The sequence below is a fragment of the Carassius auratus genome, chromosome 13, assembly GCF_003368295.1.
Source record: "Carassius auratus strain Wakin chromosome 13, ASM336829v1, whole genome shotgun sequence".
NCBI classification, from domain to species: Eukaryota; Metazoa; Chordata; class Actinopteri; order Cypriniformes; family Cyprinidae; genus Carassius; species Carassius auratus.
In genome coordinates, this window is record NC_039255.1 from 23099377 (window position 1) to 23343043 (window position 243667).

The 243667-nt window shown below is 37.9% G+C and overlaps 6 protein-coding genes across 24 annotated transcripts; 3 read left to right on the forward strand and 3 right to left on the reverse strand.

Moving 5' to 3' along the window:
* The first annotated feature begins 5049 nt into the window (after positions 1 to 5049).
* On the forward strand, positions 5050 to 87812 carry LOC113113048 (protein quaking). 5 transcript variants are annotated; one of them, XM_026279169.1, is made up of 8 exons: positions 5050 to 5777; positions 32514 to 32656; positions 45847 to 45963; positions 56426 to 56569; positions 75903 to 75990; positions 76513 to 76788; positions 77030 to 77261; positions 80383 to 81012. In XM_026279169.1, exons 1-7 carry the CDS (start codon positions 5636 to 5638, stop codon positions 77218 to 77220), a joined length of 1101 nt encoding a protein of 366 aa, XP_026134954.1. In that variant the 5' UTR covers positions 5050 to 5635; the 3' UTR covers positions 77221 to 77261; positions 80383 to 81012. The 5 variants fall into 5 exon arrangements, with proteins under 5 accessions (XP_026134954.1, XP_026134958.1, XP_026134953.1 ...); XM_026279173.1 differs by lacking the exons at positions 77030 to 77261; positions 80383 to 81012 and adding exons at positions 82645 to 82719; positions 87086 to 87812 and having other exon boundaries at positions 5051 to 5777; XM_026279168.1 differs by having other exon boundaries at positions 5051 to 5777; positions 76489 to 76788.
* Positions 87813 to 105960: 18148 nt separating this feature from the next.
* Positions 105961 to 111031, reverse strand: LOC113113049 (zinc finger protein 135-like). Of its 6 annotated transcripts, none has more exons than XM_026279174.1 (2): positions 110935 to 111031; positions 105961 to 109177 (listed from the first exon to the last, which is right to left on the reverse strand). In XM_026279174.1, exon 2 carries the CDS (start codon positions 109091 to 109093, stop codon positions 107723 to 107725), a length of 1371 nt encoding a protein of 456 aa, XP_026134959.1. In that variant the 5' UTR covers positions 109094 to 109177; positions 110935 to 111031; the 3' UTR covers positions 105961 to 107722. The 6 variants fall into 6 exon arrangements, with proteins under 6 accessions (XP_026134959.1, XP_026134964.1, XP_026134963.1 ...); XM_026279179.1 differs by lacking the exon at positions 110935 to 111031 and adding an exon at positions 110758 to 110776; XM_026279178.1 differs by lacking the exon at positions 110935 to 111031 and adding an exon at positions 110464 to 110482.
* Positions 111032 to 117498: 6467 nt separating this feature from the next.
* On the reverse strand, positions 117499 to 125348 carry LOC113113050 (nuclear receptor coactivator 4-like). 7 transcript variants are annotated; one of them, XM_026279187.1, is made up of 11 exons: positions 125179 to 125333; positions 122561 to 122687; positions 121841 to 121981; positions 121464 to 121552; positions 121144 to 121252; positions 120765 to 120836; positions 120634 to 120679; positions 120488 to 120573; positions 119372 to 120316; positions 118323 to 118415; positions 117499 to 118232 (listed from the first exon to the last, which is right to left on the reverse strand). In XM_026279187.1, exons 2-11 carry the CDS (start codon positions 122684 to 122686, stop codon positions 118227 to 118229), a joined length of 1713 nt encoding a protein of 570 aa, XP_026134972.1. In that variant the 5' UTR covers position 122687; positions 125179 to 125333; the 3' UTR covers positions 117499 to 118226. The 7 variants fall into 7 exon arrangements, with proteins under 7 accessions (XP_026134972.1, XP_026134971.1, XP_026134968.1 ...); XM_026279186.1 differs by having other exon boundaries at positions 120488 to 120603; XM_026279183.1 differs by having other exon boundaries at positions 120488 to 120679; positions 125260 to 125348.
* A 363-nt stretch (positions 125349 to 125711) lies between these two features.
* On the forward strand, positions 125712 to 131183 carry LOC113113052 (protein YIPF3-like). The gene is made up of 9 exons (XM_026279188.1): positions 125712 to 126093; positions 126701 to 126913; positions 127025 to 127131; positions 127218 to 127263; positions 127965 to 128057; positions 128953 to 129084; positions 129163 to 129276; positions 129369 to 129492; positions 130329 to 131183. Exons 1-9 carry the CDS (start codon positions 126019 to 126021, stop codon positions 130457 to 130459), a joined length of 1035 nt encoding a protein of 344 aa, XP_026134973.1. The 5' UTR covers positions 125712 to 126018; the 3' UTR covers positions 130460 to 131183.
* Positions 131184 to 132178: 995 nt separating this feature from the next.
* On the forward strand, positions 132179 to 143917 carry LOC113113199 (leucine-rich repeat-containing protein 73-like). Of its 2 annotated transcripts, XM_026279370.1 has the most exons (7): positions 132179 to 132245; positions 133095 to 133255; positions 137239 to 137361; positions 137692 to 137792; positions 139160 to 139355; positions 140552 to 140700; positions 143569 to 143917. In XM_026279370.1, the coding sequence occupies exons 2-6, from the start codon at positions 133192 to 133194 to the stop codon at positions 140644 to 140646; spliced, it is 579 nt and encodes a 192-aa protein (XP_026135155.1). In that variant the 5' UTR covers positions 132179 to 132245; positions 133095 to 133191; the 3' UTR covers positions 140647 to 140700; positions 143569 to 143917. The 2 variants fall into 2 exon arrangements, with proteins under 2 accessions (XP_026135155.1, XP_026135156.1); XM_026279371.1 differs by lacking the exon at positions 132179 to 132245 and having other exon boundaries at positions 132997 to 133255.
* A 3733-nt stretch (positions 143918 to 147650) lies between these two features.
* On the reverse strand, positions 147651 to 224949 carry LOC113113053 (tight junction-associated protein 1-like). 3 transcript variants are annotated; one of them, XM_026279189.1, is made up of 10 exons: positions 224482 to 224949; positions 199638 to 199786; positions 188117 to 188176; positions 180782 to 180977; positions 178693 to 178721; positions 170311 to 170472; positions 164590 to 164656; positions 158579 to 158686; positions 156934 to 157017; positions 147651 to 152841 (listed from the first exon to the last, which is right to left on the reverse strand). In XM_026279189.1, exons 4-10 carry the CDS (start codon positions 180935 to 180937, stop codon positions 151405 to 151407), a joined length of 2043 nt encoding a protein of 680 aa, XP_026134974.1. In that variant the 5' UTR covers positions 180938 to 180977; positions 188117 to 188176; positions 199638 to 199786; positions 224482 to 224949; the 3' UTR covers positions 147651 to 151404. The 3 variants fall into 3 exon arrangements, with proteins under 3 accessions (XP_026134974.1, XP_026134977.1, XP_026134976.1); XM_026279192.1 differs by lacking the exon at positions 199638 to 199786 and having other exon boundaries at positions 224486 to 224949; XM_026279191.1 differs by lacking the exon at positions 199638 to 199786.
* Positions 224950 to 243667: the final 18718 nt, after the last annotated feature.

Consider the following 243667-nt stretch of genomic DNA (forward strand, 5'->3'; position numbering starts at 1 on the left):
AACAATAGCGAAAGAGCTGAGGTGGAATGATTGTGTTGTATGCTCAGATGGGGTTTTGTAAGATTTTGATCTGATCTGACAAGTAGGAGAACTAAAATTCACTTTTGTATACAAAACGCTTTATTATATCCTATAACGATTTATAGGAAAAGTTCACACAGTTTTCAAATGAAAATTGTCATCATTTATTCACCCTCATGTCATTCCAAAAGTGTATGACTTACTTTCTTCTGTAGAATACAAAAGCTGACATTTTGAAGAATGTCCTTGTTGCTCTTTTCCAGTTAAGATAACGGGATAACTATTTACGGCAACTATTTTCACATTTCTGGCATTTGTCTTTAATTTGATTTAAGTTATAAAAGATGGGTAGCTGGATAGATGGGTATGTTGTTAGCTGTGGGTGAAAAACAGATCAAAAAAGTTGATTTAAAATAAATCGTTCAGACCTTTTTTTTTTTTTGTGAACAGGATCAAAATCATTGGGAAAAAAAACAATTCACAAATTGGCCATTTGCTATTTCTTTAATGAATTCTCATGAATGCACAATGGAAAGCTACTGTATAGGCAGGATTTCAAGATATAATGAATAATGGTTTATATCTGTCTGTGCCTGTCACAGAAAGCGATCATGTGACATCAGAAGCATGTAACCCAAGGTCTCACAGACTGCTTTTAAGATACATTCATCATGCTCTTGAATTCGTTTTAAAGCTTAAAGGTCTGGTCTTCAGTAACCAAAGAAGAGTGATCAGTGAATTCTTTAGACAATCTCCTTTTGTGTTCCACAGAAGAAAGAAAATATAGTAAATGAGGTTTGAAATGGAATGAGGGAAACAAAATAATGACGAAAAAACTAAATAAATTTGCAAGTGCCTAATGCATATTTTTTTCTGCTGTATTCTCTGTCTCATAGTGTTTGCGGATGCAGTCACATTTACTGTTGCTCTGCAAAATTTAGCAGGTAAAATCCAGTCATTTCAATAGAAATGCACATGATATGATGTTTCGCTCGAGGGTTAAATGTTTCGCCCCCATGCAAAGTTTCATATTCTCTGCAGATTTTGCTTGTGTTCTATTTGGTTACGCAAAATCTCCTCATTGGCTAGCAGAAAGCTTTTTTTTTTTTTTTTTTTTTTTTTTTTTTTTTTTTTTTTTTTTTGCATTTTAAAGTGACCTTAGTGCATGCAGTGCTTCATGCTTCGCTACACTGTTGACGCTAAACCTTTTTTCTCACAGAAATTTGCCTAAATTTCACTTATTGACCGTGCATTAACTCTGAGCTTCTAAATGAACATTGTACTTTTGCCAGTTTCCAATTCAACTTTTAGATACACAACCTAAAGTTGCACTCTCTCTAGATTTCACTCTAATTTAATATGAGTTTAACAAAACAAAAAAGTCCACCTACAGTACAGTACATGTATTATGTAGACATGTGCTTTTGATATTCAATTCAATGACAAAACAAAATAGCAGCACTTTTATTTTTTTCAAAATATGATTCCTGCGATCTCTATTCTCAGATCTCTATGTTCCTCTCTTCTCTTCATAGTTTGCCGTTCCATAACTCAAAAAATCTTTTACCATTTAGCCTCCTTTATTATTCTGTTTCAGTCTCTGATTTGAATATTGTTTTATCCGGTGAGTCAAAGCTTTCTGTCAATTATTTCTCCATTCATTCAACCATGTGGGTCTGTCCGAGAGGAATTGTCTGACTCCTGCATTAAATGGCCCACATTCCGATCCTCTGATGCTGAAACTAACGTGAGTTCCCCCCTTTATCTCTGCAGCGCGTCAAATTAGCACACAGTGGATTCATGTTACAAAAGACACAGCCAGCACAAATAAAAAAAAAAAAACCTTGGACACAACCTGATCTGGCTTTTTGTGGACTCTCTGTGTCTCTCACTGAGGGATCTGCTCAAGGATGTTTAGTGTACACTGAGCCACAGGGCTGCCATGGGAAATAATGACCGATTTATTTGGTGGAGCATGATCAAATTTAGTAATGTGTTCGATAAGACATTTTGCACTGGAAATGAGCCTTGGAGCTCAGTTATGGAAATTATTATTGATGTTTCATGGTTGTTTCAGTAATGCATTCAATCATTCATGACTGAATTAAGTTTAATGCACTCTGGCTTCACAAAACTATAATTGCACGGATTCTTCACATTTAAGGGACACATCAGCACATTGCTTTCCTAAATATCTACTATAAAATGTTAATCATTAAGTTAATCCAAGCAATATTATATTTAAATAAGTTTCTGCTGCTCCTATTACTGTAACTGAGAGTTTTCAACTCTCTTGAGAGCTGTTATGCTTATTTTTAGTTTGTAAAATGTGTATGTTCATTAGTAATGCACAATATCAACATATTGACAGTTGAACTGAGTTCAGTGCTCTAACACAATTCCATACCAGAGCTCCTTATTGAAAGTAAATCATAAATAAACATTTATATACAGCATAAGTCCAACGCATTTCATTTAGTTGCTGTCTGTGTGTTTATTTTTGAATACTAATGACATCATTTTGGATAGTTACTCTTCATATATATATTCAAAAACATGCAAATAGTGTAGATGAAGTGCAACCACAGCAAAGACTCCTCTTTTTCCTTGACAGTGTCTGGATTCTTCAGTTTACAGGCTGTTTTCACGTTTGGCTCAAACCCACGTATATTAGTCACATGCACTTACAGAGAAAGGGGTTTATGAGGGGATCTGGGATATCTGAAGGAGAGCGAACATGTGAAAAAGCGATCGAGCTAGAAAGAGGGAGCCAGAGCGAGATGAAAGACGAGGGTTTGAGAGCGCCAGTGCACTTGTGTCCCGGTTCAACCAAACAGAGACAAGCTTGCCCGGTTTCAGGGTGCATGTGTGAAGGAATGCATTCATTAACATAATTCCTCTGCTCTCAAACAAGGCTTCCGTCATTTGGAGAGCAAGCGAGGGAACAGAGAGCTGCGGGGAGGAGGGGCAGTTCTCGCTGAAGAAGGGGTGAGGGGTATATACACCCCTTCTCTCTGTAGTTAGGAGAGCAAGGAGCCCAAGCACAGGCCTCTGAGTCCAAGGCGATCTGCATGTGAAAGCCCCGGGCATCACAAAAGGATGAAAAGGTGCTGGGCAGGACCTGGACAATCCCTTCCTCTTCTGGTGGGTCGTTTGTTTCCATGCTGTCAGATACTGGGCCGCCAGCCCTCTCTACCCTCATCTCCTCAGCCCTCTGGTGTGTTGTTCCACATTGCCCCTCGTTTTGTTTTCCGGCTGTTTCTCATACGTGCTTCTTATTTTTTACGGTCACGTGAACTGGAGTGATGGACCAACGTAGCGTCAAACAATTGCTTCCATGGCTGCATCTAAAAGCCAAACAGCACCATGCATGAGAACTGCTTTGCATAACAAAAGAAGTGACAAAACCATGAGGCCAATTAGAGTATTTATATAAACATAGTAATGAAGGGATTTAAGCAGCCATTACTTTTGCTAACTGTGTGGGAAAATAACTTCAGTTCTTTCTGAAATTGCACGTTTGCTATTTCAAAGTGAGGTGCTAGGGCATGGCGTTTATTTTTCTAAATCGAATGCATTGCATTAAAGCTAAGAATGAATGCTAGGGAAGAAAATGTAGCACATCCAACTTGTAATCTCTCTAGCTCTCTGCTTACTCTCTGCTTCAATAGGGACAAAAAGATTGTTAATTATGTAAATTAAAAAGCGCTCTAATCCAGAGGGAGGAGCTGTTCCCATAACTTTAGCTTTAGTCAAGTATTGGTACATATTGACAAAGCATTAGCCTCCATCCGCATTGTGTAATGATTTCTTTTTTTCTTCAGAGGAAGTCCTCCTATTGAGATAAAGGCCTTGTTTTCTTCTTTACCATTGAGGTGCGTTCTGATGAGTGCCGGTGTTTAGTCACTTCTTCTACATCACTATTCAGTCTGCCCAAAGAGGACAAATGAGTCTTTTCATTAGACCCATGTGACCGATACACACTCAGGTTCACAAACACCTCAAGACAATTAGGACAGAGCTTTCATTCTCAATAAAACAAGCAGTATTACTAAATGGTAAATGAATCTTTAGTTATGGTGAGTTGGAATCTTAAGAAAGATTTCAAACTTAAGAAAGAATGATTTAACTTGACCTTGCTTTGGTGAACAAGTGTATCCTTTTTAAATTATTTAGATTTTTGATAATGATAAATATTTTTGGTTGCATTTTATTTTACAGTACGTGTACTAACATGTACTTATAGTGTACTTACAGTGTATTTATCTAAGAAAGTTCTGGTAATACAAGGTAACTACATGGGGTAGGGTTAGGTTTAGGGGTAGGTTTAGGGTTAGTACCTAGTTATTACATAGTTATTGTAATTACTATAATACGTACATAGTATGTATATGGGGAACAGGACTGTAAAATAAAGTGTTACCATTTTTTTAATGATTACTTACCCTTATATATACAAGGTTTGTTTTGTTTTTTTGTTGTTTTTTCTCAATGAAAACCTAAAGGAGATATTTAGTAGACTGTCTGAGTTGCTCTTTATGACAATAAATGAATAAAAGTGTGACAAAACTAATACATAATAAAAATAACTCTGTTCCTCATACTAACCTAATTGCATGGCTTTATAATAATATACAGCAGCACATATGAACCATTTTTTTTTTTTTAAGACGGCAGCTTAAAATTTGGGTTTAAATGAAAACAAACCATATTTTCTCGGAACGACATGACATGGAGTAATCGAACACGCTGATAACACAGAAATTGTGATTACTGATAACTGGTAAGTGTAGAGGACAAGTGCTTTGGAGAATGGATAGACATTCACGTTCACCTAGTGGGGGAAAATAATGTCATCTCTATGAAATAGTTCGTTTGAAGACATTCATCACAATAAGCCAAATGGACATCTTACAGACATGCTTCAGAAACGAGTCGCATTTTAAATGGGCTAATTGTTTTTCAAAAGTACAGTCTCTCTCTCTCTCTCTCTCTCTCTCTCTCTCTCCTCCCACAGTGTGATTTCTGCAGCTGGGACTCAGTGTGATAATGTGACAGGCTCGCGAGCGCAAGAAGAGCAGGTCTGTAACAGAGGACCGAATGCCAATCTGACTGAGAGAGCGCCTTTATTGCGCGTGAGAGACGGGAGGGACAGACGTTTCTAGAGCTGCACGCGTACACAGACAGACAAGACACAGAAAGCTCTGGGGAACTCGGGGAAAGGGTGCATTTTCACCGTCTCAAGAGGAAGTTAAGGACAAATCTCTCGCTGAAATAACTCTTAAAAGGGGCACTGGGTACGCGGGAGTCACCTCTACGACTAACTTGTGGGATTTATCGGGAATTGTTTCTGAAAGGAGACCTGGCTTCCCTCTCCACGCGTTTAGATTTCATTTTGTTCATTTAATTTCAGTTCATCAGCTGCACTCAACAACTGTCATCTCCCGAACTGCCGATTGCAGCAGAGGATTGTGCGTAAAGACGCAGACAGCCGCCTTTTCCGCGGGCACTCGCCTTCTTCACTTGAGTTGTTATATCCTTATTTATTATTTATAGTCGAGCCTTTATTTATTTTGGCACTGTTCTGGGGCGTCGGTGGTGATTTCTGTGGAATATGGTGGGGGAAATGGAAACGAAAGAGAAGCCGAAGCCGACCCCAGATTATCTGATGCAGCTCATGAACGATAAGAAACTGATGAGCAGTCTGCCCAACTTCTGCGGGATCTTCAACCACCTCGAACGGCTTCTCGACGAAGGTAATGTTTATGGAATGACTCGCGTCCGTTAGAACGACACGAACGGTGCTGGAAACGCGCGCGCCAAAACGGTTAACGGTAACAATTTATGGCTTCAGCTGCTGTTTCTGTCAGACTGGCATCCTCGTTTTGCCACGACTTAAGCAGCCTTTTAGTTCTGCTTTATTAACTGCTCAAGTTTACGCTCGCACTCGGTAGTCCGTTGCAAAGGGATACCTGTGGCTTGCCAAATGATTTTACAGTGGTTCTGTTAGTTAACATATCTTGGAAACATATCTTTTTGATATGTTCATGTGAATAAAACCGTAATGCAATAAGCTAATCAACAATTTCCCCTTCATATTTGAGAAACAGTTGTTTAGGAGACTTTCTCAGAGACAAAATAATAATAATAATAATAACAATAAAACTCCTAAGTAGCTCATATTCTCTCATTTAAACTCTAAATGAACCAGATACACAAACAGCGAGATATTTACATCAAGAGTGGACGCATAACTGATGTAATCCATTCCATCGACCTAAAAGAGAAAGTTGACCATCAATCACGAGTGAAGAGTTGTTTAACTTATATTGGACTGCTCATGTCTAACAAAATGCAGTGAGCGAGCCTACACAAGCAAGAGAAACTTAATGTCACACCTATAGTTCCTCTTCTGGACAGTTGCTATTTAAATAGTTTACCAAAATAACCCAGCAAAATGGCCCAGTATGTTTAAGCAGTACATTTTACACCAAGTGTTTGTGTAAAACAACCCCCGTATCTAAGCATTATATCAGTTTTCAAGTAGATTTGTTTGTCAGATTCATCTTTTAGTTGCTATGTGCATTATGTCATGGTTTAATTGTGGTCCAAGAGCAGAGACCAGACAGTTCTTTGTGGTTAAGGGTGAGAATTACTTTTGGTTCTGTGGCACCAGGGGGCTCCGGCTCCTGACTAATTTCTTCACAGAAACCACTTGTAACCATCTCCTGCTGTCCACTTTATAAGATGTTAATAAGGTTTATATATTTGTCTTTTTCTCGTTCAGACTGTGTTATAAAATGTTTTATAGAGAGCCGTGAGCCTTTATTGCAATTTAAATTACTGTCGTTAGTTGTTAAAAGGATGATTAAAAGCATCTTGTTGATCTATCTATCTAAAAGATCCCGGTCAGTAGACAGGGCCCCGTCTTAGCACCCTCACGAGTTCCTTTTATTCTCGAATGCAGAGGCCGTTCTGTCATTCTGTCGTTCTGATTTTCATTGGTCTTCTTTTTTTTTCTATTTAACATGCATTTTCATTTATTTTGCTTTACAGAATTTCCATTCCGATTGAAAATCTGAAAAAAAAGAAAACAAAGCAAACCTAATTTCAAATCATGATGTGCTCGTAATAATTCAGAACCTCTCGATCAAACCTACGTTTTAAATTACATTTCTAAAACTCCCAGCATTACACACATTACTCTACATTACCGACTCATTACTCATCATTACTTTCTCGGGACAGTATGAAGGAGGGGGAGTCGCTATATTTTGGACATCTTTGAGTGCTGCCACCCACACTTGCGCAAGTTAGGAAGGTTTATAATCGCTGACACACACAGTCCCGAATAACTGCTTTCCGGCGGTGAATCATCTGCACCCAGCATGCCATTCCTGTGTGGATACGGTCCTTTGGCATCCGCAGCTAAATATTGTATTCATCTGCAAATCACAAGGGAATGACGTAAGCCTAATAACTCCTTTGTGATGTCATTTTAAAATGTCAGTTTCATTTTTAGACCTCTAATGAAATAAATTCTAATTTGTCAGTTTAGACACTAAAATAAATACTTCAAAAAGTGCACACTGACATCATCATGATCATACACCCCTCGGGTGGGCCTGTGGCCTGGCGTTACACTCTTGCTTTGTGAATTGCAGCAGTTTCAGTCGCTTTCTTGTTTATTTCTTGTCACTCACATTTCCAGCCTTTCCCTCTGGTCGAAACTAGCTTTCCTCTCTGGATAAAGCTGGTGATGTTTGCTTGTAACATTAGCCATGTAATCAGGACGGTGTGGCTGATCTTACTTGTCAACATGAAGAATATTCTGCTTTTCGCTTGTGAAGTATGACTCACATCGTGAGTTTTCACAGCTTTTTATACAGAGATTTGGGAAGAATCTGGCGTAGAGATGTGTCACGCTGTTAAATGCAATCCTTTTGAGTAATACGCCAGTTAGAGTCGTTTCCTCCACCACACATTATGGGTTTGTCACAGTCTAGCTGGTGCAAATCTGAATTAATAACGCTGTCAAGGGAGCACACACTCCGTCAGACTGAGACAGTGAGTTAGTCTTGTGTTCATGAGAGTGATCTGAGTAGTCGGTTTCACTTCCACAATTGAACCATTGCAGAACTGAGCCCTGACCTCCAATAAACAGGACACACTGCTCAGATCTGCATGTTGGGAGCGTGTGCAAATGCGTGCATGCATGCCTCTGATCATTAGAAAACGAATTGCAATTGGTCATGATCTTTGGTGATTATGAGATCTGAAAACATGTTTCTCTGGATCCATGGAGAAACAAACATTCTGTTGTTGGCTACAGTGCTTGCAGCTGACAGACTGCATGCTTCCACAAATATATTCCTTTGTAATCTCAGAAGCTTTATCGCTACAGTGGAACCATCACCAAAGCAATGCTAAATCATCGGCTTTTGCCGAGCTCAGCTCTATTCTGTCCTCGAACATAAATTCTGGTCTGCTGCTCATGCCGGACCACTACACTGATAATACATGAAACTCTTTCCTGCACGGCTCTTAGAGAATGAAAATGGAGAAATGAATTGAAAGTGTTGAAAATCTGTGGCATCATCGATAATCAAGGCAAGCGGTAGCTCAGAAGCGCTCAGTAGCTGTGCGAGATCGCATGTGCGATATTCCCCCGTGGGGTGTGGTAATATCCAACAAATCTGGCTCTGTTTGGATGAGAGTGTGTGAATGTGTGCGTTTGTGTCGGCTTGCATCCATCTCATAATGTGCATTCATTTTAAACTCTCGTTTGTAATATCACATAATCGGATGCAAGCAGTAGCTTGGGAGCACTTTGGATTTTAGGCAATTGCTGTCATTATTACTATGAGAGTGCTGTTCATTTTTGTAAATTACTTTAGATTACTGTACTCTACAAATCTAGACAAACTCTTATATTCTCTCATAAATTACTATAATATCATTATCATTTTCCTCTCTCTCTCTCTCTCTCTCTCTCTTTCTAACATTTGGGGTGGTGCTCATTTAGTAGTTATAGAGCTGGACTGATAATATTATCTGTTTCCAAAGGTCATAAGTTCACATTTAATCAGAGGCCTAGAGAACTTCTCTTAACCCTGGGTTGCTCCAGGGGGGTTGTCCTTGTAGCTGGTACTGTTAGATACTTTGGATGAGAAAGCTGTTTTGAATGGCAAATACTATTTTTAAACTAGGGCTGTTAATCTGTTAAATTGTTTAATTGTTTTTTTTTTTTTTGCATTATTTTAATTAATCAAATTAAGTGCTAATCACATATTAATATATGTTACACACCTAAAGTTATATGACTTTTCCAGTGGAAACACATTTCCACAGTTCTCAGAAGAGAAGGTCATCATAGTTGGGTAAACCTTTATTGTAGTAAACAGAAAATACGACAGATATATTTGTAGCATTCCCATTTGCTCCAATAACAAAACAAAAACAATAGCTTCCATGGGAAGAGAGAAAGATGTCAAATTTACCATCACTCCCTCAGTCACTTTAGAAATGCTCACGCAGCAGTGTTAACTAGATTTCTGAAATGTAATACTTACTGTAGGTAATAGTGTATTTGATGCACATTATTTGAAGCCCCTTGCCCTAGTTAGTGTTGTAAAGAGCTGTTTTTCTCCGCTCGGAAGGGTGCTGTGGCCTTTAGATATGAGACATGTGACCGACCCTGGCATGTCACCTGTGAGCGATGCATTTGCGTAAAGCAGACGTGATGTTCATAGGCGGATGCACAAACCAAGTGTAAACCCCTTCCTCTGTTAGTACAGATGAATGCTCTCAATGGCCAACAGGAGCAGTCAACCATGCTAGGCCACGCACTTGACGCTGTAATAAAGGTGATGAATTTAATCAGGGGAGCAGCCGCTGCCATCAGTACAAGGCCCATAAGGCAAAGTTGTGCTGCTGGCATCCATAGAGGATGGAGTTGGTTACTGTTTGAATAGAGACGGTAATAGAAACAGAGATGTATGTGGGCCCGAAAGGCATGGTAATGCTCAGTGGTCAGTCATGGTTTGTACACCAAATGTTTATTTCATGATGTGGTATAAGGTTTCTAAATAACTTACTGCTGCGATTTAGTGACTATATTCGAGACACTTAAGTGCCATGTTCAAACATTCTGAATTAAATTCAAGATATTCTTAGTTGTAGGATGTTGGGCCTCAGATGGCATGGCAATGGACCAGCCACAGACACTGACAGTCTGATGCAAATTGCACAGAAAAATTACAAGAGCTGGCTGAAATCTGATTGGCTGGCGCTGTGCAACTTTCAGGAGTCTGAGTGCACCAATCTGCCTGGAAACAAAGTCCGGTTTACAAGGTATGGAGTGTTTTTGGAAAATAACTAATTACCTGATTTGCCCCAAAAAATCCAGTGGCATCACATTTTTAAAAGTTATTCAAAGTTTTGTTCAAGGCTCTTACTAGCATATACTAGATATTCACAAACAGAATTTTACTATACAGCTATAGTCATTTGAAAGTTTGGGATCTATAGGATTTAAAAAAAATAAAAAAAATTAAGTACTTATATTTAGCAAGGATGTGTTAAACTGATCAAAAGAAACAGTAAAAAAAAAAAAAAACATACGATTTTGATTTAAAATAATGTAGTTTTATGGACTTTTGAATACATTTTGTAAAATGTATCACAGTTTCCCAAAAAATAATATTAAGTTATACAATATTAAGCAGCAATACTGTTTTCAACATTGCTAATAATAATATTTTTTCTTAATTTCTGAAGGATCATGTGACACTGAATTATTTGTTAAAATCTATTCAAGAGGAAATTATTGCTTAATTGTTTCATCAAATAATTACAGCCTTGGTGAGCATGAAGGACATTTCAAAAACATTTCAAAAATAAATAAATCATACCCAAAAAACAATCAAATCTTTCACATTTCTGATCATTGCTTTGGTGACTGACCAGACTGACAATGCTGTGCATTTATTTTATTTTAACTTTATATGGCATATTTTATTTATACTTTATATGGCATATTTTATTTATACTTTATATGGCATGTCAACACAGAATTGACTGGGAGTCAGTCAGAATGAACTTTTTTAATTCCAAACTGACTACAAAGAGTTGAAAGGCAAATTTGAAAAAATAATTTGTTGTCAATAAATTAACTAGACGGTCTTCCCACTTCTCAGGAGTTTGTTTAGCTTGTTAACCTCATTGAATAATACAAGATCCTACCACACATGTAGTTAACCTACATAACAGCTTGCTTATTACTACTCAAACAGGACAAGCACACTAAGAGTGGTCATTGATCTTTCACACAAATTCATGTAAGATTCTGATGTGCTGATAATCACACTCTGAGGACCGGTTATGAAAACTTCAATACAAGGCGGATTACTTTCAGGAAAAGCCCTTTTTCATGAAAGCTCCTTAAAGATCCCATGAGGACTTGAGAAGCGCATGCTCCACTGACAATTAGTCTAAGTGGCAACATTTATCACCTAATTGGAGCAATTAATTAATCCTGAGGAGTTCTACTGGGGTCAAAGTCAGTTTACCCAGAATTAACTTCTTTAGGACTCTGTCTTTAGTTGTAAAGTAGTTGTCCTTTCATGGACACTTTACAATCTTTCTCACTTTGTGGCATTAGAGGAGTAGGAAATGAGCTGTGTACTCATTAGGAGCTAAAGCTGGAGAGAGATTCAGGTGGCTTACAACACTAGAAACATCTCAGGGATAGTAAAATCAATGTATTGTAATGTATGTAATGTAAGCTTAAAAATATCATTTCGTGAATCTAAAAATACAATATTTTATGATTACTTTATTATTATTATTCTATCGTTTACTTTCATTTTGTTCCAGATGTTTATGTGTTTTTGTGTGGAACAACAACAAGAAAAGAGAAATGTAGAAAAAATTTCATGCAGCTCTTTTCCATACAATGACATCTCATAGTTACCTCCTTCTTCAAAGAACCACTGTGACTATATAACTGAGTCAGTAAAAACAGATTAAACAATTCTTTTGAGGCCATTCATAAATCTCACTGAATGATTCATTCACAAATCGGACTGGTCTCCTGAAGCCAGATTCTCAAAAATCTCATCTTTTATTAAGCATAAAACGAGGCACACTGTGAGATGTTTAACCATCATTATTGAATGTATAGTATATAATGTTGTAATTTTTAATAGCTGAAACATCTCATCTTACAACATCTTGCCTTTAAGGACTTAAAGGTACATGTTGTATGACCTGCCACTAGAGGGCGCACTACCAAAACAATAACAATTGCGTGGTTTGATGACGCTAAGAAGGAGCGTGGGATGATGGGATTTGTTGTCTTCTACCCAACCGCTGACGGCATCAATCAGACAGAAATATAAATCAAGGATTTAACGGGTGTAATAAAGGATGTCATAACTTTCAAATGCAGTAGATTACATACAAAGTCAATGCAAAGACTCAATCAGACTATGGATCAGACGTGTCCTCGCCCGGGTCTAGAGACGCGATGCCCCTCTTTTGGCGTGTATGCCCCATAATACTAATCTTGTTGATCGTATTAATATCATACATTTTCTGTAGAGATACGAATAAAAACAACTCACCTGTCGAGTAAAACACACGTTTATGGGAGCTGTCCTTGTCGACAGAACCAGCGGCAGACGGTAAACAGTAATTATGTTCCATAAATAAGTAACACAATCCACCATAGAATGTGCAAGAAGTAGTAAATAAGGAACAGCTTGAAGCAAGCTAGTGGTTTGCTGGACGCTAGACACTACTTCCGCATTTGTCCATGACACTGTTGTCATGTGGTTTCTACGTCAGTAAAGGCGGTAACAAAGGGGAACTAACGTCATTGACAGGCGACTACACGGCCCCGTGTCACTGTTTAGAATGGGAATTTTCCTCATGATTTACAAGTAGTTGAAAACATTAGAGATATTGTTAGTAATCAACTGGACAAAATATATAACACTATATTTTGGATATTTTACTGAAAATATCTTACAAATTGTACCTTTAAGTAAGTTTTTTTTCTCAGTGCACAAACTGACAGTCAGCACCATAAGCTACTACTAAATATTGTAGAAACATAATTTTCTGTAAAGTTGCTTTGTAACGATTCGTATTGTAAAAAGCGCTATAATAAAACTCGAATTGAATTGAATTGAATTGAATTTTATTAAGAACAAGAACAAACAACAAAATAATATTTTTATTCAGTGTTTAGTCTTTTCTGGAATACAACGTTTATTTTTATATTTAATTACATATGTATACAATATGAAAATACAGAATAATTTTCTTAATAATAAAATACATTTTAGTACTGAAAGGTATCAGTATATAAAAACTGAATTGTGTTTTACGGTTGTTAGAGTATTGCATTGTTAGTTCAGCAACATGTTAAACAATAGACTCCTGTGTGGTTTATTATTATTATATTTGCATGGCACATGGCATATAGAGCATTCCAATGCAGTCACTTATGAAGTCCAGTTTCAATTTGGATTCTATTTTAATTCTTTCATTGTCACTTTGATGGCCTCTGCATCTACATTGTGACTGTTTTCTTTTTGGATGACTAGTTTATGAGTTTGCAGTAGGTTGCAGACAGATTCCTGTGGTGAGTTTCACTTCATCTTATGTTCTGAGATCCGTTGTGTGCCAGCTACACTAAGTTTAGTGTAAGTTTAGCTCTTTGCATTGATGTACACAGGGATATTTTTAGATGCTCCGAAAGCAAGAGGTAATTGTGCATTCAACAGATGTCACAGATTAATAAGGCAGACATCACAGCACAGGTCATTCTATTTCAGGTAAACATGGCTTCCTTAAATCTTCAGAACGTCATCCATTCCTGTCACAAGATGACTTTAAAGGGTTGTTAGAGCATAAGCGAAGAACACACACAGAGTGACTTTCATCAGACAGTACTTGATGTACTAGAGCACAGGGGTCATGGGGTCATAGTGTCAAAAAAAGTCATGTGCCCCAGTTCTCCTCACTCAAGAGCAGCGCCAGTTCATCTCAAGGAGAAATCAATCACATGACAACCCCCTTCCATTTCTGCTTCTGTCAGTTACTTTATATATCATTGGTGATTCTAATGGCCGGATTCCTGTGATGCCGTCATTATTAGTGAATACATCAACGTTGAGCTTTATAATGCATTCACATCCCTCATTTTAAAAGCACTTTGTGTAATTGAACCTGTTTCTCAACAACTGCTGACTAAGTCTCCAGCCCACCACGGGCTCGCCGGGAGACTGGGAGAAAGGGGAGCGTGAATAGAATCTACCTACATGGAAAGAGATGTATTGATTTCAGAATAAGAGGGTGAATGAAAAGGCAACATCTGAGCTCGTTTATGTCAATAGAGTTTGGTCTCCTCTCGTTCCTTATGCTTGCCTGTTGCCCCTGAGAGTGAAATCCTATAACCTGAAATCATTCATATTCCAGTGAGAGTATCCGAGTTCTAATGTGTTAGTCAAAAAGTTCTCTCTCTCTCTCTCTCTCTCTCTCTCTCTCTCTCTCTCTCTCTCTCTCTCTCTCTCTCTCTCTCTCTCTCTCTCTCTCTCTCTCTCTCTCTTTGATGGTTGTTTAACTTTTACCTGCTTTTAAATGCAGTGTTTGTCACTATTAAGGGTTTCTGTGTATATGGACCGTCTACAGGCACCAGCAAGTACATTAAAGGATGTGAATGTATATATATATATATATATATATATGTATATATATATATATATATATATATATATATGTATATATATATATATATATATATATATATATATATGTATATATATATATATATATATATATATATATATGTATATATATATATATATATATATATGTATATATATATATATATATATATATATATATATATATATATATATGTATATATATATATATTAAGGGTGTAAGGGTACGTGTATTAGTACCAGACTGTTTCGGTACAGGGCTTTCGGTATGCTGCACGTGTGTACCGAATGACTAACGCAATATTTTGTGTGCGGAACATAGGTACATTTTCATGGTTCCAAACGAACATATTAAGTAGCGGAAATCTCTGTGTTCAGCGCAAATCCCGCCCTGCAGCTGATTCTAAGGCCGGTGACACACTGTGTGTCACCGGCCTAAGGTTTTCAAAAGGCATCAGTGTGAACATCACTACAAGTAGGAAAAAAGTTGGCATTTAAACAGACCTTTGCTCTTAATTCCAGTCGATCCAACGCAATTACGATATCTGAGCAGATCTAAAAACTGAAACTGTTGATGCTGCACTTTACACTTTGGAAAAGTTATATATATTTTTTTTAAATATGAGCAGGCCTACAAGCTGGGATTGGTAATGCTGCACTGTAATCATAGTTATTTATTTATATTTTATATGATATTGGTTTCAGACTGAGAGTATTTTATTTAGTGGAGAACTTTGCAGCAGTATTTTATTTATTTTTATTTTTGTATTTTATATATATTTTATTAAAAAGTATTTATAAAAAAGTGTAAACAAAATGTTTAAAAAAAGTTTATAGTAATAAACAACAATTTCTTTCCCTTACTGTACCGAGGTACGTACCGAACCGTGATTTTTGCATACCGTTACACCCCTTATATATATATATATATATATATATATATATTAGTGGTGGGCTGATTTCGCCGTTAACGTGCTGCGTTAACGCGAGACTCTTATCGGGCGATAAAAAAAATATCGCCGTTAATCTATTCTCAAAGTTGGGTTGGGAGCTGGGTCTATACTAAGCAAGCTATGATGACTTTCACCTTGATATTTTATATAACCGACTGGCTGAGGCCACCCTAACGGACAGCGACACTGAACCGAGCTCTCTTCTGCGAAGTTCTCCTCAAAGTCCCACCTGCACAAATACAAATCGCAGTTTGAAACAAACAACAAGATGTGAAAGAGCCCGATTCAGTACTCGCGGTGTTCTGGTGTTCAGGGCTCACGCAGAGAAAGGCGTCTCGAGACACTAAAAATAAGCGTTTTCAAGTGTTGATCAAAACACTTGAACATCGAATTTGCTTATTTTTGCTCTAGTGCCAACAAATACATACGAAATATGTCAAAATATCCACCTTGGCAATTATGCTCGAAAAAAAAGTCAGTTATTTCTTAAGTGAAAGTAAACAGTTGAGGAAAAAAATGGGATGTGTATTATATTGGATGCGTTCATCGTCTCTTAAAGTGACCGAGCCTAATTTAGCTACTGGCTGCTCTAATGTTAATCCAAGAAAATGAAAATTTATTTATTATTATATTATACAAAAATTATTCAGACACCAGATATATTTTTTGATATATATAGCAAAGCTGTAATAATGTGAGAAATGTTGAAGGTGTCTGAATAAATGTAGGTTTTATTGTATATTTCATTTTTACATTGAAGACTATCCAGTGCTTTTTACATTTAATTATTTAGTTTCTGTAGTTTCTGTAAACTTGAAAAAAACCTTAAACATTGTGTAAATAGCACAAATAAATAAAAATAAACGAACATACAAATTAAACAATTTCAAACAGGGCCCACTGGTACAACCTTCACCGGGTCCCCGCTTGTGCAATGTGAAATTAGTTTACAGCTTTTTCAAGCAGTTTGAGATGCATTTTGGAAACAGGAGATGTACATTTCTAATGCACCATCTAGCTTGATAAACCCCTTCTCAAAGACTTACTGTTTGTCAATTTTATTTGGGTAACACACAAATTCTGAATGCCGTTTGCAGAATTCGAATGAGCCATTTTAATCTAGATTAATTTCAAGGTCACAGTGAGATTAATCTAGATTAAAAAAAATTAATCTATGCCCACCTCTAATATATATATATATATATATGTTGCTGTATATATATATATATATATATATATATATATATATATATATATATATATATATATATATATTAGGGCCGGGACTCGATTAAAAAAATTTATCTAATTAATTAGAGTCTTTGTAATTAATTAATCGATATTAATCACATTTTAATCGCATATAAATATTTGACCTGAGAACAGTGAGAAGTAATTTTTTTTCACATGGATTTATAGTATACCATTGAATAATGACTGAATACATAAGCTTAAGCAACAAAATATTGTTTATTTTTGTTCAACCAAGTCTAGCAGACCAGTGCAATTTTGCCATTAAGTGTAGCAATAGCATATTTAGAAACAATTTAGAAATAGTACATTTCAGAAGGAAGCTTATATGTGCTGGAACCTTCTGTAAAGTATTTTTAAGTAAAACACAATACTGTCAATTACACTCAGAACATTGGAAACACTGACTATTAGAAAACATCTCTCTGTTGCTTCATAGGCCATAGCATACTAAGTCCAACTCTCAATAACCTTGGCCAAAACAATAAAGAGTTCAACGTAAACTGTTGCACCAACAAAATAATACATAGTTCAACATAAAATGTAAAGTCCACGCTAGCTGCTATATGTTTTGCGTTGAGGTGATACTTGAGGCTCGATGTGCTGCGGTGATATGCGAACGCTAGTTGGTGCTTCAGCATAATCGGTCCGCTGAAACTCATCCAGTGAGAAATGTTCCGCGGTGCAAAAATAAGTTATAAAAAATGTGGGAATTTTTTTTCTGTAATTAATTAATCTTAGTTAACGCGTTATTTTTTGTGTAATTAATTAATCTCAATTAACGCGTTAAAGTCCCGGCCCTAATATATATATATATATATTTAGCGTTAGTTATTTTAGTACATCAAGTTAAAATAAGATGAGAAATGTTTTTTAAGTCAGTTCTCCTCAAATTCATACATGTAGGTTGTCCTATCAAAGTAACCACAATATAATTCATCATCAACATGATTCACAAATATTTGATAACCACAAAGTGTTGCTGTATAATTTTTGTCTTCATTCTGATACTGATTGTTTTATCATTTAAAACCAAGCAAACCCATACAAGTAGATCAGCAGTTGATATTGTTGTAAATATGTCTAGGTTATGTGGCAAAAGTATCCATGTCAGCATCTTGGTCTTGCTCAGACCGCTATTGTTCTTGTCATTGGGCTTTTTTTTCAGTGTGCTCCAGATTCGAAGTTAATGCTTGGTCAGATTTGAGGATTGTTGCTGCTCGGGTAGCAAAAGCAGATTGATGTGTTTACCTTTCGTCAGCAGCACAAAGTTCAAGGTACAGGAGAGATATTTAATTGAATCTAGCCTCTTCTGAATTATTTTCAAATGTTCTGGGCTAGGGCCCAAGCAAATGCCTTTTAAAGGACATGGAGGGACAATCTAAAGTGCCATCCATTAGACTCTTCTGTTTAATATAGATAAAGAGCAATTCAGGCCATCTGAGAAATGATCGATTCCCTTAGCTACTTAGCATGATTTATCTCATACCCTTTGCTCACCAAATGTGCATTTTAATTCTTTGTTAAAGGCTAATGGATCTCACAGGTTTTTATTATAATGTCAGTACGCAGCCAAACATTTTCCTGTTAATAGCCTCGGCACACTAAAGCCATAACCACCTTTGATTTGTTAGATCTTGGCTTGTTCGTGCACACTGTAGATTTACAATTTTAAAGTAATGCGTTTTGTCGTACTTCTGTCGGACTTGAATCGTGTTTCACACTGAAAACTCAGTTTGGGTCTGACGTTTAGTAAAGGGTAAGATGTTTTTTGCTTAAAAGTCATGTTTTCAGCATAAATGTGACCTTCCGTTCCTAGAGCATGTGATGTGTGTGGCTGTTCATTCTCTTAAATTAACCTATTAACTCCTAACCATCTCACCATGTGACAGCACAACACAATTAGGTGACAGCCAATCAGAGAGGCCAGAGCAGAGATGCATTCTGTGCTTCACTTCATTTGCTAACTGAAATATGAACAACGCTGAGACTGTGTGTACCTGTCATCTGATGTCCCTGTGCTGTATGGAGTACCTTGTCCATCTCTGAAAAGACAGCCACAGTCATCAGCCTTGTTCTCATCTAAGTGCCAGCGTGTTTTGAGTTCTTCACACAAAATGAAGGTCTAAGTTGCACAGAATGATTTTGTGTTTTTGGACAACTAGACTCCTTAGACTTCCTTAGTTTTTCACATTCCTATTAAGTTAGCAATATTAATTCAGTGATGTCTTGATTAAGTTTTAATGGACAAATATTCTCTAATCCTTGTTTTAGAGGGTTTAGTAAAAAAAAATTGGGAGTTTTAAGGCTTTATAAAAAGGTTGATTTAGTTATGGAGTTATGTAATGAAGATTTTAAGTGTTGTGTAGTGGAGTTTTGAGGGGTTATTAAAGGGTTAAGTTAGTTGTGTAGTGGAGTTTTGAGGAATTATTAAAGGGTTAAGTTAGTTGTGTAGTGGGGTTTTGAGGAGTTATTAAAGGGTTAAGTTAGTTGTGTAATGGGGTTTGCTGTGAAAGTGAAACAATAATAAACTGGGGCCGTCGGCAATGTTTGCACGTAAAGAGAACTGTTGAAGGGCTCAGTTTATGTAATAGAGTAGTGTGGTGTAGAAAGGCTGAGATTGACTACGTTTACATGCAGCCAATAACCCGTTCAAAACCGGGATATTAGCAATAACCCGGTCGCGCACGGCCATGTAAACACCGGCAAAAACCCGGATATGCTCATATCCCGGTTTTTAAAAATTATTATACCTGGGGTACCCCTTTTCTAACCCGAATATTTGGTCTTGTAAACGTGTTTCGGCATATCCCCATCAAAATGTGTGTTCTGCGCATGTTCTATTCACAAGGAATCTTGGTCTTTTGAGTCTTTGGATACAGGAAGAAGAATCGGAAATGTCGCGTATTGCGTCTTACGTCCAGACGCTAACCGTGCGTCACCGTTTACATCGGGATATTGGCGACTGATTACACATTTCATGTATACAGGAGTAACTCTCTCTGCTCACGCATGTAAACGGGTTATCCCGAATGTTTCAGAAACCCGAATAGTGACCTTAACCCGACCATAACCCAAATTTTAACAGCTTGTAAACGTAGTCATAGTTATTTACAGTTTTGATGTGTTGTTGAACAGCTGAATTAGTTGTGCAGAGGGATTTTGAGGGATAATTTAAAGGCTTGGTTAGTTTGTACAGCATGAATTTTGCTGAAAGTCATTAGGATTTGGTAGTTCTGAGAAAGAGCCTGGAGGCATATGACGGGTTTTTGTGACAGAGTTGCCCACATATTGGGCTCAGTATGGAGCCCAGCAGAATCTCCATCCAGCTGCATATTAGCTTTGTAGCACTCACTGCTAAGAACCATCATTTCCTCTGTGTCAGCACCTCCTGAGGCAGCACACATACACACAAAATACTCTATCCTTTATAAATGTGCCTAAAATGCACACACACACATACACACCGGAGTTGCCCCGAGGCCTTGGGCTGCCTTTTCTGGGTGATGGGATAAACCCTTCCCCCCTACGTTTATTTAAATAGCACCAGTGGCATTCTGAAAAGAAAGGTGCTGCCTTGCACTTTTAAATAGGGCAGAAATCATTACATACAACAAAGTAAACAGATCTAGGTTTTTTTTTTTTTCAACACACAAGGGCATTTACACAAGGGACAAAAGCACAGAAATATATGAACATGTAAATTCATTATGGAATATCCACTCACTGTGAATTTTAGTAGGTTTGGTTCTTTCTGGTTGTGTAGTTCAGTTTATGTTATTATACTAAATAATATATTAAACTCAATATTTAAAAATGTAAATCATATTAGTCTTATTTTATCACAATCTGAATGTCTGATTTATCTTTTTTTTTAGTAATTCTTCCTTAAACCTCAACACAATCATATTCTTTAAAAATTGCAGAGCTCAGAAGGTGCTGCGTAACAGAAATGACCCGTTTGTATTTGCATGTGAAGTAGCACATGTGTGTGTCTTTGCAATGAGTGTGTTCTCTCTACATGAAGAGCCGGTGTTTTTTCAGACGCTCTGATGCACTGGTGTCTGCTCCTTCCACAGCACACTGAGCTAATTGAAGTGGGTCTGTGCCAGAACCGGTGATGTACAGACTGTATCCCCCTCCTTCCTTTTCATGGTGGGGCTTTGCACCACTGAAGCATCCTCTGCTTGTACCATTGCATTCTGGGGGACTTTTTCCCTCCAGGCACAGGTGGCCGCTGTCGCTGTCCATTGATGCGGTGGTGCGGGAGGACACAAGGTGTTGTGTCAGTACATTGGGTGCATTTCCATTCTCACACACACTTAACCACCAAAAATGTGATTGTTGGGGTGGAGAGGAAGCCCACAATCTTCCATCTGACATTCAGCATGCTGGTTAACCTTGACTGAAAACAATCTGTATTTGCCAAAATGTGCTGTTGCGTGGGACTGAGTTAGCAGTTCTCCAACTATTAATTTGCCGACTCACTCTTTATTTACGCCATCATGATAAGACTCTTGGAAAGATACTCTGAAGTTCTTTCTTATTGAAAATTCAGATGCCAGTGGTTGACCCAGACTCACTGGAAATACATAACTCTGGCTATGATTTTGGAAGACCTGGAAAATGCTGCTCCGGGTGCAATTTGCTGCACTTATTTGATTATTAAGTCCACAAGAGGTGCTATAAACAATGTTGCTTTTTTCCTTTGGAGAGGCAGGTTTAATAAACAGCCCAGTGTCATGAAAAAAATATATATATTGTGATTGGTCGTATCATGTTTCATGACAGTGGAAAGTCCAGCAAATAGCATTGGGTAGCATGTTAAATTTCCTCAGAAACAATTAAATGTGATTGTAGCAACATTTTTTTATGTTGATTAATGCATGTATCATGGCAGTTCGGAAAATAAATGTCCAGTGAGTGTTGCTAAAAGATTAATGCATGATTGCATTTAGAAATAACATACTGCCTGCACTCAACCCTACCTTAGATCTAATTCAATAGTACCAGGTGAGCTAACAAGCAAGTTTACTATGGAAAGTTCATATATAAGGAGATTATTATGTGTTGCAATCATCAATGTAATCAGAATTTGTGTGAAAATGAATACAAGTTGTTGGTGTTTTACTGAAACTAGTGCTCATTTCAGCTAGAAACACCAGTGAATTATATGTATAGGTTAGTTTTGGGAGTTTTTCTTCTAATTGGCTGTAGTCGCAGGTACAAAGAAACCAACATGCAAGTTGGTTGTGTTCAACCTCTTTCAGTCGCTAGCATGTCTCTCATGTCTTATCTTAGCCATCTAGTTAAGGAATCCGGAAGATTCTGTTCAAATTGTCTTGCTGTTTGCATCTCATCCACACCAGCGAGCATGTGCTCTCTTTTCACCCGAGCACTAGTGTGTATATGTGTGTGTGTGAGTGCGGAAGCAGCAGGTTTTTTGGAGGGCTGGGCAGTACAATCATTCCGAAGAGAGCGCAGGCCCAGATGGCATCTCAGTTTGAGAGCGCCTCCTTTCTCCCTCCTCGCTGCTACCTTCGCTCGCGATGCAGTCGCCTCTGACAGAGACGCGTAATTACAATCACAGAAGGATGTCATCTACACTGGCTCTCTCTGTCTTTCAGGATGTTCTCATTGCTCTGTCTTTTCATTGTCTTCTTTCTTCTTGCTCTGGAATGCATGTCAGTAAAAGCTTTGCCCATGTCTGTTGCTGGTCCAGGTGTAGCTTTTATTCTCAGTAATATAACTATCTTTCTGTGCTGTCATGCTGCTCTCTTCTTTGTTGTTACTTGATACCCACAGCCAGCTCTAAGACCCTCTTCAACAATAGCCAATTACTCTTACTGCTGAGTGTCTGTCTTTGCCACAATAGAGTATCACTTGTTTCTCTTTGTATTTGTGTCATTCGTTGCTCCAGAGACTTAATGGAGCTCTCATTTATGCTTCGTTTTAAGGTAAAGTACAGGATGTCATTTCTATATCACGAAATTGAAGAATAAGGACTGTTTTTCCAACAGGTTTCCGGAAAGAAGATCTGACATTAGCCAGACAAAATAAATACCTCTTCCTTAAAACTGCACAAATAAGACTGTGGTGGAGAGAGTTTATTTATTTTTTAAATATGATTATTTTGAATATATTTTAATGTTAAGTTTAACATTTTATTTAATTTACTTTATGCAAATAAAAGTACAAAGCTATAACATAAATGTAAATATCACAACATAATTTGATTAGAAATGTTTGAGAATAGTGTAATTTCTGTAACAAATCAGAGTACAGTGTGACATAGTGTCTTATAGTAATTTAAATACATTTCGTTATGTATTTTTTTATTTAATTTAATTTTGTTTTCATTTTCATTTATTTAAATTATCATATATGGTTTGCTTTGTCATTATTATTATTATTATTATTATTATTATCATTATTATTTTAAATATTTTTATCTAGCTTTACTATTTCAGTTTTAGTGATTTTAGTGCTAGGGTTAGGGTTAGGCTTAGGGTTTCATTTATAGGTAACATTTATATTTCATTTCAACTTCATTTCAATCAACAAAAAATATTTTCAATACCTTTTTGTTTTATTTAACAATAACAACACTGATTATCTGCTGGTCTGACTAATTGTTAACAGAGATAGTGTTCAGGTAACATTTCAGAACATACATTTTTTCATGTAACAATATGTAACATTACCTATGCACAAATTACACACTTCACTTTTATGCAAAAGTCATTTGCTCTCAATTGAGCTTGCCTTTGAGCTTATGTTTGTGCAGATATGTCCCTTTTCTAATGTCTCTTCTGTTTCTCTCTCTCTTTCCATTCACCACATGCGTCTCTCCATGCAGCGAGAGTCTGTGATGTCGTACTGTATCCATCTGTTCAGATGAAGGCCTTGCCACAGGCACTGCCACCTATAGCGCTTCGTGATGTCACTATGCGGCTATCATTTGAGCTGAAACTGTCATCTAGTTGGACCCTGTAATTTACCAGATGTTTGATTAATATTGAGAAAGCCCGGGTGTCGGCGATCTGTCAGCGGTGATGTTGACGAGGCCAGCGGAGGTGCGCGGCTGCAGCTGCTGGTGTTTGTGGTGTTAAATTCTGTGATTGAGCGGAGCTGTGATTACGATTGGAGATAGCTGCCGAGATAGACTTGAGTGGTTGTTGAGGGTCATTCGGCGAATGTGATTGTGGGAGATCTGGTAGGCAGATTGTGTTGTACTGACAGAGAGAATGGATCGTGTGCATTGACTGGGCATCACAGGAAGAGATCAAAGTGTCCTTTTCTTTCTAGAGTCTTAAATAGGGAACAATTTTGCAGGGCTTTTGAAAAGATTCACATGACTTGACATCATCATATGTTTTAAATTAATTTTGAATGCTGCAGGTTAGATGTTTATTTATAAGCACTTTGATTAGCCTGATTCATTCATGATCATTTTGATTTGATTCCATTCTTATTATTTTTACAGTTAAGTACAGTGTTGTTGTGAAATATTGTTACAGTTTAACATAAGTGTTTTCTATTTTAATGTATATTAAAATGTATTTTTTTTTCCTGTGATGGCATTGCTGAATTTTCAGCATCATTGCTCCAGTCTTCAGTGTCACGTGATTCTTCAGAAATCATTGTATTCTGTTTTTAAAGGATTTTTCTTAATTAACAGAAAGTTCAAAAGAACAGTATTTATTTAAAAAAGAACTATTGTGCGACATTATCAATCTTCTTTACTGTCACTTTTGGTCAATTTAATGCATCTTTGCTGAATAAAAGTATTAATTTATTTTTATTTGTATTATCTATTCATTCAGTTAATGGAATTAATATATGAAAATCAGAAATCAAAAACTGTTCTCAGGTAAAAGTACAAGTACTTCTAGAAATAAATACTCAAAAAAGTAATAGTCTTAATAGTTACTTGAGTAAGATTAAAACAAAGTAGACTGTGATATATATAAAAGATATGTAAAAAAGTACTTTTCTTATTTAAAGTTCCCAGCTCTAAATCAATGTTTCCAAAAATATTTACTCAAGTAAATGTAACAGAGTACATCTACTTCATTACTACCTACCTCTGGTGAAAATATGATGGATTCACTAAGTTCAGTCAATGAAAGGTTCGATCTCAAAATAATAATTTATTATTTAATTAGTCTACACTGTGTCACATGTATGTTCCAGTTTAAGTTCCCGTTTGCCCTTATTTGTTTAGTTCCTGTTCTCGTTGTTAGTTAATCACCTTTATTCTGTTCACCTGTGTTGATTAATCATCACGTTTTCTCCTTTGTTTCCATGTGTTTTTAAGCCTTCAGTCTGTTCTTCTTCCTGTCTAATGTTGTTTAAGTGATTGTGTTCTTCTTATTAAGTGGGTTGATTAAAAAACTCTCTTTGTTTAATACCTGCTTCCTTCATGCTTTTTGCCCTGGCAACCCCTGAAAGAAGACAGGACCTTAAAAAAGATGAACTCGGCTGAGGTTTTTCTCCTAGATCTCCAGCAGGAGGGATGGCCTTTTGAGCAGTATGTGGAGCAACTCCATGATTAATGCGTGCTTCCGGGTGGGACTAAAAGATAATAGTTTGTTCCAATTCCTGACTCCTGATAACTGCCGCAGACCTGGAACAGAATATTTTGTGCTAGAGATAAATGGTTCCAAGTTCCTTGTAGATGTGGAGGATTCTCATGCTCCTCTCATCCAGAAGCTCATCACAAGCCAGCTCCCTCCACATACTGCTCCAATGAGCCTGCTCCCTACTTTCCTCCCAGATTTCCATTTCCACGTGTAATTTCCCGTTTGCCCTTATTTGTTTAGTTAGTTAATCACCTTCATTCTGTTCACCTGTGTTGATTAATCATCTCGTTTGCTCCTTTGTTTCCATGTGTTTATAAGCCTTCAGTTTTTGTCTGTTCTTCTTCCTGTCTAACGTGGTTTAAGTGGTTGTGTTCTTCTTATTCCCCTAAGTGGGATGATTAAAAGACACTGTTTTTTAATACCTGCCTCCTTCGTGCTTCCCGCATTGGCAACCCATGACACACTGGTTTTTGATTAACTAAAAATAAATTTAATTGGTCCCGTTGTATGTTATTGCGTGCAGCCTACAAAGATAGCTTAGTAGAGTGAAATGTATTATTTAATTATTATTCAATTCAGAAAACAAATCCAACTTTTTACCATGTGGTTGTACATATATATATATATATATATATATATATATATATATATATATTAATATATTGCATCAGTTTTGGGTCAGCTATTTTACATTCATTGACCAGCTAGGTTTGCAGGTAAATAGCATGGCTAAGACCAGAATCAAACCAGCACTATCTAGCATAAACTAACCTAAAGTAGCTTGCAAATCTATACTGGTTTGAGCTGGTCTCTTCAGCTGTTTTCTGTAATTATGTTCCATGCATACTCCACATCTGTGTTGGAGGCAGGTGGAGGGAATCTATCACACACCATGGGCCGTTTGTGTAGATCTGTGCATGGAATGTGTGCCAGAATGTGTATCAGTATGTGTGCAGGTGGCTGTTGCGTGCTTAGTAGTGTGGTAAGTCCACCCCTGGAGGCCAGCGCAGGAAAAATGATTGAATTCTGAGGGCAAGAAAGCTGACAAATCACTAAAAAACACTGTAATAACGCTGTCCATAAATCACCACTGACAGTTTAATCATCCTCTGGTCTGGGGCCTGATCTGACCACCGGACAGCCCTCCCTAATCAGCCAATGAAGAAAACAACCCTGAGCGCATCATGCATTCTCCTCTGCTTATGCCTTCAGATGCTCTGAATTTAGACGAGAGCATCCATAAATGTCTCCTCATGGTCCAAGCATGATCGGACGGTAGTATTAAATCATTCAGCGTGCTCTTGAGGGCATCGCCTGGGCTTTGAGCTTGTTTGGTAAATGAGTTTGACTGGACTGTAACAAAATATTTTCCTATGTGCATTTCCATGGTTTTTACAGCTGTTAGCGGTATGACAGCTGACGGCTCAGAGTAACTCAGCCTTTGAAAGCTGGAGGAAAATGGAGCTTAATTCACAGTTGTTAGAGCCAGCGGAGGATGTGTGTTTTCTGCTCCGGAGAGGAAGAGGCTAATTCTCCACATTTCTGCTGTGATGTACAGTCTGAGTGGCAGGGACTTAACGGCCTCGGGGTATATTTGTGATGCTGATGTGGGAATCTGGATGGGCTGGCTGGTGTTTATCATTATCATTACAGGATACTTGTTGCCAAGGCCATTTGTCATTGAAATCACAATCAGAGCCTTGCCTAAACATACAGTATAGTGTCTATGCATGTGTGTTTTATTTCATTTGCGATACTCTCTGTTGTTACAAAAAATGCATTACAACAAGACTGGGCGGGATGACTGTATATACAATGCAACAATAGAAATGAGTCAAATGATTTCTGCAAAAAGTCTGACAGCGAACAGAAAACTAGTCTTCTCACTTCCAGTGTAGACAGCATTGCTGATTACAATGAGAGCGATTTATGTAGTCCAGCGCTCAGTGCTTTGATGCAGAATTTAAATTATTTTCGGTCATAGGTGTGACTTTATCAGTGATTATATAAAATACCCTCAAATGCTTATCAGTCAGATTTATAAAGAATAACTGTTTTTAAGCCTTGTTTTTTAGTTATAATCTGAAGCAGATGTTTTTGCACTGAGACAGATTTATTTATTTATTTTTTATGAATAATCTTTTGATTTGCGTCAATCAGTTTGCAAATTAAATTTAATTAATTAATTGTATAAACAGCATTTTATTTTACACAAAAGCACTTGAGATACTTGTAAAGTGTATTATTATTATTTATTTTTTTTTGTCTGATTAATTTACTGATTAATTTTACTCACTTAACTCACTAGTCTATTTATTTTTTGGTAAAACTTCAAAATACTGTTCTGTTGTTAATGAATAAAACACAAAAATAAATGAGTAACAAAATATTGTTATATTAACATTAATATCATTCTAGTATCTACTATTAATAAAAAACAAGAGCAAAGCGTCGACTTCAGTCTACCAGATGAGCCTGTGTTATTAGTTTTTACCAGTTGTTATCAGGGAATAACATACGTCTTAATGTTGCGACTGATTAATCAGAATCAAGTATTCCACAGAACCGTGTAATAAAGCTTTCATAATCGCGCAATATGCTGAACACAGGCTAGGATACAGTATATATGGTTATGTGGATTAGGAAGTACTCCTGATTGGGTGTCACGACTTTGAATGAGACAATTAGCAATTAGTTTCGTGCCTGGACTGTACATTTAGTAAAATGTTAATACTCCAACCTGTCCTCCAACCAATATGCTTGTGTAGGTCGTTTGTCCAAATCCCTAAAATGCATCCCATCAGTGTGTATTCTACAATTGCTCCCCTATCGCCAAAAGGTCGTTTTCATATTGATGTTTTGTACTCTTTTATTTGCACTCTGATTTGCGTTTTGTGCAGCTCAGTTGGTAGATTATTGTGTTATACCTTGAAATGTAATCATGCTATCATGGGTTCGATCCCAGGGAACAGACGTGCACGCAAATGTATTTGATCAATAAATCATAATTTAGCATGATTTCTGTGAGGGTTAGGTTTAGGGGTGGGGTTAGGTGTGGTCATTTGAATGAATGAGCCATCTAGTAAAATATGTAGGAAATACTGTGAGATCGGTGTAAAAAGCCCACACATTGCATTTAAATAAAGGTGCGTTTTGATTGGTAATGACATTATACGTCATTTCATGACGACAGACGCAACGCAATACTGTCATTTTTTTTAGACCCGCTAGAGGGCGCTTAACTTTAAAACGTAAATATAGGTCGTAATAAGGTGCTTGCACAAACGACCTATATGGTCGTTTTTTGTTGGAGGACAGGCTTTAATACTCATGTATTCCTGTGTAGTAATTCATTAATGACAGTAAAGGAATAACTAATTATTTGGAACAGTATTCTAAAGTAAAAAGCATGATAACTCCCTAGTAATGACTGAAGTCATTGTAAGCTTTTGAGAGTTTTGTATGGCTTTGTGTTGTAATTCATTATGAAGGATTTTGTAATATTGAGTAATTACTATGATCTTTACTTTAGAATACTGTTCCAAATTGCTAATAACTGCTTTAGAAGGATGTAGTAAAACCTGAGTTGAACTTGAATCTTAGTTACTAGTTTGGTAATCAGTTTATTGTTCGTTCGGAATAGTTACTAGAATGTTAATATTGCATTATTCAGTTGTTCCTTTGTAATTATTCATAACAGAAAAGTATTCAGACGTGTTATATATTTTATTGTGTGGATTCATCTCTAAAGCTTGTATTATTTTAACTAATTTGTCAGAAGTGTTGGATAAATAGCTAGCTATTTATATACATTAATTACCTTCCCTCTTAAATTAATAGAAAGAAATTGGTCTAGACACTACACTCATTCTCCAATAATTACATCCGTTTTCACGGATCCATGGGCCACCGCTGCGCATACTTCAACATCAGCTCTAGAGTTCAGATGCTGTAGCCATCACAGCCTTAGAGGAAACTCTTTTCAGTGCCACTTTCTTGGCCGTGGCCTTCGATGTCAATGCGAAAAAGCTTAAATCACTTTTGATAACAACAATGCCATGAAGCCCTGAGCCTGTACCTCACTTATAGCCATCAGCAGGGCTCTTTTAAGCAGCGATTTATTGATATGAGCACAGACCACCATTAAATAGACATTTAGCTGAAATGTCTGTCCAAGGCAACCTCGGTCAACAGGTTATTATAATGGAAAGCTGTATGAATATTTTGTAGATTGCATAGACAACATTAAATCAAAGTTGTTTTTTGAAGCTTTCAGTCCACGTGTATTAGCTTTGAGGTCATATAATATACTTGAAGCCTTCTGTATCATTTGATATGCAGATTTCTAAGTGATCAGCATGTCTAAACTTTGCAGAAAAACTTGTCGTACTCAATTTTGGTTTATACTTTGTAGCAAGTAAAAGGGTTTTTTAGCATAATTGTAAAAATGTTCACCTTCAGGTCGTGTTTTCATGCTTTTGCTCTTTACGTAATTTTATCAATTAAATATAATAATTTTATATTGTTAGTAGGATTTCAAAGATGAACATGTCCTGGACTGAACTCGGGTTTACTTGATTATGAATCACTTCATAGAAAAATCGTGTTAAAATATGAGTATCAAATGCTATGCATTTTTGTTCATTCATCATTGTATTGCATTGCATTTTATGTTTTGCCCCACAATAAAAACTACAGTATTCCATAGTTCAGAGTCAGACTATTAGTTAATGTGTCAGGTTTTAAAGAGTTAGAATTGGCGAAATGAATGTTTTTACAGGTAAAATGAAAAAAAAAAATAATAATAATACCTACGGTGACAGAAGACATTACAGGGTCTTGAAACTGCATGTTTATATTTTATGCATTAATGAGGACCCAAACACACATCTGCTGTATCACGTGAGCTTTTTTTCTAATTGTTCAAATTAGGTGTAATTACAGTTTCAAGACAAATTCCCCATGACCTCACAAGAAGTGTCAAATTTACAACACATTGCGTTTGAGAAAGGTAACAACCGTGTGTTCTGTGTGTCCTCTTTGTTGTGTCTATGCAAGTGTGCGATCTCCGTTGTAATTACATCTCTCCCTCAAACCGACCTCTTCAATTTGCCTCTGAGAACTGCACCAGGGGATTTTTCATCCAGTAATAGAATTACACAACATTGGCAGCAGCCTGGGACTGGGATATTTAATGTCTTATATGAAATATTAACAGACTTGGTTGTTTTAATTGTCTTTCCCACCATATTAGAGCCCTCACTTCCTCTCTAACTCACTGCATCTCTCTCTCTCCTGTTCCTCATCCTTGTTTTTTCCTTAGAAATCATGGAGGAAGGTTTCAGTTAAGGACAGTTTTTACTCACTATATTAAGGGACGGATCACATGTGATCACGGTGCTTACTGTACCTGTTCTCCATCTTCCCTCGTTCTCCTGCAGTAAATCTCAACAGGACAGGATTTCAGCAACATCAGGAGTTCAGTGTGTATTGTTTAATCTTAAAATAGTTTCTGTTATCGCAGTTTAAGTTGCATAGATGACTGCAAGGAAACTATTTGTACAACAGGTTGAAGTCTGTGGTCTGTCACCAGAACCTTCTTTATGATTAATCAACAATAGCAGAAAGAGCCATTCACTTTTTTGACTTTAGAGATACTCTTCTGCTTCTGTGGCTCTATGGCACATTGTAAAAAGAGCAAAGTTGGTTGCTGCCGAGAGGTAGTTCTCATCAGGGCCTCCAGGCTAAATGGATATATATGTCTCCTGAGGTTTTTCAGAAGGTAGTCATATCCTCTCAGAAAGATCTTTTGTGGTTTTACAGCTGTTCAAAGACAAAGAGGCTCTCTTAGTCACGTCTTGTCACTTTCGTTTTCTCTGTTCTTGCAGAGGTGTTCTTTGCTTGTCTTGTTCAGATGTACTAACTGTCCAGCGTCCAGCATCCAACTGATGTCAGCCTGCAGTCTGGAGTCTCTTTATACTACGGTTCTTATGTGGGTGGTACAAAGCTAACATTTGATTTAAAACTATGTGATTTAGTCAAATATTAGTTTGACATTCTATGTTTTGAATTGTAATAAAACCATTTCATCTTTTATATTGCTACTGCTTAAATATGATGGTTAAAGCAGAAGCTCTCATGTTCAACATGGTGTAGTTAAAATGACAAAACAGCATGCCACTTATATTAAGTTGTGTTCTGCTTATGCTCTGCTGCTCGGACTTGAGTTCTCTTTAAAAGAACCAAAGAACCAACACATTTCCTTCACACTTTTGGTTTTCGATGGTATAATATTATTTTAATGGCACTCAATAAAACATAAAAGCTAACAAACAAACAAGCATACATTTTTTTTTTTTTGGAAAGATAAAAGTATATTTATTTAGCAAGGACATGTTAAGCTGATCAAAATGGACAGTTAAGACTTTAACATTGTAATTAAAAGAATGAATGAATGAATAAATGCTGTTCTTTTAAATTTTCTAAACTGCATCAAGTAGCCCTAATATTGTAACTTGTAGCTGCCAAAAACATTTGGAATGTGAAAACCTGAATTGCTTTGCATTTACAATGCACTCTGTTAAAAAAAACACCTTTTCTGACACTGCTTGAAAACACTGAATCATGAGGCCTACATTGAGTGTATTTAATGATTAATAATCACGCAATTGTTTCAATTATGTAATTGCGCAACCCTAAACTGTTTGATTACCATATTGTCTGACAACAACACTGTTGATCTAGGATCATGCTCTTCGCTGTAACATACTGAATGGTTCATTAGGTTTAAGAGCAGTGTTTAAGGAGCATTTGCGCTCTTCTACTGCTATATTAGAGTGCAAATAATCCAATGGTAAAGGAAATGTAGCATATAGCCTATATAGACTATAGTAATAATCCTGTTCTTGCCTAGTTTGTATCCTGACTGATGTAGGAACTCATGGTGCATGTGTTTCTCTTTATTTCAGAGATCAGCAGGGTACGAAAGGACATGTACAATGACACTTTAAACGGCAGCACGGAGAAGAGAAGCTCCGAGCTCCCGGACGCCGTCGGCCCCATCGTTCAGCTCCAAGAGAAACTCTATGTGCCTGTTAAAGAATATCCTGACGTGAGTCTCAAGCCTAAAACCCATTCACACTGCACATTCACTTTCAGTTCCATCACAAAGTTTTAAATAATTAAAGCCATTTTTGCGAGTGCACGTGGGTTTGTTTGTTTCATTAAATTAAAAATTCAATTACACATGATTAAAAATGCATTCAGAACCTTACTGTCACACGATCTAGTCTCGGGGCAAGGTTAGTTAAAAATGATTTGAGGTGAATGTCTGCATTCACACAAGCTCTTTACTGAAGCTCAACGAGTGAATGGAATAGTAAATAACAGTGTGCGGCTGCTCAGTATGGACTTATTTAATTAGAGAGACATACAAGTCAATGTAATCTAGTTTTCCTTGCATTAGGACATGGGCCCACGTCCAGTATATTGATTTCATTTAGACGTACTGAAGAATTGAGGTTGCACTAAGTGTTTGACTCCATTTTATGAGTCCATTTAATTTATTGTGTTATTAAGCTAATGGTTTGTGGTTGGCTGTGCCTATGCGTCTGAGAAGGATAAATTCACTGGATGTATAAGCAGTTTTTTCTTTTTCTTGAACTGTCACCACTAAGATTATAGTTTTCTTTTCATTATAGCTTTCTTTATATCGCCCTTTTGTGAAAAGGAGTGTGATTAATTGTACTGAGTGTGTACTTCAATTCTTAAAATAATATTTTTAGAACTATAGAACTTTTAGAACTTGCAGATAATATTAAATTAAACCATTTTCACTTTTTAGTGAACTATTCCATTAAATACAGCTGTTCCTGCATACAGTATATTTTTCTGAAAGTGGTATCCTACCCCCTGTCGCTCTCTTTGAGTCTTTGTACGTCTCTAGTAACAGGGGTGACATTGAATTCTCCCTTGCTTTCCAGTTTGTGTTGAGTCAGAGCCGCTCAACCGCATCACCAACAACCCAGTCGGTGGTTAACAAATCATTCAAGCAGTTGCCGTCGGATCCTGCTTGCCTAAGGCGTCCGACTCTGGGGAAACAGTCGAGTTCAGAGCTGATCGATCCCAATTAACTTGTTCCATACCAGCATGATTCCTGCATAGCCAGCACTAAAATACACACAATGAGAGTGGATAATAGGATGAATATGAAAGTCATCGAAAGCCATGCTTAGTATTTATACTATTCATGTTTTATTGTTTCTTGTGCATAATACTGGAACTTTATTAAAAGTTCATTCCATTTTATACTTCTTTTTTTGAAGTGAATGAAGTTTTCTGTCTGCAGTTGCTGAAGCATTGTGGGTAATTTAGCTCTTGCTCTTAAACTATGAGAGTTAGTAAAGGCTATCGTGTATGTGTGTGTGTGTGTGTGTGTGTGTGTGTGTGTGTGTGTGTGTGTGTGTGTGTGTGTGTGTGTGTGTGTGTGAAGGGTCTGGCCAACCTTGCTGGTCTGAAGGTCACCCAGGATCATTATTAGTGAGTTTGGGCTCATTAGGAGGAAGAGGATGAGCAATAAAAGAGATGCCCTCAGTTTCAGTGGAGTCCTCTATAGACTAGAACTCATCTTATCCACCTTTTTCCTGAATGCGGAAGTCTCGCCGGACTGGAATGATGCTTTACATTTCCGGTCTCTGGTGTTTCTAATCAAATTAACGTATTTTCTGTTCTGATAATATAACGTTAATGACATTTTTTGTTAAAAGCACATGGCGTCACAGTTTCATCTCTTTACAGTGTCGCAATGACCGTCTTTTCGCAGTAACTCAACTGTCATTATTTAATAAGTGGGAAGATGACATGAAGTTAGCTGACATGAAGCTGATTGATGACATGAAGTTAGACTGAAGGTTAGCTGCTTTGAAAACGGATGAGGACACACATACAGCTCCCAATCAGGGTAAAGTTTGCAGGATTTTGTCTACAAAATGATAATAGCACAGATTATTTTATAAGAACACATTTTATTAGTTCACACATACAGTATTTTAACTTAAGTGCTGCAAGTGCTGTCGTAGTTTATGCAAGTCATACAGATTTGCTGGTATGAAAACGGACTTTATAAGAATTCCTTTAGAATTATTGCTGCAACTGTGGCAGCACTGGAAAAAGGTTGGTTTACAAAAAAAATATCAAGCACCACAACTATTTACAACATTGCTTACAAAACTAAATGTGTTTTAAGCATCACATCAGAATATTGGAATTATTTCTGAAGGATCAGGTGACACTGAAGACTGGAGTAATGATGCTTAAAATTCAGCTTTACATCACAGGAACAGATTACCTGTTTAAATGTCTTATAATAGAGGACAGTTGTTTTAAACTGATGTAATATTTAACAATGTTACTATTTTTACTGATCAAATAATTGCAAGGGGCTTTTTTCAAAAAACATCTTACTGACTGCAAACCTTTGTATGCTAGTGTATAAATGAATCATCACAAAACAACAACAAAATATATAAAGGCATTATTTTTAGCTTATTACCAAAAATGCAGCATTATTTAAACAGAAATCCGTTCTGCTCTCATTTCTTGAATGAGGCCCAATGTGTGCACAAGCATCCACACCATCCGCCCCAACAGGATTAAAAATCTCGAATTATCTTGTCGCAGGCAGTCGCTGGTATTTCCAGGTCAGGGGTAGGATGACATGATAGATTTATAGATGAGGTATAGTGTGAAGGGAAGAGCGTGAAAGAAAGAGTGAAGAAGATAAGCAGCCTGGGACGTGCAGCGGTGATGAATGTGAGGCTATGATGAGGTCGGGGAATCGGGATAGAGGAACAACGGCCTGCCCCGTCTGATAAAAGAGAGCGAATGGCCCCACACCCCAAGTGCCCCACACACACTCGTCTCGTAGACAGGCACGCAGCGGCACAGAAATTAATTTGCTCCTACAAACTCATGCTGTGTTGCCTCTCTCCTGGCAGCACACACCCGTTCCGATTTGCTGAACAATGTTATTAGGCTGGGAAAGACAGCCGTCCTAGAAGAGCGCTGCTGCTTAAAATGATTGTTACCTTTCGTTCTGAGGTACAAATCTACAGTTATTGTTGTGTGTGTGTGGGAGAGAGAGAGAAAGAGAGAGAGAGAGAGAGAGAGAGAGAGAGAGAGAGGGGAAGATGATGGTAGCGGGAAAAAAAATGAGCGAACGAATGAGTGAATCGCTGCTGTCATCTATCATCTCTCCCAGTGTTTCCTTTTCTGGGTCAAACTCATCTACAGTCAGGATGAGCAACTTTCAAAGATTATTAATCATTATCAGTATGAGCTGCAGGATTGATTCCCCTTCCTTTAGCAAGTGTACACTCACCTAAAGGATTATTAGGAACACCATACTAATACTGTGTTTGACCCCCTTTCGCCTTCAGAACTGCCTTAATTCTACGTGGCATTGATTCAGCAAGATTCTTTAGAAATGTTGGCCCATATTGATAGGATAGCACCTTGCAGTTGATGGAGATTTGTGGGATGCACATCCAGGGCACGAAGCTCCCGTTCCACCACATCCCAAAGATGCTTGGGTTGAGATCTGGTGACTGTGGGGGCCATTTGAGTAGAGTAAACTCATTGTCATGTTGAGTTCTGTCATGGCCCAGAGAAAACACCTACGCTCTGGATCATGTTTAGATATGGCTTCTTTTTTGACCTATAGAGTTTTAGCCGGCAACGGCGAATGGCACGGTGGATTGTGTTCACCGACAATGTTTTCTGGAAGTATTCCTGAGCCCATGTTATGATTTCCATTACAGTAGTATTCCTGTTTGTGATGTCCAGTGTCGTCTAAGGGCCGAAGATCACGGGCATCCAGTATGGTTTTCCGGCCTTGACCCTTACGCACAGAAATTTATCCAGTTTCTCTGAATCTTTGGATGATATTATGCACTGTAGATGATGATAACTTCAAACACTTTGCAATTTTTCTCTGAGAAACTCCTTTCTGATATTGCTTCACTATTTTTCGCCGCAGCATTGGGGGAATTGGTGATCCTCTGCCCATCTTGACTTCTGAGAGACACTGTTACTCTGAGAGGCTCTTTTTATACCCAATCATGTTCCCAATTGACCTAATAAGTTGCAAATTGGTCCTCCAGCTGTTCCTTATATGTACAGTACACTTAAATTTTCCAGCCTCTTATTGCTACCTGTCCCAACTTTTTTTGGGATGTGTAGCTCTCATGAAATCCAAAATGAGCCAATATTTGGCATGACATTTCAAAATGTCTCACTTTCAACATTTGATATGTTATCTATATTCTATTGTGAATAAAATAAAATAAGTTTATGAGATTTGTAAATTATTCCATTTCTTTTTTACTCACAATTTGTACAGTGTCCCAACTTTTTTGGAATCAGGTTTGTAGTTTGAAACATTAAGATCTCTTTTGATTAATGCGGTCGTTTTGTGGATTTAAGATACTTTTCTGTCTAGGAGACCAACTGAGAGAAGTGATGCCATTTGTGATTTTTCTTAATGTTGTGGCTAAAATTATTGTCTATGAATTTACTTTCATAACATTTTTTGAAGTCTGCTTCTACATGTCCTCTGGGTGTTAAACAATACATTATAGTTTTACTTTCCTCAACCAGTGCTGTGCCACACAGAGACGCTGCTGTTTCAGGAAGACTGTTGTGTTCAGGCGGTGTGAGTGTTATACATAGCTGCATATATACAGATCTAAAGGGCAGTGTGTTCAACACATATGTATTTGTGATTTGTCTTGTCATGCAGGAGATCTGGCCACCAGCTCTTCATCTCTCCACTAGTCATTGTTTTAATTAAATGAGTCTGATGGGATGGACCCATAACTCAGAACTGAACGAGGGCTTAATAAATGCAAAACTACTGGACGTTAACTGGGATATTGGCTGCCGTACCAGCAGCAGCTGGTGTTGATTAATATGACTTCATCTCCATCTGGATATGAGTGTGTGTGTGTGTGTGTGTGAGTGTGTGTGACTGACTGACCTTACAGTTGTAGTTTTGTGAATTACAGTAAAAATGCTTTAATGATCATGGGGTTTTAATAGAAGGTTTCCACGGTCATGGAATGCCTAGAAACATCAGGGAATTTTAAGGTTGTGTTGTCTGAGATTGGGAAATGAAAAAAGTATTAAGAATTATGGAAGGGTGTTGAAAATTACTGCTAGATTCTGATCCTTAAAATTCAGTTTCATTGGTACAACTTACTGTTCTCATAATAATTCAGTCATATAAAACAATATTTTTTAAGTTTGATGAAGCCAGTTAATTTAGATGTTATAGATACATATTTAAGTAATCTGACTAAGCATATTTTTATACTGCATAGTAATTATACAATTTTTCTACTAACACTTGTTCAAAAGTTTGGTGTTGGGAAGATTTTTATTTTTTATTTTTATGATTTCCTTTTTACGTTTTTGAAAGAAGTCTCTTAGGCTTACCAAGAGTAAGTGAGTTTATTTAATCAAAAATACAGTAAAACAGTAATATTGTGAAATATTATTAAAATTTTATAATTGCTGTTTTTGATTTGCATATATTAATGTTATTTATTCCTATGAAAATCTGAATTTGCCCCATTTTGATCCCATTCAAAAATTCTAATTTTCTTATTTGCTCCTCAAGAAGCATTTCTTATTATTATCAATGATGAAAACAATATTTTGTGATACTGTGATAATTTTTGGGGGGGGGGGGTTATTTGATTAATAGAAAGTTAAATAAAGAACAGCATTTATTTAAAATAAATAAAATAAAATATCTTGTAAGCCTTTTGCATTGGTGCTTATCAAAAAATAGGCCAAAATGTTTAATAAAAAAGTCTGAACGATTCATTATCAAATCAGACCAAATAAAATATATTTTTAAATGTGTGAGTCCTGTTAATAATTACTTATAATTACTCAGTTACCATTTTACAGTTATGACTTAATTATCATAATACTAATAATACTTATTTCTATCATAATACTTCTTTCTAACCCAAATAATTTTTTTTTTTTTTTTTTTTTTTTTTTTACCTATTCTCAGTTGTCCTCAGCATGTGCATTTGGAAATAATTATTAATCATACACAGATAATCAAATGAAACTGAATCCCTATCCTAGTAAATATATAACCCCTTGTGTGTATTTGTTCTGATTCTGGGTGCCTGATGAAAATATGCAGTGAGGTTCTGATATGAACTTAATAAGGCCGAACGTTTCCTGGAACAAGGTTATAGATTCCAGCACCTACATAACACTTTAAACCAGGCTAAAATCTTTTCTGCTGTCCTCCGCATAAAAGCTGTCCCATACACACTCACGGGTCGGCCCACGGTGAGGTGAGGCCCAGCGGTTGGTGTGTGAGTCTTCTCATTACTCTGGTGATAATAAACAATAACACACACAGGGGAGAGGTGCTGTGGCGTTCCGGATCACCTCGCAGTTAATGAAGGTTCATTAGGGTTCATTAGGATATGATGAATGCTCCCAACAGCACCACAGCCCTCTGCTTTACCCCTACCGGCCGTGGTGGTTCCTTACTCTCCGTCTGTCACTCCTGATGCCTGTAGGGCTGCCATGGACACCTAAACATCAGTCCAGACAGACACTACTGCAATCAAGATCTATTACAAACCACAAATATAATCCATGCTCATTCAAACTCATATTATATATTACATAAAAGTTAGCACTATCATTATTATTTATTAAAATGGACAGTATAATGATTTTTTTTTTTTTTTTTTTTTTACAATTAACCCTATAAAACGTACAGTATCAGGTTTTATATGCATGCAAAAATTTCAGTTGCACTTTATTTTACAGTACGTGTACTTCCATGTACTTATAGTGTACTTACAGTGTACTTATCTAAAAAGTTTCTGGTAATACAAGGTAACTACATGGGCTAGGGTTAGGTTTAGGGGCAGGTTCAGGGTTAGTACCTAGTTATTACATAGTTATTGTAATTACTATAATAAGTACATAGTATGTACATGGGGAACAGGACTGTAAAATAAAGTGCTACCAAAATTTCTAAGGCCTCTAAATTATCAACATGATCATACTTTTGCTGAAAAACTTGTATCAGGTTTTATATGCATGCAAAAATTTCTAAGGCCTCTAAATTATCAAGATGATCATACTTTTGCTGAAAAACTTGTTGTACACAAGCCACTGCTTCTATGATGTTAATGTTGTTTCAATATATGATATAAGATGAAGATTTTCAAGATTTTATTTGATTATTCGTATATATACTGTATATATTTGCTCTTTTTTCTGGTTAAAATTTAAGTATGAACTATGATTTTGAAGAATGTTTATTTGTTCATCACGCGATCATCATTGTATTGCATTACTTTACATTTTATGGCTCCACAATAAAAACTACAGAGAACTGACCATAAAACTTAGCGTTTAAATATATTCTCACAAAGGCATATTGTTTGGAGATATAGATAGACAACTGATATTAATATGGATTATTTATGAGTAGTTTGCTATTTTGTTATAAAGAGCTCACTGAATTACAAGCTATCAGAGTTTCATCTTCATATTTGGCCATTTAAAAATCAGCAACAGCACCAAATTTCATATTTTTACTCAGTTTGGGCCACTGAATAAAATGAGGTGTTGCTTCTTCTTTGTTTTGAGCTCTATATTCTCACTATACCATAATATATGGTTTACACTGTGGGAGAAAAACAGTCTCATCAAGTTGTTTTAATGAGACTTGAACTTGTCTTTCTCATGTTTTGACAGTTCTGGGCCAATCATAGAAACTTTTCAGAGAAAGACCTAAACGCAAATGTATTTATAAATGAAACCCAGGTGAAGCATTTAAGAAATGTATAATAATTTACAGAGACAGCCATCAGAGGACACAAAACACCTGTAACACACAGTATGTAAGATTATTAGTCTATAAAAACAGGAAAAGTTTCCATATTATTTCATCACTGCAAGGTGGGGTTGCATCATAAATTAGAACATAAAGTCTGTTAGTTTGTATATATGCTAACAATGCCAAAGTCATAGATTCAGTTCTCAGGGAAAGCAAGAGCTGATCAAATACCCTGAATGCAGTGTAAGTAACCCATTGCCTATGTCTAAATAACAGGTAAAATGTGAGTCTATTGATTTAAATTCTACTGTTTTAGTCCAATTGCTCAGGGTCAGAGGTGTCCAGAAATATTTAGCTTGCATGTAGAGTTATGTTTAAATGATGAATGGGAAAATACTTTATATTGGGTTAAATTGTAACTTAGTGTCCCGTTACTTCATAATTAGGCTAATTTGTAACTTATCAGTTTAACTGTTTTATAACTGTATTTGTAAGTGGTTTGTGTCAGGTAATGGGAAGAAAATAGGATGAAATGTTATAGAGATACAATTGTGGTCAAAAGTTTACATACACTTTGCAGTATCTGCAAAAATGTTAAATATTTTTACCAAAATAAGAGAGATCATACTAAATGCATGTAATTTTTATTTAGTTCTTACCTGAATAAGATATTTCACATAAAACATGTCCACATATATAATATCAGGGTAAAGTGATTTATTTTATTTTTTTGTCTTGTTGGAAATATTTACTGTAAGTGTCTTCTGTAGCTTCTGAAGGGCAGAACTAAAGGACAAAAAAAAAAAGATATTTAGGCAAAATAAGAAAAATGTACACATCTTCATTCAGTTCAAAATGTTTCACCTCCATTCTGGAGCATCAGTGGTTGTTTGAACTTTTTGTCTATGAGTCCCTCAGTTATCCTCAGTGTGAAAAAAATGGATCTCAAAATATGTAAAAATATTTTATGTTAAATTTCTTATTCGGGTCAGTACTAAATAAAAAATAGCATGCATTTTGTATGATCCCGTTTATTTTGTTAAAATAATTAACATTTTGCAAAGTGTATGTAATCTTCATTGAATGCTTCGTTCATTGTAATTACATGGAAAATAACTACTTGCTTTTGTGTTCTGCAGAAGAGGAAAATAGTCAAATAGATTTGTAATGGCATTCGGGTGAGAAGTGATGACAGAATTTCCACACCCACACAGAATTCCTTTAATGCTGGTAGCAGGTGTATTGCATACAATGCAATGTCTAAGTAATTTGGACTCCATTGGCTTCCATAAATCCTGGTGGACGTAAGCTGAACACAATAACCAAGTGAAATTAGTCAACCACAAGGGAATCGGCCAATCAATACCACTCATGGATCATCAGCATAGGAAGCGGTGATAAAACATTTGAGATCAAGTGTTGTAGATATGGAGGCTTACACACGGTTAGACTTCCTCTCTACGAGTCCCACACCTCTCGGAGGATAGATACACCCTCCTTTCCCTCCTCTTGTCCTACACAATAATGAAAACAAAAGACATCCTGCAGCAAGGAATCAGAGCGCAGTGCAATTAGAAGCCATGCAATAATTAATTTGCCTATTACTAGAGCCGACTCGTTTATCTTCATAAGATAATGCCATCACTCCCAGTCTCTGGCAGACTCACATCCGCTCGGTCTTAAATGGCCCTAATCACGTCCCCGCTGCCTATTTTATTGTAGTTGATGGAAAACACACTTAATCTCCACTGTGCAGAATGAGTAAATAGGCCCCAGCCTTGAACAGCAGATATTAGAGATTCCATTAAAGCCCTGGGCTTCTTTATGTGGCTTTTGTTTTGGGTGCCGAAGCACTAAAGAGCTGAGGTAAGGTGTACGCCGATGAGGCACATAAGTCAAGCTGTGTTTAGCCAATGCAGTTTCACACACTTCCAGAAAAAGGGAATTTTTAAAGTGGAAAATGTCCGGTGATATATATGATTATGGTCACCAGTCATGTTTAAATGTATAAATGGCTTGAAACAATCAGTCGGCTTATAAAGTTTTACGTTTAGAAATGGTGTGGATTGTTGTCTGCTGTAGTGGTTTGGGCTATAACTGAACCTAGAGGAGGTTTGTATTGCTCTTTCTCTAAAGACCTAAACCTAGAGACCTATATCCTATTGTGCAATGAAGATGTTCCATGGATGTTCAAGGTTCTGCATGAAACCATCAATCCCAAAAAAATAACTTTGAGTGTAGAATATAATTTTAAATATAAAGCCTCCAAAAGGGGGTTACCACAGAACACTCTTAAAAATAAAGGTTCTTTGTTGGTGTGGTTCCATGAAGGACTTCAAACATCCATAACCATTTTGGGTTCCTCAAAGGGCCTTTCAGTAAACAGTTCTTAAAGGAGCCGTGGATATATCCGGGGGATGAAAAATGAATTCATCTTTTCTTCTCGTCACTCTCTACAAGAACACACCAAAACACTCACACAAACCTCTTCACACACTTGCATGCAGACATTCATCAAAGCATCAAAGGAGCTTTGTTAGAGGCGCAGCAGGAGCAGGCCCACACAAAGGGCGCAGGTACAAGAGCGCAGGATTGTGTGCGTTTGATAGGAGTGATTCGGGTGACAGCCGGTGAGTTGAGAGGTGGGGAAGTGTTGCACCCATTCATATAGACGAGACTCTGCTGTCACTGACGCTTCTGGTGTGCGGTGTGCTTGAGAAGATGTAGAGTCTGTGTGTGGTGGCCTCACTTCCTGTTTATTTGTCTTTTTTGCGACACAGACTAATGGGATATATTGTACAGCAGCAATGTTTGTGAAATGCGAGTTTAAGGTTTCAGAATCTCAATTTTAAAACATTGACACTTAAGACCGGTTTTATGGTCCAGGGTCACATATATTGACTTTGATGGTTATCCACTATTCATTAATAAATGTTTAAATGATTAGAGATTTTGGATAAGCTTTATAAGATTTTTTTAGAGTTTCATATGCAGTCCAAGCTCAAATCACTAAATGTGAAGGACACTGCAGCAGATTTGTCCCATCAGGGGATACTCGCCAGCATCTCTGAAGCCCAACAGCTGAGTAAAGGCCAGTTTTTTTTTCCGGTCCGTCCGTATGTGTCTGTGTTCGAGTGCTCTCACCAGGCCCCAGAGTCACATAATCCAGACGGAGAGCGGAGGTCATCCGACCGTCGGAGAGCTGTGTGTAATCCCCGCAGATGTGTGAATACAGCAGGGAGACCACGGATGTATAATTTGCGCCTGCTGCTTTCGGAGTGAAGCCATTCCTTCAGAAGTGTCTTGCACTGATTACTCAATCTCAAGGGCACCTTGGAAACCAGGCTGCCAGAAACAATCCCTTTCTTCTCATTTTTAAAATGTTTAACTTGATGGTCAGTTAGCTAAGTTGCCATATTAGCCATTCCACTCAATTACACATAGGTAAAACCACCTAGATGATTGATCAAGATCAGATCTTTATTTCAGGACACTAGAACGTTCGATATTTGAAGAAGTTTTACTTTTCAAGATAGGGAGTGTCAGTACTGTATGGATGCATGTCACTCACATATGCAAACATGATTATACAGTGCAAGCATTTAGTAAGGAGTTCATCTTGATTGTGTGTTCTTAGACATTAGACACTTTACTTTCAAAAATAATTTATTTGCATGTAAAAAGTGCCATACGTGTATTGTAATTGGTTTATTAATAACACGCACAACTTTTATTCCAAGGGTAACACTCAAGCATACAAGTGTAATGCACGCCCATGTGCTTTGTGTCTACAAGTAAAATGTAATTGCTTTTTTTCATTCGTATCTGCAAGGCTCTTGGACAGGGATGAAGGGTGCCAGAATAAAAAAATAAATAAAAACTGCACGAACACATACTCAGTGACGGTGTTTTACCAGTAGTCGATTATGCATGGAGTCAGTCATGTGAAAAGAGCGTAACATCGGAATACCAAACACATTGATGAAGCGAGCCCCGAAGGCTTATTGATTAGAGCAGGAGGCCTGTAGTGTAAAATGGGATTTTACAGAACGCAAGGCTGCATGCCTCCGAAACAGACCGCTGCTGCACATCACTCCGACTGTATTAGAATGGAGTTCCCTAAAGGAGAGAAAGAGATGCAACATGTGCATTTACTAAAAAAAATAAATAAAGTTTAAAATAGTGATAGCATGACTGTACAGTTTCATGCAGTGCACAAGATGCTGACGTATGCAGGAATAATTCTAGGTTGTGCTCTGGGGTTATTGAGTTGATATTATCTATAAGACACTGTTATTATAACTGTAACACACACTCACTCACATCTGCACGGCAGTTCTCCAGCACGACAGACTGGGTCAGAGCCTTTGACCTACAGCTGTGTGGTCAGTGCTGATACCTGATCGATTAGGTTAACAACTGGTGGCTCTTATCTTGTCAGTGAAGTCCTAGAGGAGACGTGGGCTTATGGGAGGCTATCGGCTGGTGCTCTCTGCACATTGTCTGAGTCCCGGCTGATGAGCTCCACGATAACACTCAGACAGCCGGCTCAAATGAAGCACCTCCCAGGGAACTTCATTCACATGATTCACGTCAACTCGCATGTCCGTGATCACTTTGAACTTAGCCAGGGTCAGAAATGAACACAAAATATTGCGTTTTATATATATATATAGGGTAAATAGATGCCTTTTCAATTGTGTTCTGAAGGTGATTGAGATACAGTTTCTCTTAGAAGCTGGGGGAGGGATTTCCAGTATGTACTGTCGGGGTCGAGACACTGAAAGACCATCCATCCAATGAAGAAACATTGTCACTGGGGCAGAACCTTTTCAAAACCATATTTACCCCTAAAGGGTGCATATCAGTACCTTAAAAGTATATATTATTACCTACAGTATACACCTAAATAGTACATTTTAGTAACTTCTGAAAAGTTACCGCCCCAGTGACAGCTTTTGTACCTTATTCAGAGAGTGTTAATAAACTGTCTCCTGAAGGCCTAAGAGCAGAAAGCGTGAGAGTGAGGAGGATTCAGATCTAAATATTGTGGTGCAAGTCTATGAAGGGCTTAAAAATGGTAATTATATAATTATTGTACTGAGTGCGATAAGCAACCAGGAGCCAGTGTAGGAGTGATATGTGTGTGTGTGATAGCAATTAGGAATTACACTATTATTAACTTCGAACTTAAGAATATTATGTGTAATGCCCCTGCATGATAATGTTTCATAATAACCTGAAACTTTACAAACTACATTATAGTGTAGGAATTCAAAAGTAACATGAAATGGCAGTTTTATAGTATTGTATTGTTGATGCAAACTGTGACTTGTCATATGCTGAAGTGTACTGTACTGTATGCTTCATCCGGACGCAGATGCAGTGAGTGAGATGTGTGTGTTTGTGTGTTGCAGTTTAATTTTGTGGGCCGTATCTTGGGCCCGCGGGGACTCACAGCCAAACAGCTGGAGGCAGAGACAGGATGTAAGATCATGGTGAGAGGGAAAGGCTCCATGAGGGACAAAAAGAAGGTAAGATCTACAAACATACACACATGTACAAACATTCCCTAACACATACTTACACACTTATAATAAACACACGTTCATAGAGACAGGGAGAGTCTTTATGTTTGACATTTTATAATAAGTATACAGTAATAAAGCACTTATAGGAGTGAATTCAAGTAAATTTCTTACCTTCACTTTTTTTCGTTGAGATGACTAGGAAAATATTTCCCCGTTTTCCTGAAGTAACCCCAAATTCATAAAAAAAACTATTGTAGTAATATAGTTATAGTTACATCAAAACTATATTGTCTATATTAATAATAACTTAATATATACAAATAATGAGTTCTTCAGTAGTAATGTCATTGTTTATTAAATTAAATTAAATTAAATTAAATTTATGCATTTAGCAGACACTTTTATCCAAAGCGACTTACAGTGCATTCAGGCTATCAATTTTTACATATCATGTGTTCCCAGGGAATCTAACCCCTAACCTTGCACTTGTTTGCTTGCTAACGCAGTGCTCTACCAGTTGAGCTACAGGAACACAATAACACATTTATGGTTATTAGGAGAAAATATTAAATAGTCACCTAAGATTAGGTCACGAAAAAACTCAATTTCCACTAATTTGATTAAGTGTTTCTAACCTACCTTAACTTGATATTAATTTGATTAATTCACAGTGTTTCAAAAATGCTTAAAAATACACTTTTCATAAATTTTTATTAATTTACTTTATAAAAAAACATTTAATTGCTATTAATTAATTACTTGTTAATGTTTTCATGAACCATAGATATATTTTAAATCCCTTAACCCCATCCCTAATCCTAAATATATCCACTTTTATATATATATATATATATATATATATATATATATATATATATATATATATATTAGGGCTATGCAAGTTAATGTGTTATTATCGGAGTAACGCATTAATTGATTAAGGCCGACAATTATTTTATCATGCATTAACGCAGTTTTTTATTATTATGAAAGTCCGCTGCTCACTGGCTGTGAATACACATACAGACAAATCATGTGTTCATGAACACAAGAACAATCACAATCACCCCAGATGGAGGAATCTGATTGGATGATTTTGTGCAGTCTTCACGCATCCATATGCTTAAACATATTGCCCATTTTCAGTCTGCAACTGTGGCTCTAAGTCTGTCCGGATGACATGCACCGGCGCTCGCGGTCGGACAAAGTTTACATGCGTACGGTTTGTTCAAGAGTTAACTAGCCCAGGCCAACCCCTTACTGCCCAACTGAGATCCTTTGCAGGGAATAACAATCCCTCCCCTCGCTCCTGAGAGCTGTGGGCAGGTGTTCAAACATTGTCCTTGGCCTCAGACGGATCCTGTGGCCCTGCCAGGGCTCCTCTCTCAGTCGAACCCCAGTCAATGTACGGCATGCTGGGCCAACAACGCCGGGACAGTGGGGGTCGCAGGACAGTCTGGAAGCATGGGGTCATATTCTCTGTCCATCATTAACACTTGAGCAAACACACATGTTCACATGAACACAAACATGCAGATTGTTTTCATTGGGATTATTGGCATTTTGAGAGCAAAGCACAGTACGCCTGTACTATAACACAGATGTGCGCGATCACACACACAAGCTCACATATGTATCTGATCTGGAGGCGCATTTGTGTTTCCATGAGTTGGGCAGGACCCATATTTGGACAAGTGCTGGAAGCAGATAGTTATCCGAGCCCATCCCGGGTGACCGCGAAGAGGATCCAGAGGAAAATAAAACAAGTACTCTGTGAAAAGCACTGTTGCCATTTCCAACGTTTCACGCACATCTGGATCGGCTCGGCATCCTGTCAGAGCGCAGCTGGTCGTCCGCGTATCGCATCTCAGCTGTGTGCGCGTGCGTGCCCTGCCGATGGCCCCCTTCTGATAGTACGACCCGTTCTGCATTGAAGGGACATTATCATGAATGTGTCCATTGTTTCTCATGATCTATTTACTTCCTAACATGTATCTGTCATTCACACACTTTTAGATATCTAAAGGGGGACATGCGTCGACATCTGATGTAACACTGTACATTAAGGTCCTATATGTTAAAAATGCTTAATGAACTTACAAGAAATATAAATGAACAGTACTTTTGGTCATTGTTGATTTTTACACACATAACCATTAAAAATGTCAGTAAGATTAAAAAAGTAATACTTTAATTCAGCAAGTATGCTTTAAATGATCAAAGGGACAGAAAAGACATTTGTAATGTTACAAAATATTAGAAAAGATTTCAAAGAATTCTGTTCCTTTGAAATTTCTATTCATTAAAGAATCTAGAATTTATAAAAATAATAATAATACATGTTTTAAGCAGCAAATCAGCATATCATAATGATTTCTGAAGGATCATGTAACACTTAAGACTGGAGTAACGATGCTGAATATTCAGCTTTGCATCATAGGAATAAATTGCATTTTTTTTTTCAATCTGTAATAATAATTTATAACACTGTTATTACTGTGTATTTGATTAAATGAATACAGCATTATAGAGCATAAGATACATAATTAAAAATATTTACTAATATATTCAAAATATATATTTACACATGTTTTTTAAATCTTACTGACCTCAAACGTTTGAATAGTGCTGTATACTACAAATTTCAGGTTGCATAAATTAACATTGGTTAAATTGCTGTTGACCTTATTATAAAGTATGGATATGAATAATTATATAAGTTTGTATAAAGAATAATTTAAATGACTACAGACTTACCATGTGTTTGTGTGTGTGTGTGTGTGTGTGTGTGTGTGTGTGTGTGTGTGTGTGTGTGTGTGTGTGTGTTGGTCCAGATGTAATCTGCATTCTCCCCAAAAGCTCTGTAGAACACGTCATTCATGAAGATCTGCAAATCTCTTTAAGTGTTAAACTTCAGTGTGTGATACAGTATTTTTTGTTACAGATGTGACCCCTCAAATAATGCAGCTGGTTAAGGAAAGGAGTTTCTAAAGGCAAAATAATCTCTTGAATTACTGTGATTCAGCAGTCATTCATTCTAATTAAATGCTTCTATCCAAGCAACATATTAATTGCAAGTATTTTATTAAATTATAGTTCATGTTTTACCAGTACTCCAATTCCTTAAAAGCTTCATGTCAAAGCTCAGTCTCTAGTGAAGGCTTTGCGACTTTTTGCATTCTTCTGACATTTCTGTCATTGAATATCTTTCTCCGGGTATGGCAGAGCTGTTTCAACAGCAATTGCACAGGCAGCTCATGTCTATTAGTGTCATTATTATTGGCGAGGAGGCTATTTTCTCTCTGACTGCTTCTGTAGTTCATGCACTCACACTTGTTGTTGCAACAGCAGCTTTCAACAGCTTAACCTCATGAGATATCATGAGCTTTTTCCACTGCTAAAACATTGTCACATTGTGGATTGCCTTTAAATTTAATTTAGTTAGTCTTTCTCTGTCTCACCTTCACCTTAAGCACAACTTTGATGTAAAGAAAAGAGACAAGTGGCAACAAGAGTGCTGAGATTTCTACCATCACTCAGGGCAAGTGTTTCACTGTTGTTAGCATCTATCCAGCACTTATTTACTCCATATTTATATCCATATTGAAAATTCAGCACTGTCCTATGGTAAAGTAAACACACACATATTCATAGTTTCCAGATGAGAGTTACTGGTTACCAAGTGTTCCTTAGCAGTTCCTTGTTCATTTTTAAAATGCATTTGACTGTACAGAACAAAACAAAATTTTAAGATGTGGAGGTCCATTTAAAAATCCATAAAAAGGTGATAGACATTCTCCATTTATATTTTGATTATGGCTAGATTTGGTTATGGATAAGCGTAATGTAGGATAGAGCCAAAGTACATTGACAAGATTATATAAAAAACATTTCATGCATATTTTTAAGTTATAAACTTTTAAGTTATAAACTTAAAACTTCTACTAAATAATTTAGAAATTACTAAATGAATGCACTAAAATTCTGCAAGATAATATTTTCTGTAAAAAAAAATACATAAAAAAAACACAAAAAATAAGTCATTTTAAAAACTTGATATAAAATTATGCTACATTAATTGAATTTAGGCGTCACAACATTATATTGAACAAAATAAAAAAAAAGGATATTAATTTTTCATTTTATGGTCAATAACTGATAAATAAATTATATAAAATAGTATTTTGTGTAAATAAATTAAGAAATTAGACATTACAAACTAAAATCAATCACAGTAAATTAAACAAAAAGAAAAATTGATATTCATTTTTAGATTTTCTAAAGATTACATTTAACAATATTATTAAATTGTGTTTTGAAAAATTACCTTTGACAACACAACTTTGACGTCATAAATGTGATGCAAGTAGGGAAGATAAACATTAACAATAAAATATCCAATGTTAATACATTTAAATCCCATTTTAATCAACACTGATTCCTTTAAAAAATCGCATCCATCAAAACAAAGCCATAGCATTCAAAGAAAAAGTTGCGTGCACTAAATAAATTGTAGATAAGCCCAGGGCACATAGGGACTCTTGACGCTGATATACAAAGTTAATATGGAGGAGCATTGTTGTCTTTCTGATGCAGTTGCTGTCATCTTTGTTCTGACGAGAGACTCAGCTGCAGTGCTGGGCCCGCTGGCAATTACTGTTATTAGAGCCGTCACAATCACTTCAGATTCATCCTCTCGCAGCATCACTAAACAGACCCACACATGTACAGTGACAGTTTTTTATTTCTAAGTCTCCTTCTAACATTTTGCATACATATTAAAAAGATTTAAACACATTGTCACAAGTCTAATTTAAAGGGCTCATATTATAAGCGATCACATTCTAAATCTGTTGCGACTAAAGAGTTCATTGCACTATGAAAACAACTTTCAGAACTCAAAAAAGTTTTAGGATTCCTGAACATTTCAGTTTGAATGGCACATTTTCAAATATACAGCGTTCACTCTCAGAAAAAAAAAGGTACAAAAGTTGTCACTGGGGCAATACCTTTCCAAAGGGTACATTTTTGTACCTTTTAGCTACTAAAATGTACCTTTATGGTACCAATATGTATCATTTAGGTACAAATGTGTACCTCTTGAAAAGGTAAATAAAAAAATAAAAAAACATAATACAGGTTGAATTCTTACAAATTTGGATACTTGTACAAGTAGGTAAGTTACTGTAAATGTGAAGTCACATTTAAATATCACATTCATTATGTGGTACTGTATAACAAACTAGCTTTCTTATGTACAGTATTGATTGCATTACATCTACAGGTTATACAGTATACTTTACAGTATATTGATCAATAACAGTTCATACTGCAATGAAAAATACTTTGACACATTGCTTTTGTCCCTACTCCCATATCCTTCATCAGTCAAACATATCAGACAAGTGATAACATACAAAGATTAGCAAGGCTTTTTGGACTTCTCTGAAATTAAAATTCACAGATAAACAGAAACGCAAGCAAAAACTGGCGTGAAAATACAATTGTGAACTGAAATATTGATTTATATGTTTGTCTAGAAGAAAATCTGATGAAATATCTCTAACAAATGATGTGAACCTATTTTCCTTTGTTCTTTAAAATCCTCTAACAAGATGCTTTGATGTAACTTCGCCTTTACACAACCACCAAATCATCTGGATTTGAGGGCAAAGCCCTCTGTCGTTCTCCTAAATCTTTCCAGAGAGAGAGACAGGCTGGTGTTTGGTATTCTGCTGCTTCACAGAGTTTTTCATAAGATTTGAAATGTATATATTGTGCACACAAGATAATGAATTTAGATGCGTCCATCCTGCAGTAATAATCAGTCATCAAGATTGACCCAAATCATTACATCATCAAAATCTGAACCTGCGCTGACTGTTTACATGCACATTAACTATCAGAATTTGTTCATATTGTCGTTACGTTAACATTACATGTTAGCTTGATTATCATAATTCAAATATGCAAATATTCTGGTTTCTAGAAATCTGAATAAGAGCTGTCATATACTAGTATAAATCTGAACTCTTTGTCATCTAAACACGAAGGTAATGCTGAATGCTGCAAGATGTAAGCTACAAACTTTAAAGCTAAATTGTTTCGGTAAAACTTTATTTTAGGGATCAATTATCACTAGTTGTTTATTAACATGCATATTACTAGCATATTGGCTGTTTTTACTACTTATAAAGCACATATTAATGCATTATTCTGCATGACAGTATTTTAGAACCCTTAATCCACCCCATACCTAAACTTAACAACTACCTCACTAACTATTAATAAGCAGCAACCTGGGAATTTGTGGAAACAGAATGAGAAAAAAGATTGATTTCCGGCCCCATCTGCAATTGGTCAGACAAACAGATACCTCTACAGCCACCAGTACAGTATGTTAGACAAAGCAAAGCAATGTTATGATGAGTCACAGTGTTGCACTTTTTATTGAAATCAAACTGAAAATGGTTTACTTATAGCTGTCTCAACGCATTAAGCTGGAGTAGGAGGATGTTTAACATTTTGTTTTAGCATTAAAATAACACATTTCAACTTTTAAAGAAAACGACATAAATCAATATACAGACAGCTGAAAGCACTGTAAGAGTCTTATGACCAACATTTCACAGTTCATTGCATTTTTGTGTGCTGTTGTCAAAGACATGAATGAGAATTAATGAGTTGATTAAATTACTATGAACCACTGTGATGTTAATCACTGTACTACTAAAACTGAATTTGAAATAAGTCACAAGAGTAAGCAAACCGATAATGCCGACCATATGCCTATATGTTTGGCATTATATGTTCTTTCCAGTTGTTTGCTTGCTTCTATAACTAATGCATGTTGCTTCATGCATGCTGATTGTGTTTTTCTGATATGTTTGTTTGTAATGGTCACATGCAAACTTGATTATTCCAAAACAGCCAGGTTTAGTCATTTATACTGTTATTGGTGGAATTTCATTGGTTCATTGGTCATTTTAGTTCAGCATGATTCCACATTATTGGGATTGTCATGTGAGTTTCCCATGGAGACTTTGCATTGTTTTGTTTTTTTAAGCTGGTCACACAAATTAAGCACTTTGTCCAACAGAAAGCTGCTTGGTTTAAAAGCTGTGCTTCATACATTGCCAAACTTTTGGCGATGGACGTTGTTTTAACCACACAGTTTTGTAAATTGACCTCACCTTAAAAGGGATAGTTCACCCCCAAACAATTATTATTATTATTGATGCCGGTTGCTATTCACAGCCATTATATGAACAAAAATAATTACTTGCTGAACCAGAATTTAGACCTTAACGTGAAAATGATATGTATGTAAACATGGTCACTGTGGTGAACTATATTAGTGAACATGTTGAAGAACAAGCTCTTGTCTCATTACCCTCCCCTCTCTGTGTGCCTTCGTCCTCTCCCAGCCGAGTTGTGATTTTAGTTCCCAGACCTTTCCAACATGGAGTCAACGCTCCTTCAGAGCAACATTATTGCCTCAGTAAGGATTACAAAAGAGCAGGACAATGGATTTATGGACATTGATTGCGCTACTGCTCTGAGAGGGTGCACGAGGGGATAGAGGTGGAAACAAAGGCCTAGTGGAGGGCCCCACAGTTGGACATATTTCCTGTGTTGACCATGTCACCTTGACTACCAGCCTGTCACCAACCCCCCTGCAGGGCCACAGAAGGAACAGCCACGTCCTGATGTGAGACAACCTGTCTGGGCCGCGGGAAAAACAAGTGTCTTAGCTGTATATTGCCCTCAGACAGACTGATGCATACAAGCATATACACACCACCTCTACTCCGGTCCCTCCTGGCTGTCTCTGGCCGGCTTCTTTTTTTTACTTGGCTATGGTTGGGTTGCTACGCTGTGACAGTCAGCCTCAGAAGATCAATTTTTAGCAGTTGTCACAACCAAGGAAAGCCAAGTAAATCAGCCAAGCGAAACCAAAGGGGCAAACCGAGAGAAAAAGGAAGTGACCTCATAACACCCGGGCACCACCATCCTGAATGGTAAATCATATTGAGTGTGTTTGGTGATACGCAACGCTGTTTCCACCCTTCCTTGCTTCACACTAAAGGGGCAACAATGGAACCTTAATGAAAATCAGCAGGCAGAACACAGACACCGACGCTGATTGCCATCAATTTCCCATTTGCAGTCACGAGGAGAAAAACCAAGCAGTGTTTGCATATCTGATTAATGCATAAATCAGATCTTGATTTTTCATTTGGAAATCCTTCAGGAAGACGAGAAAAACAGCAAAACAAGCCGAACGCTGACAAACAAAAGAAGGCGAAGTATAACAAGCCCCTTCAACTTGATGTGCTTCGGGTTTCTATCAATTAAGCTGTTTGCCCTCAGCAATCTTCAGAGCTTTTTAATCCAAAGTTTTCATGGTTTCCTGTTACATAATTTAGTTTTAAAAGCCCTGTATTTCCACTCCACTAGCTGCACCAAACAGTAGAGCTGAAGATCTTTGCCCGAACCCGATGGGACCCGTCGGGACCCGACGGGTTCGGGCTTAATTTCTATCATCTTATGCGGGCTCGGGCAGGGCTCGGGCTTGCGCTCCGGTTTGCGAGGTAAACGAGCGGTCATGTGATGTGTTTCGATTAGCGCGAGAAAGATGCGAAAATGAATGCTGAGCAGGTGTAATGGAGGCTTGCATCTGGTGATTACGTTTTGGTTGCACCAGCAACTAAAGCAAACTCTGAGGTGTGGAAAAGTTTTTGACCATGTTTATAATGAGAATAATGAGTGAATAATGACGCACCATCAGTGAGCGCAGGAACGCGCTGAAGACATCTACAGTGGATTCAATCATTTTCCTCCACAAAAACATGTAGACCTAGCCTAATCTCTGTGAGTAAAGGTTTTTCAAATGATAACTAAATATTCATTGAGTCTTAAATGCATAATGTTGACAGAGTATTTACGCTAATGTTGGCATTATTCTTTTATTAAATGAAGCAAATCCGGCGGAGCCTTTATCTTAATTTCGTTAATGCCAAATACCCATCTTAATTTAACATTTATCTTAATTTTTTTTTTTTTTTTAAATGACTCGTTTTTATTGGTGCGTTGGTCTATTTATAGGTTAAATGAGCCTATGTCTAAATGCTGAGATGTTATGATGTGACACAGGACTTATTTTATTTCTTTATTCCAACTTCCAAGTGGTCTAGTCTATGTTAGTTATGAGTAAATTATGTTAAAACATGAATAAATTACTCATTGTTGACAAAAGGCTAAAGAGCTGTGTGCGTGCGCACATTTAAATAATGTCGGGCTGTAAACGGGTTCGGGCTTTAAAAAAGCTGTCAATCAAAATGTACTTGTCGGGCTCGGGCCGAAACCTGTCGGGCTCGGGTCCTGTCGGGCCTAACTTTTAAGGCCCAATTACAGCTCTACCAAACAGAACTGCAAAAATAACTTGATTTTAATATTTACTGAAGAAAATGTGTGTGGTATTTGCCTAGGCAAATTTGCCACAAAAATTTTTCTTTTTTTTTTTTTTGTGTTTCCAAAGCATTATTATGCAGTTGCTGGGGTGTACTGTACATACTGGCCCTACTAATGTTTCCAAACAGGTTTCACAAACACTTCTGCTGCTCCTCGTATGCCATTGGTCTGACAGAACAGATAGCCACGCCCTAAACTCACTCCAGCCAAAACAGAGCAATGTTTAGAAAGCACCTCACAATGTTTACATTTAGGAGTGACTTACTTATTGTCGACTGTATATTAATCTGAGCTTCTTTATTTTAAGTGCTGCTGAGCTCTGACTCACTTCAGCAGTGATCTAGTTTTGATTTGTTGCTCATGCTATTGTTGCTTCTCTCTGCTTGCTGTAAAGCTTTTGTCGCTGCCTTTCTTGAGACTCTACAAATTTTACGAGGTCTCTTGTATAGAGCTGTGTCTAACAGTATGACATATACATGGCATCCTGACTTCCGCTTTAATAGCACACAGCAGATCAAAGTAACCGCTTCTCCGTTTTATTTTTACTTTCACATCCTCTCTGTTGTAGTCTGTGTTTTTATTAGATTTGCAGTTGCACTTGGGTGTTATAAAAGTATCACCACAGAAAGATTGGGAGCTAAGACAAATCCCAACGTCTTGCTTGAACCTCCTATCAAACACATCATGACATGTACATTGTAGACAAAATGTACATTGTTTTGTCTCCTAAAAAAAAATTTGCATTATAAGATACACTACTATCTTTTGTATACATTTTATTTTATGGTTATTTTTATCATCCAACATCGGAGTCCCTCCTCCTCCGGTACATAAGGAAAGCTACGACAGCATGAAAAGCTACGAGTGCATGAAGTGCTATTATTTAGACCCTTTCTTTGCTTTATTATAAACATCCTTGATTGTAGCAATCAACATTTTGTATAGCAGTAATGCATCTAAAACATTTCTCTCTCATGCTCCCTCTGTGCAGGAGGAACAAAACCGAGGTAAACCCAACTGGGAGCATCTGAATGAAGACCTTCATGTGCTCATCACTGTGGAGGACGCCCAGAACCGGGCTGAGATTAAGCTCAAGCGTGCAGTAGAGGAGGTTAACAAGCTGCTCGTGCCTGCGGTGAGTGCCACTGCTCTCCTCATTACATACTTCCTTTCGTTATACGTGTCAAAATGACAGGAGATGAGCTTTTGAAGTTAAAAGGACTGATTGTTGTGACATCATGCAAAAAGTATCCAGATTTCTGGGACCATCAGACAAGCTGTTTTGTGTAACTAAGCATTATATAGCACATGAATGTTTGTTGTTTTTAGTTATTCTTTTTTAGGGATTCTTATCGTTTACAGCAAAGAAACTGACATATATTCTTTACACACATGCACACACAAAAAAAATTCAACTTGATACAGTTTTTGTAGGATCTTGTGTGTATCTATGATTGCATGCGGCTCTTAAAACATTTTCCTCTTTCGTTTCCATTCCTTTTGGTGTCACTTGATGAGTGGGAAGTGAAACATTCTCCAAAAACACTTTCCTGACAAATAAGAAGTGCTGTGCAGGTCAGATGTGGTTGAGTTATCATTCACTCGAAACAATCTCTAAGCTAACCGTTGCATCATTGTCATTTAACTGGAAACTGTATGAAAGGGATGAAAGTACAGGGTCGAGTCAGGATGTATGGTCATAAATTAAAGTATTTTAAATGCTAGAAATGTCAGTGAGGCAGTTTAAATATACAAGAATACACACTAGTGTAGATATGTTTAGCTAAGAACCGTTTTAAGGCACCATAGATGTATTTCCAACCAAAAACTGTTCCAAACAGTATGCAGCTAAAATATAAAGTCAAGAGGATTTTTTATTGTAAACAATGTATTCTGTTCAGTGCTTAAAATGAGTGTTGGTCCAATGAATTACTACTATTATCTACTTTTAAAGGGTTGCCAACTTCAGAAAAGACACATAAGGGACAATTATGATTATTTATAGGAAAATAAGGGACAGAAAAAGGGATGCTCAAAATATTTGTACCACATAGTGTTTCATTTCCGTGTCTGCAGTTATTTATTTTAAATATATGGTTATCCTATTTATGCACAATAACGTTGTTGTTGTTTTTGTAAAGTTAAAACTGTTAACTAAAATTTTATTGCAACCATGTAGCCAATGAAATGAATGAAAATGCATATTTTTCAATTAAGCAGAACTTAGAGAGTGTGGGCCGCCCAATATTCAGGTCCAAGTTTGAGAATATGCTAGAAGAGTCTCTTTTTCTTTATTTAACAACATTACCTTACAATAGTGAAAGACATTTCCCTCAGGTAGATTGCATGTTTTTCTAGATATTGTGCTAGATATTGTGCTTATGATCATTAATCTTGATGTTTGCATTCACTAAAACTGATTTGCCAAAATTAAAATGCTAATGGTGATGGGCCTTGCCATTGGTTCAAGCTAACTTGAATGGTTACCTTTGCAAATAAAACCACAGTTTTGCTCCAACCTTTATAAAAACTCACTTGCCTGTAGCTTTTTAGTAACCCTTAGACCTTGATTGGCTTGTTCAGGTGTGTTTGGTTAGAGTTGGAGAGAAACTCTGCAGGACTGTGGCTCTCCAAGACCAAAGTTGACCACCCCTAACATACAATAACTACTGGATCACACCCTGGATCAGGGGTCTTCAACCTTCCCTGCTCCTGGAGACCTACCTTCCAGCAGACTTCAGTTCCAACCCTGCTCCAACACATCTGTCTGTGTATTTGATTAGGTTTGGAGCTGAATGCTGGGTCATGTCCTGATCCCATTCCACTTTTTGCTAAATCAACTGTTGTATCTCTCTTAACTCCAGACAAAAGCTCATGATATATAAATGCAAAACTTTAGCTAGCACTATAGGGATGTGCATGACTAGTCGACAAAACAGAACTGCAGCTGCTAGTCAACATTGGAAATAAAAGTTAACTATTCAAAATATAGTCAATTTGATGTTATGTTTTAAAAGATATACATTATTTAGAAAAGTGGATATCTGGAGTGGAAAACAAAGTAATTTCATTTCACCTCAGACCTTGCATCCATGCATTTTCTTCATGTCACTCACTGCAAGGCCCTTGTTTACTTTTTTAATGTTATCTCCATATAATATAAAACTAGCGGAGTAGCCAGTTACAAAATTAGTCATATACTGCACATCCCTAGTTAGCACCAAAGTGGTTTACTTTTTTATATTATGCCATTTTTGTTTTTGGAGGTTTTTGTTAGCCACAGTGTTCATAAAATGTTACTACTGACAGTGCGAGTTGAATACTATATTGTCAGGTTACAGGAAGACCAGTATATCATGTGGCCACCGGAGGAAAGATGATATGTTATTGCTTCGGTTGTCTGTCATGGCAACTGCCAACACCTTCAGTAAGCTCAGTGAGAACCGTCACACCTCCCCAATCAGTGGACCTCAGAGGGTCTACAGCTACTACTGCAACAACAGCATAACATTTAACCTGATACTTCATCTAAGAGCAATTCCCTTGTAGCTAACTCCCAGACAGCCCACAGAGAGGCCGCCCCTTGCTTATCAATCCCAGCCCCGCTCCTGATGTGTATGATGTCCGTCAGGGCCCTCCCACATCCCAAGGTAAAATCCATTAACACCTCTGTGTTTGCCTACAGGGACTTTTCTCTGTCAAATAGATGGAGGGAGGGATTTGTTTTCTTTTCGGTTTGCACTAAGATAACAGCCACTAGCGTTCTGCTCCAACTCCTGTAAAGATCTTTGTCATTCCTGCTGAAATTTGCATACTAATGAATCGCAACTTGTGGCATTTGAGCTGTACGGTCGGTCTGCTTCTCTACATGTGGGTGGGGCTAGCAGCGCACCATTGGTGTTTGTGAAAAATGTCCTTTTTCAACAGAATAATGTATATATCAGGCCATTCCCATGGTGAAATGAGTTGCATTATAATGCAGGTATCAGGGGGTCACCTGCTGGAGGGAAAGCTAGCAACCAAGGTACTTTATAGCAGCACACCAGGAGTTGTCAACTTGGCGTCTCGGAGTCATCTATTTTGAATCATCATCATTATCTACATCACCACTGTTGCTCTCATCATCATAATCAGCAGCACTGGCAGTAGTGAATGGCAGCAGTCGGTGTGGTGCACACAGGAAGCAGGATACTGCTAACACAGTCAAAAGCAATTGTCGTCAATGGCTTTGTGACAAATATATAAAAGCCTTAAGCTTCACAATTGCATCTGATTGTGCTGACTTAGGCAAGGTCTCACCAAACTCCCCTGAGCTCCTCTGTCTCTCAAATGCAGGAAGGAAAGCTCGTTTACATATTACTAGTGGCAACATGCTGATCTTTTCAATGAAATTGACTGGCGACTACAGGGTGCTGAGTTGAAAAAAAACAAACAAATGTATTATAATCCATATGATTTGAATAATGTGAATGTGGAGGAGAAGATTATCAGAGGAAATGTCCTTTTTTCCCATAAAGACTTCAGAGGACTTAGAAGATGCATGGATGCCGTGTTTTGTTTTGTTTTGTTTACGTCAGAGCTGTGAAATAGTGGACTGTGCATATGTTCTGGTCATTTCAAAGCTCTCAGCTCTTGGGGAGCCTGATTTCAGTCTGACTTGGTTCAAATCCCTATCCAATTGCCCCATTTCACCTCTACTTTTCTGTCTCTGAAAAAGGCAAAATAAATAAACAATATAAATTAAAGTATAAAAAGCTTGGAATGGCATGAGAGTAAGAAAATTACCTTTTTAATTTTAGATTTTAATTATTTCATGTTTTCTGAAATCATTGAAGTTCTGTCTTATCCTTACGCTTTAAATTTAGTTTGAAGTGATAGATTATCATTTTGCATGTTGTGGTAGCCCAGGAGGATATGATATCATTGCCAAAACATTGAGTATTTGCACCCAAGGTCCTGGGGAGTGACACTGATAACCAATGATTATGATTGTGTCTTTGAACAGACGACTTAACATCAACTTGCTTGACTTGGACCGGTCTGTCTATTTGATCAGTTACGAATGGCCAGGTCATAGTTACTTTTATATCCAGGAAGGAAGTCCTATGTATCTGCATGAGAGGAGGACAACCTTAATGGTAGCATATGCAAATTGCATGTTCCTAAAAACATGTTGTAGTCAAACTAAAGCTCCTAACCTCCTACATGACAAAGATGATGCATATTCCTGGAAAAGCAGGCGTCTCATTTTCAGCTATGCTGAGCTGAACTATGACACAACTTCAGCACCAAATTACATGCACACCCCGGAGAAAGCTAATTTCAGAAAGCATTTTAAGGCCTTTATTTAGACCATAAGCCAGTAGGCAGCATCTAAACCTGTGGTGAGGTGAAGCACTTACTGCTATCTGTTAGCGTTCTCTAACTCGGTTTCCTCCACCCTTTGTTAGCGGTAGCTAGGCATAAATGGTCATTGCTGAAGGGACTGCTTTAATTAAAGTCCTGTCTGTCAGTCGCCCCTCCGTGGCTCTCAGCCTGAAGTCATGACAGATAGAGGCAGCTCTAATTGTCAGGGCTGGAGATAAAGTGAAATTTGAAATTGGGTGTGGAGGCACTACAACCGCACAATGCACATACACACACACAAACACACACACACAACTCCCCTTTTTGTCCAGCTGTGCCAGAAATGATGTTGATGAAGAGGGGGTGTTAAGTAAACCGTAAGGACACTTCTTTCTTAGGATGAAAAAGTCCAGCGTTTGTGATCTCTGAGCTCTTATTGGTGGGGGATTTTAGTGTGATTCCTGGTGGCTGTTAAGAGAAGAATCACTATTAGTGTTGGTCATTGTTTAGAGGTGTCCAATCCAACTCTTCGATGGTCATCCTCATCCTGAGTTTAGCACCTACCTGTACCTGTAAGCTTCTAGCAATCCTGCAGACCTTGATTAGCTGCTACAGTTGTTGTTTCATTTGAGTTCAAATCTACAGGATTTCTTTTTACCTCACACATATCCACATGCCGATGTTTTGAGATTCTCAAACTCCTCTTGCCTAATTCACCCACTGGCACACGTGCTCACAATGGGATTCTGAGCCCCGCAAACTGCGAGCGACTGCTGGGAGAAGAGTTGAAGAGTCGAAATCTAGGCGGGGTATATGCACAAGATGTGTTTGGGGATTCCTGTGACGCGCTCAGCGAGTGTTAGTCACACATGAATGAATCTCTGCCTGTAAGATTGCACATGGACACCCTCACATCTTTGTAAGAATGCTTGAGTGGATGTAGAAGCCAAGGTGCATTATGGGTGAGCAAAGGCAAAGTTGCTGCTTATGGCACTTGTTTTTTTTTTTTAGAAAGGCAGGGGAATGAAGGGCCCAGTGGTTTGTGGGAGGTTCCATCTGTTCCCTTCATGGCACAATAGGCTCCCTCTTGCATGACATGTTTTTCTGCCTCTCGCTGTTTCTCAGAGTGCTCAGCTCTGGCAAAAGAGAGAGATACTGAATAGAGCCCATGTCTATCAATGCAGAAATCTGTCGGTGTGATGCCGGTATTTCTAAATAAGACATGTTGTGTGCACGCACATTCTGATCTCAAGAAATTACTGCCCATTTTTGCATATTTTTGTCCCTTTCTCCAGGTGCACATGCTGACTCCTTTTGTCCAAAGGCCTCCTTTCCGTCAGTAATGTGACTTTGTATATGTCGACGGGTGTGACTCTGTGTGTGGCTACGGTGTACGTGTGAACGGCGGGGCTGCTCTTTGGTCACATGATTGAGTAGTCATCCATGTCTTTGAGGCTGAGAGAGCATCAAAAGGTTCTTTGTTTACAACTGGAGTGTGGAAATCCTGAGCAGGCTCTTTGGCCCTAAAGGGTTGGATAATGCTCCCAGTGGGGCCCATTCCCCTTCCCCTCCTCTGAGAAAATCCAGCATCTTTTCTCTCCCTCTCATTCTGTTCTGTTATCTGTGTGTGTCCCTCCCACAGTCTCTCATGATGTTATTGAGTAACACTTGGTTGTGGAGCTAGTGTTGGTACAGTTGAGTTGCATAGGGAATAAAGGCTAGTTGGGGTTCACAGGGCAGAGAGTGCATTACCGTGGCAACTGTTTGAGAGGGCCCGTCCTCAAAGGAGAGCACCGGGTCATGTGACTGTACTACAGAGGAGCTTAAATCATCCGCCCACCGCCCCCTGCTTTCAGATTTTCAGCTACTTTAAAGAACAAGCTCACTCATTCATAGGACCAGATGCAATCTCTTGCATTGATTTTGGAGGAAGTATGTGGTTTAACCAATGCCATGAGTTTCAACAGGGGTTCTGTTCTTGAAGTGTATGAACCATTTTGGTGAGACTAGTGGACCTGAAATGACACATTTTACCTTTACTAAAAGAAAAGAGAGCGACAGATATTTGTACCATTTTATGAGTGACAGATGTGCCTACTTATTTATGCTCAATTCACCTTATTCTACTCCTTGCTATCTCTCTCTATCACAGAGTAATCCCTGAGTAAATAGAGGGGTAGTGTAAAAATGCAGACTCCTCGGCCGTCCAGAAATCTGTCCAGCTCCACTGCTCCGTCGAGCTCCAATAGAACAGCTGCCTCCCCCAGGCACCACAGAAACGAAATGTCACGAACGAAATAAAGGCTCCCGTCCGAGCATGTACCTTCTGTCAGTAAACGCCACTTTCCCCAATGCTGCACTTAGTTTTTAATGCACTGCTTGTCTTTTGCCAACATTGGGTGGCCTTTTCTTCCGAGAAAACACCATGATCACTTGCGTGTTGTCGTCTCTGGAACCTTTTCTTTTGAGTCTCTGACTTCCCTGCACTGCTGCAAGGGTAAAGAAATTAATCTGATATACTGTGGTTGCTAATTGTGAAAGTGTATGTGAAAGACTGGCCTTTGTAATTATTTGAGTTGATTCTTGGAATTACCTTCAGGCCAGTGCCAAAAGAGAGTAAAGGCAATACGATTCAAATGGAGACAAACTGAAGACTTTGAATATGTTGTGTAACGTGTTTGGAATATATTAAGGCTAGCGAGAGCTCTACATAACATTATTATGAAAAGAACCCTTCCTTTTGTATTATTACTTAATCCTGTTCCTGTAGATTTGCCTACCTGCATAGTTCAGATTGAACCCTGATTAAACACAAGCACCTGTCAATTTTACAATTTCTAATTATCAAGTGCTTCTGAGGTTCTTAATGAGCTGCTTCAGCTGAGTTTGATCAGGGAGGTAGATCTCTAAGAACAGGATTGGGAAACCCTGTTTTAATATAGTTTAAGTTGTCACTTCTCTAGAGTTTCACAAGAGATTTCAACAATGTCTCAAGACACTCAAGTACTGTAATTGTCATCAGATTCACCTATAGCCCAAATGATCTGTTAGGCTAGCCACATTCGTTTTATATCTCTACACTGTGTCAACAAATGCCTCATTTGTGTCTTTTTTCATTTCTCCTAAGGAATGAGACTGGGGTATAAGCTAGTGACTTCTAACAATTGCTCTCAATCTCTTTGCTTTCCAGGAGAATATTAAAGGCATCTCATTTGTGATTTTTCTTTCCCATGGATTGTTACTCTATGTCCCTTCTCAAGTGGTTGAGGTTGGTTCATTACTCCGGTAGCATACCAGATCATTAGCTGGTGGTTCTGTTTGGGCTGAGCAATGCGCTTCATTCAGACAAGATAGTCCCTCTCATGCACATGTTTAGAATTCGCATGCTGCCTGAAGATGAATAATACAGGAAGGCATGCATTTTTAAAGGGCAAAATTACTCAAATCTGTGTTTCAGACAGTCTGGGACAGACGCGGATGCTCTGTGGGAGCTGGAGGATGAGAAAAGTCTGTGTGATGTTGAGGAGCGATTTCATTCGCTCTCTCTCTCTTTCTCACACTTTTTTTTAATTCCCCCGTCATGTTTTTGACTTTGTGACCAGCCTTTTTGTTGCAGTCCTCATTCTTTGCATGTTGTGAGAGATCAAAGCATCCTTTTATATGTACAGAGATAAGAGGACTGGATTGTTATGGAGAGATGGATAGTTGCAGGGAGAATAGTTGCAAGAATGTGTGTTTTGGAGAAAAAAAAAAGTGTGTGTACTTCTGCTAAACAATCAAAGTTTCACAACGATAAAGTGAATCTTTGTGAGCTCTGTTTCTTTCTTTCTTTCTTTCTTTCTTTCTTTCTCAGTCTCTGTGTGCCGTCTCCTCAGTTCAAAGCCAGTTTGATGTACAAGACTTCCTCCTCCTCCTAATTGCACCTCTTTAATTCCAATGAGGAGGATGCCTACGCTCTGACAGCTAATCACTGACACGACCCTCTTTACTCTGCAGTTGGGACTACTTGTCTGGAAACGTCATGTCTGTTTCAACTGTGTGTGTGTGTGCGTGCGTGTGTGTGTGTGTGTATCTGTGTGTTTAGACATACATGCATGCACGTGCACTTGCATTGTTTGTACTAGAATCTCTTGTACTAGAGTCTTTTGTATGGGATAACATAAGACTCAAAATTATTAATAGATGCAGGCACAATTATTGATACTGCATAAATGTTATACATTCTTACAAACCACAAACAAATGCCTTTCAATTTGAATCTGTAGAATTTGGGATTAAATTATTGTGCAGCGATTTTTACAAATACAGACATGTATGTGAATAAAACTGTTCTATTCTGCATTAATATATCATAAATTGTAACTGCAAAAAGGAATTCATGCAGAAGTGAATCAGGTCACATGCGTGCATTAATTGACGTCTAGTTCGAGTCGTCAATTAATTGAGTGGGGCTAGTGCCATTTAGTGGTCGCTGTTTTTCTGTGGATCGCGAGCTGTGTGTGTGTGGATTGGGCAAGGCTATAAGGGCTGAACGAAAGTCTCAAAATTCAAATGAATCAAATAGAATCGACTTAAAATAGATGTGAATAAATGCATGTGTGTAGCCTGATCCACAAATTCACTTATGATGATAATTTAATACAAACCATAACATCTATTCACAAATATGTCTCTGTTTGAACACAATGCTGCACATTAATGTCATTCTTAACTCTGCAGGCACCAGGTGAAAAGCATTTGTTTCAGTGTCGTGACGCACATTTGCGATCCGAACAAGATCGACTCGTACTAGACGTCAATTAATGCACACGTGTCACCTGATCCACTTCTGCATGGATTCCGTTTTGCATGAATAATTTATGATATATTGCAGAACAGAACATTTTTATTCGCAAACGTCAGTATTTGTAAAAATCACTGCACAATAATTGACTCAGTTGAAAGCCATTTGTTTGTGGTTAGTAAGATACATGTATTAAATGTATGCAGTACATGGATAATTGTGCATGCATCTATTAATCATTTTTGAGTCTAATTTGATCCCATACTCTTGCTGTGCTAAACTGGCAGATGCAACAGTTGGCAGGACACTGTAACATTGCAGGCATCTGTTCTAATGTACTCAGGTAATATCAGACTTGCCATTAAGCTACTTAAATGGTTTGTTTTCTCTGATAAGTGTCAATAAAAAGATTTCAATATGATCTGAAATATTTCTCATCAGATTTCCAAGGCCAAATTATCTATATATAATATGAAATCTACATTGACCCTATTTATTCCCTTAATGACAATGCCTGGACCAAATCACTGGAACATGTACTTTCTAATTTAAACATCTGTCTTTTATCTTTTCTCAAATCAACTCAAAACAACTCGCTCTTATTTTCCACCCCTCTCCTCCAACCATCTGTCCCTGCTGTGGTATTATGCATCCACTTTTCACAACCCAAATTATTTCTGATAAATCGAATATAATGTCCTGTTTTCCCCTGCAAATACAACAGATTAAGTAAAATTTTGTAGCAAATAGCATTTCATATTGACTTTAAAGAAAAAAAAAAATTAAATTCTGTAATCATTTACTCGCCCTTAATTTGTTCCAAACCTGTGTGTTTCTTTTTTTTTTTTTTTTTTTTTGAACACAAAAGAAGATATTTTGAAGAATGTTGGTAACCAAACAGTTGACAGTAGCCATTGACTTCCACAGTTGGAAAAAATACTATGCAAGTCGATGGCTACCATCAACTGTTTGATTGTCCAGAAAGGGCAATGTTCTGCACCTTTGTAGCATTTTTCTTTCCTGAAGTCTACTTTTGTTCATCAGGGTTGTTTAATTTAGTTTTACATGCCAGGTTCAACCCTCTTGTTGACCCTCAGAATGAAACTGATCATTTTTGCTACTGTAAAGTCATTGTGCCACTAGTTGCTAGTAGGCATTTATAAGCTGTTGGACATTTAAGGTCATTGCACACTACTTTGTCCTCAAATTGTCAATCACATTTACTCACTGCCTCTGAAATAATTGTCCGTCATAAAAAAAATTCAGATCGGTTTGATGTTTTTCAGTTTTTCACATCTGTAGCAAGCATTTTGAGAGGTGTTTTGACCGTTCAGAGCCACCGTACAAGCGAATGGCAAAATCCAGATTGGCGATTGTTCGTCCACTTCGTCTCGCAGCACAAAGCACTGTATATATATCCTTCCACACTGAGTTCACAGAAATTGGTGGTCGTCTTTTTAATATGTGGCTCGCTCTAGTAGCGCTAGCAAAAGCATCAAACTGAGCCACTGACATCCTGAAGTAAACTTTGAATCCTCTTGTAGGACTCAAGGTACTTATAGTACTTATGAGACATCAATAATATGATGGTTTCTGAACTTATTTTGACAGCTTAATTCCAGTAAAGGGTATAATGGAATTAGGAAGCAGTTCTTCATTTAAAAAAAGTACAGTATGTTTGCATAGTCACTGAACTCTTTTTATTTTATTTAGTTTTAAAGGAAAACCTGTTCTCCTACAGTAGACAGTAGTCTCCTTTAAATGTAACGTTGTCCTTCACAGTCCAGTAAATGTCAGAAACGCTTAGCTTGATTAAATGTGTTTGTTTGTCCAAGCAAGACAGACTGATTAAAATGACAAATTATGAATACGAGTTTTAAATACTAGGGTTATTATTACACTTGATTGAGAAGTGTATTACGTTTCCTGTCGTCTCGTACATATTTTATCTTTCAAATCCTGCAGCCAGGACTGAAGTGAATTAACATACTGCTTTGTCTTTTTACTATCGAGCCAGACTGCACATCTGTGCGTGATCTCTGTTGTTTAATGCTCCTAATACATCTTGTCTGCTTAGCGTGTTACTGTTGTTTATGGGCCACAGAACAGATGAAGATTTTATTCGGCAGAGCCTGCATTTGTATGCGCACAGACGCGCACATACACACCAGTTTTTGGCACCGGGGACACTTGCACTACTTCCTTCTCTCAAAGCCAATTAACATGAAACCTCATGTGCAGGAAACTGTCTAAGACTCTAAGCTTTGTGTTCTCCCACAGGTTTGAGGCTGAACTGAAGCCTCTCCAAACGCTCAATGTACATACACAAGTCTATCTCTCTCAATCTCTCTCTGTTTTCCCTTACATCCAGGAAAGGTTCCTTCCCTGCCTCTTACTGAAATAAACTGTCTTCTAATTTTAACCTGCGGGTGTTCAGACAAAGAATAGAGCTCATGATCTAGGCGCACATCTATGTGCCTAAATTTACCCTGCTAATGTCAATTAAGCACAACTGATGTATTCACAATCTGATTTGGCCTAAAAGGCTACCATAGTATTGGCTTTTTTTTGGATATGATAGAACCGTATCTTTTATTCTGAGAAAAATAATTACATGGGGGTACCATCTAATGGTAATACCTTGGCTATACTTTAATGTATAGCATATTGAGATTCATTTACCATCATATTTGCATGGTTCTTACGGAAATACCATGGTAAATGTCCAAAAAATGGCAGTATGTAATAACATAGTATCTTTTTTTAGATATTTACCATGGTAATTCTGGGGGTATATATAAATAAAGTAACCATTCAGTACCATAGTTCCTCCATAATACTTTTTTGCCCAAGGGAATGGATAGTCTCATGTGCTTCTGTCTGTTTGTGTCAATATATGATGTTCTTAATTAATTTTCTTCTCATTTAACAAGTGCTCATTATGCTACGCAAAGCCAATTACTAGAGGTAAGGCAAGTCGGCTCAACGTAAATATTGGATTAAGCTATAATTATTCTCATAAAGCAATTTTAATCTTCGTAATGCCTTAAGAGTTTGTGTGTGTAAGCATGTGAAAGAAAGCAGGAAATATGTGTTATTTCTCAATAAGCACAGCTCTGGTTGTGTTCATGTCTCTCTGGGGAGGATTCATCACATGTGCAGCTGTGAAACAATCATTTTTAGTATGTGCTTGACGTCAGAAAGCCAGGCAGAATTTTTGCACTAAAAGTCAGACTGTCCTGACCAGCCCATCACTGCAAAATTGAGTCGACCAATAGCAAGAGATTGGGGCGGGGCTATCTGTTTAATCGACCAATGGAAGGCTGGGGGAGTGTTCACCAAAATCATCACTTTCTTGTGCTGTTGGTTTGTTGATTAGCAGGTAAACTCTTAAAAAATGGCTGATTTTTCATAGTCATCAAGTACATGTAAACACTTTTTGTTTTTAAGTTTATCTCTGGAATGAGACTCTGAGGAAGAGAGCCTGTAGTTGTAGTGTTATGGGACTGGGTGAGATAAATCAGCGGGTTCGGGTGGGACGTGGAGGGACAGAAAGGCCTGTAAGAGAACAGCTGTGTGCGCCGTGACTGGGACGTGTTCTTGGAGCACTAGCGTCCAGTTTCCACTTGCCGTCCTCCTTCAGCCAGTTATATCACTCCTCTTTCCTTCAGTCTTCGCATTTGACCAATGATGGTCTGAACAACATTTGACAGGTTCACTTTATGTCCTTGCCCTTGAGGAATTGCTACTAATAAGATAAAGTGTGTGACAGAATAAAGCACTTGAAAGCATAAAATTGGATCATATTTTGTGTTGTTTTTAGAAAGAAAGCAATCACTTTAAGTGGCTTGAGAAAGAGCAGGAAGTTAGACGCGTGTCTACAGTGCAGATGACGGCAAAAAAAGAGAAAATGACATCTAAAAGAAAAGAAAGTAAAAGTCAGAAGGGCCTGCAGACGAGAGCTCTTCTCTACTCAACACACACACACACACACACAACAAATCCATCGATCTCTGTTCAGAGCTACAGAACAGCTACAGAAAGAAACACATGTGGAGGAAGAGGGTGAATAAAGAAAGTGAGATTAAAAATGATAGGCCAAAGCCATAGATGAATATCTTGACAACATGTTAAGGTGTCAAATGTGAATACAAAAACTCTTTTTAGGAGGAAGGAAGCAATATAAATCATAGGAAGCATTGCACACATACTTCATGAGGTCAGTCCAGGAATGCATAAATTAATATTTTTATTCAATAATGCATTAAATTGATCAAAAGTGACAGTAGATACATTAATTGTTATATAAAAATAAATAGAAAATAAATCAAAGAATCCTGAAAAAAAAATAATAATAATGTATTGTGGTTTCCACAAGATTTTAAGCATTTTAAGCATATTCAACACTGATAACAATATGAAATGTTTATTAAGCACCAAATCAGTATATTGGAATGATTACTAGTAGTAGTATTAATTGTGTTTTCTTTCCTTTGATGCTGGCTGGTGGAGGGTATTATTATCAAAAATGGCAATTAAAAAAAAAAGGAAGAAAGGAAAAGAGAGGAAAAAATATTATGTCTTTATAAAAGAAATCTTTATTTGTTAATTAATTGAATTGAATGGAAAGACAATAAAGTATTAAATTATTGAAAACTGGAGTAATGATGCTGAAAATTCAGTTTGGCGTCACAGAAATAAATACATTTTTAAAATATATTAAAATTGAAAATGTTATTTTAGCATATAATATTTACAATATTACTGTAATAATAGATTACTGTATTTTTTATCAAATAAATACAGCCTTGGTGAGCATAAGAGAATAGTTTTTATTGACAAAATTATTTTAAAATCACATCAGCCTTAAACTTTTGAACAATATAAAATTGGTTTACTATTTTATTCAGTATTTGTGAGTGCACTGTTATTTATATGCGGCTTAGAGTGTCACGTTGTTAACTTGGCCACAAACTAATGTCAGATTCTATTGGAATCCATTGCTGGTTGAGTCTCCAGTGTGTGTCACTAGATGTGTCCGGTTTGTGAGAGCGCTCCAAATCAGTCACTTGTGAGGATCCATTTCAGTTAGGATGCTGCCTAAAGGGAAACAGTTAATATAGTGATACAGCTGAGTAGCAACTAAGAGCACAGACACTCAATGACCTCCAGTGGTGTAACCGCTGTCAGTGTGACCGGAGGCAGCTAACTATGTAGTCTGTAGAAAGCAGGGCAGCTCGCTAGGTTAGGAACGGAGCTGGGGAGAGTGAGGGGAGGAGATGAAGGGGCAGACCAGACAGGCCGTGATGAAAAGTTGTAGGCTGGCAGGCATTGTGTTCTAAAGGTCATCGTGATCCCAGTCTGAATAGCTCTGGAGTGACTTCTCTTTATGCAAGCTGACTTTAAAAGCATATTACACTGCCTGACCTGAGCGCACACACACACACACACAAAATGTTTATATAAATAAAAATAAAAAGATAATTGTCAAATTATCTCACAATTATAACCTTTTTTCTTGCAATTGAAAGTTTATATCTTATCATTATGACTTTGCTACTTACAGTTGTGTTTAGAATTGAATATATATCCCAGAATTCTAAGTTATTAAAAAATAAAAAACTGATTTGTTAGAAAAAAAACAAGTACTTTGTGATATAAAGCCACATTTTCAAGAAAAAATTCTGAATTATAGATATAAACTTAGAATTGTGAGAAAAAAACAACTAGAACTGTGAGATAAAAAGTCACAATTACATTTTTAACTTTTTTTATATTGGCTTTCATAACAGGCTATTATAATGTTTCAATATTACTCTTTTTTTCTGCATTTTTCTGTTTCATCAAATTAAAGGTTCTTTTAAAAACATTTACAAATCTTTCTTACCCCTAACTTTGGAATAGTAATGTAGCTGTAAAAGACTTTGGTCAGATCACTCAAACCACATTTGTAAGTAGTCAAGCTCATATGACATCCCACTGTGCCACAACAAAGGTTTAAAGTTTACCAGCTACATACGGGAGACAGCCGCTTCTGGAAAAATGAATGGGAGAAATCACAGCGCTCAGCAGAAAGATCAGAACCCAGTGGCCAAATGGTGGGAATTAGATTTAGCAGTTTGCCCTCCCAGCGCCGTCTTTATATCACACTGAAATCAGGACCACTGGCGTTTGCTTGGAGCGTCCGCATACAGATCCCGGCGCATTAACACGGCAGCTCTGGTGCAGAGAGAGGCGCTTTGTTCTGTCAGTGTGCAGCGTGTTTATACACAATGTGAGCAGGAAGGGCCCACGGCAACACTGTCACAGAAGGAGAGCGAGAGATGTGGGGAGGAAGAGGCCAGGAAGATGCAAAGTGTCACAGAAACGATTGTGGCTTGGAGCAGAGAGACAGAAAGACTGTCAGATGTGCTGTGATACATTACCAGTAAGTGTGAAAAACCGAGTGATGTCATCAATAATGAAGCCTGCAAAGCTGGAAAACATTTATAGGTCAAAAACGGATGGGCAGCCAAAGCATGACAGATTCAGAAATCACAATAAGTGCAGCTCACTGTATATCTGCTACTGAACAGGGCTAGGTTGTGTGAGTAATGATACGGACTGGTTTTTAAATGACTCCCTAAAGATCGCAGTCTGAACCTGCACAGAGCGCTTTGATGACATCACAGCACCTCTCACTGGCACATAGCTGACACTGCAGGTTTGGAACGTCGGTTGTGTTCCGAATGGAATTCTGGTGTGTTCTGTTGCATACTGTACAGTATAATACACTGTGTACTGCCTACGTTTGTTTATTTAGAAGTATTTGAAACAAGATCAAATAAAATATCAATGACAAAAATGTTTGAACTGTAATTATGCTATACGACCTGTGGTTAATTCGGCAAGCACCTTGCAAAGATGTGTAAAAATGTCCTAAATGTTGCCATGCCATTCAAATGAGTCATCAAAAAGATGTTAGTAATCGCCGATGCTGGATAATGTGGTTCATTCATTCGTTCAGTGTGCTCTGGTTTTATCACTGCATATTTTGGCCACTAACATTCAAAAGTGTTATTTTGTTAATACTTCTATTCAGTAAGGATGTATCATTTATAAAGATACAAAATATTTCTGTTTCAGATAGTAGATATTCTTTTGAACTTTCAAAGACACCTGAAAAAATGATCATGATTTCTACAAAAAAATATTTAGCAACACAACTGTTTTCAACATTGATAATAATCATAAATGTAAGTGTCTTGCACAGTAAGATATGATATATCAGGTTTGTGCATCATGTGACACTCAAGACTGGAGTAATGATGCTGAAAATTCAGTTTTGCATCACAGAAATGCATTAAATTTTTAAATATATACAAATAAAACACAGTTCTGTTAAATTGTATTCATAGTTCACTATAATTATGTTTTTATGCTTTTTTGTTTAAATAAATGCAGCCTTGTTGAACATATCAGACAGAAAAATGAAAAAATCTTACCAACCTCACAATTTTGAACAGGTGTTCATACATCAAACACCCATTCTGTGCACAGTATGCATATTGAACACTCATGAAATAGTACAAATAGTATGATAGTATACTAACCTAACTATGCTCAAAAAAGCAGGCCTACCATCCTACTCTATTTCTGCAGAGTGCATTATATACACCATATACAGTACTCAGATCTTCTGTATGCACAAACTGTTGCAGTACTGTATTTGCCAAATGATGCTGAATGAAATTCTGAATCCCACAATGCACTTGGTTGACTCAGCCTTCCATTTCCAATGTGATGAAAGGACCAGAAGCAAAATCAACCATTTTTTAAAGGATAGTTCAACCAAAAAAGACTATTATGTCATAATTTACTCATTGTCAAGTTGACCTAAACCTGTATGATTTTCATTCTTCTGCTGAACACAAAAAAATATATATTTTGAAGAATGTATGTAACCAAAGAGTTTCTGGTCCTCTTTAACTTCCATAGTATTAAGAATCTGGCTTTACCATTTTCTTCAGCATTCTTTCTATGTTACAACCAATAGTTTTAACACAGAATTGACTTAAACCTTATTAAATTATTCAGCTGTCCTGCAGAATCAAACAGTCTTTACAACCATTAAATACTCTCTTTTATCCACGAGACAAGCTGGCTTCACCCTCCTATAGCCTCCTGCGGTCCCATCATCTGTCATCGCTAATAAAGCATGTCTGCTCACCGGGACGAAACACTGTAGATCAAAACAACACAGTAGAAATAACATATATATTTCACAACTTTAGAACGTCATAACATAACTTTCAGAAGTTCTTTTACGTACTGTAGGCCGTCTCCGAAAGAGTTTTTCCCCTCAAAAAGTTTCTCTCCTCTCATTCTCAGGTTCTCATAAGTGAATGTGCAGTGCAGCGCTTTCAGAGGCCTGCTTCTCAAGGACAGAGCACATTAGGCTGATTAAATAAAGACAGAGAGTGATTTATAACAGCTCTGTCCCACTCTATTCATCAGCAGGCTCTTGACTTAATCAAGTATTGATATTTCGATACACAGGGAACAGGCAGCGTTTCAGTGCTGACGGAGGGGCGTTTTCATAACCAGGTACACTTGGTCAATTGTAGTCAAGTTACCTTTTTGAAAAATCAGTTCGCTAAACAGATGACATCAAATAATATGCAGGGAATTCTGGAAATGAAGCGATGAGTGGAAATAACTGTTAACAGCTGAGCTACTTTCACACTATACTAGACTATGTACAATAGTTCATTTTCACTATTTGTAAATAGTTCACTCTGAAACATAAACTGCATTGTTTGTTAATTCATTTGCTAATTATGTAAGCTCGATTTCACACATTTATGCTTCAAAAAGTGTCCGAATGCAATTTATAATGCACTACATGCATGCATTCTCAGTGTTCATATCAGGCGTTAGTGTAGGTCGTCTCTTTCGGTTGTCTTTTGTCATGGGCGGAGCAGTAGTTTGAAGAAAATCTCGCTGAGCACAGTTATTTAAATGGTTGACATGTTTGTAGCTTGCTACCAGAATAATAACTGTTTTAATGGCACAGACATTTGAAGGAACCTCTATCACCCCCCTGAGTACTGAAGTTTATTACCGCCACGGTAGAGAAAGAAAGCACATTAAGTTTGTACTACAGACCCTGTGCTAAAAACACACAGGCCAAGCATTTATCTTGCCATACTTTTGTAGAGTATATTTCTGGCCTTAGTCCCCAGTGCTGAGAATGATTGAAACTTTTGTCTGAGAGATTTTGTTAGATATGAACAGGGAAAACGAGCAATGAGCTACATAATAGAATAATAGAATGAGCATGTTTTAGCATACTTTTAAAAACAAAAATACTTATTGTGAAAATAATATACTTTAAAAGAATGCAATTAAGGGTGAACAATTTGATTGATTGCTGAATTAGATATTAATTGTTTTAAATGAAAATTGGTGATAGTTAACATTTATATTTATGCAATTATTTGAAATTTAAAGTGCTTTTTTGACCCACTTAAGTAGGACTTAACTAAACTTTTGTATGTAATTTCATAATTCGGTAACACTTTAGTATATGGTCCAATTCACACTGATAAATAGTTGCTTATTAGCATGTCTATTATTAACATATTGGCTGTTTATTAGTGCTTATAAAGTACATATAATGCATGACATCCATAATCCTACCCAATTCCCTAGACTTAACAACTACCTTATAAACTATAAGTAAGCATCAAATAAGGAGTTAATTGAGGCAAAAGTTATATTTAATGGTTAGTTAATAGTGTGAATTGGACCCTAAAATAAAGTGTGACCCATAATTCTATTGTGTTTGAAATATGGTTTAAGTGTACTACTGAATGTACTGACAAGCAGTTATAGTAAACTAAAATACACTTTAATGTCATTTTTACTGAAAATGGTCAGACATATACAGTACTTTGTTAATATTTCATTAATAATATAGTATTTGCAAGTACAGTTTTTAAATATGCTTTTAAGATATCTCAATTTTTTTATTATTATCATTATTTTATTTTTTGTCTATTATCAGAGCAGATTACTAAAAGTTATTTAAATTATCTGCATGTGTATAGCTATCTACCTTTGCACATCTGATTTAACGGCACATACTGTAAAATTGAAGGAAACTCTATCACCCCCTTGAGTACTGAGGTTTATTACCACCACAGTAGAGAAGAAACACACATTAAATATGTACAACTGAACCCTGTGTTTGAAATGCACAGGCCAAACTTATGTGCAAGACAAGGTGTGAGAGGTTCTGCAGTGTGAACAGTCGCAGTATGCATCTGTTTTGATGTCCTCGTGTGTTTCTTTCTAGGCTGAAGGCGAGGACAGTCTGAAGAAGATGCAGCTGATGGAACTGGCCATTCTCAACGGCACCTACAGGGACGCCAATATCAAATCACGTAAGCCGCCCGTGCCACCTCCTCTCGAGCGAACGGAGACCGTATTGTTGGAAGCCTTTGTAACTGCAGCTCTCAGTAATCCTCTAACACGTAACCCTGATAAATGTTCTGACAAGTGTCTCAGTTTTGTGAAACAGAATCAGTGCATACGTCCAAAGAGCAGCTAATGAGCTGAAATAAGCGTGAACGTGCACTGCTATCTATGAAAACTATGTTTTCTTGGTTTATCAGATGTTGTGACATCCTCCTCTTCGCTTCGCTGCTTCAGTAAATAATAGTGTGATATTGGGAGTGTGATATTGTTACCAAGCTGTATGTTTGAGCGTGCTTGCCCCTCCCCTGCCTTGTTTACTAATGAATCGCTAAATAGCAATAGCTAAATAGTCATTCTCTGTGTCCAGTGTTTGGCTGTGCATGGTACTAACTGTTTTTGTCTTTTTTGCCCCATCCCACCCGTCTTCATCCACCCCTACCCTCACATTTTTCCGCTCACCACAGCTGCCCTTGCATTCTCTCTTGCAGCGAGCGCCCAGGCGCCACGGATCATCACTGGCCCAGCACCTGTCCTGCCTCCCACCGCCTTACGCACACCCACGCCTGCAGGGCCCACCATCATGCCCCTAATCCGCCAGATCCAGACTGTCATGCCCAATGGCTCGGCCCACCCAGCAGCTGCTACCCTAGTACAGCCCGGTCCAGAGTCAGGCCTGATTTACGCGACGCCCTATGATTACCCCTACACACTGGCCCCCGCCACCTCCATTCTGGAGTATCCCATCGACTCCAGCGGGGTTTTAGGTAAGCATGACCACACCTGTCTCACTACACAGAACCCCCAGAACCCCTTCGGCATGGGACGTGGTGTCCCATGCTTGACATGGCTGTAAACTAGGGTTGGGTGGTGTGATGATTTATAGCATGTGACATTTTGTAAATAAATTTGATTTACATTACTTACATGTGCTATGAGGAAATATGGGGTAAAATGACAAAACTTTTAATTTAAGTTGCACTATTTGAAGCAAGTTTGATTGTTTAGGGTTGCCGATCAACTTCTCAACTTATCTCAACTCATCTCAACATCTCAACGAAACTCATGCATGGTCAGACTTTGGGGTCAGAAGTAGGGTTGTGCCAGTAGACGATGCCATCGTCCATCACCGATGGCTGACAGGCATGACGATGTTGAGCCGGCATCGTGATTCCGAACCCTGGTTTGACTGGCGTTAAGCACTTGGTGTCATGTTTGCTAAATATCTTGAGATGGAGTGGTCAGTTGCTTTCATTCTTTCTTGCACTCTCATTAAACATTTTACATTTGAGGGTTTCAAAATCTTAAACAGTAGTTCACCAAAAAAAAAAAAAAAATCAGCGGGATTTTTACACACCCTGAGGCCATCCAAGCTGTAGATGAGGATAAGATTTCTGAGAAATAGAGCATACATCACTTGCTCTCACCAATTGAGTCTCTGAAGTGAATGGGTGCCGTCCAAACAGCTGATAAAAACATAACAATAATCCACAAGTAATCCACACCACTCCAGTCCATCAGTTAAAATCTTGTGAAGTGAAAAACTATTCATGTTTATTAGAGGTCTTTTTAATTTTTTTAACTATTTCTTCCAGCTAAAATAAGAGTCCTCTATCCATAATATTACTTTCTCCAGTGAAAACCTCATCTCCTCTGAAGCAGGAGTGAAACATGCACATCATATTTTGATTATGGACGTGTATTCTGGACAGAAGTGGTGGGTTAAAGTTAAAACACCTTTTAACACTCAGCTTTTCACTTCTCGAGATGTTAACTGATGGACTGGGGTCGTCTGGATTATTGTGATGTTTTTATCAGCTGTTTGGACTCTCATTCTGACGGCACCCATTCACTGCAGAGGATCCACTGGTGAGCAAGTGATGCAATGCTACATTTCTCCAAATCTACTTCGATGAAGAATCAAACTCATCTACATCTTGGATGGTCTGAGAGTAAGTACATTTTCGGCAAAAAAGTCTAAAAGTCTTACGAAAAAAGTTAAGAACATTCTTTTGAAAAGTTTTTTTTTTTTTTTTTTTGGAAATGCTAAATATTTTAATCTTATTCTTAGATAAGATATTCTCAAGTTAACAAATAAGGAGAAATAGCAGTTAAGACTAATTTCATCCGCAGTGATATGTGAATCCAGCCCCTGATCTTTTTGTTAGCATACCATATAAAACGAGAAAATATATTCAAGATGAAATAGTTTTTATTGTACTGTATGTACTGTAATATTATGATAAATATTGCTTTACCATTCTATAAAATGTCTCATGCTGTAATGAATGATTTGGGTCATACCGTCCACCCCTACCCTATGCCATTGCTCTTAAATAACTCCCAACATACAAAACCTGCTCTCCTAAAGCAACACAAAACCAATGGTTTTCCCCATTAGAGCCTCTGCTGTCACAAAAACAAGTAATAGGCAATAATATAAAAGAGCAAACAACAATATATCAAGTCTTTTCCACTTAATCCATTTAGTGTCATAAAAAGTCCACCCTCATCACAAAAAAGAAAAAATCCTTTTAAGAAATGATTCGGCTTTTAAGTGCTCTACTGGCTTTATGTGAGTAATGAGAGCACTCTGTCCTCTCCACTCCACACAAGCTGTATGGCTTCATTAAAGCACTTGAGAAAAGCTGATTATGAATATCATGTTACCGACAGCATTCTGCCAGTTTAACACTAGCTTCTCCCAAAGGCACGGTGTTAAGTTGAGCAGTAACAAATAGCCCATCCTTACGCCAAGAGCAGCGTGTCCAATTAGAGCAGATGAGGTAGGGTTTAGCTGCTCTCCAATAAGCATGTTTATTGAGCTCGTCTCAAGCAGGATAGACTGTACCAGTCTTGTCTGTGGGTGGATGTTTCTGGGGTGGAGGGGAGGTCACTACAGCATGTTCACACATACAGTGGTTTGCAACAACTAGTCAGTTAGTTGGTGATTTCCAGCAGCGTGATTGACAGCAACTAGTGTGGGCATGTCCAGCCATACAGCAAAGTTCATCTCATCACACAAGACATAGAATGGAGGCATAAAAGTTATCACTTCCCTAGTGAAAAATTAATATACTAAAATGCATTTGAAATACATTTATTTTATGCTAAGTATACTACAAATACATTTACATAATTATGTATTTAATAAAAATACCCTGCGGTTGTACTTTAGGTTTACTAAACTTGTATAATTAAAGTCTGCTAAATTGGAACAACTTATTTTGTACTTAATGCACTTTAATTGTGTGGAAGTAGTGCTGAAGTGCAACTAAAGATATACTTAAGTATATTTGACTGAAATCATTCAAAGGTCATACAATCCTCATCAATAGTGACATTAAAATAAATTTTTAATAACAAGAAATATGCATTATACACAACGATTACTCTAAACAAAGTTTAATTACGTTATATATATATATATATATATATATATATATATATATATATATATATATATATATATATATATATATATATATATATATATATATATATATATATATATATTTCTTTTTTTGTAAAATTTAAAATACAATTAATTAAAAAATGTATATGTGTTTAGAAAACTACTTTCAGGCATTTTAGTATAAGCCTTTATAATGTGCAAAATGTTTGTCAGAATATAAATTTAGTTAGTTGTCAAAACTTTGGTCTGATAATGAATAGAGACATTGGTGCATAAAAAAAACATCAAAGAATATAACAACATTCAAAGTATGTTTGATTTATTCATTCATAATCATTCATCATTTATCAACATTCATGATGTATTATGCACTGCTCAAATTTATCTTGAAAAACTTTTTCTCCAGAATGTTTTTTTAGTGTGCAAGAAAACCTTGTCAAATTATAAAGACAACTTATTTTTTACAGCTAGTAAATTGAATTTGTGATTAACTTTTCAAAAGCCGTGGACACCTCACCAGAACCATTAAGATCTGACTAGTTGATAATATTACGTTTACATTTGAACTACATTTGAAAATGTTGTGTGCCAGACTTTTTATGAATAATCTGGGGCCAGATTCACAAAACCTTTTTAGATTAGAAGTTAAGAATATTCTAAGAAGAAAATGACAGGCTTTGATGTTGTCTGATTTTATGCCAATTCTTGCAAAGACCAGCTTTTGATGCTGATTACCATAATAATCATAATAACCATGCACATTATTCACACCCATTTGGTTAATTTAGGCAGAACAATTAAACAGTAGTAAAGCAGAGCCACTGAAAACCTCCAGTGATATAACGGCTGTATGTGTGAACGTCCCAAAAGAGATAGGATGTTTTGGTGGATGGGAGAGCTGAGGGGAGGTTTTCACCCTGTCTTCTCTCTTGTGTGACCTATACAGCATCCTCAAAGGCCGAAGAGCTGCCCCTCTACCTGGGCTTTCAGACCTGTCACATTCCCATCACAGTCCAGCGCGGAGAGCCAACCGGTCGGCCTCCCTTTTAAACTGCCCCATCTCTCCCCCGCCCCCTCTGACAAGCCCCTCCCACTCACACCGCAGACACGCCCCCTGTCCCGCCTCCCTATTATCGGACTGGTCTGGACTCCCCAGCCTCTTTCTGTTTCTTTAAATGATGGTTTTTGTTTTTCAGTTTTTTTGGTTTTGTACTTTTGTTCTGATCTGTAATGTGATGTTTTAGTTTTTTATGTGTACAATGATGAGGGAGACAAAGCACTGAGCCCCAAACTGCTGCACAAGTCTTTCTGAATTACAACATGAGGAAGGTGAGGGGACAGTGGGGCTCAAATGGAGGCTGCTTAAATTGGGAAGGAAGCTGTTTGAGACGGGACAACTGTTGAAAGCCAGGCTGTTTATCGAGCACTTTTAGGGCAGTTGAATGCACTATGGTGGGGCAGTTTGGCTTAAAATCTAAAATGACGTAGTCAATCAAACAGTGTGTATTGCCTTGGAGTTATCAACGCCTAGCGTAGTTTACCCCATAATTGAAAGAAAATACAAGAAACATGTTTGGCATAAAGGAAATTAAGATATTCTGCATTGTAGTATTGTAGCAGCACATTTTCCCAATGTAATCTTATATCCATAAGGCTTTTTTCAAACAGCATGCATTAGATGAATAGCATAAAAATGCAAAAATTGTCTTTGACAATGAAATAGTGTGACAAATATATATATATGTATGTATATATGTATGTATGTATATTTAGTTAGAATTGCGTATTTCCTTTAATAACAGATTATAAACTTTGATTAGCATATACATCCAAATGGCAATTCCTATACATGCAACCCAAAGTGTTGATATAAAATGCATAAAGCATCGGAATTCAGTCATATTTACAGAAGCCCTACAGATGTCAAAATCTCTTTATCATTGCTGTTATGCAAAGAAATAAGCAATTATAATATAATATTATATATGCAGTGGGATGCATTCAATTGAATCAAAAGTGACAACAAAGACATTTATATTGTTACAAAAATAAATTCATCAAAGAGTGCTGAAAATGAAAAAAATAAGCAGCGTAACTGTTTTCAACATTAATAATAATAATAAGAAATGTTTCTTGATCAGCGAATCAGCACATTATCATGATTTCTGAAGATCATGTGACACTGAAGAGGAATAATGCTGAAAATACAGTATATCATCACAAGCATAACTTCCAATATTTAAAAGTAATATTTTACAGTATTTGTGTTTTTATTGTATTTTTGATCAAATAAATATAGCGAGCATAAGCAACTTCTTTCAAAAACAAAAAAATAAGAAATAAAAATTCATGTTTAGTTGATGAAATAGTTTATGAACTAGTTTTAATGAGATTGTCCCAGTGCCACCGCCTCATGAACTGTCCTAAAATATGCTCCGTCTGACTGTGGTGTGTGTTGTTTCTCCAAGAACCGCCAGTCCTGCCACTAATTTCCCATTCCCTTCCTTTATTCTTTAGCTGTGGCTTTCCCCACGAAAGGCTAAATGCGTTTCCCAGGATCCTCACTGAGCCCCTCATCCTCACTGAGTGTTAACATTCACATGCTTTGGTTTCACAGCTGCCTTGATGGTTTTGAGTGATGTTTGATCAGAAGCATGAATCTGGCCTAGCAGTCAGCCGGACACACTCCTGTTCGTTTACACAGAGGCCATACATATACTCCCACATACCCCCCTGGACTGTGCCTCTGACTGCTACGCTTCGATGGGGAATGCAAGGTCGATCGTTCTGCTTTACTAATCACTTAATTCATTGTGTGCATTTCTATTCTCCTTTTTCTTTTTGTACTCCAGCAGATGTGCCTAAATGTTGTCCTCTCTCAGAGAGTGACTTTATCAGTATTATATTTAAAGACACTGTTATCCAGCGCAAGATTACGTGACTAGTAAAGCTTCCTGTTGAGAGCGTGCGCTCCCGTCTGTCAAACTGTGTGCAAGCTACGCAAAAACCCACGGATCCACTGAGGATGAATGAAACTATGTTTGAATTTTGTACAAACACATGAGAGATTTACATATGGGGGGGAAAAAAGTATTATTTGTGCCTTAACTTGTATAATTTAAATGATTTGCATCTGTCAAACACATCGGGGATGATTTGTGAGGTTTGACTGATCTGTTTTCTGGTGATGTTATTGCAATCCAAGCAGGTGCAGTGACATCTAAAGTTCGAAGGCACGAAATGCGCGTCCATCCCTACCAAAGGGTAGTGACCGCAGACAGAGGTTAGTTTAGTTCATGTGCTTCTATTCATTACCAGTAGAAACTCACTGTTGGTCCTGATCTGTCGTGAAGCATGTGCAGTTTGAGCATGTTAAAAGATGTGCCATCCACAGCTTGAATTCAGTACACTGTGCTGTTTAATACGGTGTGTTTGGTTCACACACACACACACACACAAGGTCTTTCCTGCACAGGTGGTTGACTTCATTCCATTATTTTGATGACCTTCTGATTTCAGCATGATGTTGATGACAAATAATGGAGCGATTCACGTGGCTTTATTCACCCCATTATCCTCAAGTTTTTTCTAGCTATGCAAACACTAAAAGGGCTTTTATATATTGACTCTTGAAACATTTTTAGCCATCTGAATAGACGGAGATGGCATCACGAATGAGGGTTCCTTTCCAAATGAGTTGAAGTGACTGTTTATAATTACATGTAGCCTAATGTGGATATAAAAATACAAATCATAGTGATAATGCATGTTAAAATCCACGTTCACTAGCATTAGGTTATAGGCTTTTCAAAACAGACAAATGCCATTAGGAGATATTTAAAGCTGGAGAGTGTGATTTTGTCAATGTTTAAATATATGCAGTCACGATTATTAGTAAGCCATTTGAAATGTGTAAACACCCGGATAGAGCCAAAAACTTGGACTGAGCACAGCAATATTAGTACATAATATTAGTAATGGGAAAGGAATGATGATCTTTACTAAATCTGTCACTAGCAACAAGTGTAATACATATTAGGAACATTTATACAGGTACAGCGTGATTAATCTGACCTGTTTAATATTCTCATATAATACTATGAGAAGAAGTCGGAAGTCGGAGACCATTAGTGAAAATGCTATTTTTATATAAAAAATAATAATAATAATTATGTATTCAGAGTAACAATTTGAATATAGAGTATATATAAATTATTATACTATTATACTATTACTTTAATGAGTATAGTGAGGTAATGATTTGACAAAGCAAGTCTTTATCTCGGTATTGCCACTGACTCCAATATTTCCCTGTTCACATGCATCTAATTGAAGAAAAATTCAGTTGGTGCAGGTTAGACATTGTGTGTGTGTGTGTGTGTGTGTGCGTGTGTGTGTGTGTGTGTGTGCATGTATGGTTACTGTTACAGATGTTTGCTTAAACTGGCAAAATGACCACAGATTATATCCTGAGATCGCTTCCTCTCGTTTAATGTTTTGTTTTTAATATCCATTTTGTGCTATGTTTTTATATAACTGAACTACTGCTTTGAAGAAAATCTACTTTTGAGAACCCATTTGCACAGAGCTTCCAGATTACCAATCTGTGCATTTATACTGGACCACACAAATCACTTTTTAATTTCAGATGTTTACTTTATTTTATTGTTTTCATTATTATTTCAATTTTTGCCTCATTTGATTAAGAGATTCTGTGTGGCCCGAGCCTTTCATTTTGCACTGAATACGTCAGAAGCGTTCATCTCCTCTGCTCATGTTGAAAAAGTGAAACCTACATCAAACCTCAGACGTTGAAACTGAAAGGAGTCTGTCGAGTCTTACGGTTGACCACTGCCGAGTGGACGATAATGTCAGCGCCACTCTGTGGATCTGATCGTCTCAGAGTATACATGCATTTAAGAAAAAAAATACTCCACTTGATACATTTTTTATGTTTTACTGTAAGCTTCTTTTTATTTTTTGTTGTCGAAAAGAAAATAGTATTTACTTGTGGCTTCTCAAATATATCTAAAAATATATATCTAAAAATATATAAAGCAGGAATGTATATGAATTGTCAAATTTGACTTGTATTTTGGAAGAGATAGCAATGGTATTATAGAGGGCTATTTGTAGGAAAGAAAAATATGCATCATAGCAGCTTTATAGCACCATGTTAGAAAATTTCCTATATTTTTGGATCTATGTTAGGGCTTTATATATGAATGACAGGACTTTTTTCAATGTTTGTATGCAAAAGCATTTTATATTATGTGTCCTGTGATTTGTCAGTAGTCTGCAATGCTGAGGGTAATGGCTAAAAGTGCCACAGCTTGAATTTCCATTGCTATTATGCTAGAAAATACCTTGTAGTGTTGCTTTGTATCATTAAGGCCAATATTTTTATGTTGTTGTAAATAGAACAAGAAGAATTTCAAAAGGCAATAAAAAAATTTATTGAGTAAAAAACCCACCAGCAGTTGTTCTGGTCCTATTTCTGACTAAATCTCTCAATGCCTCAATAAAAAAAAAAGAGGCTTAATGCTGCTTAATGCTGGAACGTCTTCAGAGCTCTAGTGCTTAATAGCAGTCAGGTAACGCTGTGCCCTTCACTGACTGTCCTCAGATCTCTATGTGACTCTCATCACACTCATTCATACATGTGCCACCATCAGCGTCTGCTTGCTGCTGCATATTTCTGTTGGCATTAGCAAAGATCATCTAATTAGATTATGCAGTCCAGATCCAAACCAAGTATTTGAATTGAACTGAATCTAGAGCAGAGCATGACATCATATCCTGTCATAGTGTGACCGGCCTTCAGTCTGTCCATACACTTGACTGCTACTAACCACTAGACACATTTGCCACAGTTGTATTCCTTTGTATTTTTTCTCAGTGTTTTCTCTCTTGATTTCTTCCTTTTTAACACGTGATCTGTCAGGATAAGCCGATGCTCACGCTGTGTGTAAAACCATGCTTTTACCTCATGATTTTACTATATTACAATGATGAAGATCAACAGTTCTTCCACGGCTCTCACATTCAGTCGTCCCACAGCAAGAGTTATTATTCGTGCTTGAAACATACTCTACGCAAGTGCGTGAACCGAAAGCTTCTGGATACACAAGCTTGATTCCGTTGCGAGATTATTACCAAATCTTCCTCTATGGCTACTTTTCCCTTTCGAGTATACGACTGTCACGATAAAACAACAGTTTGAAGAGAATCTTACAGATCACATTCGGTAAAGCTGAAGCTTTTTTCAACTGGCGCTATGAAAACTAATTGCAGAAATTGTTTTCAAAACGACTCCCCCTGTTTTTAGTTGGTCGAACAAATATAAGTCCCGCCCTCAAAAACCAAGTTAAACTTTCAAGTCGACAAATTTATTTGTATAGCGCTTTTCACAATACACATTGGGCCCTATTTTAACAATGTCTAAAGAGCATGGCGCAGGAGCACTTAGGGTGTGTTGAATCCACTTTACTAGTTCAGTGATGGGAAAATGGTCAGTGCATGGTCTAAACAGGTTGTCTCTATTATCTTAATGAGTAATGGGTGCTTTTGGGGCGTAACGTGCAATAAACCAATCAGAGTCTCATCTCCCATCCCCTTTAAAAGCAGTTGCGCTCACGCCAGGGCAGATTCGGTATTTACATGGCGGAATGTAATTTTTTATTTGTAAAAATCTTTCTCGGCTGCTGCACATCCCTATATGTGTAATAAGCAAAATACCCGCCTATAGGCACATATTATTAACGCGCTCTTTAAATAGCAAAGAAAAAAATATAGCACCAGACTTTAGACCAGGTTTGAGTTGGTCTATTTTCAGTTCCTCAACAATGCGCCTGAAGACACATCTTTTTTAGACCAGCACACCCATGGGCGCACAAATGGGCGCAAATGCATTTACTATTTAAACAACACGTCACAGGATGGAAAAAATGAGAATTTCGTTGGGCTGAAACTAGTAAAAACTCTTGCACAGCACCTTACACCACATTGCACCGGCCCGTTGTTTCAAAGCAGCTTTAGGTTCAACTTTATTTTGATAGTCCACTTTAGACAATCTACTAACTCTAAGAAACTTTGCAACTACATGTCAACTAACTGTCATTAAAGCATTTTTGGACTGTTATGTTAGGGTTAGAATAAGTTGCCATACCTACAAAGTTACTTATAGTCAGTAAAACGTCTGTTGAGCGACAACCAAAATAAAGTGTTAACAGTTGTTAAGTAAACAGTCTACGAATACTCTAATGACTGCTAGTTGACATGTGGTTGCAAAGTAATGTATAGGTAGTTGAATGTCTGAAGTGGACTATCGAAATAAAGTGTTATCCAGCTTTACAAAAAATCATGACGTTAATGTTTCGATTATCAAGCACAACGCTCTAACTTGCGTAAAGTATTTTCCTGCCTGTTCTCCCTGTGTCACCCAGCTTAACGTTTTATGTCTTAGTGCAACGCTGCTGTGGGAAGTTTTGGCTGAATCAAGAGCCTAGTTGTGATCGGTTTATAAATACTTTTCAAATTGTCATCCTGCTTTCACTAGCTGAAACTAATCTCCTCTATCTTTTGTTTCTTTCCTCCTTTCCTTGTTTCCCTCCCCTTTTTCTGTTCGTCTGTCTCTCTAACCCACTCAGCCACCACTGGCAACTAACCCCTGACCTTCTGACCTCTTCACCCAATGACGACCTGCCCATTACCTGCCTGCAGATCACACCTCTGCCCTAAAATGAATGAATGAAAGACAAAAAAAAAAAAGAGTATCTAAGAGCTGTAACAGGCAGTGGATTATACAGCTTCGCTCGTTGGACACGTTGGACGTTCCTGCCGCTGTAGATCTGCACTCTTTGTAAGCAATAATGATTTGTCCCACACCCTCTAAATCAAAGCCAGACCTCCCAGTTTGCTGTGCAAAAGCCTCCAACTCAACGACGGCACTGTTGAGGAAGTGGTCTGCCCTTCACCGGACCATCCTGCACTTACGGTAATGAGTCTGAATGTAATGCACGATGGAGTGGATGATGCACTTCTTGGTGAACTACGTCAGCGGCTCGTCACATGTCACAGCGGGCTATTTGAGAAGCATTTCAGTGAGACGGTATGAGTCAAAGCTGAAAACACATTTAAAAAACGGGAAGAATATTTCCTTTCCGACACTTTTCAGTGAACAAGCCTCTCGGAGGATGTATAAGCCATGCTTGCCTATCTGCTGTACAAATGTATGAAATCTGTAGATAAATGTTGAAAGACTGACAAACGAAAACATGTACAGAAACAACACTTTTATTATCCTACAGAGAACATATATTTTTACAACTGGCTATTTTATATTGCTGAATATTGTGAGGAAAACAAGAAAAAAAAGGAAACAACAAGGAACCCTTTATGAAGTGAAAACAATCCGGTTTTCTGTATTTGGATGTAGACCAAAACAACCCTTTCGTTGAACCGATGGGGTTGGTAGGGATTAATCATTCAAGTGCCTTATCATAGTTCATGTTCAATATGAATGTCCTCATCAGTGGTGAACGAGCAGAGCAGAAGCTTTGTAAGTCTACGTAAACTATAGAGCCCGTAAAGGTCTCTACAATCTACGCAGGTTTATGATGGATTTGGGAAATGTTGTCCAGGTCAGTACACACAGCTTTCCCTTCAGGAGCCACAGAAGTGATGTATCACCAGCTTATACCTGCCTTCCAGTTTCGGCTGGAACAGCTCAAAGCTCTATCCCTGTCTTACACAGCGATCAAATTCAAGGCCTTTGACACCACATGAATATCGTCAAACCAACTTGGGAATCAAAATCTATTTGTTACCTTCAGACTTGACTCATCCTTCAGAATTATGGGTATTTTGCTCACAGCACTTAAATTAATTTGCACTTTATGTTGATTTTTAGTGCATTGTAATATCAATTACAATGCACTAAATTATGGTAACTTATGTTAAGATATACAGTAGTATATATATTCAATGCCAAAAAAAATAAAATATTTTCATTTAAAAGAACTGTTGTTAGTTTTAATATATTTTCAAATGTAATCAAAGCTGTATTTTCAGCATCATTCCTCCAGTCTTTAGTGTCACATGATCCGTCTAAAATGCTGATTTGCTGCTTACATTTTTTTTTTATTATCATTATTTTTACAATGTTAAAAACATTATGTTGCTTAATATTTTAAACACTACCATTTAAAGGTTTGGGGTAAATAAGGTCAAAAGATTTCCATTTCAAATAAACGGTGTTCTTTCTATGCATCAAAGAATCCTGAAAAAAAGCAGCACATTGATTTCAACATTGATAATAATCAGAAAGGTTTTTTGAGCATTAAATCATCATATCAGAATGATTTCTGAAGGATCATGTGACGCTGAAGACTGGAGTAATGATGCTGAAAATACAGCTTTGATCACAGGAATAAATTACATTTTAAAATATATTTTAAAATAAAATAAAGCTATTTATTTTTAAATCTGAAATATTATAGCTATTATGACTGATGGTGTATACATTGTAAATAATTACCTGGATTTGAGAAAATATATATCTCTGAATTAAGTACATTTTTTTCTCGTTTTAAGCATACATATCAGAAAATAACTAAATATAATTATATAAACAAAATTCGCCAGTGGAAAAAAAAAAACAATGCACTTTCAAACAAGATATTTTTCTGTCAGTACATTTTAATGCATGATTTTGTTTCTCAGTTTGAATATTTTTTGAAAACAAAACAAATAGTGATTAAAACAGATTTGAAATGAAACGGTGTGTGTGTGGTGATGGTGGATAAGCTGTGTGTACTGCCTGCACTGTATCTCTGTAATGTGTGTCTCCCTCAGACTCTTTCTTTACTATGCAACAGAATGGCCTCTGACGTCTTGAGAGGAGTCTCTGTGACATCAAACATGTCTTCCTGATGTGTCTGCGTTTGCTCTCATTTACACTCATGATTCTGCAGTGCCATCACAGACTTATGATATCAAAGAAGGTGTAATATCGAGGTGTGGTGTGTTTGAAAATGCTTTGGAATATGAAATGCGAATTATCTACACAGTAAAAGCAGTTTTTTGTTGGTTAGTAAGAATACAGAAATGTGATTATATACAAAAACGTTTACAAAAAAAAAAGATGAAATATGACAGGTCAGTACAGTATTTATTGATAAAGCATTGAGTCTCACGCTTAATAGCAAATTAAAAATATATGAATCTGATTTGTCCTGGTTTTGCAATTGAGTTTTAAAATGTAAAGGTCGAGTGTGTAATTTCTGACACCAAAAAGAAGAGTGTCTCCAGAACCCCTTCCCCACCTGCCATTGGTCAGTATAACAGGCCCCGCCCCCCGACTCACACCATTGGTCAAGCTAAATGATGCCATATAGACCCATGTTCTGACAACGCCACAGAAGTCATTAGATGTTTCGATATGTTAAACTATGATGAAAAGATTTTAACATTAAAAAAATATATATTCCTCACTTCAGTTTTAAGAATCAAGTTTGCTCGTGTGAATGTCTTTTAACATACATGTGGATATGTGTGTGTGTACGACATCCGTCTTTCAGCCCCAAACGTGTGTTCCCTGCCCAAGTATTGCCTATGAGAAGACATGTCTGTTTTAACAGCCATTGTTACAAATTTTGTATGTATTTTTCTATCTTATTTTATATGTATGTAATAAACAGTATTAAACACCTCGTCTCTGTATCCTGAATAGATGAAAATAGGTCTTTCCTGACAGTTTCATAGGAATACTTGCACTTTTTTTGCAGAAGCCAATAGCACTTCAGGTTGTTTTATGTTAAGAAAGTAATATTTCATATGATTATCCAGCAGTGATTTATCATCGTGGTTATTTGCTGATGTGACTCAAGGTCCTTGGTGGAGTTTCTGTGCCCAGAAAACACTTTCATTATTGGTAGAGCTCTGTTTTATCCTGGCCTTAATAAGTCATGCACAAACTGCCTTTTTCATTAGCTTCAGAGATACACAATGCAGGGGATATTTAACACTCTGCCCTAATAGACAATCAATCGGTGTACTCTGAAGAAGAGATGTTTCTCTTTGCTCATGACCTTGATTAGGAAAATCAATACAGCATTAATAGCACCTCAACAGATTAGACAACCACATTATTGTGCTTGCCATGGTCAGTATTGCCAGATGAGCACTTTTACTGGTTAAACATGCTGAAACTGCAAAATATAGTTACAGGCAATACCCATTAGTACTTTTTTTATTCGATTTCTAAACTGTAATTGTAAGAGCTGCACTAAGACTCATTAAAAAAATAGCAAATCATTATTGTAAAATCTTTGTTTGATGCAACTGGCCAAACAGATGGCTAGTGCTCTGGAAAGTGTTGGAATTTTTTATTGTGGTTATTGCTGAAAATAAATATAGCTGATAAACGATTATTGATGTATTCTATCATATTGTTGCAAACTTTTTCTAATAAGGCAGTAGAGGCTGTGAAGCTATGCCATGTGCTCAAGACAGGGGTTTTCTACTTTCTAAAGGCATCTATATATATAATTTTATGCAAAAAAAACACATTTATACCGTGTAAGAATCAAATAATTTGTTATTTGACTCCTATATTGTCATAGTGCTTAAGCAAAAGGGTAAAATATCACCTGGAATGTATTTATCCAACAAAACAAATATGAAAACCTAGTACAGTAATAATCAATAAGAATAAGATTAAATAATCACCATCAGTCTTTAAAAAGCAGCACATTTGGTTAATGCAAAAACGCTGACAGTCCAAAAAAAAAAAAAAGATTAAGCTGAAATTAAATAATATAAATATTGGATCAAAATAGGATTAACAAAAAATTATGTTGTTGAATTGCTTCTGTTTCTTTTTTTTTTTTTTTGGAAATCGCTTTGTATAAAAGTCTCCTAAATGCATACATGTGAATGAAAAAAGAAATTCACTTTGCATCTAATTAAAATAAGAAAAAAAAACATTTAAATGAATTGTAAAAAAATCAAAAACTTAAGAAAAAAATAAGTTATCTAAAAATATATTTTAAAAAATAATAATAAAAATTACTGAAAAGAATATATATATATATATATATATATATATATATATATATATATATATATATATATATATATATATATATATATATGATACATTTTTATTATAAAAATTAAACTAACTTTAAGGGATTAATAAGTACTAAAATAATATATAAATAATACTAAAATAACACTGGCTTAAAGCACTCCCATTCTTAGCAACTCCCATTAACAATGGTAAAAATCACAGGTGATCTAGTGACTTCATCTGGATCTCTCTTTCATAACTCTTCAAGCAGTACACAAAAACCTCAAAATCAGCTCCTCAAAAGCCTTCCTGCTGGATAACAGCACACAGAGTCTCCAGTTCATCATAGATTTCTGTCATTGCCTAAAAGAAGTTCACAAGAACGCTCCCCATTCGCTCCACTCCTTCACCCTTGTCTTTTCCCTTCACTCTCCCCTCTGCTCTGAGCTGATAAGACACGCCAGGGCCCCGCCAGCTGTTTGGGCATACAATTCACATCTCGAGTCGCCTTCAGGTTTTAAACCATGAAAGCGATTGTTTGTGCGAGGAGAGAAAGAGGCTCTGGCCCGCGGGACAGCCGCTCTCTGCCTGACTCCAGCTTTTCCCACTTTTTCTGTGCTCTCGTTCCCCCTCTCTGGTTTCTCTTTTAGCTTGAAGGCAGAGGGGGTGTCAGTTATCCCGTGGTTGGATGAGCGGATATTCAGCGAAGACAGCACTGCATCCAACAGAGCTGAGATGGGAGGACGAGGAGTAAAACGAGCTACTTCATCACATAATTAAAACAGCCATGCTACATTGAAGGAAGCCGGTTTTTCATTGCCACACAACATAAACCCACCAACTGACAATTAAAACACTGTTTGCACTCATTATTAGTTTACAAAAGAAGCTGTTTCAATGTTAAGACCATCGCTGTATTTCCATTATGATGAATATTAACCAGAGATTATCACTTCATTTAAAATATCCATCAATTATTTAAGAAAGATTTACAATTAGATGTGAAGTGTGATTGGTTATACATATGTTTTTGTATAATACAGTGATATTAATAACTCTAGATTATATGTGTGGGTTAAAGTCATTGATTACTTCTATTTAGTTAATATCCATGCATAGGTAATATACAATCTCTTATTCTGGTTTATAATATTTAGTACGAAAGCAAACAGAAGGCTATCATTTAGCAGACGCTTTTAATCATAGCAATCTATAGTGGGCTATAAATACAGTGAGAGTCCCACTGAACAATCTGAGGTGAAGCACACACATCATTTAAATTATTATTAACGATTATTTTCACTGACAAAACAAGCCATATTTAACTATATAAAGAATTATGTGAATATGCAAAGTGATATCATTTTGGATCCATTTATGAATTCTGGTGGTGGTTCAGCCATGAATTTTAGCATTAATATTCTAAATTAGATTTTTTTTTTTCATTGTAGTTCTAGTAATTTTCTTATGTACTTGTCTTGCCTTTATTTGATACATACAGCTTTAATATAGCTTTAATTTCCTTTTATTTATTTATTTTTTTTCAGCTTCATTTTGATTAACGGAAACCATCCTTAAACTTGGTCAAATGTTTTAAAGACACCATGAAATCACACACACACACACAAAAAAAAAAAAAATCTGTGTTGTACAGGATCATATTAATGCATTTAAATGCAATAAAATACCCTCTGATTTCATTTCACAGAGCTGAGAGAACCACACTGTTTCTTATACTTATTAATACAGAATACAGAAATTCAAATGAATTATATGAGAGACAGAGAGAGCAAGCAAGAGCGGGTCCCTTTGCTGCCTGCATTAGCATGAGAGGGTGGTATCACGTTCCCACTGAATCGGCAAAGCTCATTCTGTACTCTTAGGAGCCAGGACGCCCCACTAATGTGGAGTGCAACAGCCCAGGAGAAGGTGATGTGGTGGGGGGTGGAAGCTAATGAGAGGGGAATTGTGCTAGTGAGAGCTGAAAGAGCATTGGGATAGGCCAAATGAGGGAAAGCCGAGCTGTCCTGGGTGATCGAAAGAGCCCTTGAGGGGGTGTTTAACAGGAGCAGGAAGGATCGTCTGAGGTGAGCCGAGAGCACCGCTGACCTTCATGTTCGAGCAGGCGCTCCGGATCAGCTTTCTGGTGACAGAGAGGCGTGCCTCACTGCAGAACGGGACATGCGGTCAGGCCCTGCTGACTCCAACCGCTCCAAATACTTACTCACAAGTGAGGATGCAGAGGGACAGGAGCCAGGAAATGTTTATGTGTGAATGCCATTGCATTATGTATTCAAATGTGGGTAGCATTTATTAAAAAAAAAAAAAAAAAAGACTATACACTTTTTAAGCAGAACATCTGACAGAAAGATTGAAATGACAACAGATGTCAGATGTTACTGGATTATGTTGATTCTCTACACCTGCGGTTACTCTGCTGGACACCTGTATGAACTCGAGGAGAACTGACTTCATACATCCATGAAAAATCACCATAACGCCACCTGATTAAAAGTTATTTAAAAATATCAAACGCTTGTAAATCTGTGTAACGGTATATCCAATTTTACAACTTTGTCGCAATGACAAAAGCATGGGACAAACAAGTAGACTTCAGCATGTACTTACCACAGAATACTAAATATAGGCCAGCTTTAAAAGAATATACTTGAACTGATGGTCATATTTTCAGGCACTTAATTGCATGTTTTTTTTTTTTTTGCATTTAAAATGAAAATCTAATATAGTTTAAATACATACTTAATGCTTTTAGCAGAACTCTAAAGGGTTTTAAGACCCACTAATGTTGGTTCTTAAGTATATCTTAGTGTATGTCATTTCATATTGTCTTTGAAATATGATTAAAGTGTAAGGACAATCATAAACTAAAAATATACTTTAATATAATTTTTAATTATATTTATATGTAACATTTAGTGCCTAAATATATGTGTATTTACACATGTGTTGTGATGAGGTTGGAATTTAGTACAAATAAAACATTAACTTGTAACATCAAAAATACACTACATGTGTTGTAGTGTAATGAAAACGTTTTAATGCGGTTTAAAGCTGCGGTAGGGAACTTTTGGCGCTCTAGCGGTTAATAAACAGAACTGCTTGCGTCTTGCGGAAGAACATTGTAGCCGGAACTACTTCTCTCTGTTTATGTCTATGAAGAATCACAAAGATACTGGGTTACTCCGCTGCGGTACCCCCGAAGCAATCTAAAATAGTCAGAATATAAACACTTATTATAGGTGCACCCTAGTGATTCAGGACAAGCTAAAAACACGGTTTGTATTCATGGTGTACTCGCTTATTATGTTAATTTTTCTACATTTTGAACACAAACAAAGTTACGGACCACAGCTCTGATTGGTTGATTTTTACTGGGAGCGATGGAGTTTCTGCAAATGGCAATAGGACACTGGGAGGAGCCAGAGGAGCTTGATTTTTTTCACAGATTATCTGTCTCATATTCTACTGTCAGGACATAATGACAGGTTTAATAAATATGTAAAAACATTTTTTTTTACAAAAGTTCCCTACAGCACCTTTAAGGTTCAAAAACACATTATTTTCCACATACTGTACATTATTGTTTCTCCTCTATGCCCCGCATTTCTGAAACACATAATTTTTCACAAAGCTCATGGATCTGAAAAGTGAGGTGTGCTCTGATTGGCCAGCTACCCAGTGCTTTGTGATTGGCCAAATGCCTCAAGCATGTGACAGAAATATTACGCCCCTTAACATACGGGGATGTGTATCCCGGTCAGAACACCGGTGCAACAAGACAAAAACAATAAAACCCATTACAAACGAGCCATTTGTTGCATCCAGTGGGGACATAATTACTGATTATAATGACTTATACCCTGTTTTTACACATTGCGTTGCATCGCACTGCGTAAACAAAAAACCATGTCTGCATTTGCGATCTGAGAAATTACACACAACAAGCACTACTCTACACTGCTCAAAACTTGCGTTTGAATCATCAGTGGCAAATCCTTTACATATGTAAACGTACTTACAGGCTTTGAGTCTTCTCTCCAGGATCAGGAAACAGTCCTCCGTAAAATGTACTGCACAGATCTGAATATTTGAAGGCCAAACAAAGTATTTTTTCGCTTTCACAACGAAACAGCATCTCCACAAAATGGAGCTGGCAGCAACAGCGAAAAGAGGCAGACACCCTTCCTCCAGACTCTAGGACCTTGGTTTCCAAATGAAATACAGAACTTGCTCTCATCTGAAAAGAGGACTTTGGACCAATGGCAACAGTCCAGTTCTTCTTCTCCTTAGCCCAGGTAAGACACCTCTGATGTTGTCTGTGGTTCAGCAAATTCCTTGACACGTCTGTATGCCTTGATCCCAGCCTCAGTCCATTCCTTGTGAAGTTCACGCATCTTTTTCTTCCACACTTTTTCTGTTAACATCCTTGGATACAGCACTCTGTGAACAGCCAGCTTCTTTGGCGATTAATTTTTGTGGCTCCTTGTGAAGGGGTCAATGATTGTCTTCTGGAAAACTGTCAGATCAGCAGTCTTCCCCATGAGTGTGTAGCCTAGTGAACCAAACTGAGAGACCATTTTGAATGCTCAGGAAACCTTGGCAGGTGTTTTGAGTTGATTAGCTGATTGGCACGTCACCATATTCTAATTTGTTGAGATTGGTTGGTTTTTGTTAAATGTGAGCCAAAATCATCACAATTAAAAGAACAAAGACTTAAACTACTTCAGTCTGTGTGCACGGAATTTAATTAATACACAAGTTTTACAATTTGAGTTGAATTACTGAAATAAATTAACTTTTCCACGACATTATAATTTATTGAGATGCACATCATTTGTTCACTCAAAATCAGAGAGGATTATGGGTAAAAAGTAGTGAACGAATGTAAGGAATGATCTCGCTCACTCAGAATTTGGATAGCTCTACAAAATGGCCAACACCCCATGTAGTGTATATATAGGGGATAGTGAGCAGTTTTGGACACAGCTGTGTCTCATTTCGAAGGCTGCATCCTCTGTAGGTTGCATTCTCTGAAGGATGCTTATACGGTGTGTCTTCAACCCAGAATTAAACGAGACTGCCTTCGTAGGATAGGATATGGTATTTATAGATAGGACAGTAGGGAGGAGAAATGGAGCAGGATCAGCAGAAGACCTCAAGAGGCGAAATTGAACTCAGGTCGCCATGAGCGCAGTTGCGCTGTGTCGACGCACTAACCACGAGACTATTGGTGCCAACATGTGCAGGTCTTTATTTATAAGTCACAAAAGTAAACAAAAAACACAACTGAAAGCATCCCACAGGGGGAAAAAACTGAGTAACGTAACTCCTGAAAACGGAACAGAAACATGGATACGACACAAATACGGCCACTAAAACCTTGCCTCAGTCAACATTCAACAACGAATAAATCAGCCCAGAGAGGCGTGGTGAAGGAGTACAAATAGCCATCAGGATGGGCAACAGCTGTGTGTGTGTGAGCAGGTGAACAGGTGTGTGGAGTTAAGGTAAAGGAGTCCAGGAGGATGGGAAATGACGACCTCTGGTGGTGAGAGGGAGAAACACCCCAGAGAGGGAAAGGGTGCAATACGCAAACTCTGCAAACTTTAAGGGGTAGTGATACTGCACTTTTCGTCCAGCTGTCTTCCATTCATACGCATGTGAATGAGTCAGAATGGCAACACAAGCTCTTGCAAAAAAGTTCATGTTTGGTGAACCCTGACTTGAAAATGTGCATCATTTGAATCCGTGTGACCAACAGCAGATCGATACGTCACAGCGTGACCTTGTAGCCGAAATAAAAGAACATGAAGTTAAAACTGCTGTGATGCTGGAAAGTGGAGTAGATTGTGTTTTTACATTCTAATTTAAAATTTTACAAAGACACCGTGTTAATGGTCAGTGGGACTATGTTCAATGTACCTGAGGCAGGGTTCCTGCAGCATTGTGGAACATGGCTCACCATGGCAGAAGACTGTGTGCTTCGAGGCACCGCAAAGTCTGCAGGGGAAACCTCTGATGTACGTAGAAGCCGAAGCATGCCTAGGTTCATCATACTGGTTTGAGATCAGACCTGGTGCATTAAAATGTGAGGAAGACTGCGTCCAAACAGGTTTTGATGTTTGATTTCAGCACTTAGCCATCCTGATACCAAGGGCCAGGAATGCTGTGTGAGTAGTGTGTCCCAGGGAAGAATAAATTCCTGTTTTACTGACCCCTTGGTGGTTGTCTGCCAAATGACAGACAGCCTAGGTGATGCAGCAGAAACCTCCCGTCCCCCAATGGAAGTGAAGCTGGCTGGTCAGTACACAGCCTGTGTCGCTCATTTCAGATCTGCTATGAAACCTGCCTGAGGGTTCTCAGCAACCTAAGCATGAACTGGTGGTGCTACATGGCTGCAAGAAGATAGCCGTTTTTACAATATGTTTTATGTAATGTAGTGAAGTAAAAGTAACTCAAAATAAAACTACTCCAGTAAAGTACAGATACAGTACACGGTCAGCAAGTGGGCGGAGCTATTCTGTCTTGGCTTGGGTCGGGTTCTGTCCTTGAACCTCTTGATGTAGCAGTTTCCACCTGCATGTCACTGGTTCTTCCTAACTTCAGGCCTTTTTCTCATGTCATATATATTCTGCAAAACAACCAACTTTAAAAAACTTTTTCTTACTGGTGAAAATCAGATGGTCAGAGGTTTTCTCTCAGGTACTTTGCAGTGTAAGCTTCACAGTGAACATGTCTCTCGTCAACGTAGTCAGTGTCAACAACAAAAATATATGATGACACCATATAGTGGTTATTTTGGGAAAATCCCAGGTATTTTGAGCAGTAGGATTATAAAAAATATGTACTAATATAAAATTAAATTAATTAACCTATATAAAATTGCAATATAAATCTATCAGTACTTTTTTACTTAAGTAAATAAAAAATAGAGTACTTCTGAACTTTCGCTCGAGTGAAATTGAAAAAGGAGTACTCTTACTTTTACTTGAGTAATATTTTATTATACATATCTGTACTTTTACTCAAGTACTTGATTTGTGTACTTCGACCACCTCGGGGCGTCCAATGGGGGTGTCAAGAAAGGACACTTTTTCAGAAACTGCTCCTATATCTCCAACATCTCCTTGCTCTCCATCAGTGCAAATCAAGGCCTCATACCCACAAGTAGAAGGGACCAGAAGGAAATCAGCTGAGGTGACTCACAGACTTTCTTTTAAAAAGAAGAAGGATGTAAACCATCCAGCATGGTCACACCCCAAACACTGAAAGGCATGCTGTAAACACACACAAATCCACCATCTTTGTGAAGGCCTTTGTGAACTCCTTGAAACAACAAAGATGGTTGTGAAAATTAATCTGCATTGTTTATCTTTTTGATCTTTTATCTAAAAATGCACAGAATTCTAACCTATCATGAAAGTAAAACAACTGGATTTGAGGGTAAACTCACATTATTAAATAAATGTTTTTCTCCAATGCATGTTGGCCACAATTATTGGCACCCCTAGAAATTATTATGAGTAAAATAACCCTAGAATATACTCCCATTCATATGTAACACATTTTTAGCACACCAGGGTGACTAGGCGAATGAAATTCTCCAGTCATGACTTTATGTTCCACAGGATTATAAATAAAAGGACACAAGGGGCAAATTCCTTTAATCATCCATCACAAGGAGTAAAACCAAAAAATATAGTTCTGATGTGGAGAATAAGATTGTTTAGCTTCACAATATAGAAAGTAGCTGTAAGAAAATTGCTAAAGTATTTAAAATCCCCATTTGCACCATCTGGGCAATAATTAAGAAATTCCAATCAACTAAAGATATCACAAATCTGCCTGGAAGAGGATGTGTGTCTGATCCTAATGCACAGTGAGGAGAAGAGTTTGAGTGGCCAAGACTCTCCAAGGATCCCAGCTGGAGAATCACAGAGATTAGTTGAGACTTGGGGTCAGAAAGCCAAAAAAAATTCAATCAAACAGCCCCTACATCACCACATGTTGTTTGGGAAGGTTTAAAAACAAATCCTCTTCACTCATCCAGATACAAAGTCCAGCATATTCAGTTGTCCGACACGAACAGGACTGGCTTCTATGGTCAGATGAAACTAAAAAAAGAGCTTTTTGGCAGCAAACCCACCAGACAGGTTTGATGCAAACAGGGATAAAAAGTTCCCCATACCCACGGTTTAATATACTGCTCTACGGCCTATTTTTACGCTGAAGGTCCTGGACATCTTGTTCAGATACATGGCATCAAGAGTCCTATCAAAAACCAACAGAGTAAAAAATGTTAACCTGACTGTCTCTTTTAGAAATCTTATGATAGGCCGCTGTTGGATTTCCCATCAGGACAAAGATCCAAAACAAACATCCAAATCAACACACAAATGTGTCACTGAGCACCAAATGAGCTGCTACCTTGGCAAAAGGATGTTGCAATATAGATGTGGCGATCATTTTTAACTAGAGAAAGACAATTATTTTCATTATAAGATTTTTCCTCCACTTTCCATGGTTTTTCTTTAATGATACATTAGAATTTTGTGAATTTTGTGAAAGAAAGCTCAAAAATATAAACAGATAATGCAGATTTATCTTCACAGCCGCCTTTGACCAAATGCCCCGCTGGCCTATTTCTACCCAGATACCCAGCGCATGGCCAGCTATGCAAATTTTTCTCACCAATTCCATTGGCCTTTTCTCAATGATGTCAGAGGTGTCTGGACTCCAAACTGTGGACCCTAGTGTCAGAACTTCGACACAACGTCGAAAGGACTGACCGAAGGGGAACAATGTGGTTTTAAAAGTTTGCCATAATCCTTACAAGTGATTTTATAAAATTATAAACTTCCCATTCCTGCTTTTAAAACTTGGCTTGCACTTTGTTTTTGCTATTTATAAAGAAAGCAGGGTGCAAACTGAAGTTTATTTGCCACCATTATGCCACAAATGTTCACCTGATGTTGCTATAATGAACGTTTTGTAAACCGCGCGCACTATAATGAGAAGTGTTATCATGAAACAGCGGTGGTGGTACTGTAAAGTTTCACACGTTCCGCTGCAGCATGTGTTGGCACTTCTCATTTCAGTTAGTAGGCCTGAGGCAAGGTTTGTGCATTACAAACATCACTAAATGAACATCAGCGCCGCTCCATTGTAAGAGTGGAGTAATTAGCTTCTGCTTATCTGCTTATTCTGGCCTTTGGCACTAGTTCACCCCCATTAAACTGCAGCCTTATCAGCCGCTAACATAGTGTCATACTCATTTCTGACTAGTTTTGAAACATACATCGGTGTAATGTTTCTGTTCTCTCCCCAATCAACAAGACCCCATAATGTGGAGAGGCCAGAGGAGGAAACAGAGGAAATATATATACAAATCAACAACAAAAACAAGAAGTTTGGCGGTCAAAGGCTGCTGAAAAAAGCTTTTGTTTTCCATAAAGCAGCGGGACGATGTATTCATAGATGACTGGCACTGAATGGCACGCCGTTGATTTTAGATGTGATAATAATTGCCTCTTTTGCCCAAAGTGATTGTCAAGCAATAATGAGAGACGTCTGAGCAGATGTCACACTTGCTTTCAGTTCTGAGAAGATAATATTGAGGCTTTCTGATTCGTATGTAATTAGGATGAAATCGGGGATCGTGTGAAAGGAATTTAGAGTCGGAGTACATCCTCGTTCAGTTCAGATCTATTCTCCCACTACAAATCACTTCCACTGTATACTGCCGAGGCACCACCACTAAATACTTCACCGCTAAATCACTCAGTGGGTGTGGGATTGCAGCAGGGACCTGAAAATGAAGACATTTATTCCCCTCACTTTTTTTCCCGGGAAAGAATGTTTCCGAGTTTGTTTATTTCATATGCTAATTCTCCCTCTGAGAACACAGTGAATTAGTGGAGTCCTAAATGCTTATTTTCACCATTTAGCGTCCAACAGAAAAGCCCCATGGTGACATGAAAAGTTAGCCTGAAGTGACCCAGGCAGGTAGCCAAACAAGCGAGGGAAGAGTCTTTACAAAGCATCGTGAGAACTTCTCAGAGCTCACAATAGTTTGTACCCCCTCGAAGTCCCAAGCACGTTTCCACTCATTGGAGACAAGTTTGTTCCAAAGAAAGAGGTTTTTGCACAACTGATTCACTCCAGTCCCCATTAATGGGTGCTTCTCACAAAAACATGTCTGGCTCACATTCACCAAAATCCCGAAAGAAAACAATACTAATGTAATTTGCATAAAGTTAAACATATACGCCTACAATTAAAACTCCGCCCCTCCACAAACATACCATAAGAATTGCAGTCTATTCTCTCTTTTTTAATTTTTCTCTTTACTGAATGTCAACACAGTTATACTTTGCAATAACATTATACAAAATAAATTTATTAAATCATGCTGCTACATGATTAAAAACTCAACAAATAGTGCTACAATATAAAACTGAAATAATTATTGTTTTTATTTTTATTACGATAGAATAGCCCATAGTAAATATCAGCTTAGAAGGACCTTCAAATATTGTCTTGGACAAATTAAAGAATCTCTATTCTGTGCTTAATATTTGTCTTAACATTACCTGCTTCTACAAGTGTTTAATTTTTGTTTTTCCAAATGCATTATCTAATCAATATTTACATGCATGTAAAACATGTCAAGCGTGTACTTCTTGTGGTTTTGCAGGATTGGTGAAGCTGTTGACGCCAAATGATGCATCGCCTGGCTTTTCACCAAGTCACCTTGAAACAGAGATGCTAAGTGCATGAATCTAAATGTATTAAAAACATTCTGTACTTTCACAACTTGTCAAATTCAGCTTTGTAGTCATTTTTCACATTGCTGTCTGATATATAAAAAAAGATGTAATCTCCTTCTCTGACAAGTTTTTTGGGGTTGTTTTTTAATGTTTCCTTCTACCTTTTGAAGCTTCGGGGGTGAAGGAGAATAATGTCATATGCACTTTTAAAAAACTTATTTTAAGATTAAAACAACAAATACAATGTGTGTCCCGTGTTAACGTATTACCATATTTTTAACTATTCGTTTAAAACTAAATAATGACATGACAGGTATCTATAATATACTATTAACATTTTTTTCAGTCTTTCTTTTAATTTATGGTGTGCTTTTGTCTTTTTTGTAAGTTCTAATTTTTTGATTGTTTGTCTTTTTACATATAATTTCTATGAAGCTTGAATTTTTGTTTCATTTGTAATTTGTCTTTTTTTTTTTTTTTTTTTTAGCTTTTTTTCAATTACCTAATAATAAAACAGGTTTTAGTCATTTTTTGTTACCAGTAACAACACTGAAACACAAAGGATAAATAAGATAAATTTCACCAATATAAATGATAAAAGATTGTCTAGAAAACATGTCAGGAAGCAGCCGTTGCTGGAAGGACAGGTTAGTCATATTTAAAGACGGGGCTAAGCAAAGGGTTCATTCTTTTTTCTTTATTAAATACCCATATAGATTTCACTGAGATCCATAGAGACATCAAACTATAAACGACTCATGAATGACTTCTTATTTACTCTTTTTCACTTTGACTTCATTCAGGATTATAAAGTATTATAAAGTTCAGTCAATGCGGTCTGGGCATCCTGGATGCAGATCCCAAAACTCAGTTGAACATTCAGACTCTTTGTCTGGGTGACCGGCTGGACCATGAAGAATTGCACATTTGTTTCTGAAGTGTTGTAATTCTTGAGGGGTCTCTCTCTCTTTCTCTCTCTCTCTCTCTCTCTCTCTCTCTCTCTCATACTGACCGATTTCAAAGAGGAGCACCCCCTCCCTTCCCATTTGCCGTTCTGTTTCCACTTTTCCATAGCAACTGAGCTTCACTCTGTTTTTGCCCCCTTTTTTGTTTCGCACGGGGCGGCATCTCATAATGGGGGTTTAAAGGGAACAGGAAGGGAACACTAGCGGATAAGGGGGAGGCTGCGGGCCGAAGCTGTGAAAAAGCAACAAAAACAGTAAGAAATGCATTGATAATGACATCACCAGCATTTCCCACAGTGGCCAGTGTCTTAACGGGAGCTGGAGCTTCCATTCATCGCTCCGGAGCTGGCTTTCCAAGAGCCTGGGGAGGCCAGCGCTCCCTTCACCTCAATGGGCTTTTTGTTGAGGAACAGAGGAGCCGTTTCTAGGCTTGTAGAAAAGCTCAGCTAATTCACTTTAGGGTTACCAGGAAGCCTGAGCCCGCACGGTTGGCAACAATGGCAAACTTGATTGCTTCACTTCGATGGCCCAAGAACTCCCAGCTGGAGCAGCAGAATTCAAATGGGAACTTGTTTTCTCTGTTCTGTGTGTTCCTCTCTCTCTCTCGCTGTCCACACACATTTATTTCTTCATCCCTTCATCTGATGGGATCTCATGACTGACCCTGGCGTATTTCAGAGAGGGACGGTGAGGAGTCTTTCTCATTGAGCACTGGCTCTGCGTCTGATGTTAGAGCGCCACCTGCAGGGAAAAACACCTGCACTGTAAAAAATCATCATTCTGTAAATAAAGATTATTAGAGTATGTTATAGAAAAATATATTATTTCAGTCTTTGTACTTCAAAATTCCATGTTTAATTAAATATGTTACTTGTTTTTTCTTGTTAATTAATTGTGAAGTTGACAAATTGGAATGTGTAATTATTATTAATAAAAAAAATTATATATATAATACATATATTGCAAATATATGTTATTATTATTGTTGTTATCGTTGTTGCTGTTGTGAAGATACATAACCGCAATTTCAGATTCAAATTTTCTAAATTTACAGCAGAATTCTGTTGAACATTAATCTGTAAACAACTCCTAACCGATCAGAGAAGTACAAAACTTCAGCTGAATTAGAATCAAGTCTTAAAAAGTTTAGTTATATGAACATGATCTTAGTTAAAATGATAAAAACACAAGTAAACTAGCATTATTTCTGTATTTATTACAACAGAAGCACCAGAAGTAAATATCATCTTAGATAAAACAGGCTTCACATTTCCATTATCAAGTGTTATGGTTTATGGCGTTTAGGACATGAACCAGAGTACCATGTAAATATCAGGATAAAACATGAATCCCAGTATTTTGATATGTTATGGATTACTATCTGATACCAACACTATGGTACTTTCACGTTATGTTTTGCGAGGGATATTAAATTAAATGATTCTTCTACTTCCACATATAAACACTGCATTTTGCGTTAAAGGGTTACTCCACCATAAAATGAACGTTTTGTCATTATTCACTTACACCCATGTCGTTCCAAACCCGTAAAAGCTCTGTTCGTCTTCGGAACACAATTTAAGTTATTTTGGATGAAAACCGGGAGGATTGAGACCGTCCCATAGACTGCCAAGTAAATAACAGTGTCAAGGTCCAGAAAAGGTATGAAAAGTCATCATCAGAATACTCCATCTGCCATCAGACGTGCAATCTGGGTTATATGAAGCGAGCGGGACACTTTTTGTAATATGGAGTGACACAGAGGAGACTGTTGACAAAGGAATTATTTAATAGTTAATAGTTATTTAATAGAATTATTTAAAAGTAATTATTTTTGTTTTCTTTGCCTACAAAAAGTGTCCAGGTCGCTTCATATAACCCAGATTGCACGTCTGATGGCAGATGGAGTATTCTGATGATGACTTTTCATACCTTTTAATGGACCTTGACACTGTTATATACTTGGCAGACTATGGGACGGTCTCAATCCTCCCGGTTTTCATCCAAAATAACTTAAATTGTGTTCCGAAGACGAACAGAGCTTTTACGGGTTTGGAACAACATGGGGGTGAGTGATTAATGACAACATTTTCATTTTAGGGTGGAGTAACCCTTTAATAAAAGACACAAGTATGAAATTTCAATTCCATCATTTATGAACAGGCCTAATGTCAGTATTACTGAATTAGGAGTCAGATATTAATTAATGGGTAAATATATAAAGCTTGTACATTTCTATACAGCTGTGCACTTTCCCTACAGATTCAACACTGGCCAATAAAAATAAATAAATATGCTACAGATTTTAGTTTTTACACACACACAGGCCTAGATATTCTAGCAGTTTTTTGTTGTTTCGTAGGAACACAAAGCCTCACCATGTGTGCTGAAGTGTTTGTGTTACCTTAACTTTCTCCAAGTTGTCTTTTGCTGACATCTTTTGGCCGATGACAAAACTACAGGCGGCATTTCCAGCAAGGACTTGACAGACAGAGCCTGGAAACCATAGGGCAATAAAATGTAATATACAATTCAGTTGTGATACAAGTAAGCCTAGTTATCTCTCAGTAAATGAGACTTGTAAACTTGTAACAACCGGACTGGTGTCTTATATCTGGGCTTTTTCCTTTAAACGACTGCATTGAAATGACTGAACCAGACTCCAAAGCTTAAACAAGATTCAGATAGACCACGGATTCATGAACCAATTATTTATTACAAAAAATTCAAGACAGAACTCTTAAACTGTTATCTACGGGCAAACACAATACAAAAACATGTAGGTCTCCTGCATTGAGATGAAATAGCTACAGCAATTGAAAAAGAACAATTATTTATTTTTCGAAAAATTCAAATCAAAATCAAAATATGAAGTGTGTGTGTACAGGAGAGTGATAAAAATAAAAACAATGACAATAAAAGATCCATAAGCCTTGGGGATACGACTTATGCTTTAAGAAAATGAATATTTAAAAACAACCAACTCCAAACAAAACTATAGACTATCAAGAGCTTTTTTCATTTTTAATATCATCATTCTGGGTGTATCAGTGCTTGAGCATCCCCACACGTTTTCAAACACCATAAATAAGGTTAGGAATTGCTATTCAATTTCCATTCAGAGAGCAAATGGTGAGCAAGAGTCCAGACGCGTGTGAAGCTCGAACATGAGGCTGGACACACACCTCTGGTGAGCTGAACTGCAGGTCTTCAGCGCTGCATTCAAGAGCTTTGGTCTTACACAAAGTCGCTGACGGCACTTGATCGATTTTTCAAAATGCGTGGAAGATATTTCCGGTTTTGACCGGGACATCCGGTCGCATTCCAATTTCCTAAAGATGTAGTGCATGTCTAAAAATACAATAGTGCAAGGCTTGTTAAAATATGAAATCCCGTGGCTATTTCCATAACTTATGAAGATACAGAAAAATAAATCCGATAGAACTTCTTTTTGCAACCGCAACTTTGTACACATATACAGCAGAAGTAAAAAGCACACATTTTGCGGGTATATTCTTTTCTCATATTCACTCAAGTGCACACACACACACACAAATTTATATGAACAATATTTTAAGTGCATCTGTACATGTCCATGTCTAATAAGCATTGATTGTATTTTCATAAATACCCTCCATGGACACAGTGGATTTCATATTTTGACAAAAGAACATCAAAGAGGAAATAAGTACCAAAGACAACATGTTGAGGAAACTAGTTCAATCCAGAACAACTGAAACACCCCAAAACACTTGTTAGTCCAGAGCACAGTTTATGCATTTGCACTCGTCCAGCAGATCATACCTGGATTTATTTTTTTTATGTTTATATAGCAACCTGTGTTTATGTCTCCAGACTCCGGGTGAGAAAAGCCTTGAATTTCTTGGTCTAGGAAATTGGGTCACTAAATATTATTTAATTCAAATAATTGATTCAAACCGCACACTTAATGGAACAATGTTCAAGTAAATTGCATATTAATTGACTTCCTGCATACAAAGCTCTGGGTCCTACTAACAAACTTGAATCCAATCTGACCCCCCCGACCTCCCTCTACTACAACCCACACCTCTTAATAAGTACTATATTTCCAATTCACAGATTCAGTGCAAAAAGAAAGAAAAATAAATAACACCTACATTTCTCTTTTGTTTTTCTTGTGGACACCTTAAAAATTAAGGAACATAAATAACACAATTTGGCTTGCAATTAATTACTCTGCCAATAAACTGAATGAACAAAACAAAAAGGAATGTCAAAAAAAAAAAAAAAAAAAATTTAACAATATTTTTTTATATTTATAAGGTGGATACGAAATCCCCTAAAGGTGACCGAAAAGGGCTATAATAATTACAAGAATATTAGATAGAAACCACATGGCCAGGTTTACCACACCCATATTACGATTTCGTAAAATAAGTATAAAAAAAAAACTTTTTTCCAGAGTCTCGGTCTTTCTTACTCGGACTCATATTCCAGCGGGGCCCCCTCATCGATGACCAGTTCCTCTTCGCACTTAATGTCTTCCTGTTTCGGGGACACTTTTACCATCGTGTGGACCTTCTTATGGCGTGAGAAACTGGAGGAGTGAACAAAAGTTTTCCCGCACTGTGGGCATTGGTAGAGTTTCCCCGAAGCGTGCGTTTGCTGGTGCTGCTTGAGGTTGGAGAGCCGAATGAAGGACTTCTTGCAGACGCTGCAGGTGTAGCTCTTGTCTCCGGCGTGCTCGTGATCTGAGAGGCTGGTGGTGTGGGGGAAGCAGGGGTACGGCGGCTCATCGTTCGGCGGGCACAACTTCTTCTTGCTCCCTTTACCGTGCTTGTTCTTCTTGCACAGGGTGTAGTAGTTGGGCTTGTCGCGGGAGCAGAGCTTCAGGCGGATCTTGAGGTCCGAGGACTCTTCGAGCGAGTCTTTGCCGTGCGTGTACGAGGTGAGCAGCCGTCGCACGTGCGCCACCTGGTGTTTGGAGAGTCCCGCGGAGTGACTGAAGACCCTGTCGCACTGCGCGCACTGGTACTGCTTTTCTCGCTCGCCTGAGGAGACGGCTCTTTTACTCGTGCCGTGGCCAGATGGGAAACTGTGCTGGGTTACAATGGGAGCCGAGGTTGGAGTCGGGTACAACGATATGATGTTTTCATCCAAGCCTTTTTTATGGATCAAGCGATGCCGCGACAGACTCGAGCTGTGATTGAACGTTTTGCCGCATGTGTTGCACGTGTGCAGTCTCTTGGTTTTGTGGCATTTCTTATGTATGGCCAAAAGCCGCTTGCCGTTGCACTGCACCCCGCAGAGATTGCACTGGAGAGACTTTTTGCCGTCGCACAACTTGCTGAAACCTTTGGAGGACGAGAGGGACGATCCGTCCGAGTGTACGTGCAGATGCCGAGCGAGACTGGAGGAGTGGCTGTAGCTCTTGCCACAGAAGCGGCAGTTATACTCTCGAGCATGAGACACCTCCTGTTCCCAGCTAATATCAGAAACGTCCTCCTCTTCGCACAACTGGCTATTCCCTGCTTCGGTGTTGTCGTTGAAGTCGGACTCGCTGCCCACCTCTTCCTCATGCGTCGCGATCAAATCTAGAGCCGCTTCGTCACATTCTGGGAACACTGAGTCGTACGGGACATAGAACGTCTCGTCCGGTTCCACTTTGACCATCTGATCAGAGGTCTCGTCCAAATCCTTTTTCACGCAGGTTATAGTGAATTTCGAGCCCACGTCGGCCCACTTGACTACATATTCGATGGGCTGCGTGTCAAGTTCGACCGTGATGAAGTCTGCTCCCAAAACGTCCTGCTCGGAGCAGGTCAGCTCTGTTTCGGTCTCTTCCATCAGGGCTGATCTTCACGGCCCTTCTGTCGTTTTCTCACTGGGGAGCTGCGGCTAGTCCAGGCTTAATTTACACCTCAGCTAATCCTAGTAGGAAACAAAAACAAACAACAACAACAAAATTTATCTTGAGTTTGATGAAACAGTACCAGCAATAATAACATACATGCAGTAGGCCTATTTATTTTAGATAAAGCCTGACAATTTGTCTGGTTTAGAAATGAACATTAGTTGATCTCCCCGTTTTTTTACATTTATCAGAACGATCTCTGTTAAAAGAAGTCCATTTAGTGTAGATAGTGAGTAAAATAGAGGTTTTGCACAGTAATAGGAAAATATTACTTCATGTAGATCAGCATTACATTAATCTCAGGCTACTGAAGAAAAAAACTATTTATGCTGGAGACTCATGATCTATGATGCAATATAGTTTACTTCCTCTTGCATGGATATTTTTATAGAGTGTGGAGTTTATATGCATGCCTACAGTATAAAGAACCTTGAATATATCTGCAACCTTAATAAACATCAAGCAGACTTTTCCACGACTGACATGAATGAGATCCTGAATTCTGAAGAATCAGTCGTGCATTTACAGAAGGTTCTAAACCGACATTCTGACGTTTACAGAATTCTCTTAAGAATCACGGTGACGTTTAAAATAGCGTTCCAAGAAAAAACATAATTGTGGCATTACAAGAACATTCCGAAGAATCATTCTGACATTTAAAAGCGTTCAGAAGAATCATTCTGATATTCGGAGAGCATCCGGAGGAATCGTTCAGAGAACCTTCCGAAGATCCACTCCGACATTCAGACACCGCTCAGAAGAATCGCTCTGATATCTCGACACCGTCCTGAAGAATCGATCAGCAGTCCGTGTGTAAGCTGTCAAATCGGTCGGAAGGCGAGAACATGTCGAACTGTAAAATGAAAGCGGACGTTCGCGCGCGCCCCGGGTATTTCCTCATCAGCCGATCGCGGATTTTCGCGTGTTTACCTCAGGCTTATTTATTAATGAACTCGCCTTTTCTGATCAACCGTGGTATAAAGAAATCCATAACATAAATCTAGTTACGTGAAACCTGGGCAATAAAAGAAAAACAACCAAACAAAAGCGTTCCAACGGTAAACAGGAAACACAACTGAGCACTGGCACGGTGCATTCTGGGAAAGGATTAAACTGGGCTGCAACCGAGTGTCAAACTGCATTTCGTCTTTTAAAACATCTCTTTTGTGTTCGAAATATCAACGTTTTAAGGTCTTAATACTGAAATGCACAAAGAACTGTGCTATTAATCACTTGGACCGTGTGACGCCTGACTGTACACATATTATAATGAACAACAGATAAAAACTGCACATATATTCACCATCACAGATGAACGATCTGAGCCTATCTCTGGCACCGAGGCCCACACACACACACACACAGAGAGAGAGAGGAACGGAATATAGTGTGCAAATGCGGTACTTTCTGTACTGTTGCCAGCTCGTGCTGAAATAACTCGCATTTACTGTTACTCGAAAGCACATAATATTATAATGACTGATCGTTTCGATGAATGCATGACAGAGACCGGGAATAAAACCCCTTCCGATCGCTTACTCGTAAGAAACTTGAAGAAACAACAGTAAAATACAGTAGAGAGAGAGCGTGATCTAACGTTAATCTGAGTTATTCCGGCCCAGACTCATCAGAGAGAGGCACTCATGATCTCAGACAGAGTTAAACCCCTCGATATTCTTCTGTCGCCTCGCTGCACTTCATCTGGGGTTTAACCAAACGCGTCCTCTGTTTGAGCATCGTCTGAGTCCGGTCAGAAGGATTTTAAAGTAATTACCAAGCATATAATGTGCTGTTTGGTCGCTGGAAATCGGCTCGGTTCTGCCGCACCTCTGTCAGATCATCGCCGACGTCGGAGAGGATGTCTTTTTTTTTTTTTTTTTTCACCGGTGATGTATAAAACATATGGATGGACTTCCGCATTCCACTGTCAGCGCGCTTTATTTTATTAAAAGCACTAACACTGCAAACAATTATATCCTTAGAAAAAGAACAGTACTGTATGAATACGAAAAAAATGTTTTTAGAAAATGAGACACACAAAGTAATTAAAGATAACTGTAAATGGTTTTTTAATACGCATTAATATAATATTTCCCAAGTTGCAGAAAAAAATCCCTTTTGAAAAAGCATGATAATTCACAACAACGATTAATTTAAGTTATTATTTATACAATAATAAAATAATAATGATAATAATAATAATAATAATGCCCGAGGAAATAAAAAGACAAAAGGCTTTGTTTTACTTTACTGTCCAAATTATTTTCATAATGATAATGCTCTAAAAGCTATTTTACTTTTACAGTTATATAACACATACACTACATTATTTGTTTTACATTATATGTAAAATGAGAAAAAATGGGTATTGGAGGAACTGAATCATTTTTATGTATATTACTCAGTAATTAATGACTGTAAAATAAATAAATATAGAAATATTTTTAATAAATACTTTTTGTAACATGGCTTGAACAAAGTATAATGACAACAGTATCAACGCTAGATCTACATCTATACAAAGGAAAATACATTTAAAAACGTTTCCTTTCATTACTAAGTAAAATATGAGTAATCTATATATATATATATATATATATATATATATATATATATATATATATATATATATATATATAACGTTTCAGTAACAGGTTTCATATTCTACTACATATTCTAATACACACACACGCACACACACACATATATATATTAATATATTCCATGTGTTGTTTTATGCGAAACTTTTTTTATTATTATTTGCGTTATTAATAATGCATCAGCTGTTCTGCAAATCTTTTTCACTTTCCGTGTGTTTATCTGGCCAGAAATCATTTGCAGTCGCAAAAAAGAAAGAAAAAAAGCGTCTGCTTCAGTAAAGCTTTGCAAGATTATTTCATATTCCCAGTTTGCCCCTATCATCACCACACTGGTTATTCTCTCTTGGATTAAAACACAGTACAAGTGTTAAACGTGTGGGTTTGAGCTATGTGGACTGTTTGCGACGGTTATTTCAGCTCACTTTACGGCAAACAAGAGGCGCTTCAGGTTAAATAAACATTCGCCACGCGGTGATAGCAGAAATACTGATTAATTTAACTATTTGATTGTGTTCTTGAAAAAATATCAGCATATAGACCGGCACATTAGAAAAAAAAAATGCTTCAGTAAAACATTAAAAAAATATGAATATTATTTTGTCATGTATTATGCATTATGACAAAAAGATTAAACGGTTGTAATTATGAGACAGTCTTCAACTTCTTGTCATCATTTCAACTAAATAATGTCTTAGTATCTCATAATTTCAATAAAAGTCATGTCGTAATAGTGATGAAAGGCTGAAATGATGAATTAATACATTTATTTAACCAATAGAAAACATCTCGGAAATTAAAAATCTCTTTTAGAGGAATGCTCTGAAATAACTTTGAGATGCTGTCAAAATTATGAGATGAAGTCATTGTGACATAAAATCAACCTTGACCTCATCATTTCGGCTTTTTGTCATAATTTTGACTTTTTACATACATTTATCTTACACATCTGTTTATCTTATAATTATGACTTAGTATGTCATAATTTCAACTTTTTATCGCAGTTTATTTCATAACTCCAAACGTTGTCATAACTCCAACCCTTGTCATTATGACTGTCATAATTATGATTTGTATTTTTTATTTTATTTATTTTTTTCTCATGTGGCGGAAATGGGCTTCCGTCGTACCTCTTAATGAGAATTCCCCAGAAAGGTTAAACCGGATTATCCACTGTATTGATGTTTTGTAATGCTACTTTCTTTTCACACCTTTCTACACCTTGCAAGCTCTCAAAAGCGTTTAACCAGCAGAGGACAGTGTTCACTACAGTGTGCACTATGCCTTTTGATAGGAACAGAAACAGCAGATGTGATTTCCTGGTAAAGGTGGGGTCAGGTAACACACAATAGAGTTCTTCCGTGATGTCAGAGGAGCACGATTCATGAAGAGCCAGACTTCCGTCTCATGTTTGGTTCCATTACAACCAGTCACATGAATTTTTCCTTTGAAAGGAAATCGTGGTGGTGTGGCCAGTTGGGGGGATTCATACTGGTTTTGACGTCACAAAGTGGAGAAGAAAATAGAAAAAAATAAAAGCTCTTTGTGTTAAGAAACAAGGTGCATATGAGCCAAAAAAGTCATTATTGCAGCACTAAGATATCTATAAAAGAAAAGTTTTTGATCGGCCCAATTTTGTATTGGCATGAAACAATGATTTCAGGGCAAACTTCAAATTTTTCATTTTGGACGATGGACCTAGAAAAAACTTTTACAATTGTTTATCAAAAGCACATTTAAAGAATCAAATTCAAACGTGATTTTAAAAAAAAGTAATTTTAAAGTCATAATTAAGAGGTGAAAGGTCATAATTATGAGAAAGAAAGTTCAAATTTTGAGATTAAAGGTCAGAACTATGAAACACAAGTCAAAAATGTGAAAACAAGTCAAAGTTCTGACAAAAAAAAAGTTACATTTTTCTCTCAATTTTGAAATGATTGTATTTATTATAATGCCTGTTGAATATTATATCAGACAAGGCAATATATTTAAAATCAACCAACTAACAGAACAACAGTGTGGCCACTAAATACACTAACTAAACATTCTTTAGCTAAAAAATAACCTGTAAGCTGATTTCAAGACTTAAACTGATTGAGACACAAGTTTTACAACACTTGGTTCCTCTTCTGTCAATGGCTGTGTTTTTGCAGCCATTCCAGACCTGAAGAAATGATTTGAGGAACTTTCAGCATGATTCAACTTGATTATTTAAATGTTTTTTTCTTTCATATGACTAAAGGCACACATATAGGCCTAGTGATACACTGCTAGACATTGACCTTTTCTATCAAAAACTCTTTATTTTGTACATTTTACATTGAATTTCTATATTTATAATGTGTTTAGTTTTTTTTTTTTTATGTTATTGATGAAGATATGTTATGACAGCTGTTTTCAATCAATAGCTCAAATACATCTGTGTACACACCTGTGGGACCAGAAGAGCGGTCAAGGCTGCATTAAAGCATGTTCACATGCACAGTGGGCCAAAGTCTGCCGCTCTACTGCTGTTACGTGCAAGACAACAGCCCTGTCAGCAGGGTTATAGGATGTTTGGGAGATTACCTTGCCATAATCTACAGTATTTCCTCAAAGACTGGTTATTATTGAATGAGTCAACCTTGAAAGTCAAGGTGCCTGATTCATATGCAAACATATGCATGTGTTTATTTGTACAAAGAACAGCCTTTTTGTTAATAGGCTAATGTGATATTATGCAGCCCATGGGGCCGTTTCCCAAGACCTACTTCTGTATTTTAATTGTGTTGCTTGCATAAAACATCTCAATTTCTGTATATTGCATGATATCTTAATACCAAAGTCATTAGTGATTTTGTTCAATTGTGACTATGTTTTAAACTCTTAATCTCCATTCTTCTCTCAATATTTAGCGAAATACGTATCTAGATACAAATATATTACCGTTCAAAAGTTTTTTTATTTTCTTGAAAGAAATTCATACTTTTATTCAGCAAGGATTTATCAAACAACCACATCATTTACATAAACACCCTTTGCAGCAACAGCTTATTAGACTGATTTCTGAAGGATCATGTGACAATGAAGACTGGAGGAATGATGCTGAAAACTCAGCTTTGATCACAGGAATAAATTACATTTTCAAATACATTAAAATTGAAAACGGTATTGTAATTGTAATAATATTTATTTCAGATTTTACAGCATTTTTGAGCCTTGAAGGAATATAAATTTGTAGATAGACATGGCTTTAACTGATCCGTATATCATTGATTCATAACCTTTGAACTCATAATATGACCGTTTCAAAAGATCCATATAGAATCATTAAAAATGTGTAGAAAATGAATGAGATTTGTGATTCCGTAACCTGACTGTTGTGCTAAAAAAAACCCTCTAATTTAGCTGATTGATGGCCATTAGGTGGTTATAAACACATAATGTCATTGTTCCTATAAGGAAGTACTCTGCAGGTGTTTTCCTGTGGCTGTGCAATGAATGCATTTAATAGAGAAGAGCTGTTCCTCAAAGTATTCTCCCATCATTCTTTGCTGCAGAGGATGATTCAGCACATTGCCTTCTCTGCTGAAAAGCATTCGGCAGGATTTAGTGTGCCATGAATGCAGTTTGTGTACAGCGTGTCCCAAGCCATTCACATCACAAGATCACTCATAACATCAGTTATCTCACATTTCATCATCATGTGTCACACGGGCTGTATAACCAGCTCACAGGGAATGTGCACTGATCATAATGGTGCTGTGGGTTTTTACTGGCATACGTTGGCATTTGTCTGTTGGGGAATTTCTGTTTAAAAAACAGCAATGTAAATTTGTGACTGTGTATTTGAGGAAGAGTCTCTGTGTTGAAGAGACGGCAAGCGTTCCAGTGGGCTCTGTGTGTGAAGGGTGGGCTCTCATTGACTCACATTCCCCAGTTCATTCAGCAGTTATCAAGACTGAACTCATGGTGGGTGTGGAATCTACACACGTCTCCAAGCTCTATCGCTCTGGGTCAGGATGAAGTTAAGCTCTTCTCTATCTGTTTTACACCACTGACGTCTGTGAGACACTCGCTGGTTCTGGACTAAAAATATCATTCTAGGTTTGGTTTTATTATAATAATCATGCCTGGGATGGAATAAAAGAGTCTTTATATTGTTTTGTCTTGAGCCTTGTGAATTTAAACCACAGGCCTGTCTGTACTGTAACGTTTGGAAAAATAAAGGTTCGGTTTTGGCATCAGTGGTTCCATGAAGAAACTATAACATCCATGGATTCTGTCCATCACACACACAAAAAAGGTTATTTAATAGTGAAATACGTTTTTTTAAATGTTCTTAAGACAAAAAAAAATGGTTCTTTGAGGAACCCAAAATGGTTCTTTCAAGGCATCACTTTGAAAACCTTTATTTTTAAGAGTGTAAAACAGTAAGGTTTGGATTCTCACTGCTGAGGAGACTTTCATACAGCTGCTTGGGGAACAGATGTTACGCAATATAGAGAAAGTGATGAGTGCAACTGAAAAGAGGAGAAGTTCATCTAGAAAAACTGCTGATTGGTTTTCACTTGTTTCGTTTCCTGAAGTTTTGTGTGTTTTGTTGCAGGAGGTTTGTTGGGCTGACGCTTTCTGGACTCCATGCTCTCTACAATAACTACTCAACAAATTAGTCCAACATTTTTTTAATACCAAACATAATTGATTGTTTCTTTTTAAATTCAATGTCCATGAACTTTAAAGCCAAGACGTAGAGGTCAAGGAAATGCACTTTGAGGCTTAAAATAAATTACAATCTCCTACAATTGTAGTGTTTAATATCAAACATGAGTAATGTTTCGAACTATTTATTAAAACTTATTTTGGACAAGGGTTAAACCTATTTGATAGTGTCCATTAATATGACTGACAGATTATCAGGTGTGTGTGTGTGTAACCTATAATGGCTGAATGTAGGAAATTAAACTTGATACTCATGGTGTTAACGGACGCCAGAATGTATATTTGTAACTAGAAGAAAAAATGTATCAGCATTGCAAAAAATTAAATGAATTAGTTCTATAAAAAGAGCTTTCTTTCTACATCTACGTTTGTGCACTTAGCAAAGTTTACACTATAATGTTGTTGTTGAAATGAGGTTTATATGACCTCAAATGATTCACAGCATTTTCTTTTCTTTTCTGTGTAGGCTCACTTTTCTGTGAGCATTAACTTTTATTGTGTTAGGAAACAGAAGCTTAAAATCAGTCACTGTACGACAGGAAACATGTTTATGTACTTTTATTTATCCAGCTGACAAGGATGAAAGCATTAGAGATCACGTAAGCAGTATTTTAGATTAACCAACAGTATACGTGTGCAAAACTCCAACACTGGCACATGCTGACAGAAAAAAAAAAAAAAAAAAAAAAAAAAAAAAAAATTATATATATATATATATATATATATATATATATATATACTAAGATTTTTGCATTGTTGGTTTATGTACCAAGTCCTTAGTCCATTACTAGGTGAATGACTGGAACATATTATAAACTTTTTTTATTCTATCTAAAAGAAGCAGTTTGATTTTTGAACCAGTTTCACATGTAGTCTTTGCTCAGCAAGTGCAAAGAACAAATCTTGGATCTTCACAGCAAAGGCATCATGCAACACCAGTGTTATTATATGAGCAATTCCATTTAAAAATAACTATATTGATTCTATTCTAAACATTTACCACAAATCTGAGCCTAAGACCAAGGCCACACACATGACACAGCAGAAATGGCAAACGATGATTAGGTGGACTTACAACAAGCATTGCTACACATTCGATGTCAGGCACCGAAGTTTCAATAACAGAAGTTTTGCTATGTTTAGTTGGTATATGAGTTTAATATGCCACTAAGGTATATAATTTAATCAATTAAATAAAATAAAATAAACTGCAAGGGAAGCTCATTCTATACTTGAGAAAACTGTAAAATTCGATATAAATATATATTTAAAGATTTGGAGGGAATCATTCTCTGCTTTAAGGCATGACTTCCTCTATATGTGCAAGACTGAGCTCTAAAATGTGTATAATAAAAGCTGTAATTGTGCGTGATTAAAAGTAATATAGATTTATTTTTATGCTTCAGTTCTTCTCAACGAGTATTTGTTTTGTATGCACCAATCTGGTCCATTTCCTCATGATTTCTAAATGAGATTAGTTCATTCTAATATAAACGCATTGGTCTCCACCACATTACTGGAATTTAATTGCGTTAAACCAATAAAAGGGCAAAATGACAGGAATTCCCCAGCATTAACACTTCCTCTAGTGATGGCGTACCAAAAGCCTTGCCTCCTGGACAAGGACGTTTAGTCCAGATCACCCTTCCAATCTCCAGAAGATTACAGAGAGAATGAATCCCTAAAGAGCACTACAGAAAAATATTGTGCAATGATCAGTGATTAAATAGTACTGGAGTCAATCTCCAAAAGCCAATGGATGTTGCATTCATATCTGAAAAAGAGAAGAGAAAATGGTTTTACTTTCTCTGAATATATAAAAAAAAAAAACAGCTCTACTTTTGAAAAGGTTGTTGCTTCCCACCTGTGTAGCTGTTTGATGTAGCCACTTTTCTTTGTCCCCACTGAGCTTCAGACAGGTAAACAGGTCACATACTGTGGGCAGGCCTAGCCTTTCCTGGACAAACCACAGGAAAACATGCTATGAGGTGCATGTGTATAATATGAAATGCACCAAATCTGGAAAAAAATGACATACTCAAACCCTAATACTAGAGATGGAATAGGGATAGTTCACTCAAAAAGGAAAATGTTGTTCCAAACCCCTAGGACTTTCATTTATTATTGAAGGGAGTGGATGATCAGATTTTTTCGAAAGCTTGATTGTGTTTATGGGGTGCAGTGTAACGTGTTCTTGCTTAGTGTTTTTTTTTTATTAATTATTTTTACATATTGTGCACCTCTGTTCCCATTCTTGTCAAAACAGTCTGTTGAGTTCCTGGTTCTATGAAGCCCCTCCCTCTGAAATACACAATGGGCTCTGATTGGTTAGCGGGCTCAGTGTGTTTGTGATTCGCTAACCGCCTAGTGCATGTAGTCTGGAAACGTCACGCCCCCTTACCATTACGAGTAGTTGCGTGTCCTCGGGGGCGGGGTTTATGTACACATCAGGGTCAGTGATGTCACAAACTCAGGAATAAGCTCGTTGTTGTCCCTGCCAGCCATTTTTGTATTCCTCAAACAGGGATTTCTTCCAAAGAAAATATCTCCCTTTGCATTGAACTCTGAGCGTCGTAACTTTGCAAACGTTGTTTATGCTCTAACACCAAAATCACACACTAACTAAAGTTAAAAAAAGTTAAATAAAGTTAAATAAAAATCAACCACCCCTTGAAACACAATTTTTTTTTTTTTTTTATGCAACCTGGGAGATTTCTGTTTTCCATTAAAAGTCCAAGCAACTGAAACTTTGACTCTTCAAAAAGGTTCATGAAGACTTTTTAAAAGTAACCCAATCAAGGTGTCAAATCCTGAATTCAGTCATCATATAGAGCCACTGTGTCTCCATTTTTTGGTGAATTATCCCTTTAAAATATTAATGTTGTGCTGGGCAGCAACAGATATCAGTCTCACCTGTGCACTCGCCCGCTTGCGTAGAAGCCATTTGTCCTCCTCGATGTCCTTGCTGTCTCGCTCTATGTGGTTCTCACTCTTTGGCTCATTTGGCATCTCAGTGGTTGTGCTAATGTGCTTAATCGTTGGGAAAATCCAGTTCTGCAAAGGCTCCTGGGTGGAGCTCTCAGAGTCTGAGGTTTTGACGTACGGGGTCACCCAGGCAGAGAGGGATGACAGGGCAGGGGACTTGCTACTGTTGCTCGGGTGCAGCCACGTCTCTAGGATGGCTTGCACCTTCTGCTGCTGGCTGGAGGCTTTGTTTGGGGCGTTCTTATTGACAGGAACACCATTCTTATCTCGACCCTCTTTCTGGAGGAGCCAAGCACTGAGGGCCTCTTTTCCACAGTTGTCGTCACAGACACATTGAGTGTAGCTGTCGCAGGTCTCGTTGGCTTTGCAGGTGGTCTCGATAGGGATGGTCTTGTGAAGCCACATCTCGATGGCTTCTGGACTGGTGACTGGAGAACTGGGTGGAGTCTTTAGGCACTTGAGCTTTCCAAGGTTCTCGATTTCCACGGCAGCGCTGCGTGTGGCACAACAAGAGCTGCAGTCGGACTTCATTAGCCAATCGCTGGAGGAGAAGCTCTCGTAAAAGGGGTTGATGATCTGCTTGAAGCGGTCAGCATCTGACACCGGGCTGGTCTTATATTGCTTGAACGGGCTTGGGCTGAAGAGCCACTTGCTGAGTTCTTCTTCCTCAACAGTGCCGTCCCCTTTGTCCTGCTCGTCTTCCACTTCTTCCAGGTTTAGGTCACTTTCCTCAATCATCTCAATCGAGAAGGTCGAGCTTACGCTACAGGTTCGTTCACGAACTGGCAACTTCTCCTTGAGAAGCCACGACTCCAGGTCTTGGAGCTGACCCCAAGCTTTTTGGAAGTCAAAGGCAGGTAACTGTCGCTCTTCCTGTAAAGTGGAAATAAAAAAAAATGGGCCATTAATTTGACCGCAGTAGCACTTTGGCTGCAGTCAAGTGGATTCGGTGGTGCTTAACAAGTGTGTTACATATCTGTTCTCATATCGGACTATCTTCACCTTCGGGATACACGAGAAAAATTAAATAAAATAACAGTTTACCTGAGGTTCCTTGGAAACAAGCAGCCAGTCCTGGGTGTTTGTGTTGAAGTGGTGTCCTGCAGGAGCGCTGCTTACAGGACGGTCCCCTACAGGAGCGCTGCTTACAGGACGGTCCCCTACAGGAGCGCTGCTTACAGGACGGTCCCCTAGAAGCCACTCAGCCAGAGGTGTGGCACATTCAGGATCTACTTTCTAAGGAAACAAGACAGGTATTTTACTAGGATGCAAATGAACAATCGGGAAGCTACATAGACCAAGTGTAACATCAAGAACAAACCGGTCTCTTGGAAGAAACTGGGCAGTCCTGGAGAAGCCACGGTCTCTCAGAGGAGTCTGAGGTCTCCATCTGCTACAACAGAGAAGAGTTATAAATGCAGGTGCTTTGATTATTTTAAATAATTACTGCTGTATTATAGTTCTTGCTTTAAACGATTTGAATCTACTTGGCTATGGTGGATGTTTGGTTAATTTAGACAACAATCATTCAAATTGAAGCCATTTCAGATCAAACAGATTGAGATATACTGTGAAAAGGCTAAGAATATTAAGAGTGTTTTAGCCCTAAACGGCAGTAAGCATCCTTTAAATAAATCGTATATTTGCCTAATTTCCTTTTACAGCTATTAATCTACATCCAAGTCTGCAATTCCACAAACCTGGGTGGAAATGGTCCCAAAGGAGGTGATAGCCTTGCGCAAGCTGCGTGCATCTGCTTGGAAACTCATCTCTGGGGTTTCTTCAGGAGTCAGGTTGAGAGAAGAAAGCCTGGCATGACAAAAGACGAGTTTTTTAACCCATTATTATACCAAGACATTTACCACATCTACATACACATTTTGTGGTTGAAACTTATTGTATATTGCTTTGAGTTTCACAGAGAGATTTAAACTGACTATCATGACATTTAACAGTCATTTAACATGCTGAAGCAGATATACAAACTAAATCATTGTAGAAAGGTCGATCTGGTTCTTACTTTTCCAGGCAGTTGGTAAACTGGACGGGAAGATTAGTACTACTGGAGTACTCCAGCTGATGAATGAGGATGTCAAACTGGCCTTTGAGCTATAAACAAAAACCATGAGAGAACAATAATCATTTCAGCCTTGCAGTACCTCTACTAAAGCAGAAAAGTTTCACTTCTCCCTTAAATCGAAGTTTCAGTTTTCAGAGAAAATATTTAGATTACATTTCTCAGAATTGCTGCTTTGTAATATAGATCTCAAAAGTACCTGTGCTGTTTTATTTTAGTCTCGACTTCAGTTTTCTTGAATGACAGATGGCTGTGTGTACAAATGATCACATGTACTTCTTGTGCAAACTGAAAATGTAATAAAAGTCCTTCAAACTCACCAAATGCAGCTGCTGTAGCTGCTGATGTAACGTTTCTCCTTTGAGCTGCTCCACCAGATCGATCTGCTCCAGCAGCCAGACCTCACGAGAGCGAAGGATCTCCAGATGTCTACTGATACAGCTGTGCAGCTGAGACTTCACCTGAGAGCAAGCAGAGGCACGTACACGTGAATGCTGGTGCGAGTCCCGTCACGTCTGCCTTCGATTCGAAAGCATTCAGATGCCAAGCAGCTTTTAAAACCCCTGCTGAGGTGAAGAAGTAGTCCCCACCTCCTAAACGCTACTACAATAATAGAAACAGGGTCCTTATTCACTCAAGACTGGAAAAAAAAGTCTAACGCTGCTGTTTTAAGAGATTGTGAGGAAACAGGCTGAGGTTTTCAACAGAGCTTAAGTGAATGAGTCTAAATCCTATATACTACTTTTTAAACAATTTCTCAATTGTTAATACATCTGAACTTGTTTAGCTGTGGTCTAGTAAGCCCTACTCCTTTTAGACGACCTGTATCTAAATAGTAATTATTACCTGAGCTTGTGAGGAGTGACGAATCACGTCATATGCATTACTGTTTATAACACAAACAAGACAACAGCATCTCACTGTGCACCAAATTAACTTAAAGTGACTTAAAGTCAGTGTTCACGCCCACTAGAAAATATAAATAATGTTTTTGACCGAGACACTGCACCACACAGGACAGAAGCGCTGCTGTATCTCACCTCTCTGGAGTTGCTCCGCAGCTGAACTTCAGCTCTGATGACCCCAGCGATGGCCTCGTCCAGCTGGGCCCGGGCCTGACCGCACTGCCTGAGGGCAGCCTTCTCTCTCTGCCCCACGGGTGACATGCTGCGGACAAACACCACACTGCACCTCAGACATGCATTCATTAAAACACCAATGAACGTTTGTCCAGAGTTCATGTGAATCACAGTTATTATAATCTGGTGTGAAAAACATTCATTAGGCATGAGTTTGACAGTGCAAACTTTTTACTGCTTGTATAAAACCCGTATCAGACAACTTCAGCCTGTTAACACGAAGCCTCTCTCTCGGACATCCTGTGAATGTGTCAGTAATGATACATGCCTGCCAGACTTAGAGCTACATGTGAGCTATCATAGAAAACAGCCGACAGAGTCTCAAGGGCAAAATTCGGCAATTCCTGAAACATTTGTGCAACACAAAGAATCAACTTTTCCCAGTGGGGGAAAAAAACAACAACAAAGTGTATACACACCCATTCGAACATGAAAAGTAGTCTTCCTGTTGACGGCTATTGTTTCAACCTTAAACAGACTAATGGCTGGAGGTGCAACAATACAAACGATTTATGCAATGAAAGCCAATAACATAATAAAGAAACAAACATCTTTGAGACGCATAAAACGGCAGCATCTGCATGCAGTGGACAGAACAAAAGCCCAGTCTCTGCACAGATCCAGATTCTTACATCCGGACTGCATGCACGGATCATAATAAAGCAGAGGAACAGGAAACAAGATCTTATCTGGACGTTTTAATAAAAAATAAAAAAAAACACTTTTACAGATATATAAATATTAATAAATCTCTCTGAGGTTGAATAAATCAACAAGCACAATAACTGCCACTAATGCAGTACTAATACAGATGTTGCACTGGATGTCAATATCATAGTGGTGTAATCACCATAATCAAGTACCGCCGTTTATTAAGAAATCGCTGTTTGGCATTAGTAATACAAAACAAATAGCAGACCCGCCTCAAAAGCGGCGTTGACGGAAAGTCACTGCGTTTACATCTAACGTTAATCTAGATGCGTTTAAAACGTCATGTCACAATGATGATTAGGTTCTTACCTCGTGCCGTCAAACAAGCGATTTACAATGATCGTCAGTGTAATCCAAGTGTGCAGATAAGTTTGATGAAAGTCAGGGTTTATCTTTCCTCGGACTGCCTCTCTTTAGTCTCTCTGCCGACCGAATTTGCACGTACACGGGGCCCCCCTCCCAGGGGCGCGCGACTGACGACACGATCAGAATACAATGGACTCGACTTCCGGAAGCGACCCCAAAAGACCACTCAGCACAAGATGAAATTCACTGCGCCCATCCAGTCCCCCCTGCAATACCTAGTTCAACCACTCGAAGTCAACCCAGCACCTTTAAATGCTGACTCGTCTTTGAAGATAAATAACTGCTGATGTAAGACTTAAACTTTGAACTTCTTCCAAGACTTGTCAAAACGTGGATTTGTTATTACACTAGTAGAGACGATGTAATCGTGAAAATGACAATATACAGTGCTCTGTAAACAAATACAAGGTGAGTGCCAGTCCACATTAAGATGCAGCAAAAACATCTGTATGCATTGCCTACAACTTAAAAATCCACTTGAGAATGAAGCAATGTTCAGACGTAGGTGAAAGTAAATGAGACCTTAATAATAAATAGTATAGTGAATAAATGAAATTATCAAAATGCTTGAGACTTGTATGAAAAAAAAAAAACATTAAAGCACAGTTTGTTTCATTTTATTCTATTGTTTTTGTACTTTGTTTTTTTTTTATTACTGATTACGGTTACATTTTCAATAATTTTGAGGACTTTTTGTTTGAAATTCCACTGGTCTCTACAATGTAGATGTCATAGCAACCTTATTTCAAGGAAATACATATTTGATATTTATCACTATATTTTAAATAAATCACTCATATAAAGTTTTGGTCATATGGCCCCCTCATAATAGTGTCAAATAATCGTGATTATGATGTTTGCCATAATCGAGCAGCCCTAGGTGAAAGTTTTCAAACTAAATTATTATGATTACATAACTTAAGGACAAGTCATTTTGATGATTATCTTTATTTCTGAACTGCACTAACTTTCACTAACAAGGCAGTGCTTGCAATGTCGAAAATTCAATGACTGAGAATATGACGCAACATTAGAACAAATACATGCAAATGTAACTTTATCAAGATATATGAAATTGTAAAAAAAAAAGCTGTGAAAATATAATAAAAACTCATTATCTGAAGTGGACGTTGAAAATATATTCTACAGGTCGCCTGTCGGTAGCCCCCTTTGGCGAGGACACGGTGAACTGCTATCAGTTCATAAAAATGTATATATATTAAACTTGTCATTAAATAGATTCTCAGGTTAAGTATACATTTATCGACATTTTTAACATATCACCGTAACAATACAGAAGAAAGCCTGGTTGGTTACAAATATAGCGAGCTCGCAGCACTCACCTCAACTAACCTAGATTAACATTCCGACGCCGCATTAGCTAAGGGTCAAATTATGTCCAAAAACAAACATGTCATTGTGGAGTCTCGATGTGTACATACCTGGACTACCGGTGAACTTGTATGGAAACGAAGGTGATGTTAATATAATAAAGTCTTCAGAGAGAAAGCAGTAGGACGTACCCTCATGCGCTGCGCCGGCTGCGATGCTAATGTCAAAACCAAAGGAGATTAGCAGGATCACGCGTTTTGTCATTTTGACCATAATCTCGCGATACTATTGCGTTCTCAAATTTTGTTCTCAAATGTAATGCTACCATCTAGTGGTCTGTGAAAACAAGTTGTGGAAAACAAATATATAATAAAAAAAAAATACATAAAAATCTAGCTACAGAGATTTCAGATATTTCAATTAAAATACGTGCATTGAGCAAGAATAATTTTTAAAGATGCGTGTGTGGATTAATGTTTTAAATGCTTAACATGAACATTAACAAATCAGTTTGTTCGAAATAATTATACAATCTTCTACCCACTCCAGTGTTTGTTTGTTTGTTTGTTTTGTCACCACACACGATAACACGTCACATGACTTTTATTTTGACATGACATAGTATCCTTCCCCGATGTTGACACTTTAAAAAGACTGTTTTTCTGTATACAATCAACATCTATGTGGATGAATACGAGTTAACATGAAAATATTTGGAAGACTTGTATACATGATCAAACGCGGAAGTATTTTATTCGCGGAAGTAGCGTCAGACATTTCGTCGTCACGCGTCATAGTTTAGCGCCGTACAGCTGGCAAAACAATTCACACAAACTTTTGATCGCTAAACCATAATGAGCACTAGAATTAAACTATAGACAGTACAGTCTTGACATTATAGCCGCTAACCTTTATTATTATTATATTCTTGAAGCGGTTTGAGCGAAACAATGTCGGCATCACAAGGAAGCAGAAGCACGAGCACGGAACCATGGGGCAGCTTCGAGAACAACATCATCATGCAGGTAATTCACCTCTGCTTATCATCATCACAGCGACAGAACTAATGAAATACACGCGTTTGTTTCTCTCTTAATCAAGCGTAGTGCGGTTTGCTCAGTCTGACCTCGAACTCTTGAAATTGTGTTGGTACAATGTATATTTTATTGCATCTTTGATATATTTACTCTGGTGTGTATGTGCGTTTTCATTCACAACTTGCGCATTCCTTTATTTTACATGAAATATAATTAACTAATAACTCATCAGTGTAATATATCTGTTGTGGTAAACGAGTTTGTACACACAGGCTATTATAACGTGGATGAGGCTAATTATTTTACAAAAAAAAAAACAACAACTGAGACACATGCTGTTAGATTGTTATATGTACAGATAACCACGGTATTACCATTATACCATGTAAAACAAAAAAAAAAAACCTTATTGCAGTTTAACATCCACACTATATCATAGTCTTTATAAACTGTGCACAAAATAAACATGTCCTGTTTGTTGCATCGTCACATCCTCTATTACAAATGTATAGTAGGCTTCATGAGTTTTTCACTAAATGACAGACTTGAGCCTTTTTTTAACACTGCGTTGGTTGTTGAATGTGACTGACCCCAGGGCAGCGGCTCGGCGGTGATCGACATGGAGAACATGGACGACACGTCCGGCTCCAGCTTTGAGGATATGGGCGAGATGCATCAGCGTATGAAGGAGGAGGAGGAGGTGACGGCCGAGGCTGCAGCTGCGGAGGAGGAGGACAGCGGAGAGGACGGAGACTTCCTCGGGGTCAAGGGCTTGAAGGGACAGCTGGGCAGACAGGTGGCCGATGAGGTGAGAGAGGGATAGGAACTTGTTTAATTCGCTTTATGATTCACAAGAGCGTTCATAGTTCTGTTTGGCTCTGTGTAGACGAGAGTACTAATACATGTTGTATTCACACAGGTATGGCAGGCAGGAAAGCGACAGGCCTCAAAAGCATTTAATCTGTACGCAAATATTGACATTCTCCGGCCGTACTTCGACGTGGAGCCTATTCAAGTCAGAAACCGGTGAGATGCACGTCAGGCTTTCTAAAGATGTCTGTTGCTGCAGCATCACTGATTCTGGCTCCGTTAACCGACTGCTTGATCCACAGGCTGATCGAATCCTTGATCCCAGTCCGCATGATCAACTTTCCACAGGTGAGACACTTGATCGTTTTAGCTGTGAGCAAGAAACAACAGAAAGCAAGTTTAATTGTATTGGAAGAGCAGCGGTTTGGCATCCGTGAGCGAGAGAGATTGATATTATTATCTCTATAAAGTCCACTGCATCATATTTGAAACACAACTTTCCGATGCCTCTAAATGATCAACATAATTAAAAGTTGTTGTACATAATCTAACATTTCTTCTGTTTACTGACTGTGAATTTATACTTTTAGTAAGTAAATGGTCTTTTAGGATAGTTGTAAAAATGTTGTGTTACATGTCTTTTTGCGGTTAGATTTAAATAAACGTAAAAATAACTTTGATATTGTTTGTATTATTACAAGATGAACAGTTACTGGACTGATTACAAAAAAAAAACATGTTTAAATGTGAGTATCAAATATGATCATCAGGCTTTTGAGGACTGTTTATTTGATTATTTATCAGTCGTCATTGCATTGCATTATATGTTTGATCATAGTTTTATCATCTTACTAATTATTAGGAGCTATAGTGTGTAAACAAATGTATTTATTTACTGTTATTTTTAATTTTTTTTTGCAAGCTTTACAGGGTTATTTAATTAACATTTGATTTAGTTTCAAGGTTTTTGAAAAGCTAACTGGCCAGTGCAGACCTGTAACCGCAGTTATCAGTACTTTTTCTTCATCAGTTTTATCTTTTAAACCCAGAAAGTTGCTGGGGAGCTGTATGGACCAATGATGCTGGTGTTCACTATGGTGGCTATCCTGCTCCATGGCATGAAGACATCAGGAACCGTCATTGTGAGTAACCTTCCACTATGTCAACATTTCACATTGTGATTTTTTTTTTCTCTTCTCCTGAAAAATCACGATTCTTTGTCATTTTGGTTTTACTCTTTTGCAAGTTGTCAGAGAAGTACAGCCAAACGAATTTCCCTGTTTTGATGTAAAAGACACATTACAAAGACACATAATATACATATACAAGCAGTGCTTTGTTTCTCAATTTATTCAGCAGTAGCATTCAAGAAATCAAATGAACAGATGCAAAATTGTATAAATTATACATTGATTCTTATTAAAGCAACTGTATTAAAGTCAGTGAGCAGTGAGTGATTTTTTTTCTCTTTGTGTTTTATAAACATAATTCTGTTATCATTTATTCTCTATAAAGTTGTTTTAAACCTAAATGAATTTCTTTCTTCTGTTGAACGTAACAGTTATTTTGAAGAGCGTGGGTAACCAAACAGTTGCTGGTTCACAGTGAAAAAGTCTATGTGGACCAGCAACTGTTTGGTTACCCACGTTCTTCAGAATGTCTTCGTTTGTGTTCAACAGAAGAAAGAAATGCAGTTTTGGGACAACATGTGAGTGAATGAACAATGACAGAAATTACATTTTAGGGTGAACTATCCCTTTAAAGAGCAGCAGCATGTTTAGTATTATTAGCCTACTGTCTCTTTAAGACCCGCACGCATCTAATATACACACATGCATTCGTTTTTCTCTCAACTGTTTACTTTCACTTTAGACACAACAACTTTTCAGAACAGCATAAATGTTTAACTGGCAAGTTAATAGTAAACCTTTGTGTCCTGTTGAGTTTTCCCGTTGACATTTTACTGGTCCATGGTCAAAGACTGTGATATTGCACACCCTTATGATTTCAAATATATCTGTTTGTTTGTTGAAACAGAGAGAGGGCACGCTGATGGGAACTGCCATTGGAACCTGTTTTGGATACTGGCTGGGAGTGTCTTCTTTCATCTATTTCCTTGCTTACCTGTGCAACGCTCAGATTACCATGCTGCAGATGTTGTCTTTGCTAGTACGTACCTCACATTTCCCATGAAGAGAGTAGATAGGTTTGTTTAGAGTGGGTGTCTCATATCCTCTTTGTTTTCAGGGTTATGGTCTCTTTGGCCACTGTACGGTCCTTTTCATCACTTACAATGTCCACTTCCACTCGCTCTTCTACATTCTCTGGCTGGTGATTGGAGGACTCTCTACTCTTCGCATGGTAAAGAAAAAATGAACGAGGGCTGAGATTATGCATGTGTTACTGTCACCATATCATATTTTATCGTCATTTATTTGTTGTCGTTCTTACAGGTGGCTGTGCTGATTTCCCGAACTGTTGGTCCGAGTCCTCGCCTCATCTTGTGTGGGACCCTGGCCGCTCTTCACATGCTTTTTCTGCTCTATCTGCACTTTGCTTACCATAAGATGGTTGAAGGTAAGACATGAGTCTTGAGAGCATGCTAAAATTCAGCTGAACAAATTAAATGCATTTCACATTTTAATACCAATAAAATCAAAAGCACAGATATAATCTAGTAAAAATATTTAGAAAAAAAAATCTTCACTTTTTAGTGTTAAATGGACACAAAGAAACATTTACTCATGTTTTTGGATGATTATTTATTCGTATGCACTAATATAACAATACATGGTAATATACAACAGCATTTGTTTAAAAATATTTATATATAAAACATCTTAATACATGCATGCTGAGACATCCAGGAGTGATGATGCAAAGGATAGTCTTATCATGAGTCAAAATAAAAGTTGCATTAAAATAATTGCAATATTACTACTTTACATCTACAGCAAAGTCTGTAATGTAATATATATATATATATATATATATATATATATATATATATATATATATATATATACATACATACATACATACATACATACATACATACATATATATAAGTATCAATTATATCAGTGTCATGGCAAATGCAGTTAAATCCAAAATACTAACCTAAGGAAGGTAACGGTCTGAAACATGGTGCATGTGTAGTTCTTACCTGTGCATGAACGTCTTATACATGCATGTATTTGTTAACCTTCTTATGTAAATAATGTAAGACAATCCTGTCCACTGATGAAGCACAAATGTATCCACTGCAGTCGCAACATTTCTGTCACACATCGCAAGTCCAGCTGGTGTGACCTTTTAGTGTTAGTGCCAAAATCCCCTCAAAAAAAGCCTAAGCTACAGTCAGGATTGTGCAGTGTTACGGGGGCCGTCATTGTTGTGTCTTTCTGTTTCAGGTATTCTGGACACCTTGGAAGGACCGAACATCCCACCCATCCAGAGAGTGGCCAGAGATGTTCCCATTGTTGCAAATGCTGTTGTAAATGCCACCATCAAGTCAATAGCTGCAGTTGTACAGTCACAGTGATTATATATATATATATTTATATATATGTATTTGTCCAGTGATGCTGGTGTACAGATGTAGGGTTAGGGGCATCACAAAATCATGGAGCAGTCTCAGTTAAGCACCTTAGGTCTGAGCTCAGTTTGTATTTCATCTGTTGTTCCTGACGCTTTCGAACAGACCTAAAAGCGTGGCTTCACTTGATTTTGGCTCGCGTTATGATGAGACAATTTTGACACACTGTCCCGTTCACTCTACACTTGTCTTAATGCATTTTTGTTAAGGGTCCAGGTACATATTACCTAAAATTAGAACGGATTACTCAGAAAATGTAAGAATTCCTTAAGGATGCTGATACTAATTCTTCAGAAACCCTGTTGACATTAAATGCAGCTTGCTGTTTGCACTCACTGTCCTCACAGACCGGTTTAAGAGTGGTCATTTTTTGTAGATATTTTCACAGTGGCAAAGGAAGTCTTTATCAAGACTCGATAGAGAAATCTTGATCAGAAAGCAAAGTGCATAGAAATATAGAAATGCAATGATATTTAATTTGAAGATGAGAAAGATTGTTATGGAGCATGCAAACTTTCTGTTTTCTTCCTAATCCGTATTTAGCCAGCAGTCTGATTCCTGCTATTTAAAGCCATGGTTTCGGCTCTCATTATGTTGTCTTCTACGTGTGAGCTTCTTATTTAAAGGGTTCTTGTAAAGAAGAGAAAATAAAGAAACATTGTTGTCCTTATTTGTGATCGGAATACATGTTTAATACTTTGAATTTAGACTCAAATTAAAGTGATTAGATAATACACACAGTATTTTGTATTAATACTGCACATTACAGTAGCTGATGCTATGAACAGTAACAATGGTCACAACTCAAATCATTTGACTTAGCATAATGAAAGCTGTAAAAAGTAATGGAAATAGTTTCTTAGATGTTGATGCACCTGTAATGCACAACTCTAGATATGCATTTACTGAGAGTCAGGAACATCCGTGGTTTATACACACTCTCCTGCAACTTGGTTTATTAGGAACACATGTTCAGCTGCTCGTTAATCAGCCAATCACACAGCAGTAACTACATGGTCAAGCTGGTTCAGGTGACTTTAAATGTGGCATGACCAGACCGGCAGTTCTAATTTCAGGAATTGCGGATCTGCTGGTATTTTTATGCACAACCATCTCGAGGGTTTACAGAGGATGTTCTGAAAAAAAATAAAAGAGAAAATGAAAATGCCTTGTTGACTCCAGAGTTTAGAGGATAATGACTGGTTCAAGCTGATAGAAAGACAACTCAAATAACCTAATAATAACTCAAATAATCACTTGTTTCACCTGAGGGATCTCTGGGCTACAGCAGCTCAATATAATTCACATGGGCTCACCAAAACTGGACAATCGAAAATTGGAAAAGGGTTGCCTGAGTCTGGATTTCTGTTGACGAGTCAGATATGGACAGAATTTGATGTAAACAACATGAAAGCTTACATGTTTCACCAATATAATACCTTTGTCTACATCTGTGACTAGAAATAATTAAAAGTTACACTTTGAAAAATATTATAGCTAGTAGTAGTAGTATTTATTTGTAGTGAGGACTTGTCAGTATGTATAGAAACTCACTTTCTGAAATAAGATGAAGTTCATAGGGTGAAGTATATGTGACAACTTGCCCCGGTGTTCTATTTCATGCAAGAGCTCTCGCCCATTTTCCGCTCACACGCGCGCTCAGCACGCTCGCGTCGCGTCGCGGTCAGGCGGATTTCTTCAAACCTGGAGTCGCCTAAAGCCTGTTTCTTTGGTGAGTTGGGAACAATGTTTTCTTAAACGTACTAGGCTATATAAAGTATAGATATTATTTGTGTTTATAAAATTAAAGTTTGAAGGACTCCCATTGACCTACATTGTTAGAAAGTTTGCTATCCAGGTCCTAGGGATTTCTATTATGTCAATATAATATTAGCTCAGTGAGGCTGGTCGTGTTTCTCAGATCGTTTGCATACTGAATTGTGATTGGTCTTTTCACAAACTCATGTTTTTTTGTTTGTTTGTTTGTTTGTAATTGTGTGTGACATATTCCATATTAATTGCCTGCATAAGGGAAATGTAGGCCTAACTGTCCCTGTCTGCTCCATCTATTTTTAACATGGTTTTCAGTGCTTCCCACAGCTTTGAAATATACTTGTGGTGGTAGCCAGGTGGAAAATCTTCCTATTACCAACACATGTGACAAATAATGTGTGAATTTTAATAATATTTTTATTTATTCAAATTCATTTTTATTACAGGCTTCTGTTAATTTTTTTTACATTGTAAATTATTACAGCATTTAATTGGCAGGGTTCTTGCTTTGTGATATAATGTGTGTGAAAAACTGTTTTTTTTTTTTTTTTTTTTCTGCAATTCCTATAATTTTACAGAAATGTACAACTTCTGTTGCGGGTATTCTCATAGTGATTTCACCACTAATTTCTAATTAGTTCAAATAATTGTTTCAAAATGCCACACTTTTATTATTATTATTATATATTTTTTTAATGCTGAACCAATAATTGAGACAATTTTGCTGCTTTGAAAGAATTGTCCTTTTCTTCAGGAAATGCACAGAACATAATTTCTGTCTCTGCCTCCTTTTCCTGTGCCTTTATAGTTTCCATGGAAGTCCACTTTTAGATGCAGGACAGGTCACCCTGCATGGAGCCCTCTCCACTCACCCCTCACTGGTGTCCTTGGATTTGGGTGACTGTATGCTTGGAGATGAGGCAGTTAGTCTCATTTGTGGCATGTTTCCTCCGGATGGAGCCAAATCGGGTAAAACATCTCAGCTTCACCAGGAAACAGTGTTTACTAAAGACACTTTCCATTAAAAAAATGTAATGAGATTAAATAAGCAGTTAGTTATATTATACATTATGTTAGAGTTCTTAGTGTATATTACAGGATTTTCAGTTGGCTGATTCAATACTCCAAGGAACCATTTGCTTATGCTAATATGCCAGAAATATATATAGTTTGCAAAACTGACAGATTTTTGTCGTTTTCGTACTTCTGCAAATCTCCCCAAACTCCACAGCTCTCAGCACTTTGGCACAATACCTTTGTGAGCACACATAGCTAATATAGAAAAACAAGTTTTGAAACATTTTCTTTGTGGCCTGGGGCAAGAAGCCCTCTTGGGTACTTTTGGATACTTGGGAACTTTTACAGAGTGTTTTAAATGACTTTTGATATTATTCTCAACCTCGACTACAGTTAAAGGTTTGCGTGTCTATTTAATAAGGAGAATTTGTGGACACATTCGTGTTTTTAGATTTGTGGAGTGAATATTGTAAATATTGTTTGGCATGTTGTTACTAGTGTTATAAGTGTTTTAAAGAGCCAGTAAGATGACAATTCTAAGCTTCCTATCACTGTTTAAAAGTCCTGGTTTAAATCCATCCAAGGTTAAAAAACATTGTCATTTTGTCAAAATATCATTTTAAAATGATCTTAATTCTCAGAGATCCCCAAACGGTTCGCGCTAAGCTGTTCAAAAGATTCAGTTTCCTTAAACCCCACCTTTCGGTAGCATACTGTGTTCTGATTGGTCAATGACATAGTCAGGTTTGATTGGTTGTTCCGCACACACCTCCACGGTAAACTATGCGTTAGCATCTGTTTGGGGTGAATTATGTCTTATTCCTCTCATCGCGAAGCAAACAGTAAAATAAAAAACTTGAACAGTCTCGCTGCTTTTTCTTCTGTGTGTGTGTATTCAAGCCGTGCGCTTCAGTTTGAATCTGAATAGCGCGTTCAGCGCGGGGGCGTGGTCACATTAGATATAATGAAGGGAGACGTGAAAAACGGACATCGCGTTGTTTTCATATGGATTACTTTATCACAGAATATCTGTTTTCGGCAGCACTTGTTTAGTTTTAAAGTAGACAAGCTTTCTATAGATATCTCTCTCATGTCTCTTCGTTGAGTATTCACGGAGTTACACTTCATTTTAATGACGTGTTTGTATATGACGATCAGCGCAGACAGCACACATACTGATAAGACGCTCGGGAGAAAACAGACACATAACTTCATAATCATACTTCGCGTTGTGATTCGGAGATGCTCGTTGTTCTAAATAAAGTTGGTAATGAACCCTCTTTCATGGCCAAACACTTTGAAAATCCCGCTGTACTCACCGAGATTAGAAAAGCAGTCATCAGTGAAAAAGGGATTTGTTGTACTGCTCTGGTATTGTGGTGAAAATGAATTTTAGCCATTGGTTTTCATTCTTTGGCAGTGAAAATAAAACAAACTTGCCCTTACAATTAAAAACACACTGTCTCCTCTACATGATGCTATCACACCAACCAGAGCGTCTGTGTGTGGGGGTGGGGCAGGTCAGAGTTCAGTTTCTCCCAAGACGGTAGGCGGAGATTATTATGCAAAGTGTTTTAGTGACGTACATAGAGATGGGCAAAAGATTTGAAATCTATAACGACTCGTTTCAGCGATTCAGAGTCGACTCCTTACTTTAGAAGCCAATAACTTTATAAATCGTGTACTTTTTGGTTTAATTATTTGCACATTGTTTACACTGATGGACAGCTACATCATACACAGTAATACAGGTAATTTTTGATTTCCCATCTGTGTGGCTCTTTAAATGTAATACTATTGTGATTCATTGGGTCATTATTGAGTAATTCCATGAGTTTGATGTACATGTTGTTGCTATTATGACATTTTTAGTTAAATATGTATATATGTGATAACGCCTTTTCTTTTTTTTTCTTTTTTTTTTCTTTAGTTTCCACCAAAATGAGTCTTGTATCTGGACAGTATTGAAAAGTCCTTTTGTAATTGTACGCAAAATGCAATATTCGCAGAGTTATTAGGTCATGTTTTCTCCCTTTTGTCCAGACCGTGACAAACATCACTCTCCCTTTTTTGCAGAATGCACTGTAAACAGAAACAACCAATCACAACACATCATTCCACGCACTGTAAACGGAAAAATTCCAATCACAGTGCACCATTCCACACACTGTAAACAGAAACAACCAATCACAGCGCACCATTCCACGCACTGTAAACAGAAGCAACCAATCATAGCGCACCATTCCACGCACTGTAAACAGAAACAACCAAAAAACAGATGGAAATTATTCAGATGGAAATTATTCAGATGCATTTAATACACTGAGTCATAGATCATTGACAATTCAATTATGAGCGCGTTATTGCATAGCTTGTCAAGTGTTAGTGTTTTTATTAATGACACTTATGTTTTTGTTAATACAGCACATATCACTAGTCAACTAAATTAATGTAACATGGCAAAGATGAATGCACTTTTGGAAGTTGACTGTAAGGGAAATATCACTTTGGAATTTCTGTGGCCTAATGTGATGTTGTTCATGATTAAATTTTATTTTATTGCTGTAATTAATTTATAGCATTAACAAGATGACCAGTTGAATTCATTTTGGAAGTGATGACTGGTGGATGTATTTTTAGTCCAGTGCCTGTATATAAGTATTGATTATGATATAATATAATTAGTATTGACCAAGTTCAGAGGCTGTATTTGTGGATCAACTTACTTTGTGTATTTTCATCAGTTTCAATATGAAAAAGAACTTTCATATTGATTGCTATTAAAACCTAAATATGCTATGTTAAAGTTTGAAACAGAAAACAGTGGTTTTGATCTTGCCACTTTCTTGCTAAAGAAAACACATTTTTACTCAAAATAATCAAAATGGATTTATTGTGGTTTAGAACCCCTCTCTCTCTCTCTCTCTCTATAAATATGTGTGTATTATACACACATATATAAATATACAGTACAGACCAAAAGTTTGGACACACCTTCTCATTCAAAGAGTTTTCTTTATTTTCATGACTATGAAAATTGTCGAGTCACACTGAAGGAATCAAGGGCTATTTGACCAAGAAGGAGAGTGATGGGGTGCTGCGCCAGATGACCTGGCCTCCACAGTCACCGGACCTGAACCCAATCCAGATGGTTTAGGGGTGAGCTTGAGCGCAGACAGAAGGCAAAAGGGCCAACAAGTACTAAGCATCTCTCGGGGAACTCCTTCAAGACTGTTGGAAGACCATTTCAGGTGACTACCTCTTGAAGCTCATCAAGAGAAAGCCAAGAGTGTTTCCACATGTGTTAATTCATAGTTTTGATGCCTTCAGTTTGAATTTACAATTTTCATAATCATGAAAATAAAGAAAACTCTTTGAATGAGAAGGTGTGTCCAAACTTTTGGTCTGTAGCCTACTGTATATAAATATATATATATATATATATATATATATATATATATATATATATATATATATATATATATATAATTGAAATTGTCATAATAGCAACAATATATACACCAAACCCATGGAACTATTCACTAATAACCCACTGAATAACAGTATGTTTTACACTTAAAACATAATAATAATAACACTAGTAACAACATGCCAAACAATATTTTCACTCTGCAAATCTAAAAACATGAATGTGTCCACAAATACCTTATTAACAAACAGACACGCAAACCTTTGATAATCTACATAGTATAATGTCACAGCTTACTATTATCCAGAGACATGAAATTAGATTAATTAACTTCCAAATGTTCCAAATGTTGTTGTTCTGATTGTAAATTTTGAGAGTGTTTTTTCTGTGTGTAATTTGGGAAAATGAAAAAATACTGTAGCAGCAGTAGCTTTAAATCGAGCAGCCGGCTCGGATCTATGGTGAATTAACAATGCTCTTTTATGTGATCAATAACACTGCACAGGTCTTAAAGATCTTACACTGAGTGCCAACCCAGCTGTCAGCACACAGGGCTGGGCTCCACTGGCCATCGCCGTGGCTCATAGCTCACAGTTACGGGTCCTCAACCTCGACTACAACCTCTTAGGTGAGCTCAGTTTTGACATATGGATGTATGCTGATAAATAGTTATATTTTCCTTTTTAATCAGTATTAATAAGCTCAATAGTTTGTAAAGTTAATTGTGTGCCTTAGTTTGATATAAATCTATTTAAGAATTAATTCAAGGAAGCAAATCTTTGCCTGAAGTACACGGGATGGTGTAGATGATATATATATTGAGACATTTATTTGAATGAAACCAAGCGTGCAAATCTTTCTGCCGGAGAAATGCTGGGTTTGCACTTTGAAAAGCACTTGGTTTGCACCTTGCATTTAGAGTCTCTGTCTCAGCTTTTCCGATGCCTGTGCTTTCCAGGGGGTCACATCGCTGGGATGCTGGCTGTCTCTGTCGCATCCAGTCGAACTCTTGAAGTCCTGGACTTGGAGGGAACAGGCCTCACCAATCAGTCAGCACAGGTACATTCCAAACTCAGAAGTGCTTCATGAAACATGCTGCCTTTTGACTATATTCATTTCTTAACATTTACATTATATATAGTAAAATTCAGGCTGATAGCATGCCTTAAAGGGCTCAGAATTCCACAGAAGAAAAAAGTTATGACAATGTTCATTTTTAGGTTAACTGGGAAGGAAGAAAATAGTATGATCTCCAAAACTAATGTTAATGCATATTAAAATCCAATTCTAAATTCATTGCCACTCCTGCATCACAGATACTCTTTACTTGTTGATTTAAATGAGTGGTGAATTATTTGTAAGATCATGTGGTGAGGAAGTGCTGTGTGATGCATGTAATGTAATCTGTGCGGTGGCTTCGCTCATTTTGCCCTTGAAAGGAGATGTAGATCAGATATAAACCAGATGATTAATCCAAAAGCTTTTCCTATCCCCACCTGCTGAAAAATAGCACTTGTGGGGGAAAATAATGGATTTAGCACAGCTTTAAGCCATAATTCCTCTGTAACCCTCTTGTGACTGCGGCCTCATTTTATCATATTTCTCCTGCGAAACAAAACATGAGATGTTAAACTGAATGTCTGGGTTTATAAATCTTTATTTGCGTTTCATGAAAGAAGGTCAAACCAACACCACTTATCACTAAACAGAAACTATTCCTTTAGAAGCTCTCTCATCTTTTCTGTTTTCTTTGAGACTTTCAACAGGAGGTAGAATATTTCATAATTCTCCACTAGAGGGCAAAGTTGTACAGGAAATGTCTTATTCATGCTCTCAGTGTTCCTTCTCACACTTCCATGTGAGTTGTGCTCCATACATTGTTATGTTATTGACAATAGATATGTTTTTCGCTAATGTGACTGCACCTTAAGGCATACAAACACTCTGACCCAACACTTATCATTATATTCTACTAATTGTCCACCAATTGCATGCTTGTTTATTGAATATTTTGTCTAATTTAGAGCTCTTCAACTAAAATTGTTCGATGTTCCAGTAGTGAACCCTCCTCAACAGCTGAGGTCCAGACTAGTATATACCTAAGAACATGAATCACCCTGCACTTGTTCCAAACCTGTATAAGTTTCTTCTCATGTCCTCAACAGAAGAAGTTATTTTGAATAATGCTGGTAACCAAACAGTTGACGGTAGCCATTGACTTCCATAGTAGTTCCTGCTATGGAAGTCAAAGGCTATCGTCAACGGTTTGGCTATAAGCATTCTTGTTGGTCAGGTAGCAACATCTTGCAACCAACAGCACCCAAGATTTCATTGCACTTCATTTCCTCCCAATTCTTTACAAGTAATGTTTCATGCTTTGAGTATATTCATTTTGGTCAGGCCTTTCCCTGTCTCTCTGTGATCAGGTCTTCCTTGATATGGTGGAGAACTACCCCACCAGCCTGCGTGTGCTGGTTCTAGCCAAGAACGACATCAGTCCTGAGCTGCAGCAGCAGATCTCAGATCTCCTCTCTGAAGGTGAGGAGGAGGAGGGTAAGGATGGAGAGGGATGCGGATGCTCGGTGCCCCCCAGGGAGAAACCCGCCTGGGTTCCCCACAGCAGTAAGGGCTGACCAGCCTCTCTCTCTCTCTCTCTCTCAGCCTGTTCTCTTTGCTTCAAGACTGTTCATTTAAATTTCTCTTCCACTTTCTCTTTCCCTCTTTGTGTGGGGATGACTTTCCTGGAGTAACTGCTTCTAAGAGGTTGGGGCAAAAGGGAAGTACAGAAACTGACATTACTCGTGCATTATTTAGGAGCGATCCTTTCTACTTACGAAATAGAAATATGAATTGCTTATAAAGGCAGAGTTGTGAGTTTTCTGTCCGGTATATCATAAAGTCATTATGGTACTTAAAGGTAAATTTGAAAGGAATAGTTCAGCCAAAAAGGATTATTCTGTCATCGCTCACCCTCATGTATCTCCAAACCTATTTGACTTTCTTTTGTGCGCAAAGGGTGAGTTTTAGAAGCAAATCCTGACCATTCATTTCCATGTAATGAAAGTAAATGGGGACTGAAGCTGACAAAAAAAAAAAACACCTTAAAAGTATTTCATCTCATAAAACCAATCATAACCATCTTTACAGAAAGACTGCGATACTTATTATCAGAAGAACAGCCCAAATTTTTGTTATACGTTAAGGTTTTGGTACTTTTATGTTTGTTTTTTTTTTGTCATTTTGGAGCCTGAAAGACCCAGTCCCTTCTCAATTCTATTACTGCACATGCCTATTCAAAAGTTTGGTGTCAGTATTATTATTTTTTTTAAATAAAGAAATTAATACAGAAAGGACATTTAAGACATTTACACTGTTATTTATTTTTTTTTTTTTCAAATAATTAAATTGCAATTATTCAGCAGCACATTTGTTTTTAACAATGAAAATAATACAAATATTTCCTGAGCAAATCAGGATATTAGATCATGTGACACTGAATACTGAAGCAATGGGGCTGAAAGTGCACATAAATATTGATTATCTGAAACTGTAATAACATTTCACTATATGAGTTAAAATATACTGGATTTTTGATCAAATAAATGCAGCTTAGGTAAAAATATGAACAGTAGTGGCAGGATATTCTCCATAGGATATAGCACTGGCTAAAAGAAAGTCAAACAGATTTGAGGGTGAATAAAAGATGAGAGAATGTGAACTATCCCCAGAAAGAAGAATCTTTAGCAGAGCTGGAATAGCCTTTTCCTGTCCTCTTCAAACATTTCAGACGTTTACCAAACTGTCTCTGACCCTTCCAGACTCCTCCAGCTCGCAGATGGTCCCGATTACTTCAGGACTGGGTGAGAGCTTTTTGGCAGAGAAACTGGAGCTGTTTTGTGCTTGCACTGGATAGGATAAGGATAACTGCTCAAATTTACCAGCCAAATCCTGCCCCCTTCATGTCAAGGTCAGACTTAAAATTTAGGGGGAGGAATTATTATTATTCTTCGTATATACAGGGGTTGAGTGTGTGAGAGAGTGAATGTGTCTGAGAGAGTGAGTGTGTGACAATGAGTGATTGTGTGTGTGTCAGTCAGTGAGTGAGTGTGCGAGTGAGTGAATGTGTGAGTATGAGAGTCAGTGACTGAAAGAGAGTGTGTGACTGAGTGAGTGTGGGTGTGTGGGTGAGTGAGTCTGTGAGAATGAGTGAGTAAGATTTGTGAGCGAGTGTGAGTGAGTGAGTGTGTGTGAGAGAGTGAGTGTATGGGAAGTGTGAGTGTGTGAGAATGAGTGTGTTAGAATGAGTGAGTGTTAGTGTGTGTGTGTGTGTGTGTGTGTCAGTCAGTGAGTGAATGTGTGAGTATGCGGGTCAGTGACTGAATGAGTGTGTGAGTGAGTTAGTGTGTGAGTGAGTGTGTGTGTGGGGGTGAGTGACTGTGAGAATGAGTGAGTGAATGTGAGTGTGTGAGATGTGTGAGCGAGTGGAAGTGTGAGAATGACTGTGTGTGAGAATGAGTGAGAGTGCTAGTGTGTGTGTGTGTGTGTGTCAGTCAGTGAGTGAGTGTGCGAGTGAGTGAATGTGAGTGAGTGTGTGAGATGTGTGAGCGAGTGAAAGTGTGAGAATGACTGTGTGTGAGAATGAGTGAGAGTGCTAGTGTGTGTGTGTGTGTGTGTGTCAGTCAGTGAGTGAGTGTGCGAGTGAGTGAATGTGAGTGAGTGTGTGAGATGTGTGAGCGAGTGAAAGTGTGAGAATGACTGTGTGTGAGAATGAGTGAGAGTGCTAGTGTGTGTGTGTGTGTGTCAGTCAGTGAGTGAGTGTGCGAGTGAGTGAATGTGAGTGTGTGAGATGTGTGAGCGAGTGAAAGTGTGAGAATGACTGTGTGTGAGAATGAGTGAGAGTGCTAGTGTGTGTGTGTGTGTGTGTGTCAGTCAGTGAGTGAGTGAATGTGAGTGAGTGTGTGAGATGTGTGAGCGAGTGAAAGTGTGAGAATGACTGTGTGTGAGAATGAGTGAGAGTGCTAGTGTGTGTGTGTGTGTGTCAGTCAGTGAGTGAGTGAGTGTGCGAGTGAGTGAATGTGAGTGAGTGTGTGAGATGTGTGAGCGAGTGAAAGTGTGAGAATGACTGAGTGTGTGAGAATGAGTGAGTGCTAGTGTGTGTGTGTGTCAGTCAGTGAGTGAGTGTGTGAGTGAATGTGTGAGTATGCGAGTCAGTGACTGAATGAGTGTGTGAGTGAGTGTGTGTGTGAGTGTGGGTGAGTGAGTCTGTGTGAATGAGTGAGTGAGATGTGTGAGCGAGTTAGAGTGTGTGTGAGTGAGTGTGTGTAAGAGAGTGAGTGTGTGAGAATGAGTGAGAGTGCTAGTATGTGTGTGTGTCAGTCAGTGAGTGAATGTGTGAGTACGCGAGTCAGTGACTGAATGAGTGTGTGAGTGAGTGTGTGTGTAGGGGTGAGTGAGTCTGTGAGAATTACTGAGTGAGATGTGTGAGCGAGTGAGAGTATGTGAGCGATTGAGTGAGAGTGAGTGTGTGAGAATGAGTGAGTGTACGAGTGAGTGAATGTGTGAGTATGCGAGTAAGTGACTGAATGAATGTGTGAGTGAGTGTGTGAGATGTGTGAGCGAGTGAAAGTGAGTGTGTGTGAGAAAGTGTTTGAGAATGAGTGAGTGTGTGAAAATGAGTGAGAGTGCCAGTGTGTGTCAGTCAGTGAGTGAGTGTGTGAGTGAGTGAATGTGTGAGTATGCGAGTCAGTGACTGAATGAGTGTGTGAGTGAGTTAGTGTGAGTGAGTGTGCGTGTATGGGAGAGTCTGTGAGAATGAGTTAGTGAGATGTGTGAGCGAGTGAGAGTGTGAGTGAGCGAGTGTGTGAGAGTGAGTGTGGGAGAATGAGTGTGTGAGAATGAGGGAGGGTGCTAGTGTGAGTGTGTTTGTGTGTGTGTGTGTGTGTGTGTGTGTGTGTGTACGTCAGTGAGTGAGTGAATGTGTGAGTATGCGAGTCAGTGACTGAATGAGTGTGTGAGTGAGTGTGAGTTTGTGTGTGTGTGAGTCTGTGAGAATGTGTGAGTGAGAATGTGTGAATAAGATGTGTGAGAGAGTGAGTGTGAGCGAGTGAGTGTGAGAATGAGTGAGAGTGTGTGTCTGTGTAAGTCAGTGAGTGAGTGTGGGATTGAGTGACTGAATGAGTGAGATGTGTGAGTGAGTGAGTGTGTGTGAGTGAGATGTGTGAGTTAGTGTGTGTGAGAGAGTGAGTGTGTGAGTGCTAGTGTGTGAGTGTGTGTGTTAGTGAGTGTGCGAGAATGAGTAAGTGAGAGTGTGAGTGTGCGAGAGAGAATGAGTGAGTGTGTAAGTGCAAGTGTGTGTGGGTGTGAGTGTGCAAGTTACTTAGTGAGTGTGCGAGTGAGTGTTTGAGTGAGTAAGTGTGTGAACGAGTGAGTGAGTGAGCGAGTGAGTGTGAGTGCGAGCGAGTGTGTGTGTGAGTGTTTGAGTGAGTGAGGTGACATGTAACCAAGTATGGGTCACTCACTCAATAATTGAGTAAATAACTGTAAATAATTGTTTCTTAGAAAAGTAATTACAAAGCTAAATTATAAAATGATTTCAATTAGAAACAATCTACATATTTATTTGTTGTGAAGCTGTGTAATAAGTGACTGTGAATTGTACAATGACTGTACATTGTTCCTCACTTCCATCGCTTTCAACTGACCAGCGCTGGTTTTATGATCCAGACAGGCCCTTCTCTCCAGTGAACACCTGTCTGTTTCCATTACACAGGTGTGTGTGCTTCAGTGTGGTGTCTGATGTCCTCTAATGCTGTTTGATGTAACCATCTTTTCACAGTCTCATTCAATTGGATTCAGGCAGTTGTGCAGCGTAAATACGATACTCCTACTCGGAACACATCCAAGCATTAAAAGTGCTGTGGCGCAGTGAAAAAAGGCAGACATTACCATTACAGTCACATCGCCGTCATGTTTCAGTGCTTCAGTACTGTTACAGCAGCTCCTGTGCAAAGCTGATGATGTTGTTTATACCATTTAGAACAACTGTGATCCACATTAAAGCCTTCTCAGACCTTTGTGCTTCATGCAGTTTTAACCTGCTCTTTCTTTTTCACACAGCAGTGTGATATGGTTAAAAGCTTGCTGTTTTTAGTGATTTGTTTTTCTTACGAAATCACCTTTAGAGTCAGTGCAGTTTTGAGCATTTCCGATGCAGCTGAGTATTAAAAGAATCTGTGCAGATTAAATAATTGAATCAACCATAGTTCACAAGCTTTGTGTAGCATGAAGGCAAAAAAACAAAATTTCCACTAAATCTAGGTTTACAAGTAAAAATCTTGTCTTTCTTTTATGATGAGGAGCAGAATGGCCAGAGCAAATAATGGTACAGTACTACATGCACTATTTTATGTACAATAGTATGCATTATTTATTGTAACAATATTCATTATCTACATATATTTGCTTTAAAATGGCTTTGCACACCTGAAACAGCTAATCCAGGATTTGAAGATTACTAAAAACTAATTGCAAAATAAAAAATGACTAGAGAACTAGATTCAGGTGTGTTGAAGCAGGATTGATCCTTTATGTGTGTGTGTGTGTGTAATAATAAAAAGTCATAAACAGTAATATTTGGCCAGTAATTTGCACATAAAATCCAATTTTATTAATTTTTCTAATATATTAGGTTCAGAGTCACTTTTTTTTAAATCAGAGGAACTATTACCATTTTAGCTCTGTGCGTTATTAGCTGACAGACACAGCTCAATGTTTTCTTCATTCTGAAAAAATCATAATAATAACAATCGTTGGCAGGCATATGCATATAAAGACTGGTCCTCATTAATAACTGTTGCATAAAGACAACAATTCTCTTGCAATCATGCTGTTGGTCTGAATATTATGTCAGTCAGTACAAAAGCACTCTTGTTTGTGTGATTTTACTTAAATATATTGTGTTTAAAATGTATAGAACAGAGATACAGACTGAATAAAGAATAAAGAATAGTTTGATTTCACTTTTTCTCCACTGTGCATGTAAAGGATGGCAGTAGGGAAATGCATTGAAACGTTTTAAAAGTTTGCAGTATTTTTTAGAGGATCTGATTAAATATGATCAGACTTTTTCATTATTTTAAATATCAACTGATTTCTTTTCTAAAAGTACAAATTTGAAGCTACATTTCTTTGCAGGAGCTCCAATGCTTGAATGTCTGAAACAGGGCTGGAAATATTCTGGGGCCTGTGGCAAAAAATGTCACAAAAATGAACCAAAATGCCTCACAAATTCAAGGCAAAGGGGCAAAGATGCCCAAGTACAATTAAATCAAATATAATACATGACCCTGGACCTTAAAGGGGTCATGATGTGATTTCAAATGTTCCTTTCTCTTTGGAGTGTTACAAGCTCTTGGTGAATAAAGAAGATCTGTTAAGTTGTAAAGACTGAAGTCTTAAATCCAAAGAGATTCTGGAAAAATTTCCATCTCAGGCTTGAGGCATTCAGCCAATCACAACGTGCTGGATAGCCGGCCAATCACAGCACACCTCATTTCTTAGACCGATGAGCTTTGTAAAGTCGACCCGTTTCAGGAGGCGAGGCATAGAGGAGAAACAATAATGTACAGTCTGTGGAAGATGAACTGTTTTTTTTTTTTTTTTTTTACCTTAAACCGTATAAACATATTTCACTACACCAAATACAGTACACAAAATAATGTTCTTTTTAGCAGCATCATATGACCCCTTTAAGTCTCTGGGGTATATGTATATAAACAACCAGAAAAAATGTGTATTGGTCAAAATTATAGATTTTTATTTTATGCCAAAAATCATTAGGATATTAAGTAAAGATCATGTTCAATGAAGATATTTTGTCAATTCCCTACCATAAATATATCAAAACTTTTTTTTTGTTTTGATTAGTAATATGCATTGCTAAGAACTTTTTTCTCAGTATTTAGATTTATTTTTTTGCACCCTCAGATTCCAGATTTTCAAGTATCTCAGCCAAATATTGTCAGATCCTAACAAACCATCCATCAATGGAAAATTTATTCAGCTTTTTTTTATTTATTTATTCATGTATAAATCAAAATTGTTGACTTTATTTCAAAGGTTTTGTGGTCCAGGGCCACATATGGCTGTTGTGATGTAAAAAAAAATAAATAAAAAAAATTAAAAAAAGGGTTTAAAATGCATGAAAAATGTCAGGACTTCTGGTCAGGAATCGAATAAAGAAATGGACACAAACACCAATCTAATGTCTATATCTCTCATTCAGCAGTTGCCAGGAAGGGCAAATAATAAGGCTGCAGATCGTTGTCTATAATTAATGAAAGGTATCTAATCAATCTACCAAGCTGCTAAAGAACTGAGACAAATGGAAAGCCAATTTTCCAGTGGTTAATGCTGTAATGAATCCTCTTCAGTGACCGGAGTATGCTAAAGGATTCAGCATGATGAAATAAGCATTAGTCTAAACTATATAAGAATCTGGATGGAACTGAAAGGAGATTTGAAGCTGGACACACAGTGCACAAAAATGCTGAATGAGTCTGGAATCATCTCGAGTCTTTGTTGATATGCCAATAGTTGTAATTGAATCATGAATCATCGCTGAAAACACTGATTCATTAAGGAATCAAACAAAGCACTACTGTGTCCATTTCCAAGATGCAATGGGTATGCCATTCTACACAGCTATGGCTTTTACGTTGGCTGAGCAAAACAGTAAGTAGCTAACAATTTTATGTCAAAAATTTCAGTTACAGTTTAGACTTTCGGTTTATTTAACTGCTGAAATAAAGGGGAATTTTAGCAGGTGCATTTTTTTTTAGCCTTTCACATGCCCTGCAATGAAATGTGTCCCCATATTTCTAGGCCTTTACTCCTTTTTTAATGTGATTATGGATGGATATAAAATGTCAGAAATACACACACACTCCTGATTATATGACCTTTGATATCATCAAAATTATAAGCCTATTTAACGATAGTAAGAGTAATTTCCAAACACAAGCATTCAAATAACATTTGAAAAGGTAAAAGTAGAGTTTCATCATTGGTTCTCATTTTTTTTTTTTTATAATTTTGTAATATTGTTTTGAACCACATGCTATAGTTACAATTAACAATTTGCACAGTGTGATTTTTGGTTAAATGAATTAAAACCACACCGAAAATCATAATCATCAAACTAAACAATAATTAATTGGAATAACAGTATATGGAACCGTTAACAATTAAAAAACAAAAACCTTCAAAAATGTCTATAGTCTTTTTTTTAACTCAAAAAGATTTGAATGATACTTTGACCACTGAAATAGGAAAATCTGGTCACCTTATCCAGGTGTCAATCGCATTTGGCATTTCATCTCTACAAAAACAATCCATTAGGCTGCATGAGATTACAAACTGCCTTTTGGTGTCATATTAGTTTTAAGTTATTGTAATCATAAACACAGTCTGGTTAGTAGCACAAATAGTGTTACAGTCGATTGCATTATTCTTCCAGTCATTTACATATAGCGTACATTAACAGAAAATATGCATGCTTTTGCATTGCAAAATAGGTTGGATATGATAAAGATCAGATAAGTCAGATAAAGATTTATCAGTAATATTCAGGTAACATGAAATGCCCCTGTATACTGAATAGGCAATTAAAAACTGCAACAGTTTTAGCACACATATACAAGAAAAAAAAAGTTTTTGACAATTACAACAACTAAGGACTGTTGGCACACTGTTGCTACCCACCCACTTAGGAGTACTGGACCCTCATGACCAGCAGTGGGCGCTCCTGCATCAGCACTGCCGCTCCACGGCTGGAATGACATCATACGACGCAAAAAAACACACATCCATGAATCATAGTAGGGTCTGGAGGTGACACTGCAAATATGTAGAGTTCAAAACGGTTGTTTAAAATAGCTTTATTTGTTTTAAAATATACATCAGTTTACAAATTCAGAAAATAAAATTAATCCAGTCATAAGAATTTTGTTTTTTTTAGGGGAAAAATCTGTGCATGGTACATCTACACAACCATGGAAGCTTTACCTGATCAAGTAAAAATCTAAATAAATTTTTAACCATGGTGAAAATGACAAAACTAATGTATGACAAGGAAAAAAGCACCATGTTGCTACAGTTTTAAGACATGTAAGACTGGCAGACAATGTGTGCACCAGAAACCTGTCTGAGGAATTATGGACAAGCAATCTGAAATGGGATTGAGTGAGCAAACATCAACATGAAATTGGTTTTTGCACCCTTAGAAAATCCCCTTATAATCGTATGAAATTCCACCACCATGTTAAAGCATCAGGACAACAAGATCAAGTATCACAAAACTTAAACTCCAACAATTGAAACATCAAAAACAATGCAGAGGTTTAACAAAATAAAGTCAATGAATCACAACCAACAAAGCAGAATCCAGATTTCTCAAAGAACTGCAAGGACAAACTCATTTTACTTGCATGATGTTACACATTTTCAAGAAAAACAGGATATAAAACGACAAAAATTAGGGCAGAACTTCATTTTGCCATTCAGGAATTGATTGGGTCGACAGGGTTGCCAGGTCTTCACAGCAAAACCCGCCCAATTTCTACTCAAAGCTAGCAAAAAACTAGCCCAATTGCTTTTCATGGACGAACCCCGGTAAAATTGCATTCCAGGGGTAAAATAATTTTTTTTTGGTGTTCCTCCCCTGGTAAAAATCACATTCCAGGTGCTAAATATCACGTTATTGACAAGATGGAAAAAGAAACCCAAAGAAGATAACATGAATTGAATGCTCTTTTCCATCACTGAGACGTCAGCTTTGGGTACAGTAGAAGACAGAGGAGTGATGGTTGGAGGATAACCTTGACTTTTTTTTTTTTATTCTCTATGATTTCAGCATGACTTGTGCACAGCCTGCCAGAGGGTCACCTTGGATTACAGAAGATGTGCACGTCTCTTATGCGTACGATTAAATTTGAGTTATTAAAGTTGCATGAGAGCAGAGGAGAAAGGCTTATTTATGCACTCGGTGTATTGCACATCCTGACCATTGTCCTGTCTTTTTTGTATTTATTTGCATGACCCATGTAACATCTGACAAGACTGAAATATTTAAGAGAGTCCATTTCGTCATGCGAGACCCCCACGGGTGTACTCTGCCGCTTTAAAGCATCACAGAACTATTTTAGAACATGATAAAATATTAATTATTCAGCATGGTGGGTAGTTACACTTCAATTAATCATGGGCTATTAATGGTAGTCCAATATATTGGAGAGCAAGACCAATAACTACATACGAAGACCACAGAAGAGTAACTGTAGACTTCGATCGCACATTCTGTCCTTCACTGAGTTACATATAGCTGAATTATTCAAGGCAAGGAGTGCTGTGGCAGACCAGCTATGAGGTGAATATATATACAGCAAGCATTTTACAAAAGTCTGATGTCCTTCTAGGATTACTGTTAAAAAGTAATACATGCTGCTGTACCTTCCGATTCGATGATATGTTCATAAATAAGAGACAAACCCCAAAAATCATACTCTCTCGTATGTGTATCACCAGTAGGGCAAATGTCACTATGGGTGGAGAGAATGGCGATTTTTAAAAGTACACTACTGCAGGAAGTACTTGACCCAGGGTGGGACATCTGGATAATGACTGGTCAACAGACTAAAACTAATTAGAAATAAAAAGAACACAAAGCAAGCACTTAAAAAGGCAACACAGAGTTTAATCGTCTCTAAAATATATCAAAAAAAGAAAATGAGGATGCTTGTAGTTGTTGCATTTGAAACTCAACGTTTGAAAAAAGCTGATAAATGTTAAAATGCTATTTGAACAAGACTTGAAATGACCGAAGAAGAAAAACAAAACGTGTAGAAAGTATCTTCTGGACAGACTGATCATCCATAAACATGAGAAATTAGATGTCCACACAAAAATACACACAGAAAAATGAACCAAATGATGCACATTCCCCTTAAAATACATACAACAGTACGATCGGCTAAAGAATAATAAAGGAATCGCTGAAAACAGATGCTGCATAAAGATGATTACATTCGTTAAGATCAAAACATGGCTTTTCTTAAAATCAGGGTTTAAGCAGAAATCATCTAAATAATGTGTTCTTGTCAGTGCCGCTCTCCAACAAAGGCATGTTTCTGGCTGAATCTCGGCTTTTTAGCTTGTTTTTATTTATTTTTAAAGTCGTCAGTAATGTAATCATAACAGACAGAATACTTTTTGTGGTGATTTTATACAGTACTATATGCATAGTTTTTGAAATGTTAATGTGCCCTGCCAGCCATCAGCAGCGAGGGGACACATTAACACCGCTCTAAATTGAAATACATGAAATACCAATGACACATATAAATGTTTTAGCCTTACTTGTAGAGAATTTATATATATATATAAACCTTTTCCAGATTAATATTTAAAATGCCAATACAGCACTGGTTGCATTTCTGTTGTAGTACTGTGTAACAACTACTGTGTAAAAATGTAAGGGATTGAATACCATGTATATAATTTCATGACAGGATTCAGTAACCTGAGCACTTCTTATACACTTCTGCAAGTGCTTAACTGCTTTGATGGAAGTAATGGGACACTTTAGACCAGCAAAAGAGAAATAAATACACAAAAAAACCTCTAGATATTTACTTAAAATCAAAATCAGTTTAAAATACCATTAGTCAAACAGGTGAGAATGAAAATCAGGAAGTACATCCAAGTTCTTGATCGTTAAAACATATACTTAACTGAATACATCAAAATCAAAAATCTTTCATAATTCAAATCAAGTATAAAAGCGGTCTTTAGGTTGGGTGTTGAAATACAATGGTAGATCAATAAAGAGAGGTAACTGAAAAATTGAGGTGAAGGATCCCCTCAGTTTATGCTGACAAAATGGTCTTTTAAAGGGTGTTGGAGATCCCCCTCTGTCAGAGCAAGGGTTAGGCACTGAAAATTGACAAGAGAGTCTCATAGATTACATTTAATCTTCTTCAGCCAGCGGAATGCCTGACACAGTGGTATCTGTGAAGCTGTGGCCATTTGGTGCATCCCAATCTCAACAAAGGACTTGTACTGGGATACTGGAAAGATGTCATTATCTGGGTAGAAAACTCCTACCCGAGGGCAAAAGCAAATGTTCCATGTCCGCACAGTGCCACACGGATCAATCCTAATGCTGCTCAATCTTGTTGCCTCTGAAGAACTCTTTCTCCTTCAGAAGTGTGATTGTTTGGTTATATCCTGCTGTTGCCCACTCAATCAAGTCACATCAAACAGAATAAAGTCATGTACTGGTGAAAATCAGTAATTCAGACTATGAGATTCTTTTACGATCTCTGAAGCACCATCCACTCAAAGCCAGACTGACTGAAGTTGCAGCTGGCACTTCGCCACAGTTTCCATCAATACTATAGGTTCCACAGATAAAAGAGCTCCATGCCTCAGAGAGAGGACAGAAGAGTTACAATGATGCCTCAGCAACAGCAGCATGATCAGGGATAACTACAGCAATGCTGATCCGCTTCCTTCCACTTGTTGGTTGTGTGCTGCTATGCCAAGCGATTGAAGAAGAAGAGCACTCAAGGTCAAACAAACCAAAAAAGAAGAGAAGATAATAAGCCTGGAAGTCTCAGTCCAGCAAGTTTCCATGCTCTTGAGCTCTGGTAAGGCTGTCTTTGCGGTGTAAATGATGAACCCCCATTCTCTTGGGGCTCTTCAGAGGTCGTGTGGAGCCAGTCACAGGGGGCTGGTCTGCATACTCCTCAAGGGCAGCTAGGACCCTTGAGCCAATGGCAGGAAAGTCCTGGGGTAGGATATCTCGCTCCTCAGCTGAACTTCCTGCTGAGCCAGCATCTTCAGCAATATCTTGACACTTAACAGAGGCTGGACTGCTCTCAATGGTGACCATAGTATCACCACTAGCACCATCATTCTCAAGTGGATCAAGGGCCATCAATAGGTGTTCACCCTCTTCCTGGAAAAAGTCACCACCATATTGTGTCTTTTTTGCCCGGAGGTCTGCCATGCTGCTGGTGTCTGTATCCAAACTGGACTCTCTACTTGCTGTCCAGCTCTGGGCTGAGGATCCCTCCTCACCATCAGAGTAAGCACCTCTCAGAGCCCCTACTCCTGATTTTCCATTGTGACTTCTTTGGAGATCTTTTACCGTCTCACTGCTGAAGGACGTGCGGTTGACAAGGCAGCCTTCTGTGGATGGTGCCATTCTTTCTACAAACATGCGCTGCCAGTTGGTCAGTAGGTCCTCCTCAGAGCTACCAGAGCTTGCAAAGGCGCTTGGGGGTTGAGGGGGGCTGCTAAAGGGACTTGAATGACTGGAGAGGGTGTCCGTAGCATCCATCTGTGGATGCGTGCACTGGTGAGAAGCATGCCCTCCACCAGAAGATGAGGAGGTCCCAGAGCGCCAACCCCCATCAGATACAGCAGGGCTACTAGGCACAGTGCGCTGCCGATCGGCTGCCTCTTCTTCGTTCTGTACAAGACTGAGAGAAATGGCCTGACGAGTAGCATAGGTGCAATTGGGCAGTGGGCTGTTTTTGGGAATCTTGACTTTGTCATCAGAAGAGAACTCAATCACTTTGCGACCAGGGTACAGCGGATTTGGTGGTGGAGGTGCTGGGTAAGGATTCAACTTTTCAAAAGAAGGGGCTGCCCCATCTTCTCCATTCGGACCATCCAGGCTGCCCTGGCTTCGACACATGCCGTTTACATGCTGCTGATCAGAGCCAGGTCCCACAGGAGACCTGGCATGAACAGGGCCCCCATTTTCACGGCCTCCATTGTCGTCTTGGGGTCCTGTCATGTCCACGTGTACAAACACATCTTCAGCCACTGGCCGACCTGCACTGGTGCTAGACTGGGCTGAGTTGAGCACCAAGGGCTCCGGTTTCTCAAGAACACGAGCGATCACCGAAGTGGGCACTACATCTGCAGGTGTCAAGCTTAGAGTGTCAGGATCCTGGGCTTGAGCTCCCTGAGAGCCCTGAGTCTTGTTAGGCAAGCTACTCTTCATGTGCTTGTTCACCATGTCCTGTAGCTCATATGGCAACTGCAAAACATTATGTAGAAAATAAACACACAAACAAATGTGAAAATGTTTTTTGTTTTTTTTTCGGCAGTAGAGTTCTTTTTTTTTTGACATTCAAAAAACTATTAAGTTTAAAAGAAATGAAAATGAAATGTTATCCACCAACCTGAAAAAATCCTGGATAATGAGAAATGTATTGTAACCAGCAACAGGCATTCAAATGGCTTTATTTGAATGGATAATTGGGGTTAATTCATTTTCTATGCATAAGACTTTTTGAAGACCAGCATTAAAATATGAATGCATAATTCTTACATCAAGTCATTTGGAGTCAAGCTCCAAAAAGGACAAGACAGTAGTATAAAAAAGTCCATACAATTTTCTGCTCCCAAGAAAGTACGTTTGGAATAGGTTTGGAATAACATCAAGGTAAATAAACAATCTCAATCTTTTTTCTTTTTTGGGACAACATTTGTTGTTATGAAATCAATGTAGCTTGCAAATTTTGTGGATGAATCATTTTTTTTTTGCAAGTAATCTTAAAAGGTGCAATTTCACTAAAATGCACTGGGATATAAATAGAATGTTTAATGAAAGCCATCGGCCATACTGCCCGAATGAAGGTTATCTCAGTCTTCATCATGAAAAGCAGAAAATAGTGTTTTTTCATTTAACACCATCCAATGTCTGCCCTCCCTGATGTGGGAAAGAATAAAGAGAAAGAACCTCACCTTAAATTAGATTATTATTGAAAAGGGGTAAGACAGAGAAAGAGAGAGAGAAAGACTAAAAGAAAAAAGGCAGATGACGAGGCCTTTATTTCATTCTGTAGTGTGACACAATTTAACGAAGCCAGGCCAAGTCATTGATTTGTGGAAAAAAGGTCCTGTGGGGCAGCAATTACCCAACAAGCCCTAACTTCCTCTGAGCGTGGGGCACGGGAGAATTGATCAGTCCGGACCACACTACCAAACATGAACCCCTCATTGCCTTCAATTTTAGAAATCCACATGATGCTCCCTAAATTAATTGTTCCAGGGGGCAGAGTGCATTTGTATCCCATGACCACAGCAGCATCACAGGCTAGTGTGGAAAGTCAGATGTTACCAAAAGTGCTGCAATACTCCAGTCACCACGGTACGTAAAACAAGACTTCTTTCTCCCACAGAAAATGAGGACAGCTCAGAAGTTTCCGGACCATTCAATGACCATCTGATGCATAACTGCACTTGCACTGAAACAATTCCACACATTCAAGATCACCTGTTTGCTCTTTTCTGCTCTCATGGTCATATACAATTTCAGACTTTACTTGCCCCTGATCTTTACAGAAAATGAATGGAATTGTGGTTGGTAAAGTATACTTCAGTCTTGATGCGAGCACTTAGCGTTTACATAGAGCCAAACACATAACCACTCAAAGTAGACTCCATTTGTTAGTGAGTCTCACTACACCTGACACATGCACACTAGAAATTGTAATCTTTGACCAGTATCAAAGCTATTTCTTTCCAAAGCCCCTTTCACACTGCCATTCCGGCAAATACAGGGGTAAAGTGTTCCTGCAATTATATCCTGGTCGCTAGATTTGGCACTTTCACACTGCCAGTGATGACCCGGTATATGTGCGTGCTTTCACACACAACCCTTGAAGATCCCGTAACGGCACGTGACATCAGCGCGTGACGTGTAATGTGCGAGTCGACAACGCTAGGCACATTATACTTTAACTGAAGCAAGCAAACGATCTCGGCGTCAGCTCGGAAAGTGAGGAACTAACTGATCTCTGCTTCATTACAGTTTGCACATGTTTTCGTCGCGAATGTTGATCTTCTTTCAAAACAGCCAGTTAAAGAGTCGCGCGATAACGCGCGTCATCACTTCGATACGGAATTAGATCTGGCTTTTGTTCACACAGCGCTCATACCGGGTCGAACCACACAATGTTACTAGGTCCCCGACCCGGGGTCAATTCGGTAATCAGTTCCGGGACGTGGTTGCTTTCACACAGAAGGCAACCCGGCAATGTTCCGGAAATATTGCGGGTCCGACGTGCAGTGTGAAAGGGGCTCAAATGTTATCATAAAATGATGGTAGTTTGTCTTAGGAAGTTTGTTGTTGTTCCGTCTCTTCCATTTCTTTTTTAGATTGTGAAATAAAGGCCTAATGTAGACACCTTGTGGACCAAATAATTCAAGGTTGTGCATGTGTGACCTAAGTGTACAAGGTAAACATTGTTAAAAAATCCATCTGCATGCATATCTCTGTATGCATACTCTTCCATGCATATAAAAATGGAAGCATACTTTCAATCAAACACATGGTTCTTGGCCAGAATAATCTTCAATATGGACTGGACTTTATTCTGTATGTCAAAAGCCTGACTACATGAGACTTTATGTATAATAGCTCAGCTGTATTACGCTTAGGTCTACTAGCTTAGACCTCTTCAGCTAGTGGCATGCTAGTTGTCATTTATCTAAGCTACCCTAACAAATAAAAAGCCAAAATTTTTCAATTTCTCAAAGCATTTCTAAAGCTGTGACAGAATACACAAGTGGCCTGTTTGATGCATATGCATTTCGAGAGCAGATTAGTTTGACATGCATACAAAGAATTTTCCAAATTATGTTTCACAAGTGGATATTTTACAACACTGACATTATGTTAGCAGTACCAACATGAAAACAAGTAATGGCTTTTTGGCTTTTGGTTAAAATAATCAAAAATCTGTGGTCTCTGCATACAGAGAAATGAATTACAGAGTTCACGAGAGCGGGGCAAGAGGATAATCTGGACAGTGAATCAAATATCTTCTAAAAATACCATGGTTCCAGTAAGCTCACTCCATCACTATAGTTCTCCTAGAGAAATTATTCTACAGATTAGTCACTGCTGTCAATTCAATAAATTAAAAAGAAGAAAGATGAAAGATGCTTTGTTAATTAATTGCTGCCAAGAAGGAAGATCCTGTGCCCACACTCACTCACTCAGCCAATATGAATTTACTGCCATCTTTCTCTGCATAACCAATACGTTTGGACAAACATAACTGAACTTCTCATGATCTTCAAAACATGTTTTCATTTTAAGAATCCTGCTAAAATAGGAAAACTAGTTTAGAAAAGACTAATACAAACTGTGGCTGTTAATTAATGTCTTTAAAAACCTTAAGTTGTAATAAATAAATGTACATTTTAAATGTACATGTTGGATCCGTAAAGGAAGAGCAGGAAACAACCGTCCCAATTTCAATATTGCTCGACTTGGCTAAGAGAATGATCATTTCAATTTTATACCTCTAGAAAAAAAATGTAATAAAAGTAACTGATATATAAAAATGTGCCTAAAGTTAATGTATTTAAAACAAGAGCTAAATAGCAAATATGCAAAAGTGTTGTCCTCGGTTTGATAAGGACTTAATGCTGTTTGCAGAATAAAACAACAAGGGCAGACAGAGTGATAGATAGGTTTAATGTAGATCGCAGGCCACAGGTGATAATGTCCCGATGTGTTCAAAACCCATATGAGGTCAAGCTGTCTTATCATGCGTCTCTGTTCTTGTACCCACAGCCTGAAATCTGTACTATTTCCCCCCATGGACAGACACAAAGGCAAAACCAGACAGTTGTGTCTGGAGTTTGGCACCTTGTCAATATGGTGCCTTTTCTCTGTCAGCGAGACCGTCCGTATCCAAAGACCAACCATGTCTCGCAGCAGACTCTCCATGCTAAACACTGTCATAAAGCACATCCTGCGGACATGGCTAATTATTCATTTTTGTCAGTTAGTTGTGTTGCATAAATACTCATTGACTTTTTGGTTTGGGTGTGTTTCTCACACAAATGGCTTCAGAAGATTATAGAGTACAGATAAATGGACTTCAATGGTAATTCTATTTTTGGAGCATGGAAACTATAAAAGTAATCCGTTTTCGTTGAACAGAAAAGTGATGCTTAGACAATGTGCTTAACATAACCTGCTGTTCTTTACAAAAGTCTGAGAGGGTGGGTAAATTACAGAATTAGAATTTTTGATGAACGGTTCCTAAAAATATTGGGGGAGGGGGGGGGGGGGTTGATTTACAACTGAGAAACAGATTCTACTACTTACATCAGCAAACTTGTGGTTCCTGAAATGCGATTTATTGCACTTCAACAGCTGCACAGCCAAATTGCAATCTTGCCGATACCGCTCCTGCATGAGGAGAGGAAATTGATATAAGAACAGGCCTAAGGGAAACAGATACAAGAATACATCACATAAAGAAAAGAGATCATCATCCACTGTTTGGAATGACACTTTCCTTACATTCATCTGAAATCGTCATTTATGAAAGAAGAACAGCAAATACACACAGAGTCAATGTTTGGACATACATATGCTTCACAGGATCCTTACAAATCTGCTGAGTTAAAGGCTTATAGTTTGAAATCTAGTCTGCATGTGAACTCCAACACTGTTTAAAACGCATCCCAGGATGTCGATTGAGCAGAGTATAGACAAAGAATAATTCCGATACGGATTAATATTTTATTGACTTCCTGTTACTCTAAAATTAATCTAAGCTTAATATTCTCCCTACACTTTTTAACCAATGAATGAACCGATCTTCCAGTTGTTTGTAAACAATATTTCAACCAAATAAAATCTTTTACAGCTTGGCATACCTAGTAAAATATAGATTTGTTTTATAAAATTGCCCATAACATTTTAAGATTCTATTATTTTACATAACTTGTCCAGGTCTAACAACATTAAATAATAATAGCAATTAAAAAATATATATATTATTTTAAATCATTAGAAGTCACCTCGAGGTCCCCTTAAAAGTTTGCCGAGACCCCTAGTGGGCTCTGGACCCCTGGTTAGAAACCACTGCTCTAATACGTTGAAAAATATGTATGAGTAGTTCTATCCAAACCTTTGACTGACACTTTATAACTAAAACAAGAAAAATGGCACTCAAGGTAGCAGTCTTCAGGGATAATAACTAAAAAACCCATAAAACTGGTAAAAAATAATGGTCCTAACATCAACCTCAGAGGAACGAGTTATGATTGATGTATGCTCTATCTGTTTACGGAGATGAAGCGTTCTGTTTAAACACAGCTAACAGATGGCTATCAGTTTCTTCACTGCTATAATTAGTTCCCTGTGGCACTGTTTCATACATGTGGTGTAATAAAGGCACATTTCAGAACAACCTGCATTCTGGTGCTTTGTTATTCCTTGTGGAGTTATGCAAAATCTTAAAAAAAAAAAAAAAAAGGCATTGTTAGAATATCAATCTGTCTACTTATTTACCCTCATGTGTCACTTGAATGCGAAGAGAAGAATACAGTGTTTATATAATGTAAATCAAATTTCTTATTATGAATAGCAAATAGTCCCACAAATTTTTTAAAAGGCTGTTTTTCCTTCTAAAAATGCTAGCCTTGTGGGAAGTGTGTGTTGAGTGTTGCTGTTTATGTGCTTTTGACTCAAGATTGAATCTTACAATGAGAAGTAAATTAGTAAGGAGACTTCCCCTTGTTCTGCAGTAAAGCTCCAAAAGCCAGACATCATTTCTGGAATCTGACAGTAGACTTCAGTGAAATCCCAGCACAGATCCTCCTCATGCAACTTTCAATTTTCAGCACCAGTAGTTATCAATCCCTGTAACACTGCAGCACTGACAACACAGATCCAAAACGTGCTTCAAACACACACACACACACACACACACACACACAAAAAACTCTGATATAACACGTACATTCAGTTCCTCCAGCTTGTCGATAGTGTTTTTGGCATCCACGAGTTTATTTGTGAGCTCCACTATCTCTTGATCCATGGTTTTCTTGTCTCTTTCCACTTTACGGAGCTGTAAGGAGAAAAAAAAAAAAACGTTCATATAAACTTTAACGTGAAAGGTCTCGGATGAGGTTCAACCTCTCTCAACAACAGACCAAAACAAGTTTTCCTTCAGTCCTAATTTCATTGCTGACATGGCACCAGCTGCAAAGAAAAAGTCATTCAAGAGCCTGGAAATGTGGCTGAGGCAGAGCCCATGAGGAAAACAAATAAAGCAGGTAAGGAATCAGATTGACAATCTCATTGCAAATAAGCATCACTCTCTCTTGACACTCTCTCCTTCTCTGTATCGCCAACATTTCTGTCCAATTAGGTCTGTCTTTGATAAACCAACTTTACTAAATGAAGAACTTCAGTGAGTTTTCCTTCTGTCTGTCTTCCTGTCCGAGTTCAGGGTTTTTCTCATTGAGGAGTGAAGGAGTCTGAAGACACGTCACTCCTGCTGTGATGGCAAAGTCACTAATGTCTTTGCACTAAAATGATTGAACAAAAGCTCTCGGAAGAACTTTATAGAGGACATACTTAACAGAAGCTTTGATACTTAAACACTTCAGCCCTGCTGGCTATTGGTTTAAATGGAGACAGAGAGATACAAAGAGAGACACTGAAGGAAAAGACAGACAGACACTGTGACCCTTAATCTGAAGCTTGGCATGTCCATAACAAAGCGTTTATCTTTACAGTCAGTGTTTGACTGAAGTGGACAATGTGGACCAATAAAAGAGAGATAAGAGAGGGCAGCCTTTCAACACAATGCAGAGTCCACATGTAATAACAGCAATGCAACAGCCAGTAGAATGCACAGCACATCTGACGGAAACAGGGATAGAAAGAAACTGTTTTTATCAGTTTAACAGTGGGATTCACACCATACACAGTTGTAGTCAAGCGGTCAAAATGCCAACACGCGTCAGCACTTTGTTGCTACTCTAAAAGGCTTTTTACATCGTACTTGTATTTAAAAAAATATCTGCATGTAATAACGTGTAATTAATTTCTGTAATAACGTTTACATTTAAACTGTTGAACTTTCCCTTAACATGAACTCACACTTAAACCTAACCAGACTATCAAACCTGTCTCAAATTACCTGTTTCACACCTGAATAGAAGAAAAAGTGTTTTGAAATACAAGATGAACACAATATGTAAATTGTTCTTATTTTTGATGCAAGTACATAGTAGTTAAGGCCACTTAATATAAAGTGGGCAGAATATTAATTAACAATGAAAAAAGTTTCCAAAGTAATTGTGCCATTAATTTTTTCACAAAGAAATAAAAATTGCAGCAAACATTTAAAGTCCTAGCACGAAAAATATTAAAAATCATGTGTAATTCCACAATTCCCCATGAAGTACTACACTTCCCATAATCCTAAAGAGAAATCAACCAATCACGGCAAAGCGGCACATTCACTGTGCACTCTCATAAAGATCTGAAAATCGAACCTCTCTACACTCTCAAACTGTTCTTATGTTTGAGTATTTTGTTATAAACACTGTTTTTATATATTGTTTTTAAAACAATGTTTGAATTGTTTCCAAACTGAATCAGTAATTTTATATTTTAATCACAGCTACCTGTCAAAAAAATTGTTTGAGGAAACTTTGATATAAATTCTTTATTTTACTATGTACAGTAGCACTTCTCAAAGCAATTATAACAATAAAATAATAATATGAAAATATTAAAAGATAATATATTTTTAATATAGCATTTTTCTTTAATTTTAAAATGAAAAGAAATTGTTAAATTTTCATTTGATTACATTTTAAAAGATTACATTGTTAATGTTTTATGCCTTCATTTGATTACCACTATTTTATAATATATTTACATTAAATTATGAATACAGAAAATTTTAAACGGACAACAAAACATTTCATTATTTTTTATTTTTTTACATTTCAGGGCCCTATAATTGTTCAGTTAATAATAATAATAAAAACTAAAATACAAAACAAAAATAAAAAAATGTAATAAAACTATTAAATAGTTCATTTAAGCTTTATTAATTTTATTAATTAGAGATATTTGATTATTAAAATTTTAGCTATGTATTCGAAGTCCAGAACATTTACACAGAAAACATGGAATTTAGAAAAAAATAAAATAAAAGATTTCATAGGGCGAAAGGTGACTAGAACCAGAGCCGGATGGTTTGGTTTCTTTAAATGAAAGTGGGTGGCCTGACTGTAGAGCTTTGCCATTATTGGCTGATCTCTCTTCAGGATTATGGGTAATGTAGTGTGTGTCCATTCTTACAGAAGACTTCACTAATAGCCTTACAGAAGATTTTTTTATTTTTGGCTCATTTTTTTTGGCCTTATATAGTGTTTCTATCTCATAGTGGCCTTAAATTGTGTAAAAATATAATTTGTAATTCACAGTTTTTAATGAACATTTTCTATTCTTACCGTGTTTGCAAAGTTGTGCTGTGCATTTTAACCACTGTGTTAAACATTTGGACTGCAATCTATTGCATGACATCTATTCCAGAATCCCTGTCCACATGCACACACACACACACACACACACAAACAGGCATGGCCATAGCTATATCCAGCCATCTACTGCAGGAAGAGAGGAGAGGAGACAGGAAGGAGATGCAATGAGTCATGGGAATGATATCCACGGCGATACTTATTGGGAGAGCAGACACAGACAGACAGAAGGAACTGGATAAATAGAAAGAATGAGAACGCAACTGCATAGACCCAAGTTTGACTGATGGCAGCCTGATGACGACGATGATGATGGTGATGATGGTGAAATACCCCAAGTCACAAGGCAGCATGAGGGGAGAGGAAAGAAAGGCAGAGAAAGATTTAATTTTGCACTTATTCTTATGTTTTCATTAAACTGTATGTCTACAAATATAAAGACAATCAAAGAAAGAGGACAGAAAGATAGAAACTAGTCACGATGGTAAAAACGATGGGCCCTTCACGAAGTGAAACAGGTCGGCATGGGATAATCCCTGAGCAGAATGACACCCGTTTCACCTGTGACTGGCAAAGCTCTACGCAGAGGTCATGGACATATGAATATGAACATAAATCATCGTGAGCTAATGCTGTCCTTATACACGCATGGAGTCTCCAGACGTGATTAAGAGCGAGCGGCTCAATCTGAAGTCTCCCAGTCATGTTAAATTACTCTAGAGATAATTTTGCCCAGCACCTAAAAGTGATAAATGATTCCTAAAATAACTTATTTTAGATGCATGTTTGATTAAATTTTCATTTGAGCGAAACTGGAAAAAGGCAGAGTCTGGGAAAAATGTAGATTCAGATTGGCTTTAATAAGACATGGAATCCTTTAAGAATTTATTACAACAATCAACAGCAGTTTCCAGCGATGCGTCCTGTGTTCAGAAAGCATCATACTGCACTCCCGACGCATGGTTCCTGTGATGCATTATCACATTCAAATAATCCTAAAACAGCATTCATCCTAACTGAAAAACATTGTAGGAGGACGACTGCGGTCTGGGACAGTTATGATGCATTAGAAGATCCAGTGGGAATTGTTTTATACTCACTAAAGAAAAAGAGGCTTAGGAACAAATTTGTACATTTATTCAATCTTTAGCTTTTGATGTTGTTCATTTCTCTCTCTCTCTCTCGCTCTATGGGCCCTATTTTAACGATCTGAAACGCAAGTGTCAAAGCGCGAAGCGCAAGTAAGTTTGTGGGCGGGTCTCGGCGCTGTTGCTATTTTCCTGGCGGGATAAATGGCTCTTGCGCCCGGCGCAAATCTAAAATGGGTTGGTCTGAAGTAGCTTCATTATTCATAGGTGTGGTTTGGGCGTAACGTGAAATAAACCAATCAGAGGGTCATCCAACATTCCCTTTAAAAGCAGGTGCGCAAGTGCCATTATGGATTGCTATTATTATGGCGTATTTACCAGGCGCACGCCAGGAGCGGTTCACAGCCGAGGAGACTGATGTTCTTGTAAGAGCAGTGAAAGACAGAGAAGTTGTGTTGTATGGGGATGGGAGAAACCCACCCAAAATAGCGTCGGTTAAACAAGCGTGGGAGGAAATAGCCACAATTGTTTCATCGATTTTTTTTCCTGGTTCCTGACGGACAAACCAATTTGTCAGATGTCCTTATATACATATATGACCTCAAACAGGTCTGATCCTTAATTACTACAATTAGCCTGAATAATTTGTAAGCTAGATTTATGCCTATTTTTTCACATCTTCGTGGCACACCACAATGATTTCCGTCATCTCAAGTGTTAATATTTTTTTAGTGTAACAATTTATGATTTGCAAAAATAACTGTTGCATCTGTGTAGATTACATGAGCAAAGTGTATGCGCGTTGTGCACGCTATACATTATGGTCAAGCATGCGCCCCTAAAATAGCATAATGAACAACGCGCAACGCGCCACTGACTTTAGACTAGTTTTTTTCTGGTCAGTGGCGCAATTGTTTAATGGAACAGGAAAATAGCACCAGGGATTGTTTGCGCCGGAACACGCCTCCTTTTTTGCGCTGAACCGCCCAGGGAGCGCAAGTTCATTCACTAGTTTAGCGACGTGCTTCTGTGGTGGGAAAAGCGCGCTTTGCGCGGGTGCAAAATAGGAATGACACATGCGTCGGTGTACAAAGTCAATTGCGCTGGGTGCAAGATAGGGCCCTATCTCTCGATTGTTCTCAGACAATTACTTCGTCTTTGTTTGAGCACTAAAGCACAAAAAAAAATTCATCCAAACAAAGCTTTTATGAAAAAAGCATGCAAAAACATGCTGAATTCTGTCTGCTACCGAATCGCCTGACTGATCCATCAGCACAGCCTTAACCGTGACTATTTTGACCACAACCAGATCATTCGGGGAACTCTGCATTTGTTGTTCTTTTTTTTCATCAACATCAATGGCAAATCAATCATTTTTAAAGGGAGCGGAATTTGCTTTGATTTCTTGAGACTTAATTTTAATCAGTACTAGAGAGGCCGATAGATGACAACACGTCAACACTCAACTGTAATGGGTATTTTCCTGCAGAAATGTTTTATAGCCTATGCCATGAAAAAAATTATACATTTAACATCAATGCTTGAAAATCTTTAAAGGGACAGGTCACCCAAAAAAGTATATTCTCATCATTCTCGCACACTCATGTCAATCCAAACCTGCATGACTTTCTTTTCTGTGCAACATAAAAGGTGAATTTTTGATGAAAACCCTAGTTATTCTTTTCTAATTTATGTAAATGAAGGACTGAAAAGCTCAAAAATAGCACAAAAAAAAAACATGTGAATAAAAAATAAATAATGATGTGCATGAATTGTATAATCTATACAAAAAGTAAGAACTGTCCATTCTGATTTCATTTAAATTGTGCGATATGAACAGCTGAAGTTTTTAGGAAAACCTTGACAACAGTTTTAAGCAGTGGGAAGTGACTATGATCATCCATGGCATGATTATTTGCCCATCACGGCTCAACTATAAAGGCAGGGTCCAAAATGAACATCCAGAAAGAGCCAAAAGTGAGTCAGAATTGGCTTTCCACTTGGCGAGTAAACAAAACTCACAGTTGGTTTGAAGCAGAACTGCACCGATTTAAAACACAATGCAAAAATAACGGCGTTTTGATCTCAAGTGCCAATCAAAGCAACACAATCACTGTTGCTTGTCTTCCAACAACAATTTTCCCAGTGGAAAACTAACTTCCAGCATGCATGAGTGGCATGAGCAATACTGTTACTTGTTTGCTAGCCCCAGGAGAATGAAACAAAGCAAAAGGTTCCTACTCAATTACAGTTCATAATACTTATGACGAACTGACTGCGAGTGGCATCATTAGGGCACAAGGAACAATTAAACGGCAATAAAAGAGATCAGTGTTTAGGATAAAGGACTTTAGAAAGGGAAAGTGAAGTGTAGAGGTTACCAGGGCGTGAAGTTTCTCCTCCAGGTCTTGATTAGCTCTCTGAGACGCCGTGTAGCTGTTCTGAAGTCTGTGGGGGAACAAAACAAATGAATGTCACGGTCAAGGTATAAAACTATATCCAGATCTTATATGATATATCCTGGTGCGGTGTGGGATTGAGATGGACATCAAACACCACATACAGGATCACAGGACTTTATATCACAAATTTATGAATGTGTATAATTCAGTTTAAACTTAAAATAAAGTAGCACATATACAATGTATGCAGTCTGTTACGCTCACCTAGGCTGAATTTATTTGCAGTACAAACAGCAATATTGTGGAAATATTATTATTATTTATAATTAAAGTTTTTTGAATATATTTTAAAATGTTCCTGTGATCAAATCTGAATTTTCAGCATCATTACTCCAGTCTTCAAAAATCATTCTAATCTACTGATTTGCTGCTATTGTTATCAGATGTTGAAAATACTTGCACTGCTTTTTTTTGCTGCTTTTTTTCAGATGCATGTGATAAACTCAGATAAACCCCGCCCCCTTTGTTGTGTGTTCCTGGGGGCGGGGCCATGTAGTGCTGCTTTAGAGAAGAGGAATAGAAAACTAGGGGTGCATGTAAAAATCTGTTCATATATGAATCACGATTCTGTCTTCTAATGGTTCTAATGATTCACAAGCTTCAAAACCAATCTTCTAAAGCAGCAGTTCTCAATCCTGTTCCTCACGTCTCCCTGCTCTACATCTCTCTCTCTCTCTCCCTCTCCAATAGTCAGATCAGCTCCAACAAACGGTTTCATTTATACACTTATTTTCACAGTAGCATTGAGACACGTTATACATGGATGCACGTACAGTTGCTGTGCTGTATTAAAGCTTTAATCAGAATAAAACTATTTATTAAAAGCTAACAGAAGTAGTAGCATTTACAAACAACAGCGTATCTAAAAGTATGAGATTACAACAAACAAACACAGCATTAAGAGCCGTGCTTGCACAGGTTCTGCCCTCTTCATTAATATTCTCAATCGGGCTCAAATTGATAAGCAATATAGAGGACGTTATTGTTTACAATACATCCGGAGCACATTCTGAACTTGAGAGAGGCGGGATGTTCAGACGCGCTCGAGACGGTTTAGCCAATCACAACACACCGAGCCAGCTGACCAATCTCAGCCCATCGTGTATTTCTGAGGGAGGGGCTTCATAATAACAGGAAATAAATCAAGCCGTTTGTCAGAGAAGGGACAGATCGCTGTGCAATAAAGCTAAATTATGTGAAAAATAATGTGTTTTTAAGAAATGAAGCAAGAACATGTTAGACTGCACCCCATAAACACAATCAAGCATAGAAAAAAATCTAAAATCAAAAAGTAAACCACCCCTTTAATAGCTCACACAAAATGAAAATCTCTGTTTCTGAAAACTATCCTGGCCATTATTTTTTCATATAATTGAAGTGAATAGGCATTATGATACTTTATTATATGGAAAAGAGCAGCCAGGATAGCCATATGGTATTAAAACTATTCTTTTAAAAATGTAGGTAGTACTAAACAGGTTTAATATTAATTCAATTTTAATAATTTACACAGTAGATTTTCAGAGGTTAAAAAGTATTAGACCAAACACATCTAAGAAATGAAGGGTGGGCTACATGAAGTGTTGCTGATCCCTTTTGATTTCATATCTTCATTGAATCAACACTGAATTCATGAAATTAGATTCAGCACAAGGTGCCAAGGCTTCAGTTTATAAAACTTTTAGAAGAAAGCATAAAAAAAATACAGAATGTGCTTGCAAAGACCATCAGGCCTTATTGCCACATTATCTCCAAGTTCTGCCTTTCTGTTTACAGCGCAAACCTCCTTCTCAATCAATCTTTCCCTCTCGTGGATCAATACTGTTTCGGTGCCCGGCAGATCATAAGGGACTTTCACTGTCTGGCTTCATAACAATTAGAATCGAATCAATTAATTTTAGCAAGCACTGGTGATTTGCGTCGAGCACAGTCATAAACTCTCGCAGCAGCTCATAGCTGCGGATGGCATGTGCTGATGGAACGCAATAATTACTCCTGTCTCCGAAGCGGAGTAAATTCAATAAAAATGCACCGAATAAACAAGTAATTAAGCAAACCAACATCTATAACAATACCTCTCATTCGAGGGTTCCCAGAGCCTCCAACACCTGGTGCAAATCGCCACAGCACATGTGACAATATTACGGCGTTAGATCAGAGATGGCATTCAAACGCCTACGCTGCAGAATCTCTAACCACTTTCAATCCAATTAGGCTATTATCTGCGGAGAACTGGCATGCAGGTTTAGGATGTGGCAGGCGGGGAAATGGAGGAGCAAATGTGAGCACCACACTTCTCTGATGGAAAGAATGCTGGGTAATTCAATCGCTCTGCCGTCTGAAAGCATATAAGCCTGAGATGCATCCTGATTGGAGATAAAGTGGCACGATTGCAGCCAAATTACACACCGACTCAATCACAAAGCACTGCACTCAGAGCGCCAGGGGCATATCAGGCCGATCCGAGCCCATGATTAAATCTGCACTCGTATCTGCTGATCTAAAGTACATCTGAGTACATTTTTTTGTCCATCTTGAAAGCCAAAAAGCTGCATGAAAGAGACAATCACAGCTAGGGTTGGGAATCGAGAACAGGTTCTTGGAGAGCGTGTATACAAATATAACAGTTAATATTTCATTAATTTAGGGAAATTAACAAGTGACTCAGCCCTCAAGGGACTATTTGGCCAACAAGCTTATTCCTGTAAAATGTTATAGATAGTGTAAAAAACATCAACTTTGAAATACATGCTGATTGAAGGACTAGAATAACACAACACTACATTCCATTAAGGTAAAATAGTAAAAAAACATAATAATAGTTCATTTAAATGGAAACAAAACTAGAAAAAAATGATCAAAGCAACCAAATGAATGATATGTATATATATATGTATATATATATATATATATATATATATATATATACACACATACATACACACACACACACTATATTCCACTTCTGTTCATACAACCTGTGTAAAAAAGCAGCAAACAACAAAACAACCTGTCTGCATGTCAGAGGCAAGTTACACAGATTAACTGCTAAGCCCTTACACAAATAGCACAGCCTCACAGCGAGCTCACTCTCATTAAAATCAGCCACAGTCTTACTGCTGTTCTCCTCCCTTACCTGTAATAAAACTAACACACTATGGCTCTCAAATGCAGTTCTTAATTAGCTGGCAAAAACACAAGGCATTTGTCAAACAATAGAGCTGCTTGACGGCCTGTTAAACATTTTTTATTTATTTCCAGAAGACTAGGCTGTCAAGCACATTTTTTAAATAGCACAAATGAAACCTCATTTGTTGAGTCAATTTAAATGTCACTACTGTAATAATTCATTTTTTTAAATTACATCGTTATTCTGATTAGAAATTACACTGAATGAAAGAATGAAATAACTTGAACATGACTCAAATGAACACTGCTGTGGTGTATTAGATCCAAACTGATCAAGAGTTATAAATTCACAACTTCCATTTCCATTTCCATTTCTATGAAATTCCTTAACCAAATGTGTTTGTTTTTTTTTAATGTTTTTTTTAATGACATCTGGTTTAGTTAACGATTCTTTAACCTGATAACGGTCACGCACGTTTTTGAAGATAGACTTGAATGTGCATGATACAAACCTAAATTTTTATATTTCATGACTGAAAACATTTTGTAACATGATTTTGATGTGCCATTTACATGGTAATGCAATGTCTGATTTTAAAATGGGTTTTGAAGGATGAATTTTGAGATTTTATGTTTTCAAGTGATATATAACTTCTGATGATTTCTAAAATGTGATAGAGAAAAAGGCAACGAGGAAGTCTTTTTTTTAAACAAAGGTCAAAGCTCCTTTTGTAATGTAGATTTCTGAGGGTGCACTCTTGTCATAAATTGATCTATTACTTTTCCTACATAATCTTTAACAAAAAATATTGGTATAATATATATTTGGGAGTCTTAGACCTTTCCAATGATATATAGTTTGTCAAGATTAGATTAAATTTGTTTGTAATATAGTATAGTCAACGTAGGTGTCCCGAATACGGGACGGGGTGACATTTAACAGGTTAAAATGTCTCCACCATGCTAAAGTACTGTTTCCTGTGCTGCCACTGATTCTTCAGCACAATGAGAACATTATTACGTTTTATACGAATTGTTAGTGTACAGGTCATTTCAAACATGATAAAGTGATAGAAAATATTACTAAAATTATTAAACCCTGATAAGAAAGGTCTTCCAGATGTTTTATATGTGGTTATTATCTAGACAAGTTTGCAGTCCCCTCGTCTTCTTCTGGACTGTCGTCTACCCAGCATGCTTTGCACTGCTGATCTTGCGGTGCTTTGTAATGCGGTCTGCAGCAGGGGTCCACAGCTGATGGTGAGTGGGATTAAAGTGAACGCTGCCAGCTTCATATAACTACAGAGAGCTCATTAATTTGGGTGCTTTGATCATAATCATTCAAATGAATTGCAGGGGTATGTGTTATCTCCCTCCCTCATCCACGCCTGCAACTTCAGTAAAAAAACGTGCTGCATCCACCTCATTCCTCAAAGACTCTTGCCATTTTGCGGTCAGAGAATTTGATTAAACGTTTTTGTCCTATGATTTTCACAATGCAGAAAATGCTGATGGATTTATAAATCCCAGTCAAACAAACTGAATTCACAGTATAACGCAGAATGTCACAGAATCAAAAGTAGGGCTCTACAATCAATAAAATCACAATATAGACTAACGTCTGTGAATATTAAACTGCAAAAATCCTTGACATTTAAATGTGTCTGTTGGTTGCTCTGCGTGTTTCTGTGAGTGCGCAGTTAAATTTACTACACACACAAACATGCGTGACGCTCTTAGTTTTTTCTGCGTCTGTCGTCATTATATGAGGACATGAACACATGAACTTCAATCTCCAGAGCTGGTCTGAGTCACTTATCCTGTATTTCACTTTTTACAACATATCAGATACCCAAACTTAAAGGTCTTCATAACAACCCGTCAAAATAAAAGCTTGTTTTAAGAAATTGTGAATCTTTCCACTTAATTTTCAAGCTTAAACCTATGGAAGCCCATTTCATCCTCTGAATAAGTTTTTTTTTTTAAAAAGGTTATTACATCATTTTATCTTACAATTCTTATTTTCATTCTCAGAATTTCACATTTATATCTCACAGTTCTGACTATTTTACTCGAAATTGAAAGTTTATATCACGCAATTCTGAGAAAGAAAAAAAATTGCGAGATAAAAAAAAAGTCTCAATTACCTTTTTTATTTTTTGTGCCGGAAATGGACTTCTATATAAACCATTGGCCACCAAAAATAAAAATAAATTTTTTCATTTTTCATTTGATTATATTTTAAATTAAATTATTAAAATGTAATTAAATCAACATGCTCCATTGCCTTCGTTTGATAAATTTATGATCTCATGATTTCAGTTTAAATGTACTTTTTGATTTGCTGCTCAGGAAACATTTCTTATTATTAGTGTTGAAAACCGTCTTTTTAAGGGTCCTTATACTTCAAAAACTGTATTTGGAATAGACTATTTTTTGTACCAATATAAAAAGTCTATACAGTCACTTTTGACCTATTTAATGCATCCTTACTGAATAAGAGTAACTTACCTTCTGAACTTGTCTCTCATTTTCTCCAGGTCGTCTCTGGTTCGACCCAGCTCTGCCTGCATGTAATGCCGACCGGTTTCAAACTCCGTCTCCATTGCCTCCATCTTATGAGTGGTCTGGGAGAGCCGGCGACGGAGGTCTTCATTTTGCTGCTGCAGGATCCTGAGAAAAATGAAAAATGCATCACTGACAAACTGTTTGTCAAATCGAGTTCACACTATTGTAGAGGTAAAGGGCAACACTTTAAAGCATTCTCATGTATTTCCATTTTCATTTTACTACAGTAGCATAAAATAGTCTTTAATATGAATACCAAAGTCTGTTCATCATTCCCTTCATGCCTGGAAAAGCATCAACGCACCCATTCCTGATGTGCATCTGTGCAAGCTCACATTTCCACTCAACACATAAAGCATTCATTTAATAGCTCTCTGTCATGTTTGGGATCATTTTACAGCTCTTATTCTGAACAGAATTGCAAAGAAGAGGTGGTTGTGATACTTAAAGGAAAGGCTGTTATGGTGTCTCTCCCACATCATGAGCATCTTAAAAAGTGTGTGCAATGCACCAGGTTTGACATTAATGAAGCCAAAAGGCAGTAAAATGTGGCATGTGGCAAAACAGTTTGCATCATGCATGATTCATATGGGGTACTTTAATGACAATTTAATGGTGTTTTTTGGACCTCAACACCATCCATCTTCCATTTAGTGTGACATTTCAACTGTTTTTAAAAAATAATTTAACATAAGTGTTGAAGGCTTATCCCCAAAGTCTCTTGTTTATCCTGTCCTCTTCTCATGGAAGTCACAGCTTCTATAGTTCAATGTTTTATACATTAATGCGATCTGAACCTTTGGGTTAAATCCTGTTTCCAGTGAACGCTCAAAGAAACTGGACAAGACGTTACATAACTTTATTCGAGTCAGATTAAATTTATATGAGCCAGATATATAAAATAATGCATGCCATTGTTCAGCTGCTTTTTGTCTAGAGTATTCATTCAAACATCAGCTGTAATTTTTAGTCCATCATCATGTAAGCTTTGACTTCACTATTATTATTTTTTTTATCTATAAAACCCTACTTTGAGCACCATTTCTGTCTAGTTTAGTTTATGATCTTTCATTTAAAACCATTTTGGCTTCAAGTTGTCTTAATTTGATATATTCGTGTGTGTATTTCTCATTTACTTTTATACAATTACAAAAAAATCTTAAACTCCAAGTTCCACGTCCCATTTTTTTTATATAGATGTGAAAGTGCATTATTCAGGCTTAAATTGGTATAATTCATGGACGCTTTGGAATACAGACCTAAGGTTGGACTCTTTATTAAAAAAAAAAAAAAAAAGATAATCTGCAGATTATTGCAGAAGTTGAATCATTTCAAAATATTAAAGTATCAAAAAATTAAAATGTTTAAATTTACTCTTAAGAAAATGCACTGTACCATTTTTATTTTATATATAAAATATATATATATATTTTGGTTTATTCAAACAGCCAACGGGTGCCATCACAACTCCATTGAAATTTTTAAAAGCATTTGTCAATTTTATAAAAAGTTTTGATTCTAAGAGACCACCTGACTCCACCCACTAAGGGGAAGGGACCGCCAAGAGACATTAAAGTACCATTTCCATGGTAACTCAATGTCCAATTTCAAAATGGTTTTCAAAGGATGCATTTTGAGGTTTTAATTTTTAGGGCCGGTGGCACTTAAAAGTTAAAAATAAATGCTGTTCTTTTAAACTTTCCATTCACATATGTGCACGCCTCTCACTCTTCACTGGTTGCTATTTGATTGCGTCATATCATTATTCGTTACATGTCTTTTTGCTTTTCGCTTAGCCGAACACCACTTTGGTTGCCGAACATTTGGTGCATTCCTAATATTATTTCATTGATAACAAATGTGGCTGCATGCAGATGAAATATTCTGAAGAAATATAATTAACAAATATAAATATTCAAACAAATATATTAGAAAAAAAGGAGGATGTGTTATATATTTTATGACTTGACACGACTTAATTTAAAAAGTAAGACACTTTTTATAGATATGTTTCTCCTGTCTGTGTGTTCAGTATTCACTGAGTTTTGGTTTATTTTTGTGACATGTTTCAGAAAGTAGTACACGAAGACAGAGACTGCAGAAAGTGCACAATGTTTCTTTACTTTACAAAAACACAGCGTTCTGTTGTTATTATGAGTGTATACAAATAAAAGTAGACCCCTTACAGATTTGAATGATGTATTGCTTTTATCTGTAAAATCAAAAATGACAGAATAATATAGTTAATTTTGGCGTTATCAGGGGAAAAAATGCCACAAACGGAGCCAGTTCGTTCGTCGAACTCAGAGAGCTAAAAATATAATTAACAAAAATAAATGTAAAAATACAGTTTCATGGTCTGTACAACATATTTATGTCTGATAAATGTTCTTAAGTCTCAGACCTTATATACTCCGTAATCTTAACAGTCATGCCAATAAAGCATCTTGGACTAAAAAATAACAACAGTGCAAAACTAAGAGGACGGCCAGTAAACAAAACCCCCTATAGACTCCATCTTAGGACTGGAGGTGGACCTCAGCTACAAGAGCCTTCACAGCATACATCCAAGACACAGGGAGAAGGTGTCAAACACATAATGATGCCTCAGCCTACACCCCAGCCAAGACTCCTGAAAGCTGCCAATTACTCCAAAGAAAACTGTATCCACAATACTTTCAAGCAACCTGAAGGTGATGAAATGGGGACTGGTGAGGCTGGGGCATGGTTTCCAAGCCTGACGCACAAACTACATGTGTGCAAAACACTGAACGATTCTGAGCCCGATGATTAAAAGGCTCTCTGCAGTACAACATTAGGCTAATTGTTGTGCATACAGAGAGCGAGTTAAGTGTTAGTCATGCAGGTGTGTGAAAGTGTGATCAGGAGCAGTGTGTGTGTGTAACTGGCTCTGTGGTGCTTAATGGGCAACTGCAGCTTTTGTGGGTGGATTTCCATTTATATGTCAAGCATCAGAGTTTTGGAGAAACAGATATGAATGACAAAGGGAAGTCTGGAACTAGCCTGTATAGTCTTGTTTCCCTCACAGAATCAATAGTTGAGTTATTCAGAGTAATAACTGAACTAATCTGAACAATTTATTTCACATTTCATGTGCTGATATAATTCCACAGATTTCCCCTAATACGTTATCACCATTAAGTCATCATTAAACGTACATAATACATCATTTTTAATTGTATAAAGTATAATAAACACGAATAGAGGCAGAGCCTACAACAACATTTTAAATCAATGTAGTACTACATACAAAATTTTACGAGTTTCTGTGGAATTCTGCAGGCAGTAAAACAATTCATTCAAAAAACGTGAATGTCACATTGACTTCATTTGATTTTATTTAAGCTTCCTGACAACTGGGTCATTAGAGTAGATTCGAAATCGCAAAAAGACCTTCTTAGTCTCTGAAAGTTTGCTTTAATTTGGCTAATTTAATGAGTTTGATTAATTTCTTTCAGTCAGTTCCATGTCTCCATTTCAGTGAGCTTACTCAAAACTGATTCATTTGTAATCACTATGTCCCAGTATGTCATTTTAATACATTAAATAATACATTGTAATTCAGTTTGGAGAAAAGCATCTGCCAAATGAATACATTTAAATCTAATACTTTTTATAAAAACGATGCGTTGCTGAAACCGCAGTTTATTACGTTGACTTGATATCCTGCATAAAAATTCAAATGGATAAATACGGTTTGTTCTTGCCTTCATTTAAAGAAAACCAGTGTCAAACATGCCTTAATTTACTTTAATCAGACTTTGTATGGCATTCTTTTCTTTACATTAACATACTTGATGTAATATAATGTCTCTATTTAAAAATATCGAAGACATATGAAATGTAAATGGATGATAGAAATTGCATAATACGGTTTAATTCATCTTAATTCAGCTTTACTCAATCTAGCTCATTTAAAAGTAATCTGGCAGCATCTTCTATCAAATTCAGTTGGTTAATTATTACACAAAGAAAAGCACAAAACTTGATAGCAGTCTTTTTTCTTTTTTTTTTTGGAAACAGTAAAATAAACGATGTAGCTGATCACAGCTTCACCTCTTACAGTTAAACCTGTTCTCATAACAATTCTATCAAGTGCTTCAAACTTAATGAAGAATCTTATCAGGACCAGCGAAAGCCTGAGCAGGAGGCATTTACACTTCCTGATGCCTGAAGCACAAAAGAGTAATTAAACTCTGGTGTAACGATGGGAGTTTAGACACGCTCCACCATTCAGGGAAGATTAGATTTTATTTATTATCACAAGGGTTTATGTATAAACATACCCAATCTCAAAAATATTCAAGCTAACCCATTACTTTATTTCACTTTTTTCTTTTAACGTCATGGAGTAAAATATTATACATTTTAGCTCCTTTTGGACTTTAACATTATAAAGGTAGTGAGAATTTGATTCAGTTCAGAATTCAGACCATTGACTCCTCTATTCAATTCAGTCTAATTTGCGAAACCAATTTTAAGTATTAATTAATAAGAACTGAGCAAGTGACAGTACATTGAGCTGCATGTTCGTTTTTGCATGAGCTCAGTGTTTAAAATGCAACAGAAAGCTGTGCTAACTAATTATTATCAAGATATATGCCTTATACAACTGATAATATTTATATATAACAGCAAAAATAATGACTTTCAATGACTTTCATGACTATCAATGTTGGTTAATTAGCGCTTCTCTGATAGTGTGTTTTGATTCCATCAGTGTCTATTAAGTGCACACGTTTACAACGGGTAAGCATGTGAGCCAACACATATCAGCTAAATGTTCCAAATCTACATCACTGTGTTATCAGACGAGGAGTGATAGCAGACAGACTCGTGGGAATCGAATTCCACACAGCAGCTCAAGCGCCATTTAACACACAGAAATCCCATTTGACAGAAATCAAATCTTTCATTGACAGGCTGCCGAGATTCCTAAGAATATGCAACAGCTTTTCCTTTTCTGGGTTTTTCCAGTTTCTCTCACAGTTCAGAGTGAAGGAAGCACAATCTTCATACACCTGCCAATGAGACACCGCTTAAAGCAACAGGAACATCAATGATTCATGCTAGAGACCTAGAAGAGGGCAAGGGTTTGAAGCTATAAATACACCAATGTAACTCTTTTTAGTGGCAAATCGCCTGCTCACATAGTCACGTTTAGAGCACAAATGGAGCAAGACAAAAGATAAATTAACAGATAAATGTTAAAAAAAAAAAAAAAAGCAAAGAGAAAGTGAGCTTGTGCTTTTAAGAGACATACCCCTAAGCACTAAGCACAAAAAAAAAAAAAAAAAAAAAAAAAAAACCCTGAAATCATGCAGCCTACTAAGACTGGCTTCTTTTTTTTTTTTTTTTTTCATCTGACATAAAAGATGCTTAATGAAATGTGTGAGGCACGTTCACCAAAAAACTGCAAAACCCTAACAGCTGTTTAGAAAATCCCCCACTTCATTGAAATGATAACAACCAACCAACATACAGCTTTCAATTTTCTGTCACACTTTTCTGACTGTGCATACAGTCTGCTGCTTTCAGGCATGTAGAAAAGCGGCTTTATATGTTGATAAAGTGAAACTGGAGAATGTTTACTGTATATGGAGTGTTCACATACAATCCAATATGCTTGTAAATTGCTCAGAGAATCCTAAAATGAAAAGATTTATCAGCATTGGTTGGCAGGAACTATGAGTGTGTGGAACATGGCTGTTTTTGACACTATTCATCTCAACACAAGTCACATGAATCTTGCAATGGAGAAGTGCAAAGCTTCATTTCGCACCCACATTACCAATATGTGTCTCTCTTTTGAAACAATAGAAAACTGCTTATGAGATCACTATTATAAATCAATACAATTTTGATTCATAGTTATTGACTGTCAGTCTTACTAAAATGATCAACAATAATATAAATATACATGCATTTATATCAGTGCATTCCTTGAAATTATAAATGCACATGCAATATACAACCATTCCAAAGGACCAGAAAAAACCTTTTCAAATCACATGCAGACTGGGCTTAACGTTTGTTAGACTTGGACTGGAAGCTCCTCTTGTTTTGCTTCCTTAAATCTTTCGACCGGTTCCAAAACCTAGTGAGCTACATCCATAGGCAGCAACTTCCAAATGGAAGATTGTTGGCCAAATATTACATTTATCCATTTTGGCAAAGTCAATATTAGTGTTCATTGTAAGGAGCCCAGTGAAGAGAAAAAAAAAATTAAACAATTGGCAGACAAAATGAAAGAACTGTCAACTAGAAACATCTCATTCAACATTGAAAATAGTTTTTTTTTTTTTATTCACTACTTTACACAAGATATGTGAATGGTATAGCAACATGCTAATATCAAACTCTACTGAAATCAATCACAAATCGATGCAAAACATTACTTGTGTGCTGTACAATGTTGCAGGTTTAGTAAAGCATTGGAAAGCAGTCACTTTTGAGTGTCGATTAATCTAAAATCCAAAGTATACTTCAGATTTGATGCAAATACTAATATATGCGGACAGCCCAGTAGATAGCCTTTCCAAAAAAAAAAGCTTTAAAAAAAACATATTTGCACTAGAGTTAAACTAGTTAAAATATAGTCGCAGGTAAGTCATCATGCACTGTTACCATCTCCAGTAGTTTGTTGTTTTGTAATAAACAAATAATTCATGTCACCTGTGAAAGCTAGACAAACAAAGATTGCATGGATATTATAATCTGGCTGCATGGGTATAGTATGCACAAATTATTGTGATGACGAAATTTGTGTGACACGCACATTTAGTCTACATTAAAACCAAAGTATAATTGGGGCTTAAGTGGGCAGTAGACAACGAGGCAGCTCACTAGGTTCTGAACCGAGTCAATGTTTGATGAAGAGAGATCAGCTGAAGTATAAAGAGCTCATTGTACAGTAACTGTTTATCAATGGTCTCTCAGAGTGCTCAAATCCACAGGCAATCTCTTGTGTGTCAGTAGAGTACATTAGGAAATACTGAAAGGGAAATACTGAGGGAGTTGGAAACACATGATGGAGAAACCCATTTTCAGACCACACCCACCATCCAAACAGACAACTAGGTCAATCAATACAGCCGCCTGCTTGACCGTGTCCTGCACGCTTCCGCTTGGAATCACATGAGCGGGATGGTGAAGGGAACACCAAGTCAGACTCAGCTCTGTTAGGCTCCTGTCAATCCTACAAGCCACTAATCTGGGATGGATTGCTATGGTTTAATTGACCATTTTTTATTGTGCCTTAACTTTTAGACAGTTTACAGGGTTGCTTTGAAACACACTGAAAATTTTGGTCTCCAAATCATCCATTTTAATGTACGGTGACGGTATCACATAAAAAAAAGTGCTTTACTCTATTGAAGGCAGTGTTGTTGGTCAAACCAGGTTAAACCAGCCAAATTAAACAAGGATTTCTTCCAATTAGTCAAACAATAATTTAGTTTGGCATCAAAAGCTTTGCAGTTGAAGGTGATCCAAATGTGTGATACTTGAGGTACTTTTCAGTCCCTTCCCACTGTCTCCTACACATTTAGTTTAGTATTCACACAAGCACCACCTGTGTGTTGATGTCGAAGTGTGGCAACTTGAAGAAAAGGTTACAAAAATGTGAATAACTTTAAAGCTATACCAGATCTAAAGTGCAGATTTTATAACGTTGGCTAGTGGGAGAAAAGCAGCAACAAAGGCAACACAGAGCAGGAAGAGAACATGAAAGCTAATGCGGTGCATGATAAAATGGCAGGCCTTGTGTTGAAAGCAGAACCTCAGTCACTAGTTAAGGTGCACCTGCTGGTTGGTTTTGGAGCCTAGGAATTCCTATAAGCCTGGAAAGGCGGCAAGATGTCACTGATCAAAGTGAAATCGACCTAGTACCCCAGTGAGCACCTGAGATGCAGTGGGTAGAAGAGAGGATGTCTGATATCATTAAAAGGTGGCCACTTTTTCTAATTACAAAACCTCACGGCTTGTCATTCTGACAGTCGCCCAGCTTCTGACTGCTCATAAGCCCGAGACTCTCCCTTTCCTTCTGGAGCTTCTAGGCCAATCAGCTGGTGATCTCTTACAGGCGTCCCCTAATTGGATCTTAGACAGCTATGCCATACAATGGCGAGAGGCAATGAATAATGCTAATGCCACCTAACACGTTAACACTTCAGTGCATGTCATAAATAATACAACAAATCTAAGTATTGAAAAATAAAATCAAACACTGCCAATCCACTTCAACAACATTTGTGAAGACAAAAAATTCAAAACATCACAATGGAGAGACTAAAATCAACTTACTTGATCCTGTCGGCATCTGATAAGGACTCCTGTAAGAAACAACATTCCTTTAAGTATATGCAAACTGAATATCATCTTACACATAAATATTAGAAGAATCAGAGTTGTATATTCCAATAAATATTTCACATTTCCTTAATACCCACAGTGCTGTATATTTGTCTTTTATACCAATAGGGCGATCATAACATTTATTTTTTTATGGCCTCAAAATAGCCACTATGTCCCACAGAGCAGAAAATGTAAATGTCCAGAAAACATTATTTACAAAATAAGACATTCTGAAGACTCACTACAAGCAATCTATACTAGTCATGCACTATACCAAGTGTTTGAAGTCACACTCAGATAAATCACTTTAGCTCTCAAATCTCATTTGCTTAAGCCAATATTCAAACCTTCCGCATGGAAATGTCAAATGAGGTTTCATTCATTCAATCTGATGTATATCCTAACTGAACACAGCATGGCAAGTTATTGTCCATGCAACTGCAAACAGCATTTTAGAAGTACACTAATTATTGTACGACTTCAGAACATTTGGAAATACAGTGCACAAATCATGCATCATATGGACTACTTTTACTTCTAACAAGCAGTGTCAACATTCTTCAAAATGCATCAGGGAAGTAAGTCCATGGATCAATGCGAGGATGATAAACTGATAATTCCTACAATATTTAGTTATTCTCTGAAACAAAATTGCAATAGTAGTCAGGCACACTTGTTTTAAAGGCATTAAGTATAGTAGATAGATTCTTCAGTGCAAGAGTGGATTGCAAATGAAAAAGGGTTAAAGTCAAAAATGTTGTCAATGACATACCTTGATCTGTGATAATATGGAAAAAGCAGTCACTTTTGATAATGGTGTTTTCTCCTCCTCCACACGAATGGTGGGAATCTCACCCAGACCTGATTTATTTATATTGTCCTTTTGCAGGGCTCTGCTTTCTATATGGGACAACTTGTTGGCTTGAGGCTGATGTTGCATGCCCCGTAGAGTCCTGTCACCCCATTTGGAATCATCACTGCCCCCCACCCTACTGTAAATCGGGCCTTCGGCTTTGGGACGGGCCCCTTCGTGATGAGAATCTACATGTTGCCTTTCTGACACTCTCTCTTGACTGCCTGCTGAGATGTGCCCTGTCTTGGGTCTTGCCTCCCTTGATTTCCTGCTGGCTGTGCTATGCTGGGTGGCCCATTTGTCCCAAAGTTGGCTCCTCTCTTGGTCTTTGTCATGATGCTCCTTGAATTCAAGTTGTTGGGGATTGCTGGGCTGCTTGAATTGGCTCCCTTTAGAAGATACAGCTGGATCTGGAAGATTCCCACGCAGCATCTTTAGACTAGCTGGGCTCAGGACCCGGTAGGTGATTTCATCCAGAAATTGAGAAAATTTGATCTTTTCCTCAAGAAGCTGCATCTTCCAATCCGGTGGCATAGAGCTGGGAGATGTGGATGATGTGGAAGTGGCTCGACCCATGGGTGAGACTCGTACACCCTTCTCCCTGTCCAAGGACATACTTTTGGGCTTCCTACTGCGTCCACGACGTCGCGTCTGGCCTAACATCTCTGCTGACTTAGACTTGCGCAGACTGTCGGTGGAGTACACTCCCAGCTGATGAGACTGCTTGAGGATGCCCTTGGGTGGATGGGCATGCATTAGAGGTGCTGCATGTGGTGGACACTGCTCTTCTTTGGGTGCAAGTATCTCCGCTTTCTCTTTGAAAACCAAGGAGCGCTCCGCACTCCTGCTGGAGTGTGACGGGGAGTTGCCTCGGATGCACTGCTGTGAGCTTTCAGAGGAAGTGAGATCATTGTCAGAAGAGAGTGCCAGTAGGTCATCACTACGACTTATAAAGCGGTTCATTCTTTGTTGCCGGTGATCCTTTGGAGGTAGTCTCACACCAAAAGAACCATGGCCAAAGATCTTTGGTGGGGGGAGGACATTGATCTCCAAGCTAGACAGGCTTGAGACATCCAGCTCGCTGTCGGACGCTTGCGACCACACAGGTCTCTCAGCGCACTGTGTATAAGGGCCTGTAAACTGTGTACGCTGCAAAATAGATGCATGATTTCGGGGGGAAATTACCTGGCAGGGGTCAAGCTGGGCTGACGGCGCAGGGTTAGCGGATGGCAAGGCACTCCCACTAACATCCTCTCGAAATACTGGCACAGTGTGGCGCGTCTCCCGGTGCTGCGGAGGTGCCTTTCGGTATGGTTTCCGGGCAGGAGCAGCAGTCGTCATTCTGGGAGATCAGTGTGGGTCCAGACACCATCCGTAAGTCCTGCCGAGAGAGAAGCATGAGAAACCAAAGTAGCAGTAGCCTTCAGCCCTGTTCTGTGCAAAAATATTTGTCCCTTTCCCCTGTCTCGCTCTCCCCTGTGCCACCCTGCTTCTTTCTCTCTAAGCGGCAATGTCAAAAAAGCAGTTTGAATCAATAGACATTGATGAGAGCTTCACCACTGGGCGGTTAACAACTCAACAACCAATAAAAAACAGCTATGGCTGTAACAGACAGCTGGAGCTGATAGAGGGAAAACGAGGGGCAAAGAAGTCTCCTTAACCACCAAACATCTGTATATATTTCTATATTTCTCTGATGTGGGGTGCTATTAAAATATGTGAGGTAAATTGAGGAAAGAGAATGGGTGAGGAAAGAAAGAGAGATACCGGATACAGGGTCTAATAGTGACAAATATAGAGGCACAATGGAAAAAGTGGAATCGCTTTAAAGCGGGTGATTGATTACATGTTGGAGTTAGTTTCCAATAGAGAAATTGTTAAACCACTGCCTGCATGACTCTTATTGATCACAGGAAGCTATGTTTGGATGGAAAAAAGTGGGTGTGCTGTTGGGATCCAATCACTTACAGAGGCACCTAGGGTTGACCCACAGTATCTTCATTGTCAATCGAAATATACTCAAAAGTTCATTTTAAACAAGAGTTTTCTCTATGAAAGTTAGGTTAACTTGTAAAATCATATTAAATCATATTTGAATAAAACAAGTTTTGGATTTATCGAGTTATTGAAATAATTACCTACTGTTTTTCAGCTAACTCGGGGTTCTCTGAGAAATGCAATCTCAGGCTTCTAGAAATGTCTATGACTGCAGTACATCATTTTTCACCTCATTTATTGACTATGCCAGAATACCACAAACGAAGCTAAATTTTGCACTCCCTGGTGAATCTTTAGGGATCTAAACAACTATGTAAAACAGAAGTATATATTTAACAGAAGTTTTTTTTTAATAGTTAACAAAGGCCACTGTCATCCCATGTTATTAATATTTGTAAATGTTGTTTAGAAATCTAATACTGTTCAAACTAAGTTATCCAGCAACACCATTGGATTGTAAGATGAACCCACTTGCGTCTGTTAATGCACAGAGCTTCCAAACACATGCGGCAAAATAAAATCCTGTTTAAGCACTTGCAAGTAACTAGGTTAACCTCAACCTGTTGATACAATATTCACATATTTGGCCATTCGATTTAATCTTGACATGTGGTTTCTTGAGGCACTACTCACAAAACTATTCACTTTATGGCAGAGTAAGTGTGAGTCAGTGAAAAAGTAAAGTTTTAGATCACTCCATTTTGCTGAAACACTTCAACCGGTGCATGGCACACAATAGCAGGTCATGGTTAGCACACAGATTCTGTTTACTACTTCCTGGGTCACACCTTCCCCTGCAGGAGAGCAGCTTTCTTCAATGGTGTGGCTATTTTTATAGTTCTGACTGTTAAAATGGGAAAAAATGAAGAGGGAATTGGCTGGTGTGTCCCAGTGTGGTGCCAATAAGAAATCAATGGTGTCCCCTGTGCTGCGGGTCACCGGCTGGGACACACATACACACGTGAGGGCGTCACTGCCAAAATGTGCCACTTATTGGCAAACTGATTTTCCCTCCTGATGTCATTCTCTACCCAAAATACACACCAGGCCTAAACAATGATTCACAGCAAGTAGAACTAAATGCGTTCGTAAATGCCGGCTAACAAATTGATGTTGACTTTAAGCAGATACACCAACTGATAATATATTTTAACCTCTACCTGACTAAGTCTCTTATCATTCACTGTCAACCTTTGGTCTCAAGTTCAAAATCTTCCTACACCAACAATAATATAAACATCTTTCTATCTATTAGATATTAAACATGATGGTTGGGTACATACATCGGTTTTGAAATCATGGTACATTTTCGGTATAGCAGGGGAGGAAAAACTAAAAACTTATTATTTTTTCCCATGTCTTTACATAAATATAACAATTGTTTTTTTATATTCATAAATTTTCAAAACATACATTAAAGACATTACCAGTGCTGTAAAAATTAGCGTTAAAGCAGTCAATTAATTTTTTTCAGTTTAACGCATTAATGCAGGGGCGGAGCTAGGGCCACCCCACTCACAACTGCTGCTTCTGTCTCTTTTTTTTGACAATAATTGTTTATATACATGGAGAACATCTTTAAAAAAAAATCAAACAGACTTTCAGAGGCACACACCATCTTCACCTCAGTGCCAGGCCCTAGTAAAATGAGCATGGAAAAGGTACAGGTGACGAGGAAGCTTTAGTAGAACAACAGTGAACTGTGGTCAGATAAGATGTTGTAAGGCTATATGTCAGTAAAAAGGTTTTTTCCTGTTCTGTCAGCCAGTATACTGTGCTCGTCGCACTGCTCTTCAATTGCACACAAACGCGACAGTGTGTGCTGTAGCCGGTGTCATTTTATAGCAAAGTGTGAATGTAACTACGAGCATTGCAGTGTTCTAGTTATGTCATCAGTTAAGTCATTAAGTTACTAAAAAGGCAATTTAAGCTGCCTTAAAACTGTGCTAGATGAAAGATGTCACATTTAAGAACATGCCCAACAGATGAGCCCAGTCTACCTCATCTAACACAACCGATTCAACTCCTCTGCTTATTAGTTGCCGTGAATACCTTTAAACTGACACTGGTTTTACTTAAATGAAATGGTAAAATGCTTGTGAAGTGACTCAGAACAGTTCTGGTGATGTTGTTTATGTATTTATGTCCTCATTGAGACAGCAGATGCTGAAATTACTGCAAGCGTCCCGCACTTCAGTCTATGTAGTAAACAAACCATTCATTCATTCACACAGAGACCTGCAGAACATGCAGGATTCATATTTCAACCAACTTTTACAGATACTGGTCCATATGGAGATCTGATTTGATTAAAGGGGGGTGAAATGCTAGTTTTCACTCAATATCCTGTTAATCTTGAGTACCTATAGAGTAGTACTGCATCCTTCATAACTCCAAAAAGTCTTTAGTTTTATTATATTCATAAGAGAAAGATAGTCTGTACCAATTTTCCCCGGAAAAACACGACCGACTGGAGGCGTGACGTGTGAGCGGAGCTAAAGATGGCGGCACATATACTAAAATTGGATCGATACAGAGAAGATTAGCATGGCCTAATCGAGCCGCGCCCGGGCACGGTTCGGAGCACTCACACTAGTCAAACGAACCGCGCTTTGGTGGTCAAACGCACTCGGGCACGGTTCAAACTGGCTAGTGTGAGTACACCCTAAGTTAACAATACAGAGCTATTTGAAGCAGTTTTACTCACCGCCTGCGGTTCCAACACACGATCGTGACCCTTTTTCGTTGGGACTGCATTATCCTTAAGAAATAAACGATGTGCAAATCCAGCGTCAAACTGGGCCTTGTTTGTAAAACAAGCATCTTCGAAATGCAGGGAACAAACACAAACACTTGCACAACTCCGTTGATGCTCTGTAAAAATAAACTCCATCCACTGGTCCCTTAATGCTGTTTCTCTTTAGGTAATCTGTGCAGGGTTGTCTTGCCCTGGCAACCAAAAACACACTTCTTTTGTGACTTTTCACGACGCTCTCGCTCTGATCAGTGAATGTCTGTGCTCTCAGTGCTCTGCTATACGGGAGCGCACGCTCTTCCGGCAAACGTGCCCCATAAGACCCATATAAGGAAATTCCGCTCCATCTAACGTCACACAGAGCCATACTCGGAAAAAACTTTCCGAAACTTCTGAGAAACCGGAAGGAGTATTTTTGGAACAGAAATACTCCTTCAAACGTCGGCTTAATTTTTGAAACTTTGTTCATGTTTAGCATGGGAATCCAACTCTTTAACAGTGTAAAAAGTACTCAGTATGCATGAAATAGCATTTCACCCCCCCCCCCTTTAATTTATGCTAACTTTGACAAATTCGGTGGCTGTCCATATTAAAATATAAGTTTCTCTTTCATGACTGGATTTTGAGATTCCGTCCTCGTTTTCTGCTTCGTGGAAATCATTGCGCTGTATGCGTCAAGAACTGGCTTGACCGGGTACTCGGTACCACCGATACTTAAAGAAACCTGGTACCATCACATTTTCATTTTTTTTGTACCGACTTGGTACCGAAGTACCGGGTCTTTTGACAACACTCCTATAACTGTGTTTTGCGAGAACTGAATCTTGTCCTTTTTATAACAGATGTTTCCCTGTACATTCAACATTTTATAAATGTCTTGGGCAAAAGGCCTAATGCTTTTAATGTAAGTCACATAAGGGGTGAAAAGCAAAGGATCCTAGTGTGAAATTTCTGAGGGGCGAATAATTTTACATAAAGGACACCACACCTCAGAAGAGTCAGCAGTATCTGTTCTGACATGCTGTAACTTAAAATGTATGTTGAATCCCTCACACCATTTGATTGTGCTTTAGAAGGTGTCTGTTGTTGGCTAGTGATTCCAGCTCTATCAGGACTTACTTAATTCTGGATTTCTGACACTTTTAAACACTGCAAGCCCTAAAAAGCATTCCAGCTAAGCCTTAAATTTGTCATGACAGAACCAATGACAGTGGGTGAGGGTTACAGCTCCAAGAGAACAGAAGGGATGAAATTACAGTACATACTGACTTTCACACAATCACATGCCTACACAGATGTTGCATAGTGTCATTTCAGAGGAATCTGACATCTGCTCCAAAGATAAATCAGGCCTCCCAGTTAGATGCACTCCAATAGTGATCAGAATTTCAAGAATTAAAGGTGTAGCTCACCCAAAAATGAACATTGTCATCATTCTCCCCCCACAAGTTGTTTCAAACCTGTACAATATTCTATATTCTGATGAACACAAAAGAACATATTTTGAATAATGTATGTAACCAAACAGTTTGTTGTCCCCACTGCCTTTTATAGTATTTTTACATGCAAGTCAATGGCCACAGTCAACTGTTTGAGTACCCACAATCTTCAAAATATATTCTGTGTTCAACGAAGAAAAAAAAAACTTTTTTAAACTAAACAGGTTTAGAGCAACCTGAGAGTGATTAAACTATGGCAATTTCCATTTTGTAGTGAAAGGTCCCTTTAAAAAGACAAGAATACCTAACATCACAAACAGAACTGGGCAGTATAATGAATAACAATAAAATGTGTCTGGCGATGAGATGAAATTGGCATCCATTCTAAATCACAAGACACCTCCCGCTCTCTCTCGTGAAGCCAACATGGAAGTGAATAAAAATGTATCATCGACTGGCCGCTTGAGGCTGGCTGCAAAAGGGAGTCAATCCCATAGACTCCCCATGTTAAAATACCCAACTGTACAACAGAAAAAAAAAATTTTCACCCTGGTGCAAAAAATTATTTTGGTCTATATAGCTAATTAATAGGTGCGCTCTGCACACTTTAAGCTTCAAAAACACACTTCAGGAGTCTACGGGTGACGTCACGGACACTACGTCCATGTTTTTATACAGTCTATGGTCTAGACGTGCAAAGTTAGTAGAGAAAGAGACAAATCCCAACAGACTAAAGGTTGTAATTAAAGCAAAAGGTGGTTCAACAAAATACTGACAAGGGGGTGATCCTTTTTTCAAACTCATTGATTCGTTTTTTTTTTCTTCCCTGACATGTTGGTGTTATATCTTTAACTTGTAAATCCAGCTGGACAAAACAAAAACTGTGTCCATCTTCATTTCAGACTGCAAAGCAACAAAATGTGATTATTTTAAAGGGGGGTGATTATTTTCTATACCCACTATACATGTTGCTAAATTAAAACCAGAATAATCCTTACTAGCTAAATCCATTCTGGCTTTGTTAAAGACACAGACCGTAATAACTATGTTCCAGTAAATACATTATGATGCAATTCAGACTGTGAGCTGATTTTGTTTGTAGTTTAACCCATAAAAAAAAAAAATAAGAAAAACTTTATGGATACCAAAAACTAACAAAATGTGGCTTTTCACATATTTGGACAGTATCTGTCATTCTTAAAAACAACAGTTTAATATTTCCCACAAAGTGTAAGTGTACTGCATAAGTTTGGATACTCAGTACGACAACAGGAAATTCAGAATTAGCCGTCTACATTTTTTGTTATGTGGCCACTGAGCCAATGTGACGCCCATTCCTGCACGGCCCCCCACACACTTCCTCTCACTCTCATTTCCCCTCTGACCTGCATATCTGATGATACAAGCCTAGGAAAACAGCCTGGTTAAATCTAGCTATTTAGAGAGGACAAGCAGAAAGTGTCACCCCGAGCTCTTTGAGTTGTGTTGGGACTTGGTCTTGAAATGGTCCTTTTAATTCTGTTGCAACATGAACACTGCAACAATATTAAAATAGTAATTTATACTATTAATCTACATTAATAACAATTTCAATTAATAGTACTAAATTAATAATTATTTAAATTTTTAAAAGTGCTTAATATTGATTATTCATAATATTGCATAATTATTCTTATTCAGCTACAATATAACTGTTTAAATAAAACAAGTATGTTTAAAGTAATTTTTAGTGTTCCTGCAGCTTTAGCTTTTCCTGCGTTTTAGCTCAAGCGGTAGAGCATTGCATTATCAAGCGCAAGGTTGGGGGTACGATTCCCTAGGAACACATGATAGGTAAAAATTGTTAGCCTGAATGCATTAAGTCACTTTGGATAAAAGCGTCTGCTAAATGCATAAATTTAATTTAATTTTATTTAAAGGGACAATGATTCAACATATTAAAAGGATTAAAAATAATCTAATCTCAATACTGCTAACTAAAAATCTAAAGCAATTGTTAAATTTAATAAGCTGTGCAATGAGACTATAAATGATAGAATGCAATGACAGAAGACAGTCAGATAGGAGTTCATGGGAAAATGAAAAACATCATCATCAATCAACAGAAAAAAAAGAAAAGAAAAAATTCTTCTAGGACAGCCAAATGTCACCGAATCTCTTTCATCATGCCTGAACTGAATATGACTGTATGAGAACATCAAGAGACACAGTTTGTATCACAAAAGAGCTCAGTAGAGGCATGTCATTTTCTAATTAGAGCTATTTCTTGAGGCCGATTGTCAGCTACGCGAGACAAGGATGCACAAACACAACGTATCATTTTCATACCTGAAACTGAAGTTGGTTCCAGCGGCGTCCTCATTCACAGGTCCTCAGGCCCCAAGCGCTCTGGAAAACACATTTACTTGGGTTACTACAATGTGATTTTAGGTTAAAAGAAATATCATCAATTAAAACTTCCAGGACAAGAAGTGAATCTAATCCAGGTCATCTGGTAAGAAAATCCTGACATGCATGTTAATATTAAAGTCAAATTTATTTATACCCCAAGGGGGTTATACAGAAAGAAAGAAGAAAAAAAACAATATGCAAGGAATAACTGACAACAGAATGTTACAAAATAAATGTAGAAAGCAAAACTAGTAGAGTGACTGTTGAAAATATACAATTATATCTGAATTTTTATGTAATTGCTTTTAAAATGCAATCATGTCATGTGAACCATATATCAACCAAACAGCCCATCCAGCCAATTAAACTGAAAACATTTATTGCAAAAAAGTAAAATAAAGCAAATTTTCCACAATGTTTTCTCTCAAAAACATTAAAGAATAGCATTTAATTTCTTGCATTAATTAACTGATTTTGTTTTTTTGTTTTGTTTTATGCACCAATACACAGTAAAAAAATTACTCCGTAAAATATATTTACTCAAACATCAAAAATGGACAACAACGTCACACTGGTAATGTTTTGTGTGACAAGATAAATTACAGTTTTATTACTGTGATTAAATCACAGTTTTACACTGGTTCATTGAAAGTCAATGAACACTTGACAGAAACGAATCTCTAATTGCGTAATTTGGTACTGAGGTTTACATCAGAAGCACCATTTAAAACATTTGCATGCTCATAACCTGAAACATAATAAAGATTCCAACTCAACAGTGAAAAATAACACATCAGGATGGTATAATGTAAAACATCACATTAGCATCTGGTTTATGAATTCACTTTGTCTGTATAAACTCCAAGTGAACTCCTGTTTTGTTTTGTTTGTCTACCATGAGACACACTTCACAAGTTATATTAATATTAATAATATCAGTCACCACATTCACACACGGTCTTCTCGAAAATCACCTCTTTCAGTCACAACTCAAAGCAATTGTTCTTCCTGTGCCTAATTAACACAGAGCAAGCGACAGGTCTCCTCCCTCACAGTTACCACAGCACTGCAGACACACACTGTGACATTCTACTCATTACAATCAATGACTGTATGAAGTGTCAGGGCACTGAAAAAGGGACATTTTGGTTTTTTATTAACGAAGGTAAAGTCAACTGTAGTTTGAATGATAGCTGGTACGTGTTCAGGGTAATAAGCAGTAAGATAAGATTGGATTAAGGACACACTGCACCATAGTACAAAATAAAAAACTATTTTAAGCGTTATCAAATGTCACAACAAAAGGAATTCAAGAAATGTGCACTGTTCTTCAGAAAAATCCTTCAGGTCCCACAAATTCTTTGGTTTTCAGCATCTTTTGCTTATTTGAACCTTTTCCAAAAATTAGAACTATGATGTTAATATTCAACTTTGCACACTGAGGACAACTGAGGGACTCATACACAACTATTCCATAAGATTCAAATGCTCACTGATGCTCCAGAAGGAAAAACAGTGCATTAAGAGCCTGGAGGTGAAAACTTTGGAATGGAATGAAGATACATTTTTCTTAAATTGCCTAAATATCTTTTTTATTATTATTTAGTACTGCCATTCGGAAGCTACACATGATACTTACATGTTTCCCAGAAGACAAAATAAGTTCAGTTTACCCTGATCTTCAAATTCTAAAAGTTTTCTCTAGGATAGATCAGTGTGCCACGATGAGCGCGATTTCACCAAGTTGATCCTTGTTGATCCTGGAACAATATTCCAATCAACCAATCAGAATTCAACCAATATAACCTTTCAGGAAATATCGGTTTTAGGCTTAAAATCAGGGTTAGGTGCTTCTACACTCTTCTTAATCAGCTTTAATTTCCCACTGACTTCAGGAATAAATTATGGGTAAGTTAGGTTTAGGGGTAGGGATTGGGTTAAATCTATATTTTTAATAATAATGTTGATCCAGGATCAATAAAAGATGTAGATCCAGGAACATGTCGTACTTGGCAAAATCACGGTGACCCAGTGCGCCACAATCAAATGCTCCTTAATGTATTAATGTCGATTGATAGGATACATGAAGGAATGTTTTTGTGTGTGGGGAAATGGCACGTCATATTCTTAACATTCTTCGCGTTCAGGGATCGTTTATCAGGCCAGCAGACATTATTATTCATTTTGGATTGCAAAACTGTATTCTTTCTTTGCAAACGTGTTCATCGACTGCTGCAGTCCCCAGTACTATATAACATTGAGTGATGTGTGTGAGCATGCACTTTAAAACATGTTCTTCCCTCTTTTGTCCTCCTCCTCCCCCTCCTTCATCAACTCTAAAAACTGACAACTTTGACCCATTCTTCATTTATAAAATTACAAACCTCAGTGCACAATTTGCAACACCACAAACTGTCAAACACACCAGCAAACATACACTGGTTTTCATCCTTCTCTCCACTCTCTGAGGCAGAAATCTCTAAATTGATCCTTTCCAATCATACTACTTGTCCACATGATCCTATTCCAGCTCATCTCCTTCAAGGCATTTCTCCCGCTGTCGTACCTGCACACACATCATTAACATCCCTTCACACTGGTGTTTTTCCCTCAACATTTAAACAGGCTTGTATAACCACACTTCTTAAGAAACCCACTCTTTACCCAAATGTTTTCAGGGCTGGGAAGGTTACTTTTAAAATGTATTTCACTACAGAAAAAAAAGTTACGGACCGCAGCTCTGGTTGGTTGTTTCTTACCGGGAGTGGTAAGAGAAACAACCAATCAGAGCTGTGGTCCGTAACTTTTTTTTGTGTTCAAAGTATACAAAATGTATATAATAAGCAAGTACACCAGGAATCCATTTTCCAAACCGTGTTTTTAGCCTGTCCTGAATCTCTAGGGTACACCTATAATAAGTGTTTATATTCTGACTGCCTTGCTCTCAGTTGCTGAGCCCTAAGACTGGCAAGAGTGGCTGCCAAATCTTCTATACTTGTCTTGCTGGATCTGTCCGCTGCTTTTGATATGGTGAACCACCAGATTCTCCTGTCAACCCTATTGGAAAATGGCATCTCAGGAGTTGCATGCCAGTGGTTTGAGTTTTACCTTTCAGATAGGTCCTTCAATATATCTTGGAGAGGTGAGGTGTCCAAGTAGCAACATCCAGCTACTGGGGTGCCTCAGGGCTCAGTTCTTGGACCACTTCTCTTTTATGTCTACATGGCATAACTAGGTTCTGTCATTCAGAAACATGGCTTTTCATATCACTGCTATGCTGATGACACTCAACTATACCTGTCATTCCATCCTAATGATCCGATGATAGCTGCTCGCATCTCAGCATGTCTAAGAGACATTTATTGTTGGATGATGAACCATCACCTTCAACTCAACCTGTCCAAGACAGAACTGCTTGTGGCTTCAACAAACCCATCACTTTATCAAAATGTCACCATCCGGTTATGCTCATCAACCATAACTCCTTCAAAAACTAAAAAAAGCTAAAACTGCCAGGTTCTGCAGATTTAGCTTTATACTAGAGATTGACCGATATGGGTTTTTCTATAGCCGATGCCGATGCCGATGTTTAGACGTCAGGGTCAGCCGATGGCCGATATGTGCTGCCGATTTTTAGGGCCGATATCTTGGAGTTTTCCCCTTGATTTGCATGCTAAAATGTCACACTAATAATTAATGGATGCACAACACATTTTTTCTAAACCTATCATAATTTATTGAGCACTGACTTGAACCATCTCTTCATTAATCTTAATTTAGTGCACTAAAATTAATAAACTGACCAAGTATTAAATATATAAAACAGGTAATATATATATATATATATATATATATATATATATATATATATATATATATATATATATATATATATATATATATATATATATATATATATATATATGTCAATCATTTACATAAAAGTTTTAGAGCATTTACATTTATCAAGTAGAATTTTTCAAGTTTGTTGGAACATAAATGTAAACTTAAATATACATTTAAATAAATACAATTTTAAAAATAAAAATCAATTAAACTGAAAAATATAAAAAAATAAATATAGAAAAAATAAATAACAGTAGTGCTGCAAAGACACTAGCAACCAGCAACATTTGTGTTTGGTATAAATGACACAGAACACCTAAAGTGCATTCTAATTTCGAACTTACATCGCAGTCTGTTCATTATTAAAATAAAGTAGAGTCAACCAAACATTTAAAAAGTTACACTGGTCAGTTTAAATACACCCTATACCGGTCCTCTCTGCTGTTATGCAAAGGACGTTTTTGCTCATGTGAACAGGATGATTTTTCCGTCTAGTTTACATTTAAAAAAAATATTATAGTTTAACATTCAGATACATTGCGAATATGGAAACATTTGGATATGTGCAGAAAGAGACGTGAGCAATAACCTCCAAATACATCTAGTCAAACCCGCGCTCGCTCGTCCTCGTATGGACTTAGTGCACATGGTATAATATCTTCTTTTTAACATAATAAGGACTTCTCATCTCCCAGTCTGCTGTGAAGAAGTGAGCAGTTATCGTCACAGAGCTCTCCGTCCCCCTGGACGTCCACCCGTCTGTCGTGAGCGCAACAGAGGATGCTCGGGATAGCTCATCCACAACTTTTTTCTTCTCCTGTTCATAAAGATCTGGCACAATCTTTTCACTCTAACCTCTTTCCTTCATCATTATATCTGACAGGGAAGCCAAAATGCGCGGGGCGTTCAAGCTCCTCCGCTCAGCATTATCACTGAGTGTGGACTGAACATGCGCAACTTTTTTTTTTTTTTTTTTCATAAATCAATCCGCGGGTCACGCATATGCCGAACTGAAGATATAGAGCTCGGGCGTAGACGTTATGGAATGTTGCATTGTGGGTAACGGTGGCCATTTTAGAGGCATCGCAAAGCAGGTTTGTAATAAGATAATAGCCGGTCTCCAGAAAAAGTTATAGAACGTGACAAAAAAAGTTGCCTATACCTATATGGACAAACTTAATAATGAAGCCAAACAACGCTACTTGAAAAAAAAAAAAAAAAAAAAAAAGAGCTTGTAATCGATCCCTATGAACACATGAAAGTTTACCAAGCCTCATTTTCCCTAATAATTTCTCCTACCGGGTCTGTGGAGTGAGCGCTTACACCTCCGATCAATTAAAAAATTTAAAATCACTGGAGGCTCACCTGCAGATCACAAATGGATCTGCAAATTAAACGTGGAGAAAACATTCGTTCTCACTAAGGAAATAGTGGTGACGCACACACATATACACACACACTTATCAGATTCTGCGAGCTATGAAGCTTGTCTATGCGGGTTTGTTACACTTCAGGAGTAATTACTCACCTATCATACTTGCAAAAATCCACTGTTTTCATCCGGTAGTTCTGTAATCCGGTATAATATTGAAGAACATTCACCTTGGACACAACCCACCATTCACCAAAACAAGATGCTTAACTTCCTATTTTGAAGTTCGTTCCAGTTTTTTTATTTAGTTGTTCAAATTTGTTAAATACAGTCAGCACAAAAATATCAAAAAGCGATCAGAGACCATACACAACATGTCTCACCATAACTATGTATTATAATATTATCGAATGTGATGGTTTCCCTCCGTACAGCGGCGACCCAAGCCATCTGACGCCTCTTGGTGATTTCAGACACCTTGTGTTTTTTTCCAAGTAGGAAAATGTTGAAAACTAATATGATTCACGAGGCGTTTGCCCTGTCGATCATGAAACCGATTACAGCAGTTCACAATACAGCAATACTGAACCATTTTCCAAAAAATAATCAAAAGTAATGACCAAATTACCAACGTTACCTAATGCCTACTATACAGTACATCTACTTCTGTACCGCGATTTCCACAATGCATTGCGACGTGACGCAACGATCCCGACCTCTATTGATCTGAACGGATCACGGATCAATGATGATCCGTTGCACCACTACTATAGTGTCATTTGAAAACATTGCAGTTGCGTTTCAAAATACAACAACGAGCATCACGAAACCATTTAAAGAGGCGCATTCAGCGGTCTCCTTGACAGAAAACATTCAGCAAAGTAAAATGATCTCAAACGTATGGCGCGCTCTCTTCATTTTATCAAACGATCATAATCACATTTATTCATTTTACAGTCCTGCTACTAGCATTTTATTAATACTAAAACCCCTTTAATTCAGGTGAGAAAGCTTTTTTTCCAAGTGGCTTTTGTACATAATAATAATACCGCTGCAGACGCATTTTGCAGCATTAAGGTTATTACTTGATCGTTAATTTAAACGACGATCGATCATGGAAATTATCAAATATTGACATCCCTAAATACAAATGAGTTGGATGGAAAACTGGTTATTGTCTGCATCAAACCATGCTTCCGAACACATGTTATTCACCCTTCTGGGCAGCTCCAGGATGTCTGTCTCTCAGAGCGCGGTGCTGTCTGTGAGCGGGGCGGAGTAACGGAGCCCTCAATCACGCTGCAGTGTTTGTAAGAGCTGACAACTTCTCCACCCCATTTACAGAGTGAAATTCTCTGACTACCTTTATCTCGCAGGTCTGTTGTTGAATCTTCCAAAGGCTTCACATGCAGTGGCTGCAGCAGCACTTTCCACCGCGCCAATAACACGGGGCTGCCCGCCGACGTGCCTGACTTTAAATCGGCGCTACTAAACACGGATATCGGCCGATGCCGATATATAAAAAAATTACACATATCGGCCCGATATATCGGCCGAGCGATATATCGGTCGACCTCTACTCTATACAACATTAGGAAGATCAGGCCCTTTCTTTCGGAACATGCTTCACATCTCTTTGTTCAAGCTCTTGTTCTGCCCAGGCTGGACTACTGCAATACTCACTTGGCAGGTCTTCCAGCCAGTTCCATCAAACCTTTACAACTGATCCAAAATTCCGCTGCAATATTAATCTTTAATGAGCCAAAAAGAAAGTATGTCACACCTCTGTTCATCAATCTGCACTGGCTACCAGTAGCTGCTCCCATAAAATTCAAGGCATTAATGTTTGCCTACAAAACCCCACTGACTTTGCACCCCTTCACCTAAATTCATTATTTCAGAGTTATGTGCCCTCTTGAAATTCTTTCATTAACTGTTCCTTCCTGGTGGAATGACCTGCTGAACTCACTCCGAGTCCTTAGTCATCTTCAAGAAACAACTAAACAGATTTGACCCTCTAACACTTTCATCTCTATTTTAATTCTACTTTATCTATTTATCTACATATATATACATATATATGTATATGTATGTATACATATACATTTGCACTTACATATTGTTACTCTTTTGTTAGTTTTGACTGCTTCTATTGTCCTCATTAGTAGGTCGCTTTGGATAAAAGCGTCTACTAAATGACTACATTTAAATTTAAATTTATAGAACGGAAAATTTGCCTTGTATCCCAAAATTTTAAGGGTGCTGAACGCGATGGTGTCGGAGAAATGATAAGAGGTCCTATAACAATACTCTGAATTGCATTCTCTGTGCTGACTTTGAGAGGAAATCTGTGGAAATGGATTTAAATTGGTAAAATATATCAGATTGGTCATAGTACTACAATTATATGTGCTGAAATCAAATTAACCAAAATATTCAAGTCAACCCAACAAACAAAAGGCAAAAATTTAAAATAAAAAGGTTGTATGCAGTTAAGTTTCAATACCATTTAGTATCAATACTGAGAAACCAGAGCTCCAGAATACAGAATAACAGGTCTTCCCAATCAGAGCAGTCTGTCATTTGAAGAACTTTTTTTTTTTTAAAATAATGATGCTCTGAGGGGCTTTATCATTACCACCTTTATATATTTAACATGCAAAAGCTGATTCAAAATCCATCACCTTCAGCCCACTTTCCAGATGATTTGTACAATGTTGGTATTCAGTGTTTAGAACGACCCATCTCCTAATGTCTGCACACTCTCATCATTCACAGCATAGAGTATTTTTCTTGGAACATGGATTGCGGACAACAGATGTTGTTCTTTGGACTGGGCTTCTTGGCTTGGTGCCTCCTGTTTCATGAGTGGCAAAGATGATGAATCAATCAGGTCTAGACTAGCAGAGTATGCTACAATGATCTCCTCTTCCTGTTCTTTCAATGCATTAGCTTCACTAAATCTCTAACAAATGTCTATAAACACTTGGGTAGTGGTGGGAATATTTTGGCATCTAACATTTCCGGAATCGGATTCCAAAGCTGATCGTCAATGCTTATCAATATTTCAGTGTTTTAATGGCTTGTTGTTTAATTCTGTGTGAAGATTCAAAGAAGCCACACAAACATGTCTGCTCTGATGTACCAAAAGAAACAGAAATATATATATATAAATATTATCAGAAGAGGCAATGCCACTTTAGTTCAGAAGACACTGCACAATTGCATAAATGAGTGTGTCACAGAACAATGAATCATTTCTCTTTCCCGACCCCAGTATGGGGCCAATCTTGTTACAGACGACAGTCCCAAATGTGTCATTAAAATCTAGGAAGACTTATAAAAATCTACTAGACCAGTGGCCTCAAACTTAAGTGTCTCTTAAGTGTAGTTTATCCTTTAATCTTGGTCCACAAAAACCTGGTGACTTTATTCATGCTGGTTTAGTCTGGAATGTTATCTAGTTTCCTTATTTTAAAAAAAGCAACAAAAAGTGAGTTAAATTATTAACTTAAGAGGGAAAACACAAATGCAAGAGCTTCAAACTGGAAATAACTGTTCTTATACAGAACACGGCTCATGAATGGAGGTAAAAGAGTGTCACTAATGATATGGAGGGACATAAACTGGGCAAATGATACGGTTCATAGTTTGTATCATATTCAGTAGTTAGTATTTCATGTCGTATTCTATTGCTATAAATATGGTGGTTTATTTGTGTTCTCTTTTGTCTGAAACTGAGCTGTAATTGAACACTGACTTGGAGTTATAAATAGACCATTCAGCTCAAATATTCCCCTCATCAGCACTACATGAACCTTTAAAATTTGCTTATTAACTGAGGTGTAGAATAAATCTAACATGATAAAAATTTTTTATCTAAACTAAATATGGCAATCAAACCAATAAACAGCTATCAAAGCAGATTTTATTTAGCGATTCACAGGAAAATGTCTTCAGCTTTATTTTCTAGTACTTAATAATTTAAGGTACATTTTAAGCAATTACTTGCTGTTCCACCATAATGCATAAAATTTTAGTTTCTAGAAAATAATAGTAAATATTGATTATTATGGTAAAGTGTAATATTCAAGGAATTAGTCCATATGTGTTTATAGGTTCATAAGAGATTCAGTTTTCCTGTCACTGCCATTCAGAGAGCATCAAGTAAGGGAATAAACATAAAAAAATAACTTTACAGAGAGGCTTGACAATACTTCATTATTAACAAGCAACTGAGCTGAGCGTTCGGTTCTTCTGACCCATGCTCACGTTTGTCAAGGACTGGAGTTACACAGCAACACAACACAGCAAAGGTTCATGTATCGATTTTTCTGCAAAAAAACAAGTCATTTATTTTCCAGGTTAATCTAATACCTTGACTCAATATAGCATATGACACTTAGCTCAAGATTCATTCTCAGACTCTTCATGGAGAATAATACACAATTATATAGAGAAAATAAAGAATAGTCAGCCTTTTGACAAAGTTCATAATTAATATTTGACCATGTATATTACTAGGGACCATATATATTAAATAAAAAGGAAAAATAAGTTAGAATTGTGTGTGTGTATACACACACACACATTATATTACATATAAATTGTTATATTATTATGTTTAAAAAAAGGAATTCTTTTTCTGCAGTATTGGTAGTAAGAGACTCAAATTTGAAACCTGCGCTGTCTGACTAAATGCAGGATGATTTCTAATGATTTGTGTGCTCACACTTTGCGAATATGTCATCAATATCTTTCTGTGAGGTATTAAGTTTATGTCTTAAGTGACTGGGGGTTATGGGATGCTTTTTTTAAAGATCATTATTTTGTGTATTTGGTTTAAGAGAATATGTTGACATGCTTTAATGTTAAAAAAACACATTATTTTTCAAATACTGTACATAGGTCCTCTATGACCTGCCACCCTCAAACACGTTCCTTTCTACAAAGTCCCTCCTTCCAACAAGCACAGTCTGCTCTGATTGGCCAGCTGACCCAGTGCATTGTGATTGTCCGAACACCACAAGCACTCGTAAATGTAATGCCCATTTCCATAATCACAACTTCCTCTTTCAAAATAAATATAAAAGACAGTTAATAATTTCTAATAATTCTAATTAATAATTGACGGTTGAGACAGCTGACTCCACTGTGTGACCCTCTCTCTCTCTCTCTCTCTCTCTCTCTCTCATAGAGATGCGCAAAACTCTGCATTTGAACATTCAATAGCAAATACTTAAACTAATAACAAAACATGCTTACAGTAGCTGATTTTAGAAGCGCCAGATTGTTGTGGCAAAGTCAGAATGACCTCCTCTCCTATGTTCACGAAACTGTCATTCATAAAATGCATTGCCATTCTGTCGTAAGTAATCTTAAAGATTCCTAAATGCATCTACTTTTGGAAGGCCAAATAAAGTGCTTTTGCCTTGATACACACAGCATCTCCCGGACATGACTGCTTCAACATTAACTGTGTTACTGAAACCACGCCTTCTGGGGCGGCATTACGCAGATATTACCACATAGTGACATAGACATGTGGGGACGTGTTTGAATGAGGTGTTTTAGGGCGTTATGGCAGAGTCTTAACTTTTAGAACGAATGTCTCTTTGGATTTGAGACTTCAGTCTTTGCAACTTCACTGATCTTCATGCTTGTAACACTCCAAGGAGAAAGACTTTTTTTTTTTTAATCGCATCATGTGACCCCTTTAACATTTCATTGCTTTAATTCAATTTATTAACTTTCATTTTCAATATAGTTTGTTCAATAGGACATTAGTTCTTGTTGTAAAAATTTCACTGCCATTGGTATAAACTACTGAAAATTTTGTAAAATGACAACCCTAGTTTTCAATAGAGGCCGAAAAAAACCAGCCAACCACTAGAAACTGTTCAAGGCAAATTAGTAAAAAAAACAACAACAACAACAACACAATTATTACCATCAGAGCAAATGGCCGATTCATTATGCAAAAGACAGAATTGTAAAACATTTCAATGAAGAAACACTACAAACTAAATTATATAAATGAATCCCAGCTCATAAAAGATGACCATTTATCAGTAAGAGCTCGAGATTAAGTGCAAACGATTTATTTCCAGAAAAATATCTGACTGAATTCCACCTGTTTGGCGATATCTGCCACAGGAAACGTATTCTCAATGACCATCACAAGAGACACAGAAAGTTACAGAATACAGCATCAAAATACTGCATGGTATCGCCCCTCACCTCAACGGTGCATGCTGCATTCTCCAGAGTCATCGCCCCAAATGGGTCCCTCCGGTCGCCAAGGAAACTCAATCTAGCTCACGTCTCGCTCCTCTTCCTCCCGCTCCTCCTCCACCATTCAGCATGTGAACCTCAAGGCTATCAATGACCTGAAACAAAAGCAGGTGGATGGAAAAACACCACCGTCATTGGCGCCGAAACAGCTCACTGCCAATCATTCAGACCTGGGATTAAGTGTCAGCGAAGACACGGCGGGGCCCTTGGGACAACCAGAGCGTTTCTCAAATGAACGTCTGCCTGACTGCTTTGCATTCACACTCACTGATTCGCTCACTATAACGCCGACCCCTCGCGGTCCCCATGGGCCGGGGCAGAGACGCAGACATAAAGCAGTTAGATGCTAATTAAGGTGTGTTCCATCCAAAAAAAAAAAGTGGCTTGATTAATGGATGTGAGGGACAGCTCTGCGGAAAGCTGGATATTCCCCTGACACTGCACACCAAACAAACTGCCTGGCACACAACGAGACTCCATGATGCTTGGGGGAGGGGGGGATGCAAGAATAAGAGTGAGAGCTTAAACGTATGTGATGGCGACTCAAGACCAATCTTAAAGTGTTTCTTTGCCAGCCAGTTCTTGTCTAAGCAGATCTATCCTAAAGTTTAACCTGGAGAGTTTGATTGATAAAAAGATTGAAAAGAAAAAAACAGATTATTGTCTGGTTCAGTTTTATTCTTAAAATTCTTCCAGCTTGTCATGTATGAACAATATATATAAAATAAAAGCCCCAGTCTTACTTTCTCCCACTCATGCCTTTACAAACTTGTAAGCCATTTGTTTTTTCAAGGAACACAAAAAGTACCCAAGTATAAAAATGACAGAATCTTCCATTTTTGGATAAAGTAATCCTTAGTTCAGCCAAAACAAAATACAAATTCTGTCATCAGTTACTCACTCCTGCATCATTTCAAATCATAAGACTTATTTATGGTTAAAGGGGAGCTCAAAAGTGCTTGCTTGATGCACCGATGAATGTTTTATATGTATAAGAAAGCATAAAGTAAATATGTTGATTAGATCAAAGAAATAGTTCATCCAAAATGGAAAATTATCCCATAATTTACTCAACCTCAAGCCATCCTAGGTGTGTATGCCTCTCTTATTTCACAATAAACACAATCAGAGTTATATTAAATAATACTCTGGCTCTTTCCAGCTTTGAACTAGCAGTGAACAATGCCTTCGTTTTTGAAGCTCAAAAAGAGCACATGATAAAGGTATCCATGCTAAAAGTAATCCATACTCCATTGGGTTAATGAATGCCTCCTGATGTGAAGCAATGGATTTTTGTAAGAAAAAATATCCAAACATAAAACTATAACTCGCTTCCCGCAGCTGATGTACGAGAGCATTGAGTCCCGGCAGAAGGGTGACCTCTGACCCAATGTATGATGCAGGCTTAGAAGAAGCTAAGGTGATAAATGACGAATGCAGAAGCACACTTTAAGATGGATACTAATATAAAACCAACAGTATAGCCAAAACAACTCACTCTAAAGAGAGGCATCAATTTTTTACCTTAGCTTCTGCTACGCCTACGTCCAACATCAATACTCGACTCTCTGGAGAATGTGCGTACAGCAGCTGCCGAAGGCCAGCAAAGATAGTTTAGAAAGTTTTAAACATGGATATTTTTTCTTATAAAAACCCATCACTCCACTTCAGATGGCATTCATTCACCCCTGGAGTCTTATAGATTACTTCTAGCATGGATACTTTTATCATGCACTTTTTGGAGCTTAAACTAGGGCAGCGAGTCAGGATATTATTTAATAGAACTGATTGTGATCATCTGAAAGAAGAAAAGCATATACTTCTCTCAATCAAGAAGCTGGACCAGAAACAAAAAGGACCGGAATCGGTCCATGAGCCGGAATCGAACTCTTGCCTCCTGCATGGCCACCAAAGCTTTACACAAAGCTCAGACTTAACATTAAAAAGTTTTAAAAGGTTAAATCTTTTAAATATGCATGAAATTACATTCACTGTTTGTTAATGTAATCTAATTCACTTACTCTACTTAAGAATGGAGAATCCGGCTGACCAGTGAGCACACTGAACAAAGTGCTGCAAGAGCAATAAAAGCCAAAGGAAATCAATTACATGGCTGTTTTAGCAAAGCAAGACTGCAGTTCTGTATTCCTGGATAGTTCCATCGGAAAACAAGATAAGGAGAAACAATAAGCAGATGCCGCAGCTAGTGAGTCTCAACGACAGCAGCCGGTTTCCCAGGCCCATCAGCGTGATTGATGTCAATGAAGACACAATGATTGTAGAAGTGCAACGCTTTAATCAAGAATGTACAAAACAAAGAACAGGCCAAGATTTAGCCCAGCCACACATGATTTAGCACTGGCTGAAGAAATCTTAAGTTACTTAAGGGCTGTAATGCTCAAAGCTCAAAAGGCCTTTCAAGACTCTTCCCATTCGTCACTTAAAGACCAGACACCCATGCTGGGCAGGCTTGCACTTTGGCTAATGGTGTCTGGCTTTTGACTAGCATGAAAGCACTGGAATCAGATTAAGGCGTTAAACTTGCCATTATGTATTGAAGACCACTGCACAGCAGGTTGTAACACGATGGGAACTTCTCTAGCATTATCAGGGAATCATACTGACAAACTGATAGAAATATGTTTTCTAGGGCTGTCAGTTTAATGTGTTGATTCACTGTGACTACTCAGAGAAAGTAAGTAATTTATTCAATTAATCATGTCCCTTGATGCGTAAATAAATTCCATAATAAAGAATGCTCCAACTATCAGACCAAATCAAGCTAGAAATGTGGAAACGGCAAAGCACAGCATCTGTACAAGGTGCTTTAGGCATCTGTGGATAAGACTCCCTTTGAAAGCCCTGCTAGAGTTGTGTTTGATTACGTGAACAATGAACACCAAAGTGACAGCAAGACACTGGAGCGGCAGATGAAGGGGACATTTAATAACGCTGCATTGAGAGGTGGACGTCTTGTGATTGTGTCACGCCTCTGCATCATCAGCCGCCACGTCATTTTGCATCTACAAAAACCCATATGGAAATTGAATAGATCAGTTGAGATTCAAGATTGTTTCTAACCCTTCAGAATATGGGCATGTAGCTTCATGCAAAAAGTGAACGCCCAGAACATTTAAGGCAAAGAGCAAATTCAGAATGCAATCATCATCCTGCATTATGCTGCCAAGGGTTAAAGCCTTTTATCTTTTTTTTTTCTTTCTGTCGACTGCCTTTAGCTAATGCAATCTCTGAAAAGGCTGAGTTTTCACGTCAGTAAGAAACATGCAAGCAAACTCACTTGCTGAAACCTGCAATCTCGCCGTAATGAAGTGGAGCCATAAGTGAACATTTGACAAATCAAATTTGCAGTAATAATATGATCTAAAGGGCAAATTCAGGGGATGTTATCAATTGAACATCTGAGGCACATTTCAGAGTGTTAAACATGACAAAATAAAGTTCATCTAAAAGGTGAAAGCAGAACTCTTTGGTGAAAAAGGTACAGTGGTGAGGTATGAAGGTTACTTTATACAGTATATTTTCATATAGGTACTTTTAACTTTTAGCATTAAAGCATGGTCCACATAGCTTATTCTGGTTAATCTTTAAAGTGATTAATTTTTTCGGTTTATATTTCCTTTAGAGTAGTTTTATCTGAAAAAGTTGAGACCAAGATAACAGACTGATATATATATATATATATTAACTGAACAGCAGTGTTGGTCCAGAACAACACAGAATTAGCAGAAATGTCTGTAGACCTTGTGATAAGAATCTAAGACCTTCCAAAAGTAATAGCTGGGTAAATGACAAATAAAAGTTTTCTGGTTTTCTGAAGCCCTGTATAAAGTGGATTAGTGCCCAGCCACTTTTTCAGCAGTGCTGGTTCTGGAAGTATTTGTCCATTCATTAATCAAATATATATATATATATTTTGCAGAGCATCGCGGGAAATTTAGTTCAACCACGAATTCCAAAGTAGTAAACATGATTATTTTAAAAACAAGCTGAATTAACTCAAACGGATGGGTAAAGACTTAAACTCTGAAGATTTGCCAATAACCTTGGCACAACTTTGGCAACTCCAGAGATTAGATCTTCCTCAAGAGCGTTCATTGTTTTAACCCAGTACTCTTGTAAACACAACTTTTAGGTTACTAGGTTACTTGACGTTTTCATCCAAAAATGGGAAACTTTTTATGCGTTTTGCCTTTTCATTTACACAACAATGGCGTTTTGGGGACTCGAAATGCATATTTTACAAAACATTTTCAAAGATCAATTTTTTTTTTAAACAGCATCGTTGCCTTTTCCATGTAAACACCCGATTTTATAGGCACGTGTGAACAAACATGCAAAACAATGATGGAGTACATTGTAACGTTACTGTTGTTGCGGTTTAAGAGTTTGCTAACGCTTCTTCAGTCAAGTGTGGATTTACTTCACCAATATTTCAACCAACGGCAGAGATGCATCATATACAACATATAATCGTTACTTCCCTACAGGTACTGTTTACTAACAAGGGGACAGCGCCAACTACTGGCCTGCCATACGTAATACGTTTTTGGCTGTTTTCAAGTATGTGTAAACACGAATTGTTTTGAAAAGATTGTCGCGTATGCGTGAAACTTTTTAAAAACGCAAGGGAAAAACTTCTCTGTTTTTGAATACATCAGCGTAACCTTAGAAAAGAGCTGGCCAATCAGTTTGGAAATTGTGAATTTTAGAAAGCCCTTCCCAGTTTTAGTGTGTAACATGCATCAGACAGTAAATAAATAAACCACAGCAGATTTCTGTTAAAAAAGTAATCTAGAATCAACAGTGATGCGGTCTTCTTTTGGTCTTCTGTGAGTCTGTGAAAATTGTCTACACAAAGACAGCTTCCCCCACAAAGGACTTAATCCTGCTCTGTTGATCACCATGTAATCCCATCAGCCCCTCTGCTCCTCGGATGCTGGCAAACACGGCACTGGTCACGTGGGCTCAGGGTCAGAGATGAACGGAGGGCACACACACACACACACACACAGAGCAGAGGAAGGGATGGGCTGAGTCACAGACGTAGCTGTCGTTTGTGCGACAGATTGAGTCGAGTCAGGGGCTGGGTCTGGAAGCTGTCAGCTCAATGTGTAACAGACGTTTGATCCCCAGGTTGCTCTTGCTGACCTGTCCATTGAGCATGTGGCAATGGGCAGCTGTCTCTGAACAGCATCTACCAAAACAACTTAGTCATCATGACGTTTCCATTGTAACCTCAGCTCACCAATTCTTACCTGTACACTCATGTAGCTTTCCTGAGGTTTCTTGACTGAATTACAAACCATCAGAATTTCATCAAATTCTTTGGCCAAATAGAGTATGAACTTCATATTTTCCTATTTTATACAATATGAACCCTAAAAGTATATGAGCCTGATGTATCAAATAATAATAAAACACACACACACAAAGTAAAAATATTAATGTCTAAAATGTTCAATAAACTGTTCCATTTGAAGAGTAAAAATAACGTGTACGTGACATCTAACATTCAAATAAATAACCAAAAATTGGCAAAAAAAGTACCATAGTATTATCCTGTTTGTCGTGTACTACAGTTTGTTTGTTTATTAAGTTTTTTACGCCATGTTAGCATTATGGCTATTTACATGTCAAAAAGGTTCAGTATCATCCATAAGATTTACATTATATAAAACATTTCAACTTAACATAAGATAGAAAATCTAAAATACATTTAGGTGGTACATTTTCAAATTTTCCATGCAAGCATGTTTCTAGCAGCATCATAATAATTACAATTCAACAAAATATGCTTAATAGTCAAAGGAACTTTACATGAAAGACATAAAGGAGGAACTTCGCCTATTAATAAAAACCCATGGGTAAGTCTTGAATGCCCCAGTCTACACCTAGTAAAGACAACTTGATTGGTGTACTACACTATTAGCAAGACTTGTTGTGCAAGTAATGCCACAGAACTGTGAAGTATCATGTAAATTACATTGTGCATGCTTAATATTTAAATCGTTCAGTGCAATGGTATATTAAATAAATACACACACATTTATAGAGTATATACATGTATATCTGTGTGTAGTGTGTACCTCAACAGTAAATGTCCTACAGTGGGGAAACCACCAACTGTGTAGTATCAGCTGTGGCAGATCCACAGTATTTAATAGTTTGTTTTTCTGTGAATGGCAAAAGCCACCAAAGCAAAACCTAAATACAGAAACTGTTACTAATATTTTCACACGCATATCTAGTGTTTGTCATGTTGAACTGAAAAACCTAATCCAAAAGGCACAAACATATAGTGTTGCAATAACTCAAAAACAGATCACCATGGAAACCATTACCACGGAGACAGCTTTATTTAATTACTTTGGTCTGATTAATTTTGTATAGAGGAAATTAAAATGAAATGAAACTTTAAAGCAGTTTGCAGTTCACAAAGGTTTTTTGATAAGTGTGTCATGCATTTACTTCCCAATGCAAATATTCTCTTTGAGTTGTTCATCTGATTGAGCTCCAGCCTCATATATCTGCACAAGATGATAACAGTTTATTTGTATAATGAATGATTTGGAGCAGCAAAATAACTCCAATAACAATGTGCAAGTTTTCACATTCTAAGACAAAACTGTCGATCCCTGGCAAGTGTCAAATGGCTTCCTATTGTGCTTTATTTTCACCTTGCATTGAAAATCCTCTCTTTGGACTCCCAAAAGTATCAGTAATTGTTTTCTTGAATATAGTAGCATGTAGGGCTGTGACGGTGGCAGATTTTTAACACCGAGATGGTAATGGACCAACTACCGCTGGTGGTGTGTATGTGTGTGTGTATATATATATATATATATATATATATATATATATATATATATATATATATATATATATATATATATATATATATATATATACACACATGTATACATACATACATACACACACACATATATATATATATATATATATATATATATATATATATATATATATATATATATATATATATATATAAATAAACACAAATAATAACAAATGAGGCTCAAGCATCCATTAACAAATGTGCATGTTTATTGTAGCCCTTCCATCAGTGAATAAGCACATTTTTCAAGTAAAAAATGTGCTGTAAAAATAAGTACTGACGGAGCATTTGCATACCGACATGGTTGGCAACTGTTAATGCACAATTACCAACTGTACTATATAAGATTTCTATTCAATCAAAGTGGGAAGTCGTGGCCTACTGGTTAGAGAGTTTGACTCCTAACCCTAGGGTTGTAGGTTCGAATCTCAGACTGGCAATACCACGAATTAGGCAATACATGACCATACATGCACCGATAAACTAGTGCTGTTAGAGGCTGGAACATAAGATTAAATCACACCAGACATAAGCAGGGCGATTGTTTACAGGATACACCTGAATATTTTTTTTGTTTTTCGCTGTTTCACTGATTCCTTGGCAAGACCAAACCGTCTTCCATCTATTCACTACATCTAGAGATTTTAACATCAGCAGTGAAGAGCAGTGATAATTACGGCTGACTATATTAAAGCCTAATTAAAATGCATTCAGAGACATATTCCTTACCTTTATTCAAATCGTGTGTTATCCAGTATCTGTGGAGCACAGGACTCTCAAGAGTCGGCAGCACCTGACCTTGGCATTATCATTTATTCTAATAATAAATCAAACACTGAATAAGGTATTTCTGCATAATTCACAATTTTTCTTTTAAAGGTCAATGAAAGTCTGACAACCAAACCCGTTGTCATCACCACCTAAATTTCAGAGATGTTTTTTCTGCAGTCTCTCTTTAATGAGCTAGGCTATATGCATGCAAATTTAAGTGAGCAGTCTGAAGTTTGAGTGAACAAAACAAAGAGAATTCATTGCTGTGCTTCTTATTTTTTCACCTTTAAACAATTTGAAGTAAATTGTGTCATTACCATGAATTTCCATTCACTGTATGTCAAATGCTTCATTATGGATTAGCCCTGCATTTCCATCAAAACAGTATTGTGTATAAATCTCACTTAGAATTTATTTTTTTTCCAGTAGTAAAATCATTTTCAATTTAGATTTTTTAAGATTCGTCCATTCACACGGAAAGGTCTAAAAACATGGTTTTACCCTGGTACTTTTACTAACAAGTGTTAGTAAAACACATACTGGCAAACCGTTATCCAACCTACCAAAACAGAAGTTATTTTCTCTGAATGTGCAAGACTTGAAGAAGCCACACACATTCAAATACAAATGTAAAAAATCTTTGCTTGCATCAAAGTGTGTCTGTGTGTGATGGCTCTCAGGTCCCCGTCAGCTAATGAAACTGAAGGGGTCTAATTAAATGAGTAACACCCTCTATTAATTTTGATCTTGCTCTTCACACTCACCTGAACAATACAAAGCACTTCGAGCGCTCATCCCCTCTGCCAAGTGCTCTCACAAAGCTTCACCAGAGCAAAAAAGCCACACTTCACTAAAACAATACATTCAATGACACGTCCCCAAACAACCCAAAAGCACACATTACACGTTAGAAAAACCAAACACTATTTTGAGGGGAAAACAGCTAAATCAATGTTCAGAAAAACAGAGAAAAAACTGTGAAATATTGTATTATACTACACTGATCAGGCACAACATTAACGTGATAGTTCAGCGTTTCCTGTGGTATCTGGTGCCAAGACATTAGCAGCAGATCCTATGAGTCCTGCCAGTTTTCAAGGTGGAGCCTCCTTGGACTCAGTCTGTAGGTCCAGCACATCCTATAGATGCTCAATCAGAGCTCCTCAATGCTCCTCAAACCATTCCTGAACCATTTTTGCAGTATGACAGTGCATTATCCTGCTGAAAGAGGCCACTGCCATCAGGGAAAACAATTGCCATGAAGGGGGATATGTGGTCGAATACAATTTTTAGGAAGGTGGTACGTGTCAAAGTAACATTCACATGAATGCCAGGACCAAAGGTTTTCCAGCAGATCATAAAATTGCTTTCACAGGCCCACCTTCTTCCAGTAGTGCATCCTGCTGCTATCACTTCCCCAGAAAAACAATGCATACAGCCACCCACCTGATCTACAAGAAAACATGATTCATCAGACAAGGCAACCTTCTTCTATTGCTCCATGGTCCAGTTCTGGCACTTACGTGCCCATTGCGGGTGCTTTCCCAAGCCATGTAATTCACTTCACCTGTCAGTGGTTTTAATGTTGTGGCTGATCAGAGCATACAGTGGAGTCTAAAAGTCTATAAACACACTCGACCTCAAATCACAGTCAGTCAACAGTTCCTGTCTTTAACCATACCTCTGCTTTCACGGACTCATATCAAAGGCTGTTTGCATTGCACCTCGGACAATTCTCTTCTATTTGTCCCAGCAGGGTGCATGAGTGGGTCGTGCAATTACACAGCAGGGGAAGACATTATAAATAGCTGAAAGACATAGAGCCAAAAAGAAAAGGGGGGAAAAAAATCCCAATTTAATTTCAGTTAGCTCGAGACCAAACTGCTTTCACATGTGCTGTCTTTATACATGCCTAAAGAAACAAAGTACACACTGGAAACCACCAGCAACAATGAGATGGATTCAGATCCAGGGAGTGGAAAAACGCACCGGACAGAGAAGAAACCAGCAAGGGAAAGTGAAAAATACTAAATCAGTGAGCTGACACAGGCTTGTCTCTGAAAGACATAAGAAAAACTGTCTGCGTATGTGTGTGACTTCTTAAATTTTGACGTTTTTCCACTGCATGGTACGGTCCGGTATGTTTAAATACGGTTCACTTCGGTGGGGGTTTTCCACTAAGTACCTGGTACTTTTTTAAGTATCACCTCGGTTGAGGTTCCTAGTGAACCGTACCATTACCAAAACGTGAAGTGTAAACTCTGATCACGGATTGGCCGGAGAGAATCGTCACTACCTGAGTCACTGAACACTGACACAAACACAACTGTTTTAAAAGACACTTTTTTTAACAACCAAAAAATGGCTGTTTCATTGTCTGCCGAGGAACAACAAACGTTCATTTTGTTGATAGCAGAGGAGCAGATCTGATGAGAAAATTTTGGTTAAAAAGTAACCTATTTATTTATTATAGTTCAGATCGTTTAGAGCCCCTTTGAAGCTGCACTGAAACTGCAAAGTAGGACCTTCAGCCCATTGGCCAAAAGTGAAGTCTATTATACAGAGAAAAATCCTGGAATGTTTTCCTCAAAAGCCTTAATTTCTTGGCAAATGAAGACATTAACATCTTGGATGACATGGAGTAAATTATCAGGAATTTTTTTATTCTGGAAGTGAACAAATCCTTTAACAATTTAGAGTTTAAAGCCCATTAGTTTGTGGTTCATAGTCTGTTTAAGCCAGATAGAGTGCTCATTACAGCACAAGTTTTTTTCAGGGCAATTCGAGGGAGTTCAGAGCATGGGAAATGTGTGGCGAGAACCCACCGGGGAGAAGACAGGAGAGGATAAACTGTACTGCCTTGCTAGAATAGAATAGTGAAGCTGATATATCGGTGTAAAGTATAGAGACAAGACAGATGGAGACTCCCATGCAAGTGTGAAGTCACACTTATATTAGCTTGCATAACTTACAAACAAACTTCAGCGCTTTCCCTATTCATCTGCCTCTCTGCACCACTGGGCTCTTCAGAGGAGAAACACTGAGGCAGAGACGATCAGTTTCAAGGAGCTATTTAACAGATGTTCCCACAGTCTGCATCTCAAAGACACTGCAAGCAATGAGAGGAAACATTAGCATTAGCCTACTCGTTTAATTAGAAAAGAGCTCTCAGTGAGCTCAAAGCAAGACACAAACATACTAAGAATTATTACTGCGCTGAAAAAAATAGTAGTAAAGCAAGAGCAAGAAGAAAAAGGAGGGAGCAGGGAATTTAAGACATGGAATAAACAGAAAACAAACAAACTGTTTTCTGAGTTCACGCACCAGCAGTCAGGAACAAGACAGCTGCAGTGTGGTTTGTAAAGAGAGTTTCAGGAAAAATCCACCATGAGAGACCACAGAAGCTAGAGACACTGAGCTATGTGAAGCAAAGCTGCAAAGAGACCACTTCCATTGAACAGTCAGATCTTAGCTTTTCAACTGCTTTTTCTGCTCTCCTCGAGCTATCAGATTTTTCCACCCATTTTTACCCATTAGCTTCATCTACTTAATCCAAAGAACGGTGACATTGGTGATCATAAAAAACAAAAACTGAACATTAACAGTTGAATCTTCAGTTCAATCATTACATGAGAAATCTTTTATCTTTTGACATATAAGGGTCTGTTTACACTTCAATTACAATGAATTCTGGTGTGAATGCTCTGTTAGTGAGGTTTGTTTGATTAAGTCTGAATAACCATTGGTATTTCACTGAAAAGAAAACCATGTTCTTGTTTCTGTATGAGAAGCGGTTTTATTTAATTTTAAGATATAAGGCATGTTATGCGTCACAGTCTCTCTGGGAGGAAAGGAGGAACGAGAAATCGCTGGAGTTAGCACAAACAATTGTCTTTAATAATCCAATGGGGAGACAGAGCACAAGGAAGACATTCAGCAAACAAGACCCAACAAAACCAAACTGAACAGACTAGGGCTTTAAACAAAGGATAATCAGGGGAACACAGGTCCATGGAATGAGTCAATCAAACAAAACAAGAACAGGAAAGACCATATATGGAAAACCAGGAACAACGACAAGGGTAAAACAAGAGAAAACAAGTCCAAAACACTGACACAAAGCAGTTAAAGGTAAGTATATTGAATGTTCAAACCTTAATATGATTCATATTGAGAGGTTAATAATAGATGTTTTATTCATGAGTGTATAAAGAATGAGAGAAACTCTTAATAAATGCATTACATTAGATTTTAGTTGACTAATCCTACTGTAGATTTAGTCTACTAAATTCTTAGGATATTTAGTCCAAATCAAAACAATTCAGATGACTAAAATAGGGCTAAATATAAATGCCAAAATTAACACTGACATTTACAAATGAATGAAGTCACTGCATCTGAATGTCGCACCCTAGGCCCCGCCCACTAGTATTTACTCTCTTAATAACAGACATCTGCACTGCATTCCGTCAAAAGCAAATAGAACCCATTATAATCATTGCCGCTGTCTGAATACAGTATACAGATACACATTCAATTTCTGACGTACTCCTCGTGCTTGCCTCTGCTGACAACAAAACAAATGGGAGAGTTAAAAGAATATTGACGCATCAGTTTAAACAGAGCACACAAATATTGGATAATAGTCTATTTTAATTATATGTTCCATCTTGGATTGAGCATGTCAAATTGCATTCTGGGACAACTTTCTCAGCCAATTACCAATTTGATGTTGAGAATTTGTTAGCTTAGAAGTGAGCTTCCTTAGTGAATTGCAACATGTCTGCATTTCCCAGAAGGTATATTGATTTATATACAGGTCTATTTACAAAAAGCCTTTCAGCGCAATGTGATCGCTACAGAAGACATGCTTTAATGTTGATGGAAAGTGGTTTGCAATGAAAAATGTTTCATGACAGACATGGATCTCTCCGCTAGATAAGATAGGTTGAACTCGGTTGGACTTTATTATGAACTTCCTGACTGTGGGAGTAGTCAGAGCTGAGGGCAGGCATCCCGAATCACCGCTGCTTCCTTGTGGCAGCAAGCCCCTCCTGCAAATGCCTTAGTCCCTGCAGTGACAAATGAACGCCCATTCTGCTATATCCAAACATGTTCTCATGGAAGGAAGCAGATGAAGTGTGTAATTTATGTGCCATTCACAAAAACAAGCGGAAATGCAATCTGTTTGTTTGAGTGGACCAACTGTGCTGGACGTAATAACATTAGCTGTTAACATTAGCAGACCACATTAACAGTTACCGCTTAACATTACTGTAAAAAGTTGATTTTGGAAAGGTAGTTTTTCACACACCAACTCCTGAAAATCAATTCTAACATACGTTCTCTTCCTACAGGCTTGTGCATGATGTTTCTTCCATCAATCACTGTCAATGCTGTGATTCTTCATGATGGAAAACAACAGAGGAAGAGGGACACCGGCAAATCTGGACATTTTCAGTCCATGTCAAGTCCCAGAAGAGCTCCATGTATGAATGCAGACAGAGCTTGGGGGGAATGTGTGAGTGGTTTCCTGTGTCTAAATCAAGCTTCTTCTGGAGTGGGAGGGAGATTCAGTCTTAAAGCAACTCTCTCACACTCTGGGAGGCTCGGGGGGCTTCTGTGCTAAGGCGTGTAAATACAAATCCCATGACGGTAGCTGCAGACCTGACTACACTGACCCTCTTTCATCAGCAGAACAATATCGCCAGCCAACCCCAGGAGCCATGGGGGAAATTTACCATCGCCTCATATAGGAATCACCTCTGAAAATACCTGAGAGACTACCGAGAATATTGGACATGGAAACTTCAAATCCAGAATGGGGCTCTTTCATTTTTTGCTTTTAGACGGTTTCGTTTATCTTCATACCTGCAGACCGAAGTTAGCACATAACCCACAGTAAAACTTTCTCCAAGGTCATTCAGTGTTCTCATTATTATACCTGATTTGTAGAAAAATGTGTATGATTTGGCATAAAAGGACTTTATCTTGTTGGAGTTTGTTGTTTCTAAATCATTGACTTTCTACACGGGTGTCTGTTACAGCAAAATACGGGAGTAGAAAAGACTATAAATAGTTTTAAACACAAACAGTAACTGAAATTTTAAACTGTTAAACGAAAAGGCTCAATAAATTGTTGCACAGATACAATACACTACATATCATCAATATTTCTTCCCTTTGTGCTTTGAAATTTTTAATGCAAATATAAATATATTGTTTTCATGAATGCATTTTACAACAATACAAATAGCAAAGTGTAACATTTTACCAGATTTAGTGCTACACTTATTTGTTCCCAACTGAACGTTTTTCTTTTCACTAAATGTTTGAAATTTTAAAATAATTGTGCATTGATTTTTCTAGAAGAACTTTTGCTGTTGGATTATCCACTAACTTAGTTTATAATAAATATATATATATATATATATATATATATATATATATATATATATATATATATATATATATATATATATAATTGGGAATATCGCAATTCAGAAGATTTATTTTGGGAAGATCAGTGACTCCTAGTCTAAAAATGAAATTGTCTATCATATACTACATCTCCTCTGCCTAAAATCTGCAGGCTGCTTAACAATTAAATATTCTCCAACATCAAAAATATATATATCCTCCGATATAGTACCAATGTATTATGCATACCAACAAAACCTGAAAGCTTAGTTATAATCACGCTTTTCCTTCACAAGCAGGATAATACCAAAAACTAGACAAGTTTCACACTGGATTGGATTAGTTTTCTTAAAAGGGCAAAAGTAAATGTAGGTTGCTCATCTGAAAAACCACAAGTTTACATCGTGTTGGTAGGAGGTCAGATTATAGCTGAGGTGGCTCTTTCAGTTGAGTGATTTCATTTTCTGCTGCTCCAGGATGGGGGTGTGTCCACACAAGAATAATATCCAATCAGCACAACCACCAGGAACCACTCAAGCCTGAATCAACCTTGAAAATGCTTGTAATAATGAAACAACAGGCAAATCGAAAGAAAGGGTAAGTTTACTCAGAAATTATAGATTTTTTTCCTTTCATCAAATTTAATAGGATAAATTTGCAAGGAATGTTTTAGCTGATGTTATCCAGTCAATGAAAATGGATGCAATTTATTTATTTTTTTGCTGTCAAAGACCATTTCGTATGCAGAGCTTTCAGTGGACAAAAAATAGAGCTTGAACATTATTCAAAAGATCTATTTTTGGAGTCCACAAAAAGGAGGACAATCATGGTTTGGAAAGGAGTGAGAGTAAGCATAATGAAAATTTCCATATTCAAGTGTACTATTCCTTTAAACACAAATTTTGACACCGATTTAGATTGTACTTGGTGCAGGTGTCAGCTTCACACGTTTCTTCATAGGGAGAGAAAATGGAAGACTGTCGTGCAAATGGAAATGCCAATACTCAACTGTGTCAAGTGGATAACTTAAGACGTCTGCTGCTCCTGTAACACAAGCTCCAGGGCAACACTGAAAGAAATAGGCCATTCTGTCCATGTGAACTTAATACGATCTCATATAAAGGTATCCAAGCCACTATGACCTTTCAGTGAATGACAGGGCTTACAAAACCCAGCACCTAAAGGGTAATTTGTAATTATCAGAGATATTAACATATCGCCACAAAAATGTCCAATGGGGACAAAAATAGTAGAAGTGCTGACGTCAGGAGGAAAAACTGAGTGGGATACTGAGGAAGGGATAGGAAGAGCAAGGCAGAGATATGAGTCAATGAACAGCCTGCCGTGAGCTGGCAGCTTATAGAAGTGACGTCCCCAATAGCACAAAAGCAACTGGCACGTCACAGTTTGGGTCTTTTACATGCCAATAAGCTTTGTTACGTTTTATATGAAACCAACCAGACAGAATTTATTTTATTTGTATACACTCGCAATAAATTCGTCTCGGCCTCCTCGAACTTCTGAAATGCTTCACAAAAATGAATGAAAACTCAACGATTACTTGACACACAGACGTGAAATATGTCTATAGAAGGTAAATAGTGTCTACTTTTAAATGAATGTCAGTTATGTCGAAAACAAATATTCTCTGATAAAGAAATCCATATGATACCAACGCAAGGTCCAGTTTTTCCCGTCTAAGCTCATTATCTGTAATGTGATCAGCGTGCGCTATTCATACGGCAATCATCCACAGGAGACGCGCAAACCTGTTAATGTCCAAGGCTAGGATACTTTTCGTTACTGGAAGACACGCTGAGAGGAATCAACCTTGTAATTAACTCAGAAGAAGAATGCGATCCAATGCATGGCTTGATCCAGTGGAGGAGATCATTTGGATCCGGATTCAGAAGTCATTTATTCTTACTTATATTAGTGTTATTTACTAGTTGGACTTTTCCCAAAATATGAGAAATCAAGCATGTAACATCTTGAATTATGATGTGTGATTTCATTGCATCCAAATTTTGTACAACTCGTCTGCATTATAGCTCACATTCTGGGGAGATTTTTTAAAGTGCATACTGATGCGCAAAACATAAATTAAAATGCAATTACTTCATATTTGTTCTTAACACTGCATTTGTAACTCAAGTAACAATTGAATTGACTGTGTAATTAATGCATTATACCCATCTCTGTTCACTACCCAGCCCTAGTAAATGATGGAAGATTTTTACTGATTATACTGGTGAACGGTCCCTTTAACAGTGCATAATCATCAAGCTGGAAGACATGTAATGCAGTACACAAGCACACACTGCTGAATTATGGAGCGTTATGAAATGTCCTTGATGACCAGCATCACTCTTCAGATGAAATGGTAGGATGTTCCAAAGGAAGTGCAGGAAAAGACAATTATAATAAGTAGATCAGCTTGGACCTGATGTTGTCTGAAGACCTGAAGTCTACGGGACACTTTATGGCTCTAGTGTGGAAGCAGTGGACTACAACCCCCTGCCATTGTGAGATCTAGAGCGCTAAGCTCTTTCTAGCAGCTGGTGTGTGTGAAGGCAGGCCTCATGTGTGCTGAGGATTACCACTCCTGGCTTCTCTTGATACCGCGGGCAAAAACAAGTGCAGGTAAAAGAGGAAACAAGCGAGGAAGAAGAGGAACATGCTGGAGACTTGAGCTCCCTGGAAAGGCAGTTGTGCTCATTTTTTTTTTTTTTTAATTATTATAAATGAAAGTAATATTTAATATTACTTTTATAAAATTCTAATAAATTCTGTTAGCAATGTTTTATTTTTTAATTGTCAGACAAATTTACACCACTAGAAATGAATGCTGGCTTTGACATCAAAATGATATTTAATATTGTACTGTGTAAGATATGAAGTTAAAAAACAAATAATAAAAAAAATATTAAATTATAAAGTAACAATCAAAAGCCTTTTTATAACAATTTTTTTTTACACCCCAGATATATGTGTTGGCTTTGACATCAAAAACAAAGATTAATATTATAATGTGAACAATATTATATTTAAAAAAATCTATAAAAAAATGTCTACATAGGGCGCAAGTGTTTATCAAAATTTAAATATAAGAATTATATTTTGTATCATAAATGCAAATAATACTTTGCATAGTATTACTGTAATTAATATCGATAAATCTCTGTAAATAGTGTCTTTTCACTGTCAGATGCTTTTCACACCCCTAGAAATGTACCACAACACCAACAGTGAAAAACAACTCTTCTTTTAAGGTTTAGCAGGTACAGAAAAAGCTAAGTTAAGGCAGAGGACTTTAATGTCAGTGTGAATTTCGGAAATGAATAAATGCACACATTCTCCCTTCTCTAAAGTGCTGACCTTTACGAGACATTTCAGCTGCTTATTTGGTGATTACGGGCAAATGGGTGATTTCATTACCTTTGAGCAAGAATCTCCAAGCACTGCTTGAAAACTGATGAAGGTAGAGAACAGAAAGTGCTATGAAAGAGACTGATGGAGGAAAGAATCAGTAACCTGTGTCTGTAGCGCTGAGAAAAGGTCCAGGCTATGTTGCGGGTCATGGATAATTGGATTCAAGCAACAAACATAAAAACAGACTTGACAGGCTGACAATGGGAGCAAGCAAGCGGTGGGTAAATTTGCACAAGAACTGAATGGTGGTTACTGAGGACAGTTTCACCAGCATGGGAGCTCAGCCTAGCAAAGGAATGTTTCCACACGATCCTCACGACTCTCGCTCCCTCCCGCTCAAAAAACAGATTTGAGCAAATTCCAGAGGAGCTTCCAAAACACCGCAACATGTAGGTCACACAAAAAGTCCTTGCAGTCTATTCACCTCAAGCAAAATGTAAGCTTAAAAATATTACAAATATTTCTAAGGAAAACTTGCATTCAAGGGCACTGGAGCTTCACAACCTGGTAACAAAAGTCTCCAAAGTAGTACAAAGAAGACCTGGTACTACCATGACTTTTATCTTCAATGCTATTATTGTGAAAACCAAAACCTAAAAATGTGTTTTTAGGTTGTAAAATGTTTCTGGTTCATCTTTCCAATACCATCCCATGCAGTCAAAACAACTGTTGAATTTATCTTCATAAAACCATTCAAATGGCTGCGAAGGCCATGTAATGTGTGGGCAAACTGATGAATACAGTGTATCTGAAATTTTATTCCAATTTCAACTGCCAAGGTCATTTTCAACAGCCCTTCTTTGTGCTGTATTTAAAGCAAAAAGGAAAGAAAAAGAAGCCTTGATTCCTGCACTGAGTTGAGTATGTGTGTTGAAGGTTACAATCCAACATTGGTGATTTGAACTGCAATATGAGAATAATTTTACATCTCATACTGCTGCTGCTTAGATATAAGGGCAAAAAGGCATAAAATCACTGAAAGAGATGTTTCATGGAACTCCAGTTAAATTTACAACTTTTTTAAACTGAAAGACTGAATATTAAAAATAAAAATATAATTTTTTATTATTATTACAATAATAGGGCTGGGATAAACGATTATTTTTTAAACAATTAATCTTGTTTAATTATTTTTCGATGCATCGATTAATCTAACGATTATTTTTTTCCCAGTCCGATTCGATTCGATTATCGATTATCTCCCCATCGATTGACTAATAGCAATTTATACGTTGATTTACATATCTGAATGAAAAAAACATGAATTCCTTAACATTGCAAAATATGTTTATTGCTCTTAAAATTCCAAAATAAAACATTTTACAAGTGCAAAGTAATGCTTTTCTTAGTCAGAGGTAGCATTCAATAAAACCTTGAAGCCTTGAAAACACAAAGGCCTAGGTTACTGAAAAAAGTGAATCTTGTAATTCTTTCAGATGAAAATAACAACGTGATGTCTAGCATTCAGTAAACAAATTAAAACGTCACCCAGGCTTTCCAGACTTTCCACTGTTCGATCGCGCCTCTCACACACACACACAAATATCATCAAACACTCTGTGACTTTTAGCTCGCGTCCGTGCCTCTCTTTCTTTCTCGCTCTCTCACAAACACACACACACACAGTTAATTAGTAATTAATTACACAGAAAACATACACTGTAGCCTAAAACCTTAGGTTTCGACAACGTATTATAGCCTACTCCAACATCGAGTGCAAAGTGGGCGGCGCCTCTTCGGGTGCTGGTGCATTGCCGTGGTGCTGGAATGGAAGGCCATCTCCATTTTGCAAAGACGACATATCACTGAATTGTTTCCTTTGAAATTAAAGAATTCCCATACTTTAGAGGAACGAGTGCGTGTCATCTTGCACGTCTGAAAGTCTGAGGAGCGAATCGAGTTGCTTCTACTCTCCGACGCCACCATTTTTGTTTTGGGTCTGACGAATCGACATGCATATTTTGCGTCAACGTATTTTTTGTGCCGACGTCGTCCCAGCCCTATACAATAATAATATCCATTATTAATATGATATATAATCATGTACTTTGGGCTTTTGTTATGCACTAACACATTTCTCAAAATATTGATATTTTTGAAGCATCTAAAAATTCTGATTTGAGGAAAAAAAAATCCAGGCTTGCTTTGCTTGATTGGAGGACTCCGGAATATGACCAAAATTGTGTGATTATATATCATATGGATATAAAATAACTGTCAAATCAAATTGCAATACTTAGTCCAATTTATAACAATTTATCTTAATTTCTGTGTCAAATATTAAATTCATCACTTTTATTTTGAATTGATTTTTTGCCCTTAAAGTGCTTCTCAATTGCACATTAATGTGATCCAAAATCTGAGGAGACGTGAAAATGAAGTTCATATTGAGTAGCTGTGAAATGAGCCGGCTGATTAATATTTTATTAAAATCACCTAATTTGCTGTATTATTGTTTATTTTGGATTAATCATGCAGCCCTATCTGTAATCATCTGCAAATTAGCTTCAGCATATTTGAGACAAAATTATGAATTGTACTACCACAAATCTAATTTATGACCAAATTTGATGCATTTGATGCATTTTAGTAAAGAACAGTAATCAAAGCTGAAAAACAAGAAATGACTGCTACTAATTCTACACTTCTTTCTCCTAACAGAACAAACAAAACCTGACTGAAACAGCAGAAAGTCTCAGATTATTAGACCTTACTTAATGGAAGAAGACTTAACAGCATCAATCGTCCAACAATTATCCGACTCTCAACCACCTTTTCCCAATTAAACCCTCCAGGCTGCACACAAGCCCCATCTCTTCAGCTAAGCCCAGCTACACACAGCGGCACTTGACAGAGTAATCTTTCAACAAATCCCTCCCCAAACATTTTCACACTGGCTGTTTCCTAATTGATAAACCTCCACGGGGGGGCTGCACTATCACATGACACCACCTAGCACAAATCCACCAGTCTCTCCAGCAGCCTCAAAGAGTCACACACAGCAGCTCTATGTGTGTGAGGCGCTAACAGAGCCCCCAGTTCAGCATTCGGCGCCGGAAGAGAGAGAATGCAGAATGCTGCTTAGACCCAGAGGCTGTTTTTAAGTGAACCAACAACACATGAGCGAGTAGAGGTCACTGAACTTTCACCCCTGTATTTACAGCATCAGCACAGTTGAGTTTATGGAATAGCCCACGACTGTCCAATTAGACATCAGCAAACACCTGCTATTCAACATCAGCTGCTGTAACCAGTAAAGCAAAAAAATTAGAACCAGCAACCAAAATTAGCAATCAAAAATATGCATAAAAAAAAAACCTTTTTCAGTTCCAGCCTAAACAGAAAGAACTTTACTACAACCAGTTTATCACCTGAGAACATCGCACAAATAGTTACATTGACAAATCTAATTACAGAGATGATATTTTTTCTAGGGATGCATGGTAAATATCGTCCGATATTTAAAATTGGACTTTAGCGGGTTGATCTACACTAGATGATGATGATGTCTTAATGTGAATTTTTTTATGTGCCTCTTGTCAGTAATGCCAGTTCTGTAATCAGCGGTAAGTCTCTAAACGTGTGTGATTTCACTGACAAGCTGCGCAAAAGACGCACAATATATGATCGTGGTTTGGCGCAGCTTGTCAGTGAACAATGTGTAGTAAATACTGCTCCACATGAAATCATGCACGTATAGAGATTTACCACTGATTACAGTACTGGCATTACTGACAAGATGCACATTGAATATCGGGCGATATTTATTGAGCATCCCTAATTTATTCATTTTAATTTTTTTCGGCTAAATGAAAACTTTATTAATAACTATCAATACAGGCCAAGCCAATGCACAGGCCATTCACACCAACGATGATAACTATAAAGATAACTTTATAATCATCCACACAAACAAACTCTTTATATTCTAAGTGTGTGCAAAGTTTTGTTGTCTGCTGCTTTAATGTTTGAGCTCTTTTAAAGTTGAATTCTGATTGGCTGTCAGTGTTTTTAGCATTAAACATATTTTGAAAGTGATTCTAACAAAGCATCGTTATCATGACAGTTGTGGTGTGAACACATATGGATATATTCTCGTAGAGTTAGAAAGAGTTTTAAGCCTGTATCTTTATCATTATTGTTATAGTTATCATCCCTGGTGTAAACAGGCCTTAACTCAGGATTAACCAGCTAACATTTGCAATAAAAATAATCTTTTTGTATAAACTGAACTGTCGAAACAATATTTCGGTTTCAGATTTCATTTAAATGTAAACTTTAATTTTAAAAAATAATAATGTATGTGCGTCACATGCTGTAACACCTATATTTCCTTCCTGAAATTAATATTTTGGAGTCCTAACTCCAATAATCAATAACTCTGTACAAACCAGCTGAAATTTGCCATAAAATGTATCTGTTTGCATAAATTGACTTATTTACAATGAATTATATACCAACAAAGACCAAATGCTTAGCCTAGGGCTGTGCAAAAAATCAAATGCAATTTTCATGCGCATCTCGTAAGTAAAGGCGCTCCTGAGATTAGAAGTACATCTCCAGGGTTGCCAGGTTTTCAAAACAAACCCTACCAACTTGCTTCTCAAAACTAGTCCCAATCACATTTCCAGGAGGTTCCCCGATAAAAATTCCGTCCAGGGGTTAAAATACATGTTTTTTGGCCGTATTGCCCTTGTAAAATTCACTTTTTAGGGGGTAAACATCACACTATTGGTATTGGGGTCGCTTCAAACTGCAGACATGAAAAACAACCGCAGACTTGGCAACACTGGTTCAGGTGGAGCGGCATTTACTACACAGAGCCATAGTCCACCGACAAGCTACACAAAATCGCTTTCAAAATCGACAAAGAATCGGCTGCGATTTTGAAATCAATTTTGTGTAGCTTGTCAGTGAACTACAGCTCTGTGTAGTAAAGGCCAACCAGTGTCGAAGGGACCCCAATAAAAATAACGTGATGTTTATCTCCTGAAATGCAAATTTTACCAAAAGAACCCCGCCAAAAAAATGTTTTATTTTATCGCCCAGAACGAAACGCAATTGAGCTAGTTTTGAGAAGAAATTGGGCAGGTTTTGTTTTGAAAACCTGGCAATCCTGATCTGAACGCACATGCTGGAGATATACTACTAATCACAGGAGTGCCTTTACTGACAAGAAGCGCATGAAAATCACATTCGATTTTTTGCACAGCCCTAGCTTAGCCCAAATTAGCAACATGTTCAGCTCTTGACAAACTGCACTTTAAATCTGTTTATCAGCATTAATGGCTGAGACATGCATGACTTATCAACTCACTTTAAGTGCATTCAATAAAAAGGGAGGAGGTATAGAAGCAGCTAGACTGTCATATCAAGCAAGCACTGTACCCTGAAACACTGCGGTTTATTACACCTCCACTGAGAGACGTTTAACACAGAGTCTTCGTCTCAAACTAGTGAGCTGCCTACACTAACAATAGAGGACCAAAGGGTACCATGTTCTCTGAAGTATGAGTACTATGCAAAAAGACATGTCCTGCCCATTTACTTCTGAGCTTGGGGAATTTCCAAGATACAACCCTATAATGACCCAAAAATGCTGTCTGGGTAGGTAGCTCACAAAGGTTTTAAAACACAGCCATAGAAGTCAAAGACTGATAATAGTTTACACAGAGCTGCATTAGGGATGCTACACTGTAGATACTGAAATAGGGTCGTGCATTTTGCTGCAAGCTCCAAGTGACTTAAAGTGGAAACTGAACATTATAATTGCACAAGGGACATCTAAAAACTATTCCTTTATTGGAGATCCACTAGTTAACTGCACATAAATTGGTTTCATTTCACATTCAAATCAGAAAGGACGCTCCATACAACTTGACCATTTGATTTTTGGTGGGTTTAATACTTTTTAATAAATTAAAACAAACTTCAATTTGATTGTTAAAATGACACAGATTTTTAAACCTACTTTTTGGAGTAATAATATTTAAAGATATCTTATTAAAAAATAACAGTTTGACATAACATCGCCATTGGTTTGATTAGGGTTTTGTGATAAAGATTTTAGATTTTTCGGGCTAATTCTACACTACAAATTGTATTCACACACTCTCATTTTTCTGAATAGTGTTCCCGTGTAAAAAAGCTATCCATTTCAGTTTCGCTCCCTTTTTTTTAGTTTCTGAAGAAGGTTATAATGTGCCATGTGTAAATCAAATAAATAAAAGCAGCTACTTTTGCTGCGGTTCGCGTCACATTCAAACGCAGTGTGAACGCACAGCGATCCGGTTTCACTCTGATGTTCGCGCAAAGGAAAATAGTTTATAGTTCGGACTTGGTGACAAGTCAAAGTGAGAAAAAGATCAATATTATTAACCTTTACCTGTGTTAGAAGTAAAAAAAATATTATTTATAGCATTCACCTGAGCAATAGTATTTGTTGACAAAAACCTTAAATTAAATCATAGAATGTATAGCCTTACGCTGCAAGTTCAAAAAAACAAACACGTAATTCTGAATCGTAATTATTTGTATGATAATTAACTATTCGCTGCAGATCGTGACCGTCGGAGATCCGACACAAGACCGCAGTCAGGTTTCTCAAGCGTTAGTTACCAGCTGACTGAGAGCATGACTGACCATTAGAGGACAGTTTCCGTCCAAATATCGCATCGCTTTCTCTTCACAGAAGCATTCCACCAAGCTATGCTATTTCACGTTAAGACACGTGTATTAAAATGTTAATCCCCATCGCTTTAGGACATCAACATCCCCATCATCTACTGTAGATCAATCCGCTAAACAGCCAAAGAAGTCCGTGTTACAGGATCGGTTGCACAACCGGATCTTGGTAATAAGCATTAACGTGAGCATATCTCTGATCAGGAGCACAAAAAAGATTAAAGAATTACATGTATGCATTTTAAATCACGAACAGTGAATACACACTTTCCACTGCCGAAGGTATCGTATTTTATTTTTTATTTGTATGGCCATGATGACTGACTCCAGCGAATAAATGCGCCTAAAACACCTGACATCGACACTTTTAAGATTAGTAACCTTCTCTAATCTGCTTTCTAATCAGTGCCTCTGGGATCTGATGATAATAGAGAAACATTTCACAGGTCTGATTACATGTTTAGGTTTCATACAACACCGCAGGGTGTGTTTATCGGTTCATCTGAACGGTGGCTGCCCGCGTTAATATCAACAATATGTGAACATGGATTTGATAGTACACTTCTAAAAGGGACTAACGCTAGTGTGCATTTATGAACTTCTTACCTGCCTCTAGTGATTTTTCCGCAGTTAAACCCAGAGCCTGGTGTAGATCAGTCTTGACTCTTGCTCAAACTGAATAAACTTTGCCCGCTTCTCCTCCTCCTACTCCCCTTCTTCTTCTTCTTCTCCTCCTCCTCTTCTTCTTCTCCTCCTCCTCGCTGGCGGCGCTGAAGTCTCTCCGCTCGCGCCTTCAGGAGCGACGGCGGATCCCGCGTCCTCGCGCCGCTATCTCTCCGCGAGGAGCTAACGGCGTCACCACGGATCACAGGTGTAGGTAACCGCTGCTCCTGATTTCAGATAAAGTTTATCTCCCGTCCAACGCCATCTTTCCCGCGGGGCACGCCGGGTAATCCTCAGGAATCCCGACGTGACGCGACGCGTTCGCTGCTGTAATGATGCGATGAGACGGACAGCGCGGGAGGAGCGCGATGAAACTCGCCTCTAGCGTCAGAGAACATGCGCTCACCTCGCGTCTAGATGATGGTCTCGTTTTCAGAAATTGATCAGAAAAAGCATAAGTAAAAATATGTGTACCATATAGGCTACTTTCTTAATATAAACTATATGGAGTAATCCAGTAGCCTATCATAACACAAAAGTGTTTAGAATTAGCCTGGCTATAATGAATATCAATGTTACCATATTCATAATATTATATACGTAAAATATTCTTGAAAACCGTGATAGGCTACCATTCAAAAGTCTGGGGTAAATGCAAAAAGAAAGAGGAAATAAACTAATACTTATATTAATGCATTCAAGTGAGTGAAGTGACAGTACAGATATTTATAATGGTACAAAAGATATGAAATATTGAATATTGAAAAATGCATCATGGTTGACACAAAATTAAACCGCAAAAACATCACTGATAATGAGAAATGTTTCTTGAGCAGCAAATCAGCATATCAAACTGATTTCTGAAGGACACTGAAGACTGAAGAAAATACATCTATGCATCACATGAATAAATTACTTTGTATAGTATATTAAAATAGAAAATAGGTGTCTTAAATTGTAATAATATTTTGCAATATTACTGTATTTAATAAATACAGCTTTGCCCGTGTATGGGAAAACATTCAAACAGGGGCCTTAATGCAATATGTCCTGGAGAGAAAACTCAGCACCAGATGGCAGTCAAGGGTGCAAGTATATGCCTTCTGCATGCCGAATGTTTGTGTTGTTAATTGTGTCATATTTGTGTTTAATGAACAGAAAATTAACCGTTTAATTTCCCCTCCTCCTTTTTATTCCCCATCCTCCCCATGTAAGACTCATATCTGCTCATCTTCTTCCTCTCACCTTAGAGGAGTGGTGAACGGAGCAGATAAATAAAACAACGTTTTCCCACACTGTCTGGGTCTAACAGAGCATTTAAAGGAAGAGTCGTTTCACTGAAGAAACACATCCATACGCGAGGTGCTGTTGTCTTAGCTGTCTTCATCTGACAGGTATAGCGTCAGGTGAATGCTAATGCTGAACCGGTCTGTCACCAAAGCAGACAGCTGACCTCAGAACAGCCGGCACAAAGCATGTGCTTTAAAAGAGGTTATGGTCTGCTTGCCCCAGACCTCCTGCTGGCTTGTATCGAAGAGCTGGGGAAGCAAACATTTGCATTTGTATGACTTCAAACCACCAGCCCTGGATGATTCATTTCTAGAACACCTGCGGACTTGTGTGGTCATGAAGCGGTCAGAGAGAGCCTACACAAATACAAGCATATCCCTCCAAATCCACACAAACAGAACTAGCATGCATGCATCCCTGTGTGTAGACAAAGAAAGGTGACTCTAATCTCGCTGATGTCTCCAGCAGGATTTTATATAAAAGCAGGCAGAATCTGAGAAGGCAAATTATTCTAAGTAGATTGCAATGTTTTCAAATAGGAAATAAATTTCCCTGGTGGCGAGCGTGTAGTGATGAAGTCATATAAAGATCTTAGGTTTCATGCCATGAAGTGCAGAGTTACTCAGGGCATTATCAGCTCAGAGCACTTGAACACTTAACCCCCGAGCAGAGCATGCAGTGTCATAAGGGGCTTTGGGTGACACTAATAGGAAAAAGGACTTTTTCTGCTCTTTACTGTAAGTTGTTGTGGTATGCACATCTATTCCTTATGTAAGCAGTAAGGCTGTACTGTATTGTAAATATTTTCACTGTTGTTAAACAGCCATGAGCATTTAAAAAAATCCAAAAATTAAAAGAAAGACATAAATATGCACATTCACAGTCAACACAAATTTTCATTAATAATATATATATTTCATTGATGTTGAATAAAATTATACTTGCACTCTTTTTAAAAAACCTGCAAAAATATGGAACAATGTACTATTAATATTAAGAAATTGGATGTATTATTTTTGTTCCATATTTTTTTTATCAGTATATTAGAATGATTTCTGAAGGATCATGTGACACTGAAGACTGGAAAAATAATAATAGGAATAAATTACATTTTAAAAATGGAAAACAGTCATTTCAAACTGTAATACTTCACAATGCTATTGTTTTTGTTCTTGTTGTTTTTGTTGTTGTTTTAATCAAATAAACACACTTTTGATGTATACATTTTTGGTGAGATGCTAACTGAAAGATATTAAATGTGACTGCAGCATCAACAAACCGTTTAACCAGGAGCAGTTGAAAGGATACTTTGAGAGTCTGGTTTGTTTAGGGTAAAAAGTGCATAATAGCGGTTGAACCTCTGTTTGTTTCTAGTGTAACCATATGCGTTTGGCAAAACACAAAACAATGGTGGTGATTATACATGATGTCAACAGTTATAATGACAGTACAGAGTAAAAGTGTCAGATGACACTGAAGAAAGTAATTATATATTCAGATTGTCTGACGTTTTGTTATAAGAGAAGCCAATGAGGTTTCACAGAGGGCCTTTGGCTGTTTGTTTTCCACAGCTGGATTGGGTTCTGGGCTGTTGGAAAACCCATTTGTGGCACTACTGGAAAACCTGCCTCTCTCACTAATGCATGAAGAAGCACAGTCGAGCTCTCAGCTAGTGTGAATCAGGAAGGATGATGCAGTCCGGCCGTTTATCTTCAAGCCTGCAAAAGACTGTCAAAAACCTCTCTTGCAAAAAATGTCCTCCGTTACTGGTGAGCTCTCTTACACAGAGCAGATGTTTTACTACACACTTATATATCTTCTACTAGTATACTCACAGGACTGTGAAAGATCTGGGGTTTAAACAATGCTTTCAGCTGGGCTAAGTGGCTAGCAGCAAGGAGACAGTCTCTGTAGAACAGTGTTTCCCAACTGGATTTGCTTCAGGATGCAGAATGCTCAAAGCACGATACCGAAATTGCTTAGTATACACAAAAATGCCCTTATTAAACTTAAAATAAATTAAATGTATTATTATTACAATGAAATGCATAGGTCCAAAAAGTTAACTACAACGGTTTACATGTCTGTCTTTCAATCCATCTTTTTCTGTTTGGATCCACCAGTTGAGAATCCCTGTTGAGAAAACAGTATGGTTTAAAAAATAATAATAATAATAATAAAAAAATAAATTTTAACCAAAGTGTTTGGAATTCTCTTTAAAAAAAGAACTATTTGTTATTATTGTTTGACAGTACCGAGAGCAGCCACAAGGGGAGGACAGCGCCTCACTCATGCAGTATTGATCCACTCTCATTATTTATGGGGAAGAGTGCTTGTATTAAATATGGCACACGAATGGTTTAAATGGGCCATGGGCAGTGATTGAGGAAAAGAAAACTGTCATTGGAAGAGCCTCTATATATGCATGGAAGAGCCAATATAAAGGAACACTGTGGAACTAGAAGTGAACCTGGTTTAACAAAATGACCCTGTCCAATCTAATAACTCTCATTATATACTGTACAGAAGCTGCCCACACTGTGATGGATCCCTGCAGCTGGCACCAGTTACTGTGGGCTGCAGGCATCAGTGCAAGCACTGCTTGCAAAAGGTTGTTGTCATGCTTTAGCCTTCAGTTTCCAAATGGCAGTAGTACCATAAATTCCAGCTTGGTGCAGCTCATAACTTACTGTCTTTGGGGAAACGGGGCAGAGATGTGCTGATTGTGTCCCTGGGGTATCCCTGTCAGTGATCTTCAACTAACAACCACTGTTTCTATTTAGAGGCAGTTTGTTTTTCTGCATAAAATCTGCTGAGGAAAAGATCATCTGACTGATATTAGGTTTATCGAAAATAGTTGTAGAATGTAGACTGTGGCTGTTTCTGAAATCACCCCCTTTACCCTCATTCACTATTCCCTTCTGAAAGAGTGAATGAAGACAAGTGAGTATTCGGACACTGAGTGCACTGTAAGTTCTGTGAATGGCATCTTCTAACAAGAAGCGGATTGGCGTGATGCTCACAGTGCATGTGTATTTTCTAGTGGTTCAGGGTCAATATCATGTTACATCATATCATATCATATCATTATACATTTGGCGTTGAAATGTATTCTGGCTTATACCACACAAACACTTCCCTGCAGACTTTAGCTCCATCCCTAACCAAACACACCTGAACAAGCTAATCAAGGGCTTCACGAATGATCAAGGTTTGAGCTAAAGCTCTCCAAGAAATTCTGTCTATTCAAAAATGAAAAATACTATTTTAAAATTTTAGGTTGAGCAGCTGGCTGTCTGGTGCAGTCTTAACAACCTGGAGCTGAACACGCTTAAAACAGTGGAGATGATCGTGGACTTTAGGAGAAACCCCCCTGCACTTTCCCCACTCACCATCATGAACAGCACTGTGACTGCAGTGGAGTCATTCAGATTCCTGGGAACCACCATCTCTCAGGACCTGAAATGGGACAATCACATTGACTCCATTGTTAAAAAGGCCCAGTAGAGGTTGTACTTCCTTCGCCAGCTGAGGAAGTTTAACCTGCCACAGGAGCTGCTAAAACAGTTCTACTCGGCCGTCATTGAGTCTGTCCTCTGTACTTCAATAACTGTCTGGTTTGGTTCAGCAACAAAATCAGACATCAGAAGACTACAGAGAACGGTTTGGACTGCTGAAAGGATTATTGGTGCTCCCCTGCCCACCCTTCAAGAACTGTATACATCCAGAGTGAGGAAAAGGTTCAGAAAATCACTCTGGATCCCTCACATCCAAGTCACCCCATCTTTGAACTTTTGCCATCTGGCCGGCGCCTCAGAGCCGCAAACACCAGAACAGCAAGGCACAAGAACAGTTTCTTCCCCCAGGCAATCTACCTCACGAACAGTTAAATGTTCCCTACTTATTCTTATAAACGTGCAATATCCTTATATTTATCTGTTAACCCTTCATCCTAGAACATTCCTGCATCTCACTCAATCCTATTCCATTATCATTTATAGCACAATTGTTAATACACTTATTTATTTGCCAATTTGTATATATCTTTATTTTGTATATATATATATATATATATATATATATATATATATATATATATATATATATATATGTGTTGTTGTCTTTGTGTACTGGAAGCTTATGTCACTAAAACAAATTCCTTGTATGTGTAAGCATACTTGGCAATAAAGCTCTTTCTGATTCTGATCTGATTCTGATTTAAAAAATACTTTTCCTAATGGTTTGGCCATACAGTTTGATAATACCTGGAGTACTATAAGTAGTTCACTTCAAATACTCTTGTCTGCTGTGGAAGATCAACACTTACAGACAGGAGCTCACAGATACCAGCTCTACAAAATATAATGGAATCGCAAGTGAGTTTTACTCATGTGTGTTTCTGGTACACATCACATAGTTCGACATTAATCAAATCTGATCTGATGGCTATACCAAATTGATATCCCCAAAGTCTGAGATCAATAGTGATCTTTCAATTTTAATTTAAATGTATATAGTTGCTTATACAAATTGTATTACTAGCATGACAATTAAAGGTCAGATTAGAAATGTTTTGTACATTTTGTGGATAGTGAAAGCCTGAAAGGTAATCAAAATACTCAAGGGAGTCACTATAGTCATTTATTAGGGCACGGTACACAAGCCAGAGTGAAATACAGCTGTGGTTCAGAAAAATAATATTGATCATGTGTCTGACAATTGAGGTTACCATATAGCAAACGGATAATAATTTTCCATGATAATATTTTAGCAGTCATGTCATGTGTGTGTTTTCCGTTTTCTAGCGATGCTACTATATTCATGAATGAATTACACCTCTGAACCATTTAGTCAAAGGGGTTTACAAAAAGGTTTCCCAATTTATTATTATTCATCAATAAAATTCAGAGTTTAAAGTACCCAACAGTTTAATGTTTAACAGTTTGCAAATGACTCATAATTGTATCCTAATTTAGTAACTTGGTGTTTGGTAATGAAGGGCCCATCAGTAGCACGATGACTTAATGACAAACAAGTCTTTCATACGAAGACAACTGATGTCATGTGTATTTATAGCAACTAATTCTAATGAACTAATTAATCATTTGAATTATAATATATTATGTGTCAACTCTATTTTTCAGTCACTGGACACCTATTTGGAAGTTGAAAACATTTAAGCATTACAACAATTATTAAATTATCCATTTTTTTTGGGGGGGGGGGGGGGGGGGGGGTTCAATATAGCCAGACACATTATCAGAAAGTAGAACAGAACTCGTCTAGGAGTATTAACCACCAACTCCAACCACTGAATCTATTGAGAGTCATAGAAGTAGAGAAGACACATACACATATACATTTATAATAAGTGCAATTTGCACCAAGAACATTCGACTCATTCATCCATGCTTCCTTTTCCACTCCAACGTTCCAATCATTTCTGCGCACTAAAATCTGCTCGGATATATTTTAACCTATCTCAACATCTACAACTGACCTTGACACCCACCTTATCTTATTCCAGAAAAGTCGCTCACCCAATGCTGAATAATTGAGACTTTTATATAGTGATTGATTGTGTATTGTTGTACACCCAAGGCGCTTTACAATCATCATGAGGGGGTCTCTCTTCTACCACCACCAGTATGCAGCAGCCACAGGACAACAGCGCCAGTGTGCTCACCACACACCAGCTACAGGTGGAGAGGAGAGAAAGAGAGAGAGAGAGATGGATGGGGATAAATAGAAGGCAATGATTGACAAAGGCCAGGGGGCAATTTGGCCAGGACACCAGGGTTACACCCCTACTCTTTACGAGAAGGACCATGTGTACTTTATAAAACAGAGAACAAAAAGAGCACTTCATTAGCTGGAAATGTGCCCACAATTCATTGTAGGAAACAAAACTTCCAAATGTTTTCTATGTTTTGTCAGCAATGAAGCGGCTCTTTATAGTGTGTACAGCTTGTGAGCTCTGTACTGTCTGCAAGTAAAGACAATGCATATCCATTTATCTATAACAGTATAATATTTCCCCTTATAAATTAGATGCTTAATTTCTCTCAACTCATTTCTCATTAGTAGCTTATTACCTCTGTTTCTTCTTATAACTCTTAATTTTGCCATACAAATAATCTGTGCAGTGGCTCTTTGTAGTACTTGCAGGAATTATTGTTTAGGCTAAAAGATCCATCAGTAATCAGGGAGCTGCTCCATTTTGTTACTCCTTGTCTTGGTTGATTGTTGCCCTGCAGTGGTGTAGGCAGCTGCTTTCTGAAGAATGATGTGGTTATTTTTGCAAGCAACAATGACAGACAAGTCGATCTCGACAGGGACCTTAGAGAGGTTGTAGCACAAGTGCAGCTTAACTCTTTATAGGGAAAGACAATACCCACATGATCCATTTTGTATGGAACAATGCATTGCAAAACATCAATGTTGAGCATGCCCATCACTTTCAGGGGACTCCAGACCTTTGCAGCTGCCATTCTAGGTCTGACCCCGGTCCCTCTGTTATGGCCATCAGTGAACCGTTGAAAAAAAACAGCAAATGCTGGTTTGAACTGGTTTGAGCTGGTCCTTTGCTGGTTTAAGCTGGTCATGTACTGGTCCTAAACTGGTCTGACCAGCACATGACCAGTTTAGGACCAGCTTAAACCAGCAAAGGACCAGCTTAAACCAGCAAAGGACCAGCTTACACCAGCAAAGGACCATCTTAAACCAGCAAAGGACCAGCTTAAACCAGCAAAGGACCAGCTTACAACAGCAAAGGACCATCTTAAACCAGCAAAGGACCATCTTAAACCAGCAAAGGACCAGCTTACACCAGCAAAGGACCATCTTAAACCAGCAAAGGACCATCTTAAACCAGCAAAGGAGCAGCTTAAACCAGCAAAGGACCAGCTTACACCAGCAAAGGATCAGCTTACATCAGCAAAGGACCATCTCAAACCAGCAAAGGACCAGCTTACACCAGCAAAGGACCATCTTACACCAGCAAAGGACCAGCTTACACCAGCAAAGGACCATCTTAAACCAGCAAAGGACCAGCTTAAACCAGCAAATGACCAGCTTACACCAGCAAAGGACCAGCTTAAACCAGCAAAGGACCAGCTTAAACTATCAAAGGACCATCTTACACCAGCAAAGGACCAGCTTAAACCAGCAAAGGACCAGCTTACACCAGCAAAGGACCAGCTTACACCAGCAAAGGACCATCTTACACCAGCAAAGGACCATCTTAAACCAGCAAAGGACCAGCTTAAACCAGCAAAAGACCAGCTTACACCAGCAAAGGACCATCTTAAACCAGCAAAGGACCATCTTACACCAGCAAAGGACCAGCTTAAACCAGCAAAGGACCAGCTTAAACCAGCAAAGGACCAGCTTACACCAGCAAAGGACCAGCTTAAACCAGCAAAGGACCAGCTTAAACCAGCAAAGGACCAGCTTAAACCAGCAAAGGACCAGCTTAAACCAGCAAAGGACCATCTTAAACTATCAAAGGACCAGCTTAAACCAGCTCAAACCAGCATCCCAGCTTCTAAACATGCCTAACCAGCATGTGCTGCTTTTTTTTCAGTCTCTGAGATATTGGTCTGTACAAAGGTCTTATCACTAATGGAAAACTCTGTGAGATTGTGCAGGTCAGCAGGACTGTGAGATACACTGCTCATCTTTCAATATATGGTTGTTGACAGATGACAGCATCGGTATAAAAGTAACCTTCTTGTACTTTAGACTTCAAAGGCCAAGAGCCTCATGTTAAACTTGAAATAGCACATCATTTCACCACCTTCACCACCACTGAGCTGCACACAAAGACCAGTTTGCATTAGAGAGGCATAACATGTGCTCAGATACAGCTTGAAGAAGAAATAACGTTTCTTATAATGTATAGTGTAAATGCTGAATATTACAGAAATGTGTGGCTAGATATTATCATAGAATAGCATAAATGTTGAAATACTTTTCACATGCTCCCTCATTGTATGTAGTGAAATCGTGAACATGTTTGTGACTTTGTAGGTGAAGATTTTAGCTTTGAGTTGGAATTCAACATACTGTATAGAGTCCTACATTTGAAATATAGAAAAAAACCTATTCACTTCGATTCCTGGAGAGGACCAGCAGAGGTTAGCTCTATCCTTAGTCAGACACACTTGCATGAATTAATCAAGTAATCATAAATACATTGATAAACTGGATAAAATTAGGGTTAGAACTGAACTCTGCGGGTCTTGCTAGAGAAACAGGTTGAAATAAATAGATTCTGGTCCTCCATTGAACCCAAACTGAATCCATTCACCCAAAACTTTGATGTTTCTAGTTCAAGACATGTAAAAGTAGCTCAAATGTTCTGGCGAGACAAATAAGAACCAATGAGGTTCGTTCTTGCATGTCACAGAAGCGTATTTGAGCCTCCTTAACTAATCAATTTAACTTCCATTTAACATATCTGATGTGCTCAACCTGTTGTGCTCTATGTTTGTGCACTGACCAAGGTTTATTATACATTAATAAAATCCTACATAAAATGTTCATCATTTCTCTCCAGAAGACTTGATTCATATGGATTACTTTTGCGATGTCTTTCTGAACTTTTGAAAGCATTGAGTTTCAAGCCTTTTGAAGAACACTCAGGTTTCCTTAAAAATATATTCATTAGTGTTTTGAAGATAAAATAAAATTGTACAGGTTTTGAATGACATGAGGGTGAGTAAGCCAAAGGGGGCCCTACACTATAAACAGTACCAGGGCCCCAAAACCCTTACAACAGCCCTGGTAAATGATTCAATAATTTTTTTATATATATATATATATATATATATATATATATATATATATATATATATATATATAATTTTTAGGTAGATCAACATATGGTCATGAAACAAAGAAATGTAATATTGCTTTTAAAATAATTCAACAGAAAAGTATGTAAATAACTAAGGAAAAACCAGGGAGGGTCCAAAAAAACCCAAAATAAACCCTAACCCTGCATGGAACTACATCCTTACACCAGAGGATCTACCACTGCTACTTTAAATGAGTGTCACTAATTTGAAAAAGTCACATTACCTAGCTATGACTGTTTGGGCTGTTTCCGGGAAGTTATTGGCGTAACATGGAGGCAGCATGATTGTGTGATATTACTCTTATACAAAAGTTGAATAAAATAAATGTTAATATTATGTCATTTTCATGTTTCTAACATTTTCTCAGCAGCATTTGTCTTCACGTGACAATATCCCTTCTTTCGCCCTGCTCTTGCTTGTCACCTTTCTTGTCTGTCTGATTGATTCACAATGTCTTACGAGGCATCTTCACCCCCATCAGCAGTCAGGGATCAGGTGTTCAGCTATTATAAGCATCTAATGGTGACGCAGGCCCCTTTGGGTGTCACAGGGAGTAACTCACACGTGAGACTTTCCTCCAAATCTTGCACTTTTCCAAAATAGCGGGTGACGGGGGTACATCAGAGGTTTGGACGTGTGAACTGGCTGACAACTGCATCTCTGTGAATTAAGGTATGAGTCAGAGGTGTGAGGTAATGGTCAGGGCTTGTAAATGATGGTGGTGCTGGGTGTCTAGTCCCCTACATGCTGAAGACTCCTTCTCAGAATCAGACTATAAATGATTTAAAGCAGACAGATGGTGTGTGCGTATACACTCCTGAACAAAATCTTAAGACCAGGGGATGCTTGCAAATTTTACACATTTCGCATTAGTGGATCATAACCGGGTTGTAAGTGCTGCTTCAAAATGCCAAAAGAAGAAACAGGAGCAAGAGATAAAAAATAGAGAGTAGGCAATTTATTGAAAACTGCATTTAAGGTCAAACAGGCTGTTCATCAGCTGATCAAAAGTTTAAGACCATAGCCATAAAAAGGTCAAATCTGCACAAAAATATGGCTTTCATGTCATTGTTTTTCAAGCAGTCATACTGTCAAGATCTCCTGATGGCAAAGGCAAAAAGGCTTTCTCTTTTTGAACGTGGCAGGATTGTTGAGCTGCACAAGCAAGGTCTCACACAATGCGCCATCGCTGCCGAGGTTGGACGCAGTAAGACAGTCATTTTACATTTCTTAAAAAATCCTGAGAGTTATGGGACAAAAAAGTCAAGTGGTAGACCCAAAAAGATTTCACCTGCACTGAGCCGCAGGATCCGACGGGTTGTCCATGAAGACACAGGTCGATCCTCGACCCAAATTAAGGCCCTTACTGATGCTGACTGCAGCCCAATAACCATAAGACGTCATCTGCTAGAGAAGGGCTTCAAGAACAAAAAACGTCTTCAAAGGCCACGTCTCCTCCCACGACACAAACTTGCCCGTTTGGAATTTGCAAGGGAGCACCAAACATGGGACATTGAAAGGTGGAAGAAAGTTTTATTCTCTGACGAGAAAAAATTTAACCTGGATGGTCCTGATGGTTTCCAACGTTACTGGCATGACAAGGAGATCCCACCTGAGATGTTTTCTACGCGGCACAGTGGAGGAGGCTCCATCATGATCTGGGGTGCTTTTTCCTTCAATGGGAAAATGGAGCTTCAGGTTGTGCAGGGGCGTCAAATGGCGACTGGCTATGTGGATCTGTTGCAGCGGGCATCCCTCTTGACCGAGGGGCCCCGTCTGTGTGGTAATGACTGGATCTTTCAACAGGACAACGCTGCAATTCACAACGCCCGCCTGACAAAGGACTTCTTCCAGGAGAATAACGTTGCTCTTTTGGACCATCCTGCGTGTTCCCCTGATCTAAATCCCATTGAGAACATTTGGGGATGGATGGCAAGGGAAGTTTACAAAAACGGACGTCAGTTCCAGACCGTGGATGCCCTTCGTGAAGCCATCTTCACCACATGGACCAACGTTCCCACCAGCCTCCTGGAAACAGTCACATCAAGCATGCCGAAACGAGTGTTTGAAGTGATCAACAAGAACGGTGGGGCTACTCACTACTGAGTCCTTTTTTGACACTTTTAGTTTTGTTGTGAGTTTATTTTTGGGCAATGGTCTTAAATTTTTGATCAGCTGATGAACAGCCTGTTTGACTTTAAATGCAGTTTTCAATAAATTGCCTACTCTCTATTTTTTGTCTCTTGATCCTGTTTTTTCTTTTGGCATTTTGAAGCAGCACTTACAACCCGGTTATGATCTACTAGTGCAAAATGTGTAAAACTTGCGATGCATCCCATGGTCTTAAGATTTTGTTCAGGAGTGAACAGTTTCAATTAACACTTTAACACTAAATCAATTTAAGCTGTTCACTGCCAAACATGGAAAATAACTGTGGGGAACTATCAGTGGGGAGTCAAAAAATGGCTCAAACGGATCTAATAGAAAAATGAAAGAAAAGGGAATGACAAATAATTTAATGAAAAATATAGATGGACAAGTAGTATATATATATATATATATATATATATATATATATATATATATATATATATATATATATATTTGTGTGTGTGTGTGTGTGTGTGTGTGTGTGTGTGTGTGTGTTTAATTTAATGTAACAATACTTTGAAATAATGTCATGCAAACTAATTCCCTTCGGTGTAAACTGACTTATTTGAAATAGGTATTAGAACAAAAATGTAAAAAAATAGTCATATTAAAGCTGTGTAACGACTGGGTGAAGGAGTGGCAGGAATCAAGTGCGAGTTAAACACAGTTTAATGATGACGATACAAGACGACAAAAAGACACAAAGATGAAGCTGAGAGGAATACACTGTCCAGGATGGTGCAGGTGGGTGAAGTATCCGGATGGCGGAGATGAGTTGGCAGCAGGAGAGGGTGACACAGGAACTGTGCGGAAGCGAGCCAAAGGTAAGTGATGTTGCTTGCTGGTGATGTGCGTAGAGTGGATGAGAAAGCAAACATAGGTTACAAACATGAAACAACGCTCTCACGAACACAAGACGTTAGACACGCCAATAAATAGGGATGAGTAATGAGTGACAGCTGTTGCTGATGACAATTAACGGAGATGCCCACAAACTAATCAGTGCTGACGCATAACACACAGACTTCACCCACAACGTGCAAAAGCCTGAGATCACGGTTTACCAAAAAACACGGGTTCAATTTTGGACACATGAAAGGCGGGATGAATTCTCCTGTACGCTGGAGGTAGTTTGAGGCGGACTATCACTGGACTAATGATCTTGGTGACAGGAAACGGCCAATAAATTTGGCAACTAATCTATTAGAAACGGAGCGGAGAGGAATATTGTTAGTAGAAAGCCACACTTTTTGACCCACGACGTAAACGGGAGGCTTTGACCGGTGTTGATCGGCCTTGGCCTTGGTGCGCTCCCTCATCCGGAGCAGAGTATCGCGAGCAGAGTATATCGGATCTTAACTCCTCCGGCACAAATAAACGGTTCGGTGGGCATCCGGGCGGAGGTGTTATCCCTTTTAAGGCCGTCTTGACCTTCAATTCGACCTCCCATACGAGTGCTGAGATGACTATTTTCTCAGGTAAAATACACTCTGGAGTCACCGGACGTGCGGAAGGATCAAAAAGACGTGATAAAGAATCGGGTTTGACACTTTTGGATCCCGGGCGGTACAACAGAGTAAAATCAAAACAACCGAAAAAAGTGCCCACCGAGCCTCACTGGAATTGAGTCTTTTGGCAGTTCTAATGTACTCTAAATCCTTGTGATCGGCCCAAACAATGAAAGGTACCCCTGACCCTTCCAACCAGTGACGCCACTCCTCTAAAGCTAATTTGACAGCCAACAATTATCTGTTACCAATGTCATAATTGTGTTCAGCAGGAGATAAACGATGTGAGAAAAACACGCAGGGATGCATCTTATCGTCCGAGGCAGCACGTTGGGAAAGAACTGCTCCTACTCCCACCTCTGATGCGTCAACCTTCACCACGAACTGCCATGTGGGATCAGGGGCTACAAGGAACGAAGCGACTCTTGAGGTTGGTTAATGCAGTTTCGGCTGCATCCGACCACCTGAACGGAGTACTGGGGGAGGTCAAGGCGGTCAGAGGTGAGGCTAGTTGGCTGAAATTACGAATAAAACGTCGATAAAAAATTGGCGAACCCCAGAAACCACTGTAGGGCTGCAGAGTCCAGAAGGGCGTGACAGTCATGAGTGTGGTTCTCCCTCCTCAGTTTTACCGGAAGGAGAGTCGAAGATGTGGTTGAGGACTTCCCGGCGGAGATCCCACCCGATAGTAGCCGCAAACTTACTACCGGGCTGTCTCTTTTACTGGGCATGAATGAATGGAATACTCCGAGTTAGTGCTGCAACGACGCGTCGATGTCATCTATTACGTCGACTACAAAAATACGTCGATGTGCGTGAAATACATCGACGCGTCACACTGTTAACATCTCTCTAAATGGCATACTGGGAATGGAGAAAGTTGCATTCTTTCACAAAAACAGACACCACTGTTATCAGAAGTATGGGAATACTTTAAACAGATGCCAAATAAAATGGCCCTTTTTTCCCTTTGAAAAACCGATATGGTGTACCACTGCAGCACAACTGCGATGCACGAGCACCTTAGAAGAAAACATCCTGGCACTCTCCGGTGTTACGGTTTAACTGGTCACCGTGTGATCTGGTGACCGACTTCCTGGTTCAGGTCTCTGATGCAGATGTGATGAACGACCACAGCAGATTTGGCGATTCTAAAAGTACAAACTGATGTGATATTATTAAGTGTCTAATAAACGCAGACTTGCTCATTGCATGATTCTGATATTCTTGTAAAGATTACAAGTTATTGGTATGATCACCCGTAGCGGCTGAAGTAAGGATAAAATAAAAATTAATAAAGTCTGTGTTGGCCCGGATTTCGAACACGCGTTAGGGGCGTTCACATATCACACCTAAAAACACGTGGAAAACGCTAGTCGCACCACTTTCTCCTTCTTTCCAAAGCACTCAGGCAGTTGCGCCCCTGGGGCGTCTGCCGTTGCTAAGCAACCATGACGCACTCTCTTCATGAAGACGTGGAAATTTCAGCAAAGGATAAATGGATTTGTAGCTCAAAAAATCGCTTGCAGTAGCTCTGCTACTAAATTTATTTCAAATATATACATATACAGCTATGATCAGCTGTTCCTTCATCTTAGCTGAGCTTTCAACATTGTTATAGGAAAGGATGAAGCTGATTGGTTAGTTCTTGTCACATGACCCGTGGTGCACTTGCAGCATTCTGAAAAGTTGAGATGTCACATCGCGACCACGTCGCTTGCATTATGAACACTCATACCACGCACCTACATTGGAAATAATGAACTTGAGCGTGCAAAAGATGCGATATGGGAACGGCCCCTTAAAAGACAGCGCGCCGCGAGACAAGTATAGGTCTCTGCAGGAAAGTAATGGGAGTTACTAGATGAAGGTGTTTTTACACCAAGATACCTGATTGGTTGATGTAATAGTGACGTTAGGTTTAGGGGTGGGGTTGGGTAAGGGGGATCATTTAGATTGCATGATTTAGAAACACCCAGCAGTTTGAAAACACCCACATGGTGATAAACACCCACTTTTGCTCTGCAGAGACCTAAGTCTCCCGCGACACAACAGTCACAAACCACCGAGCTACTCCGAATTAGCTCCAGATCAGAAACCATGCTAAACCATAGCACAGTGGTAGGCAAGTTCGGTCCTAGAGAGCCACAGACCTGCAGAGTTCAGATTCAACCTTAATCAAAAACACCTGAACAAGCTCATCAATCCACTCAGGATTAATAAGATACAGGCAGGTGAGGTTTTTTTTCCAGAGTTGGAGCTGAACTGTGCAGGACTGCGGCTCTCTTGGACCGAACTTGCCTACCCCTGCCATAGCAGAACCCTGACTACATTTTATGGTTTGTGATGCTAAAGAACCTTTCATGACGTCTCAGACAACTGTAAATTTGTGACTGTGGTTTAATTATAAATGCTATGGTAAACTCATGTTTACCATAGTAAAATAATTTTCTTTGCCTCTTTATTATTTTATACTGTAAAAACTTCAACCACATTGGTTAAAAATGAATAAAGGTTGAAATATTATATTAGAAGTTGTACTTATATATTTTTTGTAAAGTTATCCAAAGGATTCATTAGCTAATCAAAAAATAACATTAGATTAATTATTTATTGTAATAAAAATAATCGTTAAAGTAGTCAACTAATCGAAAAAATAATAATAGATTAGTTGAAAGAAAAATAATCGTTAGTTGCAGCTCTACTCCGAGTCACCGCAATACAAGCATAGTCTCTCTCCCTCCTAGAAAGCCGAGCTTTACCCACCTGCATGGGTTCATGATTGTAGATGGGACCGACCATGTTCTCTCAACTCGAGCGGCCCTGTTCCGGAGTGAAAATGGCGTGATGGACTGGCTTGTTTACCCAGGCGATTAATCCGAGTGTCCACCCGGAGTGCCAGGCCGATGAAACCGTTGAGTGTTGGGGGCAGCTCGAGGAGGTAGATCTCCTTCTGAACACGGTCATCCAGCCCATGCAGGAATCGATCCCACTGCGCAGCCTCGTTCCACTGGCACGCGGCCACCAGGGTGTGGAACTAGATGGAGTAATCCGCCACCGACGATTTCCCTTGTCGGAGGTCCGAGAGTTGGTGAGCGGCCTCCCTGCCGGCCACGGCTCGATCGAACACTCTTTTCATTTCTTCGGACAGGGCGTGGAATGAGGTGCAACACGGATGTTGATTCTCCCACACCGCCGTCCCCCATAAGGCGGCCTTGCCAGAGAGTAGGGAAAGAGCAAACGCAACCTTGGACTCTTCTGTCGCGAAGGTGCGGGGCTGCAATGCAAAATGCATGGAGCATTTGTTAAGGAAAGTCTTGCAAAAGTTAGGCTCACCGGAGTAACTCTCTGGCGCCGGAAGTCACGGCTCTGGCCAGAAGTGGTCCTGGGAGGTCTCCTGGGGGACGGGCGGCGCAGGCGGTGCGGTGGGGGCAGTGGGAGAGGTGAATTGATGGATCTGCTGGGTGAGCTCGGACATCTGTGTCACCAGCGCTTGGATCGCACGTCCGGTGGTCACAATGCTCTCCTGCTGCTGATCCATACGGTTGATGCTGTGATGGATGAATTCCGAAAGTGAAGTGGTGCTTGCTGCTTCCATGTGCGGTGAGAGCGTTCTGTAACGACAGGGTGAAGGAGTGGCAGGAAGCAAGTGCGAGTTAAACACAGTTTAATGAAGACAATGATACAAGATAACAAAAAGACACAAAGATGAAGCTGAGAAGAATACACTGTCCAGGATGGTGTAGGTGGGTGAAGTATCCGGATGGCGGAGATGAGTTGGCAGCAGGAGAGGGTGACAGAGGAACTGCGGGGAAGTGAGCCGAAGGTAAGTGATGTTGCTTGCTGGTGATGTGCGTAGAGTGGACGGGGTTCCGGGGAGACACAGACATCCAAAACAGAACACACGAGAAAGCAAACATACGTTACAAACATGAAAAGACACTCTCACGAACACAAGATGTTAGACAAGCCAATATATAGGGATGAGTAATGAGTGACAGGTGTTGCTGATGACAATTAACGGAGATGCCCACAAACTAATCAGTGCTGACGCATAACACACAGACTTCACCCACAACGTGCAACCAACCGTGACAAGCTGTCACATTAACCATGTTAAGGTGAATTGACAGTGACTTTTGTGAGCTGTGCATTACTAATTATAAATAATGTACTTTTTTTTTGCTCATTTTTTACAGAAATTTTGCCGAATTTGCAATGCGATTGCAATTTTGCATGAAAAGAAATGGCTTGAATTGAACAAGACCACTAGAGAGGGAGTTTTTAATGACTTTTTGTGGTTTCACACAAACTAACAAAACAACAGAAATCAAAACCGCTTAAAACTAAAACAATGGCTAAAAACAACTGCGTATTGCTGTAAGCTGCAATCCATCCCAAATTTGTCTAAAGAACAAAAGCTATGATTTCAAATATGGCATTTCAGTTCATTATAAATCACTAGATGAATTACTAAAATTACTATTTAAAAAAAATAATATTATAATTTTTTTATTTCATTTATGACAACTTAAGGTTTTACATTGTAATGGTAACTTAATTAAAGCAATGTCAGAAAATAATAGTTTTAGATGTAAAACTGTAGCTGTATCTGAACTGTGACAAGTTGTTTGACAAACATCATCTTTCAGATGGGGAAACGGGATTCAAACAGCTTAGGTCATGTCACCATTTACATCAGCCCTCTATGTACAACACTGTAGATCAACATCCACATTTGACTGGTGGGATAATTAACTCTAGCCTGGTTTCATCACTTCCTGATTTCATTCACAGATGTATATCAGATCTAGAGCTCATCCTTCATTTACAGTTGCTGTAACTTAATAGTGTGTGAAATCAGAGATCGCATAACCTATTTCTCCTTACACTTTCCCTTATACGATGATAAACTGCCTTGATTGCAACTGCATTCAGTGTGTGTCTGTGTCTATGACTAATATTGTTCAGTTCTAAACACTCTGAGATCTATTAATGTTTAGTTGGCCTTTCCGTGTCTCACACGCTGGCAATTTCACATCTGCATTATCATTTAATATCAGTGTGACGTTTGGAAGAGGATCGCCCGACAGACAGGTGGTTGCAGTCGAGGGCTGGTGAATAAGCTGATATAGAGACAGGGGCGTCGCACCCGTGGGGGATGTGGGGGTTTTAACACCCACACTTTTCCCGGTGAGAGGGTTCGACACCCGCACATTTTCTGCAGTTTTTCCGCAGTTTTGCACAAACGCCTTACTACAGTCGTTCCTCCGTTTCTCTGACCGCTCTTTGTCTGCGCTCGCCGCGGCTGCCTCCTCC

Bases quoted from the DNA above. Each gene is read 5' to 3' on its own strand.
- LOC113113048 (XM_026279168.1), top strand. From the start codon at position 5,636: ATGGTGGGGGAAATGGAAACGAAAGAGAAGCCGAAGCCGACCCCAGAT. The intron at 45,964-56,425 runs GTAAGATCTACA...CCCTCTGTGCAG, and splicing joins CCATGAGGGACAAAAAGAAG to GAGGAACAAAACCGAGGTAA. The intron at 75,991-76,488 runs GTAAGCCGCCCG...CGCTCACCACAG, and splicing joins GGACGCCAATATCAAATCAC to CTGCCCTTGCATTCTCTCTT.
- LOC113113049 (XM_026279174.1), bottom strand. From the start codon at position 109,093: ATGGAAGAGACCGAAACAGAGCTGACCTGCTCCGAGCAGGACGTTTTG.
- LOC113113050 (XM_026279183.1), bottom strand. From the start codon at position 122,686: ATGTCACCCGTGGGGCAGAGAGAGAAGGCTGCCCTCAGGCAGTGCGGT. The intron at 120,680-120,764 runs GTTTGTTCTTGA...TTGTTTCCTTAG, and splicing joins CAGTTTCTTCCAAGAGACCG to AAAGTAGATCCTGAATGTGC. The intron at 120,317-120,487 runs GTAAACTGTTAT...TCCACTTTACAG, and splicing joins TTGTTTCCAAGGAACCTCAG to GAAGAGCGACAGTTACCTGC.
- LOC113113052 (XM_026279188.1), top strand. From the start codon at position 126,019: ATGTCGGCATCACAAGGAAGCAGAAGCACGAGCACGGAACCATGGGGC. The intron at 126,094-126,700 runs GTAATTCACCTC...GACTGACCCCAG, and splicing joins AGAACAACATCATCATGCAG to GGCAGCGGCTCGGCGGTGAT. The intron at 129,277-129,368 runs GTAAAGAAAAAA...TCGTTCTTACAG, and splicing joins GACTCTCTACTCTTCGCATG to GTGGCTGTGCTGATTTCCCG.
- LOC113113199 (XM_026279370.1), top strand. From the start codon at position 133,192: ATGCTTGGAGATGAGGCAGTTAGTCTCATTTGTGGCATGTTTCCTCCG. The intron at 133,256-137,238 runs GTAAAACATCTC...AACACTGCACAG, and splicing joins TCCGGATGGAGCCAAATCGG to GTCTTAAAGATCTTACACTG. The intron at 137,362-137,691 runs GTGAGCTCAGTT...TGTGCTTTCCAG, and splicing joins CCTCGACTACAACCTCTTAG to GGGGTCACATCGCTGGGATG.
- LOC113113053 (XM_026279192.1), bottom strand. From the start codon at position 180,937: ATGACGACTGCTGCTCCTGCCCGGAAACCATACCGAAAGGCACCTCCG. The intron at 178,722-180,781 runs GTAATTTCCCCC...TGTTTCTTACAG, and splicing joins CCCAGCTTGACCCCTGCCAG to GAGTCCTTATCAGATGCCGA. The intron at 158,687-164,589 runs GTAACCTCTACA...TTCTCCTTACAG, and splicing joins AGGAGAAACTTCACGCCCTG to CTCCGTAAAGTGGAAAGAGA.